Genomic DNA, 244,087 nt, shown 5'->3' with positions numbered 1-244,087 from the left:
AAGTGTAGAATTATATTTTTCGCAATTTATTGACGGGATCAAAGCCTTGCAATACATTAGCAGTTACAACCTCCGGTCCAGCAAATAACCATGGGCGGCAATAATCATCTAACTTCAATTATTACAGTAGTAAGCTTTTCTTTTATCTAAGAAAATTGGAGCCCAGAGTTGGAAATATAACCATTATATAGTACCGTTCTGGTACGATGTCGTGTAGAAACCGAAATGAGAGTGGATTTTCATCCTCCTCCTAACAAGTTAGCCCGCTTCCATCTTAAACTGCATCATCACTTACCATCAGGTAGTCAAGGGCTAACTTGTAAAGAATAAAAAAACCATTAGGTGTATAATCTAAATGAATCGTGCCGTGTTGCAAGAACCAACTCATGACTAAGGGATAACAAATTAATAAGAATAACATTCATGATAGTTTAAATTCTAAAAAAGACCATTATGTAAAGTGCAAATCTACGACAATAATTAGTTAAATCGAGTGTCACCTCTGATTGTTTCAAACCAATCTTTGGTCATGCAGGTTATCAATGAAGATGGTGGTTGTATCTCCACTCGAGTGGCGGAGGGAAAGTGGCTCTCTTATAGAATGCACTGGGTGGTAATAAGGTAGGTAATGGTCAGCTACGAATGGAGGTTTAACATGACATTGTTAGTTAAATATAGATCCATAGTCATACACCATTCACAGACGATTGCCTTCTGTTCAATCATTGTGCAATCTCTCAATATTCCCCTAAACGTAGAATTGAGTTGTGCAATCAATCTACAATCTAAACTAATCTATACTTCTATACTATTTTTTATTATATTTATTAAAAAAAAAATTCAAAAAAATTAGGGACTAAAACTTTTAATAATGTAACCTAAGGTGTAAATATTTACCTAAAATATTCTTTACATCGCGTGCGCTATTGATGATAGAATAAAATAGTGATTAGTGTACTGCAACTTTGCAATAACATACCTATTTTTTTACAAAAAATGTCGCGTATCATATGCCTAACTATTATAAATTAGCGAACACATAATGTGTCATTATGTGTTCGTTAATTTAAAAAAATAATGGAAATACCGCCGTTAGGAAAGGCTCTTTATTTGTATCTTGGTATTATTTCGTAAAAAAATAAATTACTTCAAATTCAAGACTGCAACAATCAAGTCGGACATTACATTCAAATGATATCAAAAGTTCAAAAATTTAAGTATTAGAAAAAAGTTCCGTAGTTACCGCTCAACTCAAAAACGGCTGAACCGTTTAGAGTAGGGTAAGGGTAGAGTAGGGGTAGGGTAGGGGTAAGGTAGGGTAGGGGTAAGGTAGGGTAGGGGTAAGGTAGGGTAGGGGTAAGGTAGGGTAGGGGTAAGGTAGGGTAGAAGTAGAGTATATGTTGGGAAAGGCGTAGGGTAGGGTAGCTTGGATAGGGCACAGAAAACATATGAACAAGGTAGGGATAGGGGAGGGGGGGTAGGTGTAGGCTGGGAGTAGAATCAAATAGGGGTGGGGAATAAGTTAAAGCGAAGCTTGACCGTGTCCGCTAGTACATATATGTATAAATAAAATTGAAATAAATACCAAAACAAACTTTTCTGTTACTGTATGTCCCGGTCTTAGACCAGGTCCCGGTTAATCTTTGGAATGGTTTAACGATTTTAATTGGAAGATAGGTATAGTTAAGATATAAGTATGAATTTTTCGAAATAAAAAGTAGGTTAAAGTAGGTTATATTATTATTTATTTGTTGCTGAATAACCTCCTCTAACCTGCTTTTTATTTCGAAAAATTCATGGTTCCCGCGGAATTTGTGAAAAACAGAATTTTAATTGTTACTTGATGTACCTATTAAAGAAGTAAACTTTAAACTAATTAATAAATAATAATTATGACCAACACTAAACCATTTGGTTAAGGTTTAGTGTTTACGTGACGTCCTGAAACGATAAAATATAGACCAAAAATATTCACGTCCCAAATAAATTACGATCGTTCCGGTACGATGCCGTGTAGATACCAAAAGGGGTGTGGATTTTCGTCCTCCTCCTAACAAGTTAGCCCGCTTCCATCTTAGACTGCATTATCATTTACCATCAGGTGAGATTGTAGTCAAGGGCTAACTTGTCAAAAATAAAAAAAATATGATATATATGTATATTTCAATCTAGTAGAACGATAATGAACAATTTAAGACCATTTATATAAAAAGAGTCAACTAGCCTATTGAGGATCTGAGCCTTTGAAACCTGTGGCAGGTCCACCACCAACACGGTCCACGTACTTATTGATACAATGACCTGACAAACTTTCAGCCTTCATAAAATGAGGTAGGTGTGGCTGTCGCAGGTTCTTGAACAAAATATAATGACTGGGCATGTGGTCCTAAATATAAATGTTTAGAATACAAATGAAATTCGCCTTAAACAAATAATAATACACGAACGCGTACGACCTTGCCTATAAAAAAGCTGAATCTCAGCTAGTTGTTACGACTGTTTCTCATGATATTACCTCATGAGAACCAGTCAAACACTGACGAAAAACGTATGGAGAAATTAACAAACGGTCTAATAACACATTAAAAAAACATTCTAGTAAAACTTAGCCTTTAATTGTACTTGATGAACCTATACTTTAATATAAACTTATACTTCGATGATAAATAATAACTAAAAGCTTCGACAAACACCCGACAATAGCCTTGGTGTAAAATGTAAATGTCAAACTGACACTGACAGACGACAGTCCGATTGATTGTCTGTCATCTATGGAACCTAATTGTGATTGGTCCTTATGAGCCAATCACTTGCGATACAACGAGAAAATGTTGCCATGATAACATTGGGAAATTCCCCATGTAAGAATTTGATGTATACCGACATTTTATTACTTAAAATTATTTTGACATATTATATACTTTAAATAAAATTGTGACATAGTAATAACAAAAATAGTACCCAATTGAGTGTATGACCTCCATCTCAAAGCTCGTATCTCGTACTTCATGGTTTTTGTTTGGCATCATATCACAATGCAAAAATATGTACCAAATTTAATATGTAAACAGTATGTAATATAAATACGCCAATTTAAATAAAGAAAGTATGAATGTTTAAAATGAAAGTCAAAGTTAAAAACTTGAAAACTATTTTAATTTTGACTTGCGGATGTCCGCCACTTCATTCGCGAAAAACTCAGTGTTAGCTTTCATCCCCTTTTGAATCCCATTATATTTTACATTTTAACGTTTAATTTTTAACATTTTAACTTATTAAAGTCACACATTATAAATACCCTAATATTTGCTCTCTTTTGATATTATGGCAGCACTGGTGCAACGCGATTGGTTAATTTACATTGACTGTTCATGAACGAGGTGGGATACAAAATGGCGGGAGATTAGACTTTTCGCTTCTTTGCATCAATAACGTGATGATAAACACAATTTTATAAAGGGATTTTTTAACTTCTATATTTATTTATATATTTCAGCAGCATTACAGTAGGTACATGATTATTAGAAAACATTAACTCATACATAAGGCAGGCCACAAGGACAAGGATTGTAACTATACAGTACAGTTTCAAATAAGTATAAACATTAAAATATAAGTAAAGATAGAGTAACAGTGTTACAAATTATAAATTACCACATATTACCAATATATTTTTAAGTTATAACTACCATTAATTTTTTTAAAAATTCACAATGTAAGTGTAATTAATAATAGGGATGATGACAGTTTTTTAAATTGTAGGTATATAAATTAAGAGTACGCTAATAGTAAAGCAATTTTGTAAAAGTAACAGGGTATCTGCGATCATTACTTTCGGAGCTACAGGGATTTAAAGGGTCAGATTTGCGGCGCTGCCGCGGATCCCTGAAAAACGCCCCATACAAAATGGCATGAACTAATGACGTCGTAGGCAATGTAATGATCGTTAGATTTGTATGAGCGTAAAAACAAAATTACTAATATCTTTGTTATTTGTGCGTTTATGTTTATAGTTCATATATTAAAAAATGTCACATTTAATGTCGTCGTCGTATCAACCCATATACGGCTCACTGCTGAGCTCGAGTCTCCTCTCAGAATGAGAGGGGTTAGGCCAATAGTCCACCACGCTGGCCCAATGCGGATTGGCAGACTTCACACACGCAGAGAATAAAGAAATTCTCTGGTTTGCAGGTTTCCTCACGATGTTTTCCTTCACCGATTGAGACACGCGATATTTAATTTCTTAAAATGCACACAACTGAAGAGTTGGAGGTGCATGCCCCGGACCAGATTCGAACCCACACCCTCCGAAATCGGAGGCAGAGGACATATCCACTGGGCTATCACATTTAATGTAAGGAAGCTAAAACTGTATGAATTTTCATCTAATTACGATAAAAGATTTTTAATAGATTTTGAAATTTTATAATCTCATTTATTTTGCAAATATCCAGACAACCTTTGCTTTTTATATATAAATTAGTTAACAATGACCCTATTTACCCGAATGTATCATAAAAATCAATATATTCAAACCTAGTCATCGTCCCCATTATGCATAAAAGAGTGTGTGTGCGTGTGTGTGTACGGAAGCGCGCGCGCGCGTGTGTGTGTGATTGCCTTGAGTTCTGAACGTAAAATGTATTGGAATGAGGACGAGATCTGAAAGAGGACGCGTTCAGTGAGAAACATTCTGGGATTGACATTTTCTTAATTGGTCCAAGTCTGGCTGGTGGGAGGCTTTGGCTGTGGCTAGTTATCACCCTACCGGCAAAGACGTACCGCCAAGCGATTTAGCGTTCCGGTGCGATGTCGTGTAGAAACCGAAAGATACCTATGTGGTTTTTCATCCTCCTCCTAACAAGTTAGCCCGCTTCCATCTTAGACTGCATCATCACTTACCACCAGGTGAGATTGTAGTCAAGGGCTAACTTGTAAAGAATAAAAAAAAAGATTCCAGCCTTTGGGCATGAGTAATGTAATAAGGAGACCAAATATGACAAGCATATACCAGATTACTTCTTACATAGGCATAATAACTATAAGGTTTTCAAACATTCAATATAACTGAAGCTATGAGTTACCCGTTTAATGAATCCCAATTGCTTGTTAGCCCTATCAGCTGCCTCGTCAATGTGATTATTCATGGATAGTTAAGTCAATTGAGATGCCTAGGTCGTTCACTGCTGTACTTCTGCAGTTATACTAACACTGTTGATTTTGTAATCGAATGTAATTGTGGCTTTTTGCGAGTAAATTTTATGTAGTGGCATTTTTTAGCACTTACAATAATTTTATTTATTTTGTGGTATTCAGTCAAAGTATTTAGTAGATGCCTTAGTAGATGAATAATTAGTAGTCTCTGAGCTAAACCGCGGACAGTCAGATAAGTGGGCATGACGAAACTCTAGTGCTTGTTGACTACAGAACCCTCTGAAAAATAAATAACGAAAAGAAAAAAAAGAAGACATTATATTTACATGTTTCGTATTTTAAATTCACGTTAAATATTTATTTATTTAATTTTAAACATGTTTTTCGTATTGGGCTTTTTATAACATGGAGGAGGAGGTTCTACGTTCGGCTGTATGTATGTTTTTTTAAATAATTTAATCCATAAACTCTACAATACGTAGAAGATGTGAAAACAAACCAAACTTCTAAGTGACGTAAAAAATGCTATTGTCTATGCCGCAAAAATCTTATATTCCTAATCTCAAGGAAAACAAAATACAGTCATATTTTTACATCATAAAAAATATCGTCTTTATAATATAACGTAATGGTTTATCAACCATCAAGGTTAAGCAAATATCCAACTTTGTACGGAACCCTCGGTGGCCGAATCCGACTCGCACTTGTCCGATTTTTATAATCTAATATCAATATTGTTAACTCAGTCTATTTTAGGTGTAAATTAATAGATAGACCAGCTTGCGTATTTTAACCGACTACAAAAAAAGGAGGAGGTTATCAATTTATCGGAATCTTTTTTTTTGTATAGACAATTCATAAAACAGAAGTCATATCCACTGGTCTATCACGGCTCACCTATCTAAGAACACTTTATTATTATTATTTTTATAACACATTTGCTGTAAAGTATCTCATAAGAGTATTTCACTAATTTCAATATCAGAATGTATATCATTGCGCACATGTGCCGTAATGTAATTTATAACACATTTGCTCGTAAAGTATCGCTTATTTCATCAATTTCGATATCGTATTTTATCGCACATGTGGCGTAATATAAAGTAAAATGCACATGTGCCGTAATGTAATATAAAACCTTTATCATCCGTCTACAAACGAAAGGTACTTTTTTAATTCTTGGCAAAGAGTTATCATGTCAGAAAAGTGCTCAACATTTTATGAATAAAATTAACTTTGTGAGATATTTTACTGATATATCATAAAAAGACATTTTATTCTTTCATTTTAATAATTTTGACAATAAAATGACAATTTGGAACAGAAACACAAAATATTGATTTACTTTATTAGTAATACTGGACGTTATTTGCCTATAAAAAAAACGATGGTGCGCGCACTTCGCTATCTGTGCAAAAGTAAAAATTATTCCGAACACTTTTTCTTTTCGCTTTATTGTTTTAATTTTTAAATATCAAGTAGTGATGAATTTATGCATTCGATACCGTTAGAAGTCCCAATTATAGCGTAAAAAGGCTTCTCGAAGCCTCGTGCCCGAAAAATCGACCGGTTTGATATTTTAAAAATTAAAATTTAAAAAAAGCACCAGTTTTTTTTCTTATGCAAATGCCCCAAAATATTATATTTTTGTATATATTTTTGTGTTTTTGTTACAGATAAATGTCACATTTATTTTCAAAATGATTAAAATGTGTACGTATCTATTATATTATTTCTCACAAAGTTAATTTTATTCATAAAATGTTGAGCATTTTTCTGACATAAAATTCTTTAATATGATTTAAAAAGTACCATGCGTTATCATTGTTGTATGATAAACCGTGCGTTTTACACATGTGCGTAATGAGATACCTTACGATATTGAAATCGGTGAAATAAGAAACACTTTACGAGCAAATGTGATAATAAAGAATATTACATAGTTACAAGATACGCGTGAAAAACATAACCCTTCTTGCAGTTAGGTAAAAAATGACAGAAGATTTGAATCGAATTTAATAGTTCTCGAACGCGCAGCGCAATAGTCGTTCGAAGTGCTCAGTAGGTAAACACTTGTTGAGTTATTTTCAGATCCGCTACTTTTATTTCAGACTGAAATGTTGATATTGGCACAGAATACATGTATGTAAGTACATGTCGGTTAATAGATGTAGACCTGTGCGAGCGCTGGTGACAGAAACTTGAAAATCACCTGAATTACGAGTAGTGAGGTAGGTATTCGCTCGGTAAACTCGGTTATCATCAATCTAAATAGGTATTCGTATACATATTATATAACTCAAAGTTGACTGACTGACAAGGTGATCTTGTAGTGAGGTGGTAAACGCACAGCCCAACAAACCACTTAACGGATCGGGCTGAAATTTGGCATGCAGGTATTTTTTTTTTATTCTCTATAAGTTAGCCCTTGACTACAATCTCACCTGATGATAAGTGATGATGCAATCTAAGATGAAAGCGGGCCAACTTGTTAGGAGTAGGATGAAATTCACACTCCTTTCGGTTTCTACACGACATCTTTGTCGGTAAGTTTTATTATAAGTATATATAGTGCTATCTACCTATACTTATAATAAAACTGTTACAGGTACCCTATTGTGCGCAAGTCCTACTCGCACTTTGTTGTTGCATGCACATTGCATGCAAGGCCCATGCCAATCACAGTCACACAAAAATTATCCAGTTGTGGAAATCGAACCCACTACTAGTAGGTTACTACCCACTGCACCCCTCGGCACTTTGATAATTCGCTGCGCGTGCAAAAAATACACATATCTATTTACAACTTTTTGCAAAGTTTTTTGAAAAAAATATTTTGAATCCGCGTTTACTTTCCTAAGAAATGTGGGACAGAATTTACCTAATTTGCATACAGGAATGGACGTCTTAAAACAAATTTGTGCGAGTGAGACAGCATCAGTACTCTGTTCGGCAACACCCATTTGCCTATGTGTGAGTGATATGTCTATCGGTGCGATAGTGGTGCATTTGGGTATGTGGGCCTCTAAAGCGAACTGCGCACAACTTTTGTGAGTTCATTCCACTTTACTTATTACATATGCAGTCAACGGCAGACAGTTACAGAATGCGTAATTTCTCGGCCGTATAGCCGCAAAACGGCCAAAGTAGACGCCCATTTGGTCATAAGTAAGGAAAAAAATCGTGATTAAATGAACTATGAGGTTAAAGACATTTGAAAAATCACGTATTTAAGTAGTCGTAGCTAACATTATCAGCTTCAGCCTATTACTGTCAGGGATGGTATATGGTACCTACCCATTACGCTGCTCCAGCGCGGATCGATAGTTTTCGTTTTTTGTGATAGCCACAATTAGAAGTTGATGATGTTGACCGCGACAGCTAGATTAACTTACCCTGAGAGGCACCACCAACCGGGCTGAGAATTGTACTAGAAATTTATTAGAAAGAAAAAAGCTCAGTATTTCATAATAGGGACTAACATGCAACCAAATGTCTTATGTCGTGAAATGTCAAGTAATAGCAGCGCAACCGGAATTATCGCTTTCGTTGCGATGGGACGAAAGAGATTGGACTGAGGCTACTTGGCCGCTATTTGTTGTCATTTTTTCTATTTATCTTCTAGTGGTGCTAGGCATACTGGATACAAACCCAGGAACTGGTGATCTGAAGCCACATATACTAATCAGGTTGGTTAGTCTACGTGACATTTGAGATTATAGGCGAAACATAAATTCGAAGTCTTTGAGGCGTGGCGCTCGTCGATACCATTTTATCAAAATAACAGCTTAGCCTTGACCTCGGCCATTAGCATCGCGACGCAAAGTACGCAATCGCATATTATATTTTGTTCGTGTCCTAGGTCAGGCTTCCTTCGCTTGTTTTTTTAATCATTTATGAATTATGATGATATATATCCCTTAACAGCGATTTTATCCTGTAAGCCTAATGCTTGGCACGACCACAATATTAACTATTTTACTCTGGCACGACATATCTAGTGTAGACGAATCGACTAAAATATTGTAAAACGAGTAGGTATGTACTCCCCGAAAAAATGTTGAAAATAATATGTTTCAAGAATTTTTAAAAATAACTCCTCAAAAAAATTCTAATTTTATTTATAAATTGTTCACGTTTTTAGTTATATTTTTGTAAAATGGGCTATTGGCTAAAATTAAAAATGCGAAAAAAAAATAGGGGTTGAAAGTTTCTATGCAAAGTTCTTCATTTTGCAAGTTACATTTATTTCAGCCAATGGACATATTAGAATTCAATTCAATTCAATTATTTATTTGCTCAGAACACATACATTCCTTGTTGTATGCCAGAAATGGTAATTTATATTCAAGACAAAACAAAAGAAAGAAAAATTAAAATTCAATAGCAAATAAATAATGAAATAATAAAACGATTACAAATTAAAAAAAAATACAATCTGTGCTTAGCTCTGTACTAATGTCAACAATTATAAAATATAAAAAATATACATATAATCATTACAATGTCAAATGATAAACATAATTAATTAAAAAAAAATACGTGTGGCACTCGGGGACTGCCGCGGCAACTTATAGCAATTATAATTATTTATTTACTTTATTTATCCACTATTTTCGTTTCCTCAGAAAAAAATAAAAAATAAAAGAATAAAAAAATTTAAGAAATGTCTTTACGTTGGGCTGGAATCGAACTCTGGTTTAATAAGTTTTGCCCCTAATTATATAACACTTGTCCAGTTGAGTCGATAATATGATAACGTCGAAATGTGTTGACTTGATGCAAGGCTTGGGTGTTAGGTATATTTTCGTTACGGAATTTCTTGATTCACTCGAAGCCCGCGATGAAAGCTATACAATAGCTTAAAAATATCTTATACTAAAAATGTCACAATACATTTTTTTTTTCATTTGTTTGTATGTTGTTCACACCATATTTGTTAAGCATATTTGGAATTATAATTCATTATTGTTAAATTTTCTCTTGTGCTTGCTATTTCAACACGCTGAGTTATATTTTTACCCGAATTCAAAAAGGAGGAGGTTCTCAATTCGGTCGGTATTTTTTTGATGTATGTACACCGATTACTCAAAGACGCCTGGACCAATTTCAAAAATTCTTTTTTTGTTTGAAACGGTATAGGGGACTATTTTAATTTTGTCTCATTGCCATCATGTCAAGATCTGATGATGGAATCCTGGAGAAATTGAGGAGAACTTTCGAAAATTGAATGGGTGTTTAGTGTGTTCGTAAACTTTTCCATTTAGTACTTCTAAGCACTACAATTTTATGAAGGTTTGAAATCGATCTAATGATGGAGCCATAAAACAGACGAGGGAACTCCTCGGCGATTTACAGCAGTTACCTTGTGTTTGGGCTTGATTAATTTGTATTAATGAGAACTTTCTACCTAGATGAGTTGTGTCTGTTATTAGGGGTCTGATGATAAAGACCAAGGTCAATTAAGGGAACCCCTTAACGGTTTACGGTAGCTACCTTGTGTTTGGGCTTGATTAATTTGTATTGCTGAGAACTTTGTACCAAGATGGGTTGTGACTGTCATTAACGGTCTGATGTATTTGTTTGAGATGAAATTTTACACTAAAAATGGAAGAATAATAAAAATTTTATTAAAAAAAATACAACCGACTTCAAAACCTAAAAACGTTATCACTAAACTAAAAAGCGAAAAATAACATCATAATATGTTCTACCTGTTGATCAGTATGAATATAAATAATATGAATATAAAATATTATTTTTCCATTTTTAGTGTCAAATTTCATCTTAAACGAATATATCAGACCCCTAATGACAGTCACAACCCATCTTGGTACAAAATTCTCAGCAATACAAATTACGTTAAGGGCTTCCCTTAATTGACCTTGGTCTTCATCATCAGACCCCTAATAACAGACACAATTCATCTGGGTAGAAAGTTCTCAGCAATACGAATTAATCAAGGCCAAACACAAGGTAGTTACTGTAAACTGTTAAGGAGTACCCTTAATTGTCCTTGGTCTTCATCACCAAACCCCTAAATGACAGTCACAACCTATCTATGTGGAAAGTTCTCATTAATACAAATTAATCAAGCCCAAACACAAGGTAACTGCTGTAAATCGCCGAGGAGTTCCCTCGTATGTTTTATGGCTCCATCATCAGATCGATTTTAAACCTTCATGAAATTGTAGTGCTTAAAAGTACTAAATGGAAAAGTATATGAACACACTAGACACCGTTATAATTTTCGAAAGTTCCCCTCAATTTCTCCAGGATTCCATCATCAGATCTTGACATGATGGCAATGGGACCAAATGGGGACTATACCGTTTCAAACAAAAAATGGTTAAAATCGGTCCTGGCGTCTTTGAGTAATCGGTGTACATACATAAAAAAAAAATACCGACCGAATTGAGAACCTCCTCCTTTTTGAAGTCGGTTAACAAAGGAAATTATAACATTCTGGGAGTAGGTACGTAGGAATACGGGGATAAAATATAGCCTATAGCACTCGGGGATAGTGTAGCTTCCCAAGAGTGAAAGAATTTTTCAAATCGGTTCCGCAGTTTCAGAGCAATGCAAACAAACAAACAAAGAAATCTTTCCTCTTTTTAATCTTAGTATGGATGATGCGGGCAAGACGCAAAGTGGTAAACACCTTGTATATGAAAAATGCATAGCGTTGTATATGTCCTTTATATGCCCTTCTATTGGAACAGTGAAAAATAAGATTCGGTTGAGTTCGTTCAAGTGTGAGTACGGAGACTTTAATGGATGACGTGAGACAATCGATATCTCGACCTCTGTCACACTCATTTGTCCTCCAGACAAGTTGGTATTCCGCTACATATAACTATCTATCGACGCAGCTCGCCGTAAGCGGCCGGTCTATGAATAACATCCGTCATCCATTACTTTTGTGGCGCTCGCCTGAGTAGCACGCGTTTGACTCTCCTCGCTTTAATTAAATTTCCACTAAGTTCCAATGTTGAAGATCATTTAATTAGAACAAGTTTTATAGTGATTTTGGACGTGTTAAGGTAGGTTTTACTATACTTTTATAATTTAAATTTAATTCAATGTAAATTAATTTCTGATATCAATAGAATCATTCTGGAACAACTCAGCTCTGCGGCTACTGTGGTTTACTTTTGTATGCATTGCTGAATATTTAATTAATACATAATTATGTGTTAATAAATAAAGAAACGAGCACACTTTCAAAGTTTCAATTATTTTTTTATTCATTTAGGATTTAGCAATCATCGTTGTGAATATTAAGTAAATGAAATGCGTACGGTATACGTGTGAATAGTGACATAAATTTAAATGAAAAAGATATATAAATTAAACTAACAATTAATAAAAAAATTCATAATTTAAGATATTAGTAAACATATGTCTGTATATCTGTATGTATTATCGTATAAAATAATAATTATGAAGGCGTTTGAATATACTACTACTATACCAATATGATCGTTAAAGATAATAAGTTATTTTACGTATAAACTACCATGGTTATTTTTAACCGACTTTAATAAGGAGGAGGATTCACAATTCGACCGTGTACATATATATATATATATTTTCTGTGTTCGCGGATAACTTCGTCATTTATGAACCGATTTTGATTTTTGTTGTAAAGAACATATTCCAATGATGGTTGCATTGATTTATGGTTGATGATTAAACCAGAAATTGTAAGGCTACTAGTGTGTTTATTAGTTTTTCATTAAGTATTTTAAAGCTTTATAACATTGTGAAGGTCTAGGGTCGATCTGATGATGGAGTCACAAGCAGATGAGAGAACATGGACAGATGAGGGAACTCCTCAACGGTTTACAACAGTTTGCTTGTATTTTGGCTTGAATAATTTGTTTTGATAAGAACTCTACATCTGTAAGATGGGTTTTGTCATTAGAGGCTATTTTGGTGTAATATTAAGGGTATTATGATTAATACGAAGGGCAGTTCAGGGAACTCCTCGTCGGTTAATAGTAGCTACCTTGTGATTGGGCTTGATCAATTTGTATTGATGAAAACTTTATACCTAAATGGGTTAGGACTGTCATTAGGGATCAGTTAAAGGAACTCTTCACTGGTTTACCTACCGTTTCTTGAGCTTACTTCATACTGTTCAATTAGTCAAAATGATCAGTTCGTATAAAAATAATACCTAATAAAGATTGAATTTTAATAATGTACATAACGCTACTGGTACCTTCTATTTATGTCAACATGAAATATATATTTAACTTCATTAATATCTACACATGACTGTGTCTTGGTCTACTTTCCCTGGAACCTATTCGACAAAATGATTTATTATATTTTTTGATAACCTAGGTACATTCTATCGATAAAAATTCTCATTTTTGTAAAGTTTCAAAATGGTGGCCGGCCGGCTGGTTTATAGCGTCGCGATTGGCGGTCGTCCTTACTCGGTAAGCTGTATTATAAATGAAAGTGGTTCCTCAAGCAGTGCTTATTGCAGACTACATATACAGTGACATTTATCCTTAGATAATGTAGTCTTGAAATCCACAGTGCTGATAACATACATGTGAGACGAACGATATCTCGACCTCTGTCCCACGCGTTTGTCCTCCAAACATGTAGATATACCGCTTGTTATACATAAGTACTGCGACGCAGCGCGCCATGAGCGACCGGTCTATAAATATAACCATTACGTATGTGACGCTCGTCGCAGTTACACGTCTTTGACTGTCCTTACTGTTATTAACTTTTCAGTAGAGTTCCATTGTTGAAGAATATTGAAATAGGACAAGTTTATTGTGTTTTTGGACGGGTTAAGGTAGGATTTATATATATTTTTAAGCGGTTAGATTTTAGGCCAATAATTTACGCTGGCCCAATGCGGATTGGCTGACTTCACACACGTAGGGCATTAAGAAAATTCTCAGGTATATAGGTTTCCTCACGATGTTTTTCCTTCACCGTTTACGCCTGAGTATCCGACCGGGTGGTGATATTTTATTTTTTTGTATAAAAGGTCATCGTCACATGTAGAGGACAAACTATTTAATTACTCATAGGATCTGAATCATTCTCGTACAACTCAATTTTATTAGTATGCATTCTATGTGAGTTTCTTCTAAATGAATATTCTTATTAACCGACTTCAAAAAAAGGAGGAGGTTATCTATTCGTCGGAATCTTTTTTTTTATGTATGTTCACTGATTACTTGAAGACGCCTGAACCGATTTGATTTTTTTTTCGTTTGAGAGAGTATGCTTTCCAATTAGTCCCATAGTAATCATGTCAGGATCTGATGATGGGATTCTGGAGAATTCGAGGGAAACTTTCAAAGATAGTAAGAGCAACTATAGCGTTTTATATTTTTTTCACTAACCACTTTTAATAAAGCAACTTTATGAAGGTCTGGTGTCGATCTGATGATACAATCGCAACACGCACGAGGGAAATCTTCAACGGTTTACAACAGTTACCTTATGTTTGGACTTGGTTAATTTGTGTCGACAAGAACTTTCCACCTAGATGAGTTGTGACTGTCATTAGGGGTGTGGTGATGAAGACGAGGGACAATAATTAAGGGAACTCCTCAACGGTTTACAGTAGCTACCTTGTGTTTGGGCTTCATGAATTTGTATTGATGAGAACTTTACATCGAGATGTGTTGTGACTGTCGTTAGAGGTCTGGTGATGGAGACGAATGACAGCTAAGGGAGCTCCTCAGCGGTTTACAGTAGCTATGTTGTAATTGGGCTTGATTAATATAAATTGATAAGAACTTTACATCTAGATGGGTCAACAGAAAGAAAGAAGATTTTGTATGTTCATATTTCGTAGGGATAAATTTACGTGGAGTGATTTTTGGAGTATAGGTTAAAGTAGTATTTTTAAAATTAGTTTGGTTGGTTTGTATCGAATTACTAATGAAAAGAAAATAACGTCGTGGTGGTAATCAATGTTTAATTTTTTTTGCACTTATAACATGGTGTCACTAAAAATGGAAAAATAAAAAAAAATTAATAAAAAAATACAACTGACTTAAAATTATTATAAAAATCCTAAATCTTTATGATTTAATCGGCTTGAATTAATACATTACTAGCTTGGTACCGCCTTCAAATTGAAAAACAGGTAGGTATAGATGCCCTTTGTTCAATTCCTTTAAGATATTTAGATTCCTTTAAGAGGAGATAAGTATTTAGTGGTTATTTTTGGTGTTTTATGTATGAAATACGTAAGTTTCATTTTATAATCAACTTTAAAGTAGAGTAACCCACATATTTAAAAAATTGAAAATCCTTTTTTTTATCGGTATTTGCTCTAAATAACCTAATGAAATTTTATAGCTAAAGATCCCTACTATCACCCCATAAAGGAATCGCTATGTATTTCCAGTGACCCTGTATTACATATACTTAGGTATACGAAACCTATGTTCTTATCTTCTGTGTTGTTTATAACGGAGACGTTTAGTGTATGATGTTTGAATGTGATAATTTTAATTACATTGTTTTTACTTTTTTGTTTAAAGCTACAGCTTTTCAGATAACCTAGTACCTATAAATATTCTTAGATTTAATGAAACATAGTCCAAAGTCTGTTTAACTCTCAGGTCTATCAATCCGTGCGCTTTTCCGTTTGCGCTACGGAACCCTGTAAAGTTTTATGACTAGCGGACGCCCGCTACTTAGTCCGCGTGAAAATCGATGTAGGTATACTTTCACTTTATTTCACTCCCTTCTATTTATGTTTTCGCATGTTTTTTTGCACTTTAACAACATTTTACAAAAGTAGGTATAACTCAAAACATGAAAGATTGCTATTACAAAAACTTCAACCCCTTTTTAACCCTTTAAGAGTAGATTTAAAAATCTTGAAGTACATTATTTTAAGTATTTTTCTGGTAGTACACATGCTAATTTTTGCAAAAGTACTTAAAAATGAAGGACGTTCCATACAAACTATCCACCCTTTCTGGTTATGTTTTCGCGACAAATGTATCCTATAACCTTCTTTGTACTCGTATTTGGTCTCAAATCGTGCCAAGTTTCATTTATATTCACGGACAGATAGGCAAAAAATAAAAAAAAAATATTCTTGGCTTCAGTAGGTATCGATGAATAATAAATAAATTATCTATGTCAGCATCGATTATGTATATAGGTATGTTAAAAGTTAGGTAATACAGTAGAACCCGTTTACTACGTTTTCGCAGGGACCCAACTAAAAACGCGTCTTAGACGGGAAATCGTATTATTCGGAATATGGGTGGGGAATAGTGAAAAATATAACGACTAATGTACCTACAAGAGCCGTGGTAGCCCAGTGGATATGACCTCTGCCTCCGATTTCGGAGGTTGTGGGTTCGAATCCGGTCCGGGGTGCACTTCCAACTTTTCAGTTGTGTGCATTTTATGGAAATAAATATCACGTGTCTCAATCGGTGAAGGAAAACATCGTGAGGAAACCTGCATACCAGAGAATTTCTTAATTCTCTGCGTATGTGAAGTCTGCCAATCCGCATTGGGCCAGCGTGGTGGACTATTGGCCTAACCCCTCTCATTCTGAGAGGAGACTCGAGCTCAGCAGTGAGCCGTATATGGGTTGATAACGACGAATGTACCTACATAGTTATGAAAATTAGTGTATTTGGTGTGGATACTACCTAAATGCTACATAAAGTAATCATTTATTCTGGTATGACAAAAAGATTAAAATGCAGTAGCAATTACGAAATTTTCAATTAAATTTTTTTTTTACAGTGCGTCTTCAAAATTTTCAGTTTAAAATCGCATTATGTCAAGTGTCGTTTACTGTCAGGGACTTTCAGTTAGGATATCATGTTTTGGTCTTGTCCTGCAACCTTGTTTAAGGACCTTTATGATGTCCGGGTCTATCTGTTGTAATTTATTTGTCGCATTTGGAATTACACGCGTGACATATAGGCGTATTAAGGGATGACGAATCGTATTAAGCGTTAGGAAATGTATGAAAACTCAAGTCAATGTATCTCAAGTTGTAGGGACTGAGATAAAATGACGTATTATGCGAGAAATCGTTTTAGGCGTGATCGTGTTAAGCGGATCTATTTATTTAAAAAAATGTTATTATCCTTGTTTAAGATGGAGAAGAAGCAGTACTACATAGTGAAACGGTCGAGCCCCCCGCACGGAGACGAGCCGTACATCTGCGTGCCCGCGGCGTGGGTGTGCGACGTGGTGGACGGGCTGGCGGTGGTGCGCTACCCGCGCGGCCCGCTGCACGAGCTGCTGCGGCGGCTGGAGGCGGGCTGCCCCAGCGACACGCGCTCAGACGACTGGCTCACGCTGATCGCGCAGATCGTACAAACGCACGGTGAGTGATGAGTCGTGAAACGGTCGAGCGCCCCGCACGGAGAGGTTTTTCGGCTGGTGGGAGGCTTCGGCCGTGGCTACCACTCTACCGACAAAGACGTACCGTCAAGCGATCTAGCGTACCGGTACGATGTAGTATAGAAACCGAAAGGTGTGTGTATTTTCATTCTCCTCTTAACAAGTTATCCCGCTTCCATCTTAGATTGCATCTACGGAGAAGAGCCGGTCACCGATATTCCCGTTCGACTGTATCACAACTGTCAGTAGTGACACAAGTGTGCTTCATGCATTCTCAACAAAAAAAAAACATTTATTTCAAATAGGCTTAGTTTACAAGCTCTTCCGAAACGTCAGGTAATAATAATATTATACTTAAGATAATGGTGATAATTATTAGTCAAAAACTTAAAATCAATATTATGAGGGTTCCAAACCGCCTTGGTCCGAGAAGAGCCCATAACAAACTCAGCCAGGTTTTTCCTTTTAGTTTCGTCATATCCGTCTGTCCGTCCGTCCGTCCGTCCGCCGTTTAGCGCAGAGAGTATTACTACTAAAAAGCTGTAAATCAGCATGAGTGTGTATATTAAAAATGTAAACAAAGTCGTAGAATAAAATCTTGACAAATATTTTTTTCTAGGGTACCTACCCTACTGTACTGTACTGTAAAGTGGAGATGAATTTTTTTTACTCGTTTATTTCATAATGTGGGGTCTCGTTAGATAGGTCCTAAAAATATATTAGGGGTTTTCTTTCAATATTTTTTAGGGTTAGATTTAGGGATCCGTTTGTAAAATGCTTTTAAGAGCAGCTTAGAGTTAGAGTCAAGTGTCCCCACCCTCTATTGGCTAAATAGTTATTTGTGGGTACATGAAAAAATTCCCTCTCATTCTGAGAGGAGACTTGAGCTCAGCAGTGAGCCGAATATGGGTTGATGACGAACGAATTAGTAAAAGTCGAACAACTTAAAAAATGTAGTTGGTAATCGAAAATTGCATACTAATTCCGTTGTTAATTAAAATGATAAAGTTGTCAGTAAGATAACTCAGAATTTTTTGAAACTAGAAAGATTAGGGGATTAGGAAAAAAAATTAGGGTTCCTTCCTTACATGCAAAGTGAGGATGAATTTTTCATCGTCTATACCATGGTGTGGGGTATGGTTATCGGTATTTTTTTTGTAAATTACTTAAGGAATTAAAGTGCTATCTTAAGCAACGGAACCCTACTCTGCGCATGGCCCGACACGCACTTGGCCGGTTTTTTTAGTTTATCACCATACCCTTATCGGATTTAGTTACTACATTTTCTTTTATACCACTTTTAATAGTAGTAGTAGTAGTAAAACTACTAAAGCTTACTATTGTCTAATAGTAGGTACTCCTATCGATATACAAATGCATTCTGTTACTTATTAATATTCAATTAGCGTGGATGATAGTACTTTGGAAATGGCACAGTTACTGTTACTGACTCTTTCTTTATGATCATCTTTTGTGGAGGATTTTGGAGAGTCCAAACCACAGGGAGACGCGTATAAATAAAACACGTAATTATTGTTATGTAGAGGTGCGATCGCTTCAGGCTTCGGGAGTGAAGTGTGTGAATTATTATTGGGGTTCGGAATTATATGGGATTAGAAGCGCTCGCATTCTCTTATCTTTATTGTAGTTATAATGATCAGTACAAAAGAGACAGAATTACATGTACAAAGGAGAAAGCATTACAATATAGAGTGAGAGAGCAATATTGTTAGAATAGTACAGTAAACACATTAGACTGAGACAATATTATAATTAGATTTATTATATACAATAATTGCTCTTATACCTAATTATCTAAATCGAGACAATTCTTATTCTATGAGGCAATATAATCACATACATATTATACTTAATATACTTAATGAATTACGGATACATTTGGATATAAACTTAAACCTAACTAAGTAATGTAATTCCAACTTAACATTAACTATATTCTAAGACATATTAATATGTACATTAATCAAAATATCGTCAACTAGAATTCGTTTCCAAACAATTCTTAACATCTTTCATGCTTAGATAACTGTATTTTGTCCGCAGGAAACTATAGATTTGCTGTGAATTACACTAAACGTCTCAACTCATTAAATCAAACAAGAAGAAGCGTGGACAAAGGTAAATATTTATTTTGTAGCCTGACCAGCGGCAGAAAGATAAAAATAACTTGCTATTTTAATATTTCTTTCTTTCTATTTTTTTCTAAATATATTGCACACACGGCTATTTCATTGCAAATTCCACTAAATATATATATTTTGAAGAAGAAAATATTCTTTTCAATTTATTTAGGTACTTACTTAGTTGTCATTAAATTTATCTTGTGTTATTTCAGTTAATGAATTGACGACGTCCGATAGTGATTCGAGCAAAGCTACACTAAATCATCAGTGTGACAGAGGAAATCAAAATGATACATATTTAGAGGCGCCATTAACCTGTGACGTACAAGAAATTCAACAAACGAATAAACCACAGTCGATCATAGTTGAAGCTCCCAATGAAGAGTTATCAGATTGCTCAACGCCAATGACTACTAGTTTGTCTCATTTACCAAAAGATGAACAACCAACAACATCTAGCACTCGCAGGACTAGATGCTCCAAGCAAATTGTACCATACTATGTTGAAGACAGTTCTGATGATGATTTTGAAGAACGCGTTAAGTTTAAAAAGATTATTAGAAATACTTACGCAAACGATTATAATTACAGACCTGAGTTAACAAATAAACCTTTAAAATTAAAAATATTTAGAAAACCAAATGAAACCGAAAAAAATCTACAACGTACCGCACGCAGTGTTAATAAAGTTATGCTAAAAAGCAAATCTACTTCTGGGGATAATTTCGATAAAGCATTCAAAGAGTTAAGAAATCTATTGACCAATCAAACCCATGATTCTTCAAAGCAGATTGTCAAAGAGGACGATTTAAATATGCATATACAAGACAACTCTCATAATAATACACATTTTGACAGCATTAAAAGGAGCGCCGTTAATAGAGAAGAAATTAAACTAACGTCATGTAATGATCCACCAGAAAACACAAGAGAATCTTTATCATCAAACGAATTCATCAATGTAAATCAAAAGCAACCACATATAAATGTAGAACATTCACAAATTGTTTCTGAAATCTTATCTGATGTCACACCTTCTATAGAAATTATAACGATGGATGTAAATAAAAAAAATGCAGGTAAAATAGAAAAAGGGATTAAAAAAGCAGCAGGAAAGAAGAAAACTGCAGATAAAATCAAAATACCACACAGGAAAAGAAACAAATCTAAAAGTGACAAAAATATATGTTCAAATCAGAACGTAGAACAGAATGAGACATCTGTTTCCTACACTTCACCCATAGATTATAGAACTTATGACTCAAGCTGGACGTTTAAATATACTGAAAATAATGGTAATCTCGTGGAACTCGAAGAAGGTACAGGCGTATACGTCGATGGATCTATCCTTGACACTAATAAAACATTTTCAAAGGACATCAACCAGTATGCTCTGATGTTACTGCTTGAAGTTTTTACAATGGAAGCTTTGATCAAATGTTCGTGGACTGCTGATCCTTGGAAGTCCAACTACACAGTCTGGCTAGACAAAAAGGGAACAAACACGCTTTTGAATGCTGTAGAAAATCATGCACGTGAGAAAGGTTGGGCGCAGTTAAATACGTTCTACGAAATCGAATCATTCAAAGAAGATATTACAAAATTTCTCTGGAGAAAAATGCTAAGTTTTAGGAAAAAAATATATTAATATATCTTAATGTTATGCTGGTTCTTTGCAATGCGAAGCTAAATTGCGCATGATATAGAGAATAGGGACAGTATCTAACAACTATATATAAATTCACGTATATCTTCTAATTATTTAAATAATCGTTACCGCCTATAAGATGCCTAACGCACAACATCATTTGTGAATAATAAATAATAAATAGAGATAACTTCGTGTGCTGCCTTAAAGTTTATCGTACAAGACCATGTGATGCAAACTAGTAACGTAGCCCTAAAGGCATAAGTTTTATTGGACAATTGTTAAGTAGGTAGTTAAGTATATTTTATTAGTATTTGTAATTAGTCACATAAGAAGGGCAAATTGCAATTTTATAATTATATTGTATACTCAGAATATAATTGTATATTGATTACCTAATTCTCCTTAATAACCCAAAAAACTCGTACATCACCGGCGCTCTGGTGATGAGCACCTTACCATTTGTGATGTGGCAAATTTTGATAGGTATTTTAAACTCTACTTCTAATACTACTCGTAGTTATTTGGGTGACTAAGTTCTATATTATGTTTTAAATATTTTAATTTTTTGTCTTGTCATTTTGTCATTATTTGTCACACAATAAGTTTATAAACCCGCTAATTTCTTTATCTCTTTTTGTTTGTTTTTAGCTTTTAAATATTGTTTATGTAATTATAATAGCCAGTGCACATAAAAACCAACTGTGGTTTGTGTTGCATTATGGTTAGACTTAATTTCAGTTATATTAGTAGAATAATAAATATGTATTTAATAAAATAGTAATAAAGTCCATATGACATACTCGTAGGATATACATTTTACTTTGCGTTCTGCCTTGTACATATGTTTTCTGTGGTTCTGCTACGAGTAATAGTTTATAAATGTTACTTATGTACTTATATGTACTCGAATGTGTACAGAAAACCAACGACCTTTTATAATAAACTGTGTGCGAGTTCAACTCGTACATGGTCGTTTTTTATTATAACCAATTGTTAATTATTATTAATGCATTTAATTAGAATTTAAAGTAATCGTTAGTGTTATTCATATTAATTGATTCTGAAACACGGCTAAAACTCACGTGATATTAGGTCGGAGTATGCCCGACTAGTTTCGAAACCATACGGGGCCCTTAGTCATAAGCTGGTTCTTGCAACGCGGCACGATCCAAACCATAATACACTGTAATCTTTGATCCAAACTGCGAAGCGACGGCGCGGCGCGCAGCTGCTCGCATCGCGCTCTGGGCGAGGGGTTGAATGGTGGGGACTGAAGGTTCCGTTACACTCCCCGACATCCTCCTCTCATTATGTCATCTTCATTAGACTCGTCTTCTTGTAAGCAAATCGAACTAACGCTATCTTGTACCAAGTTTGTTATTGACAATGAAAGACTAGCGGTTTCCACGCTGTGGGCAGCGACCATCCATGATCCCGATTAAAGTTCGGGTGACGACTAATTTCTATTGCTTCTCGTATCTTACGAGGTACTAGAAACTTTTCCCTTGACAATACAGAAGCCTTATCAAAACGGATATAATGAGTCGTACCCGAAGCTTGAACATGCTCGGCTATTGTTAAACCATGCGTGTCCACATTCTTCATGCTACGTATATGTTCTCACTCTTGTGGTAATGTTACGGCGATGTTGTTCATAATCAATTAATGCATTTCATTAATTCAATTATTGCTTTGACGTCATGTATCCGCCTAAAATAAAGTCTCACAAAAGCCTCGTTGTTTAATTTTCACCAAACATAAACTATTGTTGAATTAGTAGCCTACAATAGGATTTTGGCTTTTGAGTCACACCATGAAATTTTCAATTTTAAAGAAAATGTCGTTTCGAAATGTTTAACATTATCCAGTTAGAACGAGAAGTACTTATTATCAGGTAATGACATATCAATCAATCATTCAAATAAAATTGATGTGTCTGTCAGTGATTTCAAAATATTTTTTCATTATAGTTATTTACACGACACTTAAAACACAATCAAGCTTTTTTAAAATTTTTGTCTGTTCCACTTTTGTCCGGGTTTTGGGACAAAATTTAACAACTTTTAATACTCACTAAAGCGTTAAAAGTTTTATGAAAAAAAAATAATAAGTAAAAATAATTCAACCGACTTCCAAGCAATTAAGCAATTGCCTATGGTCCTACAATTCCAATTTTGAAAATAGGTAGGTACTACCTAAACTCACATACTAACTTTCACTCCTCTAACCACACGAAATATAATTAAAAGGAAACTCAAAGAAAAATTAACAAACGTAGTTACTAGTAATCTCTAAGATTTTCGAAAGTTCCCTTATATTTCTCTAGGATGCCATCATCAGATCAATCATCAGACAACGAAAATCATCAGACAATGAAAAAATGGGACCATCCTGGAAGTCTTCCTGTGGAGTGGACTTTCCAAACGAAAAAAAAAATTAAAATCGGTCCACAAATGACGGCAATATTTAAAAAAAACATTTATACAGACTTCGATATCAAAGTTGCCTGTCATGTGATAGAGTATAGTCGCGCATAGAGCGATCTATTAATTTCAATAGCAGATAGAGTAATTCATTCAAATGAAGTTGCAGATAGTGCGATCCATCGGAATAAAGTTGAGTCACTTTTTTCTGTAATTTCACCGGCAACTTCTCAAACGGGAAGCGGAACACAGTAATCCTGATGACAGAATTAAACATGGCAGCAATCCAATAAAATTTAAAGTCCGGCCTCTCAGAGATTCTGACACCTGTCAATGTTAATGTCAATGACAGAGACAATGTCAATGTCAATATCAATAAGATATTTAAAAAACTTTTCTTTACCTTAATAACGAATAATAACATTGAAAATTGAATAATTATGCCAACTTACAATAAACATACTAATTTTGGGCTAAAATTGTTAACAATTAATTAATTATCAAATACTAGCAGCCGCCCGCGACTTTATTCGCGTGGAATTAAGTTTTTCACAAATCCTGCGAGACCATGGATTTTTCCAGGATGAAAGTAGCCTATGTCCAGTAGCCTAATCCAGAGTAAAATCTATAACCAATCCAAATTTCAGCCAAATCGCTTTAGTAACCGCTGCACAAAGGAGAAACAAACATCCACACTTACACACACACACAAACTTTCGCATTTATATATTAGTGTGATAAAAAGGTGACATTGACAAATGTCAGAAATGCAATCTCTGAGCGGCCGGAATCTAGTCTATGATGATTCTTGGATAAGTTTCGCTATTTTCGAGAGTGGCAAAGTTCCGTGCCGCCTGCGACCGCCACAGCCGTGACCTTGAATACCAATGATGTGAAGATGAGAATAACATCCTGTCCGACAGTCTGATTATGTGCATTTTCAATCCGCCTGTGAAATAAACTTTCGTCTCAAACGACGGCATCGACACGCCTCCCGTATAACCTTCTGTATTTTTAGCGTACCGAAAGTTTATCATCACAATAGTAGATTGTTATTACAACGCGTCATAAAGAGGTATTTTTAGTACCCGAGCCGTAAGGCGAGGTGGTCAAATAGAAACGAAAAGTTTTTATCACTGAAAATATATGTTATTAAAACACCGAAAAAATTGTTTCGGACCAAGTCATTTAAGTGACCGCACATAAGTTTTGCGTGCTATTAGGGTTCAAAAGATTCACGTTCGTTCAAGTTCGATTCCTGTCTGCTGGGTGGATACAAATATTCTTTTCTACAAAAACGTATTTAATTTTACAATAGCAGATAGATATTAATATAAAGTTTTGTTTTTTCAAGGCAAACGGAGATTGTGAGTTTTTGTTGGAAAAGAGATCTTCCGAGGGTGATAAGGAAACTAGGATCTGATGATGGGATCTTGAAGGAATCGAGGGATACTTTCGAAAATCGTAGGGGCGGTCAGTGCGTTTCTTAATTTTTTTATAACGTATTAAAAACCACTACAATTTAATGAAGGTTTCGAGTCGATCTGATGATGGAGCCGTAACATAGACGAGAGAAGTCTTCAACGATTTACCGCAGTTAAATTGTTGATAATATGTCGAAAAACAAAGTTCTGCCATTACGCTACTCGTGACTGGTGACAAGGGATATGAATTCTTTAATCTGAGGCTTTTCCAGAAGTAAACGTAGGTTGTATTATGGGGCACACTGGAAAATACTCTTATTTTGTGTTAGTTGTGTGAGTCGAACTCATGGCCTTCGATGCAGAAGGCAGAGTCCAGTGTCCACTGCGCCATTCGGCTGTCGAATTTGAATATGATTGTAGGCTTAAAAACAATATCTACCACAGATCGTAGGTTCGCAAGGTGAGTAATATCTTAGATGTGCCTAGATTGGTCCAGCAATATCGGTGCGATAAGCAACTTTGTAAGTACGGTTTCCTTCATATGTTCAATAGTTTACGATTTTTAGCAACTGAAGGTAGAGTATTTGACTCTATGTTTATTGCATTGAAAGTGTTTGCACTTTCATAATACATACATAATTTTAAAACCTGACAAATGCGAGGTGAACTCGCGTGAAGAGGGTTCCGAACGATGTTAAATCTATCATGTTTTTGAAAACTGAAATTGTAATCATACAATTTCTAGGCTCATGATTCAAATTTTCAAAAAATTTCAAAATCGGTTTAGTAGACCTCAAAAACTTTACCTCTTTGTATAAATGAATGTATAGAATTAAGTAGTTGAGTCTATTCGCTAAACAAATATTCTACTTGAACTAAATAGGTATGCGTCTGATGTATTAAGCTAATTGGCTAAAGAGTCGCATATTGTTTATCTAGTGACGTCACACAGCGCAATGGCGCCCGTCTCGCCTACGCCATAGCTGAAGGTCACTGGATCAATGGCCAGACAAATTAACTATCGCGATATTAGGTATAAATATTATCATCTAAAGGCATCCACAGATCAGCATCCTAGGTACGAGGTAAGGTAGGTAGGAGGTGACGGTCTTCGTGGCGCAGTGATATGCGCGGTGTATTTACAAGACGGAGGTCCTGGTTTCGATCCCCGGCTGGGCCTATTATCTTAATCGGAACAGGTCGTAAGACGGACGTAAGACGTACCACCAAGCGATTTAGCGTTCCGGTACGATGCCGATTGCCGTGTAGAAACAGGAAGGGGTGTGGATTTTCATCCTCCTAGTCCAACCAAGTTAAACCATCCAAGTTATCCCGCTTCCATCTTAGATTACATCATCATTTACCATCAGGTGAGATTGTAATCAAGGGCTAACTTGTAAAGAATAAAAAAAAGGTACGCATCGGACGCATCGTATCGGATCGATACGATCAGTGGACGCATTAGTATGACTATCTATACAAAGAATATATAAGAAAATCTCAATCGACCAAGCCGGGGTCGTACCCAGGACCTCCGTTTTGTAAATCCACCGCGCATACCAGTACTCCACGGAGGAAGTCAAAAAAATTGTACAGCCTACCCTAAGAAATCATTTCAATTATCAATGAAGAATACAACTTGTACGTAATATCGGTTACCCTAATTAAAATCCTTGTGCACCCCACTGAACTCAGTATCTGTTCGCTGTTCTATCTACTCTAAGGATCATTACGAACATGTTTGTGTTGAACTAATTTCTTTTTTGTACAATTTAGACGTATGATGCTTACCCTCGTTAAAACTCTTGTGTTGTGCACGCTACTGTACGCAACCGAATCTATTTGCCATTCCACAAGAAGGTAATTCCTGAAATAGCTAAGCTCTCCTCACATCCTGGAGTAGGCTGCCTCAGCAATTATCTTTATGACGAGGCCCGAACAAAGGCCTAGATTATCTGCCATTTTCTCGTAAAGGGGCAAATTAAATACTTGGAGGAAGCAGGAATGTTTGGACTTTGGAGCCTTATGGAAATATGGTGCGGGCACTCTCGTTTCGGAAAAGATATTCGATACTACAGCCTAGTACCAAATGCGATCTTAATTTGACTGTTTGCTTGATTTTTTTATAGTCGTACTTTCGATAAGAAACCTACATTTATTATTTCTATTTTCTACATAGGCATGTTGTGTGTTATATGTTAATACTGTTAATACTAAGCAGCACATGTACGGTTGTGTGCAGTAAAAAGTTATCGAAACCACTCTAATAAACTTATTTCGACAGTTATCACTGTCCTCATCCTGTTGACCTGTGTGCCCTACGCGCTGCACACTCCGCTGTATAATTGACCGTCTGTCTCAGAGCAGACGCCTTTAAAATAGTCGTTCCGCCTATCTCATCCTTTTTTTCTGCCTTCGGGCCTCATTAGGCGATGCTTTTGCGCTCTACCAAAGGCCCGGTGACGCAGCCGAGGTCACATCAATAAAAAAATCATAATACGGCACTTTCATAATCAGAAAAAACAAAAACTTGACCGTCTGTTGCCGGCGTATCGCCAGCCTATCAATTTTACTGTCAAGTCTGCAGGACACTTATGGATGTAGTCAGTGTAAAAATAGCTATAGCTCTAGCTAAAACACTGATCTACCATAACTGACCTAGCCCATCTCCGGTCAACGTCCGGAGGATTCATTAGTTTTGGCGTCTTGCCATTAACATAACGTGCTATGTAGGTAGATACATTCATTATGTACTTACCTACTCGTGTCTACTTTTTTACTCGTGGAACTTTTGGAAATCGCATGTGTTAGAGCTCACTGGCGCACTCAACCTTTAATTTTTTGGAGAATTTACCTCGAATACACTATCACGAATAATGGCTCCTGTGAACTGGATGTACGAAGAAGGATTCGGATTGCCAAAATTGCCACGGACACAAACTACACACGACTTGGAAAGACCGTAATATCTCGCTGATTTTCGTCTTTCTCGAGAACTCTTCGCCATTTTCTCTATGAGGCTAAGACGTGGATCCCAATATCTGCCGACCGCAAACGGATTGACGCTTTCGAGATGTGGTGTTGGAGGATGAGGTGTTGTTGCTCCGGATTCCATGGACTGCATTTCGAACCAGCGCATCTATTCTTGCCAAGCTCAAGATTAAAACAAGACTCTCTACCATCTGCCTCAAGCGTATTCTAGTGTACGTCGGACACATTGCCAGGAAAGACGGAGATAATCTGGAAAAAATTAATGCTCTCCGAATAGCCGGAGATAGAACAAGATGGCATAAGATCTTAAAGTCGAAGTTCAAAGAGATGATCACGGCCCTCATACATAGACTTACGTCTCACGAAGGAGAATAGAACCCTCAGGAACAGAAGACCAAAATCTTCGAATAGTGCGTGTTGCCAGTGATGATCTACGGTTCCGAGACTTACTAAAGTGGGTCTCCTAGGATGGATGGAGGAGTGACTAGGAACACTCAGCCAGCGATGAGGTAAAGTATGCTCAGAACATCTCTGTGTGATAAGAAATAGCGATCCGCAAAAGAATCAAAGTCTCCGACATAGTTCAACAAGTCGCGAAGCTGGAATGGGATACAGTTCGAAGAGCCGGGTAAAGTCGCTGGATGCATATGGCTCAAGACCTTGGTGTTTGGAAAGTTCCAAATCAAGAAGCCATCACTGCAGTGAACGTCCATCGGCTGATGATGAGTTTAAAACCCTATTTGAAAAAAAAAAACTGATTAGAATTTGAATATCTGAGCGTCAGCGTTGATTGCTACTTCATTAACTCGAAGCACGCATACAAACAGTGCAAGCGATGCGCACGAGCTACTATCGGATGCGGCGCATTGTGATGACTGATAACTGATAAGATCGCATCGCGCGCTAATTGGGACCGGCCCACGGGGGAATTTTTAGATAAAGCGACACTCATTCATTTCGGGCCTAATTTATGGTTTATTATGTTACGTCAGGGACGGGTCGGAACGGGTCGGGTTCCGTGGGTTCCATGGTGCTGAAATGAGAATCCTTTACCGAAACTGCAGTGGTCGACCTTTAGGTGGACTGATGACATAATAACCTATTCGTTTAAAGATCACGCTTCTCTGGGTTCCAGTCCTGAGTCGGAGTAAGAAAATAAGATTGAATTTTCTTTCTTCTATGAAATTCTCACTAGCAACCAGTGAGGAAAATTGTGGCGTTACATGACCGTGCTTCATAAAATAGTGATTCCAGAAGTGATAGAATAAAATATGTCCAAAAAATAATCGACTTCATAAAACACATGCACAGCATGCATACATTAGCGAAAAGTAAGACCATATTATAAATGCTATCTACGTGCTCTACATCAAATAAGCTCAAGTTCTTGCAGCGCAAACGATAGGATATCTGATAAAACTGAAACCAAAACAGTTTTATCGGTTGTCCTGCCGTTAGCGCTGCAGGCTCGTGGAGTTATTGGATGGTGAATGGCATACATTTGAAGCTGGTGCCAAAAAAAATGGAGTTGAGGTTAAAACACATTGAAAAAATACTCAGAAAGCTGATGTTATAAGAATTAACATAAGACTATATTTTTTATTTCGATAATAATCCTACAGAAAAAGGATCTACGCAGGTGAAATTGCGGGGCACAACTAGCTATCAATATATCTGTTCCTTTGTAGTTAGGTATTGCTCGTAAAGCTCGCGTGCCGGAATCAGTTTGCGGCGGCGACTGCAGCTTCGATTAATAGCAGAAATAATTGTAATCTATAAAGCAGTGGGATTCGTGCGCGGCTTAATAACAGATCGAATAATGGCAAACGGTGGAGGCGTGAGACGTATACACTTCTCCCCGACTTGCAGAGTGTTGACTGCTGCCCGCCACTGTACCTGCGGAGACCGTTTACAATAGTTCGGAAGAGATCGAATAATGCGGCAAGTGAGGAGGCGTGAGACGTTTACACTTTTCTCCAACTTGTTGAGTGCTGACTGCTGCCCGCCACTGTACTCTGCGGTGACCGTTTACAATAGTTCGGAAGAGATCGAATTATGCGGCAAGTGAGGAGGCGTGAGACGTGTACACTTCTCTCCGACTTGTTGAGTGCTGACTGCTGCCCGCCACTGTACCTGCGGAGACCGTTTACAATAGTTCGGAAGAGATCGAATTATGCGGCAAGTGAGGAGGCGTGAGACGTGTACACTTCTCTCCGACTTGTTGAGTGCTGACTGCTGCCCGCCACTGTACCTGCGGAGACCGTTTACAATAGTTCGGAAGAGATCGAATTATGCGGCAAGTGAGGAGGCGTGAGACGTGTACACTTCTCTCCGACTTGTTGAGTGCTGACTGCTGCCCGCCACTGTACCTGCGGAGACCGTTTACAATAGTTCGGAAGAGATCGAATTATGCGGCAAGTGAGGAGGCGTGAGACGTGTACACTTCTCTCCGACTTGTTGAGTGCTGACTGCTGCCCGCCACTGTACCTGCGGAGACCGTTTACAATAGTTCGGAAGAGATCGAATTATGCGGCAAGTGAGGAGGCGTGAGACGTGTACACTTCTCTCCGACTTGTTGAGTGCTGGCTGCTGCCCGCCACTGTACCTGCGGAGACCGTTTACAATAGTTCGGAAGAGATCGAATTATGCGGCAAGTGAGGAGGCGTGAGACGTGTTCACTTCTTCCTGACTCGCTGAGTGCTGTTTGCCTCCTATCGCCGTATCCTGCAGAGAGCAGCGGATTTCGCGTATTTTTTATATAAAAAAAATATCGAACTTGAATTTAATTGATTATGCAACACGGCTAAAACTCACGTGATACTAGGTCGGAGTATGCCCGACTAGTTTCGAACCCATACGGGGCCTTTAGTCATGAGCTGGTTCTTGCATCGCGGCACGATCCAAACTCATCATAATCAATTAATATGAATTACACTCACGATAGTTTAAATTCTAAAACTTGAATTTCTTACGTAGAAACGACAGACTGTAAACGCAGTTCGAGTAAAGATTTATTAGGCGCGATTTTCCATTAGGCGCCGCCGTCTTGTAGCCAATTTAATTAGCGGCTAACACGGAAGATGCCGTAACAGAATACAACAGCCATCACTTTCCTACAACGTGACGACTATCGGACAGTACAAGCGCTATGGAACAACGGTTTCATAATCGTCATCAACATTAACAGTCGATAGTCTACTGCCACACATGGGTCTCCAACTCAGTTATAAGTCGAGTGTATCTAGCGGCTTCCTACAACCCGCTTGATAACTTTGGTCAACCTAGTTGGTAACCAACACTGCGCTTTCCGGATTATTTTGTAGGAAGGTATTTACTATTTAGTCAGCGGCTACCACTGATAGGAAAAATGGTAGGAGTTAATTTATATTTTTACTTGCATTCATAATCGTAACTAACAGACACCCGCGACTGCGTCTGCGTCTGCGTGAAATTTTGTTTTTCACAAATCCTTCGGAACCATGGATTTTCCGGGATGAAAAGTAGCATAGGTATGTGTTAATCCAGAGTAAAATCTATTTCAATCCAAATTTCAGCCAAATTGGTTTTGTAGTTGCGGCGTTAAAGAACAACAAACATCCATACTTCCAAACTTTCGCGTTTATAATATTAATTTTAAAAGTTTTTTAGGAAGTAATAAACATAGTTGTACGGTGTAGATTTTCGATGCTTACTATTTTAATAGGGTAAAGGGTTTCATTTCTACAAGCCAAATAAAATCTAGCCACACTTAGTATCCTTCATAAACTCAGACCAATTACCTGAGGACCTGCTTCACTAGACGTTACCCTCTGACTGAGAATATTTAAGAACACGATCTAAAATCTTATTTACTGATTATAAAACTGTCTATAAAGAATCGATGTTTCATTTTTGTAATTATTTTAGTCGTGTAAAGTGCTCCCTAAAAATGCCAGTTTGTGTAATTGCATAGCATGAAAAACTGCTACAAAAGCTTCTTGTTTACTAAAAGATGAAGGTACGTTTGATTTGTAAGTATTTCTACCTTTCCCACCTACATTCTATTAGAAAGAATCGATTCTTCTGACGGAACAGCAACAGACAGCAACATCGATCAAGTAATCGAATATTCTGTGGGTAATGTTTTGCGAATAATTTATAGTTGTGTGTAGAGTAAGAATACACAACATGTTTTCGATGAGTGAGTTTAGTCGCCTTTAAAAAACGACTGGCAATTTTTTGGTGCGATAGCGGTAGAATTTGGGTGCGACGCATTTCCATATCTAATTCATCTATGTTTACAAACAACTAAATAGATAGATTAACCTATCAAAATTACTAATCTGTGGCCCTATGTCGATATCTGTAATCTGTATCTCCAATTCTTCATCTGTCGTCTGTGCTTCTCTATCTCTATGGTTGTCAAACTTGCCAAAGCCTTCGACCATTAACAACAGGACCTGCCTCGCTGACCGTTACCCCTCTGGCAAAGATCAAAATTAAATGATCTAACGCGTTTATAAAAACTTTTGCTATAGAATCGAGTTTTCTGTTACTATAGATTCTAAGCGATGTGTTTGTTAGTCTGTGTAAAAATTACGCGTGTGTGTATTGCGAGTCAAGTCTATAGTTGTGTGTAGTGTATGGACACAGAATATTTTTATTGGTGTTAAATATTTTCGATGTGTGAAATTACCTCGTCCCCCTCAAAAGTCAGACTTTTTTGTTGGTGAATTTGGGTGCGAAACAAGTCCATAGTCTAAATAGTCAAAGGCCAAACCAAAGCCAAAATTGACCGTTGACGTTTGTCTGAGTTTGTCATTTGTGCCAAGCCAACTGCCAAATGCGGAATGCCAAACAACAAAACATATTCAATTCATGAATTCAAAGGAGGGTTGTGAAAAGTGAAAACAAAATCATAATTACAGAGAAGAAAATTTCACTGTTATTAGCCTTTGTTTTAACAGAGACTATAAATGACTTAATTAAATAGTAACTCTTCAAAAACTACATCTAAAGTTACAACTTACAGTGTACCAATTAGAAATTTGGTGTCCGGTCATACGAAGATGGACGAATTGAGTTGCAGTAAGTATTAATCATATAGTTTTTTATTATAGCGTATTGATAAAAAAATCCTTTTATTATTTTAATTAGACTATGCTTTCCATTAGTGTCATTTGATAAGGTGTCTATATTGTGTGGCGTCTTGGCTGATAGCTAAAAAGTATACTTCAAGATGGAAAATGGTCAAAAAGATTCGGTTAACTCCTTCGGCATACTTTCTTTGGCCATTTCATAGTTAGTAGTAGTATAGTTATAGCATTGAATCTAAGTTTTTAAGTGTATCACATATAGGGTTAGTAATATGGGACTTATTAAGGACTGAGTGAGTAAAGCAGATCTGACTAACCTCACTATAGGGCATTTTGTAAGGTTAACAAAGGCTACAGGTTGGTTTGTGGGGTTAATGCTGTCCAGACTCCAGTGAACCTGTGTCTCATACAACAGGAGTTAGTTGGAATAGACACTACATTGGGTTAACCCATCTCGTCTCATCAGAAATCCTCTCTAGAAATGTAGGTCTATTTGGACCTAATATATCCTGTGAGTCTCAAAGCAGTGTCAGCAGGTGATAGAGCTATCTATAGTCCACAAGTTTAGGCTTTTTACACAACAATATCACTTCTCAAAAAGGTTCTTTTAGGGCGACACTTTTCGTTTCGATTCACATACATTGTATTTTTAATAATAAGCTTTACGGCTCTGGGTTCTAGCCATTTTGAGCCCGGATTCACAAACAATAAATTAATTATCTCAGACCAATAATAGAAGGACCTACCTCGCAAGACGTTACCTCTCTGTCAAAGAATCAACGATCTATCTATATAGAGCGGGGCATTTAGAAGTGTGTGTAAAATCGGCTGGGATAGTTGAGCGGCTAACGCGTGTAAAAAAACTAACAAACGCGTTAGATTGTTCGATTGTATCGATGTTTCATTGTTGTAATCGTTTTCGTCGTCTAAAAAACTCCCTAAATATTCCGGTTTGTGTAGTTCAATGGCATGAAAAACGGCCAACAACTTCTAATTCAGTAAAAGATGACGTGACGTTCAATTTGAAAATATTTCTATTTTATTTTTGTTATTCTTTACATGTTAGCCCTTGATTTCAGTCTCACCTGATGGTAAGTGATGATGCAATCTAAGATGGACGGTATGATTTCTACACGACATCATACCGGAACGCTAAATCGCTTAGCGGTACGTTTTGTAGGTAGGGTGGTAACCAGCCAGACCTGGCACAATTAAAAAATTCCCAATCGGCCCAGCCGGGGATCAAACCTAGGTCCTCCGTCTTGTAAATCCACCGCGCGTACCAGTGCGCCACGGAGGTCGTCAAAAACATAATTATAATTTATAATAAATTTGTAATAAAAACAATATCTAAAAGAAAAATCGATTCTATTCTTCTAACGAACGAACAAACAAAACATCGATCCATTAATTTAACGTTCTGTGTACAGATTATATTATTCTTGTTAAATATTTTATTATTTATTCTTGTTAAATATTTTCGATGAGTGAGTTTACCTCGTCTCCTTCAAAAAACGACAGGCAATTTTGTTTCCGCATTTGGGTGCGATTTCATTTCCATGTCTAATTCGTCTATGTTAATTATTATATAGAGTTTGCACAATGTTGGGCAAAATTTGTCCAAAAACGATAAACGACATAAAAAGAACCTTAAATACCCCAAGCAGACATGAGTCACAAACCATTTTCAAAAACATAGATATTAAGATTTATGTGTATTAAATGTGCATTTATAAAATTAAATAATAACTTTAATAATTTTTATAAATGTCGTATTTTCATATCAAAAGAAGATGTTTTCTTTTATTTTAATGTGAATTTTACCTTTCATTTATTGCAGAAATACCCTATACTATGATTAATTTTTTTAGACAGAAAGAAGATTTGACATTTCACACACACACACTTCACAGCACAAAACACTACTTTATTTGTTGTCTGTGACTAATACTCCTACCTCACAGTATTCGTTAATGATTCGTTAACTAAATCCAGACTGTTGTGCGTATTTTCTTTCTTTGTAATTTTTATTATTTTGTTTTGTTCTCGTTTCGTTTTTGTTGTTAATTATTGTTTATTTGTTGTTTGTTTTTCGCGCGTATCTTTTATGTATTATTTATTACCTCATATCTTCGAAACCGCTGAACGGATTTACGTAATTCAGATATCCTTAGATTTGTTTTAATAACCCAAGTGTTCTTAGATAGGTGAAATTAAAAAAAAAAACCAACAAGACGACTGTGAGATGCTATAAGACGAGGTGATTTTTTTTTAATATTGCAACAAGGGAATCAAATTCAAGGGCTTTTTGTGAGAATTTCAAAATGGTATATAATAGCCAACAAAAAACTACAATTAGAAAAACGTTATTTATTAATTGTATATACATAATACGCGAGGCGGACGACTATAAGGTTTATGAAGTGTAGTTATAAAATACCTTAAATAGACTAAATTAAATATATTGATTATAAAAATCGACATGTGCGAGTCGGATTCGCCCACCGAGGGTTCCGTAGATTTTTTTGAATGTTTACTTATCCTCGGTTGGACGTAGGTATACACTATCGTACTTTGTAACAAACGTAACAAATAAATCCGAAATTCACCATCTATCTAACTAAAAATTATGAAATAAAATAATTAAATAAACGAATAACCCGACTGCATAAATGATACAAAAACTGATTAAACTAAAGTGGGGACCTATTAAAAAATGTAGACGTAAATCATAATATTCAATATAATAGGTCCCGACTGTTTTCTAATTTTTTTCTACACTTCTGGACTGAGCTTGTTTTTTTTCTTTTCAGTTTTTGTATCATATAGGCAGTCGGGCTTTTTATTTGTTTAATTAATTAATTTATTAATTTTATTTAGTTTAGTACGAAAATGAGTGAAGCGGAGCCTGGTACTAGCCGGAGCAGTTATTCCGCATTGCTATCGTTTCCGTCACCAAAAAAGAAACGTACGAAGCAATCACCCTTATCGTCCTCCGAGAAAACCGTTTTGATTAATGTGTTTAAATATGTCGAGGATACCTTATGCTTGCTTATACATAATAAAAAACAAAACTATAAGGGTTCTTTATTGACTACGGAACCCTGAATATAAGTGAAACATTATCTGTTAGATAAATAACAGGATATAGGAATATAGAATAAAAAAAATATTTGTTTATCAAAGGAAGTTTTATTTCATGACAATATTCGTAAATAATGCTGTAGTAAAATGTTGAGCACCCCTGAGTCAGCTGTTTTTGTTTATTTACATTGTTTAAAATACCTACCCGATCTGACTATAAGCTTGGAGTATATCTGCATGATCAAATGAGAAATTCACAAGATTTACGAAAGTAACTACAATATGCATATGCCTATTGTAGATACCTCATAGTTTGAAGTCCACTGCTGAAGATAGGTCCAATGCTGCTAAGATGATAATGAATGGGAGTGATACAGAACAGATTATTATTAATTTGTTAAGACCTTGTAAACTGTATCAGCAAATAAAGGATTTGATTTGATATTTGAAATAATGTCATGAGTGAGTAGGGCATATTAAGTAGGCTGGTGCCTGTTAATGGGACTTTCATTGGCTGGTTTTGTTATGTTGCAGAGGAAGAAATCTTTGAAGTGAGTGATGCTGAGCCGTCCACTAGTGAAGACACTAAGATCAATGAAGGGAAGACAAAAAAAAGAAGACGGAGACGCAGAGAAATTGACTTGGTAAGGGTGTAAATGAATCTTGTAGTTCAGAGGTATAAGATTCATAGTTATAAAGAGAAAACCATTTATATACAGTGTGAACTCCATGTTTCGGCCGACAGGGTGCAGTGGAAGCAGTTGGCCTATGTCAGGAGACACTATGAACAGCGGGACATACTTTAAACAGATCAAACCTAAAACCTATGTTATTAAATGCTGTTTTGAAAAAAAAGAAAAAATAAATTTATTTATTAAACTCCATGTATCACATGGCTTTGATTGGTTTCACTTGCTTTCCATACAATGATACACTCTATAAAGCGTTACACCCTCTCTCTATAACAACATTTAAGTAATAAAAAGTACATTTTAAGTTGCTAAAATTAGAGGAAACCGCACAGATCTATACGTTTTTTTGTCGCTTTATTATCATGCAAAAAAACATTCCACAAAATTCATTATTTTGTTTACAAATTGGGATTACACGTGTACATTGTGACCATGATTAATAAGTAGAAGTCATGAACTTAATACATTATCATATTCTTAGTTGCTTAAAAACTTTGAAATAGAAAACATGGCTAGTAAAAGAAAATCACTGTAAATTGACAAAAAAGTTTTACTCATACATTTTTCTTCTTTCCAAATAACAACCACTCTCTATAACACCATAAAATGTACAGTCCCTTTAGTGTGGTTGTGTAGAGTTTACACTGTATATTTATTTATATTAAGTTTTTAACTGCCACATTGGTCCCAGTGAGCCTATGTAGCTTTGGATAACAAGGGTCATGGTTTCAAATCCTGGAAGTTAGCAAAGTTAGTGGTATTACACCCCTATGCCTCAGAGAGCAAGTTAAGCTGTCAGTCCCTGACACTATTGTTAAGATTATCACCCTAATCTTGCCAACCTGCATTGGAGAGTGGATCAAAGGTCCATATTTCATCTTGTATGTGAAGAAAGGCCTAGCCTCTTCTGCCGTTTTACATTAAAGTAGGCTGATAATGATTGAAGTCTTTATCAATTCTCCAGATGTCAGAGGGTGATGAGACGGAGGATGAGGGTCTGAACAAGAAGCTGTACCGGCGGCTGAGCCCCGCGCCCGGCCCGCACTCGCCTGCCTCGCACAGGGAGCCTAGGACTTGTGTGCTAAAGGTAAGCTTAACCAACTCTCTTATATAATTTACATTGTGTGTTTATTGGTTTGATTTGAAGCTTAACTGGGGAATGTGTGAAATTATTTAATTTAATTTTTTTGTTAGTTTGCTTGTTACAAACAGACTCTGAAACAATTGAATGGCTATATTTTATCTCAATATTTAGCTACGTAAATTGGAACTACATGGGTCATTGAAACCCTGGGGCGTCTGCTAGTGGCTGATAATTTTAGAACACTTAAATCTTCACTAAATTATAAAGGGGAAAGATTTGTATTTTTGGATGTAAACTCAAAACTACTGAACTGATTGGATTTGATTTCTTTCACTAATGGATAGCTACATCATCATAGAGTACACGGGTTATATCCCCTCATTCCCATGGGAATGGGTACTAGCAGGCTAAACCGTAGAGTTTGACCAATGACTGGCTTTTGGTTCACACAGGCAAGCCAGAAGCGTCGTCCGTTGTCCCGCCTTCTGGAACAGCTCCTACGCAACCTGGAGAAGCGCGACCCGCACCAGTTCTTCGCGTGGCCGGTCAACGACAACTTCGCGCCCAACTACTCCGTCATCATCAAGCGCCCCATGGACTTCTCCAGCATCAAGCAGAAGATCGACGAAAATGAATACCGATCGCTCAACTGTTTCATTGTAAGCACATGCAAGTTTCTTTATAATATTTTTTTTTAAATATTTTTGAGGTAAAACTTCTTTACACACACTTGACTTGATGAGTAAGTTGGTCAATGCGTTACGAAAATTGTAATTGGGTGATGAGTGCTGCCATCAACAGGCATTGTGAAACAGTGTTTATTTTAAACTCCTCCCGGGGTTGAGGCCTTTCAGCCTAAGGGTTTGGGTTATACTTCAAGCACCTGTTGCGATTGCTTGAAGTTATGCCTGACTGTTTTCAACACACTCATTTTTTATGTTGCACGTATATTCTAATGTGAGTTTGTTCGTTTGATTAGCTTTCATACCCAAACCACTGAACTGATTTTAAATAATCTTTCACTAATGGCAAACTACTTCATCAGCTAGCAACATCGCCTACATTTTATTCCAGAGTTGTCTTAGAAATAGTGAAACTACATGTAATCTTTACTAATATAAAGCTAAAGAATATGTCTGTTTGGTTTGTTTTGAAAGCTGCTTTCAGTTCTGGATATAGCCTATTAATAGGCTAGTTGACTCTTTTTTTAAATAGTCTTAAATTGATCATTATCGTTCTACTAGATTGAAATAAAATTATCATATTTTTCAAGACATAAAAATTTTAATTTTTAAATATTTATTTGACAATTCGAGCCATAACGCTGTCGGCTGGAATGGTCTTTATTAAATTGGATATGAGGCAACTACCCTATTGTAGCAGGCTTTAGACTATTGGTGCATTGTGCATTTCACTCGATTGAAACCACTTGTAACCACTAGTAAATGTGAAAAAACATTGTCCACAGAGCGACTTCAAGTTGATGTGCAACAACGCAATGAAGTACAACAAGCCGGGCACGGTGTACCACAAGGCGGCCAAGCGCCTGCTGCACTCCGGCCTCAAGCAGCTCACGCCGCAGAAGCTGCGTCCGCTGGGCGACATGCTCACCTACATGTACGAGATACCCATCCGCGAGCTGGGCTTCGACATCGGCAAGATGGATGTGGTGAGAGGTTTCACAGTAGACGGAAATGTTTGTGACTCCTGCCCCGTACCAGGGGTTGCCAACATTTGTTTTTATTTATAAATATCAGAGTGAGTGACACATGACAGTGAGGTTATGACATCAAAAATGTTGGCATCTCCTGCTGGTGCAGTAGTATAAGTTGAAAACATATTTTATTGATTTCAAGGCACGCACAATAATATCGACAGTAAAGTAAATTAAAGTTTGTACAAATTGCAACTTCTAAGAAAATAGTATCTACTACATTATATTACAATATTACTGTATGTCTGTAGACAATCTCACCTAATTTTATTGACGTTATTATTGTGTGTGTGTCTAGTTAAAAGATGAACTATATACATCATACAATGTACATGGATAATATCTATGGGGTTAAAGAGAAAAATAAGGTCTAAGCCAGTAACATAACAAAACTACAGAATAACAAAAGATGGGTTTTTTCTATGCTAAATCAATTTAAATTTGATGGCTTATTTCAATTAATTTACAAATCATGTTACAGTTGTATCCATTTTGACAACTATGTAATTAATGTTATCAATCCTCGTTAAAATAATTTTTGTAGTTTTTACCCCATAAATGATTTGAATTTGAATTTATTAAGTTGAGATTATATTTTCTTAAAATTATATCATTATATGAAAAATGCACCCATACCTTAACAGTACTTTAGAAATGCAATGTTTTACAATGCAGCCATTACGGACATACGGTCGAAAGGTTTGCAATATAATTATATTTCGTAGTGACCTGCACTCAGGGTAAGCACAGGCAGGGGTACATCATGATGGGCTAATTACATAACTGAGTCTTCGTCCGCGCAGTACAAAATTGGAAGGCTATGACAGAGGAGCGGGCGCAAGCGCATTCTTAATTCATTCGTTGACAAGCGTGTTGCTGCCTTCGTTCATTAATTGACAGACATGTAGCTGCCTTCGTTCATTAATTGACAGGTGTGTAGCTGCCTTCGTTCATTAATTGACAGGCATGTAGCTGCCTTCGTTCATTAATTGACAGGTGTGTAGCTGCTTTCGTTCATTAATTGACAGGCATGTAGCTGCCTTCGTTCATTAATTGACAGGTGTGTAGCTGCCTTCGTTCATTAATTGACAGGTGTGTAGCTGCCTTCGTTCATTAATTGACAGGCATGTAGCTGCCTTCGTTCATTAATTGACAGGTGTGTAGCTGCCTTCGTTCATTAATTGACAGTTGTGTAGCTGCCTTCGTTCATTAATTGACAGGCATGTAGCTGCCTTCGTTCATTAATTGACAGGTGTGTAGCTGCCTTCGTTCATTAATTGACAGGCATGTAGCTGCCTTCGTTCATTAATTGACAGGTGTGTAGCTGCCTTCGTTCATTAATTGACAGTTGTGTAGCTGCCTTCGTTCATTAATTGACAGGCATGTAGCTGCCTTCGTTCATTAATTGACAGGTGTGTAGCTGCCTTCGTTCATTAATTGACAGGCATGTAGCTGCCTTAGTTGATTAATTGACAGGCGTGTAGCTGCCTTCGTTCAAGCATTGCCGCCTTCAACTCTTTCGCATCTATCTGTCGTCTTACCTAATCACAAGTTTGAGTCTTCGTCCGCGCGATGCAGTGGCGACTGAGGAGCGGGTGGCAGGTGCATTCATTCATTGAGAAGCTTGTTGCCAACTTCATTTATTCATTGACCGGCATATTGCTGCCTTCAACTGTCTCGCTACTCTGTGTCATCGTACCCTGGCTAACCACATAACTGAGTCTTTGTCCGCGCAGTACAGGGTTGAGGGGTATGACAAAAGATGGAAGCGACAGAGCGGGCTGCAGTAGCATTCTTTATTCGTTGACAGGTGTTTTGTGGCCTTCACCTCTCTGTGTCATCGTTCCCCGGCTAACCAGATATGTGAGTCTTCGTCGTACAGGGTTGCGCAGAGGGGAGCGCATTATCATTCATCTGTTGCCAGGCGTGTTGCTGCCTTAATCTGTACCTCTGTCTTTATTGCGGGGTAGACCCGCATTTATATGCCTCGCGGTCGAAGACTCATTTATGTGGTTTGCCTATATTTTTGTATTATTTTATTTCAACACTAGCCGACCTATATTAAATATCACGTGTCTCAAACGGTGAAGGAAAACATCGTGAGGAAACCTGCATACCAGAGAATTATCTTAACTCTCTGCGTGTGTGAAGTCTGCCAATCCGCATTGGGCCAGCGTGGTGGAATATTAGCCTAACCCCTCTCATTATGAGAGGAGACTCGAGCTCAGCAGTGAGCTCGAGTCTGGGTTGATGACGACGACTAGCCGACCCCGGTGGTTTCTCCTGCGTATGTCGTGTTCCAATGACATGACACAAATAACGAGGCTCTGTAGTGGTAAAATACTTTTCAAAACCGGGTCAGTAAATCTACAGAATACATATGAAAGAGCTCTAGAGATTACAACCTACAATACCACAAACATCACCTCTTTAAAAAATTCAACATAAAACACAGACTTCAAGATCATACATAATACATAAATACTATGTTTATTGTAGCAGAAGAAATTACAAAACTCTTTACAGCCTCAATACCACATTCCCGACACGGACTTGTAAAAATTAAATGTGTGTGGCATATTACAAATTCGTTCGTGCCAGTCAAAAAAAAACGTAAAAGACCTACACCAACAACATTAATTGTTACGAAATTGATATTTACTTATACATATTTTATATATTTTGTATTTTTATTGATTTTGTTTAAGTAATGTATGGGTATTTATTTATTGTAAATTTATCCCAAAATTTTGATAGATGTCTGTGCTTCCCCTTAGAATCTAGATTGTGCCGCTTTACCGACTTTGAATGGGTGTTGTTTTGTTCTATAGCTGAGACCGCGTCATAATATTATAGTGCAGACTTTTGCATGTTCTGTTGTGGGCGAATACGATATTAAGCCATCGTACGACGCTTGGTTAGACGCTTCCACGTTACCGTACGGCCCAGATACAGTCGGACCTGGATTAGTGCTACGTAGTGACAAATTACGAGTCCCTTCGTAACTTTAATTGTAAGTTTTCGTCTTTATTTATCACAATAAAGTGTATGTTGTTTTTGTTTAATATTATATTTGGAATCGCAATTCAATTGTTATTGACTGACAATTCCAAATATAGATACTTTCATCTGTAATTTTCTTATCGAGATTCGACTGTATCTGATATGTACTTAAAAATAATTCGGTTCTACCCTCAAACATAGTTTTGTCTCTCGCTGTGTGAAAGTGGACATTTTGCATGAACAAATTAGACTTAATATCCTATTTGCACTGCACGCCTCGTGGTATCGCGCTGTGGGAAGGTGTAGTTCAACAATGTGCACTGCTCCGTCAGCAGAAGGTGCTGAAGCGCAGCAGTCCGCTGAAGAGCTGCGGCTCGGAGGCCGAAGTGGTGTCGGACGGGGCTCCGGAGCGCGCCGACAGCGGCGACAGCGTCAAGATACAGATGGAGGCGGCGCGCGAGCAGCACAGGAGGCGACTCGCTAAAAAAGGTACAGTACTCTAGTCCAGTACAGTACAACAACTCCAGATGGACAGTCGGTATGTCACTGACCAAGTCAGAGGCAGTGAGAACAATTCTAGTTGATTCCCAATGTACATCATTGCATCTAACTTGGTCAGTGACCGTTTCTAAATGGTCATTGACCAAGTTAGCATCTCACCATAGGGAAGATTGTCAAGTTCATAGAAGTTCCAGTGACAATCAATCTCAATTAGGACTGATCACCCGTCTGGCTCCGTCAGGTATCCCCTCTATATGTAAGTTAGAGGCAAGTTAAGAGCTCAATGTCTCAGGTTTTTTTCATGTCATTTCTTGAGTCTCCAGGCGGTCCTTTCGTGAGTAAAAATGCGAGGGAAGAGCTATATCAAACAGTCCTCGAACAAACTCTCCACATGAAATCTTATTGGCAAGATGATATTGTGTGACCTTTACTATTCTCGTTTTTCCTCAGCTTTCCCCCGGATGGACGCGGAGGGCAAAACAACCCTCAAGCTGGTGACGCACACAGTGGAGGGCGCCGGCGAGGACAAGCCCATGACCCTGGGCCAGTACATCGGGAAGCTCACACAGGGAACTGGCTCTTTGCACAGTGAGTATTTGTAGCTTATCGATATTTATTCATAATATTGTATACACATACAGACCAAAAAATTGGAACCTTGGAACCACATTGCATTGAATAGATAATACATATACTGGGCATTCTAATATTTAACACATTATAATATTTAACACATGTCATAAATAAAATGTCATAATTTTACAAATGGAACCCTGTGAGGGTGTTGTAACTACAAAGTAAAACTTAACTTAACTTAACATAACATAAGATAAGATAAGTAGACAGGCGGATTTATTGTTTTTCGGTCAAAAAGTCATTAATTTATACTTTTTCAAGCAAAAAGTTTTTTAATATTAATAAAAACTCATTAATGTTTTCCTTGTTTGAATGTTTTGCGGAGCCGTGATAGCCCAGTGGATATGACCTCTGCCTCCGTTTCCGGAGGGTGTGGGTTCGAATCCGGTCCGGGGCATGCACCTCCAACTTTTCAGTTGTGTGCATTTTAAGAAATTAAATATCACGTGTCTCATCGGTGAAGGAAAACATCGTGAGGAAACCTGCATACCAGAGAATTTCTTAATTCTCTGCGTGTGTGAAGTCTACCAATCCGCATTGGGCCAGCGTGGTGGACTATTGGCCTAACCCCTCTCATTCTGAGAGGAGACTCGAGCTCAGCAGTGAGCCGTATATGGGTTGATAACGACGAATGTTTTGCGGTAATTTATTATATATTTTTATGCACATTTTGTGCGATAGATACTACTGCATAAACGAGAAATGATCAATGGAACCATTAGTATGCATCCAGTGCATATGACCTACCTAGCAGTGAAGATCTCTGCGATGCCTGGTAGTCCTATGATAAAACTGTTTTCTTTTGTTGGTCTTTATCTTTGAAGAACTTCTTTCGCTCTCTACCAAGTGAGTGATGAGATTTCCCTCTTCCACCTCTGAGCTGTTGCTCTAAGGGTCATGTGTTGCAGCGCCGCGCGAGGACCGGCGCAACGTGGCCAAGTGCGTGAAGCCGCTGCACTACGGGCCCTTCAGCTCGTACGCGCCCGCGCACGACGGCACCTTCGCCACGCTCACCAAGGACGAGTCGCACCTCATCTACCACACGCTGCGTGAGTTGATGCACCGCCTCTTTGACTATTGCCAACACTAACGGCTGAAGTAAAACAAAGGTACAAAAAGGGATTGTTTTAAAGTTCTCAAAAAACGCCATCTATTGAACTGGTAGTTTAAAATAACAAACACTGTTTTACTATGCCTGTAGACGGCAGCACGCATCGCCTGATTACATTTATTTTCGTAACGCGCTCACTAACTTACTCCTCAAGTCAAGCGTGCGTAAAGAAAATTGCTTCATATCAATTCAGTAATCTGCGAACATCCCTGGTATATTTTACGATGGACAAATTTTTGTCAATTTATTATGTAATTTAATAAAATAATGATGTATCCCTTCCAGCATCAGAGACCGGGCAGGGCAATGAGGAGATGCTCCGCTTCGCGCCCGACTCCCCGTGGCAGCACATCTACGACATGGAGGCCATGTTCCCCGACAGGAAGGCGCAGCAGGAGAGCGCCGCGCCCAAGGACGACAACGTGAGTGTGCCCAGCAGTAGGAGATGCTGAATTTGACTTCCTCTGACGTCACATCTACGAAAGATTGCTGGACTGGCTGTACAACATTTATATCACAGAGAGTACCCAGGAACTTTACGATCCATTATCATTTTAACGGAATTGTCATCGCATTATCTCACCGTTACATAGTGAATATTTTTTGAACACACACAAAACGTTTTAGTTCTGAAATGCTCATACTCCATCAAGAATTGAAGCATAACTAATGGTTTCTACAAGTCTCGAGTTCCACAATAATAATAGCTTACCGTGAGGCGTGAACAAGGCCAATGTAATATTTTGGGGCTATATGTCGGGAGCTCGTGCCGTTGCAGGACCTGTCGAAGGTGCGCGTGGACGTGGAGCAGCTGCGCACGCTGGCGGAGCTGGGCATCGACGTGGACTTCCTGGCCGACATCGAGGAGGACGTGCGCCTGGCGCAGCAGGACTACGGCATCGCCGCCGCGCTGCAGCACAACTACACGCTGCTGGCCAAGCTGGAGAAGGAGCAGCGGGAACGGTAACCAGGACCAATGAGTCCTTTATAAATAACTAGCAGGGCCTCGCGGTTGTACCCGCTTAGTTCACTAGGCATAAAATATACCTGATAATTTCAAATTACTCCAGTAGTTTTTAGTTTTCACATACATAAATATATTGTTACATACAAAATTACATAATTAATATATTATTGTAGAAGTTTAAAAAAAAGTAGAACTTTAAAAAAAATAACCTAAGTGCCATCTAAGCTTCAGGCACAATAGGTTCTTGATGTATACAAAACGGGTTTGTTTCAAAGTTCTCTTAGAACGCCATCTACTGGTACTTTATAATAATATACACTCATATCATACTCTTACGTCTGTACCGCGCAGACGATGAATCCTTTTCCATTCAGTTAGTGGTATGCGTTGGGCGTGGCTTATCTCTCTTGCTCCTCACGGCTTTGTTCTCCTGTATCTGTATATTTCTGTTGTTGTGGCAGGCTGTCGATGACGCCGCCGTGGCACCTGGCGGCGTGCGCGCGCGCGGGCGGGCCGGAGCGCGAGGCGGCGCGGCACGCGGCGGCGTGGCTGCGCGGCATGATCGCGCGCGTGCCGCCGCACTGCGTGGCGCCGCTGCCCGTCGTGCGCGCCGCCATGGGCGTCACTCTCGACCACCTCGGTGAGACTCGCCACATGCCGCTACTCACATCCGTCACCAGGGCTTCACAGCCCAGTGGATATGACCTTTGCCTCCGATTCCGGAGGGTATGGGTTCGAATCCGGTCCGGGGCATGCACCTCCAACTTTTCAGTTGTATTCATTTTAAGAAATTAAATATCACGTGTCTCAAGTCTGCCAATCTGCATTGGGCCAGCGTGGTAGACTATTGGCCTAACCCTTCCCATTCAGAGAGGAGATTTGAGCTCAGCAGTGAGCCGAATATGGCTTGATAATGATGAGAAATGCGACCTAAATGTCGCCGCACAAGGGAGCCACACTAAAACCACAAACGCCGCCACATAAAGGTAGAAGCCGGATAAAAGATGTCGGTGAAAGGATGTCACCGGCCGTGTGCGGCGAATCGATATAAAATGTATGAAACTGCAGAGAAGAGGTCGGTGACAGTTTTGTTGCTACAGCCTGGCTCCAGTGCATGTGGACACTAAAAAACGCTCGAATATTTGCTGTTTATTCAGAATCGACCTATGTTAAGGTGTAAATTAATCGCTAAAGCCTAATAAAATAACTTGCGCCTGTTTCCAGACACGCCGATGGCGGTGGACGACTTCGAGATGGAGATGAACGAGCACCGCGACACCGTGTCCGACCCGGACTCGCGCTCCAGCCACGACAAGTAGCCGCGCGCGCGACACGTGACGGATGCGTGTACGCACAGTTCGCGACGCGTACGTGCGCCGCTCTGAAGTTGGTGCCGAGTATCACCGACCGGGAAGTCAAGATCACAAAGTCCATTGGATTACGACCTGTCAGGAATGCATTGGTGCTGGAAAGGCGATCTCACACAGGAAAGCGTAGTGTTGGTTGGTGGACTAGGTGGACCGAAGATAGATCGCGACTGGCGGCTCAAAACCGTATTGTGTCTCTCAAAAGAGGCTTATGTCCAACAGTGGACGTCCATTGGCTGATAACGATGAATGAATTTGAGCAATACATTGTTTTCATGTTGCATTAAAAAAATTACATATTAAAGCAGACAGCATTGCGCGTGTTTGGATATGTAGCTGACTTCAGAGCGGTATACTTGCATGCGATGGGAACTGTACATACATTGTATTTATATGTATAGGTTAAGAGTAGTCGTAAATAAATATTTGTTGTAAAATTAAGCGTTTTATTTGTTATCTAGTCACCTTATTATATGTTATAATATGTGGTTCTATAACCACATAAATTATAAAGTTTTAATTTTATTTTATATAATCACCCATAGATGAATATACTAGGTTAATGAAATCGCCACACTCGAATTTTGTTGTTTTGCTTTAGTAAGCCGAAGGGCAACCTTACCAAATCTTTCTAAGAATCCTGCAAGAAGATTTAAAACACTCTTAATCTCCATCTAAATTTAATAAAATGCATTCGGCAAGCAATAAAATTCTAAAATGCAGCAAATCAATCAAAATAAATCGAGAACGGGGATGATGACTAGGTTTCAATATATTGATTTTTATGATACATTCGGGTAAATAGGGTCAATGTTAACTAATTTATACATAAAAAGCAAAGATTGTCTGGATATTTGCAAAATAAATGAGATTATAAAATTTCAAAAACTATTAAAAATATTTTATCTTAATTAGATGAAAATTCATATAGTTTTAGCTTCCTTACATTAAATGTGACATTTTTTAATAAATGAACTATAAGCATAAACGCACAAATAACAAAGATATTAGTAATTTTGTTTGAACGCGCATACAAATCTAACGATCATTACATTGCCTATGACGTCATTATTTCGAGCCATTTTGTATGGGGCGTTTTTCAGGGATCCGCGGCAGCGCCGCAAATCTGACTCTTTAAATCCCTGTAGCTCCGAAAGTAACGATCGCAGATACCCTGTTCCTTTTACAAAATTGCTTTACTATTAGTATACTCTTAATTTATATACAATTTAAAAAACTGTCATCATCCCTACTGTAAATTCCTACGATTTTCCCCTTAAAATGTTAAATACTTGAGATAAATGTACGAGTGGGTACGCCATCTTTTGTCAAGTTGTCAAAATTATTTAGAACACCACCTAGTGACAAGTTGAAACAACCTAATTTACTTTGAATTCTTGTCAATAGATGGCGTCTACTACATAATTGTTAGAATTAATTAAATTCAAATTTTATCACATTGTGGTAAGTACTAAGTATATTCTGTTTTGATAAATCTGAAAAATATGAAAATGAGAAGTCGCAAAATTCCTATAACCCTAAAATAAATATCCTAGAACCAATGAATACAATTTCGCCTTTTTATTGTTATATTTCTAAAAGTTTTTTTTTAACTTTTATAGTTCGGCTTTGGAGCTTTGGATGTGAATAGATTTTTGTAGTAGTAAAATGACAGCACAAAGCAATTGTATTTGTAAACTATACCTAAACTAAAGGAACGTCAGAATAAAAGCGCATCCCAAAATTAAGTATTTAGAGTGACAGGTAGGCGTGAGACATAGAAACCCGTTTAGTAATACGTACGTACGGCTTGCGTTCAAATGTGCACGTCTCATAAAATTCAAAATCAAAATCAAAAAAAAAAACAAAATCTGGCACAAATATTGTATGCCTCTTAAAGCCTGCAGCCTGTTGGTGGTAAATGCCAGCTCAAAGTCAATTTTCTTCGTTTAAATATGTTCCTTCCGAAGCAGTGGTAGTATATCTTGATCCACAATAACTTGTAGATGTTAATCAGAAACATCGAATAAAATATTTTAACCGATTTTAATAATAATTAATTTAATTATTATTAAAATAGTGGGACGCTAAACTATGTCACTAAATCAAGCAGTCTTTCAAAAAAAAAATAAGCTAAATGCAGGCTAAGAAGACATAGTTTTTTTTTTATTTTCAATGAACAGAATGTGCTTACAGTTCAATACAAAAATCTCCCCTTCTCAATAAGTAATTGGCAGTCGATATTTCACGCAGTATTTAGCATGCACGTCCCCCTCCCCCTCGGCCGTGTCGCGTGCGCGGCGCGTGTGAGCGCGTGCGCCGATCCTTTCACACACTAGCCCAGTACTACGACCCCACTACGACCCCACTACGATCCCACTACGGTCCCACTACACTCACTACAGCGAGCTGTAGTGTACACTCAGACCAATTATAGAAGGACCTGTATCGCACTCATAGTCACGAACAAAATTGTCTGTCATTTTCTGAGGAAAACGAGCTTAGATTTGGTATATATCTAATACTTAACTAGAAGTTTTTGCCCGTTTTTTACACAATTCAATTACACAAAAAAGTATTTTTACGGAGCTCTTTAACCGACAAACACGATTACAACTATTTAACATCGATTCTGTAGAGACAGTTTTTATAATCGCATTAGATCGTTGATCATATACTTTGACAGAAAAGTAACGTCTAGCGAGGCAGGTCCTATACAATAATTGGTCTGAGAGTGTACATGGGGGGCGGCGAGTACTGCGGGCAGGTGATCTGTTGACTTATGCGTGCGAATATTTTTGATATTGACATTTTAAGTAATAGTCATGTACCTAGGGAATGACGACATTAAAATTCAAAAAAATCAATTTATTTCAAGTAGACTTAGCTAGCACTTTCGACACGTCAATTGCAGTGGCGTCATGCCACTGGTCAGTTGACTATTTGTAAATACTCTACCACCAGTTCGGAAGGCAGGTTCTGCTGAGAAGAACTGAAAGAAGAGGGCTAAACGAGTCGCTGGATGTAAGCGGCTCAAATCGTAGTGTTTGGAAGTTTCTCCAAAAGGCCTTCACTTACTTTTTGTTCTTTAAAAGTAGGTACATAAGTAACAATGTTTTTTTTCTATAAAAACTAGTAATAAAGAAATGAGAGAAACTGATAAACTATAGCCACAGAATACATAACAGCAACGTTTCAAAAGTGTTTGTTAACTATGCCTAATTGAAAAATATAAATTTTGACTTTATGTCTCTCTCAAGATTCCAGATTATTATGATAAGTATAGCTTGGTACAATAGAGCGCGAGTAAGACACTTTGTTACGGTGGTAGTACTAAAGCGTCATGGGAATCGATTAGATTTGGTAGAATAAATGATAGAAAGAATAAATGGTTATATACTTTTTTCACTTTCAGCGGTGTGGAAAAAAACTACCTATAGACTTTAGAGACAATTTTTATTACTTCGGCCTACTGAAATCATCAGAAAACATGAGCGATTATTCAGGAGATTATTTTATTCAAAATAAGTAAAAAATTAACCTCGCTCGTGTCTCGTAACCAGAAATACTAAGGGTTTTTAGAAGTCAGGGTTTCGAAATGAACACCTTTTAGTTATCAACTCACCTACCATAACTTAAAGTTGTGCTGCTTGAGTATTTCTGAAGTTAGTTTATTTTGGTTGCCCTAAACGTACCCCCCAATATTAAGGGCTCATACTTGGTGGAGGTAACGAACAACGTGCAAGATATACTCCGTTACGTTCTGTTACATCCCTAAATTCTATATTCATAGTGCAGAGCTGTGACACAGATATAAATGTTCTGTCAGCAATATATATGCTTTATAAACCGTAGCTCTGCCTCTAAACATTCAGTCGTTCTGGTGATTAGCCGAATTGCTGTCCAGCTACGGACCTGGTTTATGCCCGCCGGTCTGGACTAAGTAACAAGGCTAAGCCCCTGGTAATACTAGCCGCCTATAGACCCTTTGCAGGTCCTCGCGAGTCGCGAAACATAGTGATCCACAGTAATAGAGCTTGTTGTCGAACTATAGTTAAATTATAAATAATAAAGTTCAGTTTTAGTTAATAAAGTGTTTTTTTTTTATAAACACCGATAAGCCGAAACTAACATTTGGTGTCAGAAGAAAGCGGGATTTATTCCTGTTGGACGCCTACTCCTGACGACGTCCAGAAACTATAGTTCTCCGAGCCAAGCTGCCTGCCCTGCTGCCGTTCCTGATCTCTCTGACAGACGGATAGTCAGACTCCCAGCTACTCCGACAATAAGACCACATCGTGCCATACCCTGTCGTTCCCGAGGGTTCACTGCCCAGCCGAGAGGTGCTGCCACGCGGTCCAGACTCCTGAAACATCACCTACATCGCGACGAGGCGTGCGGGATTGCACGCGCGACCCAGATCGACTCACCCGGCGTTGCAACACACTGCGCCGCTGCTCCGATTAATTCGCCGACTCATCAATGACACCGATTCTTGTACTACTGTGAGTAATTTTTTCGAGTCATTGACTTTATTACACTGGTTTATTTTCTGTTATTGCGTAAAATATTAAGTTATTATGGCAAAACGGGAAGAAACACCCGCTCCACTCCAAATTTCCCCCGCAGAATCCCTTAGAATGAATTTTAGCGATTTAACCCGATTCATAAAACCTTTCGACGGTGATCGAAACAAACTAACATCATTCATAAGAAACTCTGAAAACGCCCTTCGCTTAGTAAATCCGACAAATGCAAACATCCTCTTCCAGTATATTCTTTCACAATTAGAAGGGAAAGCCGAAATAGCCTGCTCATTGAAGGTGTTTGATGATTGGTTTGAGCTAAAACAATTTTTAAAATCCAATTTTGGTGAAACTAAACACCGAAGCCACCTACTTTTAGACCTCCAAAACTGCAAGATGAAACCAAATGAAACCATCTTAGAATACAGTTTGCGTCTCGAAACATTCTTAACTAGATTACAAACTGATATTTCCCATTCTACTAAGGATCCTGGCGAAATAAAAGGGAGACTTGCCGACACGGAAGATCTCGCCTTGCACACCTTTTTGTTAGGTTTACCAAGCCATATTTCTAATATTCTTAGGTGTAGGGACCCTTGTAACCTCGCGGAAGCTATTAACCTAGCGATTCAAGAGGAAAAATTTTACAATCTCGCCCAGTCATCAAAGAGACCCATAGAACATAGGCCGAACCGATCGAACTATTTTAATCAATCTGTGCATAAAGCCGCTTTTCCGTCAACTCCTCATTCTTCTAGTTTAAACCAAACCAAACCATTTCCTTATAAATCTAACTCATACCATGCGCAAGATAAACAGATAACTCATTATTCACAAACACCACCTCCTAAAGAAATAATTTGCAGATATTGCAGAAATTTAGGCCACGATATAAGCCAATGCCGAAAACGGCAATACAACCATGCCAAGCGCCAAATTCCTCAAAATCAGAATAATAAAGTACATAATCTTTACGAAAATAGTCCCCAGAATAACTCACATAACATACCTGAGGACAATTTTTTAAACTAATTAGGGTTCCATGTTTGCGTCGCTCGGGACCCCAGGTACAAAATGACGCTAAGAATAATATTAATTCCTATTTTCATCATACAGTCAATTATGAAAAAAATAATACATTTATTACACGCGCCAACGAACAGGGTAACCAGCCCCAAACCCATGACCGTGAAAATCCTACTAAATCCACTGATTCTACTATTTCTACTAAATCCACTGATTCTACTATTTCTACTAAATTCACTGATTCTACTAATTCCACAGCATCTACTAGTTCTAATGTACTCACTGACTCCGCCGTATCCACTGATTCCACTGTATCTACTAATTCCACTGTATCTAACAAACCCACGATATCCAAAACGTCCATCGAATCTACTCAGCCTATTGAACCTACTAAATCCTCTAAACTCACTCATAAAAATACGAAGAAAAATAATATTTATACCAAAACCCGTAAAACTTCTACGAAAAATATAATAGCAAAATCTAGCTCCGAAACAATTTATAAAATTCAATATAATGATAAAGTTCATTTACCACATATTTATGTTCATTCAAAATACTCAAGTAAACCGTTAATACTTTTAATAGATTCAGGATCAAGCATATCCTTAATCAAAAGGACTTCGCTATCAAAACAACCTGAACTCATATCCGAAAAAATTCAATTTAAAGGCATAGATGAAACAGCCCAATACTCAGAAAGTTTTGGCCATTTTCAACTAGATATTAGATTAGAAAAGTTACTAACAATTTATAGTAAATTCCACCTTGTATCTGAATCCCTTGGATTTAATTTCGATGGCATAATAGGTAACGATTTCTTGAAAAATAATAATTGCATTATACAATATGGTAAAAACGCCCTACATATTGGCCAACACCAAATCAAAATCTTTTTTACAAAACCTCAATATTTAATACCTGCCCGATGTGAAATGATGATAGAATGCAATGTCATCAATCCAGAAATAAAAACTGGCTACATTGAAAAATCGCAAATTCAGAAAGGAGTATACTTGTCCAGTTGCTTGACTACAGTAAAGCCTAATAATCATGTAAACGTTTCTATATTAAATACTACAAATACAGAAGTCAAAATTCAAACCTTTTGCGTCGAACTTCATCCCTGCGATACATTCCAGGAAATAGAGACTAACTTTATTAACAATGTTAATGTAAATTCACTCTCAAAATTTTCAGATCGTAATAAAGAAGTTAGAAGTCAAATCAGGTCATCTCACTTAAACTCAGAAGAGTCAAAAGCACTCCTAAACCTTTGTCAAGAGTATTCCGACCTATTTTATCTTAATGGCGATATCCTTTCTCATACTAACACTCTACGTCACGAAATTAAAACTACTTCTTCTCAGCCCATTCATGTCAAAAGCTACAGGTATCCAGAATGCCATAAAGAGGAAGTTAACAAACAGATTCAAAAAATGTTAGATCAGAAAATTATAAAGCCTTCTAATTCTCCATGGTCTTCTCCAATATGGATCGTTCCTAAGAAACTCGATGCTTCTGGCCAAAAGAAATGGCGTATTGTCGTTGACTATAGGAAATTAAATGACATCACTGTAGGCGATGCTTACCCTATCCCTAATATCACCGAAATACTGGATCAATTAGGACACAGTAAATATTTTTCCACATTAGACCTAGCCTCTGGATTCCATCAGATTCCCATGAATGAAGAAGATTCTCCAAAGACTGCATTTTCAGCGAATAACAATCACTACGAATATACCCGAATGCCTTTTGGACTAAAAAACGCCCCTGCCACATTTCAACGTCTCATGAATACTGTACTTTCTGGCCTCCAAGGAATACATTGTTTTATTTATCTAGACGATGTTATAATTTATTCTCACGATCTTCAAAGCCATATCAGTAAACTCAAATTAGTTTTTAATGCCCTTAGGCAACATAATCTCAAACTACAGCCAGATAAATGCGAATTCCTTAGAAAGGAAGTAGCTTACCTTGGTCATATCATTTCAGACAAAGGAGTTTCTCCTAATCCCGATAAAGTTAAAGCTGTAGCTTCATACCCTACTCCCAGAACACCTAAAAATATAAAAAGCTTCTTAGGTCTCGCAGGTTATTATCGTAAATTTATTAACAACTTCTCTAAAATTACTAAACCCTTAACCAGTCTCTTACGAAAAGATGTTGAATTCATTTGGTCACAACAACAGGAAGACGCATTCAATACTCTTAAAACCATGCTTACTAATGCACCAATCCTTCAATATCCTGATTTTTCGAAAACCTTTATCTTGACTACAGACTCATCAAATTACGCTTTGGGTGCCGTACTTTCCCAGGGGGAAATAGGTAGTGACCTTCCTATCGCATTCGCATCTAGGACTCTTAATAAAGCTGAAGGTAATTATAGTACTACAGAAAAGGAATTACTAGGAATACTATTTGGTACTAAAACTTTTAGACCTTATCTTTATGGTAGGAAAATAAAAATCGTAACTGATCATCGACCACTAATATGGCTTATGAACTGTAAGGATCCTAGTAGTAAACTAGTAAGATGGCGTCTAAAACTAGAAGATTATGATTATGAAATTATTTACAAACCAGGCAAAATCAATAATAATGCCGATGCCTTATCTCGACCTCCTATACATACCATTGATGATATTGACCCAACAGACAACTTGACTTATGAATCCTTTATCAAATCACGTTCCAGTCCTATGCTACATGATACACAAATTACAGAAACAAATCAAAGCCTACTCGAAACAGCATGTACTTATATCGCCTATCCTACCTCTATCGATTTAGATACTTCCAACCCATATTGTGATAACATACTTAGCACATTAGAAAACAGAAATGAATTTGAAATGTCCGAAAGAGAATTGAATAGTCTAACAGTGTCTTCTACTAACAACAAAACCTACTTCCATCTATTCACTAAAACTCACTACTATGACTCAGCCACCTACAGAGATATATTCAAGGTTCTAAAAGAATTACGTAATCATTTAATAATATTTTATCCACAAGTTACAGAAATTTCTATCTCTGATTTTGATAATCCTTATGATAAACTCAGGTTTTTATTAATTTACGAAATCATATCATTTATTTTTCACAACACTAAAATTAAAATAAATATATATCATAATAAAATTAAGTATCCTACTCCTAACGAAATTCCCATAATATTGAAAGATAATCATGATACTCCAATCGGAGGACATATTGGCTCAAACCGTATGTACAACAAACTTAAAGATGTGTATTATTGGAAAGGCATGAAAAAGGACATAGAAGTCTACGTTAAAAATTGTTCTCAGTGCCAGAAAAACAAAGCATTAAGAGCAATTAATAAAGCTCCTATGGAAATTACTTCTACTTCTCAGGAACCTCTTCAAAGACTATTTACAGACGTAGTCGGTCCTCTGCCTGAATCTGGACCCCAAGGATTCAAATATATTGTAACATTCCAAGACGATTTAACAAAATATTCAATGGCCTATCCTATAGTACAAGCCACGGCTGAACAAACTTCGGAATGCTTAGTTAAATTTATCTCTCATTTCGGTATTCCTCGAACAATTCTCTCCGATCAAGGAGTTCACTTTATAGCTGACATATACAAACAAGTGGCATCTCTTTTTAAGATTAAACATTTATTTTCGACCATTTATCATCCCCAAACTAACGGCTCCCTAGAGAGAAGCCATTGCACGCTTAAAGAATATTTAAAATCGTTTGTTAACAAGGAACAAGACAATTGGCATAAATATCTTCCCACTGCTCTTATTTCCTATAATAGTACGACACATACCACTACAAACTTTAGTCCTCATGAACTTCTATTTGGTTGTAAACCCTATTTACCTAGCTCTATCTACGACATAAGTCCCACAGCCACTTATCCTGATTACATCAAAAATCTAAAACATAAATTGAATACCACTAGAAATTTAGCTAGCGAAAATATACTTAGAAGTAAAGAAAGATCAAAACGTTATTATGATCAACATGCTAAAGAAAAAACCTATAATGTTGGAGATATGGTCTACATAAGAGAACATCACAGATTACGTAAAGCTCTCTCCCCAGTCTGGAAAGGTCCTTTTAAAATCATAGAAACTCATGATAATAATAACGTCACCATTCAAATTAATAGACGTAAGATCCGTTACCACTTCGATCAAATTAAACTAGCCCACGATAATTCTCTTCCAGGGTCATCGCGCCAGGCACCATCGCCACAACCGAGTTAATAACGCCAATAGTCGATAGCCCAGGTCTATATTTCGATAATCTAGGAATCTTAAAATACTACAATAACTTCTGGAATATTATTACATTTACTGACTTATCTTACATAAAACCTCATGTAGAAAACATTAAAAATGTTATATATACCGTAAAAGAAACTTGCCATAGTTATAAATCTGCTAAAATACAGTCCGATTGCTCTAACACACTTAGTCCTTTAGAAATACTTCTAAAAAATGTTGAAAATAATTATCAATCTCTATCTCATCTTACGCAGGAAAAAGGTCGTTCTAAAAGGTCTTCATGGTTCGGTTTTGGTGGACCCATACTTAAACAACTATTTGGATCCCTAGATGAAGACGATGCTCAAATATTTACTAATGCTATAAATGCAATTCAAGATGACCAGAGACATCTTGCATCTTTAATGAAAGAAAATATTCATGTTATCTCTTCTACTATTAGCACATTTAACAATACTATTCAGAAACTAAATGAAAATGAGCAAATACTTAACAGTAACATAGAAAAATTAGATAAAATCCTAGATAACGTTTTGCAAACTACAAATAAATTAGAAGCGTCATCACATCTCACAATGACCTTTAGTGCTTTAGAAAGCTCATTAATGACTTTAAATTTTAACCTCAAGGATATCATTGACGAAATCCTATTCGGTAAACAAAACATTGTCCATCCCTCTATACTATCTCCTATGCAACTTTATAATGAATTAAACTCTAATAAAAATAAAGTTCCCCAAAATTTTCCCTTACCCTTGAATTTAGAAAATATGCACACACTTTTAGATATATCCCAAATTTCTAGTTTCATCACTGACTCTAAAATAGTATTTGTTGTTAAAATTCCTCTTGTTCTCTTACAAGAATATAATTTGTACCATGTCTATGCCCTTCCTACTGCCCATGATATCAATAACCCACATTCCTTTGCTATGATCAACCCTACTGCTAAATTTTTGGCAATAACAGACGATAAATTACTGTATACAATGACAGACTCGATCAGTGATTGCAAAACTCTAACAAATAACTATCGCCTGTGCAAATTAGGCAATGTGCATTCTAGTGTCGCAAATCCTACGTGTGAAGTGCAAATCCTAAGTGCTTACATAAATAAAATACCGGACACCTGTGATTATAAAAACGTAATTAGTGATATTGACGTTTGGCAAACGATTAGTAATAATAAATGGATATATGTTCAATCCAACATAGCTAAGCTCTCGGTTAAATGTAACAATAGTATTAACGACTATGATATAATTGGAACAGGAATTCTCAAGCTTCCAAAAGGATGCACAGCTTTTCATAAACTCTTGCAATTCTCTCCTTCAGTAGAATACGAAACTGCATTGTATATGCCTACTCCTAACTTTAACATTATAAATGACGATTGCTGTTCCAGAAAGAAAATAAATTCTACGCTTCCATATCTAACACCAATTAAATTATCTCATATAAACTTAGATTCTTTGCATTACGTTACACATAGATTAAATCAAGTTAACGATGAAATTGAAAAGATTGAAAACCAACCCTACCATATTAAATATGGAAGTTATTTCAGTGTTTGTACAACTCTCGTATCTTTAATCGTATTATGCTATATTTCTTTCAAAATGTATAAAAAATGTTGTAATCGAAGAAAGCGTAATAATAGTTTAGATTCTAGTTCTGGTTGCTGTATTCAGATTTTTAATAGCTGCTATACTAAACCTAATCAAAATATACAAGCTATTAATACTAGTTCCGATTATGAAACACATAATAGAGCATTCGAATCCAATAGTAGCTCAGAGAACTCTCCTACTTTCCTAAGGAGAAATTTACATTGAAATGTTATGTTTAGTACTTTTCCATAATTACTATTATACTAATACTGTTACTAAATTATTAAATGCCAATTCATGTTTGGTTTATACTATTACATAAGTCTACTATATACTATTTGCTATTTTAATACACTGGTTCTTTTGTAATAATAAGAAAATGTTATTTTGTAAGTTTTTTATTTTCTATTTCTTTGTGATTGTATTATCTTAAATATTATTACCTATGTAGGAAAAGAAAAAATATGATTATGTTATTCCTAATTTTCATTTCTATTTCTTCTATTGTAATACTTGGATCACTATTGTAATATTCTACTCACATCTTACTTACTATGATGCTTCGTCTTAAAGAGGGGAGGTGTTACATCCCTAAATTCTATATTCATAGTGCAGAGCTGTGACACAGATATAAATGTTCTGTCAGCAATATATATGCTTTATAAACCGTAGCTCTGCCTCTAAACATTCAGTCGTTCTGGTGATTAGCCGAATTGCTGTCCAGCTACGGACCTGGTTTATGCCCGCCGGTCTGGACTAAGTAACAAGGCTAAGCCCCTGGTAATACTAGCCGCCTATAGACCCTTTGCAGGTCCTCGCGAGTCGCGAAACATAGTGATCCACAGTAATAGAGCTTGTTGTCGAACTATAGTTAAATTATAAATAATAAAGTTCAGTTTTAGTTAATAAAGTGTTTTTTTTTTATAAACACCGATAAGCCGAAACTAACAGTTCATCTGCCGTGCTCGAGTAACTCTGCAAAAATCCCCTCTTCGGCACCCCCACTATATGTTACTTACTACACTCTGTTTTTCCTATCATTAACTACCTAAAAACGCTAAAAACTGAACTTGAATACGTTATTCAACTTGATATTCGTAAAACTATTAGTAGGTTGACATTAAAAGTAATTTTACTTCTCACATAATTGTCTAAGTAATAAGTTACTGAATTTCCCACCAAGTTTCCCAAAGGGGCATTAGGAAAACAAAGGCCAGTACGCATTAGATATCGGAATCAACAATACCGTAATTTCAAAACGATACCTAAACCCACCCCCATATCACCCTCGTCCACCCTCCGTTCACACGGGAACTTTACGTCTACCAACGCAATCAGCACTCCGAATATCTAAATCCAGACCTTAATGCTTAGGTAATAAGGATAAGTAAGATGTTAATAATAAGTTGGTGATAATGTAACATAATATGATAATGTGGAATAGTATTTTTATTATGAACATATTTGCTCAGTGACATCTAGTGGTGTTGACTGATCGGTCTTGTAAAGGGTATTGTATTGGGGCACTTACTTGTACTGTTAGTTTGACGTAGTGGGTACCTACTTATATCAACTTGTACCTACATTTAGTAGTAGATTTGGCGAAAGAGCCACTATACTGCTATGCTTATTTGTGCCATCAAGCAGCATTGCTGTCGGTTGAAAGACATTCTTGCCGGAAAAAGCAACATAACCCTTCTTCAGTCTGGTAATTAGGCTTAAGCCTCCGGTTAATGACAGTTTGTAGGACGTTTCCTTCCATGTCCTGTGAAGTTTTAGCTTAGTTTATAGACAATGGTTTACCACTTGCCATCACTACTTAGGTACTGAAGATTTTTTATACTATATTTAATATTTAATAGTAAAATTATCGTACTACTTAATGGTTCTCCACCTTATGATATACCGTCTCCGTCCGTCTCCACCTTACGATATACCGTCGTCTGTAAGTAGGAACTACTAATTAATACAAAATAACTTTAAAAATTGTAAATTAAAAAGCTCCGCTCGCATTGAAATATGTTTTTAGAGTTCCGTACTTCAAAATAAATAAACGGAAACCCTATAAGCTCACATTGTTGTTGTCAACACCCTTTATTCCGGCAATGCGCGGAGTTATCAAGTTGAACAGTTCAACTATATTCAGGTGTACGGTCTCATGAAGTTGTGTAAGAATCAAACTTCTACAAGTATGTTGACCTATAAAAGATCTGAATGTTTATTCAGCAAGAAACGTCTATTTCGACACTCTCGAAACTCGAAGGAATCAGTCCTAGAACTACGAAATTCGGCAAGTAACATCGTCATAAACCACAAGTACAAGAAAAAATAAAAATATTAATACATTAAATTTACAAAACAGGGGTTAGTGTTGAAAGCTGGATTTCAAGAAAGGCTCAGCAAATCGTTTCCTGAACTATTTATAATTATCGTCCGACCGGAATCCTCAGTAAGCGAGTCCGATCCGTCCGAGGTACAAGTGTCTTATGCTCTAAATGATACGAACTGGAAAACGGAATCGAACCCAGAAACTCCAAGTTATACAACACACCACGCAACAACTCCAAAGATGGCTACAAAACGCGTTGAACATAAAAAGATTTTTATTCCATCAAACCTTAACCCGAAAAGAATGACTCCTGAAAAAATGTCGATCAAAAAACGTGGGGTCCAAGAGACCGAGATTTTCGACTTCGAGGATTAACCCGTTTTTTGTAGGCGTGAGAATAAACCTCAGCGTCCTCAGACAGGTGCCGCCTGCCAGCCTTTGTAGTGACGAAGGCTTTGTGCGATTTCAAAGAGAACTTTTGTACTTCAATGTTACACAAAACACTGCTCAAGTGCCTACATTCTGTTAAAAATGTACTTTTGATTAACTGTTGTATTTATTTTACGCTGTGGGAAGTTTTGGGGTTACTTGAATGAGCGAGTATTTGCTTATTTAATGGTTTGTTTTGTTTGTACTCAGGACTGCCTGCGGGCACTGTTACGTACCATTAATACTGCCTGAAGGCAGGTTCATGGTTCTTTTTAACGTGTTATAAGTTTGACGTGTCTGTCTGTCTGTCTATATGTGGCACCATAGCTCCCGAACGGATGAAGCGATTTCAATTTAGTTTCTTTTGTATTCAAGGTGACTTACGGGCGAGTGTTCTTGATGTTTGAAGAAAATCGGTTGAGCCGTTTAAAAGATTTGGGGGGTGAAAGTGGGGAAGGACAGCCGAATGTCTGCAAATATACTCGAGCGCGGTCTCAAATGAAAGCGAACTGAATTATGATTTGATCAAAAATGTAATTAATAATTTCATGACATTCGGGGATTTTTCAAAATTTTAAATGTTATGTTATTACCGTACTTAGCTGTATAAAGCTTTACACAATTTGTATAAGAACAAAACATTTTCTCTGGCATAATTTTGAATGAGAAAAATTAGAGGAAATAATAAGATTTAGTTGACTATGGCGCTCGTAACACATACTCGTAGAGCAAGTCACGTGTCCCGAGTGATGTCCCGAGTTGATGCAACTAGTGACGACATCTCTAGAGCGATTTTATACGTCAAATCCTTCAATCTCAATCTGAACGATTGAGATTGAAGGATTTGACTACCTAACCTACCATAGTCCATACATAGCTGTGGTAGGAACATGGGCTGACAACTTTTGGCTTTTATAAAGTGACGAAGGTGTGGCTATATCAGGCTCTTAGATCAATATAATGTAGACGCTCTTACAAACATACATATTCGATAAATAAAACCCTCCTTACACAGTCTGAGAAAAAGAGGTTCTATATATTATTTTATTTAAGTACATTAAGAACAACTATCGAACCATATTAAAGGAGTACATACTTTGTAAAAAACTGGCTTATTTTCGCGTTGGAGGCTCTCAAAGTAATAGGATAACGCGCAGAACAACACATCTTTGAAGTAAGGATTAACTTCTTTTGTGCTAAATCTTATAGGATTATGTTGGTTCAAAGAATTTCATCATGATGCTACAGATTCATAAAAAATGGTGCAAAATACTGTGAGATACTTTTTTAACTGACTACATAAAAGAGGTACATATGCATTATGTACAGATTAATGTGTGTAAAATTATGTGTGTGCATGTGCCTAACTACATATTTGCATGTCTGCGATTTTCACCAAAAATGCTAATCTGATTACGATGATACTTTCGCTGCTTAAATGCATATATTTATGATTTATTAGTAACCGTATTCAGAACTCAAGAGCTGTTCGAAATGTGGTTTGCTGGTAGTTTCATATTGTAGCTAGTTCTTTTTTAAGTCATTGACAAATTAGTTTCAAGTCATACTTTGTCAAGTTTTACTTGTCAATGTAACACCACCAAGTACCAAATTAAATCCGGTTTGGATTGGCTAACCACAATCCCGACGATGAAGCTATCAGTCAGTTAGTTATACGCGTACATGTAGGTGTTTACCTAGATAAGATACCGGAAACGCTGAGCACGCGTTGAAGTCTAAGGGAGCGTGTAGAGCGACGTAATTGTGTACATAGAGACGAACGTCATTCCTTGTTCACACTACGCTATTGTAGAACCCATGTTGCTAAACGAGTACCCACTCGAGCGTCGTGTGGATTAGATTTGTAAATTACTAAGATTATAGTCAGAAAAATGTCAGAGGTGAGGTAAAAATTTTGAGCTTACCGAAATCTTCAGAAAATATAACAGATTATTTTACGGACCAAATATCATTAAAAAAATTGTTTGTGCTCATGTCTCAAGAACAGAAATAGATGAATTTGTTCTGCAAGATTGTAACCCACCGATTCTATTAAGTTACGCTCAAAATGTCAGATTTTGGAAATAAGTAAGTAATTGGAGTCCATCTTATGACCTAGTTTTTGTATTTCCGAAGTTAGTGTTTGGATTTCTGTAACCGTATCCACCAACATTAAGGTCTCTTGATTATTAAAGTAGGTATACTTGATGGAGTATAAACAGAAAACTAACCAAAAAAATATGATAATATTATTTAATAATTTTTCAATCTTAGCATTTATAAAGTTAAAGACTCGTTTCATATTTCAGTATTTTCGGTATCACGTTTCCCAAAGTTATCTACCAGCAACTTTCCCTTTCTCCGCTAAAACAAATTACAATACGGATAGAGTTCCCTACAGTACCTACGGATTTATCAAATATTAATCAAAGAGCGTAGAATTAAGTTTCACAATAGCCGGCGAGCGTGTCACATCTCTACGCGGAGCCTCCACAAACAATAGCCTTCGTTCAATGAAATTGCGTTTCCTAATTGACGCCGCTTCCCACCGTGTGTCGGCCACGCGGCCTTTTCAGATATATTAAAACCAAAAAAACACCCCTTTCTCATCCCTAACCCTATAAAAATACCGACTATATTCCTGTGATTAACTTTTCAAATAATACATTAAATGTTGTCAACCCTATTTGATCTCACATTGCAACCGACTCAAATGTTACTGCTATAAAAATAAGGTTCTAAATCGCATAATTGGGTTGTATCTACAACATTGTTTGCACTGAAACATTGCAAAGTTATAGTGCAGTCACGCATGCCTTAGTGCATGGTGATAGAGGTTGTTTTGGTGCGGTTTGTGATTGATGGTATGTTTGCGGGACGTAAAGCAGGGTCGCCACAGGGCCGGGAGGCGGCCGGCCGCGCACGCGGCAGCACACTCCGCGGCCGGCGGTGGACGCGCGCGCACGTGTGTCGCATGCGCACATACTACGCTCAACAAGTTCCTGCTACTTCATAGACGACTGGACACTTGTTTACTTAATTGATAAGAAACTTGGTGTAATGTGATCAATTTTAAATTTGATGATTTTTTGGACACGGTTATGTTTTTCAAAATAACAAATTAAACTTAATTTTTGAGATATTAGTGCTAAAGGAACGGATTTAGTTGTTAATTAAATAGTTGTCTTAATAAAGTTTGTTTTGAACTAAAAAAGTGCAAGTGAAAGTGTGGATTTATACATTTTGTGCAAGTAGCATTACATACTCACAAATGATGGAGTACCAGCGCCACATGGAGCCCAGCGCTCACCAGGCGCAGGGCCAGGGCCCGCAATGGGCCCCGCAGTACGGCTGGGGCCCGCCGGCGCCCCCGCCCGCGGCGCCCGCGCAGAGGTCCAAGAGGACCCACTCTGAGAGTGAAGACGATGCCTTCTCAGAGGAGAGCAGCAAGGATGCGCAGTCAGTATTTTTCATTTCACTTTTACTTAACACGGACGAACTTCGTTCGTACAACGCAAAACTTATTATACACAGAATATGCTTATTATGCAAAAGATAATAATGTCAATTTAAAATAATAAAAGCACACAAGTCGCCTTTTTCAACGAACTTTGTTGATAAATTAAGTCATTGATAAAGTGATTATTTTTATGGTAATAGAAAAAAGTCAGTCTAACATACTGACAGAAGATAAAAAGGATTCTTATAAGAAAAACTAATTGGTTCATCATTTTGTGAACACTAATAACAATGTGCCGTAGACGAGCGCTACGCGCGTAGCTCCTCTACGAATAATCGCTTTTACTCGTATATTACTAAAACTTAACTTAGTAGAAAGTACCCGTTTGTTAGTTATCTATTAAACGTATACATAATAGATACTTTTATTATATTATACTACTTTAATAAATATACTATAACCTACTGTAACATACGCACTATAACGCCGTATTTATTTGCGAATACGTGAATATTCGTATTTATTATTTCAAATAATTTGCTCATAGTTTTTTGCAGTAATAAATTCAATAAAAATTAATGCTTAAAATAAATAACTTTCTTTATTCGAAAAATCAGCTAAAAAGAAGTTATTATCAATCTTATTTTTGCAAAGAAAATATTAACCAAAAGTTAGTAAAACTAGACTGACTTTTGACAGTAATAGGGCAAAGTTCAGCGATTTGTTTAAGAGAAAGTCTAACCTTTGACCTTAAAGTCGACTGTATAAGTCGGCCGCATTTAAATATAATATCGGCTCAATCTCTGATTCTAGTAAATGTAAAATAAGTTTAGATTCGAGAGTCAACTTCGAGGTAAACATATTTGCTATCTAGTTCAATTAATGAGCAAACAAATTATGCCTTTGAAGTATACAAATAATAGTACTTGTAATAGAGTTACGCCTAAGAAGAAAAAGTATAACTAAAATATTTTTAATGAGAGCAACTGTTGAGTAGAGTTTTCCTTTTGTAACCTATATTAATTAAGTTTAAAATCAAACGGATAAGCTGATTAAAGTGCTGTTTGGCGGGTATGTTTTGACCATTTGACGACCCATCGGATGTTAATCATAATGACTGGGACTGGGCTTAACGTACTCTCGACACGGGGGTGACACCACCAACGTCCCAACTTCGGGTAGAAAATTTGTTTTAAAAAGAAAGAAAAGCTCAATATCTTACTGCCCGACGACCTAGGCTACACAGGAGGCAGGCGATAAATCTATGTATTCGTGTCAGTGCTTGGAACCAAACTCCTTTGAAACGACTCGACAGACTTACTTATATTCAGAAGGTCCGACAAAAGATTGCAAAATGTTTTTCGTCCTTCCACCCCCTATTTTTTGATCGCGATTTTAGGATAGTAGTAGATGAGATTTATATAGCAAAACGTAGTGTAGTCAGTTCGTATACTTAAACCTTTATCTTTGTTTAGGTCCCCGGGCGGTGACTCGTGTCAGCTGATGACGCGCAAGCGGCGGCGTGGCGTCATCGAGAAGAAGCGGCGCGACCGCATCAACACGTCGCTGTGCGAGCTCAAGCGGCTGGTGCCGGCCGCCTGCGAGAAGCAGGGCAGCGCCAAGCTGGAGAAGGCGGAGATCCTGCAGCTCACCGTCGACCACCTCAAGATGCTGCACTCCAAAGGTACTAGCGGACTTCTTTTTTACATTATACCAACAGACCCCCGTGTTTTCAGCTTCGTATTTTTCCTTCACTGGAAAATTGAAGGTAAAATATAACCTACGTTACACCCTGATAATGTAGCTTTCCATTGGTGTAAGAAACTTTCAAATCGGCCCAGTATTGCCTATTCAATTCAAACAAACAATCAAATCTTTCCCCTTTATACTATTAGACTATGCAAAGATGTGGAACGCCATGTAAGCTTCTGTTTCATCTACAATATGGGTATTTTTAGGTCAAGGGTGAATGGACATCTTCTAGACAAGCGCGTTCCACCATAGGCTGCATGATTGTTTATCAGGAGTGATTGCAGCCAAGTGCTTACTTATACTCGTACATCATAACGAAAAATATTACAAATATTTCTTAAACTACCAAGACAGGAAAAAATTACAAGATAAATCATAAGTCCAGACAAAAATTTACAGTTACAAATACTAAATTGAAACTTCCCAGTCTCAGTTGAATAGTAAGTAATTCTATAGACTGTATTTATCCTGTCATTCATTATAATATGGGTTGAAATCAATTCATTTCCGTTTCCTTCAAATTAACAAAAATGCCGTTACGGTTCCGTAAAAAACGACTTCGAATTGCGAAAAAGCAAAAGTATTTTACCGTTCGTTCCGCTTTCCGGTTTCGAAAAAAAAACTTTTAATGAAAAAGCTAGACATTAAAAACACCCAAGCAATTTCAATTAGAAATACAAGGTTGAGTTTATATTAATAAAATCTGTTATGAATCAAAATATCTTTCAAAAGTGTTGTTGTAGAAATTGAGGAAAATTAAATAAGAGGAATGAACTTTTAACAACAACAACTTTTAACATTTCAAATATTTGCTTCAATATTTTTGAAGTCTTTTAATTAAAAGTTAAGAAAGTATTTTGGAATGTGATATTTCAGTACAGCGCCTACTTTAGCATTTTGTTTACGATCACCTATTTGACAAGATTAATAGACCAATAATGTATAATTAATATGTACATAAATTATATATTATGTAAGTAAGTCATTTAAAAATAAGACGTTACTTAATACACATTATGGCGAGAGGATGTCTTCATAGCCGAGCCGTGATAGCTCAGTGGATATGACCTGTGCCTTCGATTCCGGAGGGTGTGGATTCGAATCCGGTCCGGGGCATGCACCTCCAACTTTACAGTTGTGTGCATTATAAGAAATTAAATATCACGTGTCTCAAACGGTGAAGGAAAAACATCCTGAGGAAACCTGCATACCTGAGAATTTTCTCTGCGTTTGTGAAGTCTGTCAATCCGCATTGGGCCAGCGTGGTGGCCTCTCATTCTAGGAGGAGACTCGATCTCAGCAGTGAGCCCAATATGGGTTGATAATGATGATTATTTCATCATTGTTTTCATAAACTTAAAAACGTAACCTAATATAAAATTTTATGGAAATCTTACTTTCGTTTTCGAGATCACGAAATTAGATTGACAACAAACAAACTTCATATGTCTGTTTCGGGTCTTATTTTCGCACACATGTACAGATCAGTAGCGGTTTGCACACACGTGGGCCGCTATCATGTTATCAATGTGTCACGGAGCCATTCCCACGCTGCTTCCGGGTGCGACAGGTGCTGTTAGTGTAGCGAGAGATTACCTTTACATTATGAGCTTTAATAATATAGGATTAACGACTAAATTCATGTGATTATGTTTTAATAATGTTAGTTGTAGCATGTAATAGATAGTAGTTAATTTGGGCCAGTTGATGTATTTATAGGCAGGAGCGTTAGACGAGATATTACGATGTATTTGGCTAGACTGTATTATGAGTTCACTATTGATTAATTATTATTATTATTACCTCATTTATAATATTACAAATCAAAGTTATTTTTTTATTATTCAAAGTTAGTTATTTTTACTTCGTCAACCCCAAATTAGGATTAAAAATTTTAAAAGTTATAAAAAAATACTTGTTGTGTTCTTAATCTTACTATTCAAAGATCAAATTACAGTAGCTGATGACTTAACCACTCGGCTACTGGGAAAAAGTAGTAGTAAAAAAATTACAATTACAAACAAAATGAAAGGTATATAGTTATATTCTGTGCCCTAACAATGTCATAATAATTTATCAAGTAGTTACAGTGTAAATGCATAAACAAACAAACAAACAACTACATTTTGTTTATCTTCGTATATAAATTAGGTATATGTTAGGTTTTATTAAGCAGTACAACACAGAGAAGTCATTGAGAAGGGACGTCAAGTTATGTATAATTAATAAAGCAACGTTGCTTCCGGTGGTCGGTGGTTACGAGTTAAACCGCAGAGCGTGCTGGAGATTGCAGCAATTACAGCAAAGGTCACCGACTGTAGGCAGGGAGAGTCGGGAGTTTACCTATTCATAATGGGTCGTCAAATAATTGTGCGGTTTACGGTTTGTTGAATAGTTTTCTTTTATTTATAACCGTATCCCGGAAGTATAATGTATTTATGTTTCTGTGATTCCTCTTCTACTTTGGAGCAATTAATTTGTAAAGTAGGCACTGCTTTTTGTCTCTACACTTGGCATGCTTTTCACTTCGAATACATTCACTTCACTTCACATTGAATATATTAGTTATGAATTAATCGTTGAATAAATAACTTAAACTTAATCCAATAAGGTTTAGTAGTTTTTGAAATAATCGCGGATATACAAACATCCTATAGTACCTACATGTATAAATTAATACATAAGGGTTGAAAAAAGAACCTCTTTTAAAATTTAATTTATCTTAGTTGTTTTAGTCAGTAAAGATTTTTTTTTAATTGCTATGACACAGAAACGTTGCCCAAAACTTAGTTTTTAAATACCGAACGCAGACAAAGGTGAAGACCGCGAGTATTTAAATGAATAAATCACCAAAAAAGTCTCTAAATCGATTAAGCTTAACCGTCAATATTTCCACAATGGCAGTCTATTAAGTATTTAAAACCGCATCAAAACTATTAACAGCGGTCACAATATCCCGCCGCTACCCAGGTAGGGGACAGACAGACAGACGGACCGACACCTGGCGCTAGAAAAACACACCAACAGGAAGTGACCGATAGCCCGCTTAGTGATATGCGATCTGCTTTTTTGTCCCTCCCCACTTCTGTTTCCGAAGATATTTGTAATATAGGTTAATGTGTGATTTTGTTTATTAAAAAAAAATTAAAAAAATCCTTTGACATAACATGTCTGGCGATACTATGGCCTTGTTTTTCCACCAGAACCTTAGCACAAGTTCTTAAATCCGTAGCGGTTCCATAATGTTTAGCCGTTTCGTAACCGAAGGCCTAATAAACTAATCGCAAAACGACTTTGGAAGTTATTGACCATTTCATTCACTCAATTTGTACCATTTACATTGAGGTAACTTACTTGCCTTTAAATAAGTTTGACAAATATAATGATTTTGCAAATGGTTGCGGTAAGCCACCAGGCAGCTTTGTTTTGTTCCGGCCTGAAGGAATATTGCTTTTTTGATATTATAGTAGCTGTAGAGCTTCTTGTGGTGGAGCTGGTCTGTGATAGCAGTACTACTATCGCCGCGCACATCGTCACAGATCCGCCTCGTACGTATTGGTGAATCGCATCAAACGGATTTTTATTTCTAAGATAGATAAAATCCGTTCGATACAATCCGTACAATGTCGATCAGTGGATGCACTTGCATGACTTTCTATACCAAGAACACTAAAATACGTTTGATGCGATGCGTCCGATACGTACGATGCGGATCAGTGGACGCCTACGTTATTGCACAGGGTAACACTTTGTAGGACGTCCTTGCACGCCCTGTGAAGTGTTGCTATGTTATAGGCTACGGCGATAAAGCTCGCTTTAGCTACGTAAAGAAAACAGACAAAATATAAATACATCCAAAAATAATTAAAGATAAAATAAACAACTACTAGACAATAATAAACCCTGTACCTAATTACATCGGCTACGGTACCAGTAAGTCATCAAAGCGCCATTCAATAAATCCGAACCCGAAGTTTATTTGATCGAGTGACCCCCAGCCTCGGCAGCTAACAGGGGGTGCGTGGGAACCGAACCCGCGACCCTGTCTCACTCGCCGGCAGCCGCGGAGGGCCGAGAAACATCCCTCCCGCAAATACCCTCGGATTATAAACGTATGCTGAATTTAACTTTCAAATAATAGGGATAATCGCTTTTAACATAATAAAATCGTAAGCTAAATCTGTATCGTTAAATATATATTTTGTATCTACAGAGGCTAATCACACTAAATACACACAGAGCAGCGTGGTGGGTTTAAGCTCCAAATGAATCTGTCATATAAAAAACTAGCGGGTGCCGCGTGAAATTTTGTTTTTCACAAATCCCTCGGGAACCATGGATTTTTCCGAGATGAAAAGTAGCCTATGTGTTAATCCAGAGTAAAATCTATTTCCATTCCAAATTTTAGCCAAAACGGTTCAGTAGTTGCGGCGTTAAATAGTTAAACATTTATATACAAACTTTCGCCATAATATTAGTAGTATAATATTAGCTTTGGTTTATAATATTTATAATAGTAGGACAGGATAGTCCTGAGAGGAGGTATGTGCAGACATAGAATACCTCCTCCGTAGACCGTCCGACCGTCATTAAAATATACTGATAATGACGATGATTATTGACGTTAGACCTTAATCTGCAATATCCGGCGGCAATCAATCAATAAATTTTAATATAATTTAATATATAAAGACACGAGTAATTAAAAAAGTCAATAGCAAATTAATTAAATCAAACTTAGTAATCAAACTTATTGTGTAGTTATAAATAATTGTTGTTGACTGATAAGTAGTTCCACATGGAATAATAAGTATCCTGTTAGGTAGAGGTAGGTATAAAGACACGTACTCAGCGAGAGTGCGTGTAACCCAATAGACCAATAACCAAAAATTTTTAAAAACTTAATCTACATTCGCATCCCCCCATCACGCGCGTATTGTGAACGGGTGACAAGCGGAAATGAGACGGAATCTACTTCCCAAAAACTTCTCTAAAAGGGTTGCACCCCACCTGTGGACAAAAAAGCTAAGGAAAAAATACTAGGAGTTCAAAAAAACGAAAGGAAGTAACTACACAATGACCGAAAAAGACTACCTACTTCAAAACGTTGATTAATAATCGAGTATATACCATAAATACTATTTAAATAATAAAAGAAATGGAATTGAGTGCTTGTTCCATAAAATACACCAAAAGTATAGAAAACGTCAATAATAAAAAAAATCCGTCTTGCTGTTTGCGTTAATCTCGAGAAATTAATACATAATAATGGATATATCGACGACTTAAATCTTGCCAATTTATAATGTACAATTTAATATTAGGGAAATATAAATGAATGTTTTGTTTCAATTAAATACAAATTCATATCCGGAGTTTTTTATTTTAACACGTCAGCTTGTTTGTTATATTATAGCAAGCAAGTATCACTAATATGTCGAAATTAACCAAAATATATACGAAATATTAATGTGTATCATTACTCATTCATTCTTGTACAAAGCAATAAATCCAAGGCGTCGGTACTACAGTCTTTTGTAACGCTATAATAATATGCACTTCGTTTGAACCGCTCAGCCCTACGCGGTGTCCCGGTGGCCCACTGGCGTAGTAACGTACTAGTACGCAACCCTTACGGACCTTGTACGATAGCGGATTCTGTTATTGAACTTTTTTCCCTACGGAAGAACACCGGAAACTCGAGCTTTTTGTTAGGGTTGTCAAACTCGGATTTGATGTAAGTCAAACTTTAAAATGATAAACTCAAGTTTATTAGAAGTTAAATTTTATAAAACCCCCCAAATAATAATTTTGCGAAACTAAAGACTAGAAATCTTCCGTTACTATTTAACCCAAATATCATGCTCGTTTTGGTAAATGAAAAATACCGTAACGGCAGACGTTCAAGTATAAAAATTATCAATTTATATTTGTAGTGTTTCTTTAACATAATTTAAAAGCCTTAATTGTACTTTACGTATTATAAACATCATTGAAGCTTTTCTTACCATTTACCCCAATTATCAAGCCGAATTCGTTTTGGTATATTGTCGCTAAATTAAATTATCAATTTTTAATTTTAATTGAAGGTATATTATTTACTAAAATGAAAATTGACAACCCTTGTTACCGTTAATAAAATCTATCTCTTTTGCACGTACCTGTACATTGACACCCGTCTCTGTCTTCGTTTAGTAAGATGGGAGGGTAGAGTTGAATGGAGCTTTCTTGTTTTTTTTTCATTCTTTGTACGTACTTTTTCATTCATTGTACATCTGCATTAAAAGGACAAGTTATTTTTATCTTTTCACTTAAGTTTAACCCCTTACACTTCGTTATGTACAGCTGGGGTGCTCGCAATTTTGTAAATTATACAATAAATAATATCTTTTGTAATAAAAAAAAAACACGCGTGATAAGAAAAACAAACGAGGCTGCAAGCAAATTTATAATTCATTGAAACATTTCACAATTTCATTAAGACTTACACAGCTTGTAACCCATATTTTCTTTCTACTAATAATAATATTGCAGGATCGATGGAGAAAACAAATAGCCCACCTAAATTTAAGTGGAAAGCTTCGCTTATAGCAGGAAGTCACGAAAGGAAAGTTGCTAAGAACACTTTCTGTAATTCACTACCCTGCGGTGGTCTAATTGAAGTATAATTGTTCAGAAAAATAAGGCAATTAATTATATTAAATCGAGGTATAATTTCACCAGAGTTTTAAAACAAAACGATGGAGATCTTTGGTTAAACTAAGCATACTCGTAATAGGTTTTTCCGTATTCGAACTTTGTCAGAAACAACCCTAAAAGCACCATTTGTTTCCTTTTCAGTTGAAGAATGAACTTGTTTCGTTGACATGAAATTCTCAACAACAACACACTTTAATTAGTAGTATCTAGTAATAAATAAATAAAGCCGAACGAACGTTTTAATAATATCACAATTACATAGGTACTTGGGTTCGAACCCGTATCTCTTCGCCCATCGCAACCGGTGTAGTTTGCCAATTCCAGCTGCCCGCTGTACCGGAAATTCGATATATATCGTATTCTTATCTTATTTACCAGTCTCAAGGGTGGTGACTTCTAGTAATATTATTGTTAAATCAAAAGAAAATTATGCGACATCATAAATATCCACTCCAATTAGTAGCAGTACTATACGGGTGTTATAGCCTTGTTGGACAGATCCGATCGACAACTTCTTTCGATTTTAATTTTCGAAGCGTTTGCGATTGTAGACGGAGAATCGATGCGCCACTTGGCTACAGGCCTAGCCTTACAGTGTGCCATTTAAATAGACTAATTATGATGATTATATAATAGTAGCTGTTATTATTAGTCAAGCGCTAATAAATGTTGTTCTTTCCAGGTCTCGACACGTACGCTTACGACCCGCAGCGCTACGCGATGGACTACCACAGCATCGGCTTCCGGGAGTGCGCCGCCGAGGTCGCGCGGTACCTCGTCAGCTGCGAGGGGCTCGACATCCAGGACCCCTTGCGACTACGCCTGATGAGCCACTTGCAGTGCTTCGCGGCGCAGCGGGAGTTGGCTTCTAAATCCAACTGGGGGTACCCTCAATACCCCGCAGTACCACAGACGATAACCCAGCCTCAGCACGGGTATACAGAGTTGAGGGAACCTCCAGTGTCGACCGCTGTGTCAACGGCCGCGCCTTCAATAGCTGCCCCCCTATCAGCACCACCGACGTATACCCACTACCCCCCCGCGCCTCCAGGGCCACCTGGACCTTCAGCACCCCCTGGTCACCCCGCGCCACCTGCCCCCCACTACCCCGCTCCGTACCCTCACCATCCACCACACCATCAGTACTCACAGAACAGTTCCAAACCGTATCGACCTTGGGGTGCTGAGTTAGCTTATTAATTTGATAAATTTTTATAGTGCTAGGAATTATACATAAATTAATAGTAGCTTCAGCCGTGGCTAGCTACCGCTCAAATGCAAAACATGGATTCGTAATCGATACGAATTCGAAACATAGATTTTTTAATAAAGCACAAGTTGAACATAGAATTAATAAAGTTGTCAAGATTCAATTCGGTTCTAAAAAAAAAATTGCAAACAGTTATGATATCCTTTGTGCCAATTCATTATCCCAGAGTGCTCCAGTAGGTTACGTAAAACACACGGAAAAGCATAATTTCATAAATAGATTTATGTACAATTTCTACCATTTCAAAAAATATGTACGTTGTTGTAGATCTCAGAGTTTAACAAAAAAACTTAGCTAAACTTATATTTGAAGACTGTTACGATTAGATATAAAATATATAAATAAATAAGTTGTGTGATACATATAGTATATAAAATTAGTTTATTTTTACCTAATGTGAATATATTGGGACCAAAAACCAAGCTTTAATGTTTATGATAAAATGTATTTTGATTGTATAAGTCAAACGTAGGAGGAAATCCTTAAAGGTATGTCCAGTCATGAATGCCTTGTTAAATTAAATAGCAAACTCTTTTTCTTTTGAAGTTTTTGAAAATGTCGTTACATAGCTTAAAGCCGGGTTTAAATTTGTCTGACGTGTCGTGTCGTGACGCATCAGAACAGAATCGGTATCAAACATTTTGAATGCGGCACATCAGAAGCCATCACGACATGTCACAACACATAAGTGTAAACGTTGCCATATAAAATGTGCGATACCGATTCTGTTCGGAAGTGTCACGACACGACACGTCAGAGAAATATAAATCCGGCTTTATTCTGGTCTATCTTGCAGTAGTATTATTTTGTAATTTTGTAAAATTCATTACTGATTGTTGTAGGTTTTGAATTCGTCTCTCATTCTCTTTATTGTGTTAGCTACAAAGAGATGGAAATAAATTCAAGATAGTTATAAAACATAACACCGCTAGTCCGTGCACTTCGTTACAAAGTGCCACTTCACTTCTCTTCAGACCTCACTTTTATAGCAGTATCAAAAACTATTATGCAGCAGCTAAGAAAATAAAATCGGCTTACTACTTAATTAATAATTACTTACCTTGTGTGTATATTTATTATAATGTATGTACTTTTAATCCAATGAATTATATTGATTGCAGTAATGGCAAACAAAAATAATGTTAATATTTTTTGTATGAAACTTGTACATTTATTTTTTTCTTTAGAACATTACTTTCTGTAATATTTTTCTATTATAACTATTAATTGAATTAAAAGAAAGAAAAAAATAATTGAAAATATACCAGTAGCACCTGTTTATGTTTACGGAAATCTATCGCCTCTAAGACGTTCATTTAAAAGCATACAATTATGTATTCATTATTAATAAATATGCACCCCAGAATGTTAATCCTCGTTTGTGCTGTTTAAAGGAAGAATTGTTCTACCTCACAAAGAGGCCTAATACTTTTAAAACCTTATCTTCACTATTTGTGTTACTTTAAATTTTCAAAAACACTACAAGTTAGATCGGATAAGCCTCTGTGTAATAAAAAAATAAAATAATGCCATCGTCTAATTTGTGATTGGCACAAGGTTGTGAAATATATTTTTAAAAATTTTGTGTATATTTTGTGTGGATTATTAACTTGAATAGACCAGAATGTATATATTTTTTTGTAAATATCGAAATCGCGTGCTTATTGAGCAAGATAAATTAAATTATTTTTCAATATTTAAAAGTTGTTTTTCTTTCTAATAATAATTGGAGTGATGGATTGGAGCCTATAGCATTTTTTTTACTTTGGATAACGTCGTTGCATTCGTTAAGCAAATTAAATCAATTATTCACTAATTATATTTATATTATTTGTATAACTTATGTGCATACAATAATGTAGTTTAACTGCCATATTAAAAATGTAAATGTATATTTTTATACACAAAAATTAAAAATGGAAGTAGACAATAAAATATGCTGAACCAGTAACGTGTTAATGTTAATTAACACATAAAAACGTAACGAACTATTTTCCATTAAGCCGTGTGCGCACTACGGGTCGGGTGGAAATGAAATAAATTAGCAATAAACAGTGCACAGGTGTCGCGGCGCTGCAGTTAGTGCCGACCCTGCACATGTCACCGCTGACAGGGTTGCCACGCTCGGGAAAAAGACGACTAGACGATCCCCCGCGGTTTCACCCTCGCAGTTCCTATTCTCGTAGGAATACGCGGATACAATATACCGTATGTTACTCACTGATAATGCAGCTTTCAATTGGTGAAAGAATTTTTAAAATCTGTTTCGGAGCCTATTCGTAACAAACAAAAATCGAATCTCACTCATCTGAAATACTCACCTATCTTACGAGTAGGCCGAAGGTTCAATACTTTGACTCATATCGGGGAAAAATTCATTGTTCATAGACATGGTCTATAATAAATAATTAAAAAAAAAGCGCAAATTTATCAATTATGCACCCAAACTTTAGAAACATTGATTCATTATTGAAGAAAACATTGTATTTAAAACCCACGACTTTATATCTGCATAATATACAAATATATCATTCGTAATGCATTTAAGAGACACTGGGACATTACTTTCACGATTCAAAAGAATTGATGAAAGTCAATTGAAAAGAAAGAAGCATAATGTAGTAGTCCACAATATAGTATTATCTATGTAAAACATTCAGTCGTATAGAATATTATTGTAAATTGAAATAAAAAGTCCAGTGACCTATTTTGAACCGCGAAAAGCAAGTGACAACCCTACCCCGGGGTCCGATTTAAATGTATTCCACACATATCGTCCCACTTCAACGATTGTATGGGATATCGCCACCCCTGTGTTTCCCACGAATGGCGTCCCTCTCGCGCGCACAGTTTGCGCGATGTCCATCCCTCTCGCACTTCCGTAGGAAGGCCGAGGGTGCAAAAACGTAATTTTTTGTGCGCTCGTGTGCGTGCCGTGTGGCGGTATGTGTAACAACTTGATGCGAGTTCCTTCCTTCCTTCCTTCTGTACGGGAATCTCTAACTGGACACCTGGATCGACGTCCATTTTGACAGTATTTTATAATAGAGGGGTTAATTTTGACAGTATTTTATAATAGAGGGGTTAATTTTGACAGTATTTTATAATAGAGGTGTCCACCACGCTGGCCCATACGGATTGGTAGACTTCACACACGTAGAGGATTTAAAACAATCTCTGGTATGCAGGTTTCCTAACGATGTTTTTCCTTCAGCGTGTGAGACACGTGATATTAAATTTTTCTGGAGGTGCATGCCCCGGAGGAGATTGAAACCTACACCATCTGGAATCGGAGGCAGAGATCATATTCACTGGGCTATCACGACTTTTAACATACTTACTTATATTTATACATTTCCGTTTTTTTCAGGCTATAGATAATTCATACAAGTTATAATTAATAAATTTTGTTTGGTCATTCTATAATCTATAAACGTGTGTGTTTCGAGACGTTCGACAGAAGTGGTAACTTGAACCTGCTGCCGTATGCGTGAGAGAAAGGAAAGCCAGACAGAGTGGCGCCGTAACGCGTTAGGTTACGCGTGGATTTACAAGCCGGAGGTCCTGGGTTTGATCCCCGGCTGGGCCGATTGAAGTTTTCTTAATTGATTCAGGTCTAAATTAGGAAAACTTCGGAAGTCCCTGCCAAAGGCCTAGGCCTGCAGTGGATGTTCATCGAATGACATGATGATGATGATTCATATCACAACACAGAGAAACAATGCAGAGGTTGAAATAAGAATGGCGGTAGTACATTCCTGAGTGAGTTCTGTCTGGTGTTCTACTACTCTAATTTTCAGTTCAGCTATTTGACTCACTGGACAGTGGACATCTCTTTGCTGTATTCATCATTAAGACGCAACCCACGCAGCCTTCAACAAACTGTGAAGATAAACATTTATCTACCCAATACCCTTATACCTAATCTGACTGAAGTCTGAACACGATATTTGTGTAAGCAAGATAACTAGTTATGTGCTGAACTAAAGATAGAACTATTTAGTTTAATAGCAAAGACTTGACCTACTGTAATTATTTTTCAGTTTGGAAAAACTGCTAATATAATTGGTACAGGAGCAAAAATTCTGGTTAGTTTATTTTAAAGAACTATACTTTGGCTTCGATGCTGGAGGGTGTAGGTTTGAATCCGGTCCGGGGCTAGCACTTCAAATTTTTGAGTTACGTAATAAAAAAATTAAATAGGTATCACGTGTTTCAAACGGAGAAAAAAAACACATCCTGAAGAAACTTGCATACCTGAGAATTTTCTTAATTCTCTACGTGTGTGAAGTGTGCCAATTGGGCCAGCGTGGGCTATGGCTTAACCTCTCTTATTCTGAGAGGAGGCTCGTGCTCAGCAGTGAGCCGTAAATGGGTTGATAATGATGACCACACTGGCCGAATGACAATGACAGACTTCACATACAAAGAGAGTTAAGAGCTTTTGTTCAGAAATATTTGAGAAATGGCTTTATTTATAGTTTAACTAATCAAGGAAACAAATGCCTAGACCTAGCGGTATGACTCTTGATCGTAAAGTTATCAGTAAAAGGTTGCTCGTTAAAATTTTATTAAATATCAGACTTCTGGCCTTTGAAAAGTTTTCAGCCTGAAACACTGCCAAAGAACTTTAAGATTCAAGATATAAAAATGTATACTTATTGTGTTTTACTACATATAAAATAACCAGTATTTACCTACTGAAAATCTATTTAGTTGTACAACAAAGCAAGTATTATTTTCTTTTCCCATTGTGTTTGGCTCATTTTTGTCATAATTAGGCGTTCTGAACTTCGTAATGACCAACTGGATGTATCGTCCCATACAAAGATAAACCTGTTGAACGAGTTCCGGGGTTTAGCGAGACTATTGATGACAAACTTGTATTGCTATTTTGAAATATTGTCAATAAGTATAACAGATGCATTGTATTGTACGTATATTCAAAAATAAATATTTAGCACAAACGACGGCCTGAGTAGCGCAGTAGGTAGTCTGTGGTCCTCAACAAAGAGATCCTGAGTTCGATTTCCAAATTTTTCTTTCTTTTTTTAAATTCTTTACAAGTTAGTTTTGACTACAAACTCACCTGATGGTAAGTGATGATGCAGTCTGAGATGGAAGCAGGCTAACTTGTTATGAGAAGGATGAACATGCAAACTCCTTTCGGTTTCTACACGACATCTTACCGGAACGCTAAATCGCTTGGCAATAGTCTTTGCCGGTAGGGTGGTAAGTAGCCACGGCCGGAGCCTCCCACCTTGACCTGGACTTATTAAGAAAATCTTAATCGGCCCAGCCAGGGATCGTTTTATAAATCCACCGCGCATACCTCTGCGCCACGGAGGCCGTCAGTACAGGTCAATTTAGGGTTTTATATTTTCTAAATTGGCTCACCTCTGGTCTGGTGGTAGACTTGGGCCGTTACCACTCTACCATCAAGCGATTTAGCGTTCCGGTACGATGCCGCATAGAAACCGTCAAATATGGGTAGAATTAACATATACCTCTTGGGTGAGATTGCATCGCAGTCAAGAATCAATTTGTCGTAGATTATAATGAAAACCTCATGATAGATATTACCTTTATGTTGAACTTTATTATACATTACTTTCCTAAAAGAGGGCATTAAATGCCCTCTTTTAGGAAAGTATGAAAGGGAACCTGATTTGATGTTTTCAAAGCCACACAACATATTGTGTGTCCTGTTAAAAAGACAATATACTTACACCTATTGTGCTATGTTGTAATGTAATTGTTGAGTTTGCAAACTTTTGCTAACTTGTTCAAGCAAATACACTTGAACAACTCGAACTATGATGCGGGTCTCTCAGGACACTGTTAATAACGTATAAATGGTCTGCTATACTAAAATAAAAGGCAATTTAGTTATTCATTCAGTATTATATTACACAATTATTTACATTTAAAATTACAAATTAATTTCACATACAGGTTAGAATAACATTAATTGAGATCAAAATATTATATCTATAAAGTAATATAATGTTAATTTTACGTAATATCACAATTAACTTTGGTAATCGTCTAATGACGCACGGAGCGTTGCGTATGTAGACGGGCTAGATCTTTGGCAATTTCTTGTAATACATATACATATATAATTATAAACTATTTTAATATACCAAGCTATATAAGCTATACAATACGGCAAATATTATATTATCTACTATATAAAAATAAGTCGGGTTTTCCTTCCTAACGCTATAACTCCAGAACGCAGGAACCGATTTCCACGGTTTAGCATTCGTTGGAAAGGTCTCGGGCTCCGTGAGGTTTATAGCAAAGAAAATTAGGGGTAGGGTAGGGGTAGGATAGGGATAGGGTAGGGTTAGGGTAGGGTAGGGTAGGGTAGGGTAAGGGTAGGGTAGGTGTAGGGTAGAGGTAGGGTAGGGGTAGGGTAGAGGTAGGGGTAGGGTAGAGGTAAGGTAGGGGTAGGGTATGGATAGGGTAGGGATAGGGTAGGGTGGGGCTAGAGTAGGGGTAGTTGAAAGTTTACATCGACTTTCACGCGGACGAAGTCGCGGGCGTCCGCTAGTATATATATAATATCTGCCATATTGTATAGCTTGGTATATCTCATTATTGCTCTCATTAAAATGTGCTAAAAACCTAATAATAATTTGACAAAACAAAATTGTTGTTATTTCTTGTGGAATGATTTCATTGGAAGAAAAATATGCACACCCCAGACAAACATAATGTTATGAGCAAACCTACACAAAAATTAAACCTTTTACAGTGTTATACAAATTAGGTTTTACTTAGTACCTTGGTAGTTATTTTACATCAGTAGGTCGGTTTAGCTTTGTGTTTGTAAATCCAAAATTCATTTACATATACTAATATTATGAAGAGGTTAAGTTTGTAGGCGGTAATATCTGGATATGTCTATTGGACCGATTTTGAAAATTCCTTTACCAATAGAAAGCCATTATTAATTATATGCGATTGTTATATAGGCTATGTTTTTCCCATATTATTCCCACATGAGCTTTCAATTAAAACCAAAGTAAAACCGTCTACCGAAAGTAGAATTATACAATTTCTATGAATGATCGCAAGACGTCATATTTCACAGTTTCACGTTATAGACGCTATATTGTCTTTCAGATAGCATGAGTACGGTGACAGTTCAGACAGACGTTCATAATATTATCGTGAATCGCGGCAAACTTTCAAAAGTGAAACGAACTGTCATCGTACCCATGCTACCTAAAAAACACTTTACAAAATCACAGTGTTTAAATGTATTAAGGTGGCAGTGAAAATTTTAAAATACTTAAAGGTAGGATTATTACCTTGGGCTGATTGATAAATATTAATAACTAGCTGACGCCGCGCGGTTTCACCCGCGTGGTACCTGTTCCCGTAGGAATACGGGGATAATATATAGTCTATAGCCTTCCTCGATAAATGGGCTATCTAACACTGAAAGAATTTTTCAAATCGGACCAGTAGCTCCTGAGATTAGCGCGTTCAATCAAACAAACAAACAAACAAACTCTCCAGCTTTATAATATTAGTATAGATTACGCTCTAAAACGAAGACATTGTACAAGGTTTTTATTTTCATATACGATAAATTATTTGCTTACTAATTTAAATATTTTATATTTATTATATTCGTATAGCTATGATTACAGAATTATTCGTTATAATTCTTATGGAGCAGATATTTATTATTCCTTTAGTATAATATATTATTATCAATCGTCTTATATTATAACTATAGACGAAATAATAGCTAACTCATAATAAAATGTTAAAGTATATATGTCGAATCATTTTTGTTGGAGGAGGGCCTTTTATAATCGAAGCTAAAGCCAAAAATGTTTTTTTTTTTGAGTTGGGGAAGGGGATGAAAGTCAAAACTTCCGATAAATTCATTTATCCATATTTTTGTCAAATAGTTGATACTTTAAAGATAGTCCCTTAAATATTCTAAGGGCATCAAAAAAGGTCGGAATTAGAAAAAGGAATTAAAAATAAAATCACGATAAAAGTAAAAAGCATGAAATCAATTAAGGTTTGAATCTTCTTTTAGTTATATAAAGCTTCAACTTTGATTTACCCAAGATGCTGTACAAACGATAACAAAGTTGTTATTCCAAGGTCTTCACAATCTTATAAACTCAATTTGATTGTTATTATTAACTTCAAACAGTCTGAGTCGCAAGTTATGCTAATAGGATATGATTAATTACATACAATAGCTATTATTACTAGCTAGTAATACACAAACGTATACTTTCTCTATTAAAGAAGGGAAAGTATAAGTTTTTTACACTATTTACATTAGATAAATGTTATATGTTATATATGTGGAAAATTTTAGTCCATGATTCAGATTCAAGGAAAAGATATTTGGTTTCTCTTCACATAATATAATATTGAGTTAAATAGTAAATTATACCTAAGATACCTGCGACCAGCATAGTATGCTCAATCTGTGTTGTCAATGCGACACAGAGTTACAACACGGCTGTTCAGCGAGAGCAGCTTCCAGAACAATCTCGCGCGACTCGTTGAGTATATTCTGCGCGTGCTCATTGTCGGGCTCTGCGTCGAGTAGAGTATACTCTGTGTGGATGCTGCTGCTGTCATCGCTGTCGAGAGCACTGCAGTAGGTGACGGCGGCGTAGCACACCGTCCGCTGCGGACTGCTCCTGTGTGACCCGTACGCAGAGTCCCAGCGACTCGACTGGTTGCTGTAGCTCTGCAGACTGTCGTTCTGTGAGTCGCAGCTGTCGTAGCTGCTGTAGTAGGACTCGTTGTTCTCGAACGCCTCGTTTACTCGTATGGGCGGCAGGGATGTGCGACAGGGACAGAAGCGCTGCAGGTCTATCTCCGGGGCGGCGTCCACGGTGCCGCTGTATGATGGGGACCGCACGAGGGCAGGCGACACACGATTGCGTGCGCTCTTGCGGTTCTTGTTGCGTTTGAAGAGTTTGAACGCCTGTAAAGAAGAAAGATTTGCGTTAGTTGCATCGAATGGAGTATTGAGAGGATTGGAGGTGGGTGAAGATCCCTGAGACGATTATGGACCTGCCAGTGAATATTGATTGTATTGACGAAATGACACCATGCAAAATGCGTAACCACAAAGTGGCATAAAATAAAACTACTTAAACTAAAATTAATATATGTAAAACCTTAGAGTAATTAAGCAAAAATTAATAATAAACTCATTTGTAAAAATAATACATATAACATTAACAATGAGTCGCTCAGTGCATATGACATCTTTGATTCTGAGGGCATATGTTCGAATCCAGTCCCGAGCATACAACCTCCAATTTTTCAATTTTGTGCATTGAAGAAATGATGTGTGATAAACGAAAATGAAAAACATAGTGAGGAAACCTTCATACCTGAGAATTTTCTTAATTCTCTACGTCTCTGAAATCTATCAATCCGCATTGGGCTAGCGTAGTGGACTATTATAAGAGGAGATGCGTCTCCTCTCAGAATGTCAGTGAGCCGAATATGGATTATTAATTATGATGAATAGTATGCCTAGCTATTGCAGGCTCGTGCTGTAGGTATGAAGTGACAAAGGCGTGTGATGTGGTACGTGATATATACAGACAGTGATATGATAGTACACTATCAGACAGATGCGCTGTTGTGACGAAGTATTGGCAGAGATAGCGTCAAATTGCTTTCCGATAGCAACTTACAACGAAAAACATTGTTTTATCAGCTTTGTTCGGAAAGCTTTATGAATAAAAATCAAGATTTTCAAAAATCAAGAAAATTTTACTATGTTCCCCAGTCATTAAACCCGTCCTTTAGTATACTAACGAACTCCCGTGATTCCATTTCCGTTTCCGTGGAAATACGATGATAAAGTATAGCCAATAGTACTTGCTGATAATGTATGTGTTCCTTTGGTGAAATAATGTATAAAATTTGTTTTGTGGTTTAGGCGTGAAAGCGTAACAAACAAACGCTTACATTCTCATTTATTATATTAGTAAGATAATCAACAGCTCATTTTAATGTTCCACAATGAACCGGGATTCTTTCCTTAAAAAGAGAGAAATTTGGAGTTTAGGCTCACCACTCTGCTCCGATGCGGGTTGGCGGGCTTCGGATGAACGTGTGTCTCAGTAACGACAACTATCAAATACTAATGATAATTAACAGGACAAAAGAAATACTCAACCCTTCAAAACACACAATATACATAGAGTTACAGGTAATTTCTTAGAAAAAGAAAATAGCCCATAGGATAGGATTAGAACATAAGACTTCATGACCCGAAGTCCCATAGGCTAACCAATGGACTATATGTCGTTTATTAGAAATGCTTCACATTAAATGAAAACGTATTGACTTTATAGGCTTTCTTAATTCCGCATTATTAGGTCGACCTATATCAAACACGAATATAATTAACCAGGTTATTGGTCCGATTATAACAAGTGTAGTCACAATTGGGCGACAGCTAGAATTTCACCAAAACGAGGTCAGCAACCAATCAGCGACGCGCGCCTCCTGGTGATGCAACACAGTTTTGTCGACGTGTCACATTTGATACATTTGCATATTCACAAATCTCAGCTACTCGTAATAGTGCCTGTCCACCGGAGACATGTAGCTAATCGTAAATTTCATCATTGACAAACCTTTGGCTCACTGTTGAGCTTGAGGAAACCCGTCTCCTCTCAGAATGAGAGGAGTTAGGCTAATAGTCCTCCACGCTGGCCAAATGCGAATTGGTAGACCAATAGAGAATTATAAAAATTCTCAGCCATGCAGGTTTCTTTACAAAGTTTTTCCTTCATCATTTGAGACACGTGATATTTAATTTCTTAAAATGAACATAATTGAAAAGTTAGAGATGCATGCCCCGGATCGGATTCGAACCTACGCCCTCCAAATCGAAGGCAGAGGTTAATATCTATATTGCCAAGACGCCCCCGGTATGCCTTACATTACCTAGGAATTATCTATGGTATAGAATACCGGAATTATAACGGGCCCCTGTAGCAAGAGGTACGTCGATTCTCTTCCTACGATCGCTAACGCTTGGAAACTGACAAAATGTATGGGAATGACAGATCTTGATCACGTGATTTGTCGATAGCAAATGTCATTCCCATACATTTTTCTATTTTTCGAAGCGTTAGCGATCGTAGAAAGAAAATCGACATGCCACTTGGCTACAGGGGCAGGACTCTTACACATGAGGCTCGTCGTTTCTCTTTCTACAAACGCCTACGCTTCGAAAATTAACAAAATGACATGACAGATCACGTGACTTACGATAGTGAATGTCAATCCCGTACATTTTATAATTTTCGAGGCGTTAGCGTTTGTAGAAAGAGAATCGACGTGCCACTGGGCTACAAGCCCTGAGCAGGTAACACATTTAGTGCAAAGCCTCCCTTAGTCACAATACGCGACCTCGTGCGGCCGCTGACCTGACCCCGTCCGCGCACACCGGCTCGCTCTACCGACGCACTGTGTATCGGTGATGGTTTGGTACTACTGCCTCGAAGGTCCAGTGGTTAGTAGCTTCGGATCACGAGCTCCTGGGTTCGAATCCTTGGTTGAGCTATAAAACATTGAGCATTTATTTGTTCAAGAAAATTGTCAGTCGCTCTCTCAAAAAAACACTCAGCCCGGAGGTGGGAAGCTGGTGATGTTTCACCCCCGTGCCTCGCAGAGCCAAACTGTTAGTCTAATTTTATTAACATCTAGTAGTGATTGATAGAGAGTAAAATATTAAACATTTTTTTAGCTTTCGTTATGTTTTAGGTTACAGAGACTTTATAAATACAAGCAATTTTTGCAGAATAGATAAAGGAAAATATTTAAATCAAGTTGTGAAATTGTCAGACAATTTTCAAGGAGCATATTTGTTATTCGTTATCACTCTCAACCCGCCAATCTGCTTTGGAGCAGCGTGGTAGGTCTAAGCTCCATATCCTATAAGGAGGCGGATAAACCTCTGCCTTCGATTCGTAGGGCGTAGGTTTGAATCCATGACAACCTCCCAACTTTTTACTTTTAAACATTTTAAGAATTAAATATCAAATGCTTCAAACGGTGAATTAAAAACATTGTAAGGAAACCTGCATGTACCTGAGAATTTTCAAAGTCTGCCGGTCCGCATTGGGCCAGCGTGGTTGACGATTAGCCTAACCTCTCTCATTTTGAGAGGAGACTGGTGTTCAACAGTGAGTCGAATATGATAAAATAAGTAATTGAATACGTAATTGGTATTATATAACTGAAATAATAAAATAGGTGTGTCCCTAGGGGATTATCGACGCCACTGCGGAGCGGCTGGCATTTGGCGTGACCCGACTTTGCGTCTGCGAGAATTTGCGATATCACGCCGCCTTGTTGGACTGGATAACCTAATTTGGTTTATCAGAACGGTATTTTTAGAACCTTTTTTACAGAAACTACAGGTACTAAATTGGGAAATCAACGCCGGTTATACTAATCTATACTTAATATTATAAAGCTGAATAGTTTGTTTGGTTGAACGCGCTAATCTCAGGAACTACTGGTCTGATTTGAAAAATCATTTCAGTGTTAGATAGCCCATTTATCAAGGAAGGCTATCGGCGTCTGCTAGTATTAGGCGAAAGGTTTCCGGTGTGTGCCTCCTCCGCAATTATTGGATCGATTTGGCTGTTTGGAATGGAAATAGGTATATCCCGTTAGGTTTCTAATTTATCCCGAGAAAATCCATTGTACATCTGTAGCATTTGTTAATTGAGACGAGTTCAAGAAACTGACTGCCAACCTTCGCTAGTCAGAGAGGCACCTTAAGAAGAAGAAGCATTTGTTAAAAAACAGAATTTCTCGCGATCAAAGTTAGGACGTCCTTATCACAGCAACTCCTTGTCAGGGCATGTAAGGAGCCTGTGCTTTGCTTAGCGCCCGATAATATACATAAATATACATAGCCTTCCTACTACTATGCATTGTATACTACTACATATACTATAGGTATTATGTTGCCTTTTCTAAGCATCATAGTAATATAAAAAATAGTTCTCTGAAAATGTATGCTTTGTGGGTAAATCAATTAAGTAACATTTTTTTAAAAACATATTCTCATATTATTTATATGAAAACGTAGAAAAGTATTTTATTTATGTTAACCTATATGTTATAAGGTTTAGACGAATTTTAGGTCACCGCCACGATAAAGTGATCCACCTTCGTCGTAACGAGATTAAAGAAGACTTAAAACGACAAAACCTTTTATATTAATTAGTTGAGGAATTATTTCTGTTCAAGGTAATCATTATCAAGGTTATCAGTAAATTGGCTGAAATATAACGACGATAGTTGTTTAGCTTAGTAACGCTATATAGGCGAGCGTAAACTAACAAGGACTAGATAGATAATAATCATCATCAAGGTTATATCAGGAACTAGCTGACGCCGCGCGGTTTCGCTCGCGTGGTTCCCGTTACCATAGAAATACGGAGAAATTATATAGCCTACAGCGTTCCTAGATAAATGGGCTATCTAACACTGAAAGAATTTGTCAAATCGGACCGGTAGTTCCTGAGATTAGCGGGTTCAAACAAACAAACTTAATCTTCAGCTTTAAAATATTAGTATAGACTATAGCGGAGCGTCAATAGATCAGTCAATAGATAGTAAAGTTTGATCATGGAGAGATCGCGATTCGATTCCCGCTCGCAGGGCTATTATAGGACCCATCTACTTCTATAAAGCCGTCTCTGAGTAGTTGCAGGGAATAGGTATTGGTAATTAAAAAAAAGATTTGAAAATATAAAAAAAAAATATGACGAACGATAGTTGAAAAAGTTTAATAATGATGTCGATGGGCAGCTCTAATAGACATGAACTAACAATGAGTAGTAATGACACAGTGACCTTGGTATCGTCTTCCAAAAGCAGCCCAATTACTGACGATACAAGAAACTAAAGGTAGCTTATTGTATCGGGTATTGTCTATTAGGTAAAATCAGCTCAGGACCGTGTAGGTTGTTAAAGAGCTACCAGCGATTCTAAATTCTAGCTTCAATTTTATTTATATGTTTACTGATAAGACATAAATACATAAATAAGGCTAGGCTACGCTCAAAGTCAATCAGCGTGCGATAGAGCGAACTATGCATGGAGTTTCTCTGCGCGATCTAATTAGGAATGAGGAGATACGCAGAAGATCCAGTCACTGTTGTAGCTCAGCGAGTCACTAAACTGAAATGGCAATATACACGTGGAAGTCCATGCAATAGGCATATGTCCAGCAGTGGACGTCCATCGGCTGATAATGATGATGATGAAGACATGTAATAAAACTCAGAGCAGGCTAAGACAAAAAGGAAATATAGTTTTGAAATTTTTCTTATAGCTACTTTAAGCTTATAACAGTGTACACTATCCTACGAGTATATTATATTAAGTACCTACTTATGAAAGTTATGGCTATTAAAGCCGCCATGTTGTAGCTCAAGACTGTAGAGCCAGAAGCCCAGAACCTTGGCACTAAATCCCGACAGTCCGGGCACATTAACGCGGCACACGCCGCCAAAAACTTGTGCGAGGATTTCAGTAGAGTCAGTATAAAAAGTAGCATTACCCCTTACGCTACATAGTGGGGCTTGGTCTGTAGCATATGGCACGTCGATTCTCCTTCTACGATCGCAACCGCTTTAAGAATTAAAAAAATAAATGGGAAAGACATTCGTTATCGACAGGTCACGTGATCATTATAATTGATCATTATAGTTGTTAATATTATGACAGATACAGTAGTGTTAGAACAAAACAAAACTACTTGTTTTAGAAAGAGATCAGCTAAACACACAAGAACTTACATTTATAAATTAGTAATATAAATTGAATTTAAACTTTTTTTATTAAAAAAGAATACAATAAGAAACTTAATAACTTTTCCTAATAAGTAAATAATATACAAATCATGTCCACGTGAATGGTGGCAAGAATACTGGCTGCAATTCCGCGCAGGACAGCCAGGCTGATCCTTTGCGCAAAAAAATAGCCGCGGTAAAATGATTCAGAGAATTTTTTTGCACTGCATATTTATGGATTTAGACTAAATAAAGATAACTCGGAAAACACGCTCTGTTCAGCCTCTAAGTTCCATTAACGCTTTCCCCCTTTTTTACTTTTCATTGTGTTTTCTGTTTTGTTTCACTACTTATCTTGTGTGTGCAATAAAGACTTTATCTAGCTTAGATCCATTATTTCATCACTTTTATGGAATGGGACCTGCAGCTGGCTGATAAATTTGGCTAATAATGTTGATGACGGTGATAAAAGAGAAGTTCATAACTGGAACTTTTTTACTAATTTATAATTTCTTATCGGTCCTTCACAGAGCCAGGAATCTCTTCATATAGTAGACAGGGTTAAAGTTCGAAGGTTGGAGGACCACGTAACATATTTTTTTCAAATCGGAAAAATAAATTCCTTTATAAGAAAATTAGGTCTATACCTATATGAAACATACTGTTAGATAAACAAATTAAATGCAAAGTAAGATAAATGATTTTTTTGCCAACCGTACACGCCGCTAAACCTCTAAAGAGGCCGACTTAGTTATTCGCCAGCACGCAACGCCAAGTTGCCCATTAAACTTTGATTACTTAGATCTCAGGGAAAATAATGGAAATGTCCTGTGAAAGTTACAAATAAAAGCTTCAAATTTGGTTTTGTTACTAAAAATTTAGTTTGTTTTATTAAGTAGCTAGAAAAAGCTTGGGATTTTATCCACGTACAATATTACAATTTACTGTTTTTTTTTTTGGGAATTATGGGAAATTAAACTTATTATTTCCCACAATGTGATGACCGAAATAGACGGTTCTCTTCGAGGCATGAGGACCTACCACTTACCATTATCATTTACCCAACTCCAGGTAGGTACATCGTGTTAGATATGGGCAACATATCATTTTTTTTTAGAATCTGTGGCCATGCAAGTGACGAACCTCCATTTCCATTGTTTGTTATTAATGATATTCCAACGTCACCACAGGTATATTATATCCATAAATTAAGTATAAATTAAGTCTTGCTCCACTCCGTAGGTATGTCGTTTTAAACTAATGTTGATGACAATTAAAAATTAAATATCAATTGGTATTTTATAGGTACTGACTACCGAGTCATTTATTGGCCTTAAAAAGTGGTCTTATTTCAGTGTGGCCAGAGTCATGCATAAAGTGCATGACTCTGGCCACACTGAAATAATGCAAACATACACTGCCTACCCCACTATGAGTCTGCATTGGTGAAGGAATTTTAAATTTGTAAAAGCCTCAACTTAACTACGTCACGGTAACAATTATGGAAATAAACCATTTTTGATTTGAATTTTTATGAAATTGTCTATGGAAAAAGCGTACAATTACCTTCAAACATGATTCGCCCGTAGTTCGGGATCATAATTTTTGGCAAGGTGAAGTCAGAAGTTAAAGTTTAATGTGCAGCCTTGTGTTTGCGTGCTGGCGGCTAATTGAGGGTGTCTCTTGGGGTACCGCCACCGCTGTGGACTTAGTTATGTCGGAATACACAACGCTTATACTGTCATTTGCAAGCTGCAATGTTTAGTTTGGACTAGGTAATAGTACATATAAGTGCGATAAGTTGAAAATTACAGCCGAGGCGATATTGCATTCAATATAGTAAGGAAGCAGAGGATGTAGTTATTATCAAAGCGCACGTATGTCATACGACGTTATAAAACAATTTGAACACACTTTCTGAAAATTAATTTGCATCTTTGCTTGTTTTCCATATGATGACATTTTGATACGCTTGTCATTTTTGCACAGATAGCGAAGTGCGTACGTTTTTTTAAGCAAATGCACCAAAAACATTATTAGAATTAATAATAGAAGTAAATGGAAGCTGAAAGATACTTGTGTAAGCAGAATAGTTCATTGATGTATCAGTTAATTATACTTTTATGAATATAGATAGTGTTATAAGGGTAGCAAATTATCTACTGCTTGTGAACCTACAAGAAGTCATTAGTAAATTAGTAACTATTTACTGTAAGGAATATATTTAAGATGATTTATTTGTTTACCAGCGACACCCTGCCATATCACCAGCAATTAACATCGAGTGTGTTTACGAGCTATTGTTGATAATAAGGACAGATAGACGTCGCAGATTAGCAAACATACAGCGTGGGAACGATGACACTTTAGTAGCAAACTTTAAAAGCTTTAGAAAAATATCGAGATAAACTCCCTGTCATCATCATATCAGCCGATGGACGTCCATTGCAAGACATAGCCTTTTGTAGGGACTTTCAAACATCACGATACTGAGCCGCCTGCATCCAGCGAATCCCTGCGACTCGCTTGATGTCGTTAGTCCGACCAACACTGCGCTCCACTGCGCAAAACTCCCTGTACCTATATGCCTAAATGCTACTGATATTAATATGATAAATCGTCATCTTCTTTCCCTTATCCCACTTAAGAGGGGTCGGAAAAATATGTCAATCTTTTCCATTCGTCTCTATTACTCACATGTTCTCTTTCACACAATCCAACCATCTCTTCTTTGGCCTTCCTCTCCTCTTATGTCCTTCCGCTTGCACATTAAACATTTTTCTAGTAATATTATTATGTAGTATTTATTATGATAAATATTATTGTCAAATGGTAATAAGACTACGGGCTAAGATTTTTATACGCCTTTCTCAAATTAAGACGAGTTTGGAACCTGTACAGCTTAATATTTAAGTTTATTATTTTTATAATCACAATTTATTTTCCGGACTACTACTAAAAATGTTCTTAGAAAACCTAGTAGTCCTTTTTGCATAGTCTGGCCCAGGACTACAATTCAAGACCTCATGAGATAAACTGGTTAACTGAGGAGGAAGTTCTTATTATTAATTTATAACGAGTTCAAAAGGATATCAGTGAAACGTTATCGTGCATACCAATTCTTAATACTTTTAGTCTTTCTACCTAAACTGTACGATTGCTACACCGCGGCACTGTAAGTGCTATAGTATGGTAAATACCTATCACCTATTGTATGCTGATAACAAATCAAAGGCAACGAGAGCGGGTTGAGCGTTCAACTCTGATTGCCGATCGGTCCTAAGTCTCCTAGCGTTGATAAGCCGTTATCATTTGTAGCATACCTACTTATTTAGGACCATAATAAACTATTTATGGGACTTTTGTTAGGTCCGTAAGTTGGAAAATATTTAGACCACAATTACATGTAGATACACTAAAAATTTAAAACGGTTTTGATATTTTAATAGGTGAGACGAAACAACCCTTATCTCTCGGAGTTCAGATGAAATATCAATAAAAGCATTTGAATATTAATCAAGTAAACACTTACCAAAAAGCCTGTTTTTTTATATACTTTTCTAATAGTCTTTGTATGTACTCGTACGTCAATATCGTTTCGTTTTTGTAAAAGACAAACTGCCTCCACGTATATTTCTTATAGTTATAACTTAAGTTCCCGTGAAGTGGCCTCGTCTATAACAAATTCCAGGCTACCCCGAAGGCAGTCCGTTAAAGTAGCGTGTTTCCGCGTCACTGAACGTGGTGGTCACGGCTGCCGACCACCCTCGCCCTACACACGCGATAACAGGTGACCATCGTTACACTACTGACGAATCTAGCAGATGGCCAACATCAATCTTAAGTCATAAACGTTTATATAGGATAGTTCTTGCGCTTATGGAGAGGTATCTATCCTATGTCACACATCATAAAAGACACTCACCAGAACACGTCTTAGACTGCGTTGTCTCAACATGTGGCCTTTTCTTATCAGAGAGGAGGCGAGATCAATTGGACTATTACATTACCCTCTTAGCAAAGTGTGAAAGCCAAGCTCTTAAGACTAGCTCTGTTTACATTTAATTTAGGTGGTTGTAAACCAAATCAACCTGTGAATCCGCATGGATACTCTAAATTCGTTTGGGATATAAACGTGAATAAATTAATAACGTTTTATCATTTTGCAAACCATAAATTGGGCTGATGGCTGATATAGCAGAATCCCCTGTAGAATGGCTGTTAATGTAAAACAGTGACGTTATTTGCAGACAGGTGTTTCGACCGCACCCCGCGCGTTCCCACGCCGGCGTTTGCCTTTTGTCGATCTTTCACCCCTCACGCAAAAAAAAAATACATGTTATAGCTCATATTGTAGGAGTTTCAATGATACTGGAATTTAGGTATTTATATGTATGTTATGCAAGTAAAACATTGACTATTTCCGGATCGACTGACTAAATAATTAATTAAACAAATTATTAAACTTATTTATTTTAATAATATTATTATATGTATCTGTTTCTGGCACCAAAACGAATAAACAGTTTTGGACTCAGAAGGACATTATACGATAAAGGGTTGTAAAAGCCAATTTTTAAATATAACAATATTTTCCATAATATAAGTAGTATTTAGTTTATGATACCTAACCTAATAGCTATTCTTGACTGTCGTCTATCGGAATGTTTAAAAAATTTTAATAAAAAAAATTCTACCGACTTCCAACTCAAAAATAACCTAAACTAAAAAGTAAAAAATAACATCTTACCTATGTGCTACCTTTTGATCAGTTTGAAGGCGGTGCCAAGCCAGTGATGTTTCAATTTAAGCCGTTTAAATTACGTAATTTCTGTAGTTCTTTCAGAAACGGCTTTAATTAAAACACTGGATTGGCACCGCCTTCAAACTGATCAGAAGGTAGCACATAGGTAAGATGTTATTTTTTACTTTTTAGTTTAGGTTATTTTTGAGTTGGAAGTCGGTAGAATTTTTTTTATTAAAATTTTTATTTTTTAATTTTTAGTGTTAGAATACCTACGGAGTGTGAACAAAAATTGATAAGCAATTAGCTGAAACGTTATTTTTTATGATAAATACTTAAATCCTACAACCCCAATTTTGAGAATACTACCTTAACTCATTTACAAAATTTCACTCCCCTTTTATATCCATTCGTATATATACTTTTATATCCTTCGTCTTCATCACTAGACCCTTAATACAGTGACAACCCATCTAGGTGGAAAGTTCTCATCAATACTAATTTATCAAACCCAAACACAAGGTAGCTACTGTGAACCGTCGAGGAGTTCTCTTCACTCTCCTTCGTCTTCATCGCCAGACCCCTAATACAGTCACAAACCATCTAGGTGGAATGTTCTCATCAATACAAATTTATCAAGTCCAAACACAAGGTAGCTACTGTGAACCGTCGAGGAGTTCCCTTCACTGTCCTTCGTCTTCATCACCAGACCTCTAATACAATCACAAACCATCTAGGTGGAATGTTCTCATCAATACAAATTTATCAAGTCCAAACACAAGGTAGATACTGTGAACCGCCGAGGAGTTCTCTTCACTGGCCTTTGTCTTCATCACCAGACCCTTAATACAGTCACAACCCATCTAGGTGGAAAGATCTCATCAATACAAATTTATCAAGTCCAAACACAAGGTAGCTACTGTGAACCGTCGAGGAGTACTCTTCACTCGCCTTCGGCTCCATCATCCGACCAACTCCAGACCTTCATAAAATTGTAGTGGTTTAAAATATCTTATGGAAACACTAACAAACGCACTAGCCGTCTCTACAATTTTCGAAAGTTCCCCTCGATTTCTCCAGGATGCCATCATCAGATCCTGACATGAAAAAAATGGGACCACCCTGGAAGTAAACCCTACAAAACAAAAAAAGAATTTTCAAGATCGGTCCATAATTGACGGAATTATCGCTGGACATACATAAAAAAAAAAAAAAAAAAAAAACATACATACAGCCGAACGTAGAACCTCCTCCTTTTTGGAAGTCGGTTAAAAAGTTTTTAAGCACTATAAGTAGTTTGCACAACGCCCGAACCGTTATAAGAAAGCTTTAGAATTTACTATGTTACATTGTATTATATTTATCCTGTGCCGATTAAAAATTATATATCTCATCGTAGAACTCTGGTTTAGCTATGTAGTACTTATGTACCTAGTGTAGTGTCCGTGAAGCAAAGTTATCTAATATCACAAGTTTGAGGATCGGCAGTGAAGTAATTAACCAAGTAACGCATCTAGGGAATTCCTACTTGTATCTCAAAGTTATATTACACGCTTTGTGACTGCGAGTATGCTATATACGAGTACGTGCTTACTTTAAAATGCACAAAACTTAATATGATTACGAGTACATGATCTTTTTTTCCGCTATTAAAATTTGTTTATATACCCTGTAAATGACTAGGTTTGAATATATTGTTTTTTATGAGACATTCGAATAAATAAGGTTAATATTAACTAATTAATATGTCAAATACAAGATTTTAATATTTGAACCATAAACATACACGCACAAATAACAAAGATATTTGTAATTTTGTTTGAACGCCCATACAAATCGAACGATCATTATGATCAACGACGTCATTAATTGGTCCCATTTTGTATAGGGCGTTTTTCAAGGATCCGTGGCAGTGCCGACTCTACGACTTTTTAAATCCCCGTAGCTCCGAATGATCGCAGATATCCTGTTACTTTTACAAAATTGCTTTACTATTAGCATAATCCTAATTTATATACAATTTAAAAAACTGTCATCATCCCTAACTGCCAATTCGATTGACGAAAGTAGATGGGAATTAGTCACGTATACGATTCAGAATACTTTCAAACATAAAATGAGATTTCAAATAAAATAGTAACTTACTACATAAATCAGGAATATAAATCTGAGATCAAAAGAGTTCTCGGCATAAAGCTGGGATGAGGGGTAAATACTCGTGGGTCGTAAAACACTAACGCCTTACAGTCCTCAGACTGAGTTAATGGGCGCCAAATTAATAATTCCACCTCGGTGTACACTTAAGTTAAAGTTTGAAGATTTTGTTCACGAAAATAACAATAAAGTGAATTATTAATTACGTGAACAAAATATTTAGTACCACTTGAGAAAAATATATACGGAGGGAGAATTGAGAACGATTTCACCCTTCCGTAACAATATAACTTTGTGTCTATAAACTTCTAACTTCCCTACTTCTATAGTATTATTAAATTTTAATATGTCTAGATCCTATGCATGCACCTTCAACTTTTCAGTTATGTGCACTTTAAGAAAGTATTACACATATCTTAAACGGTAAAGAAAATTATGTTGAGGTAACCTACATACCTGAGAGTTTTCTTAATTCTCTACGTGTGTAAGTCTGCTAATCCACATGGGGTGCACTCTAGTCTCTGTCACTCTGAGAGGAAGACTCATTAACGTCCCATATTCGGCTCACTTGTGCGAAGTGAGCCGAATATGGGATGATATATATTATAATGTTAATGATGTCTGAATCGAATTTTAGAAATTAAATTAGAAGCGCTTCCTCATGTTAGATTGAACTAAAATAGTATACCTACTTGCATATCTACGATGACAATGTGAGTTACAATGACGGACCTATCGCCTATAAACATAGCAAGCAAGGAATACGTTCTCCAAACTTCCCTGTGTCAATCATCGTTCCGGTACAATGCCGTGGAAAAACCGAAAGAGGTGTGGATTTTCATCCTACTGCTTACAAGTTAGCTCGCTTCCATCCAAGATTGTATCATCACTTCCCATCATGTGAGATTGCGGCCAAGAGCTAAGTTGAATAGAATAAAATAAAATTAAATACCTGAGGCATAATTGTTAAGCTTCATGTCCCGGTAATTACTTCAGTAACCATGTTTTTTTTTATTCTTTACAAATTAGCCCTTGACTACAATCTCACCTGATGGTAAGTGATGATGCAGTCTAAGATGGAAGCGGGTTAATTTGTTAGGAGAAGGATGAAAATCCACACCCCTTTTGGTTTCTACACGACTACCTCCTCCCACCAGCCAGACCTGGACCAATTATTAAGAAAATGTCAATCGGCCCAGTCGGGGATCGAACCCAGGACCTCTTTTTTGTAAATCCACCGCGCATACCACTGCGCCACGGAGGCCGTCAAACAACAAAAAGCAACCATGTCCTACTAACCGGACATCACTCAATGCTAATTGGCGATAGAAATAAGTATGTCTCCGGACAAACTTAGCCACAAAAAGCTATAGCTACTCTTAAACTACCAAATATATACCATATAATTACTTTATACTTTAATTGGTGGAAATTAGAAAGATAAACCCATCATCTCATTAGAACAAAAACTCCAGTGTATGTACATATATACTAAGCTACAACACACGGTTGCTCAGTGCATCAAATCCCCTTTCCACCAGAGCGTAACTTAGTTAAGCCGCGCAAATGAAGTAACCTTATTTGGCGGTTTCAATTCAAACGAGTCGGGAGTAAAGCAGCTCAGCCTCATTAGTGGAACGCGACGGACACTTTTGCATTTCATCATCATACTCATAGCGTATTTTTTATGAAAACCTAAATTTTTTTCAGTCAGAGTTTTCCTTATTATTTGTTTATTTCTTTATTTTAATAATTAGTATTATAAAAAAACAAGTATCAAAAAAAGTTTTTGAAAGCACACCAAAAAGCTTTTAAATTGATATTTTTGAAGTCTACTCCCTACTTAAGAATCGATTTTTCATATATAGCCCCCGATATGAAAAAAGAATGGGCAGTAAAATTCGATGAACGAATGACAGCGTTACGTTTTTTGTGCGCAACCTATTCTGCGCACCTTTCACCGTGCGCTGCCGCCAACAGCGTGCAGGGTGCGCAAGCCGCGGCCTGCTGCTCCTCGGTTGCGCACCTTTCAGTTTTTAGGCGTATGTATTGAAAAATTCATAGTGTATGCTGAGGGGCAACATAAAACGATGCATCTAGCATGTAATGCTCCATATAACCCGGTCGCGTTTAATTATAAACTAGTAATTGTCAATTCTTTGTAAAGATAATGAGCATACAGCACGTTTCTTGCGCGCCGCTCCGGGAACTGTTATCACTACTACTAATATTTACCATAATTTAATTACATTAATGATCATATTGTAATATTGGTATGGCAAATATTCAGAGATATCGGCTGTGCTTTCTTCTGCACACAATATAACATGAACGGTAAATTGTAAATTACAATTTTTAACTTAACTTTGATATTTTTTGAGAGAGCTGAGTTTCTCGCAGACTCTTTCTTTAACTGTTTTCCGCGTTTGTGTTAGATTTCACTGACAAACTTGACTTTTCAAAAGTAGTTTGAAAAAAAAATTAATTTTTTGTCATAAAATTTGATACCTCCAAGGAGCCAGGCAAACGCCACCCTTTGTAGGATAAGGCATATTATGTAGTGAGGTCACTACCTAGGTAACATTCGCTCTAAAGATTTGCAAGGACCTACTTTGCCTTTATCTTTGTTGGCTCCCATTCCCAATGTCAAACCAATGCTCTTTGGGACGGACATCGGGGTTTTTATTTTCAGGTTTTTAGCTCCAGGAACACGGAAGAATCTCAACACAGTATACTGTATCTACTTATCTATATAACGCAATATTAGTATCGTGTGTGTCCCATTAGATGTCACAATAGAAATCTTTGGGTTTAAATATTTAATATTTATGTCTTCGACACTTTAACACTGTCAAAAATAGAATAATCAATAAGTTTTTTTATTACTTACTTACAAGTATTTTTATATTTTGATCCAGGACATCGGTAAAAAATGTACTTAATTATCATATACATTTCTTAATCTTTAATTTTATTATACGTTATTTCATGTTGGTACTAAAAAAATAAGTATAGTAGTATATTAAAATGTATAATTACTAGCAATTGCGAATGTGAGTCAGCGATAGGAACGCAGAAATACCTATAAAATATTAATCACCAACATACATTGGTCCTTTCCCACATAAATGTGATCGTCCACCAGATGAAAAAGTCATGTTACTTTATGGAAGAAAATAATTGTTATTTTTCTGGGAACTTCGTTACCATATAACATATACAAAAACTCTCTTACTCTCTCTACTCTACCCTTTGCCAGTATATAAATGAAAAATAAAGCCAATACCACCGAAAACATATGTACAAGCCAATACATAAATGTCTTTACTTTCTTAAAAACTGGAATATTATGGATAGACTCCCCCGGGTCAAGGCTGTTTGAATTTTATATCATCATCATCATCATTAACAACCCATATTGGGCTCAATGCTGAGCTCGAGTCTCGTCACAGAATGAGAGGGGTTAGGCCAAATAGTCCACACCACGCTGGCTCAATGCGATAGACTTCACATATACAGATAATTAAGAATTCTCAGGTATGCCGGTTTCCTCACGATATTTTTCCTTCAACGTTTGAGACAGGTGATATTTAATTTCTTAAAATGTACATAACTGAAGAATTCGAATCGGAGGCAGAGGTCTTATCTACTGGGCTATCACGGGCTTCATATTTTATATAAAAGAACAATATTTATATTTTACGTAGATTTAGTCACAGCACTTCTAGCCGGTGGGCGGTCAGCTTTATCGTTATCGTGTGGATACGAGTACTAGGCGGTCTGCCACACCAGCCCGCAATACTCGCGTATCACACTACGAGCATGTACAAACTACATAGTAATATATCTGCAATTGTGTCGACCACATGATAAGGCAAATATACACATAACATTGTAAACAATAATTCAAAACAATAAATATCGAATATATGGACATCCTAGTTCGTTACTAATACCATTTGAATATGAATGTGAGTTTGTTTGTTTGCCGTCTGCTCCCTTTCTACTAAGCTAAACGTGTCTGCAAAAATGGACACGATACTATAATATTCGATATTGCAAGTAAAAAGAGAAACTAAATATTTTCAATGTTTATTTTGTGTGTTTTCCATTTTCCACAGTTTGTTTTCAGTAACCATCGAGATTATTAAGTATCTTAACTGATACCTACGTAAGTAGGGTCTATGTATACGCTGGCTTTATATACTGTACACAGAGCAGCTAATGTTACGCAGATTTGGTGGGAATTTACATAAGTTCAAAGAGGTCTGTGTACAAATTATTGACATAGTTGGAAATTCCGAGAAAGCGAATACTAAAATGCTTGCGTAACCTATGTATTCATATCACTACACTTGAGCGATCAGAGTCTCTTAAATAGTATTAAAAAGAACTAGCGAACGAACCTCGACTTCGAAATTTGTTTTTCCTCCAATTTAAAATAGTTTCTCTTCATAAAAGTAAGGGTAATTCTGGACCTAAGTTAATTAAAAAAATATCAGCTTTCGTCTGGTAATCAGCAATAGTAGCAGACATTCACGACTCCTTTGAAAAGTATTTTTTAATCATAATAAAATATCTATGTGCGATCTTAACTTTAAATATTAAGGTACATAGTAATACTTATACGGACGGTATATTGATTAAGTCATGTGATTTTTTTTCTATATTTTAATACATCAGGCGCTACCTACAATATTTACGGAAACGAATACGTAAATCATGACGTAGGTATCCTCTAGGTGCACGCACTTTTTACAATACTTAACTACTTGTCCATATTATGTATTCTGTGACTTAACTACCTATAGTACAGAACGAGAGCTTGTGTGGCCAGACATACCTCATTTTGTGAAGGCTGAAAGTTTATTTATCTATGCTTCTACCATAGGTAATACCTACTTACCTACGGTAGAAGCATAGATAAATAAACTTTCAGCCTTCGCAAAACTTCGCAGTAGCCAAATTTCCCTAAAATTAGATTTTTCTAAAAATCTTTTTTCAAGAAGGGATTACCGCGAAGGTAAGTGTTATTAATTAGTTCGACGTGTATTCCTTTAGTACATCAAGTAACATTGTGACGTCACATAATGGACGTCAACGGTTTGACGTTGGGAAAAATTTACAAAATACTATATTACAAAATACTATTAAGTTTTCTAATTTATATAAAATCCTTAACTTTTTTTAATTAATATCGATATTATATTTCGGACCCTTATTCCATGTACTATACGAAATTAATATTTTAATTTTGATCTGAGTCAACTACCTTATTGCCTGCTGTACTTATCTATGGTAGGACGGCTGACAAACTTTCAGCCTTCAAAAAATGAGGAATGTCTGGCTGTCACAATCTCTTAGTCCAATACCTACACGTAATTTCGTACGTAAAATATGACGTAGGTAAGTAAACGTACCTTTTACAATATACAATATACAGTAGGTTAATAAGTAAATGTCGAATTTCCGTGTAATTCGTAATTAAGTGATGTTGTTTGTGCACGTCACCGCTGTACCAATATTGAGCTCTGCTTCCTCTCTTTATCGCGAACAAACATGACAGACAAACATACAATGATACAGCGCGCACTCTCTTAATAGTTCCACGGTTATTAGTGTTGGAACTTGGACTCATGGACCATTGTCGTACTTACAGACCTTTCGCTTAGTTAGAAGAGAAATGGGATTGTAATAGTTATTTTTAAAAGACATATATTTTTGAACTTATCATTATCAGCCTTTTATAGGAATAATAAATAGTGCTAGAAGGGCAAACTTACTAATACACCTTTATTATCATACATAGCACCTGTCAAAATACGTAATTATTATTATCTAGGAATTATGATGATGCTTGTTGGTTGACCCCCCACCAGGTGGATTGACTACATCAAGCGAGTCGCAGGGATTTGCTGGATGCAGGCGGCTCAGGATCGTAATGTTTGGAAGTCCCTACAAAAGGCCAATGTCCTGCAGTGGACGTCCATCGGGTGATGTGATAATGATTGTGATACCAGAAAAAAATAGCAGTACCTACTTACCCAGTAGAATTCTGTTACAAAAAGCTATTTAATTTAAAGCAAACACTAAAGCAACTGAAGAAGACCTTGTTCAGAGACACAGAGGGAAGGTTAAAGAGCGAGCATAGGCGTCTTTATACATGTAACATAGTATACATACATATACCGACAAAATGCCTTGTGTAGTCACAACTAGGGCAATCTGACCTCGAACTGCCCGAAAGGACAATTATAATAGTGCCTAATATCTAAAAACAATATTTTTATCCATTTCACACAGAACGTCCTCTCGGCCAAGCTAATTTCGAAGTTGTACAGCAGTGTATAACTACTTGACACGTAGGTGTTAAATCATTCACCTACTGGTTGCTTGGCAAATCTTTCATTACCATTTTAAGGTATACTAACGGACGCCCGCGACTTCGTTCGCGTGGAAAACAATGTTAAAGATTAGGTTACATATAACATTAGAGTAAGGTTAAACTTTACCTTCCTCTTGAACCTTTCTATCATAATGAAAACGGTTTTTTTATCAGTTGCATGATTCATCATTCATCAATAATCGATTTAAAAGTTTAAAAGATCTAAACCGTTCAGATGGTGGGAGATGGCTTTGCTTTAGGTATACTGTGTTAACATAGTAGATATATTATGTATAATGACATTGTTACCACGTACTTATGTATTAAAGTTGTAAAGAAAGTTCGTAGAGTTTCATATTTTTTTGTATTTCACTACAATTTTTTAACTGTTTGGCAAAGTGTTTCGCTCTGTGCTTTATTGTACTCGTAAACACAATGTTTCCAACCGAATGAAAAGGTCAAATAATTGGAATCGGAGCATAATATATTTATTTTAGTAGGTATTAGATATGTCTGAAAATGAATGCAAAAAGTAAAGTTAAAGGAGATTTCGATTTGATCTTTTTTTTCAAGGCAAAATTGAACAACGCAAAGACTAGCTCAGAAAAATAAGTACCTACATTCGACTTAACCCGATCAAGCGTGAATTGGGACGCGTGGAGAGAACCCTGAAAAAGAGGTCGTCCTGCGTACAGCGTGCCACCTGGCAACACTAGAGTCTAGAACCAAACTTGTGTGTCTAGTACCTACACTAATATTACAAAAAGGAACGATTTATTTTTTGTTTGTTTGTAGCAAGTAGGCTCCGAGTCCGTAGCCGGTTTAAAACAATAACCAATGGAAAAAGAAAATTATCGAATTAGGAATAACATTATCAGCGAGTGACAGAGGCTATACTAAAAAAAACATAACAAGGTGACATTGACAGCTGTCAGAAACGCTATCACTGAGCGGCCGGACTTTAGGTTGTAGTCCAGCGCACCGAGAGCCATATAGGTATAACCAGACATACTTACTTCATTTTAAGAGGACTGAAGGTTTGTCAACTCATGCTCCTACCATAGGTACACACGGTAGTTTTCTGTGGAGTTTGGGCCATGGTGGTTTAGATAGGTAATAGGCATACTCTAGACAAACACGTTCCACCTTATGATTATATACACTTACCATCAGGTGAGATCGTGGTAGAAGCGCGAGCTTATTTCATAAATAAAAAAAAGTTTCAAGGGTCCAGACCGTCAACCGTCGCAAGAAACGCAAAACGCACTTTTATAATAATATTTTTTCGACTCACTGTCACTTCTGTTTTCGATAACTCTTTAAAATATTATATCATTTTGTTATCAGGTTAAGTTAGCCGAGGTTCCTTATTGTATTCTTTCTCAACAAAAAAGATCAACACCTTTTATCGGTTTTTTAAGGAAATTTATAAAAACATTTTTTGGATAATACGAGCCAAAACATGATGGTCTATATTTTACATGTGTCATGACCTCACGTAAACTCGTAAACATGTATACCATAAAATAAAAACACTGAGAGAAGCCAAAAATTGGACCGGCCTTGGTTTGACGTTTATTCCTCTACTGACATCAAGTAACATTGTGACGTCACTAAATGGACAAAAGTTCTATAAGAAATCCTTAACTTATATTAATTAATATCAAAATGTTTCGGACCCTTAATCCATCCATAAATCCAATCAAATCCATCTAGTCTAATCATCCAATATCCAGTACCTATACGAAATTAATATTAAATATCACATGAGTCAGCTTCCCAAGTTTACTACAATCCGAAATATCTACTCTACCTAAACTAAATCTCCTGACACATCCAAGCTGTCAGTAAAACAATCCAGATCCACCTCGCTACCGACACGAAAACGGACAAAAAGTAACAAAAACATTTCAAACGTAACAACAAAAACAAACAACAAATACGTAAAAAACCACGCACCTGCAACCATTTTCTCCGCGTCTCCGTCAAGAAGTCAGCCAGCACCATTATCACTGCACTAAAAACTTGCAACAGTTTAATATTTTACGTAAATAGAAATAGTTTTACGTAAGCAAATTGAAAAGTTAACGTAAATTCGTGGCCGAGCGACGTAAACGCGCGTGCAATCCACACAACCGTCAGGGAGGGAATGTGGCTGAATGTGAGGGTTCTATAGAGTAGCGTCTGTATTGTTTTACCCCTCCGGCCTCCGCCCCCGCGTGTGGTCAGCCGTTTTAAAGGGACCACGAATATCCCTCCTTAAGGGGGATAGCGCTGAATCGTGAAATAATTTATTGAAAAAAATCGTGCCGCTTTTTTTAACATTATATTGATGTGTGCCTCGTTGGTCTAGTGTTTAGCATGCGTGGCTTGGGATCACAAGGTTTGATGTCCGTGTGGGTTTGAATCCGGGGTCGATCATTTCGGGTTTGAGCATTCCTTTTTTTCAAGAAATTCTCGGTAAAAATTTGCATAAGAGATGGAAAGTTGGTGATGTTACATAAGGGATCCGGTCATTATCACATCTAACAGTGATCGTTACCGAAAAATTATCATCCTAAGCCCGCCAACCCGTATCAGAGAAATGCGGTGGGTCCAAACTCCATGTCTACCCTCCTATTAGGACGTCTGGTCCCATAGTGGGCCCTTAAAATAGGCTGATAATGATATAAAAGTTTTAATGGTAGTTAAAGAGCTGATGTTATTCTTTCCCCGATAGTACCTAAACTATTAAACATTTTATTCCTCTCGTCAAGTCCGACCCCTTCATTGAGACTTATTAAACAACATGATGACCACTGCTTATCTATCAAGCACGTAGACATTGTAAATAAATTGTAGATAAATTTATGTTTTATTTAAAGGGGATGCCTTTTCACTTCAATAAATTGGTGTACATAAATTTTTTACCTTTGAACTACAATTCATCATTAACATGTTTAGTACGTTCCATAGAGTTACATAGGTATAAGGAAAGTAATTTCATTAAATAATTTATACACAGTAATTTTGTTTGTTTAGTTTGCAGTATTAAATTCTACTCGCATTTAGGCACGAACGACATGGGGGTAAGGAAATACGAGGAATTACGAGTATATCGAGCTAGTGTTTAAAAAGATTTTATCACATCGTCTTTCTTCTTATTTCATTGGCAGATGAACAGAGGGCTGCGTATAATTATACAAAGTTATATATAGTATTGCTCGATTGTATATCAGTTGGCTATCTACTTGTACCGTTGGTTACGAAGATGACTGTTTCATTGCTGGATGGCGGGCTTCAGTTGATGATTTATGGCTCTGTGATAATCACAAGTTAATGATAACGACCGTGATGGTGGCTGAGTATGCTCTCCGAGGCATAACTTCCCAACTCCGAACTGAGAATTTCATAAAAAAAGCAGGACTCGATCTCACGATCTCTTGATCCCACACAGTAGATCAATCTGGGTTACCGGGCTTAGGGTGACAATGATAAAATATTTAAGATCTAGATAGATAGAAGATAGAAATAAAGACTGGGACGACTTGATGTGCTTTCCAAAGCACAGGGTGTAAATAAAAAATGACTTTGGCTTGAAAATTTATAAGAGGAAATAGCTTAGCTTAGCTGTAATATAGCTCAGTATTATGCAGCTCAAACATATCTAACACGTTTTGAGAAAGATAGAGGTAAATTCGAAACTCGCACTTACGAGTTACAAAAGCATTGTTAGAGCACTACTGGATTCGAACCCAGCTCCTCGTGATTCAAAGCCACATAGCCTAACCGCTGGCACAAACAGAGCCAACGATAACAGAAGGCTAAAACACATTAATTTCACGTCACCCATCACCGAAGCGGGCCGGATCCATCACTCCTAATATTTAACTTCAACAGATAAAAGCGTGTTTGTATTACCCACTTACACACTCTCCTAACATTCAGTGCGTATTCATTCAGCGCTGCTTCACTAACCGACAGAGCTATTTATAATGGCATAAACAAAAAAATATCGCTGATTTAGTCTTTATAGTATAGTAGATACAAAACTATATAGAACATTCTACGTAATTATACATTAAATATTTCGATGTTCTTCTCATTTACATCGAACTAGCAAACGTCCGCGGTTTTACCTGCGTAAATTTAGGCTACGACACACATAATTATCATGGCTTCCTATTGGTAACAGAATGTTGAAAATCGGTTTAGTATATTTAGAGATTATACCTTCTACAACCTCCGTATGTGACGGCCTCCCTGGCGCAGTGGTATGCGCGGTAGATTTACTTAGGTCATGGGTTCGATCAATCATCACTTACCATCAGGTGAGATTGTAATCAAGGGCTAACTTGAAAAGAATAAAAAAAAACCTCACAAACTTTATCTCTTTTTAACATTAGTATAGATGATTATTAACTACAGATGTATTATCTTTCCTTTAGGTATTATAATTTTCATCAAAAAATAATGACCTAAACCTGAGACGGCTTAGGAAAATATTACTAAAGCTTAGATTCAAATCCAGCTCACATTTTGTAAGCCAAAGCATAATATAGAGAATGTCGTCAATTAGAAAAGTAGATATAATACTATTCAGTAGTGTTATTACGCTACGGAACCTTCAGGATGCGAACATTTTTCACTATTTCCCATTTTCGTTACTCACAAAGATTTGTCCTTTAAACTTAATCTCCGCAATTAGTATTTTCGCCAAATATTAACACAAACGTGAGCCATTGAAATGGTTTTAAATTCGTTCGTTTGTTCGACCTACTTTTAAATTGAGCAGTTTTTTGTTATTTAATACATCTGTAAATATGTTTAAAAATACATTTCTATAGTCATAAGTATTTGACAGAACCATCACATGAACCCTAGATAGGAAGGTGAAAACCATTACGTTTAATAGAGCAAGACAATGTCCTGTTTCCATTAAGCCGTACTGCTGAAGAACAGGTAATGAATTTCATGTACCTGTAATTTGACAGGCAACCAATGCCCTGCTTACACAGCCTTACACAACATTGCTGTTACGTACACAGCGAAAAGAACTTTCCTGGACAAGCTCATAGTATTACTCGTATTACTGAATTGTCAAAGAACTGCATTTATTGAGGGTCTTAAAAATATGTCACTAATATGCTGGTCAATTATAACGTCTCAAACATCGTCCCATATAGGTACTTGTTGATTGATGATTGACTAAACTAATGACCGAACTGAGGGTAAATGATAAATCATCCTCTACAAGTTATCCTCTAGCGTAGGTATAGCCTCATGACCCATATGCCTGTAATTCCACAACAGGCAACCGTATTGCTTTTGCTTGGATTTCATTTGATTGAATTATACCTTTTTAACCGTATTCCGTTACAGTCCAGCCCAAGTTTTAATATTTTTCTTTTATAATATAAAACTATGTTTCGTCTGTTGCGCAAATGTACCTAAATAAAATATGAATATTCGGAAAATGATAAGAAAAGTCGACAAAAGTGAAAGACGTTTCAAGAGAACGCTTTGAGATTATGAAGGCTTTTCACAGAGCTTGCTCGTTAGCGCTTTTTGATAAAGCTTAGCGTTTGATAGCCGGCGCTAAGTACCTACGTAAATACGGGTAGACGATCACACTGGGCAGATAAAAAGGGATGTAAGGTAGGGGTCGTTTTATGTCTTCTTTATTCATAGTTTAGTGTCTGGAATGCCTTTCCGAAGTCTTTGTTACATGATTCTACAACTTGGGCATATATAATATAAAATTGAAAATTTTGAAAACCCCCCGAATATCATGAAATTATTAATTACACTCACGATCAAGTCGTCAATATTCTTTTTCAGTGCGCTTTTAATTGGGACCGCAGACATTCGGTATCGATATCGAGTATATTTGCAGACATTCGGTTGTTCTTCCCACTTTTACCCGCCACAACTTTTAAACGGCTCAACCGATTTACATTAAAAATATCTAAGAAAAAACTAAATTAAAAATTGCTTCATCCATTCAGGAGCTATGGTGCCACAGACAGATAGACAGACATACAGACACGACAATCTTATAACACCCCACTTTTTGCGTCGGTTAACGAGAGTGAATAGACACCTTCAAAGCGCGTCTCATCTTATACAACACAGATACCTACCCATCTGGTCGAGGTCAAGTGTGAATACATTACATAAAGCATGGACAAGGGAAAAGGTGAAATTGTTATTTACCTACGATCTCAAAAAAAAGAAAATTACTGTAGTGTGCGTGATAGTTGTAATGATTACCGTCATTACAAAAGCTTACACATATTAATAAAGTAAATTAGTAACATACGTGCCACCTATCTATATATAACCTTAATTGGTAAGTTGATAGTCTGAAGTTTGCAATCTGATCCAATTTCCCAGTACATCCCCGCCCTTAATCACTTCCACCTAATGAGTACTGCACCACCCGCAGAACGCGGCGCGAACTATTACGTATCCTGATATTAAGCATGTAATGCATATTCAACTAAAGTGTTTTTCAGATAGCATGGGCACGGTGACAGTTGCCTTATGACCAGGGCCGGCCCGTCCACACGGCGAACGGAGCAGTCGCTCCAGGCGCCAAATCCTAGAGGCCGCCTAAATGGTAAAGAACGTTGGTCACTCCAGAGTATGGTCGAGATCTTCACGTTCCATACTTACTTTGCACTCACAATTGGTATAGGTATTATTAGGAGCAAACAGGAGAGGCGCCATAATTGGATTTCGCTCTATTCTAAAATTTACTTCGGGCCGGCGCTGCTTATGACGTTCGTAATACGTACTATTATCGTGAATCGCGGCAAACTTTTAATAGTGAAACGAACTGTCACCGTACCCATGCTATCTGAAAAATACTTTACGAGTAAGAACTATTTCTGGAGTAATTAAAGGACGCAAGGCTTTAAATTGGTCTAAAATATTCTGATAAAACAATTTAAATGAGTTATATTATATGATTATAAAACACGGCTGAAACTCATGTAATACCATGTCGGAGTATGCCCGACTAGTGTTGAACCCATACGGGGCCCTTAGTTATGAGCTGGTTCTTGCAACGCAATTCAAAAATAATACTCACGATGGTTTAAATTTTAAAGAGTTATAGTTATGAAATAGACAAAACAGGATTTGTATTGCGTAATAGTAGTCGGTAACCAGTTCAAGATAAAATTTTAAAACCTCATGGATCTTCACATTAGACTAATAAAATTACTTTACGCATAATGACGTTATTATCAAAACTCTGCCTCTATTTGTGCTATTAATTCGACTTATAAATATAAAATACATATAATTATATTATAATGAAAATAACATCTGGTAAGAACAATTAAAAATGTCTTGTTTTGTATTTCGTCTCTGCAGTGAAATCCCTAAATAAACATTTCTGAGAAGAGTTTATAGCAAAGTAAGGATTATGATGGAGATTTGGATTGACTTCTCGGAAGTTGTACACGTTTTAATGATAAATTTTGATACTTCATTTGTTTTACTGACTATAGTAACACAAATGAAGTATCAAATCATTTACTAAAACATTTTGTATGTTACGTCGACTGAATACCAATAATATTTATATCTACTTTATTACTATTTAGTTACCACCATTTAGTTAGCCAGTTATTAGGATAAGTTAGCTTAAATTCCTTATTATATTCTTTTTCAATAAAAAAAATCTCAATGCAGATGTACAGATTTTTATTCACTTGGAACTTAATGACGTCACTTCAGGCGCCGACGTTGCTTACGCGATTCGCCAATATCTACGTCAGGCTACGTGTATAAACAACGTAGCACCCACAGGTAACTGAAACACGGAAAACTAAAATGTAGATGCCTTAAACGTCTGCCCGCTTTCATTATAGATTATTCTTTTTTATTGAAATATTGTTATTAAATTAATTTTTTTAGCGTCATGAAGATTTTATAAATAATCTTCTGCAAGTCACAAAACCTCCAGTTGGGTTTAGGTAATTTTCAAGCAAATTTGCAATTAAGAAAATCATTGTGATATTATTACCTATCAACTCGTATATATCGTAAATGCCATACAAAGTGATAAGGCGTGTGTGCGAACAATCAACTGATGTGTATGACGTAGTGTATGGGGTGAGGGGACGAGCTGTGACAGTGTTGTAAATCTACTAATTTTCTACCTCTGAGCTGAGCATTTCTTGGAAGAAAGGAATCTCAATATTTCGTAGTCAACCCATAACTGCCCCTGTAGCCAAGTGGCACGTCGATTCTCTTTCTACGATCGCAAACGCTTCGAAAATTAGAAAAATGTATGGGAATGACCAATTTTGATCACGTGCCGTGAGCAAATGTCATTCCCATTCATTTTTCTAGTTTTCGAAGCTTGGAACATTTTTCTAGTTGGCGAGAGGGGCTGAACTGTTCAAGCTCGATAACCACAAAGGCACTGATACAACGAGGCATTGCTTCAGCGTAAAAAGTTCTGGTCTAGTAAAAAGGCGTCATAAAACAATCAGTATGGAAACTCAATCTGCTTCCCAAGTGGCAGTTAATGGAGCGTGCGCGCCCGAGCCGCGAGCGGCCGCGCGGACGAAAACAAGAAGCGGCCAAGTGCGAGTTGGATTCGCGCATTAAGTATTCCGTAGTCCATCTAATCTATTAAAACTACAAAAAGACCATGTTTGTTGTATGGGAGCCTCCTTATATATTTTATTGATTTTTTGTACTTATTTGTTGTTATACAACAGAAATAGCTGCATTCATCTGTAATAACTTCAACTGTCTATCACAGTTCATGAGATACAGCTTGATGACAGACGGGTGGACACCTGAGTCATCGTTATAGGGTTCCGTTTTACCCTTTGGTTACGGAACCCTAGAAATAAAAAATAAAAATACTCTTACATTTGAGGAGGATTGAAAATTGGCGCACGCTGCAGGCCCCGTGACGCCGCCACGGACGTAACCGAACACTGGAAACGTTATCAAGTTTTCAGAGTAAAGATTTTCCAATGTCGAAGTCAGAATACACAAACAGACAGTGGATAAAAAGGCCTATTTTTAAAAACAATTCTTATTTCTTTCCGATTTTGAATTTTCGTGCGGTGATTGTTTTCAACGTAAGCATTGTTTCTAGAGGCTTGCTATAGGAAAGTACTTAGAATACATAACATTCGTTACAATTGCAATCTGTATACAACAATTTATATTGTTATACATAGGTATGTATGTTAATAAAAAGTGTTTATTAATAACTTAAGCTAAGAGTTCTGAATAGAACCTACCTAAACTTAAACAGTTATAAAAGCTTGTCAGAGGTAGACAACAAAAATTACACTTAAGTTTAACCTATGAATTGTTCAGGAGATTATTTTTAGTGATTTTAAATATCTTTTAAAAAGTTCTAGTAGGTATGTCATTCTCTTCAAAACTCCATTTATTTCTCTTTCTAAATAAATTAAGAACGATATATTTTGATTATTATATTTGTTGTTTTACTTAATAAAGTCGTGTAATCATAACTAAGCTCTTGGTTGATAGATCAAAGTTCGGTAAATATCAAAGGTCTATTTACGTCACGATTTATTCCTCTACCCCCGCGCGTACACAAGTGCTCAGCTATCCACAAATAATTGCCAATTTTGTCTCGAAGCTTTCACTTTCAGTTTCTGAAATGTTATTTGTTGATAAAGCTCAATGAACTATAAAAATAAAGCTTTAGATACCTATTACCTAGCTGTATCCGACGTTTTTGCTTTGTGCTTTCGCATTCTTTTTCTTTTCAGATATACATTTTTGGTATTGAATAGAAAATAATGTGGATATTTCTAAAATAAACCGCAGAGTTGGGGTGATCTTACTGGCAGATTATTTTTTCATCATCACGAAAAAAATTATCTATGTTTCATAGTGTACTAGTGATATAAAATATAAATACTTTATACGTATGTTTCATCGTAGCGTAGAAACTACGATGTGGTACTGCGTTTTATGACAATCATTATTGCATGAAAGTCTTTTCATCGACATAAGCCAATTTTTAGTAACCTGTAGTACTCAGGCTAGGCTGACTGAGTTTTTTTACTTTTTTATGAGGGTTACATTTAGCGACCAAGTCCGTAAAGCATCACTGGCGACACGCATTATTCGAAAACTTATGTCTTCAGGCACTGAGGAATTTCGGACTTAAGATGTCTCAAAGTTTCCTGAACGCTGCCCAAAATTGGTGGGTTTACTTAATATTTGGATCTGCAAAGAACAGTTTAACGAGACCGACGGCTTAACGTACCACCACCGACTTCTCTGGAATAGAATTGGAAATGTCTTGAAAAAATAACGGATATTTTAACAGCGCGACAAAAAACTCGAACCCGGTAGCTCGTAAACCGTTAACACACAGACTAACCACTTAACTATTAATAACAAAGCAACTGGGCCAATCACCAATGGACCCGAAGGTTATGTATTGCAGTATTATATTTTACAAGTAGGCATATATAAGCAGATCACATCTAGAGAAGGCATAAACATCCGAGTGCAGATAAAAGGAATATTCCCATTTGCAGCGAATGACGTGCTCGGGCTCGGCTGAATGTAGATTACAGCCGCCGATCTATTTACTCGTAGCTGCATCTACAGGAGCTTATAGCTCATACACTTCTGCGCTTGCTATAATTATTACTGCGTTGGACACATTTTCTGGTTTTGAACATTGAATAATTTATTAGTTTGGCTATTAACTGCCAATTCTTATGATCGATCCAAGTGATAGGTGGACCCAATGTTTTGGAAATTGGAATTGACATGGTTAGGTTGATTCATAATATATTGAGGGCTTATATTAACTAGCTGAAAAATTGTTCTAGCCGTGCCGTGATAGCCTAGCGGAAAAAGCCTCTGCCTTTCATTCGGAGGACATACAACCTCAACTTTTCAGTTGTGTGCATTTTAAGAAATTAAAATATCACGTGTCTTTGGCAGATAGCCGGTTTCTAAAACCTGCTATCTGCCAAAGACACGTCCATACCCTTCTGTCAGCCATTCAAATACAAACGTAATTTTCTACATGACCTCCAAAAAAAAAGACGTTCTATGTTTGGCTATAGCCTGTTGGTATGTATTTTTTTTTAAATTGCTTGGATACAATTTATATAATACTACAAAATAGCTCAAATGATAATTAGAATGTTAAGAACTACTAGCGGACCCAATCAAGCTTCGCTTTGACTTCTTCAACTTGTTATTATTATAAATTGGCTAGTACAGTTACGCAAGCAACCAATAAGGTTCAACCTATCGGCGACAAACAGAAACTTTAGTCGTTTATACATGTATAAGACTTTCTACTTTCTCGATACACGTGGAAAGCACTTGCACGCTATCAATCAACATTTCAGATTTCATACCACTCTATTAAATTGAGTGCATTGAAAATATTGGGAAAGTTGAGTTTTCCCGCCAGAGGGCGCTGTGTGGGAAACAGTTCACCACTTCGGTCGCACGGGGGAGCTCGGCACGTGCCCGCGAATTAATATCACTGACTTACTTGCATTTTACTAAATTATACCTTATTACAATGCATCAAGGTAAGGTTCACTTCGTACACTATAGGAAATATTGTGAAATAAAACTGAACTCTAAATGTATTACAGACAGATTTGAATTTGCAATGTCTTTTATTTTTTAGGAATTCTTTGCAAATTTGCACTCTGTTACAATTAAAATAAGGTTGAGTTTAAGTCATTGTTTAACAGGAATAAGTTTAATTGAGTGTGTACATTGATGTAATATTATAGTTTTGTGGAAAGCGTGCGCTTAATGCAAGCACACGAATATAATTGCGTTTATTTATGTATTTTTTTACGTGTTGACTATTTGTCATTTTTATGTTATATAGGTAATATTGTCAAGAACTTAATTTATTTTCTAATATTAATTTATATCAACATTCGCCTTTCTATAAAGTGCTTCTAAAAGCTACCTCTTTATTTGTCCACACACAAGTAATGAAATAAAAGTAAACAAACAGAACATACAATACATACATCTGGTAGTGGACAAAACAGGTATCCACCTCAGCACGATGCCACAGCGAGCTGTGGCGCTTGTTTTCAGGTGGAACCTTGTGTGTTCACGGACGTGTCTACGTGACGTGTCTTAACTTAAAACTTATACATGACTACATATTATACTATTTATACAAAGTAAAATAAAATAATGAAACAAAAAACAAAAAAGAACAGAGTAAAAAATAACAAAATTAACATATATGGATAAATTAACAGGAAAAATTAAACAATAAATACGAATCAACCCGTAAAGTGAACGATCTTGACGTATACCTACTCGTATCAGTTTTTCCGACACTCGCAACAATTATCGCCATATTTCAATCAATTTATCTACAAAACAAACAAGCTATATGCATATTTAAAATCTTCCTCATGAATATACTGGTCGCCAAACAAATGCCCGGAGATCTCTGTTTCAGAATATTATGTACGTAAAGAAGATACTTAAGAATGAAATGCATAAAACCTATTTATATATTCTAATCTAATGGCATCGAGTTGAAGCGCAAATCAAATAAGAAGTTCCTCTAACGAGCTCTGCAGCGGATTAGGCTGAGTAACCGAGCACCGAGCGGCTGAGCCGAGCTGAGTAATTATCACTTATTACGCATTTTGCTCATTACTCAGCAACATAATACTCAGTCGCGCGCCGCTCGCGTGCCCGCCACGTGCTCATAGAGTGAGGAGAAAATGGAATATGGATTATGACGATTTTTATTTTTCTTTTTTATTTTGTTATGCATTGTTTATTTTGTTTGTTGTTGTGTTGGAGCTTTCAAAAATGTTTGTACTACTTGTTAGTAAGTACTTATCTATTGAAAAGAAGTTTTTTAAAAGTTTCTTTTTTAATTTCTATTTACATTTTAATATAAAAGCTTATTACGCCCGCGACACCGTTCGCGTGAAATAATTTTTTTCACATATTCCACGGGAACCATGGATTTTTCTGAGATATAAAGTAGCCTAAGCTCTGCTTTAATGTTCAATTTATTTTTATACCAAATTTCATACCGGTTCAACAGTACCTATATCCCTGAAAAGGTAACAATATTAGTATACCTATTAGTATGGATACATATACTTACTTAATAATCAAACATCGTAAAAGTAAAGCTAGTAACAAAGAAAAGAGAAAGTTAATATCTACATACATAAAGTAATGCATTCCAAGAATATTCTTCTGACGTTTTCCAATCTTTATTACGAGTAGGTACGTATTTAATATTAAATCGCAATTTTGCAAATACTTGTAAACATTTACGGAAATATTTAAAAAAAATAATTGAGAATCGGCCCATTATATTGAAGCCGTGAAAGTAATTTAGTACCAAATAAAATTATGTAATTAACAACATTTTGAAATTAAATAGAAAATGTAGTATATTAAAAAATGAAAACAGCAAAATTTCAGGTCCCACCGAGATTTGAACTCGGATCGCTGGATTCAGAGTCCAGAGTGCTAACCATTACACCATGGGACCGATAGCTTGGCGAGTGAAGATTGCTCTCACTTTGCGGAACTACCTAGTACTTTCTCAGTTTCTAGTAATTACTAGCTACTTGTTTTAATAACTGTTTAAATCTATATCGTTGTATATTTATGAATTTTGGAAATTACTTTTAAGTTTTAATAATAATTTTACGTCATCAGACTATATTCTTTATACAAGAGAGTATTTGGAGCTTACATCCGCCGTGCTAATTAAATACGGCTTGGCGAGCTTTATTTGATGCTTAACGATCTCAATAAGATTTAAATGATAAGCCGATGGCAGATAGCTTTATGTGTTCTCCAAAATACGGAATCGTACCACCACTGACTTTGAAACTATTGAAAATATGTCGAAAAAAGAACTGAGTATTTCACAGCCCCTGACAAGAACCCACGACATTATGGAATGCGGTATAGTTTACTGTTTAACCACTGGACTAACGAAGCAGTTAAAAAATTCAAGTTATAGGATGAAAACCAGTTTAAATATTTGATTGAGTGCTTGTATTCGGATGATGATTCGATTATGGCTTGCGGCGATCTGTTACCATCGATCACACACTTCGACAGATAGAGGAGGAAGAGTTGCCGACATGTGGTACACGCGACTACTGTAAAATAAATTCAATTACTTTTGTATCACTTTAATATCTGTTCCGATGGACAAATCAAAATTGCTTTTAAATTCCTTTTGGTAAAGAGACTTTATAATAATACTAGCGGACGCCCGCGACTTCGTCCGCGTAAATTTCGATGTCAACTTTACTACTACCTCTACCCTATCCTACCCCTACCCTACCCTACCCCAAACCTACCCCTACCTTACCTACACCCTACCCCCATCCTACCCCTACCCTCCCCGTACCCTATCCCTTTCCTACCCCTATCCCACCCGTACCCCTATCTCACGCCTATCCTACCCTTACCCTACCACTTCCCTATACTACCCGATAATGTAGCATTCTACTGGTGAAAGAATTTTTAAAATCGGACCAGTAGTTCCGAAGATTACCCCATTTAAAAAATGTGACAAACTTACAAACTTACAAACTTTACCTCTTTATAATATTAGTATAGATATAGATAAAAAAACATAAAATTACTACAATTAATATAAATACTTCATTGCTTTAATATTAATAATTGCGCAGAATTGTTAATAATATGAATTATTGATCCGATTTGAAAAATTCTTTCAGTGTTAGATAACCCATTTATCGAGGAAGCCTGTAGGCTATATATTATCCCCGTACTCCTACGGGAACGGGAACCACGCGGGTGAAACCGCGAGGCGTCATACTTTATACAGTGTCCCTTCCAAAGTAATCTTAAAGATTGTGTTAAAGTAGGCTACCACAATAGTGTTGCAGGCGGGGATCGAACTTATGACCTGTGATTTGGTGTTGAATCCGATTTATGTACAGTGGAATTGTTTATTTTGCTGTTATCTATTTGGAAAATATTTAAAAAACCTGCGTATTTGATCCGTTGTTACCTGCTACCTGAAAGCCACTATAATCTATTAAATTCGTATAGATATGAACTGATAGTTTTTCAGCTTACACAAATATTTGAAAGAGGACAGATTTGTTGTAATTTTTTTTTAACTCGTTCACTAATAGATAGCTACATTATCGGGGAGTAACATAGGCTATATTTTTTCGTATATCTACGTGAATGGCCACTACGAGAGTGAAACTGGGGGTCTGCTAGTGTAAATATAGGAGGTCTGACCCATGCTGACTCAATTAAGAAAAACGCAACATTTGCATCGGCGCGTGTAGTGTCCGCCCCATCGGTCATCTGAGTTATGTGCACAAACATTTTGAATGCGATATCTTTATTGACTTTATTATATTCCTCATATTAATGTCGATGCTCCGGTACAATATTCATGAGCTGTTGAAACTACACGTGGAACGAAACACTTTGATACTTTACTTGATGCGACGAATACTTACAGTGAAAATGCAGCAATTATTTTTGTTTGAAATAAATTGTTTATTGATTAGTAACATGCACATAGACAAATTTACTATTTAGTTTTGAAGATAGTAAATGGCAGTGGAGTGCACTTTATACATGCATAAAAGCACTGCATACCCTAACAAATGTATTGTTAATGCTTATCCAATCCACATTTACCCAGTTTGGTTAAATTGTCTTACTAATGCATAACCCGATCAACATCCTTATATCAACAGCCTTATGCACGCCACTAGTAAACGGCGAAACAGACATATCAGGATAAGAAGAAGTATTCAACGTTGATCAATTATAAACTACACGTGGGCGAAATTTTATTAATGTCTGAAACTGTTTTTTTAACGTGGGGGTGAGACAAAAATTCAAAAACATTAATACTTTTTATTTAAAATATAAATAATACTCCAATGAACTATTTTTATCTATAAAGTATCAAAATAATGATTCCATCTACACTTCAATAATTGTAACAAAATAGACAGTGTCAAAAGCTCCCACTCGACTCGACCATACCGTTTTATTGCACAACGATTAACTGCAAGGGTGGTGCGCGCTACGACATGGCTCTTAGTGCTACGGCGTAGAGCTCATTTTCCTTCGACTCCGTAGATAATGGTAATTTGATCGAATTATACTGACCGCTACTGACCGTTTCCACCGACTGGACAAAGAAAACATGCCAAGTGCTTTATATTTGATTGCGTCGAGCTTGCGTGGCTGTTGTCTATTTTAATTCAATTATTTGTAAGTTCCATTAAAATGTTTTTTACATTCTACGAGGTAAACCATGTAATATATAATTATTATATGATATGAATCGTCGATATTAACCTAATTGGCATTCGTTTAATTACCAAACAGCAAAAACTTATGCATTTATAGTGAACTTCATACGCGTTGAAATTTTAAAAGTGAATCTTAATAGCAATGAACACACACACAGAACTTCCGCTGTAGGCAGGACGCAGGATACATAGAACACATCGTCGTTGTCAACCCATATTCGACTCACTGCTGAGCTCGAGTCTCCTCTCAGAATGAGCTCTTCGAACTATATGGCCTGCCCATTGCCACTTCATCTTTGTGACGTGCTGAATGAATTCTCTGGTATGCAGGTTTCCAAACGATATTTATCCTTCACCGTTTTGTGACGCGTGATATTTAATTTCTTAAAATGCATACAACTGAAAAGTTGGAGGTGCATGCCCGGATTTAGGCCGGATTTGATCCCACAACCTCCGGAAACGGAGGCAAAGGTCAAATCCACTGGGCTATCACGGCTCAAGGCAAAATCGTAAATGAGATTTAATTTAGAATACTCCACGTAACGATGTAGGGGCGAGCCACATAATTAGCCCCCATTCACGGACGCTCCAAAATCGAATTATCGGATTGCGTTCCAATTAATTCAATTATAAATTAAACCAACGATTTGTTGCCGCTTGTAAATTTCCGCCGACGATTTATTGTTTGTTACACATGTTATACTTTATGGTTACAGTTTTATGATTATGCACATTTCACATTATTGCAATAATGTGAAACTATGTATGTATGCATCCTAAAATCACTATAATACTAATGATTATTGCCTTGTTGGTGTGAGTGGGGTTCGTATTTGGTTTCTCCAAAACATGTTTTTGATAAGCACCAGCTATGAGCTATAGGATTGTTCAGTTCAGAGTTTTGTTGTATCTAATGGTTAACCTGTTAAGATTTACCTACCTATTATGCCCAATCCTTTAGCATGCGTTGTTCGATTGATTTGTTTATGTTAAGTAGGGTTAGTTTAAAAAGCACTTTCACTGTTTGTAGCAGTTTGTAGAGACTCTAGTTCTGCCATTAGTACTTACCTTTGGGGCTCTTATAGTATTAATTTCAAGTAGTAATATATTTTAAATATATTATTTCTAACCATAATATGAAAATAGAAAACGAATGTAACACGTGTAAGAATACACGCATGTCTGCATAAGACATACGATTAGTTATATTAATAAATATAACTTACTTATAATTTAATTGTCAATATAAATTAAAGTACTTTGACCTAAGTTAAAGTAATTAAATTTATATTGACCTTTTAACTTAATTAATTTACTTTATCTTTTAATAGAATAACCAAACCCTTAATTGAAATAACATGAAGTATCTACTCAAGCGTTTATTCAACTTTGTAAAGTTGTTATAAATAAATCAACTCGACGAGCAAAACGTTCCGCTCATTAACGAATTCATTAATTTACAAGACCGACATGAAAACTGTATCCCAAACACTGTATGCAAATCATTGAAATACGTGATTGCTGACAACCGTGAAGAACGTTTTCAAATAACAATTTAATTGTGAAAGTCGTTTTATTCGCGCCCTAAAGTGTTACTTAAGTTTTTTTTTAATTGCGGACTCTGTGATAGACAACCATAGCGGATCTGTTTAAAATTGAAACTCTGCAATTTATTTTATTGTTCTGTATATATATTTTACTGTTATGTATTATATAATACCTACGACTTCACCCGTGTATGTGTTATACGTTGTTTTGTTTGGTTTATCTTTCAGACGCTTCCAACAATTATTATTAAGTATACTACCTAACTTATAATAATATTTCAATTATTTTACAAGACCATCCTAGATAGTCATTCTAATTGGTGGAAACCGCATGAGTTACGTAGATTTCGAGTTTACTTCGATCAGTCAGACGCGACATAGGAGATAATACTAAGTAGGTACATACCTACAATTACAATCCTGTAACTAACTGCATTTATGTTTCTTTACATGTTAGCCCTCTTACTACAATATCACCTGATGGTAAGTGATAATACAATCTGAGATAGAAGCGGACTAACTTGTTGGGAGGAGGATGAAAATCCATACCCCTTTCGGTTTCTACACGACATCGTACTGGAACGCTAAATCGCTTGGCGGTAAGTACGTCATTGCCGGTAGGGTAGCCTCCCACCAGCAAGACCTGGACCAATTAAGAAAACCTCAATCGGCCCAGCTAGGGATCGAACCCAAACCTTCGTCTTGTAAATATACCGCGCATGCAACTGAGGGCGTCCACAACCAAACCGTCACTGTACCTACCTACATATTAGTAAATTCTACACTTCAGTAGAATGTGTGAAAAATCTCGAAAGAAATAAAATATAATTCAGAGATCATCAGAGTGTATAAACAAATACCGACAGAGTTAAAGTGTGTAAGTGTGTATCCTATGTGATGTATGTAGTTAGATACCAAAATACAATGATATTTTTTATACTAGGAGGACAAATGAGGAAAATTTACCTACTTAATTTTATTTAGTCGCTTATAAACAACGAATGGTATTTTTACAAATAAATCCTAAATATCGTCTACTGTGTCGAGTTGTGTGTCCAGGAAGTGTAAATACTATATATATAATATACATAAATATATAATGGAGTTAGAGACAAAATTGTACATGCGTGCGCTCAGTGGTGTTGCTAAATTGGGTTAACTTTTTGTGGTGATTTTGTAGGGACGTAACCTACCGATATAAAATATAAAATTGTCATTGGTAGATACAGCATTTAGAGTTTTACACTTTATAAAATCAAACTTTTTATAAAACTCAATCACTTAACACGTTCATCGCCGACTATTATTTTACAAAATCATAAAAAAATGTCATTGGTTTTTATGATTATTTATAGGTTTATTTGTTCATATTTAAAGTTTTACAGTGATATTTGTTTATTTTGGCTTTATTTTAGGGTTTTTTTAATTGCCGGTCATTACGACCCGGCGCGGCCTAAACGGAATAATTATTACATTCAGGCCGTGCCGGTCACAATGCCGGTCAGCGTACTTACGTACGCGTAATTTTCGATCAATGAGACATAGACAAACGTTATAGACACGTCTACTACGCACGGGTACCGCGCGCCTAATGGATGCTAGCGCGGGAGTACACCGTGCGTGCGGTTGTTGTTCCCGCCTCCCTTCACCCCTTTCACCTCTCCCTATGACTCAAGCCAATCACGGATTGTTTTCGTTAGTTCGCACTTGTTTTGGTCATCAAATGCACACTAAGATTTTGTTTTGCAGAAAAAATAGTTTTATTGTTAAAATGGACACTTTTTTTGACTTTGAGTTTACACAAGAACAATTACATGTAATTGACAGTTTAGAGAGGTCACATTGCAGTACTGACCATGTCATAAGTGAGGGCGATGAAGTGATAAATATTCCACGTACCAGAAAACGTCGAGTTATTTTGTCGGACAGTGAAGAAGATGACTGTGATTTATCTCCAGCTTTATCCGGCCATACACCTGAATGTGAGTGGTACCAGCCACGTGGTAAGCAGCCTCGTTTAATTCCTTTTACCGAAATACCGGGACTGAAACCTTACTCACTTCGAAATCAACTAGCCAATGCTACACCTGTCGATTTCTATTCCCTCTTAGTCACTGACCAGTTATTTGAAAATATAGCACATCAGACGAATATATTTGCCCAACAAAGTATCGATAAAGGTGGCATTAAAAATAAGTCGAGACTACGGCTCTGGACGCCAACCGACAAAGAAGAAATGAAACGATTTTTAGGCGTGATTATTTGGATGGGTATAGTGAAGTTACCAAAAATCGTAGACTATTGGTCTAATGATGAAATGTTGGGTCAATCGTTTGCAAAAAAGACTATGAGTCGCAACCGCTTCGAGGTTTTGCTTAGAATGCTCCACTTTTCCAACAACGAAGAAGTTCCAAAAAATGACCGGCTGGTTAAAATACGAAGATTGGTTGAAATATTGAACCAAACATTTTCAATTCATTATACTCCCGATGAATGTTTATGCGTCGATGAAAGTATGATACCATTTCGTGGGCGTATCATTTTCCGCCAATATAATAAGTCGAAAAGACATAAATATGGCATCAAGTTATTTAAATTGTGTACTACTCCTGGCTATACGACAAAGGTGCAGGTATATGGAGGAAAGACATTAGATTCACAGGATAATACTCCAACCAACGTTGTCTTGAATTTAGCACGTAACTACTTTGGAAAAGGTCATACCATGTTCGTAGATAATTGGTATACAAGCTTAGATCTAGCTGAGAAGTTAGTTCAACACGATACTCATTTAGTAGGGACCCTACGAAAAAACAGGAAGAACTTACCAAAGGACGTCATGACTGGAAATCTGAAACCGGGTGAGTTTATGGCAAAAGAAAACAAAAACGGAGTCACGGTTATGAAGTGGATAAGAGTCACGGATAAGAGGGACGTGTGTTTGTTGTCAACCAAACATTCAATTGGTTTTACAAAAAAAAAGAACAAAAGAGGTGTTGAAACAATTAAACCGAAAATTGTGATTGATTATAATAAAGCCAAAGCAGCCGTTGACTTGTCTGACCAAATGAGTGCTTATTCGAGTCCATTGCGAAAGACGTTAAAGTGGTATAAGAAGCTCGGTATCGAATTATTATTCAATACTGCTGTAGTAAATGCAAGAGTACTATATGAAAGTACAACGAAGAAGAAGATATCTGTCGTCGATTTTAGGCGACTGTTGGCAAAGCAGTTGATTGAGGGTAGTCAAGAAAATACGGGATTGACCACACCACGACCCAGAAGACAAAAACACGAGCTTAAGAAAAAAGAAGGTGCAGCAGTATCAACAAGAAAATTTTGTCGTGATTGTTACAAATCAAATGTTGAGTTGCATGGAAGAAATGTGGCCAAGAACAAAACAAAGAAGGTTTCTTGGTTTTGCACCATTTGTCCCGGCAATCCCCATTTATGTCGTCAATGTTTTGACAAATGCCACTAAAATGTTTGATTATCCATTTAGAGTTGAATTAATCTTTAGTTTGAATGTTGTTCGTATGACGATTTGTAATTGTGGTTTGATAAAAAACGTTCCTAATATTTTTTGTTGTATTGTCTTTCTTTTTTTCTTAAATTTTGATAAAAACATGCCTAAAATTAATAATATTCTGTTGTCTTTTAATTTTTATGCATAAATGCAACTTATAACAGAAATAAAAATATATGATTCGAAATCCTATGTTTTTTCATTAACTTTTTTCTCTAAGTCCTAAAACAGGTATGCCATCAAAAAATCAAAAACCAAGTAGTTACAGGTGTTCACTGGGGCCGCGCCGGTCACATTGTATGGTTGAATACACAGCTTTTGCATTCTGCGGCGCGAACGGGCTTCGCAAAGGTAGGTCTGGCGTGCCGGTCATTTTGACCCCCCATGGCCCAAATGGCTAGATCAAGTGCCGGTCATTTTGACCCACCATGGCGATGAACGTGTTAACATTCTATGGCATATTCTTCGTCGCTTCCGTTCCGTTGTCTGTTGGGTTAGATATTTTAGATTTAAACGGAATTAAATTTAGTTTTCAGCTATAAATAAGGTGATTCAAGAAGGAGGTTTATGTATTAAAAGTACCTATAGTACAAGTCAATCAGAGATCTAAGATAATATATTATGCCGGAGGTACATCTGCTGCCGGGCAGTAAGTACGTTTCATCCCGGTAGGCAGCCATCAGGCAGGCGCGGGTGTGCCGTAAAGATATCCTGTAGGTAGTATATCCTAATAATAATATCAATATTCCTAAATATTATTTAAAAATAAATAAATAAATAATATTAATATATACACAGCACCCGTGTGAAGCCGGGGCGGATCGCTAACTATGAAATGATATTATACTGGTCGCTAGTACTTTTTTACAATCATAGTGAATACTAGTGACATCTACATTCATTTCACAGAACTTCTAATAAGAGTACATCTACAATGTATTTCGTCGTTATTTTCATAATCAAACTATTACCTACTAAAACTTATTATTTCTTTAATTATTCATATGCATGAATTCCTAAGAATATTCTTAAGAATTTATTAAATCAATAAATAAAATGCGTTTTTTAGACTTCTAAACGAAAATTACGACCAATGACTTTGACATTAGACTTGACTTTGACATTATCTGCCATCGTTAATGTTTGTATTTGTGATATTTTTTATCTATGCCACTTAAACTTGAAATTGTATTGCGAGCGCGTAAATACGATACGGAATTTTTATCGATTTTTTGCGAAAAATATTACAATATTTGTATGATCAATGAATGGGAGCCAGTGCTTAGAAAAAGAATCCAAGTGCGGTTTCGGCAGCGGCTCGATGTCCAAGCAATCCAAAACAATGCCTATGATAGAATTAAAAGTTTACATACGCGTAGTCGCGGCCGTGTTTGCGGTAAGTGTTATCCATAACATATTAATTCTTCTAATATTTTAATTAATAAATAAATTCATAATTAAAAATTTAAATCTAGATACAAACTAAAATTTGTAAAAATAAAAACTATATTAAACATGTTTTTTATGTCATGCAAATTGAAATGAAACTATGTACCTAGTTTCAAGGAAAAACTATTTGCATTAACATTCATTAAAGTTTATTAAGCAAAAAGAATTATTTTATTGAAAAATAGTTTGTAAATGTAGAAAAAAGTTACTTTAGATAGGCCAAATTATCGTTAACAGATTAGAAATAGAGCTAATATTTATTCTTTTAATTATCACCAGGATATTAGTAGAATACACAAGTAACATCTTAACAGGAATTTATTTTTAGATATCTGTAATCATTTATCACTACCGCAGACTATCCACCTGGTGTTTGGATGTTAGACTATAATATAGAATGTGTATTTTAGAATGAGCTATTTTATGTCATGCAATTGGCTGCAAGTGTGAGGATATAATTACAACAAATATTTGCCAACAGGTGACATATATCGCAAGTTGCAACCCAGTTGCTCTATCACTTTGTGATTTATATTAATATTATAAATTGTTACTAACTACATTGCAATAACAAAACAATATAAACTGCAAATAATGCTATGAATTATCGTTACACTTAGTGTCCGTAAACCTAATTTATAGGTGACATTTTGAGATTACAGGTAGTAGCGACAGTGATTGTACCATCACTTTGTGGTAGAGGAAACACCCCGAGCAGGTTACAGGACTTGTGACCTTGGGTGTATAAGGGATCCCTTTAGAATATATTAAAACTCACCTCCCCTGCCCAACTTGTTCTCCATGCCTACTGTAAACAATTTATGATCAATAATCTATAATTACTACACAAAACAGACTAGCAGCGTGACAGTGTTCACGCCGCCTAACAAAGAACTGAACTCAAGTCATCAAATACACTCTCATTTATACCATCACTGTTGCAACAACTTTGTACAAATATCTCCTTTTTACAATAATAAGAGTAATGAATGTATAAATTTTCGAGTATGTAAATATCCATACTTGAAAAACTCGAAAGAAATTGTAAATTTTTTGAATCCTGGAAAAAATCATTTGGCAACTATAACAATATCTGTATTGATATTGTCCATACATGTTATTTTCACAATAGTATTTTCATTGACAAATTGCAGGTATCATCAGCAACTGCATTTGCACTGTCAATGCTGAGACTCGTCAACTCTGATTTGTTTTACTTAGAACACCTAGATGGCAGCAATATAGGTAAGCTAATACATATAGGTAATACAAGTAAGTACACACATTCATAGCTCCAGCTAAACAGATCTAGAAAAATTTTATATTGAGATAGATTAGTCTAGAATAGCACAAAGACTACATTTATCCTGACGTTCCCATGATATCAGGAGAGCTTTTACAGTTAGTGTATTAATATATACATTAGGTGTTTTAATCAGAAAATAAACATTCTTTTTTATTAAATATGGCAAATAATATATCAGATTTTTTTTTCATAAAACAGCAAATTTAATTTACGTACATTGCAGGTATCAATAACTAATACATTGAAAACATCTCAATCATCCAATCTCTGATACCTCAATTATCAATTATATACATAGGTATGCGCTAAACTTCTAGTCCGCTCTGAACATGAGGCGTATGGTTGTGCAGCGCGGTATATGAAAACATATACTAGCGTCATAAACTCCGCAGTATGGCGTGTTGCAACGTTTGAGCGGTATAAATTTTGGCGCACGCTATTTGTGATACAAGGGTTAAGCCGTCCTGAGTCATTATCATTACTACCTGATAGTGATTTAATGAATATAACATTATCACTCTAAGCCTGTCAACATTGCATTGCCTCATTGGAGCAATGTGGTGAGTCTAAGCTCCATTTCCCTTCCCCTATAGGGCGGCCTGACCTAGGTAGATCAAATAGACTGATAATGATGATGAATAAATTTCAGGCATCCACTACTTCATATGCGGCCTCATGATCGTGACCAGCGGCATCGGCTTCCTCAACAGCTGCGTGGTGATGAACCGCAGCGCAGTGAAGAACACGGGCCGCAACATCACCACGTGGCTGCTGCTGGACTCGCTGTTCGAGACCTCGCGCGTGGTGTACGTCTTCATGAGCGAGGTGGTCATCAAGGGCAGCGGGCCCTTGCAGATGTACGAGCTGGTCATCAGCATCTTGCAGTACTGTGAGTATCTGTGCTGTAGCGCCTGCCCTAGCTAAACACCTTGTGCACGCCACTGGGTAACTGACCTTACTAGTAGTTCCAGAGCCGGTAGAAACAAAATAATTTTAATTGCACAGTTTATCTATACTAATATTATAAAGAGAAAAGATTTGTTTGCTTGTTTGATTGCTCTGAAAGAACTGCACCAATTTGTAAAATTCTGTAGCTACACTATTACCGAGTGCTATAGGCTACATTTTATCCACGGGAACGGGAACCACGCGGGTGAAATCGCGCGGCGTCTGCTCGTAATAAATAAAATACAGTTTATTCGAGTCTTACACAAATGACGTTCATATTTTGATGATTGCTAAAGCTTAGCTATATTTGATACTGACTCGTTCTATTTGTTTTCAGTGTTGGACAGTTTCCTGTATTGTCAGATGATACTCAGACACTAGTATTTAATCAAATGTTTTATTTATTCTGTATTATTTTGACTGTTATGATTGTACGGAGTCTTGTGTTAGGTATAGGTGAGATGTTTTATCATAGACACATTCCAAATGCTAGAATTGTCACAAATGTATTATGAAATTCTTGAAAGGAACCTTCATTTTAATGTATTATTTTGTTTTATTTTTAATGAAGTAAATCTATTTTTCATGGAATATTTAAATAACATAAGTAACCTACATATAAAAGACTATAAAATACTTTTATACTTAGGTAGGTAACATACATAAGTAAGCACCAAATATCTTGTCCACTCTGACATTCCAGCACGCCGAACTGCGCAGTTTTTGTGCACTTGTCTCGTGTTCAGAGCGGACTCGAAGTTTGGCGCATTCTTCTAATTTTAAAAAAAATTATGTCCTAACGTTTTAATTTTTGCGAATCAAATTGACAATTTATCGATTATGTTTGTTTGATTCCGTTTTTAAAAGAAAGTCAAATTTCAAGTAACAAGCTTTTTTTCAACAATCGTTCTCGATTTGAATACCTGTGACATGCCTAACAAATTGTAGTGCTAAGGTCACAAAAGCTTAGTTGTAAGAATGATCTCTAAAACTGAATCAAATATTAATTTAATTAAAAAAGTGAGAAATTATTTAGAGTATAACTCCACTAAGTAACTAAGTATTATTGTACATATATTAAGTAATAGTTTTTATTGGTAAAAAAATCAATCTTCACATTTATGATGTTAATATTTTTTTTAAATTTCCATATATTTTAACAATTCCATTGTGATCCTTTTATGGCAAAAAAATCGTTACCTATTATCTTTTTTAGTTATTAAATTATTTTACTTTATATTTTGTGTTTGCTAAATTTTAAGATTTTTTTTTGTGTTCAGACACTGCGATGGACAACCGTTTGCCTTGACAACGAATTTTTAAAATAATGTTATTGTTATGTTAGGTATTATAAAACTTTTATGATGAAAACTCCTACTCATAAGAATATCTTGAAAAATCGTTGAGGTCACTTTAAATGCTTGTGTGAGAGAGATGTGCAAATGTAATTGTCTCATGAGAAACTTTAACACAATTAAAGTATATTTTTATTGTAACAATTTATGTTTAAAACCCTAAAAAGTTCCTTAAGTTTGTAGGTAGGTATGAGAAACATATGTGCCTCACAAGTTTCTTGTACATAATTAAGTAAGTACGTAGAAAGACAAGTTCCGTTCTGCCACACATCAAGACTGTCTGATACTTAGTTGTAGTGTGTATTTAGGTTTTGCAGCAAGTCTATCCAGATATAACACAGTTTAGGTTTGCTAATCCACACGGCTCGCATATAGTGTTGCCGTCCTACATATAAATAAAATAAAATGGTATTGGGAAAACTCCCTAGTTTAGAAGAATTAAAAATACTTAATGAATCATTCAGTGTTATATATTTACTTTGCATAAATTATTTTTAAAGATAATTGTGTGACGTACGGTCTGACAAGTTTGTTGATGAACGAACCCATTTCTTTATTATAAACATAACGCCGAGACACACTAAAACTGCTTCTTTTGAATTTTTGTCTGATCAAACATTATTTTAAAAGGTCTAATAGACCAATTTTCATAGGATGTATAAGCTAGGAACAAAGTGTAAGCTATGTGTTACGAGTTCCTCGAGTACGGGTGGTATTAAAATCCATTATTTTATTATTATTATATAAGGGAGGTAATTGTACAAAGTTGTTACAACAGTGATGGTATAAATAAGAGGGTATAATTTGATGACTATAGTTTAGTTCTTTGTTAGGCAGCGTGAATGCCGTCACGCTGCTAGTCGCGTTAGTAATTTTGTGTTTTGTGTTGCAATTATTGATCATAAATTGTTTAGCGCGGGCATGGGGAACATGTCGGGCAGGGGTGGTGAGTGTCGATGTATTGTAACGGGATCCCTTAAACCTACACCCAAGGTCACAAGTCCTGGAACCTGCTCGAGGTGTTTCCTCTACCACAAAATGATGGTACAATCACTGTCGCTGCTACCTGTCACGTTATATTAGTAAGTTGAAAAAAGCAAGTAACTTTTTACTAGAGTGTGTTATGTCTGGATAGACTAGCTATATCAACAAATTGTATTGTATCCTGATTATTCCAATACTCAGACTTTAGGTTAAGTGATTGTTATTCAATAAATAAATATTATAAAAAATTAATCCTTTATTTATTCATAATACCCAGGTCTGTTTCTTGGCTATAAATCTAACACTTTCAAGACAGTGGTGTGCACAATATTTTAACTACATTTATACGTACTTCTCCAATTATAAGAAAATTCCTTCCCCTCAGGGTAGGTGAATTTTTGCATCTATGTCCACGACACCGCTTCAAGGCAATAATGAGTCTGTATTTTCTGGACAAGCGTACCCTAACTTAGACATAAGAATTCAATCAGACGTGATATGCGCCTATCACGTAGCCTACGTGTAACCCTATAATACATCTAAGACGCACCGACAATCGATTTAGCCTTCGGGTACGATGCCGTGTAGATACCGAATGGGGTGTGGATATTCATCCTCCTCTAACAAGTTAGCTCGCTTCCATCTTAGATTGCATCATCACATCGTCAGATGAGATGGTAGTCAAGGGCTAACTTGTAAAAAATAATAAAAAAAATACTACTAATGAGCACTAAATCCGTAAAACATATATTGGAGCAGTGTGGGTATAAGTTCAAAGCTCCAAATACCTCTCATAGAGAGGCGACTGCAGTGGACAAATATGCTAATGATGAGTCGATAGGTACACAGACACAGACTCTTTTAAAAATAGATAAACATTATACTTAAAGGTACAGGATAATAAAATAAAAACCTTTTTTCATAATTTATCATATTTAATCTGTGAGTTGTCTGTCCAAAAATATAATTGCGTACAGCTATCAAGTACAACATGTCATCAATCAGCTACAGAGTTACAAAGTGCACTTCTCGTCTCCACTACAACGAATTATAAAAGGCAAATGTCCCGCACACGAGGTAATTCAAAAAATATTCTTTCCTTGAAAATTTAAATCGTAAAAAGAAATGTGTTTGATTAAAGAAAAAAAAACATTTTATGAGTTATGTATTACAGGAATTTTATTACATTAATGTGTATAAATTTAGAAAAAATAATAAATTCTATATCAAAGTTTTATATTACAAAATGTTTGTTAATATAAAACAGTTGTTAATATAAAACAGTGGTTGGTTTGTTGGTAAAAGTTGAACATTACAGGTATTTTTCATTTCATAAATAGAATTGTTTACTAAATAAATATAATTTTCTCAATGTTCAACTATGTAACGATAACGAATGTACGTTTATCTAAAATTCATAACCACTGTGCAAATTCAAAACATAGCAAGTGACACAAGATATCTAGACATGCAATTTCAGGCTTAAAATCCTACTTGAAAATCTGTTTTCTGAAGATGTATATAAAATTATAATACCTACGTGAAAAAACGAATAGGTAGGTACTACTAACATAATATATTTTTCGTAAATCCTACGTTTTTGTCAGGTTTTATAATTGCCCAGCTAAAATACACAAGAAAAACCAAAAATCCATATTACCAGTGTGCGGGCACTAAATATCAACACATTACATGATCGGTTGGCAGCGAGTCATCAACAAACACACTCTCCTTACACATTATAACTACTACTCTAGTACAGGATTTAGATTAAACATAAATTGCGCTGAAAATAACAAAAAAGATATACAATTTAGATGAACGGTAAAAATAAATATATTTATGTTAACTTCATTCGATAAATTAAAAAAAAATATATTTTTTAATAGATTTAGAACATATATTTTAAAGTCGAACAAATAAGTTATCAACGTTTAACCAAATATAATCTGATCACTGTATGTTTGCAGTTCTCTTTATATTCTAAATCCTGAACGAAATGTTCCATCACGAAATTGAAAATCACAAGAACATACAATTATTATTATTATCATTCCAATGATCCCATTCCAATTACAATCTATTACAAAATGTAATAAAAAAATCAATGAAATTAGTATACAGCAAAAAGACGCTTTTAGCAATTTCATACAAATACATATTTACCCTGTTCAATTCATAGAAAAAATGTGTCTAATGCATTAGGCCAATCAAAAAATCTTTAACGATTCTTGCTAATTGCAATTTGTTTTGCGCAAATACATACATTTAATACAAAAAAATTGTTTATATGGATCAGTGGCGTAATTATAGGTACCAGCTAAAGCTGATATGGGAAAAACGACAGCTTAAATATTTTTAAGCGTTAGATTACCTTGTTACGTGAGCCCGTGGCATTTTACCAATCCTGCCACACTACAGTTACACCACTGACCAAAAAAGCAGCTTAAAATGTTAAGTCAAACGCGAATGGCACAAGCATCCAATCAACAGACTTCCTTTACCTAATACATAAATAAACAATCTAAATTTGTTAATTCTATTGCTCGAATGTAAGAAAATACTATTATTTTACACTTAATGGCACATCTAAAAATTTGTAACGTTTAATATTATCATTTATTTAACTCGAAGGAGGGTCTGTTAGCAAAATACACTCTGTACAGGCGGGCGACGGGGAACAACATGGCGATAGTGAGTGGGGGATATGGATATTTTTAAAAGGGTCTTGAATTGTTCACTATCGTTCTACTACAATGAAAAAAAAAATGTTTTTGGGACATGAATACTTAAAAATTTCATTTTTTAAATATTTTTTTTGATAATACGACCGACAAAACGCTGTCAGCCATGACGGTCTATATTTTAACTGTTTCATGACGTCACGTTAACAAGTAACAGTAACAGGTTCACGTAAACCTTAACCAAACGGAGTGTTTGACAAATTTTTTGGTTTATAATTAGTTTGACGTTTATTCCTTCAGTGACATAAAGTAACATTGTGACGTCACAAAATGGACGGCAGCGTTTTCGACGTTTGGAAAAATTGATAAAATATATATTTTGAATTGAGTTTCTCTGAAATCCTTCTACTAATTAATATCGATATATTTCGGACCCTTAATCCATGTACGAAATTAATATTTGTATAAATTAAATTTGATATAAGTCAACTACCCTTAAAGTGAGTAAATACATAGACGTTGTTTTTTTATGAGATAGGATAATTAATGTGTTAGCTCAATCCGCTCCAGCTATCGCCACAATGTCCCTGTTCTAAGAGAGGTTAGTTTACAATTTGGTCATATAAACTTTTGTCCTACCAAACGTTTTTACAGTCTAACCCTAACAAGTAAAATATAGCACTTCATAAACTGTTAACCTACATGCAGAAAAGAGAATATGCGTAAAACTTTACAAATACTTTGACTCACGATTCTCACAACCCACTACAAAAGTTTATATTCTTACACAGTTTAGCGAGTGTACAGTTCAGAAATTAACGTTTGATTCTTATTAAAATATATTTGTACAGTATAACAAAAATAAATTAATTATTAAAATTAATTTGAAACGGCTTTTAAATATCACTCAATGCTCTCTATTAATATCACAAGTTACCCTAGTCGATAACCAACATGCAACTTGCATGCCGCGACAATATTTTACCGATAGTGATAGAGTTACTGTTAAGTTTGTAAGTTGAGCATTTACCTAATTTGAATAAATATATACAAAAAAAACGTTGGACCAAAGTACAACAACCTTTTTGTAATATTAGTTAGCTGTGTTTGATTTAGAAGTCTTCCTAAAGGTTCTGATAGACTTGAGCATTCACTTGTAATGAGCATTCGTGCGAATGTTACACAGAAAAATACGAGACCATTTTAGATTTGCAAACAGCATAATATCTTTGTCGAGCATTGAATAGAGCGTTAGCTAGAATTCTCAAGATGTTCGTAGCAATATTTGCCTATATGCTTGGCTCGGCTCGTTGTTCTACAAATATAAAAACGGCAAATGCTCGCTGTTCCGTTACAAGTAATTGCTCAAGTCTACCAGCACCTTAAAACAAACACGGCGCAATTTACGTGATAATTCCCAAACTGTATAGTTGCTAAACTGAGACAAATGTCAATGTACAATTGAGTTATTATTACAATCTAATATAGATATTACTATAACACAGCGAGATGAAAAACGTCTGAGATCCAAACAGAAGGAACTTAAATTAAACTAAGGAAACGAAAAACCTCATTTAACAAATCAACTTAAATCAATCAAAATTATACGATATGTACCTTACAGTCAGAACTGCTAAAAGTCCTAATGTGGTTTTAAATACAAACATTTGCCCACAAAAAGGATTGATTTTTTGAGTTGAAAATTGCAATATATAGAAAAAATAGAAATTGTAATGTGACTTATTTTTCTACTTTTAAGAAAGAGCATTAATTAAAATATAGATAAGGTTTTGTTATTTTGTGAAATTGGGCAGTATATAAAAATAAAGTTGTAAGTTCGCCCGAGCTCAGATCTTCCTCTATTGGCTAGAAAACCGTTCTGGCTGTAACATATACATCACCAATCAAAATTAACTATAATTAAATACGATACTATCTACATTATATAATATTGTCATGTATTTATTACAATATGCTACAAATTATTGTACATACTTCTTCCAATTCATCAAAACCAAAAATAATATACTTTAGACTATCCGCTAGAAGGCTTCAAACATTATTTTATACTTCTCTGTATTCCTGTTATTTAATACAATACTTACAAATCATTATTATGTACTTTTGTTAACTGTATTTAGAAAATGAATCAAAACAAAAACATCATTTGACTTTTAATCAAAGTTATTAGGGTTTCAATATCACAGCTAGAGATAATTCACTGTTTTGTTTGTACATATACCAAAATAGACACTACACTATATAACTATGTGTGTTTGAAAAACGAATCAAGATAAACAAAAATTTTGAAACACACACAGTGAATTTAGTACAGTTACTTAAACACATTTTCTTTAACATTTCCATTAGTACCAAGTTTTTAACAAACATACAATATGATTTTTGTGCTGTATTTTTAGTTATTTTGGGTATTCGTAAAATATGTCATGATGTAAGTCAACGCCATCTAGCGGTACTGTACAGGCCGTTCAAACTACGCAGATATGTGTCAGCAACCTTACGTACAAATCAATGTTTACGCTAAATTATTATAACAACTTATATCTAAAACGGGACCTGATTACTTTGTGTCAATTAGTGATGTCAAAATTGACGCCATATATGGTAGACACATGTGTTACGATTCAAACACAAGAAAATCAGGGCCCGAAATGTTTAGACAGTTTTAACAAGTTCAACACATTTTGTGCTCAAATGCAATATTTGGCCCTGCGTTAATGCTTCCTTTGGCTAAAAATTTTGACAAATTCTCACTAAACAATGAAACGAAAAAGTTATCAATTAATATTTATCTCGGCCGCCTATTTTTGAATTACCAAAATAGTTTGTAAATTTTTCCATAGAACAATTAGTCGTTATTTTTGAAAATATATCAGAGGCTAAGGTTATGTTATAATTTACAAGATACTTTTTACTGTTTTTATTTTAGTACAATAATCGAATTTTATATTAGTGCCCTAAATAAGTTTCATTTTATAGGAACATACATTTGGCACCTCTAATATATGAGATCCTAGTTTTAATTCAGCTAAAAGAGTCTAATTGAAATAGTTACTCGTATGCTAGGCCGATTTATATTAAAAAGTCTCTTTAAGAATTTAATTGTCCACGTGGTGAAAAATATTATTTGAGAACATTATGGTGTCACAAAAATGCAAAGGTGAGTCAAACACTAAAATTAATACTTTCCCAGAAAATGAGTCCACAGCGTTGGCACTCGGTCACGTGGTTCAGGCGCACGTAGCGAACGCACGATACGGCTACACTCACATGTGGCGGCCAAAGAGTTTATTGTTACTCTGTGGTGGCGGCCAAAGAGTTTATTGTTACTCTTTGGTGGCGGCCAAAGAGTTTATTGTTACTCTGTGGTGGCGGGCGAAGAGTTTATTGTTACTTTGTGGTGGCGGGCGAAGAGTTTATTATAACTCTGTGGTGGCGGCCAAAGAGTTTATTGTTACTCTTTGGTGGCGGCCAAAGAGTTTATTGTTACTCTGTGGTGGCGGCCAAAGAGTTTATTGTTACTCTTTGGTGACGGCCAAAGAGTTAATTGTTACTCTGTGGTGGCGGCCAAAGAGTTTATTGTTACTCTGTGGTGGCGGCCAAAGAGTTTATTGTTACTCTGTGGTGGCGGCCAAAGAGTTTATTGTTACTCTGTGGTGGCGGCCAAAGAGTTTATTGTTACTCTGTGGTGGCGGCCAAAGAGTTTATTGTTACTCTGTGGTGGCGGCCAAAGAGTTTATTGTTACTCTTTGGTGGCGGCCAAAGAGTTTATTGTTACTCTGTGGTGGCAGGCGAAGAGTTTATTATAACTCTGTGGTGGCGGCCAAAGAGTAATTCTTAGTCTGTGGTGGCGATTAAGAATTGTGTTGACGATTTTGGTTTGAGGGAGATCGCATTAAGGATCTCCCTCATGAAGATCTCATTTCTAATATCGCTATCGCTAGCGCACATGGCGAGCCAGCGAAACGGCGATACTGATAGCGTGGCGGCTAGAAGTTCTGCCGCCATTTCCGCTTGAAGGAAAATGCATTAAGAACGAGCAGTCTCTTTTACTCTAGCGCCGCGCACGTACCGAGCGAGCTTGCCTGCGACACTCACAGCGTGACGGCGACACTCACAGCGTGACGGCGACACTCACAGCGTGCCGGGGACACTCACAGCGTGGCGGCTAGAAGTTCTGCTGCCGCTTCCGCTTGAGGGTGATGGCGTCGAGGATGGGCCGCCGCTTCCTCTCGTAGCGCTGGTGCAGGCGCTCGATCTCGGCCTCCATTTCGGCGTCCAGGCGCGCCATGCACGCCTCCAGCTCGCCCTCCGACAGGAACGACAGCTGCGGGACAACTCGCGTTACAATGTGCACTATCTCCTTGTTTTTTCGGAGGGGTTTTTATTAAAGACCAGAGAGGAATCTTATTTGTCTCAGAGTAGTAAAAAGTTATACAGTATATTAGAAACCCAGGCCGTTATTATTTCATAATTCAGCCCGATATCTTAAATATTAAATGGACGAATTTATTAACCAGATTCGTCCTAAAAACTTTTACTTTATTGTCCAAAGTCTCATCGGTACGTATATATTAGCCATAAGGTGTAGATCTCTTGACCCTTAATTATCAGCAACAGTCCTATTTTTGTAGGTAATATGTAAAAAAATAAAGGTCATAAAGGCATACACAAGGCACAAAAATATAACATTTTATCCAGCCTACAAATAAGGATTTACTTAAAAGAACCAAATCTTCATATCATAAAGAAAACGGACAGGGGTTTTTTAAAACTTTAAAAGGGATTTAGATTGATTATGTGAACCCATGCAATAGTTGAAACTAATTTGTGATAAATATGAATGAGAGAGTCAAATGCTAGCTTGCCAGCAAATGGCAAAGTAAATACTAATATAAGTAGCAGCCCCGCACGTTGTGACCACTTTGCCACACATCCAATACAATCAGAAGCATTATACTGAAGACGACGATGCGTACAATATTATTATTTATTGAAGCAAATATTTGAGCACTTACACAAACGAAACTTAATTATAGTATAATGATAAAGCATTAATCAGTTCACTGTTAAATAATGTTTTTAAGCGGAGTGAAGTTCGTCAATAGTTTAACTAATTTCAAGATAATTCACAATTATTAGTTAGCACATTTGTTAGGCACAATGCGGGTTTAAATTACATCACATATCATTTACCTTTCGTTGCGTAGTGTGTTATACTCACAAGAAGATATTTTCGATTTTGCTATCAGTCGATTTAGTCTTTCTCTCGTTTTGAGATATGTCGTGGGGCGCATGTTAGGTCGAAGTAAACAATAAGAAGATTATTACAGATGTTTTGAAAAAAGGGTTTTGAAGTCTTTACCACCTCCCTGTATAGTGTGCTTATTCAGTTACCATATAAGTTATAGAAAGCGGCAGTTAGTGGTTACGGGGCACACTGGGGCACACCGGGGCACACTGGGGCACGGGGCGCAACTTACGGGGCCGCAGCGCGAGCAGAGTGACGACGTGCAGTTGACTTACGAATTCGAAGTTGCCCTCCTCCAGCAGCGCGCGCTGCAGCGGCGCGCCCTCGCCGCCCGCCGCGCCCTCCGCGCTCCCCGCGCCGCCCGCCCTGGATGGAATTTAGATGAATACAAACTCAGGTTTTTCCTACATCTAGACCAGTGATTCCCAGAGTGGTGTATATCGACCCTTAGGGGTCTATGACAAACTCCAAGGGGTCTGTGTATGTCAGCGAAAAAAAAATTGGGGGTTTTCCATTTAATGAAAATGGTTTCCACGATAGTGGATCATAAAACTTACACTGATAACCTATTTTTACATCGTATAATCTTGTAATTTCGAAACATGTACATTATTTTATAAGTAACTATTTTTGGGGGTCAGAGCCACTCGCGTCCGTAGGTAGTACCAAAACAGGTTTTTAACCCTCATCACCCTACACGTGGCCCCTGGGTGGTGCTAATTGAGTGGCATTCTTTCCGGTGGTAGGCTTCGGCCGTGGCTTAGGTTACCACCCTGCGAGCAAAGTCGCGCCGCCAAATGACTGATCATGTCATCTGACGTGGTCAGTCGTGTTCCGTCGCGTTGCTTGTAGAAGCCGTTTCAGGGGAGGTGGGTCTGTACAGTTGCGATGCATTTAATGACAATAAACCCGACTTGCTGATTAATTGCACCGGAAGTCTTGACTTGGAGGTTAGCGGGATCCGAAGCACGGTTCTCCGCTGGCCGACCGCAGTTAGTAGGGGGCCCAATTATAGGTAAGCCACCTATGAAAGGCTGCCCCGCCAACTGGCGAAAAATCCTGGAATGGCTTTCATCGTGCCGGTTGGCGACCGGAGAGAGGGTCCGATGACAATTTCCAGGGGGGTTCGGGCGTCCCCGCAGTCTCCAGTCAAGCCTTCCCTCAGTGTAATTACTTCGTAGGTTGAGGAGTCTACGAACGCAAAGCCTCGTACAACTACCATCCTCCCCTCCCTATTTCACTCCTTAAAACATGAAAAAAAAGCATATGAAAAGTAACGTTGCTCAGCGGTTGCACCCCCTCTCACTTAAAGTGCACCTCACCAATATCAGAGGATTGCACTCAAATCTCGTTGCGGTCCACCACCACCTGGAGACTGAGAGGCCACATTTACTTTTCGTAACGGAGACGCAAATTTGGAGTCCATCAGATGAAGCATACCTACAGTACCCCGGCTATTCGCTTGAGTCCAATTTCAAACCTCACGCAGGGGTCTGTTTGTATACTCGTAACGACATCTGCTGCCGACGTCTCCGTAACTTGGAGGTACCCAATTATTCCATCTTGTGGTGTTTACTGGATACGGGCATGGAACAGATAATATATGCATGTGTCTATAGATCGCATAGCGGTGACCAGGAGACAACTCAGATGTTTCAGTACCTTAGTCAGACGGCTGACATTGTCCAACGTCGGTATCCGACTGCTCAAATGGCGTTTCTGGGGGATTTTAATGCCCACCATGAAGACTGGTTGTTCCCTTACCAGACTACTGACCACGCCGGGCGAGAAACATTGAAATTCGCCTTGACGCTGGGTCTTTCCCAGCTTGTACACGAAGCAACCCGGATACCGGACGTTGACGGTCACACGCCTAATTGTTTGGACCTTCTGCTGACCACCGACCCTGACCGGTATTCAGTGTCAGTTGCAGCCCCACTGGGCACTTCTGACCACTGTGTGGTTAAGTCGGTATTGAATTATCACCCTTTGGACCCAGGACCTGCTGGTATCAGACGGGTGTGGCGATATAAGTCAGCAGATTGGGACGAGATGCGGCATTTCTTCGCGTCTTATCCTTGGCGGCAGGTATGCTTCTCTTCTATTGATCCGTCGAGCTGTGAACAAGCTATATCGCAAGTGATATGTCAAGCAATGGAGTATTTCATTCCATTTATTGACATGTCGCTGGATGGCAAAGTTCCAAGGTGGTATAACGCTGCTTGCGCTGAAGCTGAGTATCTTAAAAATTCAGCGTTTGCAGCTTGGGCTGAAGCCCGAACACTCAAAGCTCCGGACATCACCTCAAAGAAGAGAGCTTTCAACCTAGCTGCCAAGTCCTACAAGAAGGCTCTTAAGAAGGCTCGTTTCAACCGTACAAACCACATTGGAGCCAAACTAGCTACTTATCCGCGTGGCAGCAAAGCTTTTTGGTCCCTTGCGAAATCTGTCGAAACGAACTTCTGCCGTTCATCATTACCACCTCTGCTTAAACCTGATGGATCGCTGGCTTTTTCCGCTAACGACAAGGCCAATCTTTTGGCCAGTCTGTTTGCGAAAAATTCACATCTAGATGCTGGAAGTGCCTCACCACCAACTCTAACACCTTGCGACTCTGAGATGTCAGAGATACATATCCGCCAATGTGAGGTTTTAAAAGTACTTCGTAGCTTGGATGTGAATAAGGCTAGTGGTCCTGACGGTATACCAGCAATAGTACTGAAAATCTGTGCCGCTGAGTTGTCTCCTGTACTAACACGCCTATACCGCCTCTCTCTCAAGTTTGCTCGCGTTCCGAAAGGTTGGAAGATTGCCAATGTACAACCTGTACCGAAAAAGGGAAGCCGTGCTGACCCGGCCAATTACAGGCCAATTGCAATCACGTCCATACTTTGTAAAAGTATGGAGCGTGTATTGAACAACAGGCTCCTGGCATACCTCGAAGAAAATGATATTTTGTCGGACCAACAGTATGGTTTTCGACGCAACCGGTCCACAGGAGATCTTTTAGTGTATGCCACTCACATCTGGGGCGAGGCTGTTGACAAGTGCGGTGAAGCGCTTGCCGTTTCACTGGACGTGTCAAAGGCTTTTGACCGGGTCTGGCATGAAAGCCTTTTAAGCAAACTTCCTTCCTACGGGATACCCTCTACCTCTAGCCTTTGTCATTGGATATCTGATTTCCTGAGTGAGCGATCATTTCGAGTTGTCGTGGATGGCATCTCATCTGATCAAATGGCAATTAATGCCGGTGTTCCTCAGGGATCAGTTCTCTCTGCTACACTTTTCCTGCTGCATATAAATGATCTGCTTAAACCCGGTATATTTGGGTATGCAGATGATAGCACTGTAACAGAGAGATATATGTCCAGTCCCCGTGCTAGTGGGGTTGAGGTCCATGAACAACGAGAGGCTTTGGTGCAACGCATTAATTTAACCTTAAATGAGGTGTCTGAATGGGGAGATGCCAATTTGGTTAAGTTTAATGCGGAAAAAACTCAGGCATGTTTGTTCACTGCCAAAAGGAGCCCCTTCCATCTGACTCCTACTTTCCGGAATATGTCTGTAGGAATATCTGATAGCTTAGAGCTTCTTGGCGTAACCATATCGTCCAAACTCAACTTCGGACAGTTCATTGAATCTAAGGCAAAAACTGCGGGCAAAAAACTTGGCATCCTTAATAAAGTGAAACGGTACTTCACACCAGAACAGCTTCTATTGTTACATCAAGCTCAAGTTCGATCGTGTATGGAGTACTGCTCCCACTTGTGGGATGGCTCCGCCAAATACCAGCTTGCTGCTTTAGATTCAGTGGATAAACGCGCTAGAAGACTCATTGGCAATGAGGCTTTAACTGACTGTAAGCTTCAAAGCTTAGAGCATCGCCGAAAGGTTGCCTGCCTATCGGTGTTCTACAAGATATATTTCGGGGAGTGCGCTCAGGAACTGTTCGATCTTGTGCCACCTTCGCCGTTTTACCACAGGACTGCTAGGCATCGCAGAGATCTGCACCGCTACGTTGTCGAAATCCCTCGGGCGCGTACCAAGCGGTTTAGTTCCTCATTCCTTATACGCACTGCAAAGATGTGGAATGCTCTCCCAGCTTCAGTTTTCCCCACCACCTACAACATGGGTATTTTCAAGTCAAGAGTGAATAGGCATCTTCTAGGCAAGCGCGTTCCACCATAGGCTGCATCATCGCTTACCATCAGGCATGATTGCAGCTAAGCGCTTGCTTATTCAAAATAAAAAAAAAAAAAAAAAAAAAACTATAAAGTAAAAAAGAATATTTTGGCAACACTTTTACATTTTGGTGCGGAGTTTAGAGCACTATAAATGTTCTTTATTAACCGACTTCCAAAAAGGAGGAGGTTCTATGTTCGGCTGTATGTATGTTTTTTTTGTAGATTATGCACGATTTTGAAAGTTCATCTCAATTGCTATTTTACACAGTGTTTTGACCTAGCAAATAGGTCGAATAGGAACAGAATTATTAACAGACTTCAAAAAAAGGAGAAGGTGCCTCAATTCAACGCATATGTTTGTTATCTCATAACTTTGTCATTTCTTAATCAAATTTAAAAATTCTTTTTTTGTTTGAAAGAGTATACTTCCAGGGTGTTCATTTCATGAAAATCAAAAACTTGATAAATACCGTCAAAAACCATCCGTATTAATTGGATACGTGGCAATATGTAAGTACCTGAGTTCCTCGTCCCCGAACCGCAGCGGCCCAGTGAGGGTGCCGTTGGTGGCACCCATGCCGAGGTGGTTGACCTCCTTCTTCTCGAAGTGCTCCAGGAACAGCGGCCGGTACTTCGGCCGGTTCGTGTCCATGGGGTCTGTGTCGTGCCCTGGAAAAATAATCAATAGGTGAGTAATTTTAAGCGTCTAGTGCTCAGTGGTAAATGGATTCTGATGAGAAGCTGGATTCATCACCGAAAAGTGATGGATCGATCCCCGCCGGCTGGCCTATTCTCTAATAGGGTAGTTAACTCATATAAAATTTCATATAAACAATATTTATTTCGTGTAGTACATGAAATAAGAGTCCCAAACATATCGGTATTAATTAATAAAAGTGAAGTATTTCTTATAAAACTTAATTTAAAAAATTTATATGTACTTTTTTAAAATTTTCCAAACGTCAAAAAAGTTGTCATCCATTTTGTGACGTCACGATTATCAATTAGAGATGTACTAAACATCAAACAAATTGTTATCTAATATTTTTGTCAAATGCTCCGTTTGTAAGGGATTTGTTATAGTGACGTCATGAAACGTCAGTTGTATTAAAATTTTCATGTAATCACGCCTTAGAAAAAGATAATATTTTTCAATCTAGTTAAACGATAATGAACAATTTAAGACCATTTTAAAAAACTCAACTGTCAACTAGCGTATTGGAGAGAAATCAGAATATTGGCATTAATAATAATATGGCAAATATTAAAAAAAAAAAAATTGAAAATAGGAGACTTTGTTTACAGGAAGATACATACAATGTTCGTCATTTGTTATAAGCACTTCGAAAATATCCCTGCCAACATCTATTTTCCTATCATATCAAGAGTCAACTCAAGAGTGAATAAGCGTCTTCTATACAAGTGCGTTCCAGCCTAGGCTGCATCATTGTTTATCGGCAGCCATTATTGCAGTCAAGCACTAGCTTATATAAAAAAAAAACATACAATTACTTGAATTGATACAAGATCAAAAAGCCTACCAAAGAAATAATTAAATCGCAATCGACAAACAGAGACCCATTACAGCTTACATTTCCATTTTATCTGACTATTCAGTATTCCTTTGAACTCTTATCATCATCTACTCCTGACACACTCTAGGCGTCTTATAAGCATTTCAAGCCATGGGCTTGAGCCCCCTGCATCCAGCAGCTCCCTGTAATTCGCTTTATATCATGGGTTCGTCAAGTCGTAGCTTACGCTTCATGGTGGCGAGGTCGTGGTCGTAGATGACCATGGTGCCCAGGTCGGCGGCCAGCTCCAGCGACGCGTCGCGCGGCACCAGCGTGGCCTCGCGCGCCTTCATCGTCGCCTCGCTGTAGTCCTCGCCCGCGCCGCCGCCGCCGCTCTGCAGATTTAACAGTAAATCTAATTAATTACACTTCAATGGTCTACACTTACACGGTCTGGTGGCAGGCATCGGCCGTGGCAAAGACGTACCGCCTTCCAAAGCTACATTCCGCTGCGAACCGTTCCAGTACAATGGCGCGTAGAAACCGTCAGAAGTTTGGATAGAATAAACTTGTGACTCTTCAAGCCCGCTTCCACCTTAGACTGCATCATCACTTAACATAAGGCGAGATCGCAACCGAGGTAGCTATATGGCAATACCAATCTCCCGTTAAGGTCCAAAGCGAATCTCGAGCATTCAGTATGTGGACTCATATTGAGGTACAGAGGTCGAGCAGCAGTTACCGGGGCGATGGTCTTGGCGTGGTCGGGCGGCAGCAGCGCGGCGCTGCGGAAGGCCTGGCTCTCGCGGATCTCGCGCGCCTCCGCGATCAGCGCGCTCAGGATGCTGGCCTGCTTCGCGTTGCCTGCGATAAGGTTCACACGTAAGTAGCTCCGACAGTTCGGACCACTCAACGAATGTTGCTAAACTGTTCAGGAATTAAATCATCGTGAGTGGTTGTGGTGAACGTTTGGTTGGCGTCCAATGGGCTATCCGTTTGTTTCGTCAAACTATTACTGTAATCCGAGATTCTCAAACATATAATGAAGATTGTAAAACAGATGAGGCTGAAGACGTATCTTAGGGCATAAGCTCTAGATTACGAGTGCAGGGCATTATAGAACATGTTGTTAGCAAGTGTGTTGATTCCGTACAGAAACTCTCCTATCATGTGATATCTGTGAAGAGTGAAGTGTTTCTTAAAGTCTTAAGTTTCTTAGTCTAGCACAGTTGCCTGATCTTTCTCAAACTAAGGGGTAAAAATTGAAAGTTTTCCAGAAATGTAACAGTTTGCGTCACTGTATCTCATTTGCCTTTAGGCTCGTTCATTCATATTTTGCGCGTCCCTGTATAGTTCCTGCGCACCGTACCGATAAACTCGTGCGTCAACAGGTACTCGGCGGTGGCGCGCTCCTCAGGATTCTTCACGAGGCACTGACTGACGAAGTCTATGAACTCCGGCGACCACTGGTCCGGCTCTCTGAAAACAAAAATATTTATGAGGAACGGTTTCAAGCTAAATAAATTAGTTTGTAAAATCAATCTAGCGAGCGAAAATTTTTCGAGGTTAGAAAGAGACTTTTCTAGATTATGCCGCATCGTCAACTGCTTAACATGCTCTCCGAGGCAAAGGATCCATCTCCACGCTACTGGGAGTTTGTGCGAGTGTGTGAGGATGCATCACCTGAAGGAGGGCGCCGGCTTGGTGGGGATCATGAAGATGGCGCGCATGGGGTGAATGTCGCCGTAGGGCGGCTTGCCCTCCGCCATCTCCAGCGCCGTGATGCCCAGCGACCAGATGTCGGCCACGCAGTCGTAGCCGATCTCCTGGATCACCTCGGGCGCCATCCAGAACGGCGTGCCGATCACCGTGTTGCGCTTCGCCATGGTGTCCTGCAGCGATAATGGACAGGGAAATAGATCACAATTTACTATCAGCGGTAGTTTATTTTTTTCAAGAAGGAGGAATCTCGATCGAAAGAACATTACTTATCACCCTAAGCCCACAAATCTGCATTAGAACAGAGTGATGGGTTCAAGTTCCATATCCCCTTTCTTGTGTAAAGGATCTGGTCTCGTACAGGGCTGTTAAAATAGGTAGTCAATGATGACTAATAAACTCTTTAGAGACAAGAATTTAAACGTACCGATCTTTAAATGTATCATCGTAGATACATTTGCGCCAATACTATGATCTCAAGTGACTCACAGTGAGCTGGCCGGCGACGCCGAAGTCGGCCAGTTTGGCGTGACCCTCCGTGTTGAGCAAGATGTTCCCCGCCTTGATGTCGCGGTGGATCTTCCTCCGCCGGTGCAGGTACTCCAGCCCCTTGAGCGTGTCGCACAGAATGGTCGCGATCTCGTCCTCCGAGAGCGTCTTCTTGCGCAGCCTCATGATGTCCGACACCGAGCCCGCGCCGCAGTACTCCATGACGATCTGAAATGTTCAATTGCTAATGTTAGTACTCAATGTTGGGAAATATTTAAGAATCAGAATAAAATCCTTTTTTGAAAGGAAATGAAGTTAATTTAAAAACAATAACATTGGTATTATTATTTCAGTGTTGTAGTCGTATTGTTTTTAATGATGTGAATAGTGATAGCCAGTATAGTGATAGTTCCTACGATTTTATGATTGTTCGAGATTTTCATGATTATATGATTGGAAGAGAAAACCATTGGCTGGAGTTTATAACAGAGAAACGGGAGAAAAGACGTATCCTTCAAAGGGTTGAAATGTTAACAACATTTTTAAGACAAATATATAATATAATTTTGGAATCAGGATAATTTTTTGAGACAAATACATTACAGTCAGGATTATTATTTGTTGCTCACCATGATGAAATATAATAGAGGCCTCACGAACAACTTCTTAATATAAAATTTTGTCGATAATCATGTACCAAACACTTGGTCCAATAATATGTAAAAGTGCTTGCTTAAAACAGATGAAATGCATTCGAAAAATTCAACAGAAAAGTGTGTACTAAATTGGACTTATAGTCCAGAAAACTTCATTGTGGTGAATGATAGAATGCAGTGAATGCCGCCTCACCCACAAGTCCGTGTTCTTGAAGTAGCTGCCGTAGTACTTGACCACGTAGGGGCTGTCGCACTGCTGCATGATGCTGATCTCCTTGATGATCTCCTGCAGGTCCGTGTCCACCGGCACCTGCTTGATGGCCAGCACCTGCCCGCTCTCCTTGTGGAGCGCCTGCAGCCAACAACATGTCTTCAGTAAACACATCTGAACGACGCCTTCTAACAATTTCGCGTTTGAAGAAAGTTATCAAAAGACAAGAGGAGTAGAATACATAGAATAAGGACTTTAGTTAACGATATAATAAGGTTTGCTTTGGTATTGTCATATTTTCCAGTTGTGAGAATCGATGCTACAACCTTGGAAGCAGAAGTTAGGGTCACCTGGTCTACATACTGATCATACAATAATAAAAGTTGATGTAATGATTCACTTCCTAAAATTAAAGCTGTTGTTACAATATCTCGCATTAACATTGGCTTTTTTTTACATGTAACTTTTTATTATCACAGTAAAAAGAACGAAATTGGATAAAGAAGCAAATCAATGAAGAAAGTTGACACTTTAATTTTTCAATAAATAACTGAGGACCATTAATTAATTCAGAATTAATGGAGTTACAGGTTGAAAAGACAAACATTAAAATAACATTTTAGTAAGTAAATGAGGCTACAGAATATTACAGGTTCAGAAAAAGATTAAACTCTTTATGGTCATTTTGGTCAACTCAGATACTGAATGTTTTAGGTGCGTTGAACAAGTACGGTAATGAGTGCAATACCAAGTAAAACGAATCAAAACATCTATAGCGAAAGTTGCATCGAGAGAGGCATGCGAAGTACGGGCTTTCGGAGCCGGCCTACTAACGAAAGCCTTTGTAACGGCACTTGCTGTTCCTGTACCTACATTGCAAATTAACACTTAGCTTGGTAAGTTATGACTGACTGATAAAACTTTATTGTTATTAATTTACCTCCCGCCCGGTACAATAAAAAAAAGTAAAGGGAGACTGGTTAGCAGTGGTTTATAAACTGAATGGAAGAAACTTAAAAAAATGAAGATAGCTGATAATCCAAAAATCTAGAGAGCGTAATCTTAACTATATTACTGTGTTGTGTGCATTTGCGTACCTACAAGTAAGTTAGCGAAGAGGTTTGTTTTCCGTAAACAAATTGGACAGAATTAAATATAGAGAAACCAAGGAAAACCAATGACTTAAAGGTTAGTTTTATAAATCATCGCCCAAAACATCCAGGGCCATCTTATTTGTAAGTTATAAATATGAAGGTACTAATATTATAAAGAGAAAAGGTTTGACTGTTTGTTTGCATTGAATACGCTCTGAAACTACTGAACCGATTTGAGAAATTCTTTTACTGTTGGGAAACTGCACTTTCCTCGAGTGCTATAGGCTATATTTTATCTCTGTGTTCCGGGAACGTAAACCACGCGGGTGAAACCGCGCGGCGTCTGCTAGTTAAATATAAGTACATTATTATAATGTGAACGGTACCTTGTAAACGCTGCCATATGAGCCTTCGCCTAGTTTGCAGATAATGTCGAATACTTCCTCCGGTTGCCGCGTTAAGCTCTCCTCCGATAATTTCTTTAACTCACTGAAACAAACGAAACACAACTTTAATTCCCTCTGTTATATAAGAATTAATGGAACTACTATCTCGTCAATTTGTTTGATTAATTTTTAAAAATATTCTTTTTATTTTTAAAAAAATAAAATAGATGGATGCCAATGTCTAACACACAAACAAACATGCCGAAATAACACAATTTGCTGTGTCTGGCTGGATGGCTCAAACCACTTGGGCAAACCAAAATCAAAATTCCGAGATCTGAGTACTTTAGTATATCTGATGAAGCAAGCAAACTTGGGAACTTACAGGTATACCTACAGATTTTTAGCTGGCACCTTGAACTGTGTGATTCAAGCAAGTATGTCTATTGTATATTTCGATTGATAAAATTAAGTAAGTTTTGGTTCAGGTTCCCACTATCAACGCTAACTGAGTGTAATCATAAATATCTAATGGCCACTTCACTCAGTGTTTGAAGTCGGCCGCACGTGGTCCATATAAACAAGGGTGTCGTAACAAAATCAATGTGTTACGAAATACCAGTGTCGACGACCCGCCTTAACCCCCAGCCTATTGATATTACCATGCCATTATTAAACGTAGTTGCAGGCATTTACGTAGAATGCCTTGTTGGACTACCTGATTTGGCTACGTATCGTGAAACTCTACCTAAACGAGTAGGTATTTAAAAAGCGTCCCATATTTTTGACCTTTGCTTATTAAAAATGGATAGTAAAAAAGATTATGGATAGACAAAACAAGCAGATATCACATCTGTAAAAGTAAAAGTATCTCATACACTAGGTAGGGATTTTTCAAATGACAAGCATTCTGGTTTCCATGATGTGCGTTGATTTACGTTCTTTCCACATATGTGTGAGAAATTTGTAATCACTGTTTGAGAACATTTTCAACCAGAGAAAATTACTGAGTAAACTACTATTGGAATTCAGTTACTGTTAAACTATTGAAATTTACAAAGTCGATAATGTGAATACAAATTCATCATACTAAAAAAATGTCACGAGTCCGGCATAAAGGGCTTGAGGATGCGAATATGTGAAGCATTTCATTCAAAATGACCTGCCAGAAATAAAATTGCCTGTAAAAGAACGTAATCTTGAAGATTCTGTAACAAGATCTCCAAGACTGTGATGGACTTGCCAATGCATAGCTTTAAGTAATGTGTTATAAACATTTACTTAGTCCAGGTTACCACACCATTGATGAGTTCCTTAAAGATAAAGGCGCTTGGAGGCCATTGGATCAGCTTCCACCTTAACACAAGAAGTAAAACTTTAAGAAATTGTAGTGTTGTCATCAATTGTAAATTATGATTTTTTTTTAAAAAAAAGAGCAACTATTGTTTTTCTTGCCGTTTGAATCTCAACAAAACCAGTCTTCTGAACAGGTGGTAGAATTTTTACAAATAGTCAACTGACGTGTCAAAAGTGAACTAAACTGAACCTATTTTTTGATTTTGATTTAGAATAAAATACGGGAAAGCTTGCAGATGCAGCCAAGTCGGCGACGATCGAAAATAAGTAACAAAGCGATAACAGCGATAATGTAAACGTAGCAAACATTGTAGAGGACTAAGAAAGCGCTGAGAAGCGTGTGAAAGGTGTGAACGATATAACATGTTGGTAAAGATGTGGAGTACATGTGGTCTCGTAGACATCACCCGACAAAGGAATGCGACGCTGTTTTAGTTGCTTTATGACATAAATATATCTCACACATAAACAAGTGAACACTTAAAAGAAGATACGCATACTTTATTAGAATTCAGAATATTTTAAGCGTTCTTTATGAATCTCAGACCAAATGTGTGTTTAAAGAAGATATTGTGATATTTGTGCCGTGTGCGTCGCAGTAAAACCAAATTAATATACTGAAAGAAACAACTATTACAGTCTATTTTTAACGAGCCACTATATATGGTCAAGCCTTGTCCTTATGATATGGAGCTTACACCTAACACGCAGCTCCGATGTGGGTTAGCGGGCTGACTTGTATGATATGTTGTTTCAAATATATTCCGATACAGAGCTTTGCAACGCAAGCAATTAAATGAAAAATTGAAACGGTATCTATATAGGTAAAGAGATAAGCAAGCAATCAATATTGATGTTCAATGAATAAAAGCGATGACACTTTTGATCAAACCTATAAGTAAAAACAGTAATTGCTGGATGAGGTTTTCGCTCAAAATACTCTACGCTGTTTCATGATTGTAATAACTTAGTTAGGCTTGTTTATAAAAAAAAACACCAAGCAAGAAGCCACATATTAAAATGGAGTCATAAAACGTATGTAAGATTGTACAGTAGTTGAAAGTGTTGTGTTAATATGCAATTATTTATCATTATAAAAACTACAATAAATAAATGGAACTGAACGAATCATTGCTGAACCGTTTCATAACATACTCGTACAAGCGCATGTACTCGGTAGATAACGAATGTTTTTAAAACAAGCTTTATCTCGCAACGAAAATAATAATAAATGAGACATTTGTCCAATCTCAGACAATGATAGCGTGCTTACAATTGGATCATTGTTTAAACACGTTGTATTAGTATAATTATAAAGAGTAAAAATATTACTATAGCATCCCCAGTTACTATTAAAAATGCAAAAGTCTGTATGTTAACTTTTCAAGCATAAACTATATAACCGATTGAGATTAATTTAGGAACATTGATAAATGGGACCTTGGAGTAGTTGGAGAGCAAGAGTTGGTGAAAAACAGAATTTTACGCAATCCAGAGTCGCGGGAGTCTACTAGTAATATATTATGGTATAGCAATTAATCTATAACAATAATAATAACAAAGATCATTCCTTACGTTTACTACGCTACCAGAGATAAATAAGTAGTTATAAATCTAATTATAGGACTTTATACGAGTTTCGTGAACTTAACGAGCAACTATGCCAGCGTACCAGACATTGTTAAGTTTTAATCATCTTGCTATAATTAAAGAAAAGACGAGAGTGTCAAGTGCATAATTAGTCAATTAGGACATCTTAAATTGTAACGGTACTGCCTTAGTCAGTGTAACAGAATTCATGCATAACCACAACAACATTCCTGGTGATTCACCACATAGCGATAGGCATTTCCTCACTGGTTATATGTTTCAATAATTATTATTATTCATAGCATTTTATTTATTGTTATTAGTACGTTGTTTTAAGAAGATTTTCAAGTATATTCCTATAGTAAATAGACTAAGCTAGCTAATTCAGTATTTGCATAAGTTATGATATTTTCGCCACTACTATGAAACGATGTTTTTTTTCGGGATTTTTAGACTTTAAATAACGCCGTAAAGAGCGTAATGATTCTTGTACGCTTTCACGTAATTTCAAACAATCGAATCGTCAAATTGACTCGAGGAAATTGAATTCTCGCTTCATCAAATATTAATTAAGGGTGAAGGTAAACAATCGGTGACGAGAACTCACCCCTGAGGGCGATCGTTGGCGCTCATTCTGTCGGCTCGTCGCTTCTTGCAGGTATTACAACTGAGGGTCGGTGCACCCCCTTCCCACATGCCACCTTTCCAAAACACGAGCCTGCCTTCAGCGTCCATGAGGGCGCCTCATCTTTGCCATTACTGCCGTCTTGGCTATTACAATCTGATTTACCTCGGTATTAGAATTTTTCGGAAATCAGACAACTAATGTACAGATATTTGATACACAGTCTGTTGCCTTTTGCAGCATCCTTATTTTGAGAGTTTTCTAATCCATAGAAGATATTCGGAAGAAATGGCGAGCATAGACTTCAAGTGGGCGCGTTCCACAAAACCAAAAACTCATCACACAATTCTGAGAATCGTGATAGCCTAATCAGTAGGTATAGCACTTGTGTAGCCTAGGCGCAAACACAGGTGGACACATTCGATGAGTAAACACTACAACTGTATCCTTACTTGGTTCACTGGATAACGGATATCTGTTATCACAAAATCACTGAACAACTTTTTGTATAACGTTTACCACTGGCGGAGGAATTATTGAGAACTGAGAATATTTATATTTACGTAACGGCACGTCCGCTGGAAACATTCAAAAGCGATTAACAAAAGTTAAATCCCAAAATAAACTGTGGTATCCTTTCCAAGTCATAATAACCGGTCGAAGCGTGCGCGACGCGCGTCTGAGCACCGAGCGAACGTCCCCAGCGTTGTCTCTCACCAGACTGTTCAGAGTTCAGCTAGCCGACGTTGACAGCTTCAGAAGTATGGGAACATTTTCCTGCTTATAGTGTTCTACTATTTCATGTTTTACATTTGGTATTATTCCTCGTATCGATATTGCGGTATTGTCCTTAAGCGGTTCTTTGTTCGTAATTCTGATGATATTCCTCAAGGAATATTTATACTTATAGCTACATAAATGTTTGTATGATATTATAAATAAATTATATTAATTATACATATTATTTTACAATTTTTAAGCATAGGCAGGTCAATGCTTCGATTCCCAGTTCAATATATGGCGGATACTTAAAAATATCATATTCATAATTCCCATTCAGAAAGTACGGGTAAATACAAAAAGTCTTGACATTCTAATTTTCAATGTCCCATTGGTTACATAAATCAAACGTTGAGTGATGTTTTTTGCCGGCGTGTCACGAGCGCGCTGCGCGACGGGAGACGGGTGGGCGGCTCCAGATAAATAAAACAGCGTGTTGGTCCGTCTATAAATACACGGATCCTATGCGATACCGCCTGACCTTTTTATTGGCACGCTTGTTGATACCGCACCGTTGTTGCATTCAGCGTTGACTCTACCGTAATGATTCCCATCTTTCCATCCCACTTCTGATCCCAGATTATGAGTGGTGTGGAGCAAAATGTTTTGTAACACAATACGCATGACCTCTTTATTTGCATACTCGTTAAAACCACACCAAATCTAGAATAACATTTATCACACTTTTGATATTATGAAAGCTTCGTGTACCATGCAAACGTTTTGTACGGTGCAAGCAAAGTTCATTGCTCCTATTCTATATACCTCTCGTGTGATAAAACGCTTGAAATAGATCTTTCAATCGCGTAAAATTGTACAAATTAAACCGACACTGAAAGGAATAGTTAGTAATTAATATGCGGCTTTAAATCAAAGGGTGTTGGTTATTCAATAAATTTCAATTAAGCAGAAAGTTATTTTATATTTTATAAGACATTTGCTCGTAAAGTATCGCTTATTTCACCAATTTCAATATCGTAATGTATCTCATGTGCCGTAATATAATGTAAAATGCACATGTGCCGTAATGTAATATAAAACTTTTATCATAACGAACGGTACTTTTTAAATCTTAGCAAAGAGTTTTTATGTCAGAAAAGTGCTCAACCTGTTATGAATAAAATTAACTTTGTGAGATAAAATATAATTAATAAACATTTTTTTTTTTATTTTCATAATTTTGACAATAAATGACAACCATTTATAATTAACAGAAACGCAAAAATATTAATTTACTATATGAGTAATACTGGCTTTTTTGGTGCATTTGCCTTAAAAAAAGCTGGTGTACGCACTTCGCTATCTGTGCAAATATTACAAGCGTATCAAAATGTCATATGGAAAACAGGCAAAGATGCAAATTCATTTTCAGAAAGTGTGTTTCCTCGCAAATTTGTTATAAAACGTCGTATGACATACGTGCGCTTGCCGCTTACATACATACATCATTATAGCCTCTGCTTCCTTACTATAGCTCTCGCCTTTGGCTCTAGCTTGCAATATCGCCTCAGCTGTAATTTTCAACTCACCGCACTTATATCATAATGTACTATTAACTTATTCATAGCCATTCATATTATTTCATAGTATATATATAGTCTCGAAAATAGTGTCTGTAAATTGAACTCTATCTGTGAACAAAATTGACAAAATAAATAACATCAAATTGTTTACCGTTATTAGTGGTTTGAGACTAACAATCCAGAACAGCATGTGAACTTTCCCATCCATTGTTTTAGATCAGAAAGACAACAACCGCTAGGAATTATGATGAAAATGTGGAACTTTTTGTTAATACTTACATATTTAAGATTTTACACGAATATAAGATTTTGGGAATCTTAAAAATTTTGGATTGCAGACCAATTCATGCTACAGTAAAACAATTTGCTAATATTAAACACAGCTCGTCTCGTCTATACAAGTGTTTAAATCTTAACAATGGTTAAAAAGCTCGATGATTGCCAAATACATATTTCATAATGAAACATTGACTCCAGACTATTCGATGTAGGCGATAAACAAGGAAGAAGTCGTGAGAAAGGACCGCACAGACACTAATATTTATCACCCTGTATCTCCAGTCGTCAGGCCGATGAAATGTTGACGCGCGGAGTATCCGCCGGTCATATTTTCGCGGGCGAAAAACACTTATCCCATGAGAGGGGACACGATACGAACACCGACGCGTTTCCGTTTGCAAAAGAACTGGACCAATGGGACTAAAAATTACATTACATATTTTGGTCCCAGTTTTATTATTGCATTGTTTCGAAAGCTTTAATAATAATTCTAAGAAATACAAAAACTTGCATTCGATCACTACAAATATTGTACGGCTTTAGCTTTTAGCGTTTTGTGTTCTATGGTACGGCTATTTACAGAAGTCCATCATGTTCTGCTGCACAGATCAGATCCGTATCCGATATAAATAAAATTGAATAGGTAGGAAGACCTAACAACTATAATTGTATCTAAAAGTACTGTATTCTGGCAAAATAAAGAATAATTTGATTTGATTTGAAAAAACTAGATTACGCACTAATCCGATCTGTAGGTATGTGATCCAAATCCAAACTATTCAGGGCATATCTTCGGTATAGCCAATCGGACTAGACAAACTAGACGGAAACAAAAACAAATAATCCTATGATTACTGATTAGGTACTTCGAAACGTATTCTCATCGGTAGATGAAATGATTGCCAATCAGATAAGCAGACGTAATGCAGGGCAAACATGAAATGCAGGAATGTCGGAACTCTTCACCGGACGAGAGTTCTATATCCTCTCGTTGCCGCGCCACTCGACGCGTCTCCCGAACGATGAACCTAGAGCGGCTATACCTGGACTGGGGCACGCGATCATGACGCTCTTGGCTCATAAGAATCTTAAGCTGATATAGAGATGAATATTCAAAGCTCATGTGCGTAGGTCGCTTCGGAGAAACGTTATAAATTGACCATCAATCTTGCATAGAAAATCGTGCAGCGGAAACGTTTTTGTAAATCAAATTGGTACTTTATATACTGAAATGAATTTTTTGGGAGCGTTAGTTGCCATGAAAAATCTACCAATCTACGATATCTATTTCCGAAGATGCAGCAATAAATTGTAAAAGAAAATCGAAACAATAACACAGTATCAGTAATATAAAAAAGGTTGATTATTAATTTTTCCCCTGGGCTTTAAATACCTAATTTTAAAAAAATCAAATTAAAAATGAAGTATTAAGTACTAACAGACACGACTTTTCCGAAAGTCAAAGCGGTATATTTAAAGATGACGACAGGGCTAACTAATAGTGCGGCGAGGGAAAGAGAGCAGCCGACAAACGGGACAGTTCAGCCTAGATCGACGACCTAGAATCTGGCGACCGCAGCACAGCTTGCGCCTACACCCACTCTCAGCAAACAGTTCCTCATAGCTCCACGATAACGAGACGAAACCTATACGACATATTGTTGAACAGGTTAACCCTATTCTATTCGAGAAACGTGACTTATGACTGAGAAACGTGAACTTTAATAAACATGGGCCCGATAAGAAGCTCACTCGCTGAGCGAGCAGACAAAACTTTGCTCAGATGGCCTGTGAATAATTTGTGGAAAAGAGAGATTTAGCTTACTATTTGAATACTAAGTCTGTTTCTAAAATGGGAACTTGTTTAAAAAGTTCAAATTATTTAACTTCTAAGACACAAATGTTTTATTTATTAAAAAATCGTTAGTGACTTGACAACCGTTCTTGCTTACTGCAATTATTCATGATTCTCAATTACATAGATAAAGCAGTTCAGCTTCTCAATATCGTGATGGTATCGTTATCTGTAAACGACTGTTTTAGCAAGAGCTTTATCAATGACATTTACATTATAGTTTAGTAAGGAACTTTATTGCCTAGTTTTAGCTGAATTGCCATTAATATATTGCTGAAAGTCTTGCAACCTTAAGAAATCTCAATGTATGCTGTTAAATTATGGGTCATTTTTTCTTTTTCCCTTTGGTTTTTTTGCTAAAATATGTTGTTTATTTCGATTCGAAATAACTTAAAATACTACTAATGACATCAGTAGTGCGAGAATTGCATCTTGCACTTCAAGGTCGTTCTATACTGAAATGGGATAAAAAATCCCCTATCTATCTCTAGTGTGTCTATTAATATATTGTTTACTAGTTTGCTTTTTCTGTTTAGAAGACTGACTATTTGAAAAAAAATTAAGCAAACCTTGATTTTAAAGATATTTCTAAGCCCAGCTAACAAGAAACCGCGACAAAATTGAAGTCACTAATATGACGCATCACAAAATATTGTAATCTATGACTTTATAACATTAATCAGGGCCCTCGCACTGCGCTGAGGCGAATAACCTTAATATTACTCATAAGCGGAAACTGCATATAATTAAACGCCGATTTAGCAAAAAATGCGACAAATTTATAAATGACAAAAACGAAACCTTGTTCTATAAAATGTTCTCGTTTCTCAAAAAGATTAAAAATCAGATCAGGATCAGAACACGCTTACAGGTATCAATATAATATTACAACGCGCGTCATACAAATTCCAACAGTGTGACGCGTTGCCCAGATGAGTACCTATGTGACTTGGTAGAATGTAGAACAGTAATGTATTGTATTGCATTTGAGGAGCCGATGGACGTCGGGGTCGTAACGTTTTGGATGGACTTACGACATCAAGCGAGTCACAAAGGAGTCGCTGGACGCAGGCGGTTTAGAATGGTGGAGTTTGGAAGTCCGTACTAAAGGCCTACGTCCTGCTGTGGTCGTCCATCGGATGACGTGATGATGATAATTATGATTATAAGTATCTACAATAGGTACATTGACTTTAGTTTATCAGTTTATGAAGCTACAAACTTAAGTATGTTTGCAAACTTTTCGATCCATTTAGTATGTTTAGGGGAAATAAAACCTTGGAAAACAGACACAAGTGAATTCAATAATGTTGTATGTTTGTTTGGGTCGTAATTGCGTCAAATGTTCGGGTCATAAACTGAGAGTGAGCGTTGTAGAGTTCCCATTATCTATAGCTATAAAATAAATGAAAAATTTGCCGATTATCAATGTAATCAGCACATCAACTGCCTGCTTGTTTTGGATTCTACTGGTTAGCATATGTCCAGTATGTGCTTAGCCTTTATGGTATGCTTTGGGAAGCACGTTTTTTCTAAAAGAATATTTGCCATATCGTTTAAATATGACCAATATTCTCATTCCTCTCCAACCAGTCGGGAAAGGCGGGGATCAAACCACCACCCCTCGGTTATGAGTCCGGCCGCCTTACCGTTGAGCTATTGAGACTCTTGTTTAGCTCACGGTTCCGGTCATAATCATTAGGTACCATATGATAGCAATCCTTATAGAGTTAAACATCATCACCCTAAATGGGAACAGTGTAGTGAGTGGAAACTCCAAATCCTTGCTTCTACAAATAGGGAACTTGTAGTGGTTATGATGATGATGATGATAAATCAACAAAAAAAAACTATTATAGAGCCTAATTTTTCACTATGCTAGTTTTAAAACCATACTTTAAAACATTTTAAATGCGATAATAAGTCTGTCTGTTAGCTTTTAACTGCTAAACCACTGAACTAGTTTGGATGAAATTTGGTATAGAAATAAATTCTGTCATGGAGCGTAGGCTACTCTTTCTCAGAACAATCCATCGTTCCCGCGCGAAACCGATTTCAAGCAAACGGAGTCACGGGCGTCCGTTAGTTATTAATATAGAAGCTATAAAGTCGTGGTATCGATCCGTGGTATGTGTACCATCGTTTTATTTGGCGCAGCCATTGATTGCTATCAAGTGCAAGGCGTCGAAAGACAAGGAGTCTACACCATATTATATCCGCTATGTTAAAGCCTTATTATCGAAGGAAAAGGGTTCCGTAACTATAATTATCTACGAAGTCAAATTCTCAAAGCAAAAACAAAAGATACGAACGTTGTGCTCTAAAGACTGAGCTACCTAAATTATAAAGAATTTTTGAATTACTTCTATGCCTAGCATGTGGAGCCATAAATTATTATTTTAGTTCCAAGGTAATACCCATAACACAGGCAATGCGCTAACTTTGGGGGTAAGTAGTGATGTGTGTATTATGTAAGTATATTATTTATTTTTAAAAAAATGTTATACAAGAGAATTTTATACTTATGAAGAAAAGTGGCACGCAACTATACGGTTTTTATGTTACGAGTATTTTATAGTACAAACATGAGAAAAATGCGCTACTCGAAACTGGTGAGATATTTTTCGCGAGAAAGCTTACGTCAACAACTGTTGGCGTAACTGTAACTATTTACTTACTTAATTATTAAATAGAAAAAATGAGAAGAAAAGAGAACTACAGATACAGATCATGCCAATAGGTTTTGGCTCTAAAAGCAATATTAATATTCACATGCGGATCCCTAAAACAGAGGCCCTTATCGATTACACGTAATCGTCGTTAAGGCTTCTTTTGGTTCACCTATTGATTGTGGAGGGCATTGAATGTGAGTCAATGCGGATGTCACATCAGCGGCCATTGTTCCACTAATGCGCTGCAGCGAGAGCTTGTGCTGTGACATGCAGGCCTACGGTGTGTGCCATGTGTCTCGTGAAGAGAAAATACTGTCGACAAATAGCGGCCGAATCGGAAATATCACTATCTCTTTTGTTCTTTAGCAACGAAAGCGAAAGCGATATACGAGTATTTTTTTTTTTATTGTATACAAGTTAGCCCTTGACTACAATCTCACTTGATGGTAAGTGATGATGCAGTCTAAGATGGAAGCGGGCTAACTTGTTAGGAGGAGGATGAAAATCCACACACCTTTCGGTTTCTACACGGCATCGTACCGGAACGCTAAATCGCTTGGCGGTACGTCTTTGACAGAAGGGTGGTAACTAGCCACGGCCAAAGCCTCCCACCAGCCAGACCTGGACAAATTAAGAAAATCTCAATCTGCCCAGCCGGGGATCGAACCCAGGACCTCAGTTTTGTAAATCCACCGCGCATACCACTGCGCCACGGAGGCTGTCATAAATATATGGTGTATAAAGTAAATTATATATGGTCTACATAATCTACATTGTATATGTCTATGGTTAGGTCTACTGCTTGTATGGTCTGTAAGTTCAATCATATACAGGGTGCCCATAATTAATGGATAAAATGAAAATTATCTTAAACTAATTTTAATAGTTTTATACAGGAATTTTAGTACTGCAGATAATCTGATTCTTAGATGCCTAAAAAATTTTATCACATTTTCATTTGTGAAAATAATCCCTTAATTAAAAATCAATGTTAATATTTTCATAAAACAAGACTCACAGGGGACATAGCAAGACTTGCTTGTGTTTTTTTTAATCATTTTGGTGCCATCCAAATCAAATTTTCAAGTGCACTGTACATAATAGCAACAAATAAATGATAACAACTCCAATGTTATTTTTATTATCTCTTTAGAATTATCTCACAGGATATGAGTCAGAAAAGTGAAATAAGTTTTTGACTTTATCTTTATTTAAATGCAGGGAAGTTATTCATATATATAGACAAAGTAATATGAAGCCAATGCTGATATGTTAACTTGTACACTGCACATGACTTCATGAGTAATATACTAATTGCTATCTTGAGGGCAATTTTTGTATTGGTTAAGAGAATTTATAAATCTTTTGAATATTAGGATAAATCACTAAGCTGTTAGAAAATTATGAAATTTTTATGTGCTTTATATTACGTGGACACGGACGGTTCAGAAATAGCTGAGCATGTTCAAGCTTCGGATACAACTCATTATATCTGTTTTGATAAGGCTTCAGTATTATCAAGGGAAAAGTTTCTAGATCCTCGTAAATTATGTGAAGCAATAGAAATTAGTCGTCATAGGTGATCATGGATGGTTGCTGCCGACAGCTTGGAAACCACTATTTCATTAAATGTCGCAAATAACAAACTTGGGGTTAGTTCAGTTTGCTAACAAGAATACGGATGTATCAATCAAAATGACATTCATAAACCGCCAAAGTGTGTAATGGAACCTTCACTCCCCTCCTCCTCTCTCCGGCTGCTTGCGCTGCCATGTCACAGTTTGGATCATGACACGTTGCAAGAACTAGCTCATGACTAAGCACCCCGTATGGGTTTGAAACTAGTCGGGCATACTGCAATGTTGTATCACGTGAGTTTTAGTTGTGTTTCATAATCAATTAATATGAATAACATTCACAATAGTTAAAATTCTAAAATGCTATAAATTAATTAGTTCAGCAAAATAGCTACTAACTAGACAATCATCATGAACATCTGAAAGCCAAACTACCCTCCAATATTGCATATAATTATGTTTGACTGTAATGTTCTCTGCTGCAGACAAGACAAGTCAGGTTATGTAGCCTATTTTAGAGTGGAATGTTGGAATATTCATTCCACACTAAAATAGGGTACATAAGTCATAAGGGTAATGAGGGTGCATGATTAAAGCTAGCATGTGATCTGAAGGAGTTTCGAGTTATAAGAGCATTAGCTAAGAGTAATTTAAAAATAAAATTAATAAATAACCTAGTAGATCAAGCATAATTATATTGCCACACAAGTTTACAATATGTACTATATTTAATAATACTAGAGGACGCCCGCGACTTCGTCCGCCTTTAGACCTTTTTAATCCAGCCCTATCGCAAAATCCATTCTTAGAGGATACCTACTAACTATAAAATACCTAACCTACCTGGCAAATTTCAGCTTTGTAAATTAAGCGGATTGTGTATAAATCATGAAAAAAATTACGAAATATTTAAAAAAATCAAATTCATTGGGGTTTTGGTTTTCTATTTTATTTTCGCTAACCATATTTCTAACCCTATTGTTATCGCTATCGCTATTGCTTTTATACAAACTTTAAACCCCTATTTTAACCGCTTCTCTTTTTATTTTAGGGATAAAAGTAGCCTACTCGTATGTTCTGCTCCATGGTCCCATTTATCATAATACCAAAATTAATTTTGATCTGTTCAGCCATTTAATCGTGAAAAGGACTGACAGACAGACAAGTAAGTGCTGGGCCTGTAGCCAAATTAGACATCAATTCTCTTTCTACAAACTCATTCAAAACTAATAAATGTGTGGCACCATTTATTGAAAGGTCACTTGATCAACTTATGTCCCAACATTTAATGACAAGCCAGCACCAGATGTTGGATCTAAAGCATTATGTCTTTCTATCCATCTCTCTCTAATTTATATAGACATTTCCTCCTTTGGAGGACCAAGGATTTGCAACAATATACCTAATTTGGGTTCATAGTAAAAGTAAAACTTGTTCATACTTCTTTTTACACTAGTAAGCTGAATATAAAAATCTTTTTTTAACAACAGTTGGGGATAACAGTACTATTCAGATTAACAACCCAAAAAAATAATAATAATAATAATAATAAAATTGTGACCATAGTAGTTAACAGTATAAGGAGTATCAATTTTCGAACATAAATACAATTTTTTTCTTGTAACTTGAAAAACATTGAAGTAATTTTTTTTCCATTTTTCCTAGCAGGTAGTAGCAAGTCTACCATCTGGTGCAAGCTTATTCTTGAATTTTGGGGCATGTTGTAAAAATTGCAATTAAATGAAAGGCTAAAAAAAAAGAGAAAAATTAACTACAAAGTGATATGGGGATGACAAAAATAAACCTTTTGGTATTAAACTTTATTCTAAATTAAAAACAAAAGTTTACCTGTAAAGCTGACATAAGTATCATGTCAATGTTCAACTTATCACTTTCTATACTTGTAGTGTGTACTTTTAGATTATAATAAATTTATTGTTAAACGTTTATATATTTAAATTCTGTTGAAATTTATATTGAAAGGAGCACAATACTTTCTAGATATTCCTCAAGGAACAGGTAGTGTTAAAAAAATAACTAATTAAATTTCAGTTAAAAATACATCAGGTATTTGTTGATTTGGATGAGGAAATAATCATTAATAGAATATGCATTTTCAAATAAGTTTGTAGGTAGATAATGCTTTTGTTACCTTTTTGATGAGTTTTCAGTCATGTTCAATGTTTCACAAATGCACACACAAAATAAATAAACAACAAATCATTATACGGAAATGTAAAACAGGGAGAGAGTTATCACTTCATTGTTGATTGTAGTTGACGAAAAAACAAAAAATCTAATGAAATGCGTTAAACCATCGCACGATTCAGCATCAGCAATATTCGCGTGTGACCGTGTGATCTTTTAGCTGTCAAATGTCAAAATTCATTTCATAGACAATCACAGACAATAATCAAATCAATTTCTGTCAAAGTTGCGCATTACGTTCCATTTCTTTAATTTTTTCCTCCCACGGCCTGTTTATTTAACAAAGTTATTGTGAATTTTTAATGTCAGTAACTGAAATAAACAACCAAATCAGTAAAATCAATGTTATAAACTGGTATTTCAAATTTTAATTCCTGGCCAAGGTATTATTTAAACTATTATTTTTGTAATTAGCCTTTTAACAAAGGTGTATTATAGCGTTAAACGAAACTTAGATATCATTTGTCAATGGATGGTTACCATGGTGATTGGCTTTGATAACAAACGCATGGCCAATGGCCGTGTTCAAAATTTTTGTGTTTACTGTCAGTCTGTCAATTTCTAATGCAACCGCGAAAGATTATTCATTTATTGATTAAACTTTTAAAGTTAACTATCTGATAAATGTGAAGACACGCAAAGGTTTCGAGAACATTACATCAATATTTAAGATGTTTAAAAACACTTTTCAGTCTGGATTTCTGTCAATCCTTTACAGCATAGGCAGCAAACCATTGCAGATTTGGGATAAGAAAGTAAGAAATGGGCACATAAAACGTATCACAGACAACGACATACAGAGCTTAGTGCTAGAAATAGTCGGGACCAATGTCAGCACTACGTATATAACATGTCCGGCGGATCCGAAGAAGACCCTGGGCATCAAACTACCGTTTTTGGTTATGATAATCAAAAATCTCAAAAAATACTTTACCTTTGAAGTTCAGGTGAGTAAATTGCACAATCGTTTGATCAATACTCAGTGTTATCTTTTTAATCTTCATAATAATTAATAAACATACACATAACCTCTATAAGTAACAAAAATTTCAACATTTAAATATTACACTAGTCATAATGGTATATCGTGAGTTTCACTGCATTTTTTTAACATTTTGACTATACATCTCTAGTCATATTTCCATAAAGAAGCTTTTGTGCCTCCCACTACCATATAGGTGCAGTGGTTAGCCTGTGCAACTTCTCATCACAAGATTGTGGTCTTTCATTCAAGAAACTAAGAAGTTTTTTCAAAGTTATCTGGCACTGATATCTTATTTTGATTTTGATTTCTGTTAATTTTTCAGGTTCTTGATGACAAGAATGTACGCAGGAGATTTAGAGCTAGCAACTACCAGTCCACAACTCGGGTCAAACCATTTATTTGTACAATGCCTATGCGTCTAGATGAAGGCTGGAATCAAATCCAATTTAACCTTGCAGATTTTACAAGGAGAGCCTATGGCACCAATTATGTTGAAACATTAAGGGTACAAATACATGCTAACTGCCGCATTAGAAGGGTCTACTTCTCAGACAGGCTGTATTCAGAAGATGAGCTTCCGGCAGAGTTCAAGTTATTCCTTCCAATACAAAATAAGGCGAAAACTGCAGTGGCTACATAAAGTTGTAGTTAAAACAATATAAATCTAGTAAATGTATTTCATAAGTATATTTTATTTTGTTTTTATGGTATCATAAATATTTCCTACACATTGGGTTTTGATAAAATATATTGTATTGTGAATTCTCACAAAAATAAATGCACACAATAAAAAAATTGTTTGATTGAGGTTAGTTGAAAACAAGAAGAAATATAATAATTTAGAACTTTAATAAATAAATAAACTATGGAACAACACAAATAAAATAAATGAGAGTACTGTGCTAGTGTAGTGTGTGGGTAAACCTGTATACCTGGGACTGTGGTCTATTAAAAATATTACTTTAATAGAAATTATTTTTATTTGGGTAATCCTTTGAAAATGTAGATGGAAATCATTGATATTATTGGAAAAAGTTAAAAACGCCGCACTTATATGGTAATACATATATACAACTAGCGGACCCGGTCAAGCTTCGTTTTGACATAAGTGCACTTATTCTCTATGCCTACTCTACCCTTCTATACCTCTACCCCTACCCTACCCCTATCCTATCCCTACCCTACCGTACCCTATCCCTACCCTACCCTATCCCTACCCTACCCTATCCCTACCCTACCCTACCCTTCCCATACAAACGTTTAAGAGTCAAGCGGTAGTGACTCTTAAACGTTTGTATGGGAAATAGAAAAGGAAAGGTTTAGGGTTTTCCGGGAAATTATTTGATTTTTTCTCACCTTTTAAACCTTCCCTATACCTCCACGAACATTTCAAGACCAAGATAAGATAAATCCGTTAAGCCGTTCTCGAGTTTTAGCGAGACTAACGAACAGCAATTCATTTATATATATATATAAATAAATTTACACTAATATTGAACCTCCTTGTCTAGTTTCTTTGCAAAGTCCACATGTTATATTTTTTTTGAGTTGGGAAAGTATTGATTACAGTATATGTGAATAGCGAACAATTGATTTATTTCGCTATATCATCGAAATAAGCGAAAACATATAAATAAGTAAATTATTTTATGTTCTATAATTATAGTTATATTTTATATTTTTCAGATTTCGTATAACGTTGTATAAAAAATTGTAAGTTTTGTTACTTCCATAAATAAAATTTGTTAATGAATTACGATTTTTGTTTTCTATTGCCTTGAGGATTCAGTGCATAACCTGTGCGACTTGGAGAGTTTAGTATTAGGCTGGTGGTCTAGGACAACATCATATTTATCTGATAGTAATCGTTACACATTCAAGACATAAACACTGGCCAACGTTCGTCAGTGCCAATACAAAACATTGTATAGTTTAAATAATTTATACTATACAATGTTTATTAAAATTTATTATTTAAGTATTTTATTTGTTTACATAAAAATAGTATATTTACAATCACAAAACTAAATGGAAACACAAAGTTGGCAAATGTAATTAAAATGCTGGAGGCGGGCAGCCCTATCACATGTTTACGTACCGCGCGGCTGTAGGTATTTATTTCAATAATACGGCCGAGTTACAATACTGCTTGTATATATTTTTACTGTGGTAATGTGTTTCTTAGGCTGTGTAAAAATTACGCATGTGTGTATTGCGAGTCAAATTTATAGTTGTGTGTAGTATATGGACACAGAATATACTTAATGATATTAAATGTTTTCGATGTGTGAGTTTACTTCGTCCCCCTCAAAAAATGACAGACTTTTTTGTTGGTGAATTTGGGTGCGAACCAAGTCCAGTTATTAATGGTCCGAAGGGACCGAGTGACGGACAACGACGGACGATGGATTTTATGGACTTTAGCAGGAATCATTGTGCATACACTTATGACATGGCTGTACGGTGTAATACTTTTGCCTTTTCCTTACAGGAACAAGCAAAAACATAGGTGGCTGTCACTTGTCATTGACACCTATGACAGTCCATTTGACGTTTGTGTTGTATTGATACCACAGACCACAAATGAAGATTGACACTTGAGTTGACATTGATATTTGACTTGACATTGACAGTGCTATTGGGATTTTTTTTACCTGACTGCTGTGGTCAGTAAAATTAATTATTAAACTTGAGCGAATTGGAAAATGTTTTCCTCTATAATTCGATTTAGAGTCTTATTATTCATATACTATATAATAAATAACATATCGCAGTGTTTTTCAAACGATATATTAGGATGCGGTGGTTTTGTCAAAAGTCACGCTAGTTTGGATTTTTCGAAAATCGAGATTGGTTTGTAAGTTAACCTAATTTTTTTTTACGATAATAAGATTATAAGGTATCCATGAGATTAAAAATGTTCTTATTGTTTTTCATTTGTGTAAATTAAGCAGACTTTGTGTAATTAAGGCAGTAAATATTGTTGCAATATAATGTTTCTATTTGTTTTTATAGATACACCAAAGAAGGAAGCCTTAAAGAAAGGACAGAATGTGCGCCAACTAACGGCTACTACTTTCTTCCCTTGTATGAAAAAGGGGAATACATTTTGAAAGTGCATCCACCAGCGGGATGGAGCTTTGAGCCGTCTGAAGTGGAGCTTCTTATAGATGGTGAAACTGATCAATGCTCCACAGGGGAAGATATCAATTTTGTGTTCAATGGTTTTGGTATGTTAGTTTATTATACTACTAGCTAACGCCCACGACTTTGTCTGCGTGAAACCCTACCCCTACCCTACTCCTACCCTAAGTGTCTCATGTCCTTCTGATTCTAAGCTACCTCCACCAATTTTCAGACAAATCGGTCTAGCCGTTCTTGAGTTATAAATTTTGTAACTAACAGGACTTTTTTTTATAATACATAGACAGAAGATTTATGAATAGAAATAATATACAGTGTATGTATATTCCCTTGTTATGTTTTAATGTTATGTGTGCAAGTAAATAGAGAGACTAAATAATAATAGAGGACAACTCTAATTTTTTATATTATTTCTGTGTTTGTTTTATTGATTGGAATTGGATTTAAAATATTGAGAGCAGGATTTATTTATGTGGCTTTGTTCTAATTTAAGTAACTTGATTTAAGCCAAATAGTCTCTTGTTCTTTCTTCATATACAATACATAGTTTGCACTGGTATTGATATTAATTATTATAAGCCATCACTTCAGGACATAAGACTCCTCTATTATACAAGTTATTTTTTTGTAATATTTTTGTTCAGTTTAATGTAAACTAGCAGACATAGGCTCCAGACTTTGCCACTCTACTCAAACTCTATATTTTCTTCTTTTCATTTGTCCTCTTTGCATCTTTTGTGTGGTCATCCTTGCCTTTTCCCATCTCTGGGGTACCATTATAATTTGTATGCCCTCTTTGGACCATATCTCTTTTGAGGATCTGACTACAGGTCCATTCCTGCTCTACTTCAGCCTTTTTATGTTTAAGAGACATCTGTTACACCATCGGCTGTTTATACTGCAATACTCCTTTCCATCGCATGTTGGCATACCTTCAACTTTTGTTTTTAGCTCAGCTTCAGCTTCATAATATTAGTACAGATGAAAATGATATATTACAGGTATTACTGGGCGAGTGATCACAGCTGGCCAGAAGCAAGGACCCAGTGGAATAAACATACAGTTGGTGAATGAGAAAGGGGATATTAGGAACACCATCACCACTGTAGGTGGTGATTTTCATTTTACTCCTGTTATACCCGGGAAGTATATTGTTAAGGCCTCACATCCCAGGTAAAATAAACATGTTACTATTACATATTATATAATTTTGTATTTGTTTTTCCCTATATCACTTTGCATATATCCAAAATGAACAAAAAGTCACTGGATACAGAAATTTTGACTTTAATATCCAACATATCATGCAAATGTCTATACTAATATAATAACAGCAATCTTGCAAATCCTATCTTCATAAAAATGCCTTGTTTAAAAATTTGAAAATTATTATACTTTCACAGTTAAATGTTAATTAGTTATGATATTAATATTATATGAGTAAACTATAAAGATTAAGGTATAAAGGGCCACAGATGACAATGAAACTTAAGGACCTATTGCATTCAGTATACTGTATAAATTGTTGCAGTAACTTATTAGAAGTATGTTTATAAGTTCCTTATTTTCTTAGGTGGAAATTGGAGCCAGCTCAGACCGTGGTGCAAGTGAAGGAAGGGAACACCGTCCTGCCACAAGGATCCCTCAGTGTCAAGGGGTATGATGTGTCTGGATCAGTGTCATCCTTTGGTAGCCCCATTGCTGGGATTACCGTTCTACTTTATTCTCTGCAGGTAATAAAGTAAATTATTCTGCCCACTATTTAGCATTGTAAAATATGCTCATGATATTTGTCAAACTTCTAGTCTGCTCTAAAACTGAATTTTCAAAATTTTTTGATCCCTTGCAGATTTTGCCCAGTTGCTTTGCACCACCCCTCTTATTTCATCCACATAATATGTTTGCCTTGATTAACTAATATTTTTATAATAATATTTTTATAATTAATAAACACTTCAATATTTTTTGTAAGTTTTTCATTTGTTTAACTGTTATGTGTGTTTTTTAGGAGAACCCTAGATTCCGTGTGGAAGGCTGCATAACTGCCCTGCTGCAAGGTGTACCAGATTCTCCTATCTGCTACTCTGTCACCAACGCTGCAGGGGAGTTCAAGTTTGGCCTGGTGCCAGCCGGAGAGTATAAGCTGCTAGCGTTGGCTAAGTCTCCAGGGCAAGCTGCCATCACTTACAACATCAAGCCTGATGCAGTACCCTTCACTGTGAAACATGATAGTTTATTTATTAGGAATGCTTTTGAGGTAATTTAATATTAGTGGGTAAGTGACTGATCTATACTAATATTATAAAGAGCGTAGACACCGTCACACTGCCAGTCGCGTTGGCGATTTTGTGCAACAATGTTTTTTGTTGTAGTTATTGATAATTTGTTATGTTGTAATTATTGTTTATCATAATTTATAATAGTGCAATCACTGTTGCTGCTACCCATCACGTCATACATCATTATCATCATCAGATAAGCGGGTTCAGCGTGTTGGGCTCAGTTCTGACGAGCGCGGGCGGTGGCGGCATCTCCGGCGCGCGCGTGCTCGTGGGCGGCGAGCCGGTGGGCACCACGGACTCGGCCGGCGCCTTCACGCTCAGCGGACTCAAGCCCGGCACCTTCTCGCTTAACTTCCAACATGGTGAGGCGACATCCTTACTGCGGAATGTTAATATTATCGCGACTTATTATAGTGTTGGATGTACTGTTTTATGACATGACTGCAGAGCACTGCGAGTTCGACGAGTTGCAAGTGGTGGTGACAGCGAGCGGTGTGAGCGCTCCCCTCCGCTCCGTGGCGGCGCGCTGGCGAGTGTGCGGGGAGCTGTCCCCGCCGGAGCCGCGCTCCGTGGTGCTGCGCGCGACGGACCGCAGCGCGCCCGTCCAGCGCGTGCAGGCCGCCGCCGACGGTGAGTGGTGGCGACAGTATAAGTCACAGAACGGACAGCAACAGAAATAGCAAGGGGGCGTGGACCGCGTACACCCGGGTGTGCGGAAATTCGCAAGTGTTTCCGCGCATGTACTAGCAGTCTTGTTTTGTTCTGTGACAAAAGGAATAATTTTTTTTTTTTTTTTTATTTTGAATAAGCAAGCGCTTAGCTGCAATCATGCCTGATGGTAAGCGATGATGCAGCCTATGGTGGAACGCGCTTGCCTAGAAGATGCCTATTCACTCTTGACTTGAAAATACCCATGTTGTAGGTGGTGGGGAAAACTGAAGCTGGGAGAGCATTCCACATCTTTGCAGTGCGTATAAGGAATGAGGAACTAAACCGCTTGGTACGCGCCCGAGGGATTTCGACAACGTAGCGGTGCAGATCTCTGCGATGCCTAGCAGTCCTGTGGTAAAACGGCGAAGGTGGCACAAGATCGAACAGTTCCTGAGCGCACTCCCCGAAATATATCTTGTAGAACACCGATAGGCAGGCAACCTTTCGGCGATGCTCTAAGCTTTGAAGCTTACAGTCAGTTAAAGCCTCATTGCCAATGAGTCTTCTAGCGCGTTTATCCACTGAATCTAAAGCAGCAAGCTGGTATTTGGCGGAGCCATCCCACAAGTGGGAGCAGTACTCCATACACGATCGAACTTGAGCTTGATATAACAATAGAAGCTGTTCTGGTGTGAAGTACCGTTTCACTTTATTAAGGATGCCAAGTTTTTTGCCCGCAGAATAATATTCGACTCTAAAGTAAGATTAGCATAATATTTCTTTTTTCACTAAATATTAAACAGCCATTTAGGCCACGCCCCCAGATACGCTGGTCTCAATACAAAAAATTGGCACTTTATAAATCTAGTTACCTCTTATATCTGTGGTATAAGTGCAGTCAGTATAATTAAATACAATTTATCTATATACCAAAATCTAAGTCAGCAAAGAGGTTTAGTCGTCAAACTCCATTGCAGTTTGTCAAAGACAATATACAAAAAGAAAATAAAATCAAACGAAAAGTGATTTTCAGGTAATTGGTGCACGTTCCTGCCGCCGGGAGTGTACGCTGCTACAGTGGAAGTGAGCGAACAGGAGCAGAGAGATGGACTGCAGTTAGTATGACATACTTAACGATTGATCAGTTGACATTTATTTATGTAGAATTTTGGGGTAGATAATGGGTATGATGACTAGGTTTGAATATATTGATTTTAATGATACATTCGGGTAAATAAGGTCAATGTTAACTAATTTATACATAAAAAGCAAAGATTGACTGGATATTTGCAAAATAAATAAGATTATAAAATTTCAAAATCTATTAAAAATATTTTATCGTAATTTGATGAAAATTCATACAGTTTTAGCTTCCTTACATTAAATGTGACATTTTTTAATTTATGAATTATAAACATAAACGCAGAAATAACAAAGATATTAGTAATTTTGTTTAAACGCCCATACAAATCTTACGATCATTAATTGCCTACAACGTGATAAGATTGTACCATTTTGTAAGGGCCGTTTTTCAAGGATCCGCGGCAGCGCCGCAAATCTGACCCTTTAAATCCCTGTAGCTCCGAAAGTAATGATCGCAGATACCCTGTTACTTTTACAAAATTGCTTTACTGTTAGCATACTTTAAATTTATATACAATTTAAAAAACTGTCATCATCTCTATTCCTTTTATAATAACGTTAAAATTATATCTTTAGGTTCAATGTAACATAAGTAGACATTATAGTTTGCATGTTTTGAGATAATTCTCTAAGTTTCTTTTACATATCACTATATCTTTATCCCCATCACATACCTCTAAATTACAGAGCTTAGTAATGAGAAATCGCAGTTTCAGTCAAAGAAGAACATTTGACATTCAATTCAATGTATAATATTATAAAATGTAGTCTTAATATTGTTAAGTCTTAATAAACATATTTAAATGTTAATTAGTGGGTCTAACTAAGCCACAAATATGTATTGAGGGTGCTAGTCTTGTGTCATCTGTTGCAGCGCCTTGCTCAGATACTATCGGGACGTCGTCAAAGCGAGTAGTGTATCTGAGGTGTAATCTCAATGTCCCTTAGGTTCTACCCGGAGCAGCGCGCGGTGTCGGTGGCGCGCGCGGCCGTGCGCGGCGTGGCGTTCAGCCAGGTGCGCGCGCGCGTGCGCGGCCGCGTGCTGTGCGGCGCGCACTGCGCGGGGCTGCGCGTGGCGCTGCGCCCGCTGGCCGCCGACGGCAACTACGCGGGCCCGCCGCGACACGCGCCCGTCCTTAGTGAGTGTCGTGCGCGCCGCGCTGTCACATTTGTTGTTATTAAAGCTACAAGTTAAAACGGAAATTTATTTAAAAAAACGCTGTTGATCACAGGACTAAGGGCTGAAGTAAAACTGCGATTAATTGAGAAACTGACTTTTTTCCAAGTCGGTTAAAAATAAAAAATACAAAGCGCCATCTAAGAGCCTCAGGCGTACTCACGCCTCATCTAAGAGCCTCAGGAGTGTATCTCAACAGATTCTCGAAGTGTAAAAATTATTTCAAGCACGCCATCTACTGGTAATTTTAAATACACATAAACATAAACACTGTTATGCTTACATTATGCCTATTGCCTGTAGATGGCAGCACGCCAATGCGTGCAATGGAGCAGTTCCATTATAATAATAATAATAATTATAAATTTTTGTAATGCGCTTACCGACTGTCTCCTCGAGTCTAGCGTAAAGATTCAAAACATCAAAACGGTGACAGTGTTGTTGCGTTTGTAGACGGCGAGTACACGTTCGAGGAGGTGGTGCCGGGCAGCGTGGAGCTGTCGGTGCCCGAGGAGCGGCTGTGCTGGGCCGAGGCGGCGCACAACGTGGTGGTGGCGCAGGAGCTGCCGCCCGTGCCCGACTTCGAGCTGCACGGCCTGGCGCTGCGCGTGTCCGCCACGCACGGCATGCAGGTGCGTACCACTGGCAGCATCAGCCTTGAACCGTCTTGAACCGCGTTTACTAATCGTACTAGCCAACTTAGAAAAAAGTGAGAGATTACTATGTTTTTTTTAGGTTTTATACTTGTGACAAGCACCGTAAAAATATTAGACGCCAGCAAGTCTGAATTTTGAATAACGCAGTATCAAATATCTCGATCTAACATAACATCCACCATTATCGGCTATCAAGTTATGTATCAAAAGCACATTCCTTATTTCAGTTGGAATACAAGAGCACGAGTGCCACCGGCGTGCTGACGGTGCCGGCGGGGCTGAGTCGCCAGTGCGTGCCGCTGGCCGACCGGTACACGCTGACCCCCCGCGGCTGCCACCGCGTGCAGCCGCCGGAGGTCACCGTCGACATGAACACTGAAGATGTGCCGGTGAGTGACTGCTTTTACTGTTGACCTTGTTTTGTTAAAAAAAGCCTTAAATAACAAACAATACCTTTTTTTGAAGTAAAACTTCTTTTCGCACGCTCGACTTGGGGAGTGAGTTTGTATGAATGTGTTGCGAAAAGCCATTTACAATATGCACAGTGAAACGTGTTTGTCATTTTTAACTACCAGTAGATGACGTTTTTAGAGGATTTTGAAACAATCCTTTTTAACCGAAAAGAAGCCTTGCGATGCGGTTGTACCTGAGGCTCATAGATGGCGCTTTGTTTATTATTTTTTGAAAGAAGTTTTACTACAGTCGTAACAGTATAGACCACTGAGCACACGCGTTTTTAATATTTGTGTAGAAGTGTGGATGAAAATGATGATATCGATGTGTTCGTCAGAGCGTGTCGTTGGTTGCGGTGGCGCACGCGGCGGTGCTGCGGATCCTGTCGCCCGAGCCCGCGGCCGTGGCGCTGCGGCTGAGCGGCGCCGGGCGCGCCGACCAGCTGCTGCCGCTGCGCGCGCAGCCGGCGCCCGACGGGCAGGGCTACGAGTACGAGCACACGCTCTACTTGGCGGAGGTACCGTCGCTTTCCTACAGTCGGAACTGCCTCGTTGGCCCAGCGCCAGCCTGTGCGGGTTTACTAGTAAACTGTTTGTCTGTTTCCAGGACGAAGTGATAACGATTGAGCCGCAGTCGTCGCAGCTGCTGTTCTCCCCGCGCGGGCCGCAGCAGCTGGCGGGCGGGCTGCAGTGCCGCTCGGACGCGCTCACGCTGCGCGCCGCCAAGGCGCTCACCCTCAGCGGCAGGATCGTGCCGCCCGTCGCCGGCGTGCTGCTCACTCTCGAGGGAGGTGGGTGCGATCGCCACTCGACCGCAGCCGTGCGTAGTGCCAGGCTACAGTATACAACGTTGCAGAGGACGTGAAGCGGACGCAGACGACGGGCGAGGACGGCGCGTACAGCTTCGGGCCGCTGGACGCCGCGCTGCAGTACCGCGTGTCGGCGGAGAAGGACTCGTACGTGTTCGCCGAGCGCGACGAGCGCGGCGACATCGCGGCGCACAAGCTGGCCGAGATCACTGTGCAGCTGGTGGACGCGGCCGACGACACGCCGCTCGAGGTATGGAGAAAGAAACAAAGATAGAAAACTTTATATAGTAGGTATTTGCAATTATCATAAACGGAGAAAAAAAGTTACAAGAGTGTCTTAAAAGCGTCTCCAATCAGCATTTTTCTGTGTCCATTAGGATACCGCACTATTCTTAGGTGGAGTTATTAAGGGTGCAAATTTCAGTTGATCAGAGTTAATCGGGTATGATAATGTAGCCACATATTTCGTTTCACTTCGTGCAAGTTCAGCATCACCTAGCTCAACTTTCGATTGCTGCATTTCCGCCCGAGTCAAAGGACTCGAAGCGATCCGCGGTTTGACCGCGAAGTGCCTCGCTCCATTATTCAGCTCACTTCGGAACTTCAACGAAGCGAGTAGTGTATTTGAAGCTATCGGAGCAAGGTGAGGCGAACTTGAAGGGAGCGAAACGAAGTATGTGCTGACACTATCGTATTGGATTAACTTTGATTGACTTCGCGAGAGAGAATTTTCAATTTGGAACACGAAATTCTATTATCGATACTACATTTTGATCTATGATTACATCTCTAGTTGTTGTTGTCCGGCAGTATTTGACAGAGTAGTTGTGTGCAGGGCGCGCTGGTGTCGGTGAGCGGCGGCGCGTTCCGGCGCAACGTGGCGTCGGGCGCCGCGGGCTGGCTGCGCTTCGGCGCGCTGTCGCCGGCGCAGTACTACGTCAAGCCCAACATGAAGGAGTACCGCTTCGAGCCGCCGCACGCCATCGTGCCCGTCGGCGACGGCCGCACGCACCAGCTGCTGTTCAAGTGCGTCACAGTCTCGCACTCACCAGAACACGTACAGTTCCGGATTGCGGACTTTCCATCTACATCTGCATCAAAAACAATCAGAGCGGATGCTCATTCGGAAGCAGATCTCATTCAAAAGCTACTGAGTATGATTTCTTTTGCGTCAGTTAAAACCATTACATGTGTCGATGGGATTGTCAGCGCGAGCGGAGTCACGGGCCACTTTGAATAACCAATTCCGCATCTACATTCTTGGATGTGAAATAATATGCATCTGCGACATGTGTTGTAATTTGCAACATTGAAGGTTCTACTAAAACTACATTTAGCTTGTGTTATAGAGAAAATTGATTTGGAGTACCACAGGGTAGTGTACTGGGACCCTTACTTTTTCTCCTTTACATTAATGACTCGTCTAATACAACAAACCATGAATGTATCCTTTCGCGTATGACAGCACCCTGTTAATGAAATGTAAACAACATCCCTGATGTATGTGTTGTGTGCGCAGGGGCTTGCGCGTGGCGTGGTCGGCGCACGGGCGCTGCGTGTCGCTGGGCGGCGCGGGCGTGGCGCGCGTGCCGGTGCGGGCGCGCGCGCACGCCGAGCACGCGGCGCGCTGTCCGCAGCAGGACGCCACCACCGCGGCCGCGGGGGACTTTCGGTGAGTCACCTTAAAAATAATTGGAGATCTGTGGGGCATGTCAATGAAACTAATATCTAACATCTTTAATGTCATTGCTCCCCACTTAGCTATTGTTTTTAATGAGTGTGTGGACTTGGGTATTTTTCCGAACCTTATGAAACATGGCAAATTGTTACCACTTTTTAAATCAGGCGACAAAACAGATGTTAATAATTATAGACCAATTACAATATTGCCAACATTTAGTATAGTTTTGAAAAAAATATTTTAAATCAACTTTTAAGTCATTGTAATTTGAATAATTTATTTCACTTCGAACAGCAGTGGCGTGCATAAGGTTGTTGATCAGGGTATACACTAGTAATAAAATTAAGCAAACCGGAGAAATCTGTATTTAATAAGCACTAAGAAGACAACTCTTAGGGTATGTAGTACTTTCAGGCATGTATGATGTGCACGCCACTGCTGAACAGTATGGTTTTACGAAGGGTCGCAGTAAAACTGATGTAGGTGCTAAACTTTTAAAACATCTATAATGCATTGGAAAATTCTAAGAATGCTACTGGTGTGTTCTGTGATTTGTCAAAAGCATTCGATTATATTGACCATAACACTCTTTTACTAAAATTTAGCCACTATGGCATTAAAAGCTCTTGATCTCATCGCTTCTTATGAGTGATAGCACAAAAGTTGCAATGCATTGTATAAGTGATTCAAAGTCGCGCGGTTTTCTACCACAATGTGCTTCCCACAGGGTACAACTCGGGGTCCTTTTTTATTCCTAGTGTACATAAACGATTTACCACACCATGTCAGCGGCATCTGTGAGATTGTTTGCTGACGACACATCCTTAATTTTAAGACTGATAGAAATAAAGATAACTCTGTGCCATATCGCATGTGTCCCATTGGTTCACTGCAAACAACTCACTTTTAAATGCAAATAAATTATTACTTTGGAAGGTGATAGGCTGACATCAAGGCCTACTAACTTTATACAAAAAAATAGCTCTTGTTCACCTGATGTTCCGAAAGTGTTTGTAAAGTAAGTAATTGAAATAAATGAATTTTGACTTTGACTTAGTTAAGTTTAACTGTGGAAGCGTCTATGTTCCAGTATCCGCGGCCTGCTGCCCAACTGCGAGTACACGCTGGAGCTGAAGCCGTCGGCGGAGCCCGAGCTGATGAACATCGAGTTGGCTAAAGCGCCGCCGCCGATACTAGTGAGTTATCTATACTTATAATAAATCTGTAGAGAGGTCAATTCTGTACATGAAATATATTTCCAAAATAACTATCAGGGGGTGATTAGTGATCGATACTGATTCCAAAAATGTGGATTGGCAGACTTTACACACGCAGAGAATTAAGAAAATTCTCTGGTATGCAAGTTTCCTAGCGATGTTTTTCCTTCACCGTTTGAGACGCGTGATATTTAATTTCTTAATATGCACACAACTGAAAAGTTGGAGGTGCATGCCCGGACCAGATTCGAACCTACACCCTCCGGAATCGGAGACAGAGGGCACATCCACTGGGCTATCATGGCTCTCGTCTCGTAACGTGTACACTATCGTAATTATGTCTGCAAATAAACATTAAAATTCATATTACAGGTAAAAGAGAAAGACATCGAGAACATTCGGCTAATAATCATCCAGCTCAACCAGTTCACGGACACCAACGTACTGGTCCACACACCCAACATAGAGCACTACAAGACCCTGCGCCTCAGCCTGTCGCCCGAGGCGCCGCCGTACACAGACGTGCACACCGTCAAGCTGGACCCGCTCGGGTACAGCGCGCACAACAACCCGGGCCTGATGGTGACGCTGCCGCGCCTGCCCGCCAACAACAAGACGTACGTGCTGAAGGTGGAGTCCAACCTGTCCAAGGTGACGTACACGTACGAGGAGCAAGTGTTCTACATCACTTCGGACGGAAAGTTCAGACATTTCGACATCGAGTTTGTGCCTAAAGTGAGTTATTTTAGTTGTATTTTATTACTATGAGTATATTTTAGAATTTAAACTATCGTGAGTGTTATTCATATGAATTGATTATGAAACACGGCTAAAACTCATGTGATATTAGGTCGGAGTATGACTACTTTCGAACCCATACGGGGCCCTTAGTCATGAGCTGGCTCTTACATCGCGGCACGATCCAAACTCCGACCTAATATCACGTGAGTTTTAGCCGTGTTTCATAATCACTATGAGTATAGTTTTAAAAGTATTAAAGACGTACCGCCAAGCGATTTAGCGTTCTGGTACGATGTCGTGTAAAAACCGAATGGACTGTGGAATTTCATCCTCCTCCTAAGAAGTTAGCCCGCTTCCATCTTAGATTGCATCATCACTTACCATCAGGTGAGATTGTAGTCAAGGGCTAACTTGTAAAGAATAAAAAAAAAGTCGTTACTAACTGATCTAGTAAATGTTGTTCTGTCATATAATTGTTATTCATACTAAAATTGCTATTAAAACATGTGCAATGAGAGTAGAATGGTGAAAAATGCTACCTATTTTCCAAAAATACATTGAACTCGGTCAAGCCATAGAGTAAGAAATTAAATATCACGTGACTCAAACGGTAAAGGAAAAACATCGTGAGGTTACCTGCATACCAGAGAATTTTCTTAATTATCTGCGTGTGTAAAGTCTGGCAATCCGCATTGGGCCAGCGTGGTGGACTATTGGCCTAACCGCTCTCATTCAGAGAGGTGTCTCGAGCCCAGCAGTGAGTCGAATATGGGTTGTTAATGATAATGAGGCTGGTAAATATAACAATGATGGTATTGCAGGTGAAGTCGTCGGAGCAGGAGCTGCGGCAGAGCTCGCTGCTGGTGCTGGGCCTGCTGCCGGCGCTGGCGCTGCTGTACCTGCAGCGGCACCGCCTGCCCAGCCTGCGCAGCGACGGCAAGAAGGCACCGCGCAAGAAGCAGTAACACCCCCACCTCACCCAGTGCAGTGGACCCTCTATAATCCGGCCCCCTTGTAATCTGCACTTCCATACTAAGCCTCAATAGCTCAACGGTAAGAGCGGTCGGACTCATCACCGAGGGGTGGTGGTTCGATCCTCGCCCCGTTGGTTTATTGTCGTACCCACTCCTAACACAGTCTTTCCCGACTAGTTGGAGGGGAATGGGAATATTAGTCATATTATAAAAAAAAAGATATGGCAAATATTCTTTAATAAAAAAAAAAGTCATGACTGTCTATCTGTTTGGATGCTTCCCAAGGGAAAAGACGTCATCAAAATATCGTCCAATGGCGTTGGAGTTCTCCCAGTCCCATCTCTTTCGTACCAATCCAATGAAAGAGATAGCGGTATTTCCGGTTGCGCCGCCATTGGTAGAACTTTGTCTATTTCTCTTCATGTGATTATCTCGTTGATCGCCACTGATATTTTTTTTATAGCTAACCACTAAACCGGTGGTTGGCCACAAAGAAGATGAACCCATCTTGATGAAATTTTGTACAGAGGTAAATACAACCCTAAAAGCAGAACGCAAGCCACTTTTATCCCGAATCTGTCGGTCCACAGTGTATGAGACGAGAACATTTATTCCTTATTGCTTATTATTACAATGCAAACTGCAGTGATATGTGAATGCCGAAAATTGTATTAGTACATAAAATACAGTTTTCTGTGAGTAATTGAAAAAATATGCTTCGAACTGTAGTTAGAGAGGCATTTTTAGTGGTTGCTCTGAGAGATTTACGCAGACACTAAATATAGCAAGGAAACATCATGGTATAGTATGCCCCAAACTTCGAGTCCATTCTGAGATTCCAACACGCTGCTATCATTAAAACGAATTTACATATGTCTGATGTGTCGTGTTGTGACGTCAGAACAAAATCGATTTCATACCTTTTGTATGCGACACATCAGAAGCCAACCCACATAAGTATAAGCGTTGCCATACAAAATGTGTGATACCGGTTCTGTTCTGACGCGTCACGACACGACACGTCAGACAAATATAAAGCTGGCTTTACTCTGCTGGGATAATTATATTTTCGTCAGTGGCATGTACTGTATAGATGCAAACATGCACTGCCTACCCCGAGGAACCTATATTGGACAATCAATTTCCCATTTTCCACAATTCCACCATACTCTTATTAGAAATCTTGTGCACACCGCTGGTTTTCGTATATTGTGCATTTGTCTCCTGTTCACAGTAGTAGTTCACAGTCGAAGTTTGGCGCACACTCATTAATTTTAAGTTAATTTGTTTTTATTAGAGTATTTAATTTATTAGAATAAATAAAACGAAAATGTCCTTAAAATAATAAAATAGCATTTATTTAGAAAAATCACAAAATTATTTAAAAATCAAGTATTAAAAACCAGTTATTTTAATATAAATAAATCATTTATAATTATATGCATTTGAAAATATAAAAAAGTTTTAACACATTCCATATCTGGAAGTTCGGAAGATAGTAAATGAAGAAAATGTTAATAATGTTAAAAGAACAAAGATTAATTTTATTATTCTGATTATTGTAATAAATATTTTCAGTTAAATAAGTAGGCGAAAAAACTTTTTAACTATCTTAAAAGTTCTCTTACCTAGTTAATTATATGAAAAGAAGTAATTATTAAATTATTATTGTTTTGAGTGATTTTTGTTTGGGATGTGATGGTGCGTGAATTCAGGTTTATCTGTGAAGGTCAATAAAAGTTTTTTAATGATAAACATATTTTATTTAATCCTCCCGCGAGAATATTAAACCATCCAAAATAACTTTTCCAGAAATAACAAATAACAAAAAGAAATACTCAATATCCACAGCACATATTTATTCATATATAATATGTGTTTTTTCTTCAAATATTGTATTATCATGTATTTTTTATGTTTGATTGCATACAAAAACAGTAATCAAGACATTTTTTAATAAAAAAAAATAATTATATTTACGTTGCCTTCTATTATACGTCTTAAGAAATATTACTTCAATAAATATATTTATTATCACAATGATTTAGACAAAACTAGATGGATTTTGATTGGACTTAACAGGTTTGGTAGATTACGTGTCACAACTGTATCTCTGGTCGCAGTCGGCCGACGAGTGCTGCCGGTGGTCCCAGAGACGAGCGTTTTCTTTGCTGAACAAAAAAAAACATGTTAATATTTATTATAGGAACCTATATAAATGTAATTTTAACTTACTATTATTCATAAACACACTGGTATTGTGTAGCATCTATAAATAAGCGATATAAATAAGCATGACGACGTCGCACCCATCGCAGATTAGCCTTTGCACCAATCAGAGAGAAAGATCTAAAATTTCATTAATGCTTTTGAAATAGCCTGACTAAGTTACCTAATAATATTTTAAATTGTTATAGTTGACGGGCCAAACAAATGAACAGTTTGTTAAGTAAAAAACACCATAGCTAACTAAACTAACAGTCGCTAGGCTAAGTTATCCCATATTTGAAACCTCATGGAGTCATTGACCTGTATTTCCATGGGAACGATATTCTTCGGTAAATAAAAGTAGTTCCTGAGAGTTCTTCTAAGAACAACTAAGAAAATAATGAGTTTTATAAACAAAAAACTTACTTCACAAAGTATAATTCAAACGCCGCTATGAAATTTCTACTGGAGCCCGCGTGTAGCTTGCAGAGCCGCAGCCTCTCACACTCCTCTGCTAAACTGAAAATGGATGATTGCAAGGGCCAACGATAATCAAAACATTCATTGCCTGCAAGGCCAACGGTAATTATAACATACTATATTGCCTGAGAGACGTGATAGCCCAATAGATATGACCTCTGCCTTCGATTCAGAGGGAGTATCTTCGAATCCGGTCCGGGGCATGCACCTCCAACTTTTCAGTTACGAGTAAGTGCATTTTAAGAAATTAAATATCACGTGTCTCAATTGGCGAAAGAAAAACGTCTTGAGAAGACCTGCATATCTAAGAATTTTGTTCACTCTATGTGAAGTCTGCCAATCCGCATTTAGACAGCGTTAACTAAGGGTTAACTCCTCTCATTCTGTGAGGAGACTTGTGCCCAACATTGAGCCTAATATGAGTTGTTATGATTGCGAGATGATTAGTGATGGTTGCCTTTGCCTGCATAATCCTAATGCGGTAACATAATTATGTCATGTACGAGAGAGCTGAGAGAGAAATGTCGATCAATTCAATGTCTCTTTCGTCCCATCGCAACGAAAGAGTGAGAGATATTCTCGATATTGCCGCTATTATTTAGTTGACAATACACTCGTATCTATCTTTAGCGTCATATTGATATATCGTTAGCTTTTGCCTTTTAGCGATGTCTGTTCTGTGGATACATCTTGTGGCGCGTATCTTAAGCCTGAACGCTTTTTGTCTGCATGGGTGCGTGAGACATTAGATACTTACTCTCTCTTGGCTCTAATTTTGGAGAGGTCATTGTTCCTAAATCCGCCTGATGTCATTGATGGGTTTATAAACCTTTTGAAAAGCTTGTGCTCTGGAGCTATCTGAGAGGCAGGTTCTGAAAATGTAATTATCAATTAGTTATCTGCTTAGGGTTCATTTACACAAGCAGCACGTTGCCAACGGCAGCTGACAACTGCTCCCGACGACTGCAGTTGACTGCCGTTGACTGCAGTCGGCGACTGCTGCCGACTGCCGCCGAAACGTCGCCGACTGCAGTCGTCGGTAGCAGTTGCTGCTCGTGTAAATGAACCCTTAATAGTAGTAGGTGATTATTGTATGATATAACTTTTTGTTAGATACTGCGTGTGCAGTTTAAAAATCTTTATGCAAGTATATACTTGTTGATCAACTAATCTTAATGATGGAATAATCTGTTGTATATTTTACTATCAATGAACTTTGTTTCACTTATCCATACAACATATTTCGCTTAAATCCACAACTATACAAATGGCCTACAATGGCCTGGCCTTATAGTGGGCCGTTACAGTTAGACTGATAATGATTATAAGTACATTTAATAATGCAGAATAACATAATAGAATACATACCAATTTCAGTGTTCTCCAAAGGCTTACTGTAAGCAATGCAAATCACAAGGAACAACACAAACAATATAGAATTCATTTTTAATTTATTTTCTATTGCAAATTTTTGCCCACTATAAAGCCGAATGTGTTTAAACGGATTATCCATGGGATTATATACAGAAAGTAATCCCCACCAAGTGCAGCGGAGTATGACGCAGGTAGTGTGACATTGGTAGTGTAAAGTGTATCGTTGCAATTATGGCTCATTATCGGATCAGCATTGGTTGAGCAAGCGGTCAACAAAGGAAAATCTTGTGAACTGGATACCTTGGTATCGCGGATATGTTTAGTATCTACCTATCTATTCTTAAATATCATTTATCTCTGCCTGCTGATACGTACATAAAATGTTAAAGGAAAAAAGGGAAGGAACACGAAAAAAATCTACTTATGTTAGTGGGTAATGTTTCTTTGTTCTGTGGTAATGGTGTAAGTTATCTTTACTATATCTACTGTGCTGTGTGCAGCTTAATGTGCTGACTGTGCCTCAGTCAGCACATTAAGCTGGGAGCCCAGGTTTTAATAACTATTCTCTAACATCTGACAGAACAATCAAGTCTTCGAAGGAGATTGTAAGAACTATGAAGCAGACGGCGGAACCTTATTTTTTGGGAGTCTTTACTTCTGAGACCAGCGGTGGATGTCCATCGGCTGATAATGAAATAAATCATGAGCGTGCCCAAGGTAACTATACCTAAATCTTCAAATATAGGGTATATCTGAAGGAAGACTGTCTTACAACGGACAATAAAAGTTGCTTTAAATGATGATAAATTGCTACATACATAAAGTACAAATGTAAAAAAGCGTGTGACAGTTCCGACGCACGACTGGATATAAAATAGTCTAAATAGGTGTATGTTGCCCCGCAGCATACGTTACGTCTCAATACTCACGCCTGAAAAGTTAAAGAGAAACCGATTACGGTGTTGGCGGCAGCGCACGGTGAAAGGTGCGCAGAATAGGTTGCGCACAAAAAACGTAACGCTGTCACGCTGTAAATTCTATATAAAAAATATACTCCAATAAAAAATATTTTCCGCGGTTTTCCTTATATTCTTAAATAACTCTAGAGGATATTTTCATATTATTGCCTTTTCCAATTAGAGAATCACGACATGAGGTCTAACGTCAAACCCTGACTCACTACATTACTTACGTTTTTAGCTAGAGCCGTGTTTGCCAGACCTTCCTCATTTATTAAAAGCTAAAAGTTTGTAAGCGCATTGCGCATACCACGGGTAAGTACGGAAGGTAACTATAGCGAATGGACCGTGGTGGTTTTGGGAGGTAGCAGGTTTTCAGGTTCTCAGTTAACAGAAACATTTTTCCCAACATGGCAACCCTTGGCTAAAGTTTTATATTTAGCCAAGCCAAACCGTCAGGATCAAAACGTAATAGCTACACAAGATTCTTACCTTAGCTATGGCCTATGGTCTTTGGCTTATTATTTTCTAGGGTGGGCGGGTTTATTGACTTTACTGATTTTATTGAATTTTCTTCGAAGGTATATTTTGAATTTTGGCGTCTATAATAGAATTTTAAAGAGGTAGCCCTGAATTCTAGGGCTAAAATTCTATCCCCCCTAGATCAATCTAATACTTCCTACCCCCCCATAATTATTGGCCTACGCTTATGCCTATGGTGACTTTCATCTTTTATAAAATGAGGTATGTCTACCCAATACAGGCTTTTATTCTTATTTTATTTTTACTTAAACTGTCTTTATTAGATAAATAAATAAAATTATACTGGACCGGTTGGGTACTGGATTTACTTGAATACGAGCATATTTAAAAATAATGGCAGGTACAGATACCTTCGGCAGGCTACTGAAACGAGAAATCAATTACATATAGACGCGTCGTTAGGCCGGGCATACACCAACAGCTTGAAGCGGTCAGGATAGTTACGATTGCTTCAAGCTGCTAATGCATAGTGAACTATCCTATATTCAGTGTAGGTACTTTGTGAACTACAGATTTTTTTTTTAAATAATCTTTGAAGCTTTATCACAGAGTGATAATGTCGCTCCGTAATTCTGCTAACAATTTTAGACTTTAACTAACTAAATACATTATTTCTACAATACAATTTAAATCCAAAATAATCTAGGTATTCTATGTTATAACAAAGTGCACAGCACCTTCGCCTGCTCCGACAGGGGAAAAGCCAAGATGCAGTTGCACAGTCCCACATTATTATCTATAAATAGTTTGAACGGACGTACACGCCGCTCGAGCAGCAACTGCTTGGCGTGGTTTTTTTTTTATTCTTTGACTACAATCTCACCTGATGGTAAGTGATGATGCAGTCTAAGAAGGAAGCGGGCTAACTAGTTAGGAGGAGGATGAAAATCCACACCCCTTTCGGTTTCTACACGGCATCGCACCGAAACGCTAAATCGCTCGGCGGTACGTCTTTGCCGGTAGGGTGGTAACTAGCCACGGTCGAAGCCTCCCACCAGCCAGACCTGGACAAATTAAGAAAATCTCAATCTGTCCTGCCGGGGATCGAACCCAGGACCTCCGTCTTGTGAATCCACCGCGCATACCACTGCGCCACAGAGGCCGTCAAAAATATTCGTTGGTTGGCAACATATATTGTGATATTTCATCGTGTGGTCAAGCAGTTGCCAGACATACACTCACTGCTAAAGCAAAGCTGTAGACTGCTTTAGGTAGGTATAGAATGTCGCCACGCTTCCTGCCAGCTCGCTTTCTTGTTTTATAGGAACAATGGAAGAGAACGTCGATTGTGACGTGCCAATAAGTGCAAAAACACAATCACCTATATTTAAAAATTGAAATTGCTAACTGCTCGAGCTGATAACAACGGCAGCTTCGAGCTGTTCACTTGATTCTGCTGTCACCAATGCTATGATGTAAACATTATGCAATGCATATTATAAGCAAGGTCTTAAATCGCACTACTTACTAGATGGCGCTTCGTCATCACCCATATTCAGCTCACTGCTGAGCTCGAGTCTTCTCTTAGAATGAGAGGGGTTAAGCCAATAGTCCATCACGCTAGTCCAATGCGGATTGGCAGACTTCACACACGCAGAGAATTAAGATAATTCTCTGGTATGCAGGTTTCCTCACGATGTTTTTCTTCACCGATTGAGCCACGTGATATTTAATTTCTTAAAATGAAAAGTTAAAAGTTAGAGGTGCATGCCCAGGACCGGATTCGAACCCACACCCTCCGAAATCGGAGGCAGAGGTCATATCCACGAGGCTATCTGGCGCTTGACTGACCACAAAACATCAAATCTATGTAGGTAAATAACATAAAAATCAACGCCACTTTTCGTTGTGATTTTATAACTCAAGAATGGGTAGGATATGACGTGAAGTTTTGCACAAAATCGGTCGAGCAGTTCTTCATTTGTTACATTTTTTGTAACAAATGAATTCAGGGGAAGTTTAGGGTAGAGGTAGGGTTGGGTAGTGTAGGGTAGGTATAGGAAGAAAGTGCACATAAGTCATAGCCACAGTATGCATAATAGCGAAGCCTGACTGGGTCTGCTAGTGAAAATTTATAATAAATGTAGTTATTGGTTTTGAATTTTGTTACATAAATTGATTAAAAATATTACTGGGACCAAAATGGAACTCTTATAATTAGTAGAAAAAAATACAATAAATTTACTTAAGACTAGATGGCGCTGCACATATTTCGCAATCACTAAAATTTATTCACTTATTAGAGATAAGAATGTTTTATCTGATTGTTTTGGTAGAATTAAGTAAATTTTTCTTACATTAAATTACATTAAATCTTAAAGATAAAATTAAATATTTTTCAAAAGAATATCTTTTCTATTCAACAATAGATGTCGCTGCACGCTTATTGCGCACAAATTCCATGTGTTTACGTCGAACGTATCTCTGGAACTTTCGCGAGAGTTCTTGCGACTTCTCGTCGATAGAGAGCGCTTTCCTCCGGGTATAAATACGGCGCAGAAGCGCGATCGCGCCGTCATTTGAAAATAAACAAACCATTGAGTGAGTAGGGATGAAACGATACCATTGAGGTATCGATACTTTTACTCGATACTGTATCGGTCGTCAAGTATCGACTCTTACTTGGTATCAGTTGAAAAGTATCGATACTTACTCGTATCGAATCGTTTTTGGAAATTTTTAAGTAAAAACCGTAACATGTACTAGGTATTCTTTATTGTTAAGTACATTTATGAAAAAGCCTGTCTTTGTAGTGCTTCCTAAAAATATTAATTTTTCCAAACGTTTCCTAGTTAAATTTAAGCGAAGTGGCATAGACAAACAAGCTTGCCAACTACACAAACAAAACTAAGGCTAGGATGCCTTCAATAATTTCAATTTAAAATATGCAATTTTCAATTATCAATGTTAAAACAAAATAGTGACATTGGTTTACTGATATGAGTACTTTTGACCGATACCCACTCGATTCTTAATTTCAAAGTATCGATACTAAAAGTACTTGGTATCGGCGCAAAAGTATCGAGTACGTACTTGTATTTACTCGTATCGTTTCATCCCTATGAGTGAGATCTCATAGCAACGCGCGAGTAAAAATACAAAAATGTCATTGGTACCGTATTGGCTGCGCCATTTACGAAATCTGGCTTACCGTGACCCTGTGGCCAGGATGCTGGAAGACCCATTCGCCGTGTTCGCGAAGGATCCATTCTTCAGGGACCCGGTGAAGTACATGCGTCAAGTCACGCCGGTGGAACATGAGCATGGCATCGAAGGTGTTTACTCGGATTCTGAGATAAAAGCAGACGGGAAGAAAGTGGAAGTGCATTTGGACGTGCAGAACTTTACTCCCGAGCAGATTCAAGTGAAGACAGTGGGGAATGAGATCACGATCGAAGGAAAGAAGGAAATTAAACGCGACGGTGGGTGGACGAAGAGTCATTTCGAGAGGCGTTTCCTGCTGCCCGACGGTTTCCCTCCGGAGAGGGTGGAGTGCCACCTGGACAAGGGCAAGTTGAGGCTCATCGCGTTCAGAGCGGAGCCGCTGGCCGAGCGAACCATACCGATCCAGGATAAATCTGGAAGCGACAGTGACAAAGAGAAATCTTCGTGAATATTCTAGATGTTTAAGGGTATAAATATTACCATGTACATGGGTATTTTCTTCAATTGTATTCGGTATTAAACAATATGATGCAATATTTTGAAAGATCTCTGCTTTGAAACTTGTCCAAAGTTGCAACTAGTGAAATGATTGTGAAATATTTTGTTTTGTACCTACATAACTCTATTTAGTTAGAGGCAGACTGATTAGTTTAGTTGATTAGTAAAGTATTGGTTTTTTGTAAATAAAAAATTAAAAAAAGTACGTAGGTGTTTTATTCAGATATTACAAATGTCATGCCTACGTACCTACGTACATAGGTATCTAGAAATTACCTACCTGATTGTACTAGCATACCACTAAAAATATAATCTACCAAAGCCAGTGATGTATTAATTAAACCCGTTTAAACTACAAAATTTCGGTGGTTCTTTCAGAAACAGCTTTAATTAAACACAACACTGGATTGGCACCGCCTTCAAACTGATCAGAAGGTAGCACATATACAAGATGTTATTTTTTGCTTTTTAGTTTAAGTTAATTTTTGAGTTGGAAGTCGGTTGCATTTTTTTTATTAAAATGTTTTATTTTTTTATTTTTAGTGTTAGCATATTTACTGGGAAAGAACAAAAAATAATAAGCAATTAGCTAAAACGTTATTTTCTTATGATAAGTACTTAAGTACTACAATCCCAATTTTGAAAATACTCCATAACTCATAAACAAAATTGCACTCCCCCTTTATCCACACGTAATATGAATAAAAACCCATAAAAACGTGAAAGGTATCATAGCCAATAAGGAATTGTCTTAACTTTCCTCCGTCTTCTTCACCAGACCCCTTATGCAGTCGCAACCCATATGGGTGGAAAGTTCTCATCAATATAAAATTGATCAAGTCCAAACACAAGGTAGCTAGTGTGTACCGTCGAGGAATTCTCTTCATTGTTCTTCGTCTTCAATACCAGACCCTTAATTCAGTCACAACCCATCTAGGTGGAAAGTTCTCATCAATACAAATTTATAAAGTCCAAACACAAGGTAGCTACTGTGAACCGTCGAGGAGTTCTCTTCACTGCCCTTCGTCTTCACCACCAGACCCTTAATACAGGCACAACCCATGTAGGTGGAAAGTTCTTATCAATACAAATTTATAAAGTCCAAACACAAGGTAGCTACTGTGAACCGTCGAGGAGTTCTCTTCACTGCCCTTCGTCTTCTCCACCAGACCCTTAATACAGGCACAACCCATGTAGGTGGAAAGTTCTTATCAATACAAATTAATGAAGCCCAAACAAAAGGTAACTGCTGTAAATCGTTGACGAGTTCCATTGTCTGTGTTTCGGCCCCATCATCAGACCAACTTCAGATCTTCATAAAATTGTAGTGGTTTAAAATAGCTTATGGAAACACTAACAAACGCACTAGCCGTCTCTACTAATTTTCGAAAGTTTTCCTCAATTTCTCCAGGATTCCATCATCAGATCCTGACATGAAAAAAATGGGACCACCCTGGAATCAAACCCTTCAAAACTAAAAAGAATTTTTAAAATTGGTCCATAAATGACGGAATTATCACTGGACATACATAAAAAAAACATAGTTACATACAGCCGAACGTAGAACCTCCTTCTTTTTGGAAGTCGGTTAAAAATATAATATATATCTGTCGGTAGTAGTAGGTAGGTAGTAGTTATGGCTGGATAATAAATAAAGGTAGTTAAGTACGTATATACCTACCGTACCATAAGCACAGAAAACATATGTACAAGTACATAACTCATAAGCTCACATTCGCCAACTGACTACTATTCTTATTAGTAGTCGAATTTTGTAAATACCTCTCTAATAGAGAATAAATATACTCACTAATAGAGAGTAGGTTTAAAAGTAACAATAATATTTACTCCTCGCTATGAACAGTTCTGTTTTATCTCGTCTGATATATTAGACGAATCAATTGCTCCATAACAAATCTATATGAGCCCGCCCACGCATTGCGGATTGGGATTAAATCTAAACAGAAATAAATAATCACTCGAAAGAAACTACCTTACGGTTGCAGACCAAGAAAGTTTCAGTTTTCTTGCATTATTACTAGAGCGATAAACTAGTAACAATAATATTAAACCATTTATTCAGCCAAAAAACAACAGAAATTGAAATACCGAAGAAAACAATTAACTTTAACTAATTTAATACTAAGACTTCGGCTGAATGGGGCGCTGCTCAGCTCTATGCTACAGCTGAGAAACAAACATTATAGGTAGGTACAAAATAATGTCGTTGGTTAGTGGTCACTAACATTGTGGTACATTAAGTAGTAGTTTGATAGTAGGTAATCGAAGGAAGAGTTTGGAAATTCTTTTCGAATTAGATTAGATTACTTTGATACTCTTTTAAAATAATGATGTCTTGAAACATTAAAAGTAAGGTAGGTAAATAGAATATGGTGAATTTTCGAATTGGCCGTACTATCGCATTTGGCTGCAGCATGCCTTATCGATGGAGTCTCAAGAGCTGATTATTGAAATATCATTATGATGGTTTCCATTCGTGTGGGATTAGTGTAATTTATTTATTCTCATTTCTATCGACTTCAACCTAATCTCTATATCGCCTTCACAGAAATGAACCGTCAGCTTATGAAGTTGAAAAGGTACAGTGTACCTAATACTAATTTTATAATCTTTAGGTACATAGGTACCTAATGATTATAAAATTAGATTAGAGGCAGTTTCAAACCAAAAATATAATGCATATAGATGCATTATATTTTTGGTTATAAACTGCCTCATTGGTCAAATAATTTAGGATCACGTAACCGGGGTTCGAGACTTTGATCGGGCAATGAAATGGAGAGCTCTTCTGTCTTCTCAGAAAGTTATCCCGTGCTTCGGAGAGCTCGTTATGTCATCCCTATAATTGCCATTAACATTATTATGACAAACGTTACACAATAACATCCTAAGCCCGCTTTTTTGCAATGGAGCAAGTAGGTCTATCCTCCAAATGCCGCTCTCCCTCAAGCATTGCTGCCAAGCAGCCTTGCTGCCTACGAATAGACTGGGATGGTTATTCCATGTATGTATCTAAGTAAACTTCATTTATCACTAAGCACGAACGTATGAAGGATAAAATGTCAGAGACCTAACCCCTGGGCATTCCCGTCGTGTTTGCCCGCCGTAGTTTGGGCGAGCAAACACGCTCGTCACCAGGGGTCGCTGCGTTGTGCGGCTATCTCTTACCATATGCAATTACCCCGAGTCACCCGACACGCCCCGCCCACGTCAAACACACATCAAACACTAAATTACTTTGGGTCACATAGCGACTACGAGTTTTATTATATTCGACGGCGAGTTTCACGTCTATGATCTCACCTGGATGATCACTGAGATAACAGTAATTAAATGGGTTAATAATTTATTAAAGCATATTTTAATGATTTATTTCTGCTCATAGTACTCGTAAGTGTACCTATCATACAGGTGATTTAAAAATATATTCCTAAAGTACCTGAAGCTGAGAATCGATCGTAAGATCTTTTGGTAGTCAAGCGATCATACTAAAGTTTGTCAAAGATACCTTCCATTTAATATGTCAAAATCTACTCATCAGATTTTCATTACATTAAAGTCGTCGTCATATCGATTTGATGGCAGCTGGTGCCTTTGATATCATCATCACGTATTTTTTAAACAATCCACTGCGGACTAGACCTCTATTGTGGGTTGTCGCACTTATAGGCCGCTCTGACTACTTTAGTATTTTAGTAGAGTACGAACAATTTTTGGATTTACCGCAAAAAAATTGTTCGTACTCGACTAAAATACTAAAGTAGTCCGAACTAGGCCTTAGGCTAAAAATGCTTGTTTTTGTACAGATCACCAGCGATAATATAAATATCGTTGCCGATCACTATAAATGTGCCTCTGAGTCTCGACAGTGTCACACAGCAACGTCAAACTCTGGACTGTTGCCGGCAATTTCAAGTTAGAAAATCCTATTATCTATGTATCTAAGAGAAAACCAATTAAATAGAGCTTGATCCATGATCCGAACCACAGAACCTCATAATACTAACCATTGGTTCGATTCCCACAACTGGAAAATATTTGTGTGATGAGCATGGGTGTTTACCAGTGTCTGTGTGTATTTATACATTATATAAATATTTATATGTAGAATATCATTGTAAATTAATATTATAATATCAACTATCTTAGCACCCATAACACAAGCTACTCTGTATGCTTACTTTGGGCCTAGATAGTGATGTGTATTGTGTAAGTATATTTATTTATTATTTATTTATTTATTGCATTAATGACGCAACTTTAACTTAAAGTCGACATATTCTTTTGTTTCGACTACAACTTGTTGATTTACGACACGAAGTAGAGTCGTAGTCCTCAATAATTCAGCGTAGACAGAACAAAATGTTGGCTTAATGATAACAAATGCGCGTAGTTCAGCAATTTGTAGTTAAAAGGTGCCGCTACACATGATCATTACTAGCATGAAAGGATGCCAGTTTTGAGCATAATGTAGCCTGCTTATCGAAACGTTGCGAACAATAAGCATGTTGAGTTTATTTAAAAATCACCTGTCGTGTGAATTCCGAGCTGAGAGATTAATTTTAACTTAAGAATCAGTCACAAGGAGATTGCTAGATACAGTAGCTAAAACATAACAGACAAGTCAACTGGTGTTAATTAAAACTAGTAGGCACAAGAAATGTCACTCATTACGCATAAAAGACTAAAAAGGCATAGTGTTTCTACATTAGCTGTGAAAGACGATAAAAGAAGATTGGGGCCTCCTTATAACGGTTCTGATATGGTTCTGCGTGAACCACATCTAACTACCTACTATAGATAACAGAAAGGCTCAATGTGACAACACAGATTGCCAAGGTACTGAAAACATAAGAAATAAATAAGCATGACATTTATGAGCAATGAGCATGTGTAACTATACCTTTAGCGTGAGTTAGCGTGAGCCTTAACTGGCCGCTGCTGGAAAAGTGGAAAAGCGTCAATCACTCCAGTCGACTTCGAGACGCGCGGGGGAGGCGGACGTATTCGGGAAAATTGTTTTGCCGCGGATTTTCTTCACCTAGTATATTGTGTCAATGAATTGTGACAAAAACGTTAATTAATTAACTGAAAGTTACATTATATTCATTTTATAGTGATTGAAATTTTGGTTTCTTCAGTGCTCGTTGTTAATTTATCTCAATTTCTTAAAATATTTTCCTCGTAAAACAGATTTAGGTAAAACAAATAATTGCAATTTGATGCCGATATTTTATATATAAACAATAATCATAGATGTGTCATAAAAACTGAGGAGCAAGTTTTTCTTTCGCTTTTCCGTCTTAAGTCACATATAACCGTAGCTACACTTACCATCAGGTAGATAGTCCTACCACCTGTCTGTCGGTCACCTTAGGGCGAAGCAAAGTAAGGCTTTTCCTCCCTCACAGAACCTAGTTTCCATTAAAATTGGGAACAATTTCGGTTTACAGTTGTACTATGAACTCTACGTAATTGCTATCGTATAAACAAACGTTCACCTGATTATTAATTATGAGGTATTAAGGATATTTAAAAAAATACACTGTGGTTAACGTATTTTTATGTCTTAAAATATTGTTACCAACACTTGATAAAAATAAAGTTACCTACCCAAGTGCACCATTATAAAACAAGTCGGTGCTCTTTACAAGTATATCCTCTACCTATTAACAAGATTTGGTCGTGTTACAGCTCTACATTGTTTGACAATAATTAGGTTGATACTTGATAGTCTTATGACAATATATCCAATGAATAAATGAAGCTGAAACATTATTTTATTTTTAAAATATTATTACAAGCTGATTATCTCTAAATCGGAGTGAAATTTCATTTTTTATCTCCAAATGTTATTAGAATCCTAACGCCACACGCCGGTTGCACACGTTGAGCCCAACGTTGGCCCCAACACCACTCGTCCAACATGTGGATGTGGTGGTGATAAACGTCTTATTCGCTATCTATAGATAGGTACGTTAGACCATATTGGGACCAACGTTGGTGTCAGCGTGTAGAGCCGTAGTATATTCCATAGTCCGATCTAAGACTTTGCTATTCGCAGCCAAATAGTTGAATCACTGAACTGAAAGTACAGTTTTTATTTATTTGTTTTTAATATTATTCATTAATCAAACAACAGTGTAAAAAGCAAAGATACATAATTAAGTGGCATAAAACTAATCAACAGAGGAATTTAATTCAAGTAGTTGTTACCACTTAATTATATTCATTAAGTCGGGAATACCGCGCAGTTAAAACGCTGTTAGTTTTTATTGCTTTGTGGCCGTGTGGGGCCACTTTAGTTCCCTACTTACACAACAGGGAAATTGTTATTAGTAAGTACATAGCTTGTACTTAAGTCTTACAAAAAAACTATTTATTTTAAACACATATGTCAATAAATTACCATTTCTTAAAAAGTGTTTAAAAAACAAAGTTTTTTTCTGTAAAAAAGGTAAGCAAGTAAGCAGTAGGTAGGCTCAAATATACGTAACGTTACAAATAGCTGAAAGTAATGTTATCCTTTTCAGCTTAAGCTATTCCTAGCCCTTAGAAACCTAGAGTGTATTTTATGTGCTGAAAATTGTGTTCATTTGCAGCTGAGCTGAAATTCATGAATTCCTAATTTCAACACCACTCGTTTGTCTCCCACAGACTTTTGCTCTAATAGTTTAGTAAAAGGGAACATATTTTGTCTCACTTCTTTTACGAAAACTGAGTACGGGTAGGGTTCAAATCAGCTGTTTGAGAACTCACCATAAGTCCGCCTTCAGCCTTCCTCCGCCGCAGCTCACGTGTATTAATTAAAACGTTCCAACATAACGGAAACCGTGGGCTTGTAATTAGTAAAAAAACTATAAAACTGTAAAAAAGATGTCGGCTATAATCGTAACGGATTACTAAATATTTGACCGAAGCAAAACAAATCGTCTCAACCGGGTGGCATGTTTATTACATCAAAATAAACTTTGTGAAAGTTTGTTTTATTTATTTAAAAAGTTAAATTCTCAAGGCAACATCGACATGATCTGCCGATTGTAGATACCTACGTAAAGTACGCACGGGTTTCAAGTGGATAAAGAACATCTGGACCTTTTTCAGTAAATCTAATTTCTGTTTTTGTAGATAGCAAAATTTTCTTGGCAAAATTTCTGACTTTTTTGATTTTTTATTTACCTATCGCAATTTTGGGTAATTAACTTATTAGTAATTTTATGAAATATATAAACCAAATAACTGTAAAAAATAAATAACGTAGAAGAATACATTAAATTATTCTAAAGATTAAAAAACACAAAAGAACAATGACGACCACTGAATCATCCAAAGGTAAGACTGATATTGTAAATTCTAATGCACCTACCCTCAATCAGAGCTACCCTCAATTTAAAGTATATTTGTCATCCGCGCCGCACGGGTGGGTGATGGGTCAGATAGTCGTAGGTAAATCAGACACTGAAAAGGGTGAACCTGTCCCTTGTACAGATGTAAAACTAACCCTAATTCTTTTGGTACAGTAATACTACAGATGACTTTCGTGTGACGTGACGGGTAAAGCGACAGTGATTGTATCATTATTCTGTGGTAGAGGAAACACCTCGAGCAGGTTCCAGGACTTGTGACTTTGAGAATAGGTTTAAGGATTAGAATGCATCAACACTCATCTTCCCTGCCCGACATGTTCTCCATGTCCATTCTAAACAATTTATGATAAACAATAATAACATCACACAAACATTATTAATAATTACGACACAAAGCCTTGCACAAAATCACTAACGCGACTGGCAGCGTAACGGTGTCTACGCTGCCTCACATACAACTGAGCTCCAGTTCTTAAATACGCTCTTATTGGTATGAACTTACTTGGTATGACACTGATACTTCCCCTCAACAATAAAATAAATAATTAATTAATACCACCTGTAATCGAGGCACGTTTTCGTTCGTTCGTTATCGCTAGCTCAAAGCTATAGAGAGTGTTGCTATAACGTTATAGTTATAGCAACGCTAGTTATTCTCAATGTCAATACAACAACAGTGCAAACGTTCAACGCGCAATTTATTGAAACATATCTCTCTGTGGCCGCCGCGAGCAGGTGCGCCTCGATTGCCTGTTTATTTATCTGTCCGTTACCTCATAACTTCGAAACAGAACGAATTCCCACCGTAATTCACACTCCATTCACCCGGAATGCGGTGAAATAAACTAGACCTGATTTTGATAGTTTATGAGTTGTTTACAGGTTTACATTTTATCGGCAAATGCTTCTTCGCTATTATTGCCTAAAGAATTTACCTGCAACCTTTAATGGAAATATTAATTTATTGCAAAATACACTTCAGGTAATCCATTTTACACACAACCACAGACTACATAGTAAAAGGATTATCCTTTTACATAACAATAATTATTTTGTACAAATTAAACTTAACACTGAAACTACAATTCATGAAATATCGTCACTTCAAAAACTATTATATTTCCCAGCGAAGTGAATTCATTCTTGCGTATAATAGAGGTCCATACCCGTAGGCTTGAGCGATAACTTTTAGTGACAATTCGAGATGGTGATAGTAATACGATTACGCGGCTGGATTCTTGCGCTTTTCTTCAGATTATATTTTGTTTTACTCTTTAGCAGTGGCTAGTCATACTATGGCGTCTCTGGGAAAATTCTAGTCCCAAGGCAAATCTACTAGTAGTAATGGTTTTTGGTATCTGTTTGTTCTGTCAATTATTACGGTACACCATGAGTGATTGCGGCGCAATATAGATGTAGCTCTCTACAAGCTAATGCGGCCTCTTTTTTTCGGCCGCCCATCTTTTTTTCTGCTTCTGCCTTCGAGCCCCACCAGGACGCTTCTTCGATCCCTTAAAATCCCCGGAGACTTAACTGAGGTCTAATTAAAGCCTACGACAATTACATAATTAGAAAAAAAAGCCAATTTAATGTATTTGTGTTTCTAGGCATAGAGTTGCTGAAGACAATCGACCGAGTGCTGATCCGAGAGAAGACGGGGGCGTACACAAACAACAAGTACGTGGTGCTGACGTCAGAGGGCACGGTGCTGCTGTACGCGAAGGAGGACTCGGGCCTCCTCAACAGGATGCTGGTCGGCAAGAGCAGGTCTTTCGAGATAGATGTGTTCGATACGAGCGACCTTGAGGTTAGTACGCAGAATAGAAAGAACGAGGTCATATTATCGTGTTCACAGTTGTACCTTGCAGTTCTACCTTGCACTTTTAAGTATTCTGTAGTTCTACATCTACCAATCATTAATTGCACTTAAAATTGTCAAGATGTAGAACACAAAGAATATTAAAGAAAGTAAAAGAAATAATACAATAAGGAACTTAAGCTAATTTATCCTAATAACTATACAAATCATGCCTACGTGGAATGGTGGCAAGAATATTGGCTGCTTCTCGCGCTGGACAGCCAGGTTGATCGCTTTTAAACCGACTTAAAAAAGGAGGAGGTTTTTTTAAAAAAATATATAATACTGCTTAATAGTCATAACTTTAAGCCAGTTTGAATAAAATAAAGATAAATGAAATTGTTGGTCCTTCCTCCTTTTACTATGTAATGGGGTGTAAGGGGGAGGCTAGTACCAGTCAGTCTCCCCAACTGCAAACCTCACCTGCTCGTGGTGCACCCTGCAGAGTGACCGACGAGGCTCTGGCGGCCGATCAATGGCGGTATAACCATTCCTAACTGGCTGGATTTTCATAAATGGCACAGGCCGGTGTCGGGCAGCAGCGACACCGGTGCGGAAAAATTCAGCCCTGCGAATGACCAACCCGCATGCCCAGCGTGGTCATTATACGGGCATTAACCTTCATGGACAAATCCAAAAACAAACAGCCCCTAGTCCCCGGTGGCCCCGCTATTCCCGGCTCCGGCAGCGGTCGTGGTAACGGCGGGGCAAGGGGTGTCAAGAATCTCCGGGGGAGATTCCGCTGCCAACCCCGACGACTGGACCTGGCAACATTTAACGCACGCACTCTACGGACCGACGAAAAGATGATCGAGTTGGAAGAAGTGGTTAGCAAGTTGCGCTGGGATATCATACGGTTATCTGAAGTCCGAAGAGAGGGGGAGGACTCGATAATCCTCGAATCCGGCAACTTGTTATACTACCGGGAGGGCGACCAACAGTCCCAGGGTGGTGTTGGGTTTATCGTCCACAAGTCCCTCGTAAACAATGTTGTACGAGTCAAGAGTGTGTCGAGCAGGGTAGCGTTCCTCGTTCTTCGAATTACCAAACGGTATTCGTTGAAGATCATACAGGTTTACGCGCCGACCTCGACACATTCCGACGAGGTGGTAGAGGTATTGTATGAGGATATCTCAAAAGCCATACATGCCTCGAACTCCTATTACAATGTTGTGATGGGGGATTTCAATGCAAAGCTAGGTATGAGAAGCGGTTCAGAGTTGAGAGTGGGGCAATTTGGTTATGGGCAAAGGAACCACAGGGGCCAAATGTTGGCTGACTTCATGGAAAAGGAGGGACTCTTCATGATGAACTCTTTTTTCAAGAAGCCGCCACACAGGAAATGGACCTGGATGAGCCCCGATGGTTCTACGAAAAATGAGATAGATTTCATCTTGTCTACCAGACGGCATATATTCAACGATGTCTCTGTGATCAACAGGGTCAAAACCGGTAGTGATCACCGAATGGTAAGAGGCACGTTGAATATCAACTTACAGCTGGAACGGTACAAACTTGTGAAATCTACGCTCCGACCTACTCCTGCCCAAATCCAAAACCCCGAGAGCTTTCAACTGGAATTACAGAACCGCTTTGATTGCCTAGCAGATTGCGTTGATGTGGACGATCTAAACAACAGGCTTGTGGAAACTGTCCATACGGTCGGGTTCAAGTTTTTCAAAACCCACCGTACAAAAAGAACTAACAAGTTCTCGGACCATACACTTAAGCTCATGGAGGAAAGACAAGAAATGAGATTGCAGTCTTCAACAGACGCGTTAAAATACCGTCAGATTAATAGACAGATCTCCAAATCGCAGACATGCGACTTGCGACGCTTCAATACCGAGCGTATCAAAGATACAATCAAGAACAATCGAGGCTCGAAAGTGTTCGCGAGAGATCTGTCTATTGGACGAAGACAATTGACACGTTTGAAGACCGATCAGGGCAATATCATTTCTTCTAAGCCTGAGATCTTGAGTGAGGTCGAGAAGTTATACACCTCTACCCAAAAGCCTGTTGACAATTTGGCCAAAGATCCTAGAGCCAAATTGACCCGACACTATACCGAAGATATCCCGGACGTCAGCCTATACGAGATTAGTATGGCTCTCAGACAACTTAAGAACAACAAAGCACCAGGTGATGACGGAATCACAGCAGAACTCCTGAAAGCGGGTGGACAACCGATACTTAAGGTCCTTCAGCGGTTGTTCAATTCCGTCATTCAAGAGGGTACAACACCTAAGGCGTGGCACAGGAGCGTGGTGGTTCTGTTCTTCAAAAAAGGTGACAATACCTTACTGAAGAATTACAGACCCATCTCGTTGTTGAGTCATGTCTACAAGTTATTCTCGAGAGTCATCACGAATCGTCTCGCCCGTAGGTTTGACGACTTCCAGCCTCCCGAACAAGCCGGTTTCCGAGCAGGCTTTAGTACCATAGACCACATTCATACGCTGCGGCAGGTTATACAGAATTCCGAAGAGTATAACCAGCCACTTTGCTTAGCGTTTGTGGACTATGAGAAAGCCTTCGATTCGGTGGAAGCTTGGGCTGTGCTGAGGTCTTTGCAGAGATGCCGGATCGACTACAGGTACATTCAAGCGTTGAAGTGTTTGTATGAAAGCGCCACCATGTCAGTCCGTATACAGGATCAGACTACGAGGCCAATCCAACTGCAGCGAGGAGTGCGGCAGGGAGATGTGATCTCCCCAAAGCTATTTACCGCTGCATTGGAAGATGTCTTTACGATGGACTGGAACGGATTTGACATCAACATCAATGGTGAGTACATCACTCAACTACGTTTTGCCGATGATGTAGTCATTATGGCAGAGACTCTGGAGGACCTTAATACCATGCGCAACGACCTCAGCAGGGTTTCTCAACGTGTGGGTCTAAAAATGAACATGAGCAAGACGAAGATCATGACTAATACTCATGTACCGCTCCACCCAGTTATTGTTGAGGACTCTGCGCTCGAAATTGTAGACGAATATATATACCTAGGACACACAGTCCAGTTAGGTAGGTCCAATTTTGAGAAAGAGGTGAATCGCCGAATCCAGCTCGGCTGGGCAGCGTTCGGGAAACTCCGCGACATCTTTTCGTCCGAAATTCCTCAGTGCTTGAAGACAAAAGTCTTCGATCAGTGCGTGTTGCCAGTGATGACATACGGATCCGAGACTTGGTCGCTGACTATGGGCCTTATTAGAAGGCTCAAAGTCACTCAGCGGGCGATGGAGCGAGCTATGCTTGGAGTTTCTCTGCGTGATCGAATCAGGAATGAGGAGATCCGCAGACGAACCAAAGTCACTGACATAGCTCAGCGAGTCGCGAAGCTGAAGTGGCAATGGGCGGGCCACATAGTTCGAAGAGCCGATGGACGTTGGGGCCCCAAGGTGCTGGAATGGCGACCCCGCACCGGAAAGCGCAGTGTTGGGCGACCCCCCACTAGGTGGACCGAGGATATTAAGCGGGTTGCAGGGAGCTGCTGGATGCTGGCGGCTCGAGATCGTTGTGCTTGGAGGTCCATGCAAGAGGCCTATGTCCAGCAGTGGACGTCTATCGGCTGATAAAGTAAGTAAGTAAGAAATTGTTGGGCACTTGTATGACCCATTACCCATCAGGACCAAATCATCTTGCTTATTGGAAACTAGCTGTTCGTTCGTGTAGGCGTTCCCGTGAGAATACGAGGATAAAATGTAGCCTTTGACACTCACAAATATCGTGCTTTCTGGTAGTAAAAAGTTTTTAAGATCGGTTAACTATATCCAGAGATTACTATGGAGTATAACTCGTATAGAATACTATAGATACGAGTACCTATATATGATGTAAAGAGGTGTTTCACATAGACTAAGCTACGAATTATGAAACACACCCCACAGGCCGAATGTCCAGTTTTACTCGTAAATGACTGTAATCGCATTGTGGTATATTACGGGTTAACCGAAAGGTCAGCTTTTGATATGATCGCGTGTTTCGGTGCGGTGCGTATTAACCGATTCACACGCTACGCGATACGCACGCACTGGTGGCAATTGTGGCGGCTTTCGCTACTCCGGGATTACTGGGCCTACGCTTATTTACGAGTATTAGGGTTACGAATGTGCGCCTGGGGTAGAACTGAGGCCTCTGCGAAGTTAATAATCGATTGACCTTGGAGATTCTCCTCCGTCTTTAATACTTGAAGGTACTAATCGTTATCCTTACGTTTTCATTTGAGAACTCTTTATGACTTGATATTCTAATTTTGTATTTATATCTCTGGACGCTTTAAAGTTCAAGTCACCATCCTAATATTTGCATTTGTCTGTTTACAACGTAATTCTTAATTCCCCTTTTTATCTCGTATAAGGTTCTGATTCTTATAAGAGAGGAGAGATGCTCGTCTAAAATTTGATGAAGCAAGAATATAATATTATATTCATTGCTTATACTTGTAGTATCTAAGTGGTGTCTGTAATAACAAAAAAAGCGAAATAAAAGTATCTCTCCTCAGCATTGTTATTTAAGACGCGAGATATCCATTTTCAGTCAGAACACGTTTTTTGCATCAACACTCTATCTAAACAAATGGCGTATTTGAAATAAGAAAACTATCCGCTTTTTGAGGGGAATACTTTGATTGTTTTCCTTAGGAATAGTTGAAAACTTCTTTCCCAAATGTCGCTTGTCAGGTGATCATGTGATTTTGAATCTGAATTCTGGACACAACTCTGAAGAAACTCAGTATTATCCTTTAGCGCAGAGTTTTTGGGAAAGATTTTCTTTTCATTTCCTATGGCTTCTTTTGGTTTATGTGTAGCTCTTGATGAATATTTTTATAGGTTAATTGAAACTTATCTGTTACTGTGATACCCATGCATTTCAATTTTAATAAGTTTCAAGTATTGTAAACAATATTTAATGCCACGAGAATGATAATTATGACATTTCCCAATATATTTCGCTAGCGCATCACTGATTGCCAGTTTGTTGGACCTTCGATCCATTATTCACGAGAGGTTGCGACATTCCACGCGTTCTTTTGTCATAGGGGTATAAAGATAAAGCGTTTTTAGATGGCCGGCCTGTGATTATACATATAGAAATTTTGGTAACTTATACACATGCGTGAGACTATTTCATAGTGACGGAAGTAGTATACAAACAGAAAAGTTCAACGTCAACCAATGGTTGAGATTGAGATTACTACGAAGTGATAATGTCTCTTTTGTGTTCTTCTGTTCTACGTTTAATATTTGTACCTTTGTTAGGTGGTGTTCAAATACAGAGTACTGAGTATAACTAGGCGATCGCCCCCGGTCGGCAGGTGATGAAGCTGCGGCGGCCGTACTCGGTGGGCGCGGACAAGATGGACGTGAGCGTGTGCGGGCTGCCGGCCGCCGTGGTGCGCAAGGAGGTGACCTTCCTCAAGCCGGTGCTGCTCATCAACGACTCCGCCGACCGGCCCGTCGTGCGCGTCAAGGGGCCCGTCTCCATCTCCGCTGAGTGCAACTTTGAGGTAAGCTTTATTTTATTTCTGTTATCTCTTCTTCCTCTGTTCGTTAGTCCGTGGAAACCTGTGTGTCATGTGTGACTTCAGTTCAAGACGTCCTGGGGTCACGATTATTTTACATAATTTAGTGCATGCAGTCAAACCGGTATCAACTCGTAGCATGCTTCCTTGGATGGGTACGGATTATTCAATCGACGGACTTACTTGGCCAAATCGCTTGCTGATACATATCTACCTGTTTGACTAAAAACACATAACTAAGCCATTTGAAATGTACCTACTGTATACGTAAAACGTATGTACTGTAATTTTCCAGTTGTATACGAGCGACAAGAAGCGCATCGGCGACATCAGCAAGCGCTGGAGCGGCATGTCGCGCGCGCCGGCGGGTGACCGCGACAGCTTCGCCATCCGCTTCCCGCTCGAGCTGGACGTGCGCTACAAGGCGGCGATCATCGCCACGTGCTTCCTCATTGTGAGTATCTAACGGCGCCACCGCGAGCGCTGGGCGGCATGTCGCACGCGCCGGCGGATGACCGCGACAGTTTCGCCATCCGCTTCCTGCTCGAGCTGGACGTGCGCTACAAGGCGGCGATCATCGCCACGTGCTTCCTCATTGTGAGTATCTAACGGCGCCACCGCGAGCGCTGGGCGGCATGTCGCGCGCGCCGGCGGGTGACCGCGACAGTTTCGCTATCCGCTTCCCGCTCGAGCTGGACGTGCGCTACAAGGCGGCGATCATCGCCACGTGCTTCCTCATTGTGAGTATCTAACGGCGCCACCGCGAGCGCTGGGCGGCATGTCGCGCGCGCCGGCGGGTGACCGCGACAGTTTCGCTATCCGCTTCCCGCTCGAGCTGGACGTGCGCTACAAGGCGGCGATCATCGCCACGTGCTTCCTCATTGTGAGTATCTAACGGCGCCACCGCGAGCGCTGGGCGGCATGTCGCGCGCGCCGGCGGGTGACCGCGACAGTTTCGCTATCCGCTTCCCGCTCGAGCTGGACGTGCGCTACAAGGCGGCGATCATCGCCACGTGCTTCCTCATTGTGAGTATCTAACGGCGCCACCGCGAGCGCTGGGCGGCATGTCGCGCGCGCCGGCGGATGACTGGCTCTCGAGCTGGTTAGTAAGTTGTTGAAATATTCCCGAAATAAGAGCCCCTTCTCAGATAAAGGTCTCCACGGTCCTCCATCCTCGTCCGTGACTCCCTTTCCTTTGCTGTGTTCATCCACTGCTTTCCGGCGGTTTTTGCGATGTCATCGGTGCACAGTTTGTTTGGTCTATCTTTCCTTCCTTTGAGTTTCTCATAGTTTAGGATACCTATTATGCCTCTAGCAAAGCGAGACCAATTACTTATTATTATAATCTAAGATAATGCTTTATTTTTCAGGATTTCCTGTTCTATGATAATTAATTGAAGAAAGAAATATATGAGAAAACAATGGGTTATCAATATAAAATAGGTGTTATGAGGATAAGTTGTTTATATTTATCTTTAATATCTGTTGTTTATTGATATACTTACCTAATAATTATAATAATAGGTAATAATTAATTACCTAATTTAATTATATTGGTTCATCGTCTAACTAGGTAGGTACCTATTCTTAATTTTATAGTAAGTATTGTTACCTATATTTTATTCTGTGATATTTTATACTCACGTATCTTCTTAACAAATTATTTTATGTTGTAATTATTACTTGATGCTAATTTTAATTCAGCTAAAACGCTTTTCACTCACTCTACATTGTACGCAGTGTGCGTAGCGTACCTAATAAACAAATTATTACAACAAATAAATTAACTCTGCCCTCTGTTAACGAATAGCGAAATTGATATACTGTAGTTACATATTGCAGTCCTTTAATATCACACTAGATGGCAGTCAACTGAATGTAATTAAAGTATTTATCTTGCGTTATCTGTGTTATTATTTATTTTTTATTAATGTTAAAGTAACCTCCATGATCATTTTTATTATTATTCGAGATTCGAAATAACGATCCGTAACATGCAAGACTGTAAGATAAGAGACAGATTCATTCGGTAGAGTTTAAAGTTTTCAGGAAACATCATTACGGGTTTTTGGTATTTTTATTTTATAAAGTTTAAATCGACGATGCCTAATAAATACCTAAACTAAACTAGCAGATGCCTGCGACTTCGTTAGCGTGAAATTCAGATTTTTATAAATTCCTCGGGAGTTATGTGTTGTGAGATAGCCCATAAAGTTGCTCAATAACTTCCTCTATCTACCACTGAAAGTTCTGTTTAAATTGGTTCAGCCGTTCCAGAGATTAGCCCGGACAGACAGACAGACAAAAATTATAAAAATTGTTTTTCAGTGTTGCGTCTATTTGAGAAAATTCAGTTTTCTTGGAATCACAGACAAACACTTCAACAGAAATCCTATGAGTATTATTGTATCCGCGAGAGTTTGCGTGGATGTTTGATACTTTTTAACGCCGCGACTACTGAAGCGATTTAGCTGAGATTTGGAACAGAAATAGATTATAATATCCTGGACTAACTAACACTGATTGTTATGTTGGTACGCTGTCGTGCCATGACCATACACATATAAACAATGACAATACACATATAAACACTGGTACGCTTAAAAAGAGTTTCTCGAATGTGGTTTTATATTATCATTGATTCGTTCATTATCAACCCATATTCAGCTCACTGCTGAGTACGAGTCTCCTCTGAAACTGAGAGTTGTTAGGCCAAATTAAAATGGACATTATAGCGACACGTCATAAAAATAAAGACTTTAAAGGCTTCTGGAATGAAACGAAAAAGTTAAGTCCTAAGGTAGGGATCCCAGTGAGTATCGCCGGTGTTACGGAGTCAAAGGAGATAGCAAATCTTTTTAAAGAATTCTTTCAAGCTCGTTCACCTGTAGAAGCTATACAGAGTAGTAGTAGCGTTGGCGTTGTGTCGGGTATTCCATCCCGTATTTCTGCTAGTACTGTTAAAGAGATACTGAAAGGAATGAGGAAAGGAAAGTCACCCGGACACGATGGCTTAAGTATAGAACACTTATTACATGCAGGTCCACATCTTCCGAGGCTTCTGGCTTTACTATTTACCATATGTATCAGACACTCATATCTGCCGGCGGAGCTGATGAGGACGGTGGTCATACCCATAATTAAAAACAAAACAGGGGATATTACTGAGAAGGGGAACTACCGACCGATCTCATTGGCTACTGTTATAGCCAAGGTTTTTGACGGTCTGTTGGAGCGTCAGCTAAGCAAATATCTGCGAATTCACGATGCACAATTTGGTTTTAGACCGGGTGTCTCGACAGAAAGCGCGATTCTGACGCTCAAACATACCGTTAGATACTACACTGATAGGAGTACACCTGTATACGCTGCCTTTCTGGACCTCTCGAAAGCTTTTGACCTGGTTAGGTATGATATACTTTGGTCTAAGTTGATTGACTCGGGAGTACCACAGGAAGTGATCAATATTCTCAAGTATTGGTATAACCATCAGACTAACCAGGTCAAATGGAGGAGTACTCTTTCTGATGAGTTCAGGTTGGAGTGTGGAGTGAGACAGGGGGGATTATCGTCTCCAGCACTCTTCAACCTCTACATGAACCAACTAATTATAGAGCTCGGCAACGCTGGTGTCGGCTGCTCAATAGATGGGCAGTGTGTTAACAATATTAGTTATGCTGACGACATGGTGTTGTTGAGTCCATCAGTAAGGGCGCTCCGGAAGCTGCTGACAATTTGTGAGAGATATGCGCAGAAGCATGGCCTTCTGTATAATGTTAAGAAGAGCGAACTTCTGGTGTTTCGGGTGGGCTCGCGAAAATTAGAAAATGTACCACCAGTAACATTGGGAGGAATCGAGCTTCAGAGGGTGTCGGAGTTCAAATACCTCGGTCATATTGTCACTGAGGGTTTGTGCGACGACATGGACATGGAAAGGGAAAGGAGAGCTATTGCTGTCAGATGCAATATGTTGGCTCGCAGGTTCGCGCGGTCTACTGTAGACGTAAAAGTAACACTGTTTAAGGCGTTCTGTCAGACGCTATACACGTGCAGCCTGTGGGTCAACTATACGCAGAAGACATACAATGCACTCCGAGTGCAATACAACAATGCCTTCAGGGTGATGTTGGGGCTCCCACGGTACTGTAGTGCATCAGCAATGTTTGCGTACGGAAGGACTGACAGCTTCTCTACAGTCATACGGAAACGAACGGCAACGCTGATGAGCAGGTTGAGGGGGAGCACTAACACCTTCCTGAGGGTGATTAGCGAAAAGTATGACTGTCCCATACTGAGGCACTGGATACACACACATACCTGTGTGCCCGGTGTGTCAGTATGTAGGGGCAGATATCTTAAGTAAGTATTATACCTAAATATGTAGTGTTATTATTTCTCTTTTTTTATTTTTATTTTTTTGGTCTGTATTTACTTTACTAACATATAATTTAAGCTATTGTCTTTTTTTTTTTTGTACACTAACAACTATGGGTCAAGGCCTGAAATAAACATATTTTTTTTATTTTATTTTAATAGTGTAGGTACCACGCTGGCCCAATGCAGACTTCAAACACCGAATAGAGAATTAAGAAAATTCTCAGGTAGGTATGTACCTATGCAGATTTCCTCACGATGTTTTTCCTTCACCGTTTGAGGCAAAAAAATAATATACCATGTTAAATGTATTAATCAAAGAACTGCGATTTCTCAGCGGCAGCAGCTGACTTTAGTTGAAGTTAGTTCGTGAAGTTGTTTTTAGATACAGTGTGTACTTATGAATTGGCAGTTTATCGAGTACTAGCGGACGCCCGCGACTTCGTCCGCGTAAAAATTGATGTAAACTTCTCTACCTCTACCTTACCCTGCTCGTAAACCTACCCAACCCTACCCTACCCGTAACCTATCTATACCTTATCCTACCCTACCCCTAATCTACCCCTACCTTACTCCTACCCTACCACTAACCCTAACCTTTTTCTACCCCTACCTTATCCCTACCCTAACCCTACCCTACCCATACCCTACCCCTACCCTACCCTACCCCTATCCTACTCATCCCCTACCCTATACGTTCCATATCCTTCCCCTACCCTACACTACCCCTACCTTATCCGTACCCTACCCTACCCTACCCTACACTTTCCCTAAATTACCCCTACCCTACCTCTATCCTACCCCTTCCCTACCTCTATCCTATCCCTACCCTCAGCAAAATTGGTCCAGCCTTTTGTGCGTGGTGCAATGACCAAAAGACTATAATTTCCCAAGCGACTTCTATGCTAATACTATAAAGAGGTAAAGTTTGTGTGGTTGTCGGGGGTAATCTCTGGATCTACTGGACCGATTTGGAAAATTCTTTTACCAATAGAAAGCTACATTATTTGCGAGTGTCATAAGCTATGTTTGGTCCTCATATTCATACGGTAACGGGAACCACGTAATTGAAACCGCGGGGCGTCATATAGCGGCATTTCTGCGACTTTCAGAAATTTTGTATTATCTCCGAAACTATATAACTAATTGACATACTGTAAAGGGCAAATCTTATCTCTATAATATCCTTGTGATTATTAAATCATTTATTTTGATAAGGATTTAAGTTTAGTTGTGTAAATAATGACATAAACCTTAGTTTAAAATTTAAATAATTTATTAAAGTACTAAAGGAACTATATCTGCTAAAATATAAAAGATAGATATATGGTGTCGCGGACTTTTTTGTAGAACTTTTAAAGGTTCAAAAAGCCTCCATACATTTATTTCAGTTATACGCAATGGTTGAGGCAGCGCATGCGAATAAGTAAGTTTTTCGGTCTGACCTGTAAGAGAAAACCCCCGATATCTCAGTAGTTATATATGATAGAGATATAAAATATAGCCTATAGCACTCCCCGATAACGTAGCATTCTACTGGTGAAAGAATTTTTAAAATCGGTCCAGTAGTTCCGAAGATTACCCCATTTCAAAAAATTGTTACAAACTTACAAACTTACAAACTTACAAACTTACAAACTTTACCTCTTTATAATATTAGTATAGATAAACTCTTCACGCAAAAACTACAGACTGCATTTGACTGTTACCTACATGGAAACAATTTGTGGAAAACCTAATTTGACGCGGACAAAGTCGCGGGTATCAGCTAGTAGTAATAGTAGTAGGATTTTCGATTTAATTTTTAAGATATTTATACATATAGAAGTCACATAAAAACATAATAAGTCATATTTCATAAAAATAATCATTTGAAAGTAAAAGATAGGTATGAGGAAGTATACTTTCGTTATCAACTCATATTCGGCTCACTGCCGAGCTCGAGTCTCCTCTCAGAATGAGAGGGGTTAGGCCAATAGTTCACCACAATGGCCCAATGCGGATTGACAGACTTCACACACGCAGAGAATTAAGAAAATTCTCTGGTGGTGTGGTGGTGTGCAAGTTTCCTAACGATGTTTTCCTTCACCGTTTAAAACACGTGATATTTAATTTCTTAAAATGCACACAACTGAAAAGTTGGAGGTGCATGCCCCTGAGCGGATTCGAACCTACCACTCTCCGGAATCAGAGGCAGAAATCATATCCACTGGGCTATCACGACTCTCGAAAGTATGGTACTCGTATTTATGTAAGTAAGTATAGGTAGGTACGTAGTTGTAAAAAATAAATAATGCTTTACTTCATTCATTTCTTTTTTCCAAAAGACCGAGCAAGTTCGCCGAGTTCAACCTCTCGTACTAATGTAATTAAGCATAGTACCTACCTACTGAGTTTTTTAATTATATTCTCTGTTGATTACAGCTGCCAGCTAATTAGACAAGACAAGACTCTTATATTATTAGAAAAACAATGGATTTTTTATTCAACAACACTTTATTAGAAATGTTTCAGACAAAAAAGTTTGTTGGGTGATAGTTATAATTGGATAAAATACAAATAATGGATTAGAAAAGCTTGCTAAAGAGGTTCGAAGATCAATGGCAGAGTAAAGATTGTATACTGTGTCAATGGCCTGTGACCGGTATGAAATGAACCAATAAACAATACTTAGAAATGCGTATGAAGCAAATATTTTTCTACTATACTAATATTATAAAGAGAAAAAGTTTGTGAGGTAGTAGATAAAACCGACTAAACCGATTTTGAAAATTCTTTCACCAAAAGAAAGCGACGTTATTTGTGAGTGTCATATTTTATCCCCATATTCTCACGGGGACGGCAACTACGCGGGTGAAACCGCGGGGCGTTTGCTTGTATGTTATAAATCTATAAGTAGGTATACAAAAATCTTTGAACCTTCAACAATAATTTCTGATATAATTAGGCATACAACTAGTAGCACAATGTATTTATCGTGCTAGTAGGTTTTTTTAGATGTTAGAAGATTTGCCCTAATTGTTATTTGCAGGTATATTGCACACATGATATTAACTTAATTTTTAAAATTTCTATATAACAAAGAATACCTCTCTTTAAACTAAATACCTATCTCCCTACCTACAAGCTGTAGAATGACGTCGAGTTTCAAGATTTCAGCGGTGCAGTAGTTAACAGCCGCCGGACAAGAAAACTAACTAGTTGCTCAAGAGGGCGTGGACGCTAATGCAGAGGTGTTCGATCATTCTGGAATATTGTGAAATATGTGTACAGTTACGATTTCTTTTTTATTTTATATTCTTCAAGTTCTCTCGTCAGGGGTTGCCTGGTAGAGATTACTTATAATAATAAGGCCGCCTTTGCATGCTAAGTTTAATTTTTGTTTTCTAATGTTTCAATTTATAATTGTATTTTTGTGTGCAATAAAGTATATTCTTTACAATTTCGCCCTTGAGTTGGCTACAACAATCTTACCTGATGGTAAGTAATGATGCAATCTAAGATGGAAGCGTCTTAACTTGTTAGGAGGAGGAGGAAAATCCATACCCCTTTCAGTTTCTACACGACATCGTACCGGAACGTTAATCGGCGGTATGTCTTTATCGGTAGGGTGGACACCTGGTGGATACCTGGACCAATTAAGAAAACCTCAATCGGCCCAGCCGGGGATCGAATATATAGAGTATTTATAATTTGATTTGCCGTAAAAACTTAAGAAAGCTCTGTAACTTCGCCATTCTTCTTCAAGGGCATGTTAGGCGGTCATAACGGCGATCTTAAGCTTAGAACTTCTAAGCTCAGCACAATGGTCTTGTGTTCACTGAATCACTTGCGGAGATGCTTAAGCCATGAGGTGCATCGTGTACCAGTGTTTTACTTCCTTGGATCTCACCTTGTATGATAAACCTGCAAGCCTGCAAGATCTTTGTGACCTGACGTGTCCCAGATTACAAAAGTCGACTGTCGTCTGCCAGGTATAAAAAATATATTCAAAGTACGGATCAATTTAATTTCATTCAATAAAGTTATTCAGGTCATTTGGAGATATTGACATAACAACTTTCAATTGCAATCTATACTAAAAAGCTGATAAGTTTGCTTGTTTGTTTGGTTGAACGCGCTAATTTCAGGGACTACTGGTCCGATTTGAAAAATTATATCAGTCCATTTATCGAGGAAAATTATAGGCTTTATATTATCGTATCTTACGGGAACGGGAACCACGCGGGTGAAACCGCGCAGCGTCGACTAGTGATATATAAAATAAGGGTTAAAACAGCCGGCGTGCTCTTGGTTCGTAAACTATTAGCATAATTACTTTCCCTTGGTTCGGTCCGGTGAAATGTTTTCCAAGTTAACGCTAAGATGGAGTGGGAATGCTCTACCCCTTCCCCTTAGGTAAATGCAGGTTAGAGATTGGTATTTCGTATTTTAATTCAGAAAATAATTAGAAATTTTCGGTAGAAGCAATCACGACGGAAGAAGACCACTATAAATTTTAATTACTTTAGTGGTTTGTGATAAATGATTTTAACAATGTTAAGCAGTCTCTTTTGTTAGAGAGACTTGCCATTGAGTAAAATTTTTTAACATTTACACCGGGGTAATTTTTTAGCTAGAGCCTGAACATGTTTTACAGTAGATATATAAAACAAAATTTTGAAAATATAACATGTAGTTGTAAGGTAAGAGACAAGAGTTCCTGGTTGTCATTAAGAAAATAATAATTGTTTCGGGGTAAGACTTACGCATTGTCTACTACAATTCCACTAGTTTGTATATTTAGACAAACATACCCTACAAATTAAAAAGATGAAGAATTTAAAAGTTATTTTTAAAATGTTGATTAAAAGTGTGGCTCAGATTTTGTGTCTTGAGTTGAGTCGCTGGTCGCCGAGCGCAGATAAGACCGAAATAAATTGAAAGGTAATATTATAATGGCGCATTTGTGGCCACTCATTGAGTCAGAGCACTAAATTCCGTGGATAGCATTTATGTGCTTAACTTGATTTAGGTCGCGTATCAGGGGCCAGCAGCTTGCGTCGGCTCCGATGGTGATAACTTACTTTACTTTATAATTTAGCTACTTATCATAACAGTGATTTGTTTTAAAAAGCTGTTCATCAGTACCATCAATCGAAATAATAAAGTAGTAATAAATAACTGAGCCCAGTGGATATGACCTCAGCCTCCGATTCCGGAGGGTGTGGGTTCGAATCTGGTCCGGGGCATGCACCTCCAACTTTTCAGTTGTGTGCATTTTAAGAAATTAAATAGGTAGCACGTGTCTCAAACGGTGAAGGAAAACATCGGAGGAAACCTGCATACCTCAGATTTTTCTTGATTCTCTGCGTGTGTGAAGTCTGCCAATCCGCATTGGGCCAGCGTGGTGGACTATTATAGGCCTAACCCCTCTCATTCTGAGAGGAGACTCGAGCTCAGCAGTGAGCCGAATATGGGTTGCTAATGATGACTAAATAACTAACGATATTTAGCTGTCCCGTTAAATGTTGTCAGTGTTTTAGCAGTGTTGTTTCATAATCATAACGTTTTAATGTCGGCGTTTAATGAATGACCTAGGCGTTCAATTAGCTGACCAATTCAACCAGATGGCTGCGACATAATATACTTATGCTCAGACCTGCAAGTTCGTTTACTCATCCCTTCGTTTGACTGCCTTTCGTTTGAATTTTGATTCTAAAGATGAAGAGGCAAAGTTCTGGGCAAAAGTTAGTGTAAATATTTGCGATATTGGATTTAAGCTTCGTCTACAGGGATCCGTGAATGCCCAAATTAGTTCTAAGATACAAAATACACGCCCTTGGTGCCTCGTGCGATTTGTTGGTAATTTAATCATTGATGAATCACATCGCAGTTTCGTCTTTAACGCTTACGTAATAGAGGATATATTTGTGTGAGCATACGTCGCTGGGTATATTCTATTATATCAGTTTTAAGGATGAGATACTTAGCTCTAATTTATCAAAAGCTTTACCCTGGTCTGCTATATGTAGTAAGTATATTATGTACCCGTGGAGCTCTCAGGTGGCCACTTAATAAGTAGTGATGGTTTTACTGGTAATCGCATTAGTTTATGGCATGGGAAATATAATTAAGCATTTATGATATAACCATCAAGTTGGACGATGGGGCTTCCGGTCATGTGGTTCTGAGTTCGTCGGGCTAGGAAATATTGAGTTATTTTTTCTTTTACGAAATTTTCAGGCTTATGGAGCTTATACCCACCACGCTGCTCCGATGCGGGTTGACGGGTTTAGGGTGAAAATAGATAGAAATTCTAACGATCACTAACATATTTTAATAATACCTAGAGACTGGGACCGGGTAAACGTACTTACAGAGGCATGAGGACGTAAAGATTATAGTAGCCAAACCAATATATGTATAAATTAAAATATAGAATGACCTGCGCTATCACCCGTGTAGCTCCACTGGCCACTTAATAAGTCCCGTAACAATATAATAATTAATTAATTAATTGTAATTGTTCCCGTAGCAATACGGAGATACAACGTCGAATAAATTTCTTAAAAATGAAGCTTGCCATGTTTTTTATCAGTCCAGTAATTTAAGAATTATTGGTAACAAATCTTACCTACCTACCTCTTTATAATATTAGTTTTGATTCTAGTAGAGTTTGACCTACCAGCAGGGGTCGTCAAAATAACAAATAGCTGGTATGTGAAGCGTGAACACAAAGTTTAATGGATCAATATATAGCGTGTTTCCTGCATTTATATAACTCTTAGCGCCAACTGCCAACTTTCTAAACTGTGCGATAATTTCCGACGCGCGCATTTGGTGGCTCAACTTTGTCGCTTCACATGATCACGGTGCAGTTTGATGACGCAAAAATAGAAACATGGCGACAATCTGTTGCAGAATTAAATGTTTGTTATATAAATTATAATCTCTACGGCTTAAGTTTTTGGCTGAAGAGCTTGTTTGCTTTAGTCAAACGCGCTAATCTCAGGAACTATTGGCTCAAATAGCAAAAATCTTTGTTTATCTTTCTCTTTTGCATAGTCCAATCGAGGATTTATGTTATAACATCGTGATCATCATCACCACGGTCAATAGAAGTAAAGCAATGAAAACTGTGACAAAATTGGGAAAAAGTAATGCTTGAGAGCTAGTTTTGAGAGCTTTCCTTGCGTGCGTTGCGTCAACTTTAAAGTTACGGAAAATTAACGTAGATTTTGCGTAACTTTAATATATTGTTATTCCACTATACAAGATCTAAAAAAGCGCGGGAATCCGCCCGTCTATATGTATTTTTTGTATAAGCCTACTCGGTCACTTGTTACAAAATATCGAAAATCATTTGACGTACAGAGATGAGGCTAGTTAGTAGACATCGATGAACGTTGGGGTCTCAAGGTAAAGCGCAGTGCTGGTCGACCCCCTACTAGGTGGAACGAGGACATCAAGCGGGTTCCGTGGTGTTTGGAAGTCCATGCAAGAGGTCCAGTGGGCGTTTGATTTGATTGTTTGTTTACATTGAATAGGCTCCGAAACTACTGAATTGATTTGAAAAATTCTTTCACTGTTGGGAAGCTACATTATCCCCGGCTGAAGTCCACGAAAGTAAAACCACGTGGTGTCTGCTAATGTCATATACCTGTACAATGGTTTCCCTGCAGCCAGTGGAAATTATATTCAAAAACGGCATTTTGTTTCGACATTTTGTGCCCGTGGGAAAGGTATTTATATTTGAACAAGTTGGACAGGGACGGACGACTCTGGAGACACAATTATTTCGTTTTTAAGCAATTACCTGTTCGCAGCGGGTCTCCCTTGTTTACTTCAACATCCTAAATAACTTCTAATTGGATCGAGAAAAGTTTAATACGATTTTAATTTGCATTTCTCTCGTTATTCTGTCGCTACTGGAGAAGAAATAATTTGGTTTCAACTAGCGGATGCCCGCGACTGCTTTTGAAAGGAATTCGGCATACCTTATCAGCCGATAGCCGATAGACGTCCACTGCTGAACATAGGCCTCTTACATGGGCCTCCAAGCACAACAGTCTCGAGCCACCAGTATCCAGCGGCTGGCTTTTTATCCTCGGTCCACCTAGTGAGGGGCCGGCCAACACTGAGCTTTCCGGTGCGGGGTCATCATTCCAGCACCTTGAGTCCCCAACGTCCATCGGCTCTTCGAATTATGTGACTTGCCCATTGCCACTTCAGCTTCGCGACTCGCTGAGCTATGTCAGTGTCTTTGGTTCGTCTTCGGATCTCCTCATTCCTGATTCGATCACGTAGAGAAAATCCAAGCATAGCTCGCTCCATCGCCCGCTGACTGACTTTGAGCTTTCTTTCTTTGAGCGGCCCATAGTCAGCGACAAAGTCTCGGATCCGTAAGTCATCAATGGCAACACGCACTGTTCGAAGACTTTCGTCTTCAAGCACTGAGGAATTTCGGACGAAATTGCCTTTTTACCCGACTGCAAGAACGGTTATGTTTCTTTTTATACATTCCTGTGGATTAGGTACTTATACTCTCCCTATGTAGGTGTCCAGGGTATTCCGAACATTTAGAATGAGCGGTAAAAATCTTAACTCCAATAAAAATAAAGTCTGTTAAAGGTAATATAAACTTCCTTCCAGTTGCAACGTGATTGGGCAACAGGAGAGATTTCCTAATTCTATTAAAATAGCTGTATCTTGCAAGTTTACGCTCACCTATAAATCTCGGTGGGGTGGCGGGGCGGCGGGGCGGCGGGGCGGCGGGGCGGCGGGGGCGGCAAGGAGCACGTAAAGTAATTACACAGTTGCCGGTGAGTTAGCGACGTGTTTTATTGCCCTCGCCAGTTGTCGACATGCCCGCAGCGCAGGCTTCGTGACGGATGGCGTTATAACACTTGTTATGACTCCATCTGAGACGGACAATTGATGCAGGAGGTGCACGTTACCCGTACCTACTAAGGTCTGTCTGCACAAACGTCTAGATCACAAGCGAGACAGCGTGGTAGTGGTGGACTATTAGCGTTTCGGCGGATTTCACACACGTAGATAATCAAGAAAATTCTCAGGTAGGCAGGTTTCTTCACGATATTTTTCCTTCACCGTCCAAAACACATAGCACATAATTGAAAAGTTGGTGTTGCATGTCCCGGATCGGTTTCGCTATTCTATAACGATGTTTTTATAACTCGCAAGTGCGAGTTTCTTATTCACCCCTATCTCTCTGTCTAACACGATACTATAGACTGTAAAAGATAGTTACAGAATAGCTCTGCTGATTCTAACTTATTCGTACGCCCTCGCAATTAAACACAAAGGTCATATCCACTGGGTTGTTATGGCTTACAAAAAAACAAACAGAGAACTTCCTCCTTTTGTAAAGTCGGTTAAAATAAAATCCTGTTAATTACTCAAACTTAAGTTTTAACAAATTTTAGTTTACTTATAAATAATCAATTATTATAAATAAAAATAATTTATAACACAAAACAATAGTTCGCGGATGATCCACTGTAACATGAGCTGACTTAACTTAAATCTGTTGTAGATTAATTAGAGCAGACAGAAATGTTATAAGTTCCATTACGAGTAATTACCCGAATTTAATTAGAGTGACAGTTAAGGGGCCCTCAAACTTAAAACTGAAATGAATGAATACCAGCAGTTTGAGTGGCAAGTTGTGCCGACGCTCTGGCGGTATCGAACTTAAGGGGCGGCATAACTATACGAGTACAGTACGAAGTTATACATTGAAGATAGGTATTTTCGAATCTAGACTATAATAAGTAAAAATACCAATTTGAAGTTAACTACCAAATACGCGAGTTATAAAACCAATTAAAATATTTTGTGTTTGTTTGTTCATGCTAATCTCTATTTACTACACAGATTTTCATGTGGTTTTGACAAGCACAGCAACATAAATATTTATATGTATTTAATTAATAATAATCAATATTCGTTAAAACTGTGTGTATACGATTTCTACTTATATGCGAACGTAGATCCGATAAATCTAAATGTAATTTGCGCTTTGTAAATAAACAAAGATTACCTACTTTTATTTTTTTATATATATTGATATTCATTTGAAGTTTCATTTGCAAAACGATGAAGTTCCACGTGCCGTGTAACGAAAGACGAACATTTTATTGATATAGGGTTTTATTGGCACGGTCCGTCCGTCCGTTCGATTTTAATATTTATCGGCAATATTCCGTCGTTGGAGCGAAATGTTACGCGTCCTACCTGCCGACCATCTAAAAACTGTATTGATACATGGCGTAGTGCTAAAGCTATAGTTTACGAGTACAAAAAAGATGTCCTGGCTTCAAATTTCAGCTCGGGTCAATTTATAAGGAGTGCATTTTGTTTTTAATTTGTGTGGCTAACTACTAAAGACGTTCCATCAATTTAACATTCTTTTATTTAATAAAGGCAAGCACTTGGCTGCAATCATGCCTGATAGTAAGCGATGATGCAGTCTATGGTATACGCTCTTGCCTAGAAGATGTCTATTCGCTCTTGACTTGTGACTTGACTGTTGACCAATGATGTGGTAGTAGGGAAAACAGAAGCTGGAAGAAAGAAAGAAAAATTTATTCAGAATACACGTGACACAAAGGAAAAAGAAAACAATAGTAAAATTACATTACATTAGCATGATGTGATCTTAAAAGGGAGTTAGGAGGAAGAGCATTCGATAACTTCGCAGTGTGGCATAAATCCGGTACAATTAAGGTTCGATTCCCTGTTGCAGTGTTGACCACTGACAACATAACAAATAAATATACTTAAACAATACACATCACTATCTAGCCCCAAAGTAAGCATACAGAGTAGCCTGTGTTATGGGTACTAAGATAGCTGATTATATGTATAATATTCATATACCCAATTCTCCTTACACAAATATTTTCCAGTTGTGGTAATCGAACCCACGGCCGTGGATGCAGAAATCAGGGTCACTATTCACTAGGTATCTACACCCACTGCACCACGCGACCGTCATATAGACTTTTATTGGAGGCTAATATTCTATGATAAAAAGAAAGAAAAGTAATATAATATGAATACAAAATGAAATAAGTGTCGAATGTTTTCAAAATTAAATTAATATAGTACAAACGAATGCGTGTTTTATTAAAATATATGAGTCGCTTATAAGAAAATCTTGTTATCTGTCAGATTTAAATAAAATCTCATTATGTTGAAATCCTAATAAGTAAGTATTTGTATCCGGGAAGGAATATTTATTTCTTTCGCCAAAAAATCTTTATTATCTCGGTAATTTTGGCGCGACCATAAATCTGCGAGCGGCGCGGATACAAAGCCCCGTCTTACAAATAAATTAATTACGAGTGCTCTCGCCGGCGAGTAGTAACGTGGTTTATGGCTGCTGCCGATATGTCGGCGCGACGGGGGCGCTTCAGGAGATTCAAATTAGACGTTTCAATATGGCTTTTCACTTCCTTTTGTAAATATGAATACAATAATATGGACTCCTTGGATTTTTCTTTATGTATACCTACTTACTGCTTATCGTATTATAAAGTCGGGCTTCCTATCGATGATATAATTGAAACATAAAAGAATTGTTAGTAGGCTTACGTGGTTCGTGTTTTATTTCGGTAGATTTATCTTATCTCTTATCCAGGCGAGAGTTATAATTTACTATAATAGCAACTAACGAGTGTTAAAAAAATGATCACAAAAACCGAGCGCTCGTAATTTAAGCGGGCGTCATCGCTGACTTCGCTTAAAAGTTTTGCAGCGAGCGAAAATACACCCTGGGCCATGAAACTGTCGCTTCTAGCTTCTATTAACAGCTGAGAATCTTTTCTGAGTATCTTTAACATTAGCTTGATTTATTTATTAACTGTTTCCAAGAAAGTATATGGTGTAATCGTTTTTTTGTACAATTAAGCACCCTCGGGATCGAATTCTAAGCCACGCTTTGAGTAAATGTCTTCCTAGTATGCTCTGCGAACTATATCTCTTATATGTGAAGAGGTCCTGCAACTATTACTTTATAAAGTAGTATTGAGTTTTTGTATAACATAATAATAGTCATACTAAAATACAGCTACGACACCAAAGGCAGCACAGGTTGCAATCTCGTATATTTGTTTTCTAATTAATAATATTAATTTGAGTATTTTTGTTTGTTACCCTTTACACTTTAACTACTCAAACTGAAATTTTGCACACAATTTAAAATTGACAGGTACGTACAGAAAAAAGTCAAATCCGGCTAGATAGCAAGATGTATTATAGATGGTCATCTGAACTCTGAAACCATGTTCTAGTATTATTCTTAACTACCGCTGTTTTTTCGTATTTTACTTGAGCAATAACATATTATTCTGTGTGTTTACCGCTCAACGCTCAGCGCGGAGCGGATTCGTTCGGAGCGTAGCTCCCGTGGCCTCGAGCGAGGAGTGGCAGCTAAATCAACTCGTAGCAGCAAAAAGTCCAGATAAAGGAACAACAAGTCCCGCCCGGGATATATTTGGCGCTCTGATTACGTTAAGCGCTGTCTCCGTTATGTAATTGTACTACTAAAGTATTCGATTAAGTATCGTATTCGTTTTAATAAATATAATTCTTTTACATCGGCTTAAATTCGGCTATTAAGTATTTTTAATTGATAATTTGTGTAATAGTGATTTTATGTACGTATATTATTTAATTTTATCCAAATATATGTTAAAATGCAAATGTGACTGTAGCTGTGTTTGTCACGTTTTGATCTTAATTTGTATGTTTTATTTCCTTTGGCCATGTTTAAGTAGGTATGTATACTTCTATCTTTTAAATAATTATATAAAATAATCTTACTTTAAAAGAAAATTAGTTCGTTAGTCTTCTAAGATATTTATTAACTACTTGCGGACGCCCGCGACTTCATCCGCTTGGAATTCAGTTTTTCACAATCTCGCGGGAGCAGTAGCCCGTGCATAAAGGAGGAACAAACTTACGCACAATTTTTTGCATTTCTAAATTAGTGTGCTGATGTGATGTTGTAACTTTTTTATTTTGCGTACCAATAGTGATAGCAATTTAAATATATATAACTGTGAAAGGTCAGAAAATATCGAAAACTGTTTGACGTACGACATGAAAATTGGCAGTAAGCTACGGTTACACATGCTCATTTTAAGCACAAAATCATGCTACTATTTATCAGTTGCTTCTTATTAGAACGTGTATCGCAACATTGCTAATAATGACCATGCTTGTTTCAAGTTTGCTCAAGAATCAACAGTCGTGCGATTTATGAGCATGCTACTTGCTGCGCGGGTGGATGGGGGCGTGCTTTTAGCGCCTCTGAATAGGTTTGCTTATTGAGTATGCTAGTCGATCAGCATTGCTATTCTGTATTCTCTTCACCTTCATCTCTCCCTGTCTAACACAATATTATTGACAGAGAGCGATAGATACAAGTTAGCATGTGTAATTGGAATGTTTGCTTTGAGCATGCTTATTCAGGAGCATACTTAAAGATAGTATGCTTATTGCTAGCAAATGTAATCTGATGATAAGCATGCTCGTTTGGAGCATACTTAATAGCACATTTTTAGCATGCTATTTTAAAGCATGTGTAACAGTACCAGTAGTCTAGATTAACAGGAACGATAAGAACGGATTTTGCAACGGGGCCAGGAGTTCTAATAGCGGACGAAATCGTGGGCGTCCGCTAGTTACTTAGTGCATTATTTTGCGTGCTATAATAAATTATATTTATTTGTAGCTCTTTTGGAAATTATATTTAACTTGCCAAAGACTTTAAAAACAGTCCGCCAGCTCTCATACTACAAGTGAAGCGATTCCGCGAAGAAAATACGAAAATGGAGAACATGGAATTGGTTCGTTGTTATTAAGAGCATTGTGTGTTCTGGAAATTGTGCTTTGAAACATTCTGAGACGAAATTATTCGTGGAAATTTGTTCAATTGCAAATTTATTTGAAAATGTTGATTGGTATATCATTACTTACTTGAGTAATCTTAAGTAAGTGATGATAATATACCTAATATAAACAATAACAATAAATAGCGTACCTAATATAAACTAATATGTACTTGTAAGTAAAAAGACGTTCACATATGCGATTCGTAAGTATCGGACGCTCGGACGATCGGACGATCGGATATTAAATTTTTTTTTATCTTATTTATTTGTAATCAACAGAGTTACAATAAATAATTATTAGATTACATTAACTTAAATTCGTGCGATCCGTACGATACGGATGTGTGGTTCATATCACGTCGACCTGCCGAAACTATTGGACTTTCTTAGGTAGGTAAGTTATTGAAAAGTAGCATGTTACTCGCTGAAAATTTAACTTTCTAATGCTGTTTAATAACGGTAGTTAAATCATTTTAAATAACGTAGTATAGTTTTGAAATGAAGTACCCAATAACAGCAGAAATGTTAATATATGAGCGGTGTGATGAATAGTGTGGATTAGACTAATAAAGAACGGTGGAAGTGAAACCTTCATTACGATTAGAGTGGGCTCCTAATGTGAGACTGGCGTGTGCTGCGCCGCGCCCGCCCGCCCTACCGCCCGCCCGCCGAAACTGCGCCTAATTATAGCTTTTGATGACATTGTATGTAACATAATGTTGGGTTTAGTGAAAAAATGCCGAGAAAAATGTCTCTGCTGCTGTATTTATTGGATAACTAGTAGTTTTTCGCGACTTCTTGCCTTTCCAATTGGTGGTAGAGATGAATTTTGAAAATTTATTTTTACGTACAAAACTTTTTCTATCGTTCTCAACCCATATTCGGCTCACTGTTGAGCTCGAGTCTCCTGTTAGAATGAGAGGGGTTAGGCCAATAGTCCACTATGCTGGCCCAATGCGGATTGGCAGACTTCTTACACGCAGATAATTAAGAAAATTCTTTGGTATGCAGGTTTCTCTACCGTTTTTCTTCACCGTTTGAGACCAGAGATATACCAGAGAATTTTCTTAATTCTCTGCGTGCGTGAAGTCTGCCAATCCGCATTGGGCACGCGTGGTAGTCTAAGGCCTAACCCATCTTATTCTGAGAGGAGACTCGAACTCAGCAGTGATGATAATGATGATTACCTGTCTCTAGATGACATGCAACATTTTGGTGACTCGGGTTTCGATGTCATACGCCTCCCCTGTATTAATCTATATAATTTAGCAATGCGTTTCTGTTGAGCTGATTTTCCTATATTTTACAATCACTGATGAGGTTGTGTTGTCATCTTGATACCACCAAACCAAATCTAAACAGACTTCGATAACTAGGTGTAACAAATTCATTTGAAAATCCTAAAAATATTGAAAACGAAAATATCTTTATGTTGTATTGAAGCAAGAAAATAGTATGTGAATTAAGAAACCACAGCGAGAAAATAACTGAAATTAAAGTAGTTAGCAAGTCTATTGTTCCGTTATCTGCGACCCCCATAGAAGCAGCCGACAATGTTAAGACTTCTTTAATTAAAACTTCGCTACGTTTTATTTCGCTGTTTATTTGCCGAGCGGGCGCCCTCTACATAATATACGCTAACGAATAGACTGTCCCGCATGAAAAACTTTCATTTTTTACATCCCCTTTCAATTGCTGAATGTAATGCACTGTCTGCTTCACAAAGAAATAAGGTTTTATTTATTAAGTTTGAAAATGCTTGCGATATTAATTTACACACAAAAGTTCTATGCATTTTTAAATACAGTAATTCTACTTTTTTGAAGAATTCTGAAACCTTTGAAATCGCAAGGATATGAGGTTTAATACGGATAATTTGGGTTGAATTGTTTTGTTTTGTTTTAAGGGATGATTTAACAGCCATCTACTTGATTTTTTCTCTATCTCACAATAAAAAAATTAACACCATCAGCCTGTTATTTTTTAGTATTTTTACAAATTTCACAGGAACCTTGGACTTTTCCGGGATAAAAAGTAGCCTATATTCTGCTCCAAGGTTCAATTTATCTCTGTATCAAATTTCATCCATATCAGTTAAGCGGTAACAGGCAGACAGTCTTACTGTTGCATTTATAATATAAAGCGTAGAACGTATGAATTATTATTGTACCTCGTAGAACTAGCTTTTCACAGAACATAGGAAACACAATTGCTTGACAAACGTCCATTTCTTTATTTATATCCATCTCCTCCAATAGTTAATAACTTTTAAAAGGAAAAATATAATGAATACACATTTCTTGAGCATTCCCAAAGTTTATAATACAGACGTATGTACCCTGGCAACACTGACCCACGAGTAGATACTATGTGGGCGTACTGGCACTATAAACTGCGGCGTTATCAAGTCAGATGTGCTGATAGCCGCCGAGCGCGGGGCGGCGCCGGGGCGTACACTAGTCTACACGCATAGAGTTACTTCATCTATACGTGTATATAACATGGAAGTGTGTATAGACATTCTTATTAAGGGGAATTATTCATTAATATTAACTTGAAAAAAAATATTAATTACTAATTTTGGAGAAAATACCTATCTACCATAAAAACTCCGGTTTCTATAATTTAATGCAATTTAACAAAGAATATTTAATTAAATTCTTTTATAAATTGCAATTCAATGTATCTTCTAACAGTAGCCTGTCAATATATATATAACAGTATAGTCTATGTAAGACAAAATATTAATTTGTACAAACGAAAAGGAGATCTAAACCCACGTCTTACTAGACACGGGCATAAGTTAGTTATTTCTGCATATCGTCTCCAAAGAGTAAAAAAATCTTTTGTAGGTTTGGGTGTACTCTTCTATAATAAGATCCCCAAGACTGTGATGGACCTGCCAATGCATAGCTTTAAGCAATGTGTTAAAAAACATTTACTTAGTCGAGGGTACTACAACATTGATGAGTTCCTTAATGACAAAGATGCTTGGAGGCCGTTGGATCAGCTTCCACCTTCACACAGGAAGTAAAACTATAAGAAATGTAAACAGTAATTGTTATCAATTGTAAATTATAATACTGTATGACTTTTTCAAAAGAGCAACTGTTGAGTTTCTTGCCGGTATCTTCTCAGCAAGACCTGCCTTCCGAACCGGTGGTAGAATCTTTACAAATAGTCAACTGACGTGTCAAAAGTGCTTGTAAACTGAGCCTACTTGAAATAAATGATTTTTTGATTTTTTGATTTTGTTTTTGTCATATAAACGTATTTCGTTTACGTAATGCGGTTTAAATTTAAATTTCTGGATAATATAAATAGCTTACAAGACTGCAGAAAAACTGCAATAATAAAGAAACTCGCAGTCAACGATTCCCGTCTCAGTAAAGGCGAATTATTGCCCAAGTTTTTTAGGTAACTCTTTGACTTCTTTTCTTACTGTTTTTCTTTATTTTCTTCGGTGACGTGTGTTTAGCCGTTTTTCGATTTCAATATTAAGAATTTGCATTGCTATTGTTGTTTTTCTGAAAGGGGCATGTTAATGTCGACGTGTGCGAAAGCTCTTATGTTAGCTGTCGGGGAAAATAAGGAAAAACGTTTTCAAGCCCACGGCGCTCTTGTGGGAACGCCTTTCGGGCAGTTATAAATAAAGAGCCTATCAACGGCGTAAGCGTGCCTGCCCTTACTGATTACAGTGTACTTTTGCGCAAATCAACTGTTTAAACTGGTTCTATTCTTAAACTCGTAATATGTAACTCTTATTCATAAGATAAATGTATACCTAAACCATTGTTTGCAATTAAGCAGTAAATTACTCTTTGTTTCGTCTGTTGAATTATGGTATCATTTGCACACCAAAAGTCCGTATATACAAAAATTAATCCCTATTTCGTTTGGTAAGTCTAACCAAACAAATAAAAAAGTATTACATCGATATCAAAAAATTCGTAAATTTTCGAAATTTTACGACTATTTTATGGTTGCGTGTTAATCACGACTTAAATTATAAAATAATAACTGAAAAGTTTCATGTATTTTTTTTTTAATTTACATGAAATTTCTGCAACTGAATAAAAGCCCGTTGAAATATTCCTTTAAACTAAATTTGAAAGGACTCTTATGATACCTCAACTAATTTTATTTAACCGGGCATTGCCATATTTCTTGCTTAGACGTGGTACGTCTTTACAAAAAAAATATATATATAATTTAATATCGACTCCGTAGGTATTAGGTTCATCTTATTACCTAGGTTTCTTAGCATGAACTAATTCCTCAGGCGGCAGTAGGGCGGCTTCGGATTTACTGTAATACCGGGGTCACCGGGGTCACTTCTATAGTAATCCCTTTACTATCGCTTTTAACTCCACTTGAACTATTTAAACAAGCCGAGCAACATAGCTCGACAATAGGAGTTAGGGGCTAAACACACTTCTTTGGCTCGATTCAGTGTAACCAAGTTTCTTTTCAAGTATCACACTTCACACAAATATTATAAAGGCGAAAGCTTGTGTGTTCACACTAATATTATAAAGGCGAAAGCTTGTGTGAAAGTGTGTAGGTGTGTAAGCGTTTACGCTGCGGTTACTGAAGCGATTTGGCTGAAATTTGAAATCGAAATAAATTTTACTCTGGATTAACACATAGGCTATTTTTCATCCCGAAAAAATCCACGGTTCCCGCGGGATTTGTAAAAAAATTCATTCCACGCGGACGAACTTGCGGGCGTCCGCTAGTTACCAATATTCCCTCATAAGTGGAAAACCTGAGGTAAAAGTGCGCACGACAAGAGTACAACAGTTTAGCATAGACCCCTAGGCTTCTCGCCCCAGCTGAAACCGTGTACCTAAAAAGGCTGACGCTTAGGATTTTACTTAACATTCATGAGTTTGTTCTGGCGACGCGACTTACGACCAACTGAAGAAATGTAAAAATATAAACCCGCCGGAGATCCATTGTTTATGAGTTGTTCTTGCGTAGGGTGGGAAAAAGAATATTAATATGTTTACTACTAATTTTAATGATTCGTTAGGAATTATGTTTGTTGACGCAAACGAAGCCCATAGCTCATGGCTCGTGGCTGCCTCTCCGTAGAGCAAAGCCCCTCATTAGCGACAAAGCGCTGTTGCGGGGAATTTTCAAATCATTACGTATTAATAATAACTCCTCTGTGGAAATAATGATCAAATTGAACGTACGTATTAATTGATTGTTTACTACAAGCCGTGTAAAGGGCTTTGGGTAAAATATAAATACATGTAAACTGAATAATCATTTATTTAATATTTATTATTTACTGATGGCCTTTTCCGGCCGATTGAGGTTTTATAATTCGTCCAGGTCTGGCTGGTGGGAGGCTTCGGTGGTGGCCACCCTACCGACAAAGACGTACCGCCTAGCGATTTGGCGTTCCGGTACGATGTCGTTTAGAAACCGAAATGGGTGTGGATTTTCATCTACGCCTAACAAGTTAACACGCTTCCATCTTAGATTGCATCATCACTTACCATTTGGTGAGATTGCAGTCAAGGGCTAACTTGTAAAGAATAAAAAAAATATTAACTGCCAAGAGTGAGCATCATTACCCTAAAACCGCCAAATTGCTTTACATTCTCTATTTTATATAGGGAGGCTTGGCCCTGGTGATGAAAATATATTCGTAGTAGTTCATAGTAACAAAGGAAATTTATTTCTACAAAGAAAACTTATATCACAAAGAAATAAGAGGGTATAAATGTTAAGTACATGATATAACGTTCACACTAGTTGTAGGACTTGAGAGTTGGTCGGCACCCTTTGTGAAGAACACACTCACAAGAACTGAAGCATAATTCGCGTCACGTAAAAAGAGCGCGCTAGCTTTTACTGTACAATGGGTGATTTATACCATTACAAGCGATTGGGTATGAGTACCTAGCGTGAGATGAGAGAAAATGCTCGGAGCATCTTTATGTGATCTTATAATAAGTTAGGAGATTCGTAGAACAAGAGTTACCAATTCAAGACTGTAATCCAAAGGTAAAGTGACAATGGCATATCTGTGCATTTCATAGGTTTGTAGCAAGATCAACTATATAGTAGTCGCTATTTTGTACATGAAATGCAACATTGTTTACATGGGTGAAAGAGCAAGTTAGATGTTGGTAGCTTGAATGAGCTACTGTAGATTTAAAGACAGAGAGGTTTTGTACCATGTACAATTTTTGCCTATTTAATATTTGGTCTATTATATTAAAAATACAAAAAACAAATGTTTTCAATTTCTTGTTTAATTTTCACTTATTAACTTTAGAGTTAGTCCAAAATAAAAAAAAGTTATTGCTTAAATTCCCTGTAGGTAGACGAAGATTTGTTAAAATACAGTTTAACGAGTAGTTTGAAGGTTAGCCAAAATATAGTAAGAACTCTACTCTTTTTCAATGACGCGACCTATGCGTGCAATGACTGTAAGGCAATTCGAACAACTGTTTTCTTTATTTCTCTTTATTGTCTACACTTTAGAATTAGTAGTAGTAGTTGCATGCTTCTACAACCGCATGAGTTACGTTTGTTGAATTTAAACTTTTATATAATACCGAATTGTACGCAAAATCGCGAGTGTTTGCTAGTTTAGTTATAATATTATTGGATTTCAATAATTAATTATAAAATTAAGTCTATAGTTTTCTACAAAACCTATAGTGGAAGTTATTGTTTATAAATTACAATAGACAGTAGTATGTATCTAGCCATAGTACCTACTTTAATGACAGCGCTGCGGACTCAACAAAGTTGTTTAATTACTTTCCAATTTTGCGATGATTTATCGCTTCGCCAAATGGCGCGTCAAGTTTAGACCAACGTCAAGTGATAAACGCAAGAGCTGCCAAAAGGACGCTTGGGATATCCTAGTATTACATTATTTGGTCTATGGATATGGATACCAGTTGTCTTTTTCGTACTAATCTAAATTACTTCTCCAGCCCTGTTGGTGATGTTTTGTCCAATTCATCTGAGAGGTGCAGGGTTGCTTTCCCAATTTATAAATTGACTGAAGTCTGATCTTTTGGTAGACTTTGGTTGTGGCTACTAGCTAGTTGCCAATATACCAAGCGATGTACCAAGCGATTTAGCATTCCAGTGTGATATCGCCTAGAAACCGTCGAAGGTATGAAAAGGCGATATTGACGGCCTCCGTGGCGCAGTGGTATTCCCGATGGATTTACAAGACGGAGGTCCTGGGTTCGATACCCGGCTGGGCCGATCGAGGTTTTCTTAATTGTTCCAGGCAGGTGGGAGGTTTCGGCCGTAGCTAGTTACCACCCTACCGACAAAGATGTCATGTAGAAACCGAAAGGAGTGTGAATTCTATCCTACTACTAACAAGTTAGCCCGCTTCCATCTAAGATTGCATGATCACTTACCATCAGGTGAGATTGTAGTCAAGAGTTAACTTGTAGAATAAAAATAAAAATAAATAAATAAGAATAAACTTGTCCTTTTTTATTCGGTAATCTCAGACTTCATTGTCATATCAGATAAGAATAAGATTGCAGGTAATTACTAACTTTTCGATAACTAAGATATTTTTTGTGAAATTATTAATGAATTTATTTTAATGCCTAATATTATAATCTCACGCTGATTCTCTCGTTATTGTCTTAACTGTTGATGTAACTCAAAAAGTTCTGCGTTTTTTCCATTATTCGCATAAGCGCTAAAAGAAAGTTTGACCTCCTAAATCCTTCCCCCAAAAAGCGTTGAGCGCAATATTGGCTCATTTACATTTACTTGGCCAAATTTCGTTTTTCTTTGACAGCCCTAATTGTGAGCTATCGGAGCAGGAATTAAGGTAACTTCTTAGACGAACAGAAATACATAGACGTACCACCACTATATAGTTAGCTGTATTTATGCAATCTAAGTGTACATGTAGGTAAACGTAAACAATGAATACTCTCTGTATCTGGAGTCCAGCCCCATATCCGTGCAATGAGTACCTACCACGAGTACTCATTGCATGGCATCGTTATTCAGGTTCACGATAACTATCAGATGTTAATGATAACGATTGGGAGCAACACTTCAATTTGCTGTTCATGACACAAGGGTGAAACACATTACAAAAAACATTTTTTCTAAAACTTACTCTGTGAATTTGTCAAAAGAATAGAAAAGCTCAATGTATATTAATACTGTGGTAATATTATATTGTAGGGGTAATATCTGGATCTACTGAACCGATTTTGAAAATTCTATTACCACTAGAAAGCCACGATATTTGTTAATGTCATGAGCAATTTTATGCCCGTATTCTCACGGGAACTGGAACTAAGCGGGTAAAACCGCAACGCGTTGGGTAGTATTTCATAATCTTAGGACTTGAACTCGAATACAAAGGAATTAACTTTGAGTTTGAAGTGAATATTTTTCACGTAGTCTGCGGACGCCTATAAATAAAACGTAAAGTTTCTCGCGATACGGAACGAATCTAATTAGAAAGCGGCAGTCGGGGCTTTTATAAACGTAATTCCCTTTCATCTCGGCCGCCCCGCGCCCCGCGCCCCGCCCGCGCCCGCCCGCCCTCACGCCGCGACGGCGGGCTGAGGTGTGAAAAGTGCGTCTACAGAGGTTGCTGCACTTAATTTGCATTTTTTTTTTATTGAGAAAGAATACAATAAGGAACTTAAGCTATCTTATCCTAATAACTATACAAATCATGCCCACGTGGAATGGTGGCAAGAATACTGGCTGCATTTCCGCGCTGGACAGCTGAGCCTTTGCGCAAAAAATGTGAAATGCGCATTTGCATTTAACTGTCAAAACTCATAAATATCTCAATTAAGAAAATCTGACATTTTAACGCACAACCAAGCTACTGAAGCTAACCTCATAAAGATTTAAAAATCATCATTATCATCAGTCTATTACTATGTTTAATGACCTCTCTCTTTATAGCTTTGGGACTTGCAGCCTAAACCCAAAACGCTGCCCTCAAGGATTGCGTGATTAGGATGATAACGCTTGACACTGTAACGATCACCATCAGAATGTTGTATCAATGATCGAGAATCGAGATCGATGGCTAAATGTGTTCTCTTGAGCGAATGTGCAACACCACCGATATCTCGATTCAGGAGGCCTATTCTGTAACGACGTTTTGTATAACTCGCAAGTGCGAGTTTCGAATTTACCTCTATCTTTCTCTTTCAATAGTATCGGGTTAGACAGTGAGAGGTGAATTCGAAACTCACACTTGCGAGATATACAAAGGATCGTTACAGAATAGATCCGCTGGGCTGCTCTTTTAATTACGTGTATTGTATCTTATATCTATTTTCATGTTGTCTTAAGCACTTTTCGAATATGTTTTAATGCAAGCGAGCAGAATAGGCTAATTTGTACAAGTGTAATAAAATATGGCGAAAATGTACCTGCTTCTCATTGACTACGATGTATGGCCGCGCCAGCCACCCGGTATAATAATACCGTATGGAACCACAGACTAGAGAGAAATCATAGACTAGAGAAATTGCAAAGAGGATCTTTCAATGAGTTTCCTAAGTTGAAGTTAAAAGGTAGGAAGATATAGGTGGAAAAGGATAGACGATGTTAATAAAGAGTAGACAATAGTATGGTATGGTCCATTCTTTAACATCGTCTATCCATTACAAATGAAAACATGTGTATCTCGAATCGCTCAATAGAAGTGATAAATTAAACCTGCTGGAGTATGCTCGAGAGAAAGGAAAGTCAGATAGAGTGGCGCCGTAACGCGCTACGTTACGAAGCCGTTTACCCTCCCATTACAAGTTACCACTTCAAAAGCCACATGGAGTTTAACACTTACGTTGTTTCATTAATGGTGGTGGTTTACTTCTTAACATTGGTTAGTTCATCTGCTTTTTCTGTCAATAATATAAAAAGTAATACTTTGATATTAGAATCATTAGAAAATTAACACGGACTAAAGTAACTAACTTACATACATTCTTTATTCTTGTGTGACATTAGTATCTTAAATCTAGAAAATTATTAAATATTAATTACGTTGTGCTGACAAATATTGTCAATCATAACCTTTGTTCAACATTGGTTTTCTTATTTTTGTAATCCACTTCTGAGTCTGCTAAAACATGAAATATTTTACATAGCATATTAAAACATAAAGCAACGGCTGTGTACATAGATCACAAAATTGGGAGTAGTCACTAAAACTACACACTATGACTATATCCAGTGAACAACAGCTATCTATCTATCGCCGTCTACATAGTCTGTGTTTGAAACTAATAAAATATTCTTCGAAAATGAATTACTGAATTCATAAAACTCTAACCGGATTTATTTTTGTCTATCGGTGTATGTTTGAAACATATTTTTAATGGAAACCTTTTATTGGATTATATTATTGAGTTTGCTTTCGAGAGAACACAAATAATACATTTCATCCATTTTTATAAGCAGATTATTGAGGCACCTCATTAATGGAGGAGCTTCTTATATAACCCGTATTGTAGGTACGGTTATATTCGCAGAACTTCACGCGTTACGTATTATCCTATTAAAAGATCGTTAAATTTGCACAATTATAATACGGCTCGGTAATAATAAATATATTAACTTTTTCGGTTAATTTTAGTTATTATTTTTTCATTTTGTCAAATTTATGTTATTTAACGACAATGATTGCCTTGTCGTTTCACTGTTCTATACGCACAGTTTTCCACGTATAATCAGGTGGGCCACATGTTTATAGCCTGTCAATTGTTACTATAAAAACGCATAACAACGTGTTCGCTCTGAATATTGTTCATATTTGTATTTTACTCGTTTATGCAATAACACGAGGAAGGTCATATAATGATTTATTTATTTTGCTATCATCCGCGAAAATTCGGCGAACCCATGCGACAACGTCACCCAGGTCCGACAAAATACTCTCTACGTACGTTTCACCCCGAAACCGGAGCATCCTCAGGAGATGTTGACTCTACAACGTGCAATTGCAAAAGCTTGCTTTGCAATTGCACGTTGTAGAGTCGGTTTCGGGGTGAAACGTACGTAGAGAGTATTTTGTCGGACCTGGGTGACGTTGTCGCATGGGTTCGCCGAATTTTCGCGGATGATAGCAAAATAAATAAATCATTATATAATCATGATGAACTTCCGCAAAGTAACGCCTGCTTCTATCCAATATTTAAACGAGGAAGGTCGTTATTCTTCAACTACCAGTATTAATAATAATATAAAAATGCAATGGGATACAATCTAAGAATGTTTTTGCCAAGTTGTTTATTTCCCGTTAAGACTTTCAATTATAGGTGTGACCACAAACAACTATCAATTGTCTTACCACATATAAAACACAATCAAGCACCAAATCGCCTCATCTAGATGGACAGTAAAAACGGAATAAAATATCGGTTTTATACGATCATCCAGACATTTTTATATGTCGTAAAACGGGAATTAGACTGCATCCACCGGGTAGACATCTGATTCAAGACAATATTTTGATAGTCAGATCGATGCACTTAGTTCATTGACGTCAATGCGCTTATACCAGTGGGTAATAGGTATTAATATATATATTTAGATGAATATTAACTGGTATTATTAGATCATTAATGCGTGATAAGAAACTGATAAGTTAGTATAAGACTTAATGAGTTACTTTAATTGTAGTAAACTTAGTGTAGTGTGACTTAGTCCTAAAACATGTTATACATTAATTTTAATGGTCATGGTTACTTTTGATTGTAATCAAACCATGTAGTTGTAAGTAAACAAAACGTAATACTACATGTATAACTAATTAAAATAAAATTAATAAAAGAACTAAATTTAATTTAAAACAAATGAATTAAAATTGAGAAGTTCTGTCCACGATCATTATTACGTTTTATGACTTATATTCCTAGTGGACCGATTTTTTTTATTTATGTTAAGAACAGCGCTGCTATGCACTTAGTGAAACTTTAATGTGGCACCTACTCGTATGCTAACTTATACATAAATTACACTTACTTTAGTTTGTAACAGCTTTGCTCTCTACTCTCTGGCTTATAAAGGAAAGCATTTGCATTTAAACCTTATGTAAATAAAAGCAATTATCTTTCATAAACATAACAAAATAAAATGGTAATTAAATAGTATATACACTGAGTGACATTTTAAATTCTTAGAAAATAAACATCGCTATAAAAGAATACTCTAATATAACTCAAATTATAATTTTTGATTTTTCTCATCTCTCTGTACAATTTATTTCTTAAACAAGAATAATGAATTGACAAATTATTTGTTAATCCCTTACTCGTAGTAGGTGGTGGTAGTGACGGCGACGACGACGACGACGAGTTGGTAGTCCAAAAAGAATGAATCCCATTCGGATTAAGTCGCCTTAAAAACCAATGATGAATAATAATAATTGATCATGTTATATTTTATTTTTACCACGCATATCACATATTTGAACCCCAGTCCTAGTTTCACAAGCTGTATTTCAACGTCTCCAAGAGTTTTTCCGCTGGCCTGTCGTAATGTGCAAAGGCTTTTAAAAGAAAAACAGACACAAATTCCAGTGCATCGAGTTTCTTTCGGTCGTATATAAAGGAAGTGGGAGGCAGACTAATATTATTTCACGGCAAGACTTCCAGCGAAGCCTCTTTCGACTTTCGTAGCCGTGGACGTTGATATACGACGCCGAAAGAAGAAAACGAATGGGTTTTAATTTTAAATTTCATTCTAGAAGTCTTATTTAGCAAAGATACTCCTATGTTTGTATTGAGAATATAATGACAATGAAGGAAAATATCGTTAACAATCCTCCATAAAATTTTCAAGGTGTGTGAGGTCCAGCGATTTGCACTTGGCCTTTTTCTCTGAGAGGAAACTCGTGAGCAGTAGTGAGCCGGTATCTTATCCTTTTAATTTGTCAAATCCGTTGCATAAATCCCTGACAACAATATTTATTTCTTTAATGCAATCCGATAGTTTTCAATTTTATTATAAAAATATTTACGATAACTTACATTCTAAAAAGTTGTATGGAATTTAAATATATTTTCCATTTTCTACGAAATAGTAGGTATTATTCAGTTGCTGTGTATCTTTGGCTGTAGTATGTCAACAGCTGCAGGCTACATTTATTTAGTTTCTGCCGGCTACTGCCTCCCGGAAGCTGCACCTTTATTGGATTTCATCCCTCAACGAGCAAATTATATAAATACATAGATGTTGCGACTGCATAACTAAACTTGCAGAAATTGTTTCGCTATGTTTCGAATCAAATAAATGGAAGGTTGGATAAATTGTTTGTTCAAGAAATTGTGACACAGTACGACAAAACGTAACAAAACGATAGAGCGTTTTAACTAAAAAATAAGTAAATAAACAGCTTTCTTACCATAACAGAAACGAGAAGTACAGACCTATCACTTATAATTTTATTATTTTAGTCAGTAAGAGTGATTGTAAGTAAACATAATAAATAAATAATAAAAGGGCACATGCAAAGTCAAACTCTTTTCCGATTTGTAGTTATACCGAGTTTTTATTGTAATTGTATTGTTCATTTGATTGTAAGCGCGCACCGCAATTACTCTGGCAAGACATAAATAAACTCCGTACGATCTAATATAAAAGTACAAATGACTGTGTTTTACGAGAGCCGCATTATTATAATAATATAATGTTTTACGACACTAAAACTGACACAGTCGAGTGGCCATTTTGCTATGTTGATCCGAGTTACTCGTCTATAAAATTTATTCGGCTATTTATTAGCAATTTGGCGACAAGCGGCAAGGGCTCGCGGAGCTACTGCGAATATATTCCCGTTTACGATCATTACCGAAATAAATTTATAGCCACTACAGAATTACAGCTAAGTATTTTTGTTTTTGAGTGCTTTTGAGCGAATCGTCCTCTAGAATAGAGGCGTTACTTTGTGAAAGATCATTAGGAGTAGTTAATTAATTTTACTATTCTCCGCAAAAATAAACAGATGAATTCGTGTGAAGTCTAACATCATAGAGTGAAACGTACTTAGTCAGTTTTTTTGCGGTTTGTTATTTCAAGCAATAACGTCACCCGGATGCCAAGCAATAAGCTTGAAATCGTTTGTTATTCGTCTGAGAACACGCATCACCACTCAGCGTTAATGCGGGTTGGCGGGCTTATGGCGATGAAGTTTGACTTTATAACGATCACTATACGACGCTGTTGTTCATTACCAAAATACTAGGTCCAACATGCGATGTGTAACACCACTCACTATAAGCTGCTAAAAAAACAGTCAATTATTATTTAGTAAACTATAGACAATTTTATAGTCCTATCCAAGATTTCTAATCAAGTTCAAACCCAGGACCTCATTCTTCGTAGCCGCCCTGGCCAACCACTAGATCAGCGAGAGAGTAATAAGACTATATCTGACTCTCCTTTCTGAATATCCACGTCACTACATAGATTTCGTCTGTCGAGAAGTTGATATATTTTAGTGTTCAAACACAGAATTAGTCTCTATTTACCCATATCCCGTACATCAACGCGAACGGAACTATACTCGTACATCAACAGACAAGCCAAGGACCGAAGGATTAACGTGGTTTGTAGAAGCACCCTGCATATCCATTCTAAGCTGCTATTGAAACTTATTTAAGAAAATTCCATTAGTTTTCTTTGACCTAATATGGGACCTACCTCTGGGCCTTATATTTTTTGTAGTTAAAGTAAATTATTGTTTTGCAGTAAAATGTTGCAGCTAAACAACTAATAATTCATGTTAATAATATTCATGGTGCTTAAATAACGTAAGTAGACTCTTACTACAAACTAAAAGGCTAATGTTTTGCGTAGACCCAGCGTAGGCGCTCGTAGCAGATCTACGCTGCGTAGACACCTCGATAATGTGTAAACAGCTACAACGCTATTTTGTACAAAGAGTTTATAGTAAATCCTTGATTCTGTAACGATTTTTTTATAGCAGTGTAAGCCTCGGATCTCTAACTGTCTATATCTCTCTCGGTCTATCATAATACTATAGATAGAGATGAATTTGAAACTGACAATATCGAGTTATTAAAACATCATTACAGAATAGCGCAACTGCATGGATTTTTTGTGTTATATAACGTGCTTGACTGCAATCATGCCTGTTGGTAAACAATGATGCAGTTTACGGTGGAAGGCGCTATTATCTAATGATGTCTTAATAACTACATTTTTAATTGCATGCAGTAATGTGGAAATTAGCGGCTCGAGTATATTTATATTTTCAAAAAATCCTTCTATTGCATAGACTTGATTATTCCCAATAAATAATTTTGAATTTGAACTTGTGAGCAAGTTGTACCAGTAAAATTGATATTCACCGATTGAAGTACAATTTAGTAAGTGAAGCGCGCGATGACAGATGGTGATTGAGCGCTCAAGCGAAAGCTGAGCGAAAAATGAACCGGCTCCGTCACACGTCATCTGCTGATGGAGCGACAGTCTGTGGTGACCACACCTTCGGGATTTGTAAAGATTTTTCAGTACGAAAGCAGAAAAATCGTCTCCCTAATCGCCAGATACTTATTGTCGAAGCTATCTTCATTTTCGGCACCAACATCATCAACAGAGACCCGAAAAATGGGTTGCTAATGATGAAGTGTCCGGGGTTACAAGGACACGTCCGGCCATTATTATTAGCTGGTTGTTGTTGAAAAGTAGTTGATGAAAAAACCAACACTGCCAAAAGCCGCCAATCCGCACTGGAACAATGTGATGGGTCGCTCCAAATTTTGACGACCTCCGTGGCGCATTTGTATGCGCGATGGATTTAAAAAAACGGAGGTCCAGGGTTCGATCCCCAGCTGGGCCACTTGAGATTTTCTTAATTGGTCCTGGCCTGGCTAGAAGGATTCAGCCGTGGCTAGTTACTACCCTAGCGACAAAGTCCTACCGCCAAGCAATTTAGCGTTCCGGTACGATGTTGTGTAGAAACCGATAACGGGTGTGGATTTTCATCCTCCTCCTAACAAGTTAGCCCGCTTCCATCTTAGACTGTATCATCACTCACCATCAGGTGATATTTTAGTCAAGGGCTAACTTGTAAAGAATAAAACAAAGATATATAGATATATCTTCTCCTGTTAAAAGGGAGGCCTGGCATTGCAATTAAAAAGAAATCATATATACAGCTGAACATAGACCCTCCCCCTTTTTGGAAGTCGGTTAAAAATAATAACTTAGACGTAAATTAAACAGTATCCAAATGTAACAATGTCAAATAGTTAAGTGTGACTAATTGAACACTAAGCCGACGTGTCGAGTCAAGATTTCAATTTCTGAGTCCTATTAGATACACATGTCTATAATTAATCTAAAGGGATAATTTGAAACATAAGACGAAGATAGCTATCAAATGTACGGAGTACCGAGCACACGATTATGATTAACGATTCATATCCTTAATAGCATGTGAAAAACGTATTAAGTTACAGGATCAAATGTATTTTGAGGATATTTACTCGAAAATGTTTTGCATACATGTGAAATCTACGAGGCATTCCGGATAGTTTCTGTTTTATAAAAACTAGCAGACGCCTCGCGGTTTCACCCGCGTGGTTTCCTTCGTTCCCATAGGAAAACGTAGATAAATATAGCACCCGGGGATAGTGTAGCTTCAAAACAATGAAAGAATTATTCTAATCGATGTAGTAGTTTCAGAGCCTATTCAATGCAAACAATGAAATCTTTCCTCTGTGTAATATTAGTAACTAACATTGATATTAGATTATAATTATTCGATATTTTTGATAATTGTTCTATTAATGAAAAGTTCAGCAACATGAGCTTTGCGAAGGCAAGTTTTGTGATGAAAAAGTCCGTCTTATATTGAATAACAAAAATTGTACAGAGTTCCTTCCCATCGAAAAGTTTAAATTTCCAAAAATGCTTGCGCAGTGAGTATCTATGTCCCAAAAGACACCTATGTTCAAATTTCTGTATCTTCGATAGTTTCCATTGAACATATCAATGACTGACATGTTTGTCAGTCAAGTCAATATTTCAGAATTTATTCTGAAATTATTCACTTAAAACTAAAAATCAGTAGAAAAATTTAACAGCGAATTTAGAGTAATATGTTTTATAATATTTAATGCATTTTTTATATGGCTCTGTAAACATAGACCAATAACTACTTGAAATAGTTTTCAGGTAAATGAATTATGAATTATGGGCTTAAATAGTTTATTAGGGTTTTACACATTTTTTTTCTATATAACAACAATAACAATATTATTTTACTTATCTACTATAAACACTTAATTACTACACACCTATTAATATTTTAAACGCGAAAGTTTGTTTGGATGTTTCTTACTCTTTAAAGCCGCAACTACTGATTAGATTTGGATGAAATTTGGAATAGAAATAGATTTTACTCTGGATTAGCACATAGGCTTTCATCCCGGAAATCCATCGTTCCCGAGGGATTTGTGAAAAGTAAAATTTCGCGCGGACGAAGCCGCGGGCCTCCGTTAGTTCGTTAAGTACTTAATTACTATAAATACTTAAAGAAAACTTTCTTTATTCAAAAAAGCTCTTTCATATTTTCTTTGTAAAGAATAATAATAAAATATACACAATAAACATCTTACTCGCCTAGTTCACCGTATTAGAAATTGTATATTTCTCATTTTTTTCTCTATTTGTCAGTGACAGTGAAGTGTCAAGCTTTATCCCTCTTAAAAGAGACTAGAATTTAGAGCTTGAAGCCACCACGCTGATCAAAAGCTGGTTGGAAGGATGCAAACAGACCACTCTGTGGAATCACAAGTATACTGTTAAAACGTGGAATACGAAACTAAACTTTTTCATACATCGGTTTATTCAAAAATAGCTCAAAGTAAACTTTCTTTAGACAAACAGCCCTTGTAATATTAATAAAATATTCCTCCTAAGTAAACGATATAAAAAGCGAACACAACCTACGCAACTTGTAAAAGAAAGTATTAACTTATTAGTGACCGTTACTTACTTGTCAGAACCTTAAGTAAGAGTTTTACAGTGCTGAAAAAAATCAGGGGCGATTTCAGTTGAAAGCTCTACCGGGGTGGAGGGCTGCGCGGGGTGCGGGGCGAGCTAGGGCGCCGACTCCGGCAGTACCAAACCGCCGTTCAGAGAAGACGCACGTCCCCCGCGCTCGCGCGTACTGTGCTGTGATTCTGTGTCTTGTGTTACGTGATATTGTCCAGTGAGTGCGGTCTAACAATTGATATATTTACGTGCTAATGTGTTGAGTTGTAGCTGCCAGCTCCACTGTCGAGGCGGTTAAGGTAGGGGCTTCTTGTTATTTTCCATTTTTTCCCTTTTTTGTGTAGATCGTGACTGGGATAGGGAAATTATTTTTTTAGGTTCCTCGGCCTACTTTGGACCTGAATTGTTCATGAAATTTTCAGGTTCAATGTAATTTCGTGAATCTTATTTACTTGCGCTGTTTAATTAATTATTATGTTAATTAATTGTTATGTTCATTAATTGTTTTATGAATTATAAATTTTAAAAGATTTCGTAAATAAATAAAAAACAATTTAGTCACAATTGTTTTCGGATGTAACTTTATTGAACATCCCAATGTTTTCATTAATTTTCAAATCTATTAAAACTTTTGTGTTATAATTTCTACATGCCATACTTCATTATCTTTGGATAATTTACGAATTGAAACGTGAATTTACATTCATAATAGCCATGGCCTCTCTTCTTATATTAAGTTAGGAGCTTAGACCCACCATACTACTTTATTGTGGGTGGGTGGGCTTAGCAAGATTTTGTAACAGTCACTTTTAGATTTTAATGATAATGATATTGTTGATACACTACCTATAATCTTTACTTTTACTTTGAAAATATAAGTTATTTAAAATATCTTAGTACCTTTATTTTTTTGTATTGTAATTATTTAACTTACAGTGGAACTTTTGAGATGTTTAAAAGCTTAACGGTTATGAAGCCGGCCTTACCGACCCGTGAGATCAGGGGTTCGATCCCCGCCCGTTGGTTTAATTGTTAATTTGTTTTGTTAATAAAGTCTATACTAGCAACAGAAGGCGAAAATGCATGTTTAAAATGAAATGTAGCAGAATATTTTAATTCAAACACCTAGAACTAAAATAAAAATTGACACTCAAGTGTAAGATAGCTTACAATAATCTTCAAAACCTAATACTAGAACTCTCGAAGCGTGAAAGCCTACAACATCCCCAATACGTATTGATTTTCGATACTGAATTAACTTTTGTATTACAAATCTCTAGTGAAACATTAATTCAGTTTTAAAACTTGGGTTTCAGTGAGGATTTCGTACTTTATAAATTTTGGTACAAGGAATTCCAACTTTCTGTATTTAAAAAGCTCATTTCCAAATGCTTTTGTAATGTGGCAATAATATCGGTACTTTGTAATGTTTGGTATTGAGATTTTATAGGTGTTCGCGGAAAATAGGAAAATTGTTGTATATTTTGATGTTGCTTGACTTTCCTGCTTGATGTAATGATGATATTTGAGTTGGGAATCTTCTGCAGCTACGTAACTTTACTATAAGGTTTTCTATCTGTATATAATTTTTGTGTACTCTTCACTATTTTGTAAGCAGGCAGTAGTATGCTAATCCGTAGAAATTTACAGTATCTCTGAAGTTGCAATGGGATGGACGGTGGTGGTTACTTGCCATAATATGAACAGAATACTCGTTTGCACTATTATTGCGATTAAAAATACTAAAAAAACATATTAAATAGACCGCGATTCCAACAAACAGATCATATTAACTGGTAATTGGTATATAGTTACATTATGTATACTGTACGCGGTAAATTCAAAAACCATAAAACAGATATTCATATGGTTATCACCATGTGTGATTGAGAGAGCGATTCATGAGGAAGGCCTAAATAAACCATTTGTGAAGGTTTTGTGTAAATTTATTGAACTATGACGATAATTGCTGGGAAAAGACGGAACATTGTATTGAAGTTTGAACGGCCTCCGTGGAACAGTGTACGCGCGGTGGATTTACTAGACGGAGGTCCTGGATTCGATCCCCGGCTGGGCTGATGAGGTTATCTTAACTGGTTCAGGTCTAGCTGGGAGGTTTCGGTTGTGGCTAGTTACCACTCTACCGGTAAAGACGTACCGCCAAGTGATTTAGCGTTCCGGTATGATGTCGTGTAGAGACAGAAAGGTATGTGAATTTTCATCCTCCTCCTAACAAATTAGCCCGCTTACATCTTACATCAGGTGAGATGTTGTAAAGAATAAATAAAAAAGATTAAGGATTTCGCGGCGAGCTTGTAATACATAAAAAGACCAACAGTTGCTTAAAAAGCGTTGAAATGAACCCCAAAATACTCGAACACAATAATATTTCAAACGTTATTGTTATTAAACGCGGTTCAGATGACACTAAACCGATCCTGCCCGCGGTGCGCAAAGCCAATGATGAGCGTAAACACGCCGCCCTAAGTCGGTTATCGGCCGTCCAACAGCCGCCCAACAGCCGCCCAACAGTCGCCGAAAGAAAGGGAATAAAACCCAAACGTAAACTGTTTGTTTTACCCGAGCCTTCTCAGCGATGCGATGAACCTAAACTGATCGCCTAAACAGATTTATTAACTCGGGTTAATATTTACTACTTATTTATTTATCCTTTCATATGGAATAAATAATATGAAAGCTTATACATTTACTAGTTGAAAAATAAATTAATGTTTATGCAAAAAGCACCCAAATTTATAAGTATTAAATAAAATTGGAATTTTTAAGTGGTACTTTCCTTTCCTACATGCAAAGTTAAGATATTTTATTTATCCCATGGTATATGGATACGCCATGGATATCCCATGGTGTGGGGTATCGTTATCGGTATTTTTGGGCATTACATAAGGAATTAAAGCGTTAACTTAATCTACGATACCCTACACAGCGCGTGGCCCGACACACACTTAACCGTTTTTTTAGTTAATTCTTTGCTAAAAACAACTTAAATATTATATATTTTTCACAGGCGCCTATAGTGCAACAAAATGAAGCAGCAAAACATTTAAAAAAAACGATTGTTAAATGTTGACGATGTTAAATTCCATAAAGATTTAATTTTTTTTAAAAGATTTAAATCTTTCAAACATTTAAGTAAGTTACCTAGAAGTACTGAAGCTATGCAATTAAAGTGCTTTGAGACAGATGTTATTGTCAAAAAAAACATCTGTACAACGTTATTGTCTGAATATATTTTGTTTCCATTAGCTCACTTGTCATGTGTCCCCCCATAAGTGCCCCCATATTCTCACCTATTCACGTACATCTCTGCGTTTGGGTTACAAGAATTGATATGAGTACTAAATTTCAACTGGATTGGTTTGGTACAACCGGAGAAAACAGAGAGATATTAAATGTGCGCAAGTGAGTACTACGAACGTTCGGAAACCTGAAAAGAAAAACTCAGTAAGTATTTTATAGTCCTACTCAGGAGCTCGTGACCCGAGGCCACGTAGGCTAACCACTGCACCATTGAGGCACTTGTTATTATTTACCAACTCATTTTTATCTTAGTGGCGCAAAATAAGTGTTTTGCTTCATTTCAAATAAATGGGTACTTCGTAGCGGAAAACGAAAAAGGAAAATAAACAATATTTTGTTCCCTACATTGAATGTAACCATTGTAAAGCAAATTGTAAAGGTAAGGTAAGGGTGTATTATAGTTGCTAGTCGATATCTCAAATATTAGACTTTCTTTGATATCAGTATCTGAGCTAGTTTCAAAGGATCCGCTAAATGAAGATTGAATAAGTCTGTGTATATCCTTAGAGCGAAGATATTTGAACGTTATATTAGAAACAGACAGGACAAAGCGACAAAATGTTAATACATACTAAACATTTATGAATTCTTCAATCTTGTTTACTTCATCATTTTCAACCCCTCTTTAATGACCATCTACGAGTTTAGGGGTCTCTTCTTAAAGAAGAGGGAATTTGGAGCTAAAAGTGACCTCGCTGCTTTAATGCGGATTGACGAGTTCAAAACTACTTTTAACCAAGTATATTTACCTTCTCAGAACATTATTACGATGCTAATGCAGGATTAAAATATATAATAAATCGAATATTTTATGTGAGGGGCATAAACATGGACATGTAATATTGATAATATAAATTGGTCGCAGTTTTAGGGTTATTTCGAATAGTTACTACCGCTAATTAATTGAAAGTCCAAAGATTTATATAAACAAAGATTTAAGACCTTTAAATACATTTTATAGACAGAAATCATACGTCATAAATAATCAAGATGTTTAAGTTTGTTTATATTTTTTTTAATTTATACGTTTACTGTAACATTTGTACTCGCACTGTCACTGTTATATTTATGATCCGCTCTAGCTTGCCGTAAATCTCTCAGTTCGGTGTAGCGAGGGATGAGGAAGGGCTCCGAAGCCTTTGTTGAGGCAACCAGCCGCGGCGCGAACCGCAGCCTCGGAGATTTGTTTGATTATACGATACAGTACGGAGGGATCACTGCGGTCATATACAAAATGGATTCTCCTATCAATCGATGATCAGTTGGCGTGACTTTATAAACTACACCCAGTAGCGCTATTCTGTATCTATGTATTTACAACTGCTCGGCTTTTCTGTAACGATATTTGTATAACTCGCAAATGCGAGTTTCGAATTCACCTTTATCTCTCTCTGTTTAACAGGATACTTAAGAAGGAGAAAGATAGCGGTATTCGAAACTCGCACTTGCGATTTGTACAAAACATCGTTAGAGAAAAGCCGTGCTGTACGATGTGTGTTTTTAATTCATCTCTATCTCTCTTTGTCTTACATGATACTATAGATAGAAAGAGCTAAAATTCA

The 244,087-nt window shown here is 37.4% G+C and overlaps 12 protein-coding genes, 1 long non-coding RNA gene and 1 other non-coding gene across 18 annotated transcripts; 10 read left to right on the top strand and 4 right to left on the bottom strand.

Moving 5' to 3' along the window:
• The first annotated feature begins 12,066 nt into the window (after positions 1-12,066).
• LOC112049911 (uncharacterized) lies at positions 12,067-23,074 on the top strand. 2 transcript variants are annotated; one of them, XM_024087975.2, is made up of 4 exons: positions 12,067-12,200; positions 17,284-17,515; positions 19,597-19,671; positions 19,889-23,074. In XM_024087975.2, the coding sequence occupies exons 2-4, from the start codon at positions 17,284-17,286 to the stop codon at positions 21,322-21,324; spliced, it is 1,743 nt and encodes a 580-aa protein (XP_023943743.1). In that variant the 5' UTR covers positions 12,067-12,200; the 3' UTR covers positions 21,325-23,074. The 2 variants fall into 2 exon arrangements, with proteins under 2 accessions (XP_023943743.1, XP_023943742.1); XM_024087974.2 differs by lacking the exon at positions 12,067-12,200 and adding an exon at positions 13,831-13,981.
• A 9,930-nt stretch (positions 23,075-33,004) lies between these two features.
• Positions 33,005-47,836, top strand: LOC112049909 (bromodomain-containing protein 7). Of its 2 annotated transcripts, none has more exons than XM_024087972.2 (12): positions 33,005-33,232; positions 36,859-36,968; positions 37,981-38,103; positions 38,553-38,759; positions 39,569-39,769; positions 43,150-43,306; positions 43,769-43,906; positions 44,863-45,003; positions 45,351-45,487; positions 45,844-46,028; positions 46,494-46,672; positions 47,257-47,836. In XM_024087972.2, exons 1-12 carry the CDS (start codon positions 33,214-33,216, stop codon positions 47,349-47,351), a joined length of 1,692 nt encoding a protein of 563 aa, XP_023943740.2. In that variant the 5' UTR covers positions 33,005-33,213; the 3' UTR covers positions 47,352-47,836. The 2 variants fall into 2 exon arrangements, with proteins under 2 accessions (XP_023943740.2, XP_052737406.1); XM_052881446.1 differs by having other exon boundaries at positions 33,006-33,232; positions 43,153-43,306.
• Positions 47,837-51,170: 3,334 nt separating this feature from the next.
• Positions 51,171-59,783, top strand: LOC128198231 (uncharacterized). The gene is made up of 2 exons (XM_052882487.1): positions 51,171-51,904; positions 57,170-59,783. Exons 1-2 carry the CDS (start codon positions 51,882-51,884, stop codon positions 59,061-59,063), a joined length of 1,917 nt encoding a protein of 638 aa, XP_052738447.1. The 5' UTR covers positions 51,171-51,881; the 3' UTR covers positions 59,064-59,783.
• A 4,762-nt stretch (positions 59,784-64,545) lies between these two features.
• On the top strand, positions 64,546-76,480 carry LOC112049903 (hairy/enhancer-of-split related with YRPW motif protein). Its single transcript, XM_024087964.2, has 3 exons — positions 64,546-65,055; positions 66,532-66,740; positions 74,190-76,480. The coding sequence occupies exons 1-3, from the start codon at positions 64,868-64,870 to the stop codon at positions 74,705-74,707; spliced, it is 915 nt and encodes a 304-aa protein (XP_023943732.2). The 5' UTR covers positions 64,546-64,867; the 3' UTR covers positions 74,708-76,480.
• Positions 76,481-80,661: 4,181 nt separating this feature from the next.
• LOC112049914 (uncharacterized) lies at positions 80,662-105,048 on the bottom strand. Its single transcript, XM_024087977.2, has 2 exons — positions 104,860-105,048; positions 80,662-83,757 (listed from the first exon to the last, which is right to left on the bottom strand). The coding sequence occupies exons 1-2, from the start codon at positions 104,905-104,907 to the stop codon at positions 83,257-83,259; spliced, it is 549 nt and encodes a 182-aa protein (XP_023943745.1). The 5' UTR covers positions 104,908-105,048; the 3' UTR covers positions 80,662-83,256.
• Positions 105,049-116,353: 11,305 nt separating this feature from the next.
• Positions 116,354-116,425, bottom strand: Trnaq-cug (transfer RNA glutamine (anticodon CUG)). The gene has a single exon. It is a non-coding gene; the product is annotated as a tRNA-Gln (tRNA).
• A 9,017-nt stretch (positions 116,426-125,442) lies between these two features.
• Positions 125,443-130,574, top strand: LOC112049915 (uncharacterized). Its single transcript, XM_024087978.2, has 4 exons — positions 125,443-125,676; positions 126,884-126,974; positions 127,685-127,924; positions 128,321-130,574. Exons 1-4 carry the CDS (start codon positions 125,545-125,547, stop codon positions 128,362-128,364), a joined length of 507 nt encoding a protein of 168 aa, XP_023943746.1. The 5' UTR covers positions 125,443-125,544; the 3' UTR covers positions 128,365-130,574.
• A 662-nt stretch (positions 130,575-131,236) lies between these two features.
• Positions 131,237-163,150, bottom strand: LOC112049906 (serine/threonine-protein kinase 3). Of its 3 annotated transcripts, none has more exons than XM_052888389.1 (11): positions 162,941-163,150; positions 148,532-148,634; positions 147,034-147,192; positions 146,185-146,412; positions 145,660-145,868; positions 145,346-145,455; positions 144,719-144,840; positions 144,224-144,371; positions 142,981-143,131; positions 138,511-138,644; positions 131,237-137,354 (listed from the first exon to the last, which is right to left on the bottom strand). In XM_052888389.1, exons 1-11 carry the CDS (start codon positions 162,961-162,963, stop codon positions 137,182-137,184), a joined length of 1,560 nt encoding a protein of 519 aa, XP_052744349.1. In that variant the 5' UTR covers positions 162,964-163,150; the 3' UTR covers positions 131,237-137,181. The 3 variants fall into 3 exon arrangements, with proteins under 3 accessions (XP_052744349.1, XP_052744304.1, XP_052744337.1); XM_052888344.1 differs by lacking the exon at positions 162,941-163,150 and adding an exon at positions 152,085-152,838; XM_052888377.1 differs by lacking the exon at positions 162,941-163,150 and adding an exon at positions 152,085-152,836 and having other exon boundaries at positions 138,554-138,644.
• Positions 163,151-163,477: 327 nt separating this feature from the next.
• Positions 163,478-164,670, top strand: LOC112049907 (cilia- and flagella-associated protein 20). The gene is made up of 2 exons (XM_024087970.2): positions 163,478-163,943; positions 164,304-164,670. The coding sequence occupies exons 1-2, from the start codon at positions 163,668-163,670 to the stop codon at positions 164,619-164,621; spliced, it is 594 nt and encodes a 197-aa protein (XP_023943738.1). The 5' UTR covers positions 163,478-163,667; the 3' UTR covers positions 164,622-164,670.
• Positions 164,671-166,620: 1,950 nt separating this feature from the next.
• On the top strand, positions 166,621-180,663 carry LOC112049910 (nodal modulator 1). The gene is made up of 19 exons (XM_024087973.2): positions 166,621-166,838; positions 166,997-167,211; positions 168,127-168,298; positions 168,699-168,858; positions 169,134-169,382; positions 169,601-169,769; positions 169,855-170,037; positions 171,092-171,173; positions 172,150-172,340; positions 172,832-173,010; positions 173,262-173,423; positions 173,825-174,004; positions 174,094-174,277; positions 174,343-174,545; positions 175,131-175,321; positions 175,815-175,967; positions 177,067-177,172; positions 177,566-177,928; positions 178,756-180,663. The coding sequence occupies exons 1-19, from the start codon at positions 166,687-166,689 to the stop codon at positions 178,897-178,899; spliced, it is 3,438 nt and encodes a 1,145-aa protein (XP_023943741.2). The 5' UTR covers positions 166,621-166,686; the 3' UTR covers positions 178,900-180,663.
• Positions 180,664-180,800: 137 nt separating this feature from the next.
• Positions 180,801-183,091, bottom strand: LOC112049916 (uncharacterized). The gene is made up of 4 exons (XM_024087980.2): positions 182,965-183,091; positions 182,354-182,468; positions 181,543-181,635; positions 180,801-181,079 (listed from the first exon to the last, which is right to left on the bottom strand). The coding sequence occupies exons 1-4, from the start codon at positions 183,038-183,040 to the stop codon at positions 181,001-181,003; spliced, it is 363 nt and encodes a 120-aa protein (XP_023943748.1). The 5' UTR covers positions 183,041-183,091; the 3' UTR covers positions 180,801-181,000.
• Positions 183,092-187,224: 4,133 nt separating this feature from the next.
• On the top strand, positions 187,225-188,357 carry LOC112049908 (heat shock protein Hsp-12.2-like). Its single transcript, XM_024087971.2, has one exon. The coding sequence runs from the start codon at positions 187,576-187,578 to the stop codon at positions 188,083-188,085; it is 510 nt and encodes a 169-aa protein (XP_023943739.1). The 5' UTR covers positions 187,225-187,575; the 3' UTR covers positions 188,086-188,357.
• A 4,790-nt stretch (positions 188,358-193,147) lies between these two features.
• Positions 193,148-203,392, top strand: LOC112049913 (phospholipid scramblase 1-like). Its single transcript, XM_052883809.1, has 4 exons — positions 193,148-195,488; positions 197,131-197,330; positions 202,705-202,896; positions 203,207-203,392. The coding sequence occupies exons 1-4, from the start codon at positions 195,464-195,466 to the stop codon at positions 203,375-203,377; spliced, it is 588 nt and encodes a 195-aa protein (XP_052739769.1). The 5' UTR covers positions 193,148-195,463; the 3' UTR covers positions 203,378-203,392.
• Positions 203,393-203,827: 435 nt separating this feature from the next.
• On the top strand, positions 203,828-204,815 carry LOC128198405 (uncharacterized). The gene is made up of 2 exons (XR_008251123.1): positions 203,828-203,937; positions 204,282-204,815. It is a non-coding gene; the product is annotated as an uncharacterized LOC128198405 (long non-coding RNA).
• Positions 204,816-244,087: the final 39,272 nt, after the last annotated feature.

This window comes from Bicyclus anynana, chromosome 1 (assembly GCF_947172395.1).
Source record: "Bicyclus anynana chromosome 1, ilBicAnyn1.1, whole genome shotgun sequence".
NCBI classification, from domain to species: Eukaryota; Metazoa; Arthropoda; class Insecta; order Lepidoptera; family Nymphalidae; genus Bicyclus; species Bicyclus anynana.
This window is presented reverse-complemented; position numbering and strand designations above follow the sequence as displayed.

What these genes read in the sequence shown, in the direction of transcription:
- LOC112049914 (XM_024087977.2), bottom strand. Translation starts at nt 104,907, where the DNA reads ATGGTGCTGGCTGACTTCTTGACGGAGACGCGGAGAAAATGGTTGCAG. An exon ending in CGCGGAGAAAATGGTTGCAG is followed by an intron (nt 83,758 to 104,859) that starts GTGCGTGGTTTT and finishes TCTTCTTTACAG; the next exon opens with GCGTTCAAACTCTTCAAACG.
- LOC112049906 (XM_052888344.1), bottom strand. Translation starts at nt 152,212, where the DNA reads ATGGACGCTGAAGGCAGGCTCGTGTTTTGGAAAGGTGGCATGTGGGAA. An exon ending in CATATGGCAGCGTTTACAAG is followed by an intron (nt 147,193 to 148,531) that starts GTACCGTTCACA and finishes TGTTGGCTGCAG; the next exon opens with GCGCTCCACAAGGAGAGCGG. An exon ending in GCGTCGCCGGCCAGCTCACT is followed by an intron (nt 145,869 to 146,184) that starts GTGAGTCACTTG and finishes TTATCGCTGCAG; the next exon opens with GACACCATGGCGAAGCGCAA.
- LOC112049913 (XM_052883809.1), top strand. Translation starts at nt 195,464, where the DNA reads ATGACGACCACTGAATCATCCAAAG. An exon ending in TCGATACGAGCGACCTTGAG is followed by an intron (nt 197,331 to 202,704) that starts GTTAGTACGCAG and finishes CCCGGTCGGCAG; the next exon opens with GTGATGAAGCTGCGGCGGCC. An exon ending in CCGCTGAGTGCAACTTTGAG is followed by an intron (nt 202,897 to 203,206) that starts GTAAGCTTTATT and finishes GTAATTTTCCAG; the next exon opens with TTGTATACGAGCGACAAGAA.
- LOC112049910 (XM_024087973.2), top strand. Translation starts at nt 166,687, where the DNA reads ATGTTTTCCTCTATAATTCGATTTAGAGTCTTATTATTCATATACTAT. An exon ending in CTCGCTTAACTTCCAACATG is followed by an intron (nt 169,770 to 169,854) that starts GTGAGGCGACAT and finishes ACATGACTGCAG; the next exon opens with AGCACTGCGAGTTCGACGAG. An exon ending in CCGCCACGCACGGCATGCAG is followed by an intron (nt 173,011 to 173,261) that starts GTGCGTACCACT and finishes TCCTTATTTCAG; the next exon opens with TTGGAATACAAGAGCACGAG.
- LOC112049907 (XM_024087970.2), top strand. Translation starts at nt 163,668, where the DNA reads ATGTTTAAAAACACTTTTCAGTCTGGATTTCTGTCAATCCTTTACAGC. An exon ending in ACTTTACCTTTGAAGTTCAG is followed by an intron (nt 163,944 to 164,303) that starts GTGAGTAAATTG and finishes TTAATTTTTCAG; the next exon opens with GTTCTTGATGACAAGAATGT.
- LOC112049908 (XM_024087971.2), top strand. Translation starts at nt 187,576, where the DNA reads ATGTCATTGGTACCGTATTGGCTGCGCCATTTACGAAATCTGGCTTAC.
- LOC112049916 (XM_024087980.2), bottom strand. Translation starts at nt 183,040, where the DNA reads ATGAATTCTATATTGTTTGTGTTGTTCCTTGTGATTTGCATTGCTTAC. An exon ending in TTTGGAGAACACTGAAATTG is followed by an intron (nt 182,469 to 182,964) that starts GTATGTATTCTA and finishes TTACATTTTCAG; the next exon opens with AACCTGCCTCTCAGATAGCT. An exon ending in TTTGAATTATACTTTGTGAA is followed by an intron (nt 181,080 to 181,542) that starts GTAAGTTTTTTG and finishes TTTTTTGTTCAG; the next exon opens with CAAAGAAAACGCTCGTCTCT.
- LOC112049909 (XM_024087972.2), top strand. An exon ending in GGGAACTGGCTCTTTGCACA is followed by an intron (nt 43,907 to 44,862) that starts GTGAGTATTTGT and finishes CATGTGTTGCAG; the next exon opens with CGCCGCGCGAGGACCGGCGC. An exon ending in CGTCACTCTCGACCACCTCG is followed by an intron (nt 46,673 to 47,256) that starts GTGAGACTCGCC and finishes GCCTGTTTCCAG; the next exon opens with ACACGCCGATGGCGGTGGAC.
- LOC112049903 (XM_024087964.2), top strand. Translation starts at nt 64,868, where the DNA reads ATGATGGAGTACCAGCGCCACATGGAGCCCAGCGCTCACCAGGCGCAG. An exon ending in GAGAGCAGCAAGGATGCGCA is followed by an intron (nt 65,056 to 66,531) that starts GTCAGTATTTTT and finishes ATCTTTGTTTAG; the next exon opens with GTCCCCGGGCGGTGACTCGT. An exon ending in CAAGATGCTGCACTCCAAAG is followed by an intron (nt 66,741 to 74,189) that starts GTACTAGCGGAC and finishes TGTTCTTTCCAG; the next exon opens with GTCTCGACACGTACGCTTAC.
- LOC128198231 (XM_052882487.1), top strand. Translation starts at nt 51,882, where the DNA reads ATGACACCGATTCTTGTACTACT. An exon ending in ACACCGATTCTTGTACTACT is followed by an intron (nt 51,905 to 57,169) that starts GTGAGTAATTTT and finishes ATTCTCTTCCAG; the next exon opens with GGTCATCGCGCCAGGCACCA.
- LOC112049915 (XM_024087978.2), top strand. Translation starts at nt 125,545, where the DNA reads ATGAATGGGAGCCAGTGCTTAGAAAAAGAATCCAAGTGCGGTTTCGGC. An exon ending in TAGTCGCGGCCGTGTTTGCG is followed by an intron (nt 125,677 to 126,883) that starts GTAAGTGTTATC and finishes GACAAATTGCAG; the next exon opens with GTATCATCAGCAACTGCATT. An exon ending in CCTAGATGGCAGCAATATAG is followed by an intron (nt 126,975 to 127,684) that starts GTAAGCTAATAC and finishes AATAAATTTCAG; the next exon opens with GCATCCACTACTTCATATGC.
- LOC112049911 (XM_024087975.2), top strand. Translation starts at nt 17,284, where the DNA reads ATGGAGAAGAAGCAGTACTACATAGTGAAACGGTCGAGCCCCCCGCAC. An exon ending in GCAGATCGTACAAACGCACG is followed by an intron (nt 17,516 to 19,596) that starts GTGAGTGATGAG and finishes TTTTGTCCGCAG; the next exon opens with GAAACTATAGATTTGCTGTG. An exon ending in AAGAAGAAGCGTGGACAAAG is followed by an intron (nt 19,672 to 19,888) that starts GTAAATATTTAT and finishes GTGTTATTTCAG; the next exon opens with TTAATGAATTGACGACGTCC.